The sequence below is a fragment of the Colletotrichum spaethianum genome (genome assembly GCF_022836535.1).
Source record: "Colletotrichum spaethianum MAFF 239500 DNA, contig04, whole genome shotgun sequence".
NCBI classification, from domain to species: Eukaryota; Fungi; Ascomycota; class Sordariomycetes; order Glomerellales; family Glomerellaceae; genus Colletotrichum; species Colletotrichum spaethianum.
The window spans coordinates 1,037,952-1,267,412 of record NW_026054774.1 but is presented as its reverse complement, the minus strand read 5'-3'; the positions used below and the strand labels follow the sequence as shown (position 1 = coordinate 1,267,412).

Sequence of the window (229,461 nt, the reverse complement as noted above, 5' to 3'; positions counted from 1 at the left end):
AAGAAGGACGGACGACGGTCGACGGTCGACCACAAGCAGCGGCACCGGTACCAGGTCCAGCAACCAAGCACCAGAGGCACCAAGCACCGGCCGATGGATGGACCTGCACCTGCACCTGGTCCGTCTCTACCTATTTACCTTCCCGTTACCTGGCCTTGTCTTGCCATGCCTTTGCCTTGTCCATAAATCCGGGCTGCCGCTACCACGGTACAGATACTACTGCCAGTGCCGCACCGCTCAATAAAGTGAAGAAAGTACCTTTACCTAGACAAAATGGGGAGGATGTACAGCAAATGGGGCCAAGTACCTGATGAACGATGCACCTGGGAGGGGAGAGAGGAGCAGCATGTCTAGACGGGAAGATACGTACCTGCTTTCCTTACCGACAGGACCAATGACCAATGCTAAGCAGGCCAGAATGATGCCTGTCCGTCTCTCTGCCTGTCCGTCTCTCCAGCTCTCCAGTCCCCGTCGGGGCCAGCAAGGCGGCGGCGGGAGTGGCAGCAGCAGCAGCAGCAACAGCAGGAGCAGCAGGAGCAACAAGCAGAAAACAGCAGGCCCTCGCTTTTTTTTTTCTCTTGCGGATGGGGCTGGATAGGAGGTATCGATCTGCTGCAGGTTGGGGAACGCTACTCGTGTCTCCCAGCAAAATTTGCGTAGCGAGCGAGTAGCGATACGTCGCTGCAACCTGCATGATACCCGACCCACTCTTGTACCTCAGTACCCGCTCCCGCAGTCATCACTCTTGCACCAGACCAAGGGCCCGTCGACCTCACACCTCAACCCCAAGCTCGCCAACGCCGCAGAATCCAACTGCACGCCCCCCCGTCCATCTCACCTTTCGTCTCCTTCTATCAGATCGTCGCCATACCTTACACCCTTTTCGTCGCCGTTCCTCTCTTTGCGGGAAGTCGGGGGAGGGGGATTGCCCTGACACCCCAATCCAACTCTTATACTCTCCCCTCCAGCTGATCGCCAGTCCGGTCGGGTACGTTTGTGTGTGTGAGCAAGTGCAGCACCCACAGAACCAACGACGACGCAGTATCCAAGGAGTACGTAAGGTTGGCAAGAAATATTCGAGAGACTGTGTGTGTGGACGATGCCCAAGACCTGCATAAGGCGACGTCTGACCTCCGCTTTCTCTCCCACTCTTCTCATTCTCCTGTCTCTGTGTCCCGCTCGCTCGCTCGCTTGTTCTCGACGTACCTTTGGCTGGGTAGGTATCCGTACCTCCGAGCATACGTTACCCTGCCTTCATCGGACACCAGACACCTTGCCCCGACCACATCTCTTCCATTCGACTTGCCAGAGATGAATTCTAGATGAGTCGAATTTGGTTCATTTGGGGCATCGGCACCTCCCAGTCCCCTACTCTCGCAACGGTGAGGTGTCAGCGCTCTCAATTAACTTCACCCACAACGGCGATCTAGGTTAACGACGTTGACGTTCAAACAGTCGGCCGGGGCTGGCTGACTTGTTGAGTCTGATCTGTGTCGGGGGGCGGGGGTCGGGGGTCTACACACGCAGTATCTGTACTTGACTTAGACGTACGTAGCAGGCACGAATGAACAACAACATGAAGCAAGATGCGAGGAAGGCACGGGTGTGGTTCGCAATTCCCGCGCAGTTACGGATACCACTTGTCGCTACCTACCTGCTGTACACCTCTCTCTTACTCTCGCTCTCTCCCCGTTAATTAGTCGCTCTGTCGTCTCCCTCCATTCGCCGTCTGGGTCCTCGCGCCGCCGCCCCCCATTTTCCCTTGCAGTTTGACGTCGCCCGCCCTTTCCAGCCAATCCCTCCTTTCTGCCTCCGTATCCCCCTGCTCTGCCCTTGATGGCCATGCCGTCTTGTTACAACGGCACGATATCGAGCCTCGTTCATTCACCCTCATTTGCCGTTTCGATACGTCGCGGATGTTCATCTCCTGCCTATGTTTTCTCAATCATATCGGTACGCACAACTCAATGGTGACCAATCGATGATCTGCCGATTTGCGCCTTTACCCCTTCTTTGACCTGCTCAGCGACTTGCCTTTGAAAAAGCCAGAATACGTCGGGTCCAAGCACACAAGCACATGAGCACGCCTGGGGCAAAGGCGACCGTGGATTGTACGCCGCCGCCTCTGCTCTTCCTCTGATTGCTGGGCGGCCATGTTCGACGACTCGCCCACTTCTTCCTTCGATTCCCTTCCTTGGTTCGTCGCACCCCGGTTTGCCCAACCCTGTGGAAACGAAGGGCTCCCTACGCAGTAGGGATATGCCCACGACATGTCGTCCACACCCCCGTCATCACCCATGTGTGTCGGCTCCATTTCAATCCCACCTCCTGGGATGTCCAGTGACTCTTGGCCACCCACCCCAATATCAACAGCACTTCGTGCTCCTTCGCTGCTGCGCTCTTTTTCTGCTCGTCCGGCCAGCCCTTTCCTGGCCGTTGTCGTCGCTCGAACCTGACAGTAACTCGTCTCCGCGATTTTGCTGCCCGCTTGTTTATCTCGTGGCTCAATCACCCGTCCCGATCCTGACAAGGCGCCCTGGGATGGAGGTACGTCAAACCAGACACCACCTGGTCGATGGCCATTCAACCTCATCCGGAAGGTTTTCTGCCTCTACTTCAAAAATTTCTCCTTCCCCCCATCAGGCGGCATGCACGAGCACCGTAGTTTATTGCCCGCTTTCTCCTACCGCGATTTCTTACAAGCAAGCGTGGCGATGTGCACACATGTCCTGCCAACGTTATATGCAGGACATGGGGGAGGCCAACTCGGAAGGTTCTCACTGCACCATGCCCAGTGCCCACTTGGTATCGAAAGTCCCTTCCCTTATTTCGATTTTGCCCCCGTCCCCCTCTTTCAACCTGAACATCACCTCTTGGCCGAGCTTCTCACCTCGCACCAAATTTTCCGGGAGATGGCTCGGCCACAATCGTGTGACAGCTTAGAACCTGTATAGAGTTTCGCTGAGGGATCCTATGCCTACATGCGGTGCATCACAATCTGCCGCCTTTGTCCAGCATAGTCGTTGAAGATGCCGCTGTAATTGCGCTTTCTTTCCAAACGTGTCTGCATCAAGTAGGCAAGCGGGCCGCCAGAACGCCACCTGAAGAAAGGGCGAGTTTCAATTGTGCAAGCCGCCATACTGGTCTGTGGCCGCCATCAACAAGCTTTTTTGCATTGGCGTACATATCGTGCGCTTACTTGCTTCGTGTTAGGATGGGTTTCGATCAAAGGGCAAGGCATTTCCTGCTGCGACGGGAAAGAGATGTTGCGAAACTTTGGGCACCACATGACATCTCCCTATACAACGTCCTTTATACACTCACACTGTTCATCACCTAGCGCAGCCCACGATGAAGCGGCTGTTTGGATGGCAAGGCACGGAGGAGGTGCATCAGCAGTCAGATGCCGACCGTTGTCCGCCCAGCTGTTCCGAGGCAAGGCACGCACCACCCCGTACCCCGTACATCACCTGTACATACATAGTACAGATGAGATCGAGACGCCTTCGCTCCCGCTTTTGCAATCCCGGGATTCGTTTCCGAGCGGCTGCAATTTGTTCTTGACGCTTCTGACGACCGTCCGGTTTGAAGACACTTCAGCGCAAACAATACTGCCATGTGTTTCAAAGTTCAAACCACATGTCTACCTTACCCAGTACTTCCCGATACGGAGGCAGCGCGCTGGAGTCTGTGAGAGGGTCGAGGTACCTACCAATGTACTTCGACGTCGGGGTGGAGCCGCAAGGAACGCTGGCAGACGACTGAAGGGGTACGTACTGTTCCTCTGCCATGACAGACGCAATGCAGCACTACGCAAATCAGACGTCCCCTGACGATGAAGATGGACTGGCTCGGAGCTTTGATCTTGCTTTCCCCCTCTCGACTTCTGGATCGTCTTTTTGAGGCGGAGACTTGTCAGCGCAATGAGCCTTTGAGTACAAGATTGCGGTGGCCTACCCAAATGTCGCTGCCAACGCAACTCTGATCATTCCCGCGCCACGAAGCTTCGGCGGCTGCGACTGCATCGCCTGAACTGGGATGGGGCCAGCCTCGGCGAGTACGTTTTGTGAGGCGAAGAGCATTGTGCAATCAACAACGGGCGCGCGCTTGTGATATTATGACCAGCTGGTCGAGTAATTTCAGCCTGGCTGGTACAGCGGCCTCAATGGCGAAGGAGCCTGGTTTCTCACGCGTACCGTCATTCGCAGCCAATTGCTCTCTCCAGCAATGTAGACAAAAAGCAGACCCGACTTGCCAAATTCCCCAGCAATGCCCACACACTGCCTATCTCATACCGAGTTACCTTGTTCGGACCACCCGTAGCGACAACTGTCTGCCTGAGTCAAATTAGCGCCAACCTACCAGCCATGACGGGCAGCTTCCATTTCGCTGCCATGTACGAGCGCCGGTTTAGTTATCGAAGATGGGCAAGATGGACAAGAAAAGGAAAGGCGAGTGCCGGGCTGAGAGGTGTCGCAATATATCTGACATGACTTCAAGTGCAACTGCTTTACGGAGCAACAATCGCGACTGAATTGCCCCGTCGTTGGCTGAATCCCACGGTGGCGGCCGAGAGTTTGGCTGCAGCAGCGACGGGGACGTCAGAAAGGACAAATGAGGTCGACCGCATTTGTCGGTTGATCCGGCACAAGCGAAAAATAGAAGTGCACCTCATGCCGCAGGTTGCAAGGGGCCGACCACTAGCCAGCGACAAGCGCATTGCCAGACATTGACAATCGCTCTCCAAAGCCATCGGCCACGAAATCATGCACTGTCTTTTGAACCCCGTCCTGTTTCATCGAGAAAAGATGGACCTGGTGTGAGAGGGATATTGAGGGTAGGTGTCAAGGTCAAAATTTCGTCCGTGGGGACACAGCGCGACCGTCCCTCTCAGCCCTCTCTGACTGCCATCGGACCCTGCGCCGAGTCATCGACGCCATGTCTGGAAAAGCCAATTGCTTGGACCCGACGATAAAATGGAGGCTACGCGTTGTATGTTTCTGCCTTTCGCTCTCCAAATCCCACTCTGAGCCGGAGCGGCTTCTCACAGTTGCTAGGGACTGCCCACTGGGTGAGAGATGTGAGATACAATAAATGGTGTATCGACTGAACTGAGGGCATCGCGTGCCTTTCCACTATCTGCAGGCCACGGATGAAAAGATGACTGCTTTCTTCAAGTACAGCAGCCTTCATCGCCGCTCCAACATACCCTAAATTAACGTGTGCGACAGTAGCGTTTTGCAATAGCAGCGCAGCCGGCCATCGAATGACACGCAACCATCGCTGGCTATCGTCGACATTGAGTAAAAGACGGGTGGTAGTCGCTGGTGGCAGGCCGCGACAGGGCTATTGAGGAGCGTTAACGAATGGATGGGGCCAGATGATGATCCCTGTCCGGGGACAGGGTCTTGTACCTCGTCCAGGTTGTTTTTGGGGGGGGCACCGCATCGATGCGTACCCTCAGGAGAGTTGTTGCTGCTCGCTCTGGAGCATGGATCATCCTTCGCCCGCGCGAGTTGGCTTTTTGGTGCGGTTCGGGTTCCTGGTGGTTGGGGCTGGCTGCTTGTCTGGTGCTGCACGCAAAGAACGCGACCCCGGCAACCCCCTGTTCCGTACCGTATTGTCCTGTTTCTATCCTTCCTTTTTGTCTTCCTAACAGTGTTCGTTCTCTCTGATCGCTCTGCCTTTGCGGTAGGACTCGGCTTCTTCCTCCCTCCTCCATCGCATCCAGTCTGGACTCTTCTCTCACAGCTCAGACAAGCTCCTCAGTGCCAAGCGAGACGCCATTCCTTCACCTTCCCCTTGAACCCCCTTCCCCCAAAATCCGACGTGTGGCAGCTTCGGAGCCCACCGGCCCCAGTCTGTTCGGGTTCAAGTCCGATCGGCCACAATCCCGAGAATCTCACCACAGCGGTCACTGTCTGTTTAACGTCCAGTCAATAGGAAGCAAAAAACTGTGAGCCACGCGAGCCGCTAGCGATCACCACGTAGGCCGTGTGTCGTGATGTGTGAAGTGTGGCTCGGTCTGAAGTGGGGCCGATCTGGCCAGTGAAGAGTACGTACCGACCGCACGACCCGGTCAGCCCGGCCGAGTCCCAGTCGTTGCGTTTCCACTGTCCATTTCGACTTGCCTAGCCTAGGCGCCCGCTCAGTACGTACATAGTACCATCCCGACTACGATACGTTGTGGAGGGCGGTGCCTGCTGAGGTAATACCGCCTCTCTGCACCTGATTTCGCGTGACTCCGGCAGGTGGGCCATCCCTGCTGCTGCCTGCCCACGTTCTGCGGAAACGCGCTTACCCGCTTCCTGCCAACAAGTGTTGCATCACCAGGTGGAATTAGTTGCCTGCCAGTGCAGTCCATTTCCAGGCATTGCTCAGCGCCTGAGACTCAGGAGTGTGGCCCAATCCTGCGATTGCAACTCAAGCTCATGCCGCTCTGTCTTTTCCCATCTTCCATGAATTCCGCTTTGATGCTGGCCAATATTCTGCTCCATGATGGCATCCAATAACGGCATATGGCACAAGACCTCCGTTGAGGCCGCCAAGGAGCAGGGCCACACGTATCATACCGCCTCTACCGGGGCCGGACAGAAACGGCCTCGCTCTGAGTCCGAACATCCCACAGCGCCGAGACCGACAACACTGCCGAGCCATACAGTAAATTTTCAGCGAGCGTCAAGTCTGCCCCCGGGCCCTCCAAAACTCACAGCAAGCCCGGTAGTCTCTTTAGGCGTTGCTACCCAGGGCCCATCCGAATACACTCAGCGACGAAATGTTCCGTCCACGCCGTCTTCGTCTTCGGACCCATTGCTTGCTCTCGCTCATCCTTTTTACGGGCTTCCTCGGCCATTGGTCCGGAACTTTCACAGCCTTGGCATCAAAATCATGTACCCATGGCAGAAGGCTTGCCTGCGAGGCCCAGGGCTCCTTGCTGGGGAGAGAAATCTTGTCTACAGCGCTCCAACTGGAGGCGGGAAGTCTCTGGTAGCTGATGGCTAGTCGGCCTCTCCCATATAAGGATGTTATGCTGACCGTAAACTAGTATTGATGTTGAAGAGGGTACTCGGGGACAGGAATGCCAAGGTCCTCCTGGTCCTGCCCTACGTCGCACTCGTGCAAGAAAAGGTTCGTTGGCTGCGAAACATCGTTCAAGGAGCTTCAAAACCCAAAGACGATATTGAGGATGAGAAACGCGTCTGGAGGCGCCGGGCCGATGAAGACTCGATCAGAGTCATTGGCTTTTTTGGAGGAAGCAAGATCAAGCCTACCTGGTCCGACTTTGATATCGGAGTCTGTACAATCGAGAAAGTATGTAAATCGCAGCCCATGGCCTTGGTGTTGCTGACTGTGAACACGAAAGGCCAACGCGCTCGTCAATACGGCGATTGATGATTGTTCGATTAAGCATTTGAAGGCAGTCGTTCTGGATGAACTCCACATGATCGACGATGATCACCGTGGCTATCTTATGGAATTGATGGGAACCAAACTGCTCACCTTGCCTCAGCCGGTACAGATCATTGGGATGAGTGCTACCATGTCTGTGAGTATCGGTCTGCCTGTCAAGCTCCGCGAGGCCTTTCCTCTGACCTTTGGCTGTAGAACATCAACCTCCTGGCTAGCTGGCTCAGTGCTCACTCGTATGAGACACGCTATCGCCCAGTGCCGATCGAAGAGCATCTCGTCTATGAAGGCAACATCTATCCAGCCGCAACGACGAGCGAGCTACTCAAGACAGCCAGTCATTTGAAAACGGGAACGCAGCCAACACAACAGGCTTCCAGGGCGACAAGACGGATTGAGCCATCCAGCCATAAGGAGTTCCAAGATCCGGTATTGAACGCGGTCGTCTCACTCGCCAGCGAGACAGCCAGGGCTGGATATGGAGCCCTGGTGTTTGCCAGCAGTCGCTACGGTTGTGAATCCGATGCTCGATGGATTGCCAGAGTCATGCCGACACAAGACGAGCTCGACCCTACCCTGCTCGAGAAACGCATTGATTTACTTGCTGAGCTACGTAGCCTTGGGACGGGCCTTGACCCAGTACTCGAGGAGACCGTACCGATGGGTGTGGCTTTTCATCGTAGGTTTTCGTGCGCGAATCTTAGCACTCCGACTGACAGCTCACTAGATGTCAGTTAACACTAACACAATATACTCTATCGGTTGCTGATTGCTGCAGGCTGGTCTAACAATTGAGGAGCGAGATTTGATTGCCAACGCATATGACGCTGGGGTTATCAAAGTATGCATAGCTACGTGTAGTTTGGCAGCCGGCATCAACTTGTATGTAAAACCTCGAGGATACGGGGTTGGTCATGCTAACCATAGTCAGACCGGCACGAAGAGTCATCCTCCATAATGCCCGCATGGGCCGAGATTTCGTCGGGCCCTCCATGCTTCGGCAAATGCGTGGACGAGCCGGCAGAAAGGGGAAGGACGAAGTCGGGGAGACTTACCTGTGCTGCCGAAAGGACGACCTTGAACAGGTAGTCGACCTGATGCATGCTGAAATGCCTCAGATCACAAGCGGTCTAATGACAGACAAGCAACGTATTCAGAGGTCAGAGAGGCGATTCTAACTGTTGCACGTCCTTGCACTGACCGGTTTTCAGGGCTCTACTAGAGGTCATCGCCGTGCGGTTAGCCACAAGCAGAGATGCCCTCGATGAATACATCAGCAAGACACTGCTGAGTCACTCTGGCTCCTTCGAGTCTCTCCAGAACTGCGTTGAAGTAAGTTTGCAAAACCTACAAAAAATGAGTTTTGTGACTGCAGATGTTTGCGGCAATCATCAGCCAACGAAACTAGGCAAGGCAATTGTAGCTTCTGCTCTAGATCCCGATGATGGAGTGTTCATCCACAAAGAGCTGGGAAGGGCACTCCAGGCATTTGTCATGGATGGAGAGATGCACATCCTCTACACATTCACTCCCGTCCAGAACTATGGTACCAACATCAACTGGCAAGTATTTCGGAACGAGACGGAGAACCTCGACGACAGCGGTCATCGAGTTCTCGGGTTTCTCGGACTCAAACGTGCTGTGATCAACCGACTGTAGGTATCCTCGCCTCTCGCTCCGATGTTGCTAACCGTTTTCAGGGCACAAGGTAGTACACTGAAGGAAACGACTGCCGAAGAAAAAGAAACGATGCGTGTGCACCGTCGGTTCTACATGGCATTTCAGTTACGAGACCTGTGCAACGAGATGCCCATCCACGCAGTTGCGCGCAAGTACGACGTGCCCCGGGGCGCTGTCCAGACTCTCGCGCAGACGTGCCACGGGTTTGCGGCCGGGATGATCAAGTTCTGCGAACATATGGACTGGGGGTAAACTTGAGCCAATCTCTTTTCGGCACAGCGAATCACTAATGGCTGATTGCAGAATGATGGCTGCCGCACTGGATCACTTTTCGGACAGATTGAGGGCAGGCGCCAAATCGGACTTACTGGCCTTGGCGCAAATTACCTTCGTGAAGAGCAGGACAGCGTTAGTTGCGTGACCGAGGCGGCGTCGGAGCTGTGTCTAACTTTGTGGAACAGGAGGGTTTTCTGGGAAAACGGCTTCCGCAGCGTCGCGGCCGTCGCGAATGCAGACCTCAGCGAGCTTTTGCCGATTCTCATGCAGGTAAGCAGACGTGTAAGCCTGCCATGCATTGCAAGCTCACGGTTTAACAGGCCCAACCGAGTAAACTACGCATCAAGGGGCAGGAAAGCCTCAAATACGAGGAGAAACTCATGGCCAAGGCCAAGGTAATCTCAGACTCGGCCAACCGACTGTGGCGTAAGTCTGACCGAAAAAACATTTTGGCGCCGGCGGTGAAATGAGAATGCGCCTAGCACAGGAGCTAATCATGACGGGCAACAGAAATCCAAATGCAACAGGAAGTCTACGAGGAAGAGTAACCAACGCGCCGGAATTCGTCGGCGACGGTTGGAGCGGCCGACTACATCACCCGCCCTCACGCGTTGGCTGCACGGCGGCCGTTGCAAAGTTGGTACATCGTACCCGGGCAGTTGGCTATGCTGCTCATAGGCTGTTTCCCATCACTTCCCGCAGTAGATGCGCATGCATACCGCCGCACACCCGTCAATAATCGGTGACGAAGACGCCCAACCTGCATTGCATCGGACGGTAACCCCTCCCCAGCACACTCGCAGGCAGAGCGAATTTTGACGCGACAAATTGCGTGTGATGGAGTTCCGACACCCACCGCCACTCCGAGCTCCTGTAGCTTCTCAGTGGCCTGACTAGCCGCGACTTTGGCACGAACCCGGACGTCAACACTTCGACAGCCACCAACACGAAAAAGGTGCAACGGCGCAAGACATCCAAAAGCAACGCAGGCTCGTCACATGGCACCTCCCGTGTGGTGCAGCGATTGCGTACGTCCCGTTCCGGAGCTGCGCATACGTCCAGGCAAGCACGCACACCACACCTTTACTCACAGGCGCACACACTCTTGGGTGGGGAGGGGTATGGAGCGCGCAGACCGAGGTGGGTGGCATTCCCGGGAATGTTCGCAACGGGACAGAACCGCGACTCGACGGGAATGGTGACCCAGCGCAAACTCTGGGTGACACCTGACATGCAACCGATTATTCCATGCGACGAAACAACGGTTCATGCAAGAGTTACACGGCAGGGAAGCGGGAAAAGAAATGAATTTACCATGTCCCAAAGTGGCTTTGTCCGGCCGGCTCCTAGTGACCGAGATGCACCTCGCCATAGTTGGGGGTCGCGAGCTTTCTGGGCGCGGCCAACAAAGGTCTGACAGCCACCGCCCACCGAGCTACCCACCCTCATCCGTCTTGTTCGAGTTTTTACATATAGCTATGGGGGTGGCTGCCTGACCTCGGTCTGGCGCGAGCCCAGCCTATATGAAGCCGCCATTTCTCTCTCTCTCTCTCTCTTTCTCTCTCGTCTGGGAGGAGCTGCTTTTGTGTCTCTCTGATCCTCTGGCTGTAATTTCATACGGCTTATTCGGCTCATTCCTGGCCAGCTGCACCAGCCCGTCGCGTTCTACTGTGACGCTCAACACAGCCATACAATCTACAGATCTGGGTTGATCAAAGCCTCTTCTCTAACTCCAGAATGTCTGTCCACGGTCGCGATCACAGTAATGGGAGACGCAGCGGCAGCGCAGATGGTGCATCTCGAACTTTGGGCGATGTGATGCGAGCAGGTCCCACCGGTTCTCCTGGCATCGTCGTCATTGACCAAACGTACGAAGAAACGAAGCGAAAAGACGACCTCAGCCCCAGCGAGGACCTGTGGCTAAGTTCGGCTGACGGCCGGTACAACTCAACTATCATACCTTTGCGAGTTGGGCGGGCGCCTAACCAAGAGGTTTTCTACGTGCACAGAGACGTCTTGCTCACGACCGACTACTTCCGGAAAGCTCTTTGCGGTGACTTCAGAGAAGCCGAAGCGCAGTCGATGGATTTCCCGGAAGAGGATCCTGCTATATTCCACTTCCTTGTTGCTTTTTTATACCAGAGAAGCTTTGTCCCCATTATGCCTGCCGCATCCGCACTTGATGTTAAGGAGTCGCACCGGGGGAAGGCGCAAGACTTCGGCTACCAGAGCGATTCCGAGTCGGAGGTCTCGTCCTCGGAGGCCAGTGATGCAAGCGCCAGGAGTCGGGTACGGGCGCAGCGACGGCAACGGCGGAGAGAACGGCAATGGGAACGCATGAATCGGAAACACCCAGGTACCCATCGCCCTGATTGCAGATGCCCGCGCTGCACCACAACCACTACTGGACCCCCATGCTGGAACTGCGGCGTCAGTCGCGCGAGGCCGACGCCGGGCCATCTCCCGCCGCACATGATCACCCCGATACCCCAATGCGGCCCGCGGTTATACCGCCACATCGCCGGCGCCGTAGCCGGCAGCCGATTCTCACGCCCCCAGGGTCGACCCCTTCAGTTGGCACGTCGACCTCGGCCAACGACGACTTCATGGACGGCGACCGCATACGGGGCGAGGACATGCGCACGTGGCTCGCCATCTACGACCTTAGTATTTCCGTCTATGCGTGTGCGAACAAATACCTCATGGACGACTTCAAGGCTGTGATCCAGCGTCACTGCGTCGACATGCTCGAGTCGGCCGGCTCCGACGCGGCGCAGTCGGCGGTTCTGCAGTTGTGCTCGAAGCTGTATGCAGCGGTGCCCGAGTCCGACCCGTTGTTGAGGATGATATTCGCGCGCATCGGCTTCTTGCAGCCGATGCTGTGGCAGCGGGCGCCGCAGCACACATCCGAGTTCTTGATCGGACATCCTGAGGTGGCAGCTCTGATGCTCCGCGAGACGGCAATCCGAAGAGAGGAAGACTTGGGCAGCAGAGCGCTGCCGTCAATGGAGCGGGCGACGCATCCACATGCCATGCCCGTTTGGCCGGTTGGACCCCCTATGCACCCTCATATGCGACCGCCTCCGCCGCCGCCGCCTCCGCCGCATTGGAATCCGGCTCCGTTCGGTGCTTGAGCACTCACGACGGAGTATCGATACCTACCAGATGTGTTTTGACGCCGTTCTCTGAATGGGAGGTACGTGGCGAAGGTACATCAGTGCAGGGAATACCGTCGTAATGGTCTTGTTTATTGTGCATGATTTGAGCTGGGTTTGGGGACGGAAAAGGGGGAAACGTCTGATTAGTATCGGATGGCCAAGACGAAACTATGCTTGATGGAACTTCCATCCTCGGGTTACTTTGTCCCATGGCGGTGGAACCACTTGTCGCTTTCTTGGGATCCAATTCCCTCAACATCATTCTCCAGCAGGACAAAAACAATAAGAGGAGGGCTTGCCCGTTCATCCGATCGAACCAAAAACCATGCAGGTTCCCAACCCATGTGATCACTTTGGGGTGGCAGTACAATCTGGTGCCGCGAGAACCGCGAGAGTGGTGCCGAGGTGGTGTGGCAAGGGGGTGGGTGATGTTTGCTTGGCCTTGTAGGACAATGGCTGTCGCGGGAGAGGAGCTTTGCGTCAGGCGCACTAGGACATCTCGGCTGGCCCCGTTGAACATCTGCGCCCAGCCGGCACGGCGCATCGGGCCCGTCTGTATTGTCAATCCGGGTATGCCAGCATCGGTGGTGGAGGGAAGACCCGGCTAGGCGCGTTCGCTCGGTCTCGAGGACAACATAGCAAGCTGGCGTTCCTCGGTAGGTCGCCGGCGCGCAGACCGCTGGCGCTCGCCTCACTTGCTCGTGACGACATTGGCGTTCTCGGCTGGATTGTTCGGTAGCCCCACGTACCCATTCTGCGACCAGCTCGGGAGGAGTACGTTACTTTGGGCGTGGTCTCGTTGCCACCCGTCGCGCCTTTGGGGGTCCTTCCGCCCGTGAGACTTTGAAAGGTGGTGACTGATCAGGTCGGAACATGTCGTCCGGTCACTGCGCTGATTGCGGGCATGCATGCCTCAAGGCGACAGTCCAGAGGAAGCTGAGAAGTTGAATCCGGCGCGCGGAAGTACAAATATGGATCCCCGAGGCAGTTCGCGCCCGAAACGATTTACCCAGTCTGATATTCCAAGCCATGCATACCAGAGTGAGACACCAATGTCAACAATGGCATCAATAGATATCCCATGATGGCAACGCAGAGCCTCCCGGCCAATATCACTTGAGGCCCCCCAACCGTGACGAGGCGCCAATGACTTTCCACAACTACCGGCTTCTCACTTTTGTTCATAGGCCTTTCTAGCAGCTGTTCATAATTGTTGTCTGTTCCATGCAGTTCCAGAACAAAGCAACACCGAGTTTACCCGGGTTCAGAGTGATGCCAATGCTGTCGGTCAGAAGTGTAAAACTTGCGTCTCTTCACCGTCCCCTTTCTGATGGGTAACCAACTGTTGCATGTATAGCTGTCCTAACATCACACCCGCGACGGCCATGCCGGTACCTCAGGTGTTTCTCCTTCGGCGCCGCTGTCGGGTAATCCAGGCCACCAACAGGCGATGACAACGGTGGACACCAAGCAGCTCACAAGAAGCGTGTGTATGAGTCTCTCAACTCCGCGTAAAAGAACGGTCTGACCACATGACTTGGGGCGGAGAAATGTGTAGTCGGAGTGCTCTGTCGCTTCGGGACATCATTGAGCAGAATCGCCGAGTCAGACCCCGGCCAACCCCAACCTCCCACCCCGGCTTTTCCAGACTGACGCGATTGTTGATTCTGGGGTTCAAGCTCCGGCTAGAGAGGCGAGAGGGGAACCCTTGCCTGGACCCCACCATCGGCGCTAGCTACCCCACAGAACAGGACTATGACAGCTTTTCTTGTCTTCTCTCTTCCCCGGGGCCTAGGAGCAGCGAGGTGCGTTGCTGTACTAGAAGCGCGGGGCCGGACTGGATGGTTAGTCGGGTGGATAGGTGACAATATAGCCTAGATTGAAGCAGGCAGGTTAAATTGCCCAGCAAACCCGGCGTACCAGATGAGGCTATATAAACCTGCGTGACCGCGACCGCAATCCATCATGATGGCCTCTGCTGCTAAGGCGCTGCTTGCTGTCCGAACTTCTCGAACTTCCCCCGGCTTCTCTAAACGGAACAAGATAGAAGTCGCTCAGCTATGCCGTTCATGACCTCAAGGACACTCGCCGCGGTGCTCACCGCGCTCGCCGTGACTTGCGGCGTATCCGGCGCTGCCGTCCAGGCACGCCAGGAGCAGCAGGCGACGCATCTCGTCGCGGACCTCGACTATGGCAGCTTCCAGGGCGCTTACTCCCAGCAGTACAACATCTCGTACTGGCAAAAGATCCCGTACGCCGCACCGCCCGTGGGCGAGAACCGTTTCCGAGGGCCCCAGCCCCCAGCGGCTGTGGAGGGCGGCATGTATGACTCTAGTCAACCGTTTGATATGTGCCCTCAGCGTACAGTATTACTCCCTGAATTGTTGGTTCGGTTAGGATCGCGATTAGCTGACCGGCTCGTGTAGGTGAACGGTTCCGAAGACTGCCTGTACCTCGGCCTCTACTCCCGCCCCTGGGCCAAAGACCAGCCTCTGAAGCCTGTTGTTGTTACCTTCTATGGTGGAGGCTTCATCCAGGGCTCGGCCTACTTCAACATTCCGCCCTCGGCGTACCCTATCCTCAACGTTTCTAGCTCATCCGATATGATGTTCATCTACCCCAATTACCGCACCAACGCCTTCGGGCTCCTGCCCGGCAAGGAGATCGCGGCCGACCCCAATTCGGACTTGAACCCGGGTCTTCTGGACCAGGAGGCCGTGTTGAAGTGGACCAAGAAGTACGTCCAGCAGTTTGGCGGCAACCCCAACGATGTGACGGTGTGGGGCCAGTCAGCGGGCGGCGGCAGCGTTCTGGCTCAAGCCCTTGGCAGGGGAGGGAAGCAGAAGCTGTTCCGGAAGGCGATGGCGAGTAGCCCGTTCTGGCCCAAGACGTACAAGTACGACAGCCCCGAAGCGCAGGCTCTCTATGACGAGCTTGCTGCCCGTACGGGATGCGCCGGCCCCGATAGCTTGGCTTGTCTTAAGAAGGCCGACGTTCAGGCCATCCGAGACGCCAGTCTCATCATTTCAAGCTCCCATGTGACGAACACTTCGTCCTTCACCTGGTCTCCCGTCATTGATGGGGACTTCTTGCAGGAGCCGCTGTCTTCAGCCGCCGCGGGAGGCAAGGTAAACATGGAGCTGGCGTTCGCAATGCACAACACACACGAAGGCGAGAACTTCTTGCCCGCTGGTCTCCAAGACGCGAAGGATACGGGATCGCCATCCTTCAACTCCAGCGAGGCTTCGTTCGACAAGTGGTTGAGAGGGTTCCTTCCCGGCTTCGGCGACTGCGAGATTGAAGGTGTGAAGAGGCTGTATCCTACAGCTGGCACCACTGAGACGATTTCGTACAACACGACCTATGTGAGGGCAGGCCTCATCTACCGGGACGTCGTCCTGTCGTGCCCGGCGTTTTGGTTTGCCGGTGCTGCGCCGAAGGGTGGATGGCTCGGCGAATACTCGCTTAACCCGTCCAAGCATGCCAGCGATACCGTTTGGGTGAGTTTCCTCGGGCAATGTTAGGTGAGACTGCGACTGACAAGTTTGAAGTGGAACCAGATCAACGCAGTTCAGAAGTCGGATCCCGCTCGTTATCAAGGATATGCTGGTAAGTGGCCTTGCCACGCGTCTTGCTCATCATTGACCGCTCCTCGCTGACACCGGCGCTTCCAGGCGCTTTCGCTTCTTTTTTCCAGACTGGTGACCCAAATGCCCTCAAATTATCGCCTTCAACGGCGGCGGGCGTACCATACCTCAAGGACAACAAGGAATGGGTGGTCGACACGGCAGGTTTCGCGACTGCTAGCCTGGAACAGCTGGAGAAGAGATGTGGATTTTGGAAGAAGACAGCGGCGAAGATACCCATGTGAGAAGGTTCGAGGTGTTCATTGCGTGACATACAAAAGACACGGTTAGTATGCCACCGTTTTCTCTTAAGTTTCAACCCGGTGGCTCACGTGGTCCGCGGATTTTTCAGTCCTGTTGTCTGTCGTCTTCCGGAATACATCTCGGCACTCAGCTAACAGAGAAGGATGGGAAGTGACAGGAAAGTTGATCAGAGGAGCCGGGAGGGAGAACTTTAGTTCTTTGTCATCTCTAAATGGTGTGATCATGTGGTGATGATTCGAGGTATAGACTAATCGATAGGGTCGTCCCTCAGCCTGAAAAGCTCCCGCATAACGTCCCCTGTCCTACCACGCAGCGCCGAGTGATAGAGTTGGTTCGTCTCATAAACCTTGGTCCCTTTCACGAGGGCCGCGGTTTCCTTGGCGAATTCGTAGTCGACATACATATCATCGATGTAACCAGCAGCGTATACTGGGACCGTGTTCTTTCGCAACTGCTCTTGGTCATACAGGTCGGGCCACTCGTCAAACTTGGCAAGGATCTCGGCAGCTTCGTGTAGTTTGATCAGCTCCGGATATGTCTCGAAGTGAAGCGGGAAGATCATCTCGCCTGAGAAGTACAGAGGATCGCCTGTGTATTCAGAAATCGTGGGCTCTTGCTCCAACCACGAGAACTCCTTTATAGCCTTGCCGACCCGATAAGCTGCCCAGTTGGACGCAATGCCCGGCTTCTCAGTGTAAATTGCCTCGTGCAAGATGGCGTATATTATGTTGCTGTCAAACGCTGTGGCTTGCTCAAAGTCTGTAAGGGAAGCACGCGTGAAAAAGCCGAATTGATCGAGGTCCGTCTTCAACTTAAATATGGTCGAGTGTACCGAGTCAAGCCCACCGTGAGCACCAAAAGCAATTCCCAGGGTGAGAAGTCTTGGGATGGTCATGAGCCCGCCACCAGGAAGATCAACCTGCTTGTTTTCCTGTATGAAACGGGCCACCTGATGGACAGATTCGATGTCTTCAGGGTATTTCTCATAGTAGGCCTTGTTTCTCTCCGCGACCTTCCTGAAGGTTGCCTCATACACTTGCTCAGGCCTCTTACCAACAGGTGCAAGTCCGCCAGTGAGGAAGACCTCTCGCAGACCTTGGGGAAACTTGGAAAGGTAAGTCAGAGAGACAAAGCCGCCGAACGACTGGCCGAAGAGAGACCACTTCTTTTTCTCTTCGGGGAAGTCGTGGGTCAGACACGCTCTAACAGCTTCTAGGTCATTGACAATGTTGTCCTGACGGAGCAACTTGAGGTGATCGGCCTGCTTCTGGGCATTGCCCTGGAGAGCCAGGGTGGCAGCGGAGACCGGCGAGCTGAGCCCGACTCCTCGATAGTCCAGAAACAGGACCTGATAACCGCGCTCCAGGGCTGTATGGGTGACAGGACTGTCTTGAGGCTCTGGGTTACCAAAACCAGGTCCTCCCTGTAGGAACACCAACCATGGTTTCTGCTCAGCCTGTTTCTTCTCGGCCTCGTTGGGAGCGACGATGGGCCTCTCGTGCTTGGTGACACTCTTGCCGAACAGCTGAAGAACACCTGAAGACTGGTTGTTGTAATCCTTAGGGACCTCAAAAAAGAGCTCCGAGACTAGGAATTGGCCTTTGTATATGTTAGTGGTCCTTCTGGGCTTTATCGAGTCTTACGACTACGCTTCGGGGGGTGTTACCTGGAATGACGTGTGATCTCTTGCTGAGCAGTTTCGCTGCGCTGATTGCTCTGGAGGCCATGATTGCCACGGCACGATACTGAAGCCTAGGTGAGTCGAATGATCAACAGAAGGGGTGTTGTTAACACTGCTCGGATGGAAGGTGGTGTGTTGTCCACAATTCAGAGGACCTTGAGGACCCCGCCCAGACGATTGTACAAGATAAAGTGCAGTGAGATGTCGCACCTTCTCAGTTGGGCAACTGGGCCCGTTCTCACAGTGCCTATATCTTCTATTTGAACACTGCCCTCAACTGACCTTTCTGAGTCTTCATCCCACCTTCTTCCTTAACTTGTGTGAGTCTAAGCTTTCTCTAGTCCCTTGCGATACCCCTTGGAATCTATAGGATTAAATTGAATTCAAGATTCTCACAGGCTTTCAGGGCAGCAGTTGAAGTGTAGCTCTGATGTCCAGGCGAGCATTACCTGATTCTTCAAAGATAAGGTGATCAGGCCTAGTTGCACGGACCGGCAGGAGCATAATCAATGAGACCCTGTAGGGTTTTCATCAAAGTGCAACTTCATTTGGGGTTTACAGTCATTTGTTCAGTTTTCCTTTCCGGCTCTGTAGCGATGGTTCTTACCAGTGACGTCTCCCGCCTTCGGGCTTCATGGACGGGTTCTCCACCGTCACCAAGACTCCTGACTATAAATGGTTGCCATGGGAATGAGACATTTGGAGACAAAGATAGATATGTCGAGAGAAAAACAAACCTCGTGCATTGTGGCACAGGATGTCACTGTAGTTGTTTTACTTGTCAAGGAGCAGCCGCCCCAGAACCTTTTTTGTACCGCGAGTTCCTGAGATTTGCCGGGTAAACAGCAAGTTGCTAGCCATGAGGAGGGCGAGAAGGAACATAATGGCATGAAACGTGCTGGCATTGCTCTTTTGTCTTTCCCGTTCGAGAGCTCTCTTGGTTGGATCTCCTTTCAAGGGCCTTTTACGATTCGAGGGTCTTCCGTTTCTTAGAGGTAGCCGCCGTTCTAGACTCCTTACATAAGCTTACCACCGATTACGGATAACAGTCCACCAATGACATCAACCCCCGCGAGCGATCCGAATGTGCTCGGCTCGGCAAAACCTAGGTCGGACTCCACGGACGCCTAGCGAACCTCCAAAGTCCCAAGTTGGGGAAGCGTTCGGCGGCAAGATGGGCTGGCAAAGGAAAGTCTCCCCATCACCCCGAGCATCAAATACCGCCTCCTCCCGCCACTTCATGCCGCCTCCCACATGTTCCGAGCGCGAAGCCACCAACAGTGGGATGAATTACATACATCTCACCCAGACGCTTGTCGAATCGTTCAACGCCCTTGCCGATGAAGTCCAGATCCTGACCGACAGGAAGACGATCCTGGAGCACAAGCTCAGGTTCGCCCACGAGCAGGTACGTTTGAAACGAAACGCGCAGGGGTTTGTCAGCAGAGTCTCTTGCGCTTGCGACATCCTTCCTACCCCCCTTCTACGTGATGAACAACCTTAGCTCTAGATCAAGAGCTCCTTACACGAGGAGCGAAGACCGATCCTTTTACCATTTTCTGACTACGAATTCACAACTATTCATTTCATCGTTCGGCTGGTTTCGGTGATAAGTCTTGCTGACCCGACAATTTCACAGTACCAGTACCTGGCCGACAAACATGCACCGGCTGCCCCCGAAATCTCCGAAGTACTGGCAAAGCTACAGCTCCCGCCGGAGCTCGCAAATCCATCTTTAGAAGACGCAAATCCCGTGCCCCTCCCGAAGCGCAACAAACTGGATACCAGAAATCAGATTGCTCTCATCATCCGAGACGGTCGTCGTGTGGCTCAGCAACTCACGTCTATTGGCGAAACGAGCAAGACGAGCGACTCTAGCAGAGAAACTTCTTCCCGTGAAGCCCGGACCGGAACCTCCATGTCGACCGTTCTCGAGCAAGATTTTACGATTGAGGGAAAGAAGGGGTCTCTAGAATGTCCCTTCTCCTCACCCAAGGCGGAAGGCGATGGCGTTGGCGATGCGCATAATGAGGAGAAAGGGTCGCAGGATCCTACGCCTCACCACTCCGCAGACCCCATCTGCGCCGCCATGTTCGAAGAGTCTACATCCCAGCCGGCTCCTGGCGCTGTCGACTCGCCCGCGAAATGCCCGATACGCTACTTAGATCAACACTCCCCCGAAGAGATCGCACATTACGTCGAAACACACAAGCACGAACTCCCTCGCAGCCATGAGGTCTGCGTAAGAAGATACCAGAAGAACGAGGTACAGATCAAGAAGTTGGATGCAAAATACGGCAACTTGGTCAACATGATTCAGGGGCTTAGTGCTCTGCATCAACCCATGCTGCCGGAGTCGCAACAGGAGCAGGAGGAGATTGACCGAGCCTCGAACGAGAGGGTGCAAAACTGGGCGAAGGCTGTCACCGCGTCCGAGACTGAGGATGCTGAGCAGTCCCTGCCTGAACCCATAGACACCGACGAGGCTCGGCAGAGCCATTTTGACCGTCCTCTCAAGGAGGTTCGAGTGGGCGAGTCCCCCAGCCGGCCATGGGGCATTTCTGTTCCAGTCTACGAGTCCCACGGTCTTGGCGGCGAAGACCGGCCTTTTTCGCCACCGCCGGCTCCCGTCTTCATGCCATCGGGCTCCGAGGACGAAGAAACCCCGGCGCCCAAGACTGGTAAGTGTCCTTTTGATCACACCAAGATGGCGGCGATGGCCGCGGCCCGCGAGGAGGCGCAGCCGCCCTCTCCTACGCCTGCGCCCAACTTTATGTCAAATGGGATGAGCGACAACGCATCGCCACCAAAAGCCGGAGGCAAATGCCCGTTCGACCACGCCCAACTGGCGGCGATGGGATTCGCGTCGCCGACGCCGAATACCGGAGAAAAGACCTTTGTTCACGTAGACCCGGACCCCGTTGAGCTGCCGTCGACTCCTGTCAAGCCGCAGCCGTCTCAGAGCGCGCCTGCTCAACAACAGCAGCCGACATTCATCAACCCGCCGCTGGACGCGAGCAAGCAGTTCAACTCCAATGGGGTACCGCAGATGGTTTTCACCGGCCCGGTCTTCATTGGCTATCCCATTGAGCAGGCAATCCAGTTCATGCAACATTTCCAAGGGAGGCAGTAGTTACTTGAACTTTTGCCCTCCTGTCCTTCTCGTCTTTAATCGCCCGCTACACAAAAAAAACACTCTTAATGGTATGGGAAAGGGGCGTCCGTTTGGTTTTTAGCGAAGGCGTTGGGATGGTAACTTTGGATTTCATTCAACCGGGGGTTGTTTATTACTATTTTAGCTTTCTATTTTGGACTTGTTCAGTCGGGCCTCACTTTCGTGGTGTGCTGCACGAGCTTTTATGTACAAGTTGACGAGAACGAAGAGAACGGAACGAACGGACGCAGGAGGGACAAGCAGACAGAACTCGTCCGTATGATACCACACAAGACCAGAAATGAGACCACTGATATCATGAGAATACTTGCGCCCTCCGGGGCATCCCGAGCTCACTGTGAAGCCGCTCAAGCTGTCGGCTGTCATTTACAAGTTACGTCGTGGACGCAATGTGTTGAATCAAGGTCTAGTTTGGCGCCGAATCTAGGTCTACTTTCGCCCGCCGAGAGAATTGCATCATGAAAAAGCCCCGAAAAACGCCTAATCCGAATCCTTGAACCCGTTCCCCTTCCCATCGTGTTCGTCGTGAAACGGTTCCGCAGCCACCTTTTGGTTTGTCCTCCCACCCCCGTTGGCCTCATGTTCATTGTCGTCATCATCGTCACGATACCCGCCGTCCTCGTCCGCCTCGCGCGTCCACAGTGAGATGTCGTCATCGTCCATGAGCGCCGCCACGTCCTCCGGGTCAACGAGGCCAGCCTCAACGTCCGAGTAATCGGGCGCGTCATCGTGGCCGGGCACGAGACCGCTCGCCTCCGCCTCCTCGAGGGCCAGCTCGGCGGCGCGGGCCATGGTGCGCTGGTAGATGAGCCAGCCAACGACGAGGCCGACGACGCCGCCGAAGACCATGGAGATGTAGTTGATGGCCTTGCCGCCGGCCGTCATCTCGTCGCCGTTTTCAGCAATGAGGGCGAGGCGGCTGCCGATGAAGACATGGACAAGCAATTTGGGGCTGTTACGGAATGTTAGCAAAATGACGGCCGGGGTAATTGGTGGCGAGGACAGGGGGTGTGCATACCTGGCGAGAGCCGTTGAGGCCGCAAACGCCCAAGGCTTGATGGACGGGATTGTAGACAGAAACCCGTTCGACAAGCTGTACGGCAGTGGGCAGAAGCGCACCGCCGTCAACATGCCCAGCCCGTCCTTCCTCAGCACTTGCCCCAGCGCAATGAACCGATGGTCCTGCCCAACCAGCCGGTGGACGTATCCGCTGAAGATGCCCCTACTCGTATAAAACGCCGTCAAGCTCCCCGCGACTGTGGCCGTCGCGACAATGGGGTATCCAAGCGGGAACCCGTACACGAAGCCCGAGATGGAGATGGCGGTGCTGTAACCGATCATGGGCGGGAAGGCCGTCAGGAACGTAAAGGCCCAGATGATGAGCCAGCCGCCGGGCAGCGCACGCCACTTCTGCGAGACCGGGCCGAGCCACTTGAAGATTGCGTGGGAGTAGACGAGGAGCAAAACGATAAGGACGTTAACGACGAGGAGGAAGGCGGCGACGGCGACACGCTGGACGGGGCTGAGGCCGATGTACATGTTCCAGAGGCGGTTGCCGGCCTTGACCGCGGAGCGCATGCCGCGATTCAGACCCGAGAGAGCTGTTGTTCGTCGCGATGTCGAACTTTGGCGGCCAAAACGGGCGGCAGACGTGCGGCGGCCGCCTGAAGTGATTGTCGTGGTCGAGGTGCCGCCGATGTTGCGGACCCATGGCGGGCGGGCGTCGGCGTGGGCTTCGGAGGGGGAGGACGGGGGGTTCGGCGACAGGGAGAGCGCCCGCACTGCGGACTCGTAGTCGGCCGGCATCGTAGAGAGTCTTCGCCGGCGGCGTCGGCAGCGATTGAGAAGAAGGAAGGGTTGGCGTCGGGGACCGGAGGCTCCGGACGTAGAAGCTATTCGTGGGACGAGTCGATATCGTGTCGGCTTGACGTCGTTCAGCTCAGATCTACAATTGTTTTATTCAAGCTTTGTAAGAGCCATTTCGAACTGGTAAGTCGAATGGGAACGGAAACGAGGTGTGTAGGTTGGAAGCTACGTCCAAGGCATGCGTGCCAATGTCGAGGGAGCTGACCTTCACCCACTGCGATGAGGTAAGCTGAGCCACAACGAAAGCTGCGTTAAAGGTCGAGCCAAGCGTCTACTTTTAGATCCTCGCCGGGTCCGTCAGTGCGGGCTTTCGGGGAAATCGACCGGGGTTCTTCTTCAAGCTTATTGACTCCGGTTTACGCTGCTTGTCCCTATCTCACAAAGGGCCTAGATTCTAAAGCACATGAAGCTAGGGACACCAAATGGAAAACCGAGGCCGGATCTCATGGGACGTTGACAAGATGGTTGAAGTTTCCGTTTCATAGGAAACGCAATGAGCCTGTCTCATGTTCCTGCGAACGGTTTCAATAGCCCGTCATGAGTACCTAAGGTAGGTACCGGCGGGGGTTCTACGCATGCACGCACACCCCAAAATGGCAGCTGGCGGTGCATCCCGTCCGGATCGGCTTGCCTGCCAACCGACTGACGCCCGGCCTAAATCCGCCCGAAGGTCCTGAACAATCCAGTCTTTGTGGGGGCTCCACACGAGCTGGAAGCTTTGGATGCGGCTTCCCTGCATGAACTCTACCTAGGCACGGCCAGGATCTATTAGCCTCCCCTCTTGTAAAGTATCTCTTGCTATCCCCATCATCCTTGGCCGCCCCTAAAACGATTTTGATAGAGGAGTTTGCTCCCGGGAGCGTCTTGTTGGCATTTTCTACTTGGTTCTTTTCTACTTTGTTGTGATTTCTATCCACCTAGCAGCCGTCATCGACGCCCACTGGGCCCTTTCGGAGGATCCCTCACAAGAAGCCTAACCTTGCCATCCCCAATCTCCACACCCTGACTCAAGATATCAACTTCCTCCTTGCTGTCGTCTGCGCTCGATGTCCCCTCGCGAGCCAGAGCTTTGTCGTAACTTCGAGCATCGATACCTAAAATCCCGCCCATGTTATTGCGGTCTCCAGGGACAGAGAATTCGCGGTAGGCGTATCTCCATTCGTTCAGAAAGTTGCGGATTGCCTTGCCGACCTTGTCCTTGCCATTCTTACTATGGTGACCTGTGCCTGTAATGGCGTAAATCGGCCTGCTTTCCTTGACATTCTCCATCAACACCCGCTCCAAGTACTCCACAGCTTCTTCGGGGTGAAGTCCGTGCAGATCGACGTAGATTTCGACGCTGTTCGCATTGGCCTTGTTGCGCTCTTCATATAGCTCGCGAGCTGCCTCTCGGTGAGCCTTCCGCATAAGATCATTCTCACTCTGGCCCCGCAAGCTCAGAGCCTTGGCAGCCCTCGCATCGTTGCGGTTCCAGGCTTGTGCGGCACTGACCGACTGGTTAGCTAGAGTCGCCATGAACATCAATGTTAAACCATCTTACCTCTGAAGGAACTTGTTCCTGAGACCGCCGTGCTTGATGGCTTCCTGTCGAGCCTTGAGGTAGGATTTGTTGGCTCTTTCGCCAGTTTCTAGCCACGGGATGTGTTTCGGGTTCGGAATTGCTTGGGCTGCCGCACTGTTCTCCCCGTTTCGGACATTGGTTGAGCTCCCGTTCCGTCCAATCTTCTTTAGGTCTTGGCGAAGCGAAGCTGGACCGGGGGATGGTGACATCTTGACAATCTCGGCAAGGGAGTTCGGTGGGAAGTTCTCCTTGTGGTTGTGGCCGTGACCGCCGCGCTTTCCATGATGCTTCTTGCCCTGCTTTGCGGCAGCCGAGCCCAAGGTAGGAAACGCGTCTGCATCGTCCAGCGAGGGGGCCACGGGTTCCCTAGCTTGTTGGTGTCGGCTACCCGGACGAGATCTGGGCCGAGGACTTTCTCCCCCGTAGAAGGGCTTCAGACCAGGCGGTGGGGTAAGGCCAATGGTAATATTCGAACTTCCACTGTAGCCGCCGACGTGTTCAGGGGTACCCGGTGGAAGTGCTGGGAATAAGTTGAAATCAGTCAAGTTGGCCTGCTTGGTCGGCGGTGTGCTAGCTCCGTCCAGCGCCAGCTTGTTCATAAGATGCGCTGGGTCATGAGAGAATATACATGTATCACCTGCTAAGCAGTTGCCCATAACCCAATACCTTAGAAGGTCATGTTAGTTGCCGCTTTACGTGAATAACAGGTGGTTGGATGTACTCACTTGCACAGGTGGTTGCTCAAGTCGTGGCTGAATCTGCAATCTGCCCTGAGACATTGTCCAGTGGACATATAGAATTTGCAAATGACGCCCGATCGTTGTCCGGCTGGTGTGGTAGGGCGCCCTTCAGCGGCCAACGCTTTCCCAATGAGAGAGACCTTATTCTCCTCAGGCTGTGGACTGCTATAGCCATTTTCTTGCGCCTGGCTCTCCATGATGGACACAATCGTCGCACTGAGATCATATCCATGGACGGCAAGGGCGGCTTCAATTTCTTCATCAGTCCGTGTCTGGCCGAGGATTGAGCGGAGCATGTCATAGGGAGACATGTCGGCTTGTTGCGACGACATGGACGAGAACTCAGGGGCGGCAGCGTTCAAACCACTTGAGGTCCCAACGGATGATGTAACGCTGATGGCATCATCTGCCACTAGCCACTCTACATTTTCCGTCTGGTAATCGCCAAAGGTTTCTTGGGAAGGCGACTTGTCGCTGGCGAATTCGTACGCGTTGAGGTTCGGGCTATGAGGTATAGCGGGCGTCGCAAAGGCGAGTCTCGGGGAAGGTCTCGGCGAGGAGAAGGGAGAGGCGGCCGATGATTTCGTTCTCGTAAAGGACGGGGTGAAGGAGGGGACAAAGCCTGGGGGAGCAAGTGGGCTAACTCCAAGGCGCGGAGAGCCTGAAAGAGGGGTGGCACTACCGCGCCAGGGTGCAGGTGATGGTCGCCGCAGGATGGTTTGGCGGATTGGAGGAGAGGCGGCAGCTCCACCTCCATCACGGTATCGCCATAATACATCGAGGATCGCATTATCTAGTGAGGAGCCGTTCAAGGTCGTCTGGCTTCGCAGGAGGTCCTCGAGCTTGTCCGTCTTGTCCTCGTCCTCGAGGGTGGTATCCTGAAGGATAGGAAGACAAATCTCGTAGTGCTCGTCGGAAACCATGATTGCGCGGTTCGGGGCCGAAGCGCAGCCCTTGAAGGATAGAAACAGGCAGCAAAGATGCGTTAAGGATATGTATTGTATGCGTATGTAAGGTTTGAGCCGAGATCGAAGCGGCGCGTCTATGTATGGTATTCGGTCTTGGGGTGGAGCAACTACTACGGAAGGCAGGCGGCGGGAAGGCCGCGGCAGTGGCACTGGTAGCGGCAGGTAGGCAGAGCAGGGTTGGGAGTTGACGTCGGAATGTCAGCCTTCGCGGATCGCCGTTGGAGATGATTTGGAGCAAAGGACCGGCCGGTTGAGTAACGTCGATATTAAGAGTAGCAGGGGCGAGCGACAGCTTGGTATGTGCTTCGAAGAGCAAAGTGTTCGAAGACGAGCGAGCGAAATGGTGATAGGAACGAAGTTGGTGGGCGGGACTCGATGGTTCCGTCACATGGTTTCGGAGCCAGGGGCAGAGGGGGGGGATCGTCTCGAGAGCTTGTTGTTTGAATGAGGCGGTCGATGTTCCCGGCACAAAGGCAGAGACGGTGTGTGCCTTGTTTGTTTGTGCCTCGCTATCTCGCGAGCTTTGTTGTCAGCCGTTGAAAGGCAAGGGGAGCGAACCACGAGTAATCGGGGAGAGTTGGAGTTGGAGATGATAGTTTGGGTGGTGGGAGGAAACACGGCCAAGTGCACGTCGTCCCCCTTCAGCTGATGACTGGGACCAGGAACTGGGACGGAGACGGGGCCACCAGAGGGCGGCGGGAGGTAAGGTGAGTTGCGGTCGGGTGCTTGGGGTACGTGCGTGCTTCCTGCACTGCGCTGCTGCGCTGCTGTTCGCACTACCTACACTAGTAATAAAGACGGGCTGCCGCTGGATGTGGGTGCAGGTCGATGTGAGCCCAGGTGTAGGAAGGGATGAGGCACCACCGACCAGCTGGCGGACAACAGCTCCTGGGGTCGGTCGGGGTACTGGGGGCCCGGTGTCAGACAGCCGGTGGTAGCAGTGCAATAAGGTACGTACCGTGGGACATGCCCAATCCCAATCCAAAGGGTGGGGAGGGATCCAACAGTCCATTCACTGAGTGATCAGGGTTCGAACGTGGGGTCGCCCCTCTACTGGCTGTAGTGGCACACTCTTCTCTCACCTGTCCTGTCACTTCTCAGACTCACTACTAGTGTAGGTACACATCCACAGGCAAATCCCAGCAGAGAACAGTATACCTAGGTCAATGATTTCTCTGACGCAATATAATGGTTAGAGCACGACCTTCATGGCAAAAGAAGAAGAGGAAGAAAGGGGGAAGCCCCCAGTCGAAACATAGCATTTGGGCGGCAGCCTTGAGGTGCTGTTGGACGAACTCATCTGATTCCATGGGTACTCGCTAGGAACGACGACGCCCTACGTTCAGCGACGAGACAGGCGCCGCTAGGAATTGCACGAGAGACCGATAAACAAGCAAGTAGGCTATCGGCGACGGCATGTCATCGCCAGGATCCTGGCTTGTCTGACATAAGGCAAAGTAAGGACAAACTCTTTTTCAGCTCTACCTCTGGCCAGTCGTTACACCCTTTTCCTTGTTTCACGCACCTTACCTAAGCCAACCACGGCTCACGTCCGGTTCCACATACTGAGATATCTGCCGATTCGGACATGTGTATCTGATTGACGCCTTATTGATCCCCTTCAATGTAACTGTCGACGTTGTCAACCCTTCCACATCACCAGATTGTATGACATCCAAGCCAGGCTCTACTAACTCGAAATTTGATCGGCTCGTCGTTGCGATTCGAGGGGGACTGTACTGGACTCGAAAGACCTGTGCCTTCCAAAGTACGCCACTTGAGTAGGTGTATCATGAGCCTCCAGCACTAAGACGCCGTTTTGTCATTTGGCAGACTTAAGGCACTTCGTCATCCTCCAGATCACCCCCGAATCCAAAACTGAAGCCTCCCCCGTTGGTCTCGCTGTCACCTCCGCCCACCGCTTCCTCCCATTTTCTCTTCTTTTGGGTGTTCCTCTTCTCTATAATTTGGAGCGCTTCTTCCAGGAGGTCCGGTTGATCCTGCCGCAGTCGCTCAACAAACAATCCGTATGGGTCCACCACGTCTTGCTTGAAACCAGTGACCTGGTCTGGCTTGTCTCTAAGGAAGGACACGACCTCCGAGAGCTGGTTCTTGGGGACGAAGTTCTGCGTTAGAGCGATACCGCTTTCTAAGTTGACAACCAGGTGCCACCACCCACTTGGCACATGCAGAATCTCTCCCTCCTTACAGATACCCTCGATACACTCGGGCAACTGACGGGCTTCTGCATGGAACTCGAGGAGCCACTCTGCGATGCTCAGGGGGCTCGTTACCTCACTACTGTCCTGCGAAACATAAACCCCTGGCACCGAAGCCGTGGGCGGGAACATAATCCAGTACTTTGTGCCCTGAATCACAGCATTCCATGCGCTGGTGCCGTTTGGGTCCTTGTGGAAGGTTGATCCGCTCCTCTCTGGGCCGATGATTAGCCAGCGATGGGCTGGCCGTTCCCTGCCCAGAAGTTCGAATAGGTCGGGCCCGAAGCACTCTGGCTTCCAGTACGCCGCCCCTTCCTCGTGGCCAACCCCAATCTCCATTTTCTCAGCGAACTTCTTGTCGAAAAGATACAGAGGACTCTCGTCATCGTTGTTCTCCATGTAATCGCGATAGGTTGAAAAGGGCCAGTCCACGGCCTCTGCACGAAACTCCACGGTGCCATAGCGCTCCGATATGACATCCATGTTCCACTCATGGTAGACCGGCCACGCCTGGATATAGTTGGTCAAGACGAAGGGCGTCTCCGTCCATTTCTCAGAGAACTCATCGTATGTAAGAGTTTCCATGCGCCGGATGAGGTTGCTCTTTGGTATTCTCGAGGTAAACTGTGTCAAGTCCACATGACTGCAAACGAATGGTCTATGCAGGACATCGGAGAAGACATTGCTACAGTCAATATTTGACTGCTGCTCAGGAGACAGCCGAAGTTGGGTGGCCCTCCATGTCCCCTGCCACTTGCCATCGAACCTGTCCGAACTATGGGACCTAGAATTTGGTTAGCAGTTGACTCTCACTTACATGCCAAGATGTGATGGACTAGTGTGCTGTTGTCATCGCGTCTATGAGCCAGTCACACTGAAGAGTCATTAGGAACCTCGACCCAGGCTGGGCCGCGTTCACCTGTGGGAACCGGTGACCGGTAATGAGGGACCACGGCGTAGCTCACAGCGCTTGCGATAAACACCAGGATCCCGATCCCAGATTTACCGCCTCAAGCTCGGAACTGTCTGACTTACTGTATAAACAACGACTTCCACAAATCGTCGGACCGGCAGAATGCATAGAGAAACTTGCAGGTTGACCCCAGTGTTCTCAGACGTTCCTGGTCGAGATAGTCCAAGAGGATCATCAGGGCCTCATCAGGCAAAATCTTGAAGAATCCGATGTTCTTCCGAGCGTTCGGACGGTCCGAGAGATACTGATTGCCCAGCGGTTTCACACCCAAAGGATGCGTAGGGATTGACTCATTTAAAGTGACTGCATTTTCAACCGGTTTTGAGTCATAGTCGAGACCGTTGGTGTTGTCAGCATGGCCATTGGTTCTCCCATTGGATAGAGTGCCATGGGGTGGCACGAGAGTATCGTTCGCCATGTATCAGCAGGTAGAATATTGACGGGACAATGACATGTGCCTGCTGCTTTGGGAAAGGATAGTTGTGGTGGGGGAGGGGGACTGGCGTTGGAGAACCAAGGCAAGCAGAGAGACTGAAGGTTAAAAAATTGGTTAAAAAATAGTCGTCAGAAAACAAAGAAAGAAAACAAGCCAGGAAAACCTGCACGGGAAATCATGTCACTGCGCTGGCATCGCGGGTGCAGGTGGTACGAGCGGCAGGAACAGCAGTGGGTGGCGGGCACATGCTTCAGTAAACTTGATCTGTGACTCAATTAATGCATGAAGATGTCTAGATGAAATTCTTGCAGGCATTCCGCCACAACAGGGCCTGGGGTGCGTGGCAGGGTAAGCAAGCGGCAAAGAAAATGAGAAAAAATTCAGAAGGCAAGCGCGACAAGTGTGCCTCTTGCTGCCCCTGCCGCCCATGCTATCTCCGGCCCTTCCAGTGCTGCAGAGTTGTAGAGTCCCGCTGAGTCCGCTGAGTCTGCTGGCTGGCTGCTGCACTGCTAGTGGCTCTCCGTTCTGTTCACTCAGGCAGTACGGCGGGTGTGCCCTAATCACTGTTCCTGCCATTTCCGTTTAGCGCCACCTCGCTTACCGCATAAATCGAGGGGCCGCCCGCCGCCCAGCGAAATTTTTTTACGTGGTCAAGAATTCCTGCGGCTGCTGATAAAAACTTCACCTCCCACCACCGGACAATCAACGTGCACCATCACCCCACGAACAAACCCAACACTAAACGCACCTTTATTCCTAGATTCAGTTCTACTCTTGCGTTTCGCCAAGAGTATCGGATCTAGTTGAGACTTTAATTCTTAGATTTCGATTCGTCGACCTTTTCGCAAAACTCTCCAACCGAGACGTTTGCGAATTTCCAACCCCTCGCCAAACCCCACCTTCGCGACGATATTTCTAGATCCCAAGCTGTGCTTGTGATCTAGATTTCTTCCACAACACAACCGCAATCATGGCTGACAAGGGTCTTGAGGATGTGCCTGAGGGTAAGTCTTGCGATCATACCTCGAGCTTCGTGGTAGTCGCTCGTGAAGGCTTCTTCTCCAACCAGAGGATCGCCGCCCAACCGGCCGACCGCTTCGTCCCCTCCTTTCTCTCTCTATCTCGCCGCCCCCGCCCGGCGCATTCCAAAAGACCTCGAGTCGCTGACACTACTCCTCCTTCCAGGCCAGATCGAGTCGAACTACGATGAGACCGTCGACTCCTTCGATGACATGAACCTGAAGTCGGAGCTCCTCCGTGGTATGTTTTCCCACGCTCAAAATTTTCGGATGGAAATACCCGCACCGTGGACTCTGCCGCTAACCTCGCTCTTCCAGGTGTCTACGCTTACGGTTTCGAGCGTCCCTCCGCCATCCAGCAGCGTGCCATCATGCCCGTCATCAAGGGTACGTTGACCAACTGATCCTTTTGCGCAATAACTCCCGCTCACCCTTCAACCAGGCCACGATGTCATTGCCCAGGCTCAGTCCGGTACTGGCAAGACCGCCACGTTCTCCATCTCTGTCCTCCAGAAGATCGACACCAACGTCAAGGCCTGCCAGGCTCTCATCCTCGCCCCCACCCGTGAGCTTGCTCAGCAGATTCAGAAGGTCGTCGTCGCCATCGGTGACTTCATGAACATTGAGTGCCACGCCTGCATTGGTGGCACCAGCGTCCGTGACGACATGAAGGCCCTGCAAGATGGTCCCCAGGTCGTCGTCGGTACCCCTGGCCGTGTCCACGACATGATCCAGCGCCGCTTCCTCAAGACCGACAGCATGAAGATGTTCGTCCTCGACGAGGCCGACGAGATGCTTTCTGTAAGTTCACGTCACGGCATATTGATCCATGCCATCGCATGCTAACAACCCTTTCCAGCGTGGTTTCACCGAGCAGATCTACGACATCTTCCAGCTGCTCCCCCAGAGCACCCAGGTCGTTCTTCTGTCTGCCACCATGCCCCAGGACGTCCTCGAGGTCACCACCAAGTTCATGCGCGACCCCGTCCGCATTCTCGTCAAGAAGGACGAGCTTACCCTCGAGGGTATCAAGCAGTTCTACATCGCCGTCGAGAAGGAAGAGTGGAAGCTCGACACCCTCTCCGACCTGTACGAGACTGTCACCATCACCCAGGCCGTCATCTTCTGCAACACCCGCAGAAAGGTCGACTGGCTCACCGACAAGCTCACTGCCCGTGACTTCACCGTCTCCGCCATGCACGGTGACATGGACCAGGCTCAGCGTGACCTGATTATGAAGGAGTTCCGTTCCGGATCTTCTCGTGTCCTGATCGCCACCGACCTTCTGGCCCGTGGTATCGATGTCCAGCAGGTTTCCCTGGTCATCAACTACGACCTCCCCGCCAACCGCGAGAACTACATCCACCGCATCGGTCGTGGTGGTCGTTTCGGTCGTAAGGGTGTTGCTATCAACTTCGTTACCGCCGAGGATGTTCGCATGATGAGAGAGATTGAGCAGTTCTACAGCACCCAGATCGAGGAGATGCCCATGAACGTTGCCGACCTCATCTAAGTAACGCTTTCACGGATACACGCATTCTCCCTCTCCCTTTTGCACGAAACAAGCCCCTTTTGGTCTGCTCAGATCGACCACGCACCGGATCTGGCAAGACGTTGGGGGGTGTTTTTACTCGAGATTCATCAGGACTTGTTTGTTGATAGATCGCGGGAAGGCTACCTGGCGAGCCACTGGGCGTGGCCGGCTTCACCATGTTCTTGGTTGACTGCCGGGCGCGCCCCAGCTCATGGGTGGAATTGAAAAACTGGCTTGCATGCGGAAAGGGCTTACGAGTCTTTTGGCACCTTAATACCAACGAAGGTGCGGCGGACTGGTACCTAAAAGAATCATTGGCAAGGGTTCTAGTTTTTGACTTTCAGTTTCCTAGTCTCACTGTACGTAGGGGCCACGTCACGATGAATCTGCTCTTTAAAAAAAAATAACTCGCTGTCCCTCGACTTTGATGAGTGAAAAGTGAACGCCGCTGTATCTCTACGACCAGTTAACGACGTGTGGATGTATTTCGTACTTGTGATGGGATTGTGTCGTAGGATGCCCACGATGCTCCCCTCTTGCCCACATCTCACTTTCTTTCTAGTCGACTGTTGAACGCTCCAGCGAAGAAAGCGGGGGGGAACATGCAGAGGGCTGGGTACTCGGGAACGAGCAGGGCGAATTGTCGCAGTCGCAGTCCAGCCGAAATGGAGAATTGTCCTCCGACGTCCCACCATACAGGCTTGCAAGTGGCCGGCGCTCGTCAACACTAACACGCCGTGCGTCAAGAAGCATGGGGGCCCGAGCAGGGCTTGGGACCCCTTATCGTGAGACTTGGGAAGCCAGCCCACGGGGCAGCATACCTGGCATGGAGCCTAGCACAGAACAAGAGTTTACCTGACGTAGGAGATGGGGAGGTTGGGCTGCGGGCAGAGCGCCACGTGGGTGGACCATTCGAACTCGAATGCCAGTTGTTGAAATGGCAGGAATGGTGAATGCGTTGTTGAAGTACAGTGCGTGGAAGGAAGCCTGCTCCTCTCGGTGAGAGACTGGTCTTTGGTGGTTTTTTCTCGCTGTAGGTGGGGACAGCAGTGCTAGTAGCACCAATACCCATGCGTTTCCCGGTTCGTCGAGGGTTTGTCTTCGAGCCCGCCTTTGCGCACTTTTTGTCTGCATTTTGCTACCTACCGCCGGCAGGGACGACTCTAAAGAAACGTCCGGAGATTTCTCCACCATTGGTAGATGCGGGTTCGGAAACGATTCAATTCAACCATAGGCCGAAAGGCGAGAACGAGAGCAGGATGCGTTGGCGTGGTTGGCTATATAGGGTATAACTCATGGAGAGCCTGGTCCGAGCGTTGAACAAAAGTGAAGACAGTGCCTGAGGCTGTTGTCAAGCTCTTTCTTGGCTTGTCCTCATCCCAACGTGAACGAGGATTCCTCCAGTGCTGTCAAAATTCCTAGTGGGGGATCGCTGTGCTCTTGCGGGACAACGGTTTTTACCCCGCCACACGTACCAGAGGCCATCTGCCAGCAGCACATAAAAGCCACAGGAAGCCTTTGCTCAACATGGACCGTGAGACAGATGGACAAGGAGTCTGTCTCTCTCCCAGGGATTTGTCGGACAAAAGAAAATGCAGTCTCGTAATTGTGCAGACTCTTCCTGAGTTGCGCCAACAAATTTTTTGTGGTTCCGCAGATCAGGGTTTCGTGTTGTGTGCGGGATAGACCTTGGGTGGAGGAGGGAAAGGGTGAGGAAAAGTGTTCGTTCCCTGAATTTTTTTTAGGGGAAGAAAAATTGGCCAAACGTCCCGTCTTCCTGCTCTCCGTCCTCTTGGCTGTCAGGCCTACCCCTCCCCGACCCCCCTTTTCTGTTTCGTTTCGTTTTAGGTAGTTCTTTTTAGGGTTGCAAGGGAGCGGGATTGAAACTCGCATTAAAACTACAGGGGCAGTATGTAACTAAACGGCAGAGGCTCTCTCCCTGTCTCGGAGCCATATCGACAAGAGGGGTGCGAGACGGGGAAACCGTGGCTCAGCACTTACAACGAAAACGCGCTGCTGCATGTCGATGCAGACGAGTCTGCCTTGTAATCATAAGCCACGACGATGGTCTGACAAGACCGACGAGACATCTCACGCGAAGGATGGGCTGTAGGTTCAGCGTTTGGATAGGCCCGTTCAGTATTAGTTAGACCGCGATATCAAGCGTCATGGACCTAACGTCCGATTCGGTCTGGAATTGGTAGAGGTATCTTGAGATGGACAACAAAGACATCATCGGGTTTCTCCATGTTCAAGGATATCTCACGGCTTTAAAGGTGGTGTAGATGGCATTGAAGCATAGCCTATGGTATTTGAGCAGTATGACCATTCCTTAGGATGCCCTCCCTGAGTCTGGCAATGGGATTTACATGGAAACTGGCATATGAGACAACGAGGGATAACATACGCGAGTTTCAAAATCAAGTAGGCTAAGGTGAAGGCATTTCACTCAAGTAGGCAACAAGGCATCGATATTGCACACTATGGCCGGTAAGAAGCAGTAACAAGCAAGGAAGACTTTGTTGGCCATATGAGATTATTATTTTCCCTCTCGAACCAGTTAGGTTCGTTTCTCCTCAACAACCTTGTGCGACGAAACGTTCATCTGTTGTCAGTCTTGTACCGACTGACTGCCCATTGACGAAGTAATGACTGGGTTTGCAGTAGGAGCAGCCACCGAGCACGCTATATAATGCTATGAGAGTTTTCAAGGCAGTCCCCATGTTGGTCGAGGGTTTCAGTGGGATAGTTGGAGGATTCGCCGAAACTGAGGAGCATGCCGTCCGTTATTGCGAACGTGTGACATAGTAGGTGTCTGCTGCGAGCAGAGCATACATGGCCACGCCGGTGATGCAAATCTTGCCAACTGTATAGCCTTTGGGTGTGGTAAAGTCGTAAGAGGCATTATTTGGGGCTACCTTTACTGCATGTTTGTTGACTTGAGTCAGGAGGCACGATCGGTAACCTTAGGTATGAAATACATGAGACATGAAGTACAGAGGTTGTGGTTTCTGAGAACATTTTAGATGTCGATGATGCTTTATGGGATTAGAAGAGTGGCCCGTGGTATAGGGGATGAATGCTTGAGTTCAAAATGCTCACGAGACCGGCCGGTACAACAGTAATTCTGGCTGGCCTGGCTCACCTAGCCTTCTCTGATTCTCGTTCCTCGCCCGCTTTACTCACATGGGGTCCAAACGCAGGTGTTCCGTGTGCCCTTACGCGAGGCTATTTTTCCTAACCAGACCTGGGCAGCTCTTGGTCATCCTCAACAGACATGAGCTGTATAGCATTTGAACTGCTTTCATTAAATAAATTCAAAGAACAAGCCACGTGTGATGCCTGGAGACTGGGGTGACATGGCGTGAACCTAGGACCCGGACAACCTGATGCCTGCTACTGCGAACCGATACAATGCTTCGACAGATTGGTGTATTTCACCATCTAATCAAACAGTCATCTTGCCATTATACAGCCCAAGTCTCTTATCCCCACACCTTGGCCCAGTATCGCATCATAATCTCTACGCCATTCAACCTCAACTCCAATTCATGCCAGCATAGTATGTGATAACCAACTGGTACCACTGTCCCTAAAACAAGACACGGTTGAACACCTCATTGCAACCTGACCTGGTTCTCCCGACGGAGTTCAAACCAAAAGTACATATACATGTACAGCATAGATCGGGTTGAAGGAGAGTAGGCGGCTTGATTGCCTATACTCCGCCGGCGCGGCTCTTTTGCAGGACGTCTGGGGGCGGGAGGTACTCGGGGCCGAATGAGAGAGGGAGGAGCTGTTCAAGACATTCAGCATAACATTCCCATCAAGCTTTCCTTTTGGCACAAGACTTACCGCTTCCAGTCTCATCACGGCATACTTGCCTTCCTTGTTGAACATGAGGATCGGCGTCTCCAAGTCCACGAACTCGCGGATACTGTTGACACATGTCGTCAGTATTTGGTTATTTCATCATCTAAGCCGCCTGAATGAAGCTACATGCCACGTCTGTAGAATTTCGCAGAGGTAGACTCACAACTGTCGGCACATGCCACACGGGCTGCAGGGGACCTCAATGTCCGTGGCAACGGCAACGGCCTTGAACCCCCGGATACCCTCCGTGATGGCCTTGCCGAATGCTACTCTCTCGGCACATGTGCCAACAGGGTAGGAGGCATTCTCGACATTGGCTCCATCGGTGTACTGGCCATCGTTGGAAAGAAGCGTTGCGCCCACACGGAACTGGCTGTACGGGCAATAGGCCGTCGCCTTTGCCGCCGTCGCCCTCTGATGAAGCTCCTTCACTTCGGCGGTTGTGAGACCATACTTCTTGGCCGTTTCCGTCGTCTGAGACTCGTTGGCGATGTCGAAGATCTCGGGAGTGAAGGCCATCTTGAAAAATGTGTGAGAGAGGGGATGAAAGTGAGGTGGTGAAAAGGCGGGGTGGAGATCAGACTCTATGGATACGGGCACGATGCGGTTGTTGATCTAGGATGGCAGGCAGTGCCTGTGAGTGCTTGCTTGGCTGATGATAGCCCCGTGAGCTGGTGCGCTTAGTGTATTCCCGGCGGTTGTTTTGGTGGAAGCGCCCTCTAAAAGTGCTACTGGGATGTTCCATTTATGAGGTCCGAGTGCCATTTGCAACACCCCCGGCCGTCTCCGACTTCCGTTTGCGTTTCCCAAAGTAATATTTCTTTGCTATCAATGTTGGAACAGAAACCCGCAATGCCATGATTCGACCTTCTCCAACCATCGCCGATGTTTCGTTTCGACCCCAAAACGTCCTGCCTATCTAGGCCGCTTACATTCTTGGGAGACAACACCGGATTGGACGGACATTCCCCGTATGACCTAACATCCTGCTACGCACTCCCGGCGGCATCCTGCAACCGTAACCCCGCAGTCCACGCCTGGCTGGCTACCTTTTACATCTGGTTTACGCCTTGCCGAGTGGTACCGTAAGCGGGTTCATGGCACTAAGTGATATCGATGAGCTAACCTCCTGGTCACGAGCTGCATCTAGGTGAGAAACACTTACGAGGAGCCCCCGTCGACGACCAGATTTGCCCCCGTGATATAGGAACTAAAGCCCGAGGCGAGGAAACCAGCCACTCGAGCCACCTCTTGAGGACTTCCCGGTCGTTCGAGGCCGATGCTAGCCTCCGACAACTTTTGCGACCAGTGTCAGTCAATGAAAACGTTGCTGGATGCTCGATGAGAACTCACTTCTTTACCTTGCAATCTTGCAGGAGGGAGTTGGGAGTTCATTCCCTTCATGTCAACCTAGACTCCTTGTTAGCGCGGCCTTCTCGCTTGCCGTTGCCAGCCCACTCTCACCCCGTTTAAGTCGAGGCCAACGTCAATTTGACCTGGTGAGATGCAGTTGATCCTCACTCCGGTGCCCTTGAGAACCGCGACGCCCGCCTTCACGACACCGAGGGCCCCGTACGCAGACATGGTGTAACTCGGTCCCCACGATGCTACACTGCTGATGACGATGATGCTGCCGTACTTCTGCGTCTTGGGCGCCGCGTTGGGGTACGCCTGCTTCTCCGTCAGCTTGGCCATGGCCGGGGGCGCGTACTTGAGCGCAAAGAAGGGCGCCATCGAGTGCGCCTCGAAGCACCGCTGCAGATCTGCCGGCGTCGTCTCGGCGATGGATGGTGGGCCCAGGAGACCGGCCGACGACACCCAGATATCGAGGCGGCCGAAGGCGTTGAGCAGCTCGTCGATGAGGACCAGCGTTTCTTCTTCTTTGGCCACGTTGAATGGATATGGGATAACTTTGGTGTTGGGATGCTCCTGGTGAACCTTGGTGACGAGGGACTTGAACGTCTCATCGCTGGTCGTCTTGTCGCATACTGCAAGGTGTCAGTCTTGTTCAGACGACCATGCTTTTCTCCAATACAAGATCGGGAAGCCATACCATATATAGAGGCGGCACCATGGGCTATTTGCTTCTTAGATTCCCTTCTTACAAGTGGGAGAGTTGGAGCTCATACCTGCCAGCTCCTCAACGATGGCCCGTCCAACGGGCTGGGCGGCGCCGGTCACGACACAGACGAAGCCATACTGGCAGCAAGATCAGTTCTCCTCAAATTGAAGCTCTAGCGGCATTGTGTCAACCTACAAGCTTGCCATCGGCGCGGTAAGGGCTGAAATCAGCAGTTAAATCCATCCTGGTCAAGGATTGTCGAGCAACAACAAGGTTTCAAGAAGTTACTACGAGGAGCCGGGAGACTGTAAGTTCTTTCGGCTTTGGTCGTGCTACAAGATGGACGATGGGTTTGTCCCGTTTGCGAATGCAAGAAAGGCGGAATATAGGGAAATCCGAGCCAGGCCGCGCATGGGCCCAGACTCCGGGCGGCTCAAACCTGCGTGCCCAACCGGCCTATGCCGTCACCTTCACGCGAGCTGAGGATGGTGCTTCTCCGAGGGAGAGTCAGCCAGCGAGGAGGCGCACCAGCGCAAACCATCCAAGCGCCCGTTTAACTTTTGATAAGAGATAAGCTATCATCAAGCCACTCGTCGATCCCAGAGTTTGTCTCAGTCGATCCAGCTGTAGGTGCTACTTTCGCTTACGACAGTAATTGAACAAGACGAGAATCGTTCCAATGGGAAGGAAAACATATGGCACAACGATCGGGTCCATCCAGGCTCCAGGAAGCTGGAATGTCACCCCAACCTGCGGCCCGCGCGGGGTGGATGTTAGTTGAGCTTCGCCTGCTGATAGGTATCGATGACATTGAAATCCCTGGTGTCTGATTGGGTGGCATCGAAGCCGAGAGCCAGACGACGGAGATGTTCGAATTTCCCCACACTTTCCAACTCCTCTTGCTCCTCAACTTATCCCATGTGCGACTTCTCTGTCTATCCGCTCGAGAGAACGTTTCGTGCCATTTCACTTGGAAATTCTTGTGCGTTTCTAATCCCTCGTTTATACTGCGATCGCTACTCGAACAATAGTAACGCTCCTTAGGGCAGGCTTTACTGTAGATTGCCCAGTATATCATATCCTTGCCGAGTCCTATCCATGATTTATGTGGCAACCAGGCATTGATGTGCTTCCTAATGAGGTTCGGTTGTTGGGTTGATGCTACGAAAGCTTACATGACAAGGAAGCTACCATATTGCAGAGAGAGCCACGCTGAAGGATGCTGGAGGTCGTTGTGGTAGCCCCAAAGCGAGACAGGCGAGATGACAACCAACTAGTGTATGATGCAATCCTTGAATCAGTGACTTACTGTTATCCTCGCTTTCCACATGGCAGAACAGTAGGTTGACTACAGCAACCATGTTCTGTCGAACCAGTCCTTCGGCCCCGTCCCGGAGCTGGGTGGACCCTGATTTATACACAAGACAGAGGGAGGGTCTCCGGCCTGTCTGTCCCTGCGATGTCTACCCAATGTGCAAAGCATTCGTAGACTGAACCATACAGCGCTTAGGAAGGGCTGAGAAACCAGTCGAAATTTCGGCTTGATAGCCGGAAGACTACCTGGCCAAATCATCAGACTTGACTCTACAAGGCAACAGCTGATCCAGCCACAGGCACCTCGTCAGGAGGGACCTCTACCCTGGGGCACCGATGGTTCTCGAACCTTTTCGGCGGCTATCGAAACTGCGACAAACCATTCGCTTAAAAGCTGGGGCACCAGGGTTTTTAGTAAGTCTCCAGCCAGTTACGGTACACTCAGGGTGCTTCTCCACGTTGAAACCTTGACCGTTCCTGACGTCAGTGAGGCCATCACCGTCCGACAACGGTATATGCGTTAGCGAATACAGCAGATGTACATGTGCTGGTCACTCTGAATTACAGTAGTTGTCAGAATTGTCTGCTGCAGCAGAAACGTGATTACCGGTCTGTCAGTTAATCTCAACTAGAAGCCTCTCGAGCCATGCTGAACTGGCTTGTATCACAGAGCGCGCCTTAGACGATGGCCCTTGGGCTGAGTTATTTCGTTTTGTGATTCCCAGGACGACAGCTGCTAAGCGCTGCAAGATACGCACTGGCATTACGTCTGCTCCAGATCACAGACGCCTGCGGGATCGGCTATTTCAGATGATGGTACCAGGCTGTATGCACGACTCAATGTTCTTTTGCCCCAGAACCCTGGCAACGTCACCGGATCTGCAGGCCTCGAGAAAGAGACATCCTTGATCCAATATAATAGGACGAAGTGAGAATAATGCAAAGAGGAACAACGTCCGATCAAGCTGTGGTAAACCACTAAGCCGATCTTGTTGGGGTGCCTGCATATTGTGACCTGCAGTCTCGAGCTGTCCCTTCAGACATCTGATGAGCCTGCTCAAAACACATGTAAGCAAACACACGTGTTCGTTTGATGGGCTACGAGATTGGGGTGTTGCCTCATCTCAGCAGTGCAGGAGATGAAGATCAAAGAATGAATTGCGTATTGAGCTTGTGGCTAGTGAGAGCCAACGGTGCATCGCCCTGTAAAAGGCTCGTTTGCTCAAAGTCATGGAGCGCCTTAGTTGGGGCTATCGCCGACCAGGAGTAAAGTCCGTGGACGAAGGTCACTGCAATTACTTACACTCCAGCAGGATAACGATGACGGATGAAAAATCCACTTCTCGGCCCCGCTTGCCTGAGATTCTCGTCGGATGGTGGGGAACAGATTGTGGGAAAATTGTTAAGGGGATACTTGTGTCGGACATCGGATGCATGGGATAAGCATAGGCTTCGGGGCGGGTTAGGGGAGGGCAATCAGGCTGGAATTTGGTGAATTGCGGCATGGATTGCGGTGGGAGACCCCTGGATGCTGGGACAAACAGCATTTCTGGAGCCCGGCGGATCAGGGTCCAAGGACCCCTCGGATCGGACCTGGAAGGGCGCTGCAGGTATTGCATCATCAGCACCGCCACAGTGGCTGAAAAGAATTCCATCTTCTTCCATCGATTTCAACTTGGGGCCATTTGGGTACGGGAAATGCGCAAGGCGACCCGCCTTTGCAGCCTGCTTTGCCTGCTTCCTCCCTTTATTTTGAAAAATCCAGCGTCCCAGTGTCCCGTCACTAGCGCCGTCGGTTCCACCCAGCCCAAGGTACACTTCCACCGTATTTCTCCCCGCCAGGAACCTTAGCCATCAATAACTTCCTCGCCAGCCCGGCTACTACTCCCCCTCGACTCTTTCCCATCTCTTTCTCCCCTGCAACAACCTACGTCTTTCCAGTTTACGTACACCAGATACCCAGTTGCGCAAATCGTCTCTGTCGACCTTTTTTCAAAGAGTGAGTAAGACCTTTGTTGCATCCTGCGGCGCAAACCAAAATCGCAGCTGTTTTGTTGCCTGCCAGCCTGATCCCGCCTTGCATTTACCTGTATCGGTTTGGCGCGCTCAGCCTCGAGGCCTTCAAAGCCTTTCTTCGTGATCTCCCCAGCCATTCTTGTGCGTTCAAGAACGTGCAAGTGCGAACGAGGAGCCACGATACCCTTCAAACTTTTTCGATTCATTTGGCTGACTGACTATGGTTTCTGCAGGCCCCTCTATAGACCCCCTACTTCCAACTCTGACTTCAGCGCCAAGGCCTTAGATAAGGATCACTCTACCTACCGGCAACATGGTTAAAGAAACCAAGCTCTACGACACCCTCGGCGTACGTCGCACAGCGAAGCATCCGGAGTGATGGGAATGGAGTATTAACGCGGGATACAGGTCGCGCCGACGGCTACCGAGCAGGAATTGAAGAAGGCGTACAAGACAAATGCTCTCAAGTACCACCCTGGTATGTAACACGGTTCTGCCGTCTCAATACACACTTGCTGACGTGGGCTCGATAGACAAGAACGCACACAACCCCGATGCGGAAGAGAAGTTCAAGGAGATTTCCCACGCCTACGAAATCCTTTCCGATTCCCAGAAGCGCACCATCTACGACCAATATGGCGAGGCTGGTCTTGAGGGCGGTGCTGGCGGCGGTGGTGGCATGGCTGCCGAGGATCTCTTCGCTCAGTTCTTCGGCTCTGGCAGCTTCGGCGGCGGTCTCGGCGGAATGTTCGGCGGCGGCGGCGGCATGCCCAACCGTGGCCCTCCCAAGGCTCGCACAATTCACCACACCCACAAGGTTTCCCTCGAGGACGTCTACCGTGGAAAGATCTCCAAGCTGGCTCTCCAGCGCTCCGTCATCTGCCCCAAGTGTGAGGGTCGTGGTGGAAAGGAAGGCGCCGTTAAACGTTGCGCTGGCTGTGATGGTCACGGCATGAAGACCATGATGAGACAGATGGGTCCCATGATCCAGCGTTTCCAGACTGTCTGCCCCGACTGCAACGGAGAGGGTGAGACGATCAAGGACAAGGACCGCTGCAAGCAGTGCAACGGCAAGAAGACCATCGTCGACCGCAAGGTTCTCCATGTCCACGTCGACCGTGGTGTCAGAAGCGGTACCAAGGTTGAGTTCCGCGGCGAGGGTGACCAGGCCCCTGGCATCCAGGCCGGTGACGTCGTTTTCGAGATCGAGCAGAAGCCCCACCCCCGCTTCACCCGCAAGGATGACGACCTCTTGTACCAGTGCGAGATTGAGCTGGTGACCGCGCTGGCTGGTGGAACCATCTACATTGAGCACCTTGACGAGAGGTGGCTCAGCATCGAGATCCACCCCGGTGAAGCTATTGCACCAGGTAAGGCGATCCCTCTTCAAGGCGTCAAATACGCACGTTAACTGACTCCTTCCAGACGCTGTCAAGATGGTCCGTGGCCAGGGTATGCCTTCTCCTAGACACCACGACTTCGGAAACCTCTACATCCAGTTCAACGTCAAGTTCCCTGAGAAGGGCTGGACGGAGGACCCCGCCGCCTTCGAGGCTCTCCAGAAGCTGCTTCCTGCCCCTTCGCTGCAGACCGTGCCTCCCCCTGAGGCTATGACCGAGCCCGCGGACCTCGAGGATCTGGACAACACCTCCCAGGCTAGTGTCTTTGGCGGTGCCGGCGGCTCCATGGACGAGGACGACGAAGATGGACACCCCGGTGCCGAGCGCGTGCAGTGCGCTTCCCAGTAAACAACATGTTTCGATGAAAATGACATTACGAGCATCTTCGGCGTGGTGGGGGGCGTGGGTCGAGACACTTCTTTTCACATCTGTTCCACAGAACAGAAATGCATATTTTCCCAGTCACGAATGGATGGAAACGGTTGCATGGAAATGGTAGAGGGGTATGCTGTTCGGAGGCCGCTCGCACAATGGCGGCAACCGACTGGCTGCGACGCCTGGTCTAGACGCGCCGAGTCGGGTTCGTCGAGAATGGAGGCTGGTTACAATTGGGCCAGCAGAATAACAGGGGAAACCTGGTCCAGCGGTTGCGTTTTTAAAAACATTACTTGGCTTCTTTCGCTCGACGGACATTCGAGACTTGGTAGGAAGGCGTTCACGGTCATAGAGAGGATAATCCGTTGAATCGATTTGATGATGAATGCGCTTTGCTCTGCTTGCAAATGGATTGTATTGAGGTTTAGTGACGAGGTGGTGTTTCTACGACGCCTCAGTCGGCTCCCCGTCCTGCGCCTGCTCCTCTTGCTGTTGCTGTTCTCCCTGCTCTGCCTCGTCGCCTTGCTCGTCCTCCCCTCGCTTGCGCAAGTCTTCGGTGTTGTACAGCAGTTTCCGCACCTGCTCGTGCGACATGTCGAACTCGCCTTCATTAACACCTGCATCCTGGATCCCAAGGTCCTGTGATGAGAAGGCGGCGCCGGTCCATCTGAACGACACGATCCCATTGGGTGCGTTGTCGTTTTCTGCCGGGTCGATGGCCACCAGGATGTTCGTAAGGGAGCTGTCGCTGGCGACCGGCGCCACGTGAAGGGGGTTTCCGGGGGTGGAGATGGTCTGGACATGGGTCAAAGTATTCTCTTCCGAGAGACGGAGGACGAAGATGGCAGACACGCTGAGGCTCGGGGTTAACCGCCGTTAACATCACGGAAACAAGACGAATTAAACATACCTTTCACACACTGCTAGGACCACAGGGACCTGTAGGCCGTTGGCCGTAACCGCGGCGGAGAGGAGCTGAGAAACGGCAACCTTGGAAGCCTCCTTCTCGACCTGCTGGACCTGCTCCAGGAGGTCGAACTTGGACAAGATCTTGCCAGCCTCCCAGTCCCAGACGAACAGCTCGCTGTCGCCGCCGCCCGAGATCAAGACGTCCTGGCTAGGGAGCGTGAGCGCGCTGACAAAGTTTGCGTGACCGAGGCAGAAACCCTCGATAACGTGCGCGTGCGGCATGAAACGCGAGACGCGGATGTGCTCGTCGCGGTCTGCCGTGATGATGTACCGTCGGCTGCCCTTGGAGGCGAGCGTCAGCGCCGTGAGCATGGAGACGTGGCCGATCTGGAGCGTGTGCTCGAACGTCGGCTGGTCCTTGGGGGCGTCGCGCTTCGACTTCTGCTGCTCGCGCAGCTGGCTCTGGAGCGCGCGGAGGTTGCTCTTGGAGTGCACCGTCAGGGGGTTGGCCTCGGGCTTGAAGGGCTTGGGGGCGGCAGACGGCGCCGGGGAAGCCGTCTCCGAGCCGGCGGCATCAGGCTGGGCCGTGGAGTCTGCTGCGGTAGCCTCCGAGGGGATTAGGGGCAGGGAGTAGACGTCGCCGAACTTGTCCGCGCTCAGGACTGTCTGATTGTCCGGGCAGATGAGGACTGAGCAGGGGCGTTTGGGCATTTGTCTATTACGAATGGTGTTAAGGACTAGCTTAGAAGTCGGTGTAAGTTGGGCAACGTACCTCTGGCTCAGCTCTTTCAAGTTGCCCTTGCCGTCATGTTCAAACACCCAAAGGAACTTGTCGTGACCTGAGATGGCCAGCAGGTGGCTCCCGTCACTGGTCGTCGTCATGATGGTGATGACGGGGTAGTCTGGGACTCTTGCAAATGCGCCGCCGCGGTTGTTCTGCTGCTGTTGGCCGTCCCTGTTATTCCGCCTCATCTGCTTGTTCCCCTTTCTCCTGTCTCTCTTTTGATCCTGGGGCTTCGCGGGTTCACTATCAACGACCATGGCGTCGCCATCCTTGGCCTGCTCACTATCCCCGTCTCCCTTCTCCTCTTCGGTGCTCTCAACTCTTTGACGCTTGGCAGGGGGGCCATCCTCATTGTTGGTCGGGGATGAGGGCGTAGGTACACCCGAGCTCACCTCGATCTCAACCTTTGAGGCGGCGGCCGAAGCGGCGGCGGCGTTCACCTTTTCAACATCAGGGTGCTTCCATGTTGAGAGATGAGAACCGTCCTCCAGGCTGAAGGAGTGAATCTTCCCGCCCCGGGCAGCAAAGACGACGTTGCCAGATGGCTCTAGGCAGTTGTAGGGGACCTTCATTGTGAGACTGAGGTTTCTCGCGAGTTGTCCCGGCTCAATTGGGCTAAGTTGCGGTTTCTTGAACACTGGGAATGAGGTCAAGTAGAACTTTCACTCCTGGACTCATCCGCAGCTGCAAAGACTGCCCCACCACTTGGAGACCAGGGAAAAAAGTTACATGCAACATGTATCGTTGCTAAAGCTCGGGCCACCGTTCTCTCTCTGCAACTGCCCCGCGCTTGTCCGCTTTCGGCTCTAGACCCCATCGGTTGCCCTAACGGGACGGCGCCTGGGCCTGCCCGGAGCACACAGTCGCAGGCGAGAGAGGAATTTTCGGCTGGTGAAGCAAAAAGCTCAATTTCGGGAGAGAGGCTCTTTTTTCTCTCCTACAACACATCAACTTTTGATACCCAAATCCCATCAACCACCACCAAAAAATTTCATTTGCCCTTAAACAACCTGCCTTCATAAATAAGAAGATATGGGGGGCAAATCTGCGAACAAGGCCGGCTACTTCGACAAGCTCAAGGGCTTGCTCGAGGAGTACAAGTCCATCTTCATCGTCACCGTCGACAATGTCAGCTCTCAGCAGATGCACGAGATCAGACAGTCCCTCCGTGGACAGGGTGTCGTTCTGATGGGTAAGAACACCATGGTATGTTAAAATCCCAATCGTCGTGGCCTTTGGTCGGCGCGACGCGCCCCAAGTCGACGCGCGTGTTAATCCCTCTCCAGGTTCGCCGTGCCCTCAAGACCTTCATCCCCGACTCCCCCGAGTACGAGCGTCTCCTGCCCTTCGTCAAGGGCAACGTTGGTTTCGTCTTCACCAACGGTGACCTCAAGGACATCCGTGACAAGATCCTCGCCAACAAGGTCGCTGCCCCTGCCCGTGCCGGTGCCGTCGCCCCCTCCGATGTCTGGATTCCCGCTGGCAACACCGGCATGGAGCCCGGCAAGACCTCTTTCTTCCAGGCCCTCGGTGTCCCCACCAAGATTGCCCGTGGTACCATTGAAATCGTCTCGGACCTGAAGCTCGTTGAGGCCAACAACAAGGTCGGCCCCTCCGAGGCCACCCTCCTCAACATGCTCAACATCTCCCCCTTCACCTACGGTATGGGTATCGCCCAGGTCTACGACCAGGGCAACACCTTCCCCGCCGACGTCCTTGACATTGGCGAGGAGCAGCTCCTGAAGTCCTTCGGCACCGCGATCACCACCATCGCCGCTGTCTCCCTGGCCATCAACTTCCCCACCCTGCCCTCCGTCATTCACTCCTTCTTCAACGGCTACAAGAACGTTCTCGCTGTCGCCATCGAGACCGAGATCTCGTGGCCCGAGATTGAGGAGCTCAAGGACCGCATCGCCAACCCCGATGCCTACGCCTCCGCTGCCCCCGCTGCTGCTGCCGGTGGTGCTGCTGAGACCAAGGAGGCCGAGAAGGAGGATGAGAAGGAGGAGGAGGAGTCTGACGAGGATGGCGGCTTCGGCGGTCTCTTGTATGTTTCCCCAACCCACTACCCGTTTTTGCACTTGCTAATGTTCCGTCCAGCGACTAAATATAACGGGAAATCGGTGATGTTACGGCTACTCTCTGGGCTACGAATGGGTTTACGACACGTGAATCTTGAAGGCTTTATAGATGGGTTGCCGGTCAATCAAGCATATCGCATTTGACGGCAAAAAACAACTTGATCCCTGAACTCTTCTTGGTGATGTGACATGCTAGTGAGCATTCACTCTCCAACATGGAAAAGGTTAGTCGCTTTTACTTTTTTTCGTCCTGTTTCTCTACCTGCTTCCGATGATTATATAAACGTTCAAGAGCTTTTTAACCCTGATCTACTTGATGACAAACACATCACCACCCTATGAGGGAGCATTTCAATCTTTGTCTTTTTTTCCCGCTATTGTACAGCCTTATTTCCAATTGGGTATCATGGCTAACATACAAAAGTTTACAGGTTACTCCCCATGCCTACATATCGTCCAGTGACTTCATGTCCAGTCCCCCGTTCGCCGTATGCTCCGAGTGACGTCTAGCTAGTGCTTCTTATCAAATACCAAGAACCTTTTGCGCAACACTGATTGCCGGCCCTGGCATATTCGCCAATCTCGCGACCTTGAGTGCGTGACTCTGCCGATTGACCCCCTTGCGCAACCTGTGAACATAGACGAAACCCCCGTCCTCGTCCTCATCCACGTCCGTGCAATGCATCTCCACGCCTCCCGTCCCATCACGGGCAAGTCCCGCTGCGATGGCGAGGTCCGCCACTTTGTGAAAGTGCGTAGCGAACAGCGTCCGGCACTGGTTGACCGTGACCAGGTGGTGCAGGCACGCGTACGCCACGGCCGTGCCGTCCTCGGGCGTCGTGCCCCTCCCAATCTCGTCCATGATGACAAACGACCGCGGCGTGGCGCCGCGCAGGATCTGCGCCGTCTCCATCATCTCGACCATGAAGGTGCTCTGGTCGCGGTACAGGTTGTCGGCGGACCCGACGCGGCTGAAGATGGCGTCGACGACGCCCAGCTCGGCGTAGTCGGCGGGCACGTAGCACCCGACCTGCGCGAGGATCGTGATGAGCGCGTTCTGTCGCAGGAACGTGCTCTTGCCCGCCATGTTGGGTCCCGTGATGAGCCACAGTCTTCCGGCGGAGCTCCCGCCGCCGCCGACGAGGCAGTCGTTGCGGACAAAGTTGCGCCCTCGCTCGCGGAGTCCGCCCTCGACGGTCGGGTGCCGGCCACCGATGATGGTATGGGCCGTCGAGTTGTTGAGGAGGGGCCGGGTGAGCCCTTGCTCGACAGCGAGCTTGGCGAAGGAGGTAGCGACGTCGAGCTCGTCGAGAACGGCGGCGTTGCGGCGCAGCTTGACGAGGTTCAGCACGACGGCGGCGCGGAGGGCGTGGAACACGCGCTGCTCCTCGGTGCGGATGCTGTGCCGGGCGTGCTCGAGCTGCTGGCCGAGGCACGTCCACTCTGGGGCATGAAAAGAGCTGGTCGATTTGCTGGAGCTTAGGGCTCTGATGTTGGACGCGATGGAACGCGCGTCTTTGCCCTTGATGTGGCAGAAGTGGCCGAGGGCTGGGCTCCAGCGGAGCGTGAGAGAGGTTGCACCGTGCTCATCACGGAGGGCCTCCGTGAGGGTTTCCTTCTCGGCGTGCAGCACGGCGAGGTCAGCGTGGAGTTGTCGAAGGACCGGACTGGCCTTGGGTTTCATAATCCAGGTCTCGTTGTCGTCGGCATATGCCTCTCGGACCGAAGTAGGGCGCTTCTTCTTCGCCGCGGCGCCCTTGGGGAGGACAGCAGCGTCGTCTTGTGTGCCTTGTGTGCTGACAATCTCCTGGGCGAGGGCCATCATCTGCCCTGCCTCGCTCTCTTCGATCTCGTGCTGGTGGACGATGCCCTCCTCGTCGATGGCCTCCTTGATTCGGCGCGCAAGCCTCAGGGGGCCTTTGAGGTTCAGCCGCGCCGTCATGTGCGCGAGGCATTGGGACTCATCGGCGGCTTCTGCCAATAGCTGCTGGATACTGTCGGTGGCGTGGATGGTGTTGGCCAGGGCCACCAGGTCGTCTGGGTCCCCTCTTCCTAGGGCGAACTTCTGAACAAGCCGCTGAGAGTCATGACTACGGCGTAGTAGCAAGACAACGGCATCGCGCAGATCCGGCTCCTCAACGAAGCGGGCGACGAGGTCCTGCCTGAGCTTGATAACGTCGAGTGATGTCGACGGGGCGCTGAGCCAATCGTTGAGGAGTCTGGCACCACTTTTGGTAACTGTTCGTCTAATCGCATGTAGGAGGCTACCCCTGAAGTTCCCATCCCGGATCGTCTGCTTAATCTCCAGCGAGCGCATGCTGTTTTTGTCTATGCTCATTATCTGCATATTCTCGTGTCGCATCGGCGGCTGCAGCTTCATGCTCAGGCCCAGCAGTTGCTCCTTGACGTAATGCAGCAACAGGCTACCGGCCATCACCTCACCCTCGGTGAAGGCATCGCGCGTCGCCTGAGGGATGTCGCTCTCGAGCATGGGTGCCCAATCAGAAAGATGCCTGATTTCGCCGAAGGAGCTGTAAGTGACCAGGTGGCGGTCCTCGGCGAGGATGGAAAGCAAGCCATGGTCGGCTTGGGCTTGGATCTCGCTTTCGAGCACGACTTCTCTGGGGCATATCCTTGAGAGGATCGATGACAGCGCCGAGAGATCGGTAGTCTGCGTGTAGAACTGGCCAGTAGACAAGTCCAGCCAGGCAAGGCCCAGGGGCTGTGGTGGTACGACTGGGTCACCAGTTACCGGCGTCACGTCCCGGCCAGCGGCTGAATGTGACGAGCCTGGGACTCCCCCTTCTTCTGCTGCTACTGCCGATGCCGCCACCGCCCCGTCTACCCTTCCCCCAGGTTGGGTTGATGTCGCATGGACTGCCAGAACGTAGTTGTTGACATAGGGATCCATGAAATTCTCGTCAATCAGGGTTCCTGGCGTGATGATACGAGCAACCCTGCGATCGTGCATCAGCCCACCAGACTTTACCTTCTCTGGCGCGTTATTGGGGAACTCCTCAGCAATGGCGACATAGCGATTCAGATCCTGTACCAGGATCTTGAGGAATCGATCCAGCTGGAAGAAAGGAAAACCGGCCTAATAGAATAAATTTGCACATCAGACTCAAAGAACATGACGCCAGTCGCGCGCGTATATCCGGAATGGACACGACGCCGAGATGAGAAGAGAAGAAATTTACCATGGAAACTGGCCCAGCATTCGTTTTTTTCTGGGCGACCTTAAGGTTCAGCAGAGGGCCGCACTCCTCGGCATGCTCAAAATACAGCTCGTAAAAGCCGCCAACGCGCGTTAGGAGTACGCAGTTGTCAAACTTTTGCATGTTGCGACGCGCTTGCAGCACGACAGTTGGGTAAGCTGGGCCCTCATCTTGCGCGGGCTGGGGATCCAGCGGCAGAGCTCCCTGAGGTAAATCGACAAGCTTCACTGTCGACTTTGTTTTCTTGCCCCTGACGAAGAGAGAAACGTGCCAACTTGTCTTTGTCCTCCCACGCGGCAGTCTAGCAACCCTGGCTTCGCGGCCAGAGCTGAAGCTGGAACCGCGTCTCACTCCATGGACGCGGCGCAGGCGGAGGTGTAATGCGGAGGCAGGATACGATCGGGCGGTTGTCGATAGCGGGGGAACCAGATCATGACAGGCGATGGTGACGAGTGACCGGGCCAACATGTGAGCATCTCATGAAGTGAGCTGTTTGGATGTGACGTCGATACCGGGTTTTTTTTCGCTTGCCGGTCTGAAAGTCCCGGCACAGCAGGACAGCAAAGAATTTGGTGCTATGATGGCAGGAGAAATGTTAGGTAATTGGGTAATTGACCGGGGGTGTCACTAAGAATCGGGGTTGACATGGGATAAAGGGGAATCATGCGAGCGGAGTGTGGACGTGTGGTATCGCGAGATTTTTCGGGACGATGCTCGAATCCACCCAAGTCGATCGGGCCCCATTGGGATTTAACTACTACCTAGGTGGAAGCACTGAAATGTGAAGGAGGACCGAAGTAGGCGTGTCTGACAGGCTCCAGTGTGCTGCCAACTGCCCTATGGGGCCGATGGTCCAGGCGCCCGGGTTTGGTTCGCATTTTTGATAGCTGGACAAACGGCACAGAGTAAGGTAGCACGGCATGGCATGCGGCGTGGCATGGGATTAAATGGGACGGGACGGGGCATGGCGAGAAGTAGACAACATAGAATGACATGTTGTGATCGGCGATAGAATTAGGCGAGTGCCCTGTACGAATATTGCGAGTCAATTCGGAAACGCGACGGGCCCAAGATAGCACCGGGCAGGGCGACTGGAGCAACGACAACTGATGCCGACCCGACAGCGAGCATGATTAGCAAGCCTCGGCGGTAACGGAATCATCACGGAAGAGTCGCCAGCCGGACGTAGGCAAAACAAGACCGCGGCCATGTGAGCGGAGAAGAAAACGGGGTTAAATGGAGAGAAGGAAAGAAAAAAAAAGGTACGGTGCCGGGATTAGGGGTCCTGTACTGTCAGAGTTGTGTAAGCAAGATGTGCTGCGCAAAGGATCTGTAGTGATTGCGAGAGTCTTGAATAAGAACAAGCCAAGAAGGCAAATGATCAGGGGCGATGACCGGTGGCTGTTTGCTCCTGTTTGCTGATATTTGCTGGTGTTTGCTGGTGTTTGGTGCTTTGCATTGTCGTTGTAACGGGTACCGGCCTGATGTGCATCATGATCTTACGAGAGTTTGTTTCGCCTAGCGTCGTCCTGTTGGACCGGTCGTACGTAGGAAGGGCAGTGGTGAAGGCCTGTTGGAGTCGAGAACCACATTATAAAGATGGGGATGGGATGTGTGGACGACAGTACGGCGACGAACGAGTGACTGTGTTTTCCATCTCTTTGGGAAGCTGGAAGCCTGATGGGCCGCATGCCAATATGCTAGGATGGACATCTCGGGTAGCCATGGGAGGGTTTGCCTAGGGCACGGAACGCTCCGGCAGCGAACGGACGCCACGACGTCTTACTATTGAGCTACACTAGTCGACCTTTCAGGCGGCAGAAACCACAGTGTGTTAGACATACCAACACTCGCAGCGCCTAGCCAGCCACTAAAAAGCAGTCGAATGTCCCGACTGTCAGTGAGGCTGTTGCTGCAATGCATTGCCATGTGGGCGAGGGTCGAATGATAACACCGTCATGTCGAGATTGACAGGGAGGGGGTCGCATCATAACACACTGGCCATGGCCATATCGTGGCTCGCTGGCCATTGGGATCGACGGGACAGCTGCGTTCTCCCTTCCCAATAGGGACAGCTAAGTGCTCGCAGTAAAGCGGACGATTGTGGGCTGGAGGCAACCAAAGATGGGCAGACGGCAGAGGATGCCGCCACTCCAGATCACTCTATCTCCGGTGTATGGCAGCACCCCGATTTCTTTTGGCATCTCTCGAAGGGTAGCGTCGCATTGACGTTCTGGAATCTAGGCACGAGGCTATGGCACTGGGAGAGCTGCTGGGGGTGTCATGGATGTGTGCGGTATTGAGTGGGAAGCCATGGGCTGTTTATCTTGTGCAGATGATGCATCGATGATAGAATCGCATGCCGGGGCCCGTACGGGATCCCAACGTGGAGGAAAAGAGATGAGAAAAGGCATGCTGCGTCTACGTTGCACGAGTTTGACTATAGAGATGGCATGGATACATGTGATGGGTGCTTGGCCTGCCAGTTGCTGCTAGAGGGGCATCATCATTGCATGTGGATACGGACGTAGAAATCATCGACACGGGAGTATGAGGAAACGAGTGGTTCGGATTAAGGCATGCCATACCAAGCAACTGGACGACGCTTAGACGAGGGAGGCCAAACCGGGTGAGGGTGATGAGATGTGTAATGAGGTTGGGCCCGGAAGGGTGCTGCGGCGTGTAAGATGCCAACGCACATCAACCGCTTGGGACGGTGCCCCGGGCAAATTTGTCTGTTGGTAATCTGCCCGCACCGGGCCGGAAGAAGAAAGAGGAAGAAAAACAAGAGACAGAAAAGAGGGACGTCGAGTCCTGTCTGTCACTTGGGCATGTCGGCAGCTCACGGGATGGCCGTTGTAAGCGGAGTTAGGCTAAGAAGAGGTTCGCGAAGTCGGTGAAAGTACCTGGCCCGCCCGCCGTACAGCATCGAGGTACGCGGGGTACGTACCGGCCCAGGCCCCCAAAGTCCGGCACGGTTGCCATTCGGTATCGGCCGATTTCGACTCCTCCTCAGCCCATTCCCGCTCACTCTCCAAATTTATCGCCAGACCCTTGGCCCCAACATGGCAGCATGCGCCGTCATGTCGCCCTCTGGATTTGAAATATCGCCCTGTAGGTATATAATTCTATTTCTGTGCCCCCGTTTCTCCCCCCTCCTTTCCTAACGAACACTTGGTTTGATACGTCCACTCTCGCATGTCCAACTGTCTTCAGCGGAGCCCAATTATACCAGACACACCCTTATCCGTCTGATTTCGCTGCCAGCACTACTACTACTGCCGCCGCTTCCCAACACACCCCGACAACAGCTGCCTGATCCATCCTAATCTACTATTACTACCGTGTCTCCTGCGACTGCTTCGAGTTGGAAACCGGACAAGTTCTCTCTCCTCGTTTCCCTGACGAGCGTGCACTGCCTACCAGCAAAGAGGCGCTGGAAAACACCATATCCGCGATATCAAACACACACCTATACCACAGTACCACAATAAAGCAAAATTGCTTCGTAACAAACCACCCTCTATGGCGGCGCATCTACCCACCTTCAACTTCAACCCTCTAGCTCCCGTCACGCCTCCGCCCGAACATGTCTCATTCCGAAAACCCGCACTTCCCCTATCAGCTCAACTGAAACGCAAAGCCGCCGAGGCCAACATTTCCAACGACCATGTCGCGACAACGATGAAGAAGGAGGAATCACCAAAACACAGCCCGTCCATGGCCGCCCCGCCCAAGCCAACGTCGACTCCCAACGCGAGCGCAGCAGACCCGAACCAGCCGCCTATGGATCCCCGATACATGGCCATGGTCTCACGCATCGCCGCCTACTACCAACAACGGTGTCAAGCCATCACCAACGCGCAGCAGCAGAGATGCCAGGCCTGGGCCAACATGCACAGGCAAAAGTGTCAAGAGATGATGCAGGCGGCCATGTTGGTGGTGGCGTGGTACATTCGCGACCGGATCCAGCGGAGACGCCGGAGGCAAAAGCGGCAATTTCGGACGGGGTTGAGAGCGCAGAGCACCCGGTCCCGCGTTACAAAGGGCGAAGGGGTCCGGCGCTGGGTCATGAACGTGCCTGAGGGTTTGTCATCGGCGCACGTCCCGGGGCTCGACGACCTCGCTGACCAAGAGGAGGCCCACTTCTCCATGGACCGGGAGGTGCCGCCAGACAAGGACGCCAAGTTGTTCGAGATGGCCGACGGCATGATCAGGAGCCAGTACCGCAAGATCGAGGTGCCCATCCTCGGCGTGCTCGGCTTCGAGGAAGATGCGAGTGAGAGCGAGAGCGAGGCAGACCACGACTTCGACCAGCCCATGGAGGATGAACTCGAGGATGGCGAGGGTGAAGAGTACGAAGACGATGAAGACGATTTGGACCTGGATGACGATTATGAAGAGGAAGCGGCCGGATCCGAGGTTGTTCACCGCGGTACGGGCACCGGTACGGAAAGCCGCGCCAAGGACTCTGGCTTGTCGTCTTAATTTTGGGGGGGGGGGGGGCGTTGTTCTTATTTCTCACCTTCTTTACTTTTTTCCTTCTCATTCTGTGGCGTTCAACGGCGGACCATGGGCGATGATGTGATGATTGGATTATTTACCCTGGACGATTACATACCTCACTTCCTGGCTGTTTCTGCACGTAGTATATATATCCAGCACCACGTCAATAGAAAACAAGGCGAACATTTTTTTTCTGCGAGAACCCAAGTTCGTCTCATTACGCAGATTATCAAACCGCAAACTCACTAGACAAAAGTGAATGCGAACATCGTCCCAGGCCTAGACGGTCTTAACGACATGGGACAAACCTTAATTGAGTGTCGTACGTTGAGAACCGGTCCATCGTTTTCGCTTGCACTGCACCCCATGTCCCCGTCCTACAAGACTGGTTCTCTTCCGCAATGTCTGTCTGTTGACTGTTCTCGATGCACCTGGGGTGGAAAGCTCAAGAAAGCTGAATGCTCTGCATTTGACAATCGATTCACCTGCAGTTCATGTGATAGAAATACGTAATCGAGTTGCACCTCATGCCCGCTTTACAGCTCCCCCGGACATTCACTAGGTCTCTAGGCATGCGTTCGGTTGACAACAACCGACAATTACTCAAGCCGATGTCTGCCAGTGTTGCAGCTCTACTGCATCATGGATAGTGCTGGTGTAACTGCACCTGCATACTGAATTCACAAGACCATGTTAGCATCGTACGGGGCGTAACACTGCATTCCATGGTTGGGCAGCTGTCGGTGATACAGAGCCCCGCGCGCTAGTTTTACGACTTGCATCGCATTGACACTGTCTCAACCACAGCAGGAGCCAAGTAGCTGATGGTCAATGTGGGTTGAATTAGAGCAAAGCCAGCATATTCGTCTCTTCAAGGCAGTTGCAAGCAACGAGTCAAGCCGGTCGAGTGCAGTCAGTGGCAGTCCCCCAAAGCGACTTACACCACAACTCGGCTGCCTCAACCTCTGGTTACATCAATCGCCTGTATTCATCCTTGGGCATCGCAGACTACCAAGCTTTGCCCCTTTGCAAGACCTTCAGCTGTCGGTCCGCTAAAGCCTCTTCCTCGTTCCTTTTTTGGTTACCATTCGGATATCCTTTCCATTACCAAACCGCCTCCTGTGCCGTACCCATACCGACTGTTTCGGTATAATATCGAACTAAAGCTCCATTACCAAGCTCCGTCCTCGATCCTATAATACCACCTAGGTCACTGCCTCAGCCGCTGGACGCAGTATCAAATAGTTGGCAAAATGAGGTAAGACAGGTATTCCAAGTGGTGGACGATCCGCTGAGCAGTTCCCCCGGCGTCCCGGCTAATCGAGGGGGATCGCATGATGGCTGCGTCACCATCCATTACACGCCCACCCACCCCCCTTAGGCCCAACCTCCCCGCACTTCTTCTCTTCTCGATCGCACCGGCCTGTCCCCGCACGCTCCTACTGGTTGTGTTTCACTGCCCGCCTATCTCTACCGCAGGGGTGTTCCCGTGCTCTACCTTAGCTTCCCCCCAAGAGCTTCGAGTCCGTCTCTGCTTTCAGACAATCCCGAGGTCAAAGCTAACGTGAACACCTCTCCTTCGCAGTGATCACGACCCCAGAACCCTTAAGCAACATCTCAACGACGCCCTCAAAGCTTCCCAAGCTGCTGAGAAAGGCGACGGCCCATCCCCAAGACTCCCGCGACCAAATCATCATCACTTATCGGAGCTTTATCGTAATCGTCGACTAGACAATCGCTCAGCTCCACCCGGCCCTCTCAATCAGTTGAAACAGTCCGGACAGCAACTGCTCAACAGCTTGACAGGACAGCCCACTATGGGTGGCGGAAGAGAACTGAAGAGCAAGAGCTCCTACCCAGCTCTCGCTTCTCGACCTGTGGGACAATGGATTTCCAAGCTCTACAAGGACAGAATTAACCAATTCTACTCCGGCGGGCAATGGGAGAAGCACAACCTCCTGGCGTGCGTAACCCCCCCACCGACGCCCCGTCGTAAACCTGGGGAACGTCCCGCTAACTTGCACCATAGTATGATGAAGGAGGGCACCGCATCGGGCGAGCCTCATGTTAAGCTATCCGTTTGGGATGCACCCGACACCACCCGTCCGACCTTCGAGGACGCTGTTTCGCACGAATTCAAGAAAACCGAGGTTGGCGCCTGGTTTGGACCTTCGTGGTCCACCCACTGGTTCAAGGTCATCTTGACCGTTCCGAAAGAGCTGCGCGACAAGGACCTGCTTGAACTCCACTGGGATGCCAACAACGAGGGTCTCGTCTGGACCGAGGACGGCAAGCCGCTCCAGGGTCTTACTGGTGGCGGCGAGCGAACCGAATGGATTTTGCCCAAGGAGTTCAGGGACGGAAAAGAGCACACTATTTACATTGAGATGGCCTGCAATGGCATGTTTGGAAACGCCCCTGGCGGAGACTCGATTCAGCCCCCAGACCCTAACAAGTACTTCCGACTTGGCCAAGCTGACATTGTCGCTGTCAACCCCGAGGCACGAGCACTCTATTTTGATATCTGGATCATTGGCGATGCCGCACGTGAGTTCCCCGAGGACTCTTGGGAACAGCACAAGGCTCTCAAGGTTGCCACTGAAGTAATCGAGGCCTTTGAGCTCGGCAACAAGGACTCTATTCTGAAGTGTCGAAAGATCGCAAAAGAGTACCTGGGTCCGGATGTTGACTCTCACAAGGTTTACAGCACCGACAAGGAGCCTCAAGTCTACGGTGTCGGCCATTGCCACATCGACAGCTGCTGGCTCTGGCCCTGGGCTGAGACGAAGCGCAAGGTTGTCAGGTCCTGGTCTAACCAGTGCGACTTGATGGATCGATACCCTGAGTTGAACTTTGCTTGCTCGCAAGCCCAGCAGTACAAGTGGTTGAAGGAGCTGTATCCCTATGCTTTCGACCGCGTCAAGACGAAGGTCAAGGAAGGCAGATTCCACCCCATTGGTGGTAGCTGGGTCGAACACGACACCAACATGCCCAGTGGTGAATCCCTTGTCCGGCAGTTCTTGTACGGCCAACGATTTTTCGAAAGTAACTTTGGCGAGCGTTGCCAGACTTTTTGGCTTCCCGATACATTTGGATACTCGGCCCAGCTTCCTCAGCTCTGCCGTCTTGCTGGCATGAACCGTTTCCTTACCCAGAAGCTCAGTTGGAACAATATCAACAAATTCCCACACACGACTTTCAACTGGGTTGCGCTTGACGGAAGCCAAGTCATCTGTCATATGCCGCCCTCGGAAACCTACACTGCCGAAGCCCACTTTGGCGATGTGAAGAGAAGTGTCAGCCAGCACAAGTCAATGGACCAAGACCACACCTCTTTGCTCGTATTTGGCAAGGGTGACGGTGGCGGAGGCCCGACCTGGCAGCACCTCGAAAAGCTCCGTAGATGCCGCGGTATATCCGATCAAGTTGGCATGTTGCCTAGAGTGCACATGGGTAACAGTGTCGATGACTTTTTCAACAAGCTCGAGCCAAAGGCTACGCAGTTCGTCACCTGGTACGGCGAGCTCTACTTTGAGCTTCACCGCGGTACATACACTACGCAGGCGAACAACAAGCTCAACAACCGCAAGTCCGAGACTTTGCTCAGGGAGATTGAATGGCTTGCTACTATCGCGACACTCAGCGAGAATGGCAAGAACTACAAGTATCCCAAAAAGGAGATCGATGATATGTGGGAGGCTGTTCTGCTCTGCCAATTCCACGACTGCCTGCCAGGCAGCTCTATTGAGATGTGCTACGATGATTCGGATGAGGTAAGTCACAAAAGTATGGCCACGAGATTACCAGTGCTGACTCGGCTACTTAGCTCTATGACATGGTCTTCAAGACCGGCAAGAAGATTCTGGAGGACATCCACGGCGTGTTCGGTGCGTCTGCCATCACCAATGGCTGCATCAACGAGACTGTCGCCCTGAACACTCTCCCCTGGCATCGACGGGAGGTTGTTGAGCTTTCCGAGACGGAAGCTGGCGTTGCCTGTGGCGAGGGTCAATTGCTGGCCATTCGCCCCTTCAAGATTTCAAAGGAGGAGCCAGCGGTCACTGTTGAAGAAGTTAGCGCCGGCATCTTCGTGCTGCAGAACGATCAGCTTCGTGTCAAGGTCGAGGACGGAACCATCACTTCTCTCTACGACCGTGTTGCCAACCGTGAGGTCATTGAGAAGGGTGGCAAGGCTAACCAGTATGTCATTTTCGATGACAAGCCTCTCTACTGGCAAGCCTGGGATGTCGAAGTCTACCACCTCGACACCAGAAAGGAGCTCCGCTGCGGTAAGACTTCGATCTCTGAGCACAAGGCGCATCGTGTCAGCTTGACCACCGAGATCAAAGTCAGCGAGGAGAGCTCAATCAAGTCTACGATCACGCTTTCCGCCGCCTTGAAGGGGGTACAGTCTTGGGTTGAGTGCCACGCCGAAGTCGACTGGCATGAGTCTATGAAGTTCCTGAAGGTCGAGTTCCCCGTCGACGTCAGAAACACCGAGGCGTCTTACGAGACAGCCTATGGTCTCGTGAAGCGGCCTACTCACTACAACACAAGGTGCGTCTTTTTCTTTGATTCCCAATATACAATCGCTAATGTGTCACAGCTGGGACATGGCCAAGTTCGAAGTCTGCTGTCACCGTTTCGCTGACCTTTCCGAGCACAACTACGGCGTCTCCATCCTGAATGATAGCAAGTATGGTTTCGCAACCGTCGGTAACCTGCAGCGCCTGTCTCTCCTGCGGTCGCCCAAGGCCCCTGACGCTCATGCTGATATGGGAACCCATCAAATCCGCTGGGCAATTTTCCCTCACGAGGGATCTTTGGGCTCTTCGACCGTCCGGGCAGCATATGCCTTCAACAACCCTCTGAGACTCTTGTCGGCGCCCAGCGCTGTACAGGCATCCCTCAACAAGAGCCCCGTCAAGCTTACCGGGGACGGCTCTCTCATCCTTGACACCGTGAAGCGTGGCGAAGATGATGAGGATGTGACTCGCGGTGAGCTTCCAAAGCGCAAGGGGCGCAACGTCATCTTGCGTGTGTACGACAGTCTCGGCGGCCAGAGCAGGGGCGTTATCGAGACTACCTGGGACGTCAAGCGCGTCTTCAAGAGCAACTTGTTGGAGGACGACATTGAGGAAATCAAGATCGAGGACGGAAGGTTTCCGATTACACTGCGGCCCTTTGAAATCGCAACGTACCGCCTGGAGCTGTAGGGTGCGAACCTGAGCGATTGCGGTCTCGACCACGAATGTGCGACAGACGAAGCTGAGATTGATGAACCAGCCACCCCAGGGGATGAAGACGGCTTCGAATTCTGAGATTGGAAATGCATGATGATGGGAACAAGGCGAGGGGTCATTTGCGCCCGCTGAGGGGCGTTTTCGGACGTGCGAATACCTATGTAAAAACACTTATAAAAAAATCCAGAATGGGTCTCTAGCTCCTTTCCTTACATGCGCCGCCCCCGAACGCCATGGTGACTTGAAGCCTTGCGTATTCCCCCTTTGGAACAGTGGGAAAGATCGACATCATTATACAATACACGAACCAAGCAGCCTCATTGATGATCAGTTTCTCCCTCCACCCCCTTTTTTTACGCCCTTCACAGTGACCCGTCTTGAGGCAGCTCCTCGATAACGCTCTCGACCATGTCAATGAGCTCGTTGATGTCTGGCCTCTCGGTAGGCTCGACGTTGAGACACTTCCTGACGACGTCGCGGATGGGCTCGCTGATCTTGACCTCACCAGCGCCAGAGGCGCCCGCGTCGGCCGTCGCGGCGGCCTTGCCCTTCATGCCGCCGCTGGTGCCCGTGCGCTTGATGCCCTCGTCGGGGAAGCGCCAGTCGCCGCCGAGGACGCACATGCTGAGGGAGCCGCCCGTCTCGTCGGAGCGGGCCTCGAAGGGGGACTTGCCGACGAGGCAGGCGTAGAGGGTGCAGCCGAGGGACCAGATGTCGACCTTTGTGTCGATGACGGTGCCGGTGCGCACGTCAAAGAGCTCCGGGGCGCGGTAGGGCATCGTGCTGTGCTCGGCGGCCGTGTCCTGGGTCGCGATGGCGAGCGAGTGGGAGGTGATGGGGATCGGGGACGGCGCGATGGAGCCGAGGTCCATGAGGATCGGGTTCGAGCCCGAGTCGTCTATCATGATGTTTCCTAAGGGGAGAAGTTTGTCAGTCCGGTCCGTTTGGGGTCGGGGTTTGAGGCGACGTACCTGGCTTGATGTCCCGGTGCGCGTACGACTTGACGTCGCCGGACCCGGGCGTCTCCCCTTCCATCAGCGGCCTCTGCTGCTCGTTCTCGTCCTCGTCGTCGGCGCCCGCCGCGGCGGCCATGCTCGCGACGCGCTTGCCGCCCTTGTTCTTCTTCCCGCTCTTCTTCCTCTTGGGGCCGCTGCCTTGGTCCTCCTCGTCGCCGTTGCCCATCTCCATCCTCTCCATCCCGACCCCGGGCTGCCCACCGCCGCCGCCGGCGGTGTAATGGTGCATCTCCCTGAGCGCCTTGCAGACGCCGAGGAACAGCAGCATGAGCCTGCGCTCGGGGAAGGCGGTGTGGTTGACGAGGTTGGCGTTGATGAGGTCCTGGAGGTTGCCGCGGCGGTAGTAGGGCAGCAGGACGTAGACGGTCTTGGAGCCGGGCTCGCCGCCGCGCTCGGTGGCGATGGCGTGGTCGACGCTGTGGATGATGCCGGGGGACCGGGCGAAGAGGCGGTAGGCGTCGACCTCCTTCATGGCCTGGGCGACGGACTCGGCGCCGAAGGGGCAGCGGATCTTCTTGAGCGCGAACTCTTCCGAGGTCTGGGTGTCCTGGACGAGGTAGACGTAGGAGAAGCCGCCCTGCGTGATGGTGCCGTCAGTTTACATTCTCTGATTTCGGCCAACGTTTCCCTCGTGAGAGAGATGCAGCCGCATATTTGGGGGGGAAACGCAGAAGGAGAAACAAGGGCTTACCTCGCCCAGGAGACGGAGTATCTTGAAGCTGCGGCTGTTGATCTTGAGCGTTGGCGAGCCGGGGAAGCAGTTCAGGCAGTTCCCGAAGGAGTAGAGCACGTCGAGGAATATTTGCGCCATGGCGGGCTATCGGGCTGCGACGATACGTGCGATGTGTTTGTGTGTGGGTTTCGCGACCTTTGACGTCGTGGTTGTAAGGTGCCGTAGTAGACCTTGCCGGGCGCCGTCGTATGTCGTCTGTCAGTCGAGGATGGTCGAAACAATTGACTTTTTGCGCTGTTGAATCGCTAGTGACCGGCGAGTTGCTATCGGGTTGTAAGTTCGTACAGCCGTCGCCAGAGTCGTGAGTAGTGCAGAGGAAACCTTGACCTCGATATTGCAGATCGAAGTTGCAGTTGCAGTTGCGCGCGCGCTGTCGAGGACGGGGAATCAGGACAGCTAGCTCTCCCGCTCTGTCTCTCTGCCGCCCCGGTAACCAAGTGGGCAGAAGCTGACGCAGGTCCTCCGTACCGCAGCAAGTCAACGGTGGGTGTGTGACAGGTACCCTGGAAAACAAGGATCTGCTTTGGGGAACGCGGGATTGCCGTCGTTTGTGTCCGAAGGGCCGCTGGGAGCGATTGGATAGCAGTCGATGAGAATGAGCTGTCGTCCTCAATTGAGAGAAGGCGATTGCACTACTGCGAGCTTTTCTCCAAGACAATGAGAACAAAGGCGAAGAGGAAGAAGCACCAGCTCAACAGCTCGCTGCCCCTGCCTCGACTCGGCTGCGCCCTGCTGAGCTAAGGATTCGCGTTCACAGAGACCGTGAAACGCCACGGGGATCCTCTGGGGTGGGGAACACCACGGCCAGCTCCAGCTCCAGAAATGGCATTTGAACGCTGATATGGCCCGGCCGGCGACGACGGGAAGACCCCTGTCGTCCGAAGGCAGCCCGCTCCTAGCCTTCGGGAACCCGAACACCCTAGGTTTTCCTTAGCAAACTCTCATCGCATGTGATGCTCAGTCACAACACGCGATTGCTCATGTCCTCGGGTCGTTTGCGATGGATCCGTAACCATGGTTTAGGTTTACTATTAAAACCTCGTAGAAGGCCCTTGATATGAATACCAGGAGGCCCAAAAGGCCGCTGTATCACACAATTACTACTACCGAGTTCCACGCGCGAACCCAACACTGAGAAACATATTTCTCCTTGAACCGTGGTATCATCGCTACAAATGCTATGACGAACGTAAAACTTATATCGCTCCGGCCACCCAGGAATCCAACAAAAAACTGGTCATCCTACAGTTTGACCTTTACAGTAATGCAAGACACAGCAAGGCTAGTAGTACAACACCTCACTGTAGCCTTCGTCCAACCCCTTGTTGCTGTTGAGGTTCATAGCCGATCCTCCTAGAACGCGTCCTCGAACGGGCAATCGTAGCTTTCGTGCCCGTCTCTTTCGCAAACAGCGCACCACTTTGAGTTGTCTACTACGCCTGTCTCCTTGCCAGCCACAGGACCGGTCTCCATGGGGTTGGGGAGCATCTGGATGTTGGAAGAGGCCGATGTCTTGGACTTGACCGGTGACAAGGGAGCAGGCTTGTCTTCCGCAGGAATGGGTTTCATGTCCTCTCTGGTAGCATCCTTGATCGCCTTGCTGGCGTCGCCGTTGTTCTTGGCAGTTTCGCTGCCGAACATGTTGGTGCAGGTAAGGATGTCGTGACCGCCAGTCTCGCAGATCTCGCACCAGAGGGTACTGTTGTCGGTGACTGACGAGTAAGCGTCACTCTCTGGCATGGTGTCCAGTGTGCGGACGCGCTTGTGCGTCGCTGTAGGGGATTGGGACTCGCTGTTGTGCATCAGGACAACGGTATCCCGCGAATCGCGAAGCGACGAGCGCTGAGCACCGCCGTTGGTGACGGAGCCAGTCTGTTGGGTCATGACGCTTCCCCTACGGAGCATCTCCAGTTCCCGCTCAAGCTCCTCTTCACGTTGCTTCTTTTCCTTGACAATCGCATGAAGCTCTGTCAACTCGTGTTCCAGCTTTTCCCGAGCCAAGGCGTTCTCGTGGACCGAAGGGTCTTCTGGCTTATCGGCGCCCCCACCAGGAACAGAATCCCGGCTGAGGGAGTGGATGATAGCCTTGAGCCCCCGGATTTCGTCTTCCTTTTGCTCCAGCTCCTTGGATCCAGAGGAGCGGTCCCCGCTAGGGGAGGCTATAGATCCGTTCATCGCAGCCGCAGCCTTCTCGCGTTCACGGCGCAACTCAGTCCGCGTGCGCTCGACTTCGCCTCGAAGGAACTCGACCTCCCCTCTAGCTTCAGCTTCTCCTCGTCGCGCATCTTCGAGGCCCTCCTCGAGCTCTTGAACTAGCTCCTCGAGCTGCTTCAACTGCCGAGCCACAGAGTCCACATCATCAGTTCGGGATTCGAGTTCCCGAATCTCAAGCATTAACTCGTCGATTCGTTTCTCGTATACTCTTTCGGTCTCAGCACTGGCCATTTCCAAGGTGTCGATGGTGCTTCGGAAATCTGCCCGATGGGTGTCGAATTCGGCTGTGAGCATCGCGATCTTCTCATTCTTCTCCTTGACCAACGCTCGAAGTTGCGCCGTGTCCTTATCGTCGATGCTATTTCGTTTTGGTGCCCCCAAGTCTGAATTCTCCATAAGGCTCTGCAACTCGGTAAGGCTGCTTTCCATCTCTGCCAGGGTGGAAGCCTGATCCCTCAACTGCCTCTCACGGTCCTCCAAAGTTGCCCTTAGGCGCTCGATCTCGTCTTCGTTCTGAGCTCGCGATGCAGCTCTTGACCCAGCTCCAGCTCGAGAGGGGACTCTGAATTTGGAGTTGTATGAAGAGACTGAGTTCGTGCTTCCATTTGTCTGTGTCCGCTGCAAAGTAGGTTGAGGCGTAGGATCCTCGTCGAACATTGACGTTTGACCAAGGGCAGACGCACTGCGAGGTCCAATACTTGGTTTCCTATCTAGTCTCGGTGTCTTGCTGGGATCTCCAGATGTCCCACGTACACTCTGGGCGAAGCGGTTGACGGATGGCGAGCTGAATTTGGAGGGCACTTTGCCGGGAGTCGCCAAAGACGGCCTCGGACCAGGCGTCATCTGCAATTTTCGCACGGGTGACTCTGGCCGGACGGAGGGCCTGCTGATAGATTTCTTCAGCGCAGGACTAGAAGCTCGGCCCGGCCCGACAGACTTGCTGAACGTCGGCACCGAGGGCGTCGGAGGGGTGTAATTCGTCGAGTTCTGCGTGCCGGCTTTGAAACCACCCATTGTGGGGGTCTGAGGAAACGAGCCATATGACGAGCCGGAAGGAGAATCCCTCCTAACGGCCTTGTTGAGGGGCAAGAAGATGCCAGCGCCAGGGAGAGTCGTGGTGAAATACGAGACACTATGCAAAAGTCAGAGGTGTGTTCTGTCGTCGATTTGGCTTTCGCTGAAGAACTTACCCTTCCACTTCACCAGAGTTCTTGCCCCTCTGCGAGAACTCGGGGTGCAACTCAACGCCAGCAAAAGTGCCCTTCTTTCCATCCACCGAGCCAATGAACCGAACCGTGCCAAGCATATTTCCGGGAACTTCGACAACATCGCCAACGACGAAGTCGTTCCCGGCCTTACCGGGAGTGGCGGGTGGCATCTTGCGATCGGGCGACTCGGCTAGCACACTGTTGTAGGCGTAGGACTCGCTTACATCGGGAATGGAGGCGAGAGATTTGGAGGTCAAGGCGGCCAGGGAGGATTTGCGCGGCAGGGTGTGATGGGACGGCGTGAGGCGCGAATGAGAGTTGTAGAGCGAGTTGAGACTGGGGGAGGAAGCGGCTGTGGAAGAGGCGAAGTTACTTGTGTAGCTGATAGCTTTGCGAAGAGTTCGCGGTGGGTGGGCGAGACTTCTATGGGTCGGCGCGTGAGCAGCGGTCGCTGTTGTTGTGGTTACGGACATGATGAACAGTCGGGTCGGTTTTGGGTATTGAAGGCAAGGCAATAAATTAGTGGGTGCCGCGGTTTGTGTACAGGGACCCAGCCAGTAGTGCGACCGCTGGATTGAGTGCTGGACGGCAACTCTACTGGAGCTTGGCTTTTTGCCAGGCGGCACGGGTCAGGCCAGGTTCCAGGTTGTCGTGGCTGCACCTGTTGTTTCCCCAGGCCCCACTGGTCGCCCGCAGCGCAAAGGTAGCGCAACGTCAGCTAATCTTGCTTGCCTCGGTCGCTATGGGAGCCGCGCAGCAAATGAGATGCGCAAGAAGGCCTTGTTTGGCGACAGAACAGGATGGTCTTCGCAAGGCCTGACACCCCTTTCTGGCAGGAAAAGCAACGCACAGGCGTGGCGGGACAGAAGAAATGTCGGTCGATTGGGCGGGAAGGAAGGAGAAACAGGTACGCTATGCCGAAAAAGTGCTAAGATCCAAAGCACCGTGAAGTGTGATCGTCTCGGGTCTTTGGAAGTGTCTTTGACCTTTCGATAAGTTATTGAATGACTGTCTCTGGACTCGAGAGCCGCTGTAAGTCTGTGTCTTTCGGCGAGCTCGACAGATCATCTAGAAGCTCCGAGCAGCTTGAGTAGTGCCGACGGGGGAGTGAATGAATGGGAGAGTCGTCCAGGCCACAAGGACGGGTCGTTTGGACACGGCGACGACGATGGAAAAGGAGGACAAAAGAGTCCAGGGCGAAGGGGACGTGGGGGGGAAAAAACGACGTCGCCAGAGAGGAGGAGGGGCTTTTGTGACGCTCTGAGCCTCCTTTCCCCTTGATTGGCACGGCCGTTCTTGATGGGTTCTCAGACGTTGACCACTTTTTGGCTCAGCCTTTTGGGTAAGGATCCGTGGGCCAATGTCGATGCAGGGGTGGAGGAAGTCAAGGGAGGCGGGAAATGGGTTGGTGAACCGTCGGTTTTTGCAGCGTTGTAGCGCGACCCTTGTGGGAGATGGGATGAGTCGTTGGCAGGTGTTAATCTCGTAGCGGTGGTTTGTGGGTAGCGCGGCGCAAGGCAATCTGGGGTGAATAGGCAGTAGGTAGCAATGGAAGGGTTCGGGACGAAAGGTGGACGGACGGGTGGGTGTAAGGAATGACAAGATCAAGCAAGACACATCCAGAACAAGTAGGCCGTAAAAGGACCAACGGATAAGTCGTAGAAGCCGAGTGTGAGGTGGCAGAGAAACAGAAGACAGGCGCTGGCCTTGGAATGTCCGTCATCGTCGCCGTCGCATTCCACGACTCCCTCTTTGTATCATGCCGCAACAGCTGTCAATGTTTACGTGGATCCAGATTCAGTAAGAGCAGAACTGCAGTGACTGTTGCTCCGTCGCGAAAGAGACGAGCCGCAATTGGACCATCCGACCTGGCATTGAGGTCTGCATCGCTCCTTCATCATCGCCCATCGTACCCGTACACGCCGTAGTAGCAGCCGCGGATCCACGGAGACAACCTTGAATGACAGAGGGAAGGCCGCTCGTTGGCTGTTCTCTGCATCCATCCCCTCGCGGTTGCCATGACGCTGTCGTCGCTTTGCATCGCCCAAACCGCGGTTGCATTGCCGTACATGCAGATAGCGGAGCTGACAGGCACCCAGCCCAATCCCCAGCCAAAGACCAGGGGAGCGGTTGACCGCCTGCATGCAACGTGTTCGTCGTCCTGGTGGGTGGGTTGGCGGCATCGAAACGCCTTGTCACTGATAATGGGAGCTCCTGTCTCTCCCTCATGGTAGGTACACGACAGAAGGATCATCTCTACCTGCTGACCCCTCCCGTTTGGAATGCGCCCCAGACAGTCTTCACAAGAGCCTTGGTGAGCAATTACTGCCCGCCCCCAAGGTGGATCAGCGGCGTAGCATCAAGTAATTAGTGCGAGCGACCAGTCACAGTCCGAGATTGGCGGCAATCTTAGCTTTGGCTTCCTTTTTCTCGGCCACCCGTCTGCGCCTCCCAAATTTAGATGACCGCCGTCAGGTATTGATGGGACCAGACCGCAACAGATGCTACCTGGTCGGTGAGATCGTACCCGCTTCCCGATTGTATGTACGAGAGCCCTCCTCAACGACCCGAGATTACCAGGGTATGGTTCGTGATACTGCCGCCATCTCCCCCAGAGAGGCTAAAGCTTCAGGTGGAAGGGTGTAGAAAGTCTGGATGCTTCAATATTCCCACTCGATAACTTGGTACCCCTAAGCTCGGGTAAATTTGCCATGAGGGGGCGTCTGCCCCGCGTGACCCGCCCGCGACACCCCAGCTGTCTGGCTCAAGAAGTGGCTGTCTTCGTCGTCAAGTCTTCTTTAACGTCGTGGCGGTTGAAAGGAGCCAGAGGCGCACAAGGGATGGCCGTTCCTTAGAATGCCATCTCGGCCTTCGAACGACCCGACAATGTCGCGCTTGCTTCAATTATTGTCATATTAAAGATAAGGGAAGCTGCTCATATATGACCTGGTTTCTTTCCATCCGTATTTGCCAGAGGTAATCAGGAGCAATCACTTGGCAAGGCAAGCCCAAAGCATAGATATGCATCGACATGAGGCTTCATAAAGCCCTTTAACTCGCTGCTTGCTTCTCCGCAGCCCATACCCCTGGTGGCGTTGTCAAGTCATTTTCGTATGAGAGCCGTTCTGATAAACAGTCAACAAACACTAGGCCAGGACGAACAGGTTCCATGTGCAGTCCAGCTTCACTCCTCTTTTCTTCTCAGAATGTCGCTATCCACATGCCAAAACTAAAAGTTCCGGCGACCAGCGCCAGCCGTCCTAGGATCACCTTGACGGCCGAGGTGGCGAGCCGTCAGGGGAAAGAGAGGAAAGAGGGTCCTGAGCAAGCCAGGTAGGGGTCTAGCGTCAAAGCTTCCAGGGCCAGCGGGGGAAACCGTGCTACATATCTAAATCGATGTCTGACGGGCTAGCTGGGTGGACATTGCCATGGTGCCTTAAAACGCTAACGTGTTTGGCGCGCCAGACGGCAGCTCGTCATCGGACGAAACAAATTTCGCCAACCTGCCATTCAACCTAACATCCGTCAGAAACCCCGGGACGCATTACCAGCAAAGTAAGACACAATCAGACGTTGATTGGTATTGCTGGCGGCCCAAGAAGCAGTGTATTCGACACCTCGTCTCTGCTGACAAATTGTCGACTATGTACGACAGTGTTCTGTCTACTTTCGTCCCGCACCGCCGCCAACGTGTCTCCGCGACGTGAATTTGGATCTCAGGCTACCACCGAATGGGCCTTCCACCTCCCGATGCAGGAGACTGCGGATGTTGTGCATATGCCGTGTCTTTTCACGTGCTTTAACCCCCTAACATCCAACCGGCATCAAGGTACTAATTCTACGTCGACCTGGTTGTAGGATGTCCCCTGCTGCTCTCTTCCACGGGTCATGCCGAGTTAGAGGCTTTCGCGTCTCAAGGCTATACGAGTGCCTCCGTATGAGCCAGACTCTTGATGCAGCGCACAATCGCACATGTAGTTTATATCACAGAACGTTGCCGGCCTGCTGCTCGATTCTTCTTTGTGGCCATGAGGACTGATCGTTCAGCTCGGCGAATCGTGGCTCCTCTCAATGATATCCTCCCTTCCAATGGGCCGTGTGCCATCGTTAAACACCATCGCCTCACGGTGTTGGCGCCTGAGACGCTGTTCCTCGGCCGAGTGCTCTCGTGTACGAGGCACTTGCTCCACCGCTTGTAGTCCTTCGTCTTCGCCGTCCACGTTGCACAGCGTGGACTGCAACACAACGGTGAAGCCAGACAGGTTAGGATCTGGGTTCATACTAGGACTGGTCTTGGCGGGAACAAGATTGCAGGCAAGGATTGCCTTTGCTCCCTGCGTTGTGTGTGCGATCCTCGTCACAATGTCAACGATGCGGTTGTTCTTGTGTTCCATGTAGTAGATGAAGTTCTCCTGCCGCTCGGCTTCGTCATCTCCCCAGTATTGCTTAGCTAGCCACTTCTCCACGAACTTGGCCTTCACCAACATATCTGCACCGTACTTAGTGATAAGTTCGAGGACGAACATGAGGCAGAACCGTTCGGCCATATCGCGGAGATAGTATTCGTCCCAGTATTTATCGTCCAGCTTCGTTTGTTCCACGTCGCCTAGGCTCAACTCGAGGGATCTGACGAGGGCAGTGTATGCCCTCCACGTGTGCAGCTTCGAGAGACCCTCTGCAAAATCTGGAAGTCAGTCAGCTCTTCCGCCCCACAAGTTAGAGAGTAATGCCTACCATTAGTTTGCCCCGTCAATGTTGCCATGGCACGGAGATTCTTCATGCGAGTGTCGTAGTCCGGCCGCGTGATCCCGAAGAGCAGGTGTCGGACAGTGTCGGGATCGTTGACGGCGCGATCACAAAGTATTTTGATGGCGACATCGCGAATGGAGAAGTTTGGATGGCATAACAGCTTGTCGAGAGTATCGAGTCCGAGAGCATCCTCCGTTTCTTGAGTGATGTATTGCGTCTTCGGTGGTGTGACCTTGACTTCGTTGTCGTCGCGGATATACGTCAACATTTGGGTCATCATAGTGACCAAGCCGAACGTAGCGGCGCCGATGCCCACAAGGATGATGCGCTCATCGCGAAGGAACGACACCCAAGTCATGTTGTCTGAAGATGAAGCGAAGAATACTGGACCATGATCGAATGCTGGGTTTTGAGCATTGAATACGAGCAAAGGTTGAAGGAAGACAGTTTGCAGGGAACGCCAATCAAGCGCGAGCCATGACGGCCGACTCATTTTGCCTTGCGCCACCGCCCTGCCATCCCCACCACACTGATAAGATAAGAAACTTTGTGCTTCGTTCCGCTCAAAAAATTTGGGCAGGCGAAAGCACTGTTTCCTATCAGCAGCGTTCACAGCACCGAGTCCCAGGCACGCACGACAAGATGGCCGGCTCCCAGCTCAAGCGACTCAAGTCTTCCCTCAGGGAGCAGGGAATCGTTGGACCCCAAAAGTCCAAAAAGCAGAAACGCCAGTTCGCGCAAGATGAAAAGGCCAAAACCGACAAGCGCCTGCAGAGAGGTGCGGCCCTCGGCCAGATCAGAGAACAGTTCAACCCTTTCGACCTCAAGCACAACCCCAGAGGTCCCAAGTTCGAGGTCACGACCAACAGGCCTCAGACTGGTGCTGCGGCGAAAGGCATTCATGGCCGTCCAACCGAGGCCAAGTCTTTGGGCGAACAGAGAGTAAGGTTGCTCGATTGCCTCTTTGCAGAATGCGATATTGATGAGTATAACAGCGCCGAGAGACTTTGCTAGTTGAGATGCAGAAGCGGAACAAAGTCGGCGGAATCCTCGATCGTCGATTCGGTGAAAACGATCCGTCCTTGGCAGAGGAGGAAAAGATGCTTGAACGTTTCGCCCGTGAGAAGCAGAGGACGCATAAGAAGACGTCGCTCTTTGATCTTGAAGAGACTGAGCCGCTCGGCGAATTGACGCACATGGGCCAAACTCTCAACTTCGAACACCACGCCGACATGGCAGACGACTTCGACGAAGACGACCTCGGAGAAGACGACGACAGCGACTCTTCTTTGTCCGAGAAGAAGAGGCTCAAGCGACTCCGTAATGCTGGACTGGGTGATGACGACGAAGCAGCTGCAGATGAGCCGGACAGGAAAAAGTCCAAGAAGGAGGTCATGGAGGAGGTCATTGCGAAATCGAAGATGCACAAATACGAGCGCCAGGTCGCGAAGGACGAGGACGAGGACCTGCGAATGGAATTGGACAAGGAGCTGCCGAACCTCCACGCTCTCCTGATGTCCCACGGCAAATCCGATGCGCAGAAGAAGGAGGAGGCAAGCAAGTTGATTGCTGGAGTCGATAAGACTACTTTCGACAAGGAGTTCGACTTGCGTCTCAAGAAGCTTGTTCAGGATCGCCGAGCAGCTCCCACCGAGCGCACAAAGACCGACGAGGAGATGGCGGCGGAAGAATCAAAGAGGCTGAAGGAGTTGGAGGAGAAGCGCTTGAAGAGAATGAGAGGCGAGTCTGTCTCGGATGATGAAGACTCGGACGAGGAGATGGAGGACCAGGCCGCTGAGGAACCTGCTTTCCAGTTCATTCCTGAAGAGGAGGACGAAGACTTTGGTCTCGGAAAGGGTATCAAAACCAAGACTCGTCCTACTGCTACTGAGCTGGGCTTCGACGATGAAGATGATTTCCTCATTGAGGACGACTTGATTGCCAGCGGCTCGGACCTGGAGCCTATTGAGAGTGAAGAGGAGGAATCAGACGAGGAAGAAGAGTACCAAGGGGACGATTCCGAGGACGATGAGTTCACAAAGGGACTGCTTAATGAGGAGGAGACGAAGAGCTCTCTGTTCACCAACGCGGGCGGAAAGGGGGGCAAGAGGTCGATAGCTCCGATCTGCCTTACACATTCCCATGTCCACAAAGCTACGAGGAGCTGCTAGCACTGTCGCAGAAATATCCCAGCGACAAGTTGCCAACCATTGTTCAGCGCATTCGAGCTTTGTACCACCCGAAGCTGGATAGCAGGAACAAGGAGAAGCTGGGGAACTTTTCCCGGGCACTTGTGGACATGGTTGGGAACGGCCCTCATGATGAGAACAGTCCGTCTTTCCAAGTACTGGAGAGTCTGATTCGACACATCCACTCTTTGGCCAAAATGTTTCCGGTCGAAATTGCGAACCAGTATCGATCTCATTTGGAGGAGATCAGCCAGCAGCGGCCTCTTGCTGTCCACGTGGGAGACCTGACGCTGCTGACTGCGATCGGATCAACATTCCCTACGTCGGATCATTTCCACCAAGTTGCGACTCCTGCAATGCTTACCATCGGGCGTTACCTCGGCGGCAAGATCCCACAAACGCTCAGCGACTACGCCATTGGCATCTACCTGTCAACTCTGGCGGTTCAGTACCAGCAGTTCTCGAAGCGATACGTTCCCGAGGTCATGAGCTTCTCTCTCAACACCCTGTGTGCGGTAGCTCCCTCGGCGGTTTCGAAGGTGTCTGGTAGCTTTCCTATCCACGAGCCCGCAACGGGCATTCGTGTCGCGAACGCGCGGAAGACGAAACTCCGACAGCTCTCGCCGGCCGACTGTGCCATTGCAGAGGTGTCTGGCGCTGAAGCTGAGTCCAAGAAGACTGCTCTGATAGGCACGACTCTTCAACTCCTCGGCGCTGCTGCCGACACTTGGACCGGAAAGCCATCGTTCCACGAGACCTTCCAGCCCGCGCTTGACATCGTCGCGCACCTGAGCAGCAAGTCGAGCCGTTCCAAGTTACCCGAAGCTTTAGGTGAGCAGCTTGACAAGTCTAAGCTCAAGCTGGAACGGATGCTCAAAATCGCACAACTCTCGCGACGACCGCTCGAGCTGCACCACCACCGTCCGTTAGCCATCAAGACATACATCCCCAAGTTCGAGGACTCGTACGACCCGAACAAGCACTACGATCCCGACCGCGAGCGTGCGGAGATGGCCAAGCTGAAGAAGGAGCACAAGAAGGAGCGCAAGGGCGCAATGAGAGAGCTGAGGAAGGACGCTCAGTTCATGGCCCGCGAGAACCTGCGCATGAAGAAGGCGAAGGACGAGGCGTACGAGAAGAAGTACAAGCGGCTCGTGGCGGAGATCCAGAACGAGGAGGGCAAGGAGGCCAATGCGTACGAGAGGGAAAAGGAGGGCAGGAAGAAGGCGAGACATCGCTAGACAGCTTGCGCTTACAGTCTTTATGGTATGGTCTCAAAAAGTTCGTTGGTGCTTTTCGGCATTGTAATTTCCCTATTGTGTTCAATACCAGCATATATCGGTGGGTGAGTGGGTTGAGAACCCGTTTGGGGATCCCCATATAGAAAATCTTGAATAGAAACGCCCGATACAATTACATGCCTGTCCACGCAAATGGATCAACTCAGCAGCACTCTGTAAAGTGAATGTGAAGTTCTCGTGGTGAGAGCATGGCTCTTCGTAAGGTCATTAGTTAGGTCTGCATCTAGGGTGGTCCTGTATGAATCCACCATCGCAGTTACGATTCAGACAGTGTTCCTTACAGCCAACGGCAGCTGACGTCGGTTCCACTGCCACTCGGCCCCAGTGCTCAGGCGCGTACAACGAGTTCTTTTAACATCAGACTTCACTTTCACACTTTCCGGAAGGCTTGATCGACATCCATGTTATCAACCGGTACACACGCACAAAGCTCTTGGTTCCCTGAGTTTCAATCCAATTCTCCTCTATCGGGCGCAAAAACAGCCTCACATCAATCGAGTATTTACATCAACAAGGGGGGTTCTTGTTTCTTCCACACCAACTAAACACGCTTATACGGACTCACTCATCCCCTTCCTTACACACAAAACCGACAAAAAGCCGTCAGTTTTCTACATAGTTCTAGGCCTGGCGCAGTACGCAAGCCGTATCCGAGGAACACCATACACACAGGAAAACATCTACTAGCCATGGACCCCAAACAATCAGCAGCCTCGGACGAGGAGGAGGACGACTACATGAACATGACATTTGAAGAGGCCCCGACCATCAAGAAGACCCAGCCGGAAACCTCCCTCCAGCGGCGCCAGCGCCTTAAGCGCGAGGGTGAGATCCGCGGGCGCGTCAAATCCAAGGAGGAGCTCGCGGCCGAGGAGGCGGCGGCACGCGAGAAGGCCCTCTCGCGGTCCCTCCTGGAGGACGCGGCCGCCAAGAAGAGCAAGGGCCTCGCGATGATGGCCAAGATGGGCTTCAAGGGCGGTGCGCTCGGCGCTGCGGGCGACGGCGCGCGCACGGAGCCGATCGCCGTGGAGATCAAGGAGGACAGGGGCGGCATCGGGATGGAGAGTGAGAGGAAGCGCAAGATGAGGGAGGCGGCGGAGAGGATCGAGGAGGAGGTCCGGGAGGGGAAGAGGGTCAAGGTCGATCCGCTAGAGTACCGCGACCGGGTGAGGCAGGAGAGGGAGGCGGCGAGGGTGCAGGCGCAGGTTTTTGCGGCCCAGAGGGTCGCGGAGAGGATGGCGGATGAGAAGGATGCCGAGAGTAGGTTGCAGGTCGTCCAGGGCGGGGAGGGGTGGATGCCCAAAAGGAGGGGGGAAAGAAGTCAGCTTCTGATACGGCGGCGAGACCGCTCAAGTCCATCAACGTCCTCTGGCGTGGCCTGGCGCGGCACCGCGAGGAAAAGGAGAGGGATCGGCGGATGCGGTATGATCTGGAGCAGAGCCTCTCGCGGCTGCCGACGTACGAGGATGACCAGGAGGACGAGGACGACCGTACGGCGCTGGGAAAGAAGCAAACGATCTACGTCACGGCGGAGGACCTGGACGAGGAGGACCCCGAGCTGGATGAGTTTAACGAAATGGAGGACGCCGAGAAGCTGAGACGACTGGTGGAGTACCTGAGAAAAGAGCACCGGTATTGCTTCTGGTGCAAGTTTACTTACCCAGATGACGAGATGGAGGGATGTCCTGGTGTCACGGAAGAGGATCACGATTAGATGGCGACGGATGCACTGCGTTTTGGAATCAGAAAACCAGCTGGTCACAGGTTTGTGACAGAGAACAAGATACGTCTTGTCGTGACGGGTGTCATTATAAATGTACAATATCTAAGTCTATGTGATACAGAGAGGACTTGCGGCCTCTAGGCCTTTTCCGCCAAAACATCGTACACGCCCATCTCCTTGGCCACCTGTGCCATGTGGCTCTCCGGGACAGGGCCAACGTCCTGCATGTACACTGTCTGCATATAATGCGAGAGCTCCTCGCCGCGCTGCTTGGGCGTCATCTCGTCCAGTGTCATCGAGCGACCGAGCAATTTCTGCCGGTTCTCGACGTGCGTATCAATCCTGCGCTTCACCAGACGAAGTTTCTGTCTCGCTTGGGCAGTCTCCCACGCAAGACTGGTGGTCTCGAGCAGCATCTCGAGAGCCAGCACCTCGGGCGGCGTAAACTCGAAGACGTCCTTGAAGGCTTGCAGCGCAGTGACGATGCCCAGGTTGTCCTTGAGTCGGCGGAATGTGTGCAAGATCTTCCGCGCGAGCTGGCCGTCGAGACCGTCGGCTTCGAATACGGGCGAGAAACGGACTGTTTCCGCAAAGGTCTCGCGCGTGATCCTGACTTCGTTGGCCAGCTCATCGCCGGTGACGTTGTGCAGCCTGTTCGCCCCCAGCATCTTCCACAATGCCATGAAGGTGTACGGGTCCGGCTTTACCTGGCGCTCGTACACCAGCGTTCGGTAGAGTTCCCTTGCCTCGGAGACGTTACCATTCTGGGAGTACGACTCCAGCAACTGGTTCATCATGAACGCATCTGGGCTAATCTCGGCTTCTCTAAAGGCGTCCCAGAGCTTCTCCATTTCTTTCGGCAAGCGTCGAATGCGATAGTTTTCGGCGAGCAGAGAAAACGTCTCGAGTGTAGCCTTCGGCATGGCGCCCAGCTTGCCATTTCCAGGAACTTCGACAATGCGAACTGGTCCTTCCATGGAAGACAGACGACGTCTGTTGCAGACGAACTCGATGCGGGCATTAATCATATCCCATGCCAGCTTATCCGCCTTTTCCAGATTGTCGGCACCGCCAGATCTCTGCCAAGCACCGATGAGCCCATTTACCTGGATAGTAGCTGCCTCAATGCCCTTGGAGCGCATGAAGTTGAAGACGCTGTGCGCTCCATCAAGGTCCCCGGCACCGATGAGTCGTTTCAACCACTTGCCGAAGAAGAACTTGTTGCCGATCTGGGATGGCAAGTGTTGGCGTCCCTTCAGCTCCACCGTCCCAGAGCTCATCATGTCGACAAAGGCTTGTAGAGCCGGTTCCGTCTGGTTTGTCGTCAAAAAGAAGGAGATGACCTGGTCGTAGTCCTCAAGCCCCATGGATGTGCCGAGAAGGTCTCTCATGCGTCGGTAAGCGTCCCATGCCTTCGTTCTTGCTTCGTTCGTAGGGTTTGCAGCGCAGCTTCTGATGTATGGCATCAGGATACGAGGGTCGAGCTGACGCTCCAGCAACTTGTTGACCGCGCGCTCTGCTTGGCCAAGGTCCCCTTGTTGGCAAAACATGCGCACTCCGAGCTCCCAAAATTCCTGGAAAGTGTCGGCGCCACCGTCACCGAGGGTCGAAATACATCGCTTCCAGCTCTCAATGGCCTTAGCCTCCCATCCGTCTACAAACATGGCTTCCACTGTCACAAGCTGTTGTGATGGGCTCAGGGCAACCTTGGCCTCACTCATATCCCTTGCCAGCAGCGAGAGATAGGTGAGCCGGCTAGCGTTCTGGGCCTCGTCCAGTGACAAAACCTCCCAAAGAAGGTTCCACACCTCTTGAGGAACATGCGCCCATGCCTTTGCCAAAGACTGCCGCGCTGCACTATACGCCTTCCACACTGACTGAACGGTTTTTGCAGTGACGTTCTCGCCCCTTCTTATTTCCTTAGTCGTTCGTGAGAGGAGAGAGTTGAGTCGTGTGATGCGTTTTCGCTGGTTGAAACTCCATACGTTTTCGGGGATCTGCGGAATCGGAGTGTGCTTCTTGCGTTTCGAGGGGTCCTCGCGAGCTGTCGCCTCGATGACATCCATGGTTGCTACGGGGTTCGAATCGTCGAATTCGCTGACGTCGAATCCCGCAGCCTCAAGCTGGTTTTCTAAGTCCTTGATGTAATCGTCCAGTTTCTCCATCATCTCTTCAGGGTTGTTTGCCCCTCCGAGCTTTCCTTCAAAGTCCTTCGCAATCGATTCGACGTCATTGATTCCAAAGGCTCCCAAACCACCCTCTTCTTGGAGTCGCGACAGCATGCGCCGCATGTCAGACGCCAGATCCATCTTGAGGTCCTCCTCTATCTCAGCTACCCCGCCCACAGAGTCTGCGAACGCATCCTCGGTCCCAAGCTGCTCGACTTTGCCTGTTGGGCCCTTCTCAAAGAACTTCAAGATCGGTTCGCCAGTTCGTTTTTGCGTCAGTTCTTTGAGAAGCGCAGCGGCGGCCTTATTCGGATCGGATTCGGATCGAGAAGAATGCGTGGCAGACGTGGTGTTTCGTGTTTTCTGAGGGCCGGGTTGAGGGCGAGCTCCCAGCTGGGCCACCCACGAGCTATGTCGAATAGCCCATGACTGCGGGGCCGATGACCCTAAAGTTGACCGGCAAGAATGGCAAATGAATGTATTTCGACATGTTATGTCACGGATGAAAGTTCTACGAGACATAAGGAGAGGCGTAGTTGGTCAACATGAAGAAGAATGAATAAAATGTGGCTTCAGGCGCAATAGAAGCTCCTGGTAGAGAAACGGGTCAGATTTTTTGATGGACCCTGAACCCAGACGCATTTGCACTTGCACTTGCGCGCGTCGCGCAGTACTGATCACTGTGGCTTATCTTATCGAAGACCCACCAGAGGCATACACCGCCTGCTATATACAACGAAATCGGCCGCCACACCAAGGCAGAAAAAGATAATTTTCTAGATCCCACCTTCGTCTTCACTTTTCGGTCTCGGGCATTGGCAGTACCGCAAAACGACGGCACGATGGCTTCCGCTCCCGAATACCTGCGGTTTACAGGACACAGATCCTTCGCACAGCGATTGATCATTTCGACTCTTACCGGCCGACCTGTACACATCTCCAAGATTCGCAGCTCGTCGCCGACAAATCCTGGTCTTGCGCCGCATGAGATTTCATTCCTCCGTCTGCTTGAAGCCGTCACCAATGGCAGCTCTATGCAGATCTCGTACACAGGTACGACAATCACATACCACCCCGGTCTGATCACCGGAACCATGGCTGGCTTTGGTGCATCCGACGGCGACGTCATCGAACACAACTTGCCGGCGAACAACACCCGCGGTGTCACCTACTTCCTCCTCCCGATCTGCCTCCTCGCGCCGTTCTCGAAGGCCCATGTCAACATCCGATTCACCGGTCCGGGTGTCATCACATCGGCGACTGAGGCGGGCGACATTTCCGTCGACTCCTTCCGCACAGCCATCTTGCCTCTTTTTGGACTCTTCGGAATCCCGCCAGCGAGAATCGAACTGAGGGTCCTCTCGCGATCTTGCCCCGGAAAAGGTGGCAGAGGAGGCGGTGGTGTCGTGGAACTCAGATTCGCAAGCCAAGTCCGACTTCCGAAAACGCTTCACCTGAACCGCAACCCTGGAAAGATAAGGAGGATACGTGGAGTCGCATACTGCACCGGAGTTTCAGCGTCCAATAACAGTCGAATGATCCACTCAGCTCGAGAGGTGCTGAACGCATTGGTTTCGGACATACACATCGCGGCGCAATACGACACGGCACCGCTAGTTACCGCTGCCGACAAGTCAAAGACGCGGACAGGTATCGGTTTTGGTCTTAGCTTGGTCGCTGAGTCAAGCTCCGTCGGCGTGCTCTACTCTGCGGACGTTGTTGCTCCGCCAGTTGGTGGTGTCGTTCCTGAGGACATTGGCAAGAACTGTGCCTACCAGTTGCTGGAGACCATCGCGCAAGGAGGCTGCGTCACCAAAACATCTGCTAGCACAGTGTTGACACTGATGGCGATGGGATCCGAAGACGTAGGAAGATTGAGGATAGGAAGGGAGATCATCGGCACAGAGGAAATGGTAGGACTTGCGCGGGACCTGCGGACGTTCGGCGCCAGTAGTTGGGGTTTGAGGGACGTGGATGACGACGAGTCGGGCGACATACTTGTTACGGTAAAGGGAAGCGGCGTTGGTAATGTTGGTCGCAAGATTGCTTAAGATACCAGAGAGCGCAATGAAAATTTAGTCGCCATTGGATATCGTGCTGTCATTTGCACTACCTTTGATTCCTCTGATTGCGTTCTAATTGAGGCATCCTCCTCATCGCTGAAAGTCTCGTCAATGCTGCTGTATAGCCCAGCGTTTGGAGCGAATGACCTGCTGCCCCCCAGTAATCTGTTGTGGCGTGTCTGATGGTGTGAGATATGTGGAATTCTCCCACAATGCCGTTTCCTGAACTAAGAACATCGAACAGATGCATCCCACTAGCTGCGTGAAGGGACGAGCGACGTCGCGAGGATCGACTTCGTTCCGCATCTTGTTCATGTCCGCCATCGCCGTTGGGCCGTAGAGGCTGCAACTCCACACTGTTGGGACCTTCGGTTTCCAAGCCAGGGGCATCCCTCAGCACCCCTCGTTCCTCAGCATCGTGGTCTTGGGTTGATACCGCTCCAATTGTCTCCTGCAGTGCCGGTGGTAATCGAAACAGTATAGGTCGAACGATAGGACGCAGTTTCTCTCGCTCGGAATGGATAGCTAGCATTAAACACTGAATAGCCAGTATAATGCAATCTAGCGCTAGAAACGTAAACCTGGAAGTCGGTGGCTTTTGCCCGATAAAGTCGACAATCACACCCCCGTGAAGATATCCGCGGGCAGCTTCACCAGCTGTGGGCAATGATGTAAAGATGTGCAGTATAATACAGAGGAGGTTGGGAACAAACACCGAAATGACCTGTGACCGGGCCGCCTCCATCGTCAACGGGTAGTCATCGGGTTTAGGTGTAAGCCAATGATGTTGTCCATATACGCGGACCGCGAAGCGGAAAATGGAACATCTGTTTCGATTGTCAGCGCATCTCACTGTAAAATAAGGCATATAGATGACATACTCCATGTAGTATAGAGTGCAAAGCTCCGCGTAGACCAAGGCATCCAGGTTCCGTAGCAGTTGGGTCATGAAGTCAAACTTCCTTGCCAGGCCCGGGTTGATCTTCCGATGTTTCCGTCGCCTCCTCCTCCTAGCGTTTCTAACTTCCGGGTCGTCGACTTGCTGCGACGGCTCCGGAAGTCCTCTGCCATCCAGTTGTTCATCCTCGAGAGGGATCGATCGGCCTGGCAGGGTCCCTGTCGCGGCATCATCGACCATAGCTCGTCGGCCTCATTGATGTCGGCGGAGAATCATGCAGCGTGGCGACGAGCGACGCTTCACATACTCCAGAAGTTTGGAATTGGATAAGCTCAAAACAGAGAGACTGTTGTTCAAGATGGAAACATGTGTGAGGATGTTTGACCGTTGGAACTTGACGTCGACAGTTGTGGATAAGCGACGACCAAATCCAGCTGCAGGGATGCCGAGAGTGACGCCACAGCTGGGACAAGCTGCTGTCGAACAGAAAAAGCTGCACGGACGCTCTGGCCCCTTGAGTGCAGCTCCTGATGGATGGGGCTCATTAAGCGCAAGCGGTGCCGTGTACTCGGAAGAGGGAGAATCTTTGATACGAGGACCCCTCCTTCTGTCCCGCGCAGGGTCCACACTCCCCTCCGATTCGACCGTGGCGGCCAAATTTCTGCCAGGAGTTCCCGCCTAACTCACAACTGCCCCTCTGACTCAACGAGCCGAAGACTGACAATCCAACGTGCAAGTCACATTTGCAAGACACCAGCACACGCAACCATGGCGACGGCGAGCAACGGTCCTTCTGGGGACCTCACGTCCCAGATCCTTCTTGCTTTGTCCAAGAAGGATCCCATCCTGTCTGCCGAGCATTTCCCCGAGTTCCAGTTCGTCGACATCAAGGCGGCGCTGGACCGACTCGCCAGCCGTTCCATGGTGACATACGAGTCAATTGACCGAGAGGAAGCGGTTCTTGAGGCAGAGGGCAAACAAATTGCGGAGCATGGCAGTCATGAAGCCCGCGTCTTCGAAGCTGTCCGCAAAGCAATGGAGGGGTTGACGGTGCAAGAGCTTGAGGCTGCCGTGGGCGACAAGAACGTGACAAAGGTCGGCCAGGGCAAGGCTTTCAAGGAGAAGTGGATCAAGAAGGGTAGCGACGGCAAGCTTGTTGCGTCTGTAAGTTTGAGGATTACAAGTGCTGCCTGAACACTTGCTGACCAGTCGCACGCAGACCGAATCGATTGAAGACGTTACCCAAGCCCAGCTCCAGCAGATCCAGAAGACGGGCACCCACGAGCCCAAGATTATTACCGAGTTGAAAAAGCGCAAGCTCATCAAGACCCAGAAGGTCATTACTTTCAAGATCCAGAAGGGACCCGAGTTCGCCTTGGAAATCAAGAAGGAAGAGACCGACCTTACGGCCGACATGATTACATCTGGATCATGGAAGACGGCCAACTTCAAGCCGTACAACTTCAAGGCTCTTGGAGCTGACCAGAACGCTGGCGCGCTGCACCCCCTCAACAAGGTCCGCCACGAGTTCCGTCAAATCTTCTTCGAGATGGGCTTCGAGGAGATGCCTACCAGCAAGTTCGTTGAGTCCGGTTTCTGGAACTTCGACGCCTTGTTTGTTCCCCAACAGCATCCCGCAAGAGACCTTCAGGATACCTTCTACATCTCAGATCCCAAGGTGGCAGACAAGCCTGGCCCTGAGTCGGCGGATGACAAGAAGGACTACGAGACATACTGGGAGAACGTCAAGCAGGTCCACCAGGACGGCAAGTTTGGCTCGATCGGTTACCGTTACCCCTGGGCTGCGGACGAGGCCCAGAGACTTGTTCTCCGCACACATACAACAGCCATCTCCACGGCAATCCTCCATCAACTGGCTTCTAAGAAGGGCCCGGATGGCAGACCTCCACCAGCCCGGTACTTCTCTATTGACAGAGTCTTCCGCAATGAGAGTGTCGATGCCACGCATCTGGCCGAGTTCCATCAGGTTGAAGGTGTCATTGCGGACTACGGTCTGACACTGGGCGGTTTGATGGAGTTCATGGAGATCTTCTTCAACAAGATGGGCATTACAGACATCAAGTTCAAGCCTGCTTACAACCCCTACACCGAGCCGAGCATGGAGATTTTCAGCTTCCATAAGGGCCTGAACAAGCTCGTCGAGATCGGCAACAGCGGCATGTTCAGACCGGAGATGCTTGAGGCCATGGGGTTGCCTAAGGACATGAGAGTGTACGGTTGGGGCTTGAGCTTGGAGAGACCGACCATGATCAAGTATGGTATCTCCAACATTCGCGAGCTGCTGGGACACAAGGTGGATCTGAACTTCATTGAGAGAAACCCGGCGGTGAGGTTAGAGAAGAACTAGACAAACTGGCATGGAAAAGTAGAAAAAAGGGACACGACTTACATGAAATGCGCTTGGGCTGGCATATGTTGGCGAATGGAATACCAATCACGTTTTGAAAGGTCATGCTGCATAAGTGCATTTGCATTATTATTGCGGATATTTTACCGCGAAGCCGACACCCAACTAGGTTGTTCAGATGCCCCGCCCCACGACTCTTGTGAGTTTGCGTGTTAAATGAGGCGTCGCTGTCTAGCAAGGGTTGCCAGATGATCCTCATGACAAATTAACGCTTCCTTCATCGGCATCATCGACGCCATTACCGATTCGGCCTCACCCGAGTCTTCCAGCGGCATTTCCTAGGGCTGCTTGGTGGCATTGGCCAATGGGTGAGAGCGAAGTTCACAAGCCCCCCCTCTGGGGATCAGGAGGTGCCAATAGCGGGGCACATGTCAGATGTAGCGGGGCGTAGCCAAACGTCAGATCGTAACCCAAACAGTAAGAAGCTCGGACCCTCGATCAAGACGAAAAGGTGCGTGCAGTGCCTCCTCCGGTGCGAAAGGGTTAGAGAGCGTGGGGAGTTGGGAAAATACACTGGAGTCGTAGGAAGCGCACACCGTGAGTCACTCGATGTTCCTTGCAGGGGACTGGAGTTGCTGGAGTCACAGCACGGGGAACAGTCCCCCGGCTTCTCCATCTCGTCAATCATTTGTGTAACGAGTTTCCATCCCAAGATGAGCGAGAGAGGCCGTGACTCAGTGCATAGAGTCCAAGCTACTAGCAAAAGTCTGGGCACCTCGAGCTCTTCGTCTGTGGGCACAGCAGCAGTGCAAATCGCTCTTAGTGAGGAAGGGGACTGCTTGGGGCACCGTCACACAGTTCAGTAAGGATGCGGTGCTGAGAGTTTTAACAGCGTCGTTCTGAACCCCTTCGTAAAACTTTGTTCTGGTATCTCTTGCATTGTAAGAGTTTTTCGCCAGAGGCTGGTTGAGGGGTGCCGTATGCATGCATGCATGGCCGTGGGTGTGTCACTGCGGTGACGCAGAAACCTGCGATAACGGCGCCGAAGTGGTCCCTGGACCGCGAACGGGTCCTTGAGAAAAGAGACGGCTGTGATACTACCCTAGTTAGCGTTGTGAGTCGTTGTTGGGCCCCCCCCGATCGGCCAATTCAACAACGAAAAATTTCCTTATCTTATCACGTCTCGGGGCCGCCTTTTGTCGCTGAAGACGAGGACATTTACCGTCGTCTTCCCTCCCCACAACCTTAGCAAAGCTTAGAGAAAGAGTCACAATCCTTCAAACCGGCGGCCATCTTAGCTATACTCTCTCTCCTGGTCCTAAAACCATTCAATTGGCTCTGACCTCGAGTGATCTCTCTCTTCTCACAGGTCTTTGTTGCATTGGCACCTTGAGACCATCACAATGCCGTCGGCCATGTCAAGTTCTTTGGCAGGTCGAGCTCCGGCCGTCCTCCGACATGGTCGACGAGTCCCGACAGCTCTGACCGGCCGCAACTTCACCCTCGCCGCCTCCAACGGCCTGGCCAGGGCTCAAGTCCAGAACAGCAGCGCGAAGTTGCTCCAGAAGCGCCTCTTCTCCTCGAGCGCGCTTCGTCCCAGTGCCGCGCAACCTGCGCCGAACCCCAAGGCTTATCTTGAGAGCGGCGCAATCAAGCCTTCTGCCGGCGTCGACGTCAAGAAGGTCTTGGTCATTGGCAGCGGTGGTCTTGCCATTGGCCAGGCTGGAGAGTTTGACTACTCAGGTTTGTTTTACTCCCCGGCTCTGTACTCTCTTTGTGCGCGCAGAGGAAAATGAGTCACAGACATCGAGGAGCCCTGGGCTAACAAGACTCGCCATGAAGGATCGCAGGCTCTGAAGGCTCTGAAGGAGGCGGGCGTTAAGTCCGTCCTCATTAACCCGAACATTGCCACCATCCAGACCAACCACACGCTCGCCGACGAGGTCTACTACCTGCCCGTCACCCCGGAATATGTGACGTACGTTATCGAGAAGGAGAAGCCCGATGGTATCTTCCTCTCCTTTGGTGGCCAGACTGCCCTGAACCTCGGTGTTCAGATGCAGCGCATGGGTCTCTTTGAGAAGTACGGCGTCAAGGTCCTTGGAACCAGCGTCAAGACTCTTGAGACCAGTGAGGACCGCGACCTTTTTGCTCGCGCCCTTGACGAGATCGACATCCCCATTGCCAAGTCGATCGCTGTCGGGACCATTGAGGAGGCTCTCGACGCCGCCGAGAAGGTCGGATATCCCATCATCGTCCGTGCCGCCTACGCGCTCGGTGGTTTGGGTTCCGGTTTCGCAAACAACGAGGAGGAGCTCCGCAACATGGCTGCCCGCTCTCTCACCCTGTCTCCCCAAATCTTGGTTGAGAAGTCGCTGAAGGGCTGGAAGGAGGTTGAGTACGAGGTCGTCCGTGACGCGAACAACAACTGCATTACTGTTTGCAACATGGAGAACTTCGACCCCTTGGGCATTCACACTGGAGACAGTATCGTCGTTGCTCCCAGTCAAACCCTGAGCGATGAGGAGTATCACATGCTGCGATCCGCCGCCATCAAGATTGTTCGTCATCTTGGCGTCGTGGGAGAGTGCAACGTTCAGTACGCGCTCCAGCCTGACGGCCTCGACTACCGTGTCATTGAGGTCAATGCCCGTCTTTCTCGTTCTTCTGCTTTGGCCTCCAAGGCCACCGGATACCCCCTTGCGTACACCGCCGCCAAGATCGGCCTGGGCCACAGCCTCCCTGAGCTCCCCAACGCTGTCACCAAGACTACGACCGCAAACTTTGAGCCTTCCCTTGACTACATCGTCACCAAGATTCCCCGTTGGGATCTTTCCAAGTTCCAGCACGTCAAGCGTGACATCGGCAGTGCCATGAAGTCTGTCGGTGAGGTCATGGCTATCGGACGTACCTTTGAAGAGTCTTTCCAGAAGGCTATTCGCCAGGTTGATCCCAGGTTCGTTGGCTTCCAGGGCGACAAGTTCGAGGACCTCGACCACGAGCTGCAGAACCCGACTGACCGTCGCTGGCTCGCCGTCGGTCAGGCCATGCTCCACGAGAACTACTCTGTGGATAAGGTTCACGAGTTGACCAAGATCGACAAGTGGTTCCTGTACAAGCTGCAGAACCTTGTTGACTGTCAACATGGTCTCGAGGCCGTCGGCAGTTTGGAGAATCTGAAGAAGGACCAAATCATGAAGGCCAAGAAGCTCGGCTTCTCTGATCGCCAGATTGCGCTGGCTGTCGGAAGCACCGAGAACGAGGTGCGCGCCGCTCGTCTTGCCTTTGGCATCCGCCCCTGGGTCAAGAAGATTGATACTCTTGCCGCCGAGTTCCCCGCCGACACCAACTACCTCTACACGACTTACAACGCTACTTCCCACGATGTCACCTTTGAGGACAATGGCATCCTCATTTTGGGTAGCGGCGTGTACCGCATTGGTAGCTCTGTCGAGTTCGATTGGTGCGCCGTCAGCGCCACCCAGGCCCTGCGCGAGATGGGAAAGAAGACTGTCGTCATTAACGTAAGTAGGACTTGAGTTTCCTTCCTCTCATCATTCCAAACAATATGCTCGGAAGCTGCACCAAGCGTGGCAGCCTCGAGGCTGCTCTTCTTCTATTACTCGACGCAATGTTGCTTCTATTTCTTTTGGTTCTTCTCGACGCTGGCATTCCCCCCTCTTCTCCTCAGCATCCCCGTCGTTCACGCTCGCTGCCGCCTCATTCCTCGTCTTTCCCAAAGCTCTGTACTGCTCTACTACTTTTCCCAATCGTTTGACGCTCTGCACGATCATCATGCCCTCTCCCCGGTACTCTGCTGGTACGCTTTTCAAGCTCGTCCTACTTGTTACTTGGACTTGCTTGGAAGACACGCCGTTTTCTATGAAAAACACACTCTTTGCCCGCTTCTTTTCCAGTTTGGACGTCCTCGAATCCACCGCTCTGCTCGCCTCTTTGTCCTTTGCCCCCGGCCTTTTTTCCGTTCTTCAGGCTGCCACTCCTCCTGCGATCCAGTTCTTCCAGAGTCTCCCCGTCGGTCCCAAGAACTGCTGGGGCATTTACGCCCTCGTCCTAGAGAAGCCTGGTAGTCGGCCTGGCCTCTATATCGGATCCGGAACTAGTACCGGAACCCCGACAGCGGGCGGAGTGGCCTTACGCTTCAAGCAGTACGATGACGGATTCCTTATTCCTAAATGGATCAAGGTCGCCCTAAAAGACGGCTATACCATTACACACAAGGGTCTTCTTTGCTGGATCCCTCGCCCCGGAGCTTCTGATGTCCCCGTCTTCCGTCTTCTTTTCATTGCTCTAGAAGCTACCTTTACCTACATCTTCTGGGCACTCAAGGCGCGCCACGGAGGCTATGGTATGGGTCACATCTGCTTCTAGGACGAGCGAGGAGACTTCGGATACGATGGACTTTGCAGCCACGCCGCCCTGAACGAAGGAGTCCCTGGCCAGTTCGACTTGAGTCCTGAGGAACTCGAAACTCTCGCCAAGGAGCGAGAAGAGAAGCGGCTTATCCTGAAAGCTCAGAACAATTCCAGCTGGCACTATAAACAAATGGCCGAGAACTATGACGAGTACATCACCGCGGCCAATGTCCGAGTGGCCAAATCCCGCGCCAATAATCCTGGCCGGAACAAAAAGTATCAGGAGACCAAGATCAAGGAGGCGCTGGAAGAGCAGCGTTTCCATTGCGAGTTGTGCGGTCTGTTCTTCGGAACCAAGCAGCGTCTCCGGAACCACGAGAATACCCCTAAACATCGCCGCAAGTCGAAGCAGAACGACAGCCCCTTTGTTTGCAAGCCTTGCGATCTTGCCTATCACAACCAGAGTAATCTCACTCGTCACGAGAAGTCTGCCCGTCATCAGCAGAACGTCTTGCTGTATAAGGAGAAGCACTAGGGATGACGCTGTCACCAAAAACATATCTTATTTTACAAGTGGAAGCATAAGAAATGGGGTGGCGTTACCAGAAGGCGTTTATTATTCTGCAAGTGGAAGTAATTAGATGGAGCGGCGTTACCAAAAGCAGTTTATTATTCTACAAGCGGGAGTAATAATATGGAGCGGCGTTACTAAAAGACGTTTATTATTGTATGAGCGGAACAACTAGATGAACAATAAGCTAACTTCCTCATCGTTTAACCCGGAGACCTATTCCACCGATTTCGATACTGCTGATAAACTCTACTTCGAGGAGTTGAGCTATGAGCGTGTCATGGATATTTACGAGCTCGAGAGCGCTTCGGGCGTTGTGGTCTCCGTTGGTGGCCAACTCCCCCAAAATATCGCGCTCCGTCTCCAGGAGACCGGAGGTGCCAAGGTTCTCGGAACCGACCCAAGGGACATTGACAAGGCCGAGGACAGGCAGAAGTTCTCCGAGATCCTCGACAGCATTGGCATCGACCAGCCCGCATGGGAGGAGCTCACCTCCGTCCAGGAGGCCGAGGCCTTTGCTGACCAAGTCGGATACCCCGTGCTTGTTCGCCCCAGTTATGTCCTCTCCGGCGCCGCTATGACTGTCATCCACAGCAAGGAGGACCTGAAGGAGAAGCTTGAGGCCGCCGCCAACGTGTCTCCCGACCACCCTGTAGTCATCAGCAAGTTCATTGAGGGTGCCCAGGAGATCGATGTCGACGGTGTCGCTTCCGAGGGCAACCTGATTCTTCACGCTGTCAGTGAGCACGTCGAGCAGGCTGGTGTTCACTCCGGTGACGCCACTCTTGTCCTCCCTCCTGCAAACCTTGACCAGACCACCATGGACCGCGTCAAGGATATCGCCGAGAGGGTTGCCAAGGCCTGGCGCATCACCGGTCCCTTCAACATGCAGATCATCAAGGCCGAGAACCCTGAGGGTGGTGAGCCTGCGTTGAAGGTCATCGAGTGCAACCTCCGTGCCTCTCGTTCATTCCCCTTCGTCAGCAAGGTCCTCGGCACCAACTTCATCGACGTTGCCACCAAGGCTCTTGTCGGCCAGCAGGTCCCCGAGCCTGTCGACCTCATGGCCGTTAAGCGTGACTACCTCGCTACCAAGGTGCCCCAGTTCTCCTGGACCCGTCTCGCCGGCGCCGACCCCTTCCTCGGCGTCGAGATGGCCTCCACCGGTGAGATTGCCTGCTTTGGCAAGGACCTCGTTGAGGCCTACTGGACCTCCCTGCAGTCGACCATGAACTTCCGTATGCCTGAGCCCGGCGAAGGTCTCCTCTTCGGTGGCCAGCTGAACAAGGAGTGGCTCCCCACGGTTGTCAACTACCTTGCTCCCATGGGTTACAAGCTGTACGCCGCCGACAACGAGGTCAAGGAGTTCCTCGAGTCGACCGCCAAGGGCAAGATCACCGTCGACGTAATCGAGTTCCCCAAGGAGGACAAGCGCGCCCTTCGCGAGGTCTTCCAGAAGTACGACATCCGCGGTGTCTTCAACCTGGCCCAGGCCCGCGGCAAGACCGTCATGGACGTTGACTACGTCATGCGCCGCAACGCCGTCGACTTTGGCGTTCCCCTATTCATGGAGCCCAAAGTAAGCAACCCCCCAAGACATGTTCCCTCCAATCCCACACGAACGATGACTAACAAATCTTTCAGACTGCCATGCTCTTTGCCCAGTGCATGAGCGAGAAACTGCCCCGCAAGGAGGGAATTCCCTCCGAAGTCCGCCGCTGGTCTGAGTTCCTCGGCGGCAAGCCGTTGTAAATACTACCCACAAGCAAACCAAAAAAGTGAAAAGGGCTGCCTTCCTCCTTCTCTTTTTGTTTCATTTTCTACGGAGTTCTAGGATAGCCGGAAATCTACTTTCTGAAAAAAAAGACCTCGAATCAGCGACTGGCGATGGTGTGATATCGGGAGGGGGGAACAAAAAACAAGTGTTTATTCTTCGTTTCGTTTAATTAACAACCGAAAGAGAAAAAAACGTGTCCGAAAGACTTTATGCGCTTGATGCCTCTTTCATTGCTTCTAATGCTCTTGTCCCTTGTATCGCTATCGTCCCTGGCCTCTGTTATCCTTCCTGGTCCCTGTTGTCCTTCCTGGTCCAGCTACAAGCTATAATACTAGAGAGACGACAGAGGTGAAGGCAGGCAGCAGGAGGTTTACACCTGTCGAGCTGATCTTCTTCTTGTACCCCCTGCGAACCTTGACCAGACCACCATGGACCGCGTAATGGATATCCCTAACAGGGTTGCCAAGGCCTGGTACATTACCGATTCCTTCAACAAGCAGATCACCAAGGCCGAAAACCTACATTAGCGAGCCTGTGTTAAAGGATGACACAGTCAAATGTTAAGAGACTACTGTTTGTTTTTGTGTATGTGTGTGAAACATCCGTTTGCTCCCTAAGACTTCTGAGCTACCTCTCCAGGATGGGGGTTAGACAGTGAGCGCTAAATGAGTAGTGTACTGTTGATATAAAAGGTATATAATATCCATTTTGTACAGACTGCATATATTGTGAAGTAGATGATTTCCTGTTCCTAACAGTGATCAACATCACTCTCTTCGCTATATGAAGAAAGAGGATAATGGTTACAATTAGTGTCAGCCCAGCCAGAATGACCAGAGGTCGTCATAATGACAAGCGAAAGGCCACTATGAAGGTCCTTGGTCTGAAGAAAGGAGCTGTCAATAACAGGAGCGACATTCCGCACCTACTGTGTCAGGCAGGTCCTGCTTATCCTTAAGGTCAGTGCAGAGACAGCATGGCTAGGCACTGTCCAAATCCCCCCTTCCCGCATAGGTAGTTACCACCTAAGGAAGTTGAAAACGTATTTTTGGGCATCACACGCATTAGTAACAGCAAAGCAACCAAGCTTGTTCAGAGATTCCATTCCTCTAAGGTACCTTTCTCGAAGTGACTGTTTAGCTGCAGACGCCTTTGTATCACCTCCTGTGAAAAGACCATTTGTGCCTTCCATGCCAATATGCTTCCTGAACCACCCAACACCAGGCCGATCGAGCCTTTTTGACCGATTGAACGAGTAGACGTTCCCAGTCCTTTTCCGTCGCCGAGTAGACCTCGAAGAAGCTCACGAGAACTCGTGTGACGCATCATATCGTCGCTCACGTAGGCCGTTTGCATACAACCGCATGGGATAACAGAGCAAATCTCACGATTACTGCTCTGCTTACCGAGGTGGGCGACGCTCGTTCAGCCTGAAGGCAGCAAATCGTTTAGCAAGTGGTTCCGTGGTGCCAGACTGGCGGCGAGAAGGATCATGCAATTCATTGGAAGCAGGATGGCCCTCGGACTGCCGTGGGCGCTTGGGGATTCGCTCACCGGTCGATTGCAGAATGGCCTGCAAAGTCTGCCAGCCTTCGGTAGATCGCAGCTGATACGTATCTGCAAGGTCGTGCTGCGACGCAACGCGACACAACAGTGACTCCTCGTCCTAGAGATAATGTCAGTAAGAAAGTTCGACAGTAACGTAGGTTACACACCTTTGAAAGGATGCCCATCTGGTGGATGAAGCAGAGCAGATGGAAGTTGGACATTTCAAGGCCGCCTTCCGCTGGCTTCTGCCCTCCGGAGAACTTGAGCATCCTAGCCGCCGCAGAGTGTTCCTGGCTTTCACCCATGTATTCGCGATTCTCGATGGGAAAACCTAGTTGCGTGAAGGTAGGCTTGGACTCATCCGGGAAACCGTGAGTCAAGGTCACGAAAAGATACTCGACGGGAAACGAGGGTTTGGCGTTCTCCTGAACGTTTGCGCCGTACTCATTGATCCTGCGGTAGAAAACCTCGGGAATGTATCTTGTTCGGCTGGTAGATCCGTCGTCTTCCTCTTCTTCCCGGACGAGCATGGCGTTGGGGTCGGCTGAGGGCTCAATGATGTCCGCGCGTACCATCTCGACGGCGTCATTGGACGCTTGGTATGATGAGATTGAGATCTCTCCCGACTCGTTGCCTGAAATGATGCATGTGACGAAGTCGGAGCCAAACTTCCCAGTGTCGCTCCACTTAGTGGGCTTCGGATGCTGAGCCTGCAAACGTGAGATGAAACAAATTTCTTGAGAAGACAAGAAGTACGAATCAGCGTGCCGCTTGCACACGACTGATCCGTCACCAGCCCCAGCGTCAAGAAGATCGGTGAAAATGACGCCAACCTGCTGCAGTCCACACAGTCTTGCAACCTCGTCGATATCCTTCTGGTTCTCCCAGGCGTTCAGTGAGATGCCATCTATCTCATCAACCTGGGGTGGCTCATAGATGGCCTCCACCACCGCTTTGATACCAAGAGGCACGACTTCGTATTCCGTGTACCGCCCGTACATAATACCCAGTCTTTGGCCGCCCGTCTTTCTCCATGCGTCAATGAAGGTGTCGATAATCGCTGGAGACGAAAATTCTACATGATCGACCATTCGGAACGACTGAGGCTGCAGCGTGATGGCGCTGGGTTGGCACTTGGTGCAGATACCTTCAGGCCACTGAGGGTGTCCTGAAGGACAGTCTCGTTTGACTCTGAAGTACGGCTCAACGAGAGGAGGAATGAAGGAGCTTCCGAGCTCGGGCTTGTTTGTGGCGGAGTTGATTTTGCGAAGATATGAGTGGAATGACAGATACTTGATCTTCTTTTCGTCGAGATACTTGGCGTTGAACGGATCCAAAGGCATGCAGTAGTCGCACATGCCCTTCGGACCATGACGACACATCTTGTCGCGACCTCTCGGGATCTTGCCATCCTTCTTATCTAACCGATCATCCAATGGGTGCTGCTTGACCACTTCCCAGGGGTTCTTGATCTTCTCGGACGGCGTCGTCACAGGCAAGGGGTCGATCGGTAGGTCTTCGGTGGGAAGGATGGGCTTGCCATTTAGGCGGTTCGACGATGCGAGAGGAGGTTGAGTGCCGTTGGTGTCGCCGTTCGCCTGGCTGTCCTGGTGTTGGTAGTTGATGAAAATGAGGTCGCCATGTCTGCAACTGTCAGCTTGCACTCAAGCCCCGGGGTTCAGCATCATCTTACTTCAGTCCAATTTGCCCGACCTTGAAAGCCGCGATCTCGACTAGGTTCTTGGCGTCGCCGCCTGTCGGAGCGTTGGAAAGGGTAATGGTGTTCGGGTCGACGGTCTTTGGAAGGTTCGGAAGCAGCTACAAGGGTTAAGAAAAGGAAAGGCTGCCGACAGCTTGCAGGATGTCTCTTACCAAGCGACCAAGCTCGCCGAACGAGGCGTCCTTGTCGATGGTCAGACGGCTCATGCCGTCGGGCCCTCGAAGTCTGAGAAGCATATTGAGCGGCTTCAACGAAGCTGTGCGAGGGTGAATGTAGGTGGAGAAATGGACGATGGGTATAGTAATTAAATAAGGAAGTCTATAGAGGTGTCGTCGTCAGCGGAATGAGCCCATGTCCCTTTATCCGGTCGTTCGTTTTGGGGTATGAGGCGCAAAAAGGACGTGTGGTGGAGGAAGGTGGTGGAAAGAAAGCTCGAGTTTGTAGTAGCTGTTGCTGTTGCTTAGTGGGATGGGTAGGAGCTCCAGGACTTGACACTGAGTGAATCGCCGCCGCACCGTAGAACAGCGTCATCAGAGGTGGTGCCTTGGTGTGGGGCCGGCAAAACGACGGAGGGGATGGTGCACGTTCCTTCAGCGGCCCCTGGCATAGCTGATTCACCGCCCGGCAGGGGGCAATGGGAAACGGACTTTCCTAGCTAGGGTGGCTTGAACGGGAGAACACGATGGAGCAGCCACACTTGCGCTTCATGTGCAACCTTATGGTATCCTACCTAGTACCCCTGTCTAGAAGATGCTGCTTTACCGGCCGCTTTCATCAACCTGAAGGAACTGTGGGAGAAAGAACGAAAAAACCCGACAGAGCATTCGTTTTGATGAAGCATGTGTTCTCCAAACATCGGAATAATTAATCAAAGAAAAGATGAAGCGTCGTAATAATCAAGATCAAATAGAGTCGTAGCGCAACAAGCCCCAGGAGCGGGATCCGGTAAAGCAGCGGGCCCATCTTTAGCCCATGCATGGGTGGGCAGCCAAAAAAAGAGTCCCGTCCAATGCGACCAGCAAGCTGTCCTGTCATACAGTACTGGACACGCTTCATCAACACGACCGACTGGACGTCCGCAACACTACAAATTTCCTTGTCCCTCGTTCGCCTTCTTTCTCTTCCTTTTTCTCCCCCACCACGATCCTTACGAGAGCGCCGAAACAACCACAGCCATGTTCGACGTCGACTGGATGAGCCTTGTGCTCCCTTTCGCCTACCTGACCGTTCTCGGTGGCGTTTTCATGACCTTTTCCACGATCTACAGAAAGCGCAAAGCCAGTATGTCCTATGCCCGCCTCCACCCGCCAACCCAGACTTGAAGGACGATGTCCATGATTTCACCCTTTGCGTGCGCGCGCGACAATTCACCGTTACTGATCCGTCTCTTCTTTTAGCTCAAAGCGCCAACCTCGCTCCTTGGTTCGGTCCTCATCTCCAACGCAACATCTACCTGTCTCTGCTGCACCTCGAATCCCCCGAAGAGGGCCAGGAGAAGGCCCCCAAGATCCCCTCCACCGTCATCAAGGCCGCTCTCCTCCGCCGCGCCGTCGAGGACATCCACCGTCTGGTCCAGATCCGATCCGCCAAGCAGGCCTGCAGCACGTTGCTGCAACGGGGGAGCGTCGGCGATGACCTGTGGCAGCGCTTCCAGCGCGCAGAGAAGGAGATGGAGGATGAGCTGCGCGATGTCGTGATGGAAGTTCGTACACCCCTTCTAAGTTTGGGCGAACGTCGCAATAGAAAGACACGCTAATCTTTGACCAGGCCAATGCCCTCGCCCCCAACTGGGGCCAATCCATCTTCCAGTCCGCCAACGAGATCGCCGCCAACACCATTGTGCGCAACCGCCTCGAGGAGGTTTCGAATACTGTGGAGCAGGAAAAGGCATGGTGGGAGAAGCGCAGGGCGACGATCCAGACCGACTTCATGAAGGAGCTCGACGAGTCCGAGAAGAGCTCGACCGCCCCGCCTAGTGTGGACGGCGACGCCGTTCTCGTGGATTCCAGCACCACCGGCACACCCTCCAAGAAGAAGAAGGGCAAGAAATAGACAGACGTGCATTGCCTTTTCCCCCTCTTACAGCAAAAATCGTTTATTCCCCATCGACACGCATTCATCCCCGACCCCTCCAAATGTGGGCTCAGCGCTCCGCATCATCCCTCATCGTCTTTAGATACCTCATCCCCCCCCCCCGGTGTATGATACGGCAAAGCGGCAAAGAATCAAGAGCATTCGACGGCTGCCCGGTTGCGTTAGGCGTTAAGGGTCACGGTCAGGGAAGTTTTCGCATTATGAATGAACTGAGAGTCTCAAAATACTTTTAAGGGTTTTCCCCTTGCGCTCTCCATCTTTGAACCCAAAAGGGGGCCGGTCTATCTCTATTGGATGTCGTGAACCCCGCCGCCGCCAACGCCTTGATGTGCTGTGATATCAACGCAATGCCATGCAACAAAACAGGTAAGACAAAAAAGCAAAGAAAAAGCAACAGCAGCTGGCTATGTACGTATCCGCCAATGAACCCCAAAACTGAACCACAAGGACTCGGCGCTTATGAGTACCAAGGCATCTTCCTCCGCAGAGCCGCCTCGTCCTCTGCTAGCCTCGCCTGCCGCGCCTCCTCCATGATCTGCTCCTCGGTCTTGATGCGTATGCGGATAGGCGTGTCGCAACCTCTGGAAAATTCAGTTAGTTGAAGGTTCTCAAAGGGGTTGAGGTGAGGTAGACCAGCAAGGCGCCTACCATGGCACACTCGCCAGCCGCCTCGTTCACAACATACCTGAGACCAATAAACTTTCCAATCTTCCGACGTTTCTCCTCAAGGCTGAGGCCCGACTGCCAGGTGATGGGGCAGGGGTATTGCCCGGACCAGGGCGAGGGGCTGCGCTGGTGGTAGAAGCGGGCGAGGTCATCGAGCTGGGCCTCGGTGAGGAGCCAGAAGTTGAGCAGCGTCGCGGGGAAGGCCGGGTGGACAGCGCCCGTTGACATCTGCACAAGCGGGGCAAGGGGGAGGCGCATCTGCCGTATCTTCTCCTGGAACGCCGCGTTGCGGGCCGCTCGCCGGTTACCGATGCCGCCGTTGGTTGTGTGGTGGTGTCTGGTTGCCATCTTCTTGACTGTCTGTTGTTTCTGGTCCTTCTCTCCTGCCCTTGAGTCTGTCCTATTCTCGACCTGTTCCCTTCGCAGGTCTCCCGAGGGAAAACTTGCTTGGCCCAGATAGGATGTAGTTTTCAGAAGATTTCAGGTATTTTGGGTTGGGCGGAGAGGGTATCAAGGCGTTCAGCAGGTAGTACAGATGAAGAAGTTCGATGGCGGAAGTGATTCGGTAAGGATGAGGTGATGAAGAGCGTGTAATCTCAATATATGTATAAAATAACGATCTTCGAGGGATCAGACTGGCGCCTTTCAGCTTTGGTAACTGTTCTCGCCCTCTCGCCTTGGGTCTTTTGCAAAACGATGCTCTGTGCTTTCACAATAGTGAGTCTATGCCTGCACAGATCAAGAGCGAATGGAATATGTGTGAACAGATGTCTATAGGTCTGGAGATAGGAAATGGGTGCAGGAAGTGTGGAGTGCGAGAAGGTATCGAGTCTAATCCTCACAACCACACCGAGTGGAAGACTCGCATTCTTGTATGCAAAGCTACTGCAAAGGAAGACCGACGGGGCCAGGCCGCTAGCCGGCCAAAATCCTTATCCCACACCGGTTCCTTCAATTTTTTTCTTTGAAAGCCGGAACAGCGACCTGATCAGAGACAAAAACAAATAGCCCCAAAGAGCAAGAACATGATGATGGGGCCCAAAGGCGGGTCCAAAAACCGGTAACAGAGAAAAGGCAAACCGTCAAAACAGCGATCCAGACCAGACCCTCCGCCTCAGCAGGTGACCCGACCAGCTGGGACCCGAGGAGAAGAGAAATTGCAGCAGGGAGAGCTAGTACGTCAGGAGAGACACAACTGCTTTGTCTGCTGGCGGCCAAAGTTTGCCATCCTGGGTAAGGTGGACGGAGGGCAACCGGCGTGTCCCTTTTCGCTAGACAGCCCCCTATCCAGACAACCGGTTCTGCTGGAGTGCGAGGCCCTCCTCTCCCGCGCAGTCTTCTTTATCTCCTCGATGCGCCCAAAAGGAGATGAGACATGGCGGAAAGCGGGGAGGAAGAGGGAGGTTGATGGTGGGCTGCCATCTCGTTCCGTATCAATGTCTAAGAAATTTAGCTGGCCCTGCCTAGAAACGAATCGCGCGCCGGCCGCAACGAGAAGCCAGCTCCGCCCCGACTATGGAGGTTCCGAGACAAGGTCCGCCCCTTTCCTCCCATCCTCATCCCCTCCTCCCTCACCCCCGCCACCTTAGTCGGCAACTCTCTGAGCCGTGGTATCGGCAGCCTACAGACGGAGCGAGGATTTGAGAAGGGGAGAGGCTGAGCACCCTGTTCCGTGGTGGTCTGGACAACAATACAAAGGGGATAGATATCAAGATACAATGGCCTTGTCTTCAACAAGACCTGCCGTGAAGAATGTTGTTTTCCGTGCCCGAGTCAGTGTCAAATTCCTCAAAATGACACCTAGGTTCTCACCGTAAACAAAACTAGTCGTCTGTCACACCTTGGCTTGGGAATAATAATATTGGTTCACTAGAGAGTAGCATTTGCCTGCTTGTTCTTGACACAAACCAAGATAAAACCGAAACCCCTTCATCAACCCCTTATTCTTCCACAAGGGACCATGCGATTGACGTGCGTCCTCACGCCATGCCCCATTTCACAGCTTCAAGGCGTCGTCGGCGACCCTTTCAGCTTCTCAAAGCCACTTGAGCTTGGCAATGTGGTCCGTCTTCTTTCTGCTCATCTTGACAAAGCCGAGGGCCTTTAGTTCGGCCAATCCCCGATAAAAGAGCACCAGCGCCGCTCGCTCATCGGCGTTTTCTTCACTTTCTGCATCACCGCCGCTCACCATGGCGTAAAAGGCAGACCAAAGGTCCGCGACGTTGATGAGGTTGCCCGTCTCTAAATATAAATGATATAGCAGTGAAGTAACGGGCAGCGTAGTCGAGATGCCCTCGTCGGTGCTGCAGCAAGCGCATGCGAGGTAATCCTGCGGTCGCTTCAGGCTCCGCTCAAAGACATCTTGGGGCCGCGGGACGAAAACGTCGCGGTAGGGTGTCTTGGAATCGTAGAGCCATGTCTCGTGCAGGAAGACATTTGCGGCCGGCTCGCAGTGTATGACGTCTTGCAAAAGCTCCGCAACGCGGTCCACGATTTGGGTAAAAGCTTTGTCGTCTTCGGAAAGCGCTGCCGAATCGTGGCTGAGCTGCACCTTTTGCGCAACAACGGTGGTGCGGAGGACTCTGCTGTGGCCACTATACGCGCTTCTCAAGGTGGTGCCGTCCTCTGTCGCCCTGCTTACTAACTCCTTTGAGTTGTCGAGAAGGGTCTGTACAAGAGATGGCATGTCACCGGCCTCGGACTCCCATCCGGCGAGACACAGCTGGCCATCTCCACTGGCTATGGTCTCATGAATACGTTGTAGCATCGAGACAAACTCATCCGGTTGCATCCGCTTGATGCTTTCAACAATGTCCCAGCCGTCGGACGAAAGGGTGATGCCCTCGGCCACCGCTTTCATGTACATCCAAGGAAAGTCTTCTTGGATAACACCTGTCGCCTGGATAAGCTTAAGCGAGCGAAGGAGACAAGTGACCCATTCCCGTTTCTTCTCTGGAATGTCAAAAATCTTTTCGCGCAGTAGGTCGTCGTCTTCCAACAGAGACCTCGCCAATCTTAAATCGTTGCCCTCAACGGCGCTCTCGACCTCGTTCCGGAATGAAGGGAGTGATCGGAGGGCCTCGAGGTGCTCATCTTGCACAAGCTCACTGTTCATCTCATCGTCCTCCATCGAAAACAGGCTCAACGGGTTGGCATAAAAGTGGCACATATATGCATACTGAATACGGTCAATTCAGATTCGGTTCCATTCAACGTAGTGTTCATTCTCACCTTGATTGAAGCAACAAAGGATTGGATACTTGCCACCTGGTCTTGTTGTCTGTCGACCAGGCTTTGCAACAGAGTCTGGCCAAGAGTGAGGATAGCATCTGTTCCCGCAATAGCCGGCTTGAAAATTTGCTCCAAGATCACTCCAGTTTGCACAACGTCGAATTGCGCGCCGTAGAGATGCTGGCATGCAGACTTGAGTAGACGTGCTTGAAGCAGCTCTACTGACGTCGCAATGCCGAATAAGAGCGTAAACGGGATCTTGGGCCTCCAGGAACTAGTCCAAACGTCAACTCGGATTCGATAATGCTTGCAAAATGAACTTACTCGAAGAGTGTAATCAAGTCAGACAGGAGAGCGCTATCAAACCCTTCGCTGTCTTGGAAGGCGACAAAGATGTGATCGCACTGCTGTGCCTTTGAAAAGACGTACAGGCCTTCGAGGTCGTAATTTAGATACTTTCGTCCCTGGTATATGTGAGCTTCTTGGGGTCGATGCTGCCGGCCGATGAACCTACATCTTGACCGAAAGAGACCTCAACATCCTCATCGTCCAGGGAGCCCCGCGATGTGGCATCCTCGATGATCTTCTTGAGGGCAGCCTTTAGGTTCGTAGCCTCCGATGACTTCAGTCGTACAAACTTGCTTCGCGTATTTTTCTCGAGCGTCTCCGACAATTGCTCAAACAACAAGTCCTGAGACGAGATGTTGGGTCCAGTGATGATGAAGGCTGAGGGGATCTTGTTCCTGCGGTGGGCCATCAGCTGTGCACTCCGTCACAATTCGGATATTACCCACTGCAAGCAAGAACGATCTCGAACAAAAGCTGTCACTTGGTCCAGTGTAGCTGAATTAGCATCACGCAGGATTTTCTGTAATGTCAAGCGGTTAGCCTTGCCTCCGAGGTTCAGATGTGGGTATCTGCCAACCTGGACTTTGGATTCGAGACGGCCCCAACTGGCCTGGAACAGCTTCTCGCGCAACTTCACGCACTCAGCCAGCTCGCTGCCATTCAGCAACGGTGCAAACGTCGAAGAACCGGCGAGATTGGCCTCTTCAACCACTGCATTCTTGGATACACGCCGACGTTTAGCGGGTCGATCCACACCAGCTTCTTCGCCCTTAGGTCGGAAGATGTAGGCTGCCTACAGAGTCGTCAGCAATCAGGTCCCCTCAATAGATTGAAACCGCTCACCTTATGATCTTCTTGTCTGAAACGTGACTCATGATTGTTTTCGGCACTCATGTTGCGGAATATCAAATTGTTCTGCTCTGATATGGTATGTCGTTGCAGTAGGGGGGTCGCGCTTTTCCAACCGGCACGCGTCGCTTGCATCCAAGGTGCAGAGCACAGACGCATACAGTGCAATTAAAAAATGAACTGTGTAGAAGGGGGCGTTGTGTTCGCTTTGTACAGTGCCGAAAATTTGTTGGTATCTATTGTATCTACCTACGCCTTAGCATTCACATCCGAGATCAGTCAGGTAAGATGCTCGAAGGAGCCGTGCAAATGTCAAAGAACTTATTCTTGCAAAATGACATTAGAACCAATTCCCCTAGGCCGTGTTAAACTAGTGACTACCAGTCTCTTCCCCCTTCCGCCTTCGCAAACCATAGACCCGAGGCGATCTCCATTTTACCCCAAAAACCTGAGGCCAACGACATCCTACCTCTCCCTCATCATAAACTAATGAAGAGTCATACGCAGGCAATGCAAGCATCCACAGATGCCTCGACTATCCTCCCCCGAGCTGGGTCCCTCTCCCTTGGGGAAGCTTCCGCCCCTTTGTACACTGAACCCGCTCCACTAGACGAAGACGCATGTCGTCTGGAAATGGGGGATCGCCGTAATCGCCTACCATCTAACGCTTCCCAGCTGCACTGCTTAGAAAGACGGAGGCGAGTAATTTTACACCGAAACCAAGTTGAGATCGCTTTTGCGATTCGAGAAACCGTATACGCCAGGAAACGCAAAAGGCCAGGCCTGAATGGCCCGCAGCGCCCACAAACGTCTGGGCCCATGTCTTCACTTCTGAGAACTTATGCGACGTAAACGGCTGGCCTAAGCCTTGGCTTCGACCGGTTCCGGGGCTGCAGATGCCGACTACAAATCAGGTTAGCTTCCGTCGGGATGTTCATGAGACACTGCCATTTACCTCTTCAGCGGGCTTCTCAGCAGGCTCATCGGCCTTTTCGAGCACTTCTTCTGCCTTCTCGGGCTCCACGGACTTCTTGTCCTTCTCCTCCTTGTCGGAGGGCTTCCCGGCCTCGTCGGATTTCTCCACACCTTTGCTCTCCTCCTTGGCACCCTCGGAGGTAGCGGGCGTCTCTTTCTTCTCCTCGCTCTTAGTGCCGTTGACACCGTTGGTGGGTGCGGGGGTTACAGATGCTGCCGCGGCATCGCCCGCGGCCAGGATTTTGGTCCACTTGTCCAATAGCGTCTGCGACCGGCTCTTGAAGTTGAACTCTTCTTCCTTAGGAATCGAGTCAAGCTTCAAAATGGCCTTCAGGACCTTGTTGATCTTGGTTGCGCGGATGATTGAGACCTCGAGGTCTGCGAAGCTCTCAAGTTTGGTGATGTAGTCCGACATCATCTTCATCTCTTCCTCCTTGGGCTCCTGGTCTCTCGTCAAGAGACCCTTCTGGAGCTTGTGGCGCAAGAAAAGCACCTCTTTCTGTAGGTAGCTGTTAGTGTTGAACAAAGAATGTACGGGATCTTGACTTGCCTCTTTGCGATGATGCTTCTCTTCGGCAGTGAGCTCAGGCTCCTTAGGAGCTTCCTTCTCCGCCTTCTTCTCAGCGCCGTCCTTCTTTGACGATTTGACCTTCGCCGGCTTAGCGGCGGACTCCTTGCCAGACTTTGGTGTTGCCGTTCCATTCGTTGTCTTGGGAGTGGAGGATGTGTTCAGCTTGATCTTCGGCTTCTTAGCGGAGTCGGTTCGTGCTGGAGTCTGACAGAGATGTCAGTGCTTGTTCAAGTTTGTCCAGAGCCTGCACACTTACGCTGACAGCTTCTTCATCAGCCTTGCGCTTCTTAGTCTTAATCTTCTCCTTGGGCTCGGCCACCTCCTCGTCGGCAGCATCGTCCATGTCAACATCCTCATCCTCGATGACCGCAGGAGCCTTCTTCTTGTTCTTCTTCGCAGCGTCTCTAGCATCCTTGGCAGCCTGCTTCTGAGCAAGCTCGTCTTGGTACTTCTGCAGTTCGTCCTTGTAGTAGTCGAGGGGGTGCTGTTCGATAGCAAGCTCAAAGGCATCACGCAGCTCGATCTTCTTCACCTTGTCGGTAAGAAGCTCAGTAGCCTTGTCGGAAGACAGCTCCTGGAGCGCAGAATTCGGTACCCAGCCGCTGGAAAGTTGCAGGTTAGCTGTTGAGTCCTGGTTGACACACAAAGGCTGGTTGGGGCAATTTGACATACAATTCGTTCGTACGAAGGTACATGACAGGGAACGTGCGGTCGTTCTGTCGCTTGCCACCGTCGGCATAGTCTTCACGATACGTGCCATCGGCGCGTCTCGCTGTGACAGGGCGGCTCTTGAGCAAAGTCTCAGGGAGCATCTCCTCATCGCAGACAATGACAGGCCATTGAGGATATCCCTTGAGCTTGACCAGGAAGTGGTCTCCGGGCTGCGCGTTGGTGTGGAAGAACTTGGCCTTGGATGCCTTCTTGCTGAGCTTCTTCCCCTTGTGCTCTGGGACGCCAGACGATCTGCGACGCGACTTAGACTTATCGGCTGTCGCATCAGCGGCGTCAGCATCGGTAGCAGCGACAGATCCGGAAGCCTCCTTCGCTTCAGGTGCATCTGTGGTGTCCTTCATCTCAACATCCGCGTCTTCGTCCTTGGATGGCTCGTCGGTCTTGCCGGAAGATTCCGCGTCTTTGGTATCAGCTGTTATTGAGGAATGTGTCAGTAGAATGGTCAATTGCGTGGTGACGGTATTGATATAGAGGTGGAGATGATGCGCAGGCTCTGCTTACAGTCTGTCTTCTTGATGTTCTCCTTCTGCGCCTCGGTGCTGTCCTTGGCAGGTGCGTCGGACTCGGAGGGTTTCGCGTTGTCGGCGGCAGATGCAGGTGCCTCAGAGGCTTCGGCAGCAGTCGAGGTTCCCTCAATCTTCTTCTCAACTTCCTCGTTCGCGGCAGGCGCGGATTGGCCGCTGGTAGTTGGCTCGTCAGACATGGTAGGCGATGTGGCAATAGCTCGGTAGAAGCTGTTGGGGAGCAAGGGTATGGATGGGGTAAATAGGTAAGTCGCGACGCCAAAGACTTAGTGCGATGGATCAGAGGAAGAATGACGCGTTCTGACACGCGCGATTCGTGATTTTGGTTGTCGCGACGATGGTAGAAGATGTTCTGGCTGAAAAGAGGATGATGGGCGCAATTGGGAGCTCCCCGTGTTGTGGTGGCAGAAAAAGGCAATGGGCTGGAAAAAGATGAACGCAGAAACTCTTGGAGTAGGACGCGGATGACGGCGGCGGAGACACGTGACCCATGCTGATCCACCAAGGGACGAGTTAGATCGCGTCCACGGGTGCTATCAGTCTCAGTTGCGCTTGCGCTGCGCCTGTGAGAGGAGCGTGTGCTGGACGTGGGACGTGACCCGGTCAATGCCCAGCCCACCAAGCCGAACATCCTCTTCGTGCCTGCTTAACACAGCCACCCTTCCTCCTAGCTCGACATCAGATCAGCCCCCATGTCCAATGCCCCTGGAAGAGATGGACCGCCATGCAAAAAGTCTCCCCCTTCATTTTTCGACTTCAAAATATCATGACTTTGATTGTGCCTCGCCTACCTGAGGTCGTTGGCCACCAACCTAGTCCCCCGCTCCGGGTTCTTATGCCAACTTTGGCCACCCAAGCATCCCCTCTCCGAAACTCCTGTCGCACCGTACACAGTCTGCACAACCGGACTTCAGGCCACTCAACCCTGTCGAAAGAGGAGAAGAGTAACCTGTGGGGGTTGAGCAACAGGAAGAAGAACTGACTTTGACCAAATATTTGTCTATTATCCTCCAACTCCTCTCTCCATCGATATAGTACACATTGAGATATCGTACGGACGGGATGGCTCTGCTATCCTTCGAACCGTCTATTCCTCGTCTTCTTCTTCTTCTTCTTCGCTGTCGTCCACGTCCATGCCCTCCGCGGCTGTGATGGAAAATTCGCGTTCTTGGTCTACTCCGACGTAGCTGTCGCTCATTAGGAACAGCTTCAAGTTGTGCTTACCAGCCGTCGGCACTGTAAACTCCAGCTTGACCTTGAGCTCGCGTCCAATCGTGACGCGCTTGATGGCGAGCAAGTTCTTCGTCGTCTCTTCGCCGACCACAAGCCACCAATTCTCCAGCTTCTTGGCAGGGTAGAACGGCGCGTGCACAGTCGGGTCAAACTCGTCGTCCTCGTCCACTTGTCGTTGAATCTGCACACTAAGGTATGCCGGTTCGTTGGCCCGAATGTCGTCCTCATCCAAAATGCTGTGCTCGAGCTCAATGTCGGGGTATTTGTCATTGGTAAAGGCGGCAGCCTCACCCAGCTGTTTTTGCGAGAGACCAAGACGCTTGACCAGCTTGGCGTAGTCTGGGTTCTCCTTTGGGTTCATGGCCTCCATGAAATCAAAAATGTCCTTGACACTGTGAAGGAGTTCAAGGTTAGCTGCATACAGAATCATTGATGAAGATGGTACATACCCAAACTCATTCGCCACCTTCACGACCTCAGGCGTGAAGTGAGGGATTTGCTTCAAGGGGCTGTCACGGTCCCACATTGCTTGCACCACCATCTGTGACATTTCCATCGCGTTCATGGCATTGAGGTGACCGTCAGAAGAGAGGATATCAACCGTAGCACTCAGCAAACTGAGGACCTTGGAAATGATAACCTCTTGATCCTTGGCCAGGTCGATTGGTAGCTGCATCCTGGAAAAGTGTGCTTGGAGAAGAACGAAGGCCTTGAAATGCGCCGAGTCATATACGGGCTCAGCCATCTTAACAGGAATACGGTCGTAGATGCGGCGGAGGATACCTTCCTCGTGCCTCCTGATCTGGATAGCCTCAAATTCGGTAGCCGATGTAATGATTTCAAGGACACCCTTGAGCTTTGTCTTGGCACTCAGAGACAGGAGGAAGGTCTGCATCGTGATGTAGGAGATGTTGTAGTAGGCAGCAATCATCGCTGCGTTCTGCGGCGCAACCGAGCCGTCATCCTCATCAAGCTCAATAATCTTCGAGTCGCTCAGCTCCTGGAGGGTTGTCTGGATCAAATCGGACATGTAGTCACTGAGTCCATCTTGCGTGGTGCTGGTAAGACTGTAGAAGCTGGGGTTGGCGAGAAGACGTCTGTAGAAGTAGGTAAAAGTCGTCCAGTTGATGGCATCGTCTCCCGACTCGATCATCTTAGTGCTGATCTCAGTCACAAAAGCATCGTGGAGGTAGTTGTGGAGGTGAGACTCGACGGGAAGGGCCTCATTCAGGAACTTCTTGTAGAAGTCTCTCTTCGCCGCCGGGAGCATGAGAACACCTCTGCCTCGGCCATCCTTTGAGGCGCGCAGAGCCTTGCCAAACATGTGCAAAACCTCGCTCAAAGAATAATCAACGTAGCGATGCTCTCGGCCCTCGAAATATTGCGTGCCCATGACGACGACAAGATGAGCGGTGCTGTTGAGCTCCCAGCAAACATCACGAGAAGCAACCAGAACTTGAATGGCACCATGCTCATACAAGTGCTTGACGATGCGCTTGTCGCTCTGGCTCAGAGCCTCATGGTAGTATCCAACACCGTGAGAAAGGGCCTCGGCCAGAGCTTCTTCGCTGACACGGTCGAGAAGAGGGCGCATCTGCTCAACCTCGGCGTGCAGGAAACGATCTTCGTCGTCATCCATGAAAGCGGCGGTCAGGAGGTCGCGTGTGGTGGCTCGAGTCTGCTTTCGACTCGGCACAAACACAATAGCCGGCTTGTCTGCAGACATTTGCGTGATGGCCAGATAGGTGGGCTTCGCCATGGAAAGCATCAGTGATGGGAAGTGAGGGTTGGTGTAGGACTGGATATGAAGCTCAAGCGGGACAGGGCGAACGTGAGGGCTGAAGTTGTAGATGTCGTGCTTCTTCGCATCAATCCACTCCCCAAGGTCGCGGGCATTCGCAAGAGAAACGCCAAGGGCGATGATTCTCATCGGGAGCTCGGTCTGAGTCCTAATATAATGCATCCGTGAAACGATGATTTCATAGACGTAACCCATTTGGTTGCCCAACAGATGAACCTCGTCTGCGATGAAAAGTTCTACAGTCGAGACGTTCTTGCGACGCTTCCACTGGCGAGAAAGCACATCCCACTGAATGGGCGTCGCAAGGACCAGGTCGCTGCGCTCCAGGATCTTAAGGTCGGTGGTGGTCTCACCTGTAAGCTTCTCGATTGTCTTGCCGCCGCGTAGACCACCGAGTCTCTTTTGCCAATCATCCAGCCGCAGGTCAACCAGTTCTTGGAAAGGAGCAATATAAACAGCGCGCCCGGCGTCTGGCTTGGCCCAATGGCGCAGAAGAGCGAACTCTGCGCACACAGTCTTGCCACTGCCAGTCGGTGCGCCCACAAACACGTTTTGGTCGGTATTGTACAAGGAGTTGAAAGTCTGTGTCTGGATGCGGTTGAAGTGATCCCAGTTGGGGTACAGCTTCGTGTACTCCTTGACCTTCAAGGCAGCAACGGGTAGTGGCTGAAGCTCAAGGAGTTCGGTGTGAGGCGGGAATCTCTCAGGGAGTATTAGCTTGTGGAAAGACACCGGCAACCTTGTTTCGGAATGCATCCAGCGGTCCGAGATGACGGAGATGAAGTAGTTAGGAGGCATTGGCTCCGTGATCGGCACGGTGAAGTCAACAATGTGCTCGTTTGATTCAGACTCGGCGTACTCCTTGCGCAGCAGGAACTGGTCACTGAAAAGGATGTCCTCCCCGTCGCAGTCTTCAACGAAGATCCAGAAACTCTCTGCGGGACCGTGAACCTCGACATCCCACTCGAAATTAGGGGAGATGCTCAGCTCGACTCGGAGCATAGACCTGGTCAACGGCTGGACTTGGGCCTGGACTTCGACTCTGGGAAACTTGGCAACCAGGCTGCAGACAGTCCGGCCGGCCTTGGGCATACCAAGCAGCTCTCCCATTCGTGGAGGATCGAGATCGAAGTAGTTGCTCCAGGACACCTCAATCCTCTCAGCCTTCTGCACAATGTCCCTGGGGCAGCCGGGGAACTGACGAAGCGGCGACATTGTCGGCCACATGCGCTTCTCGGCCATCTTGCAAAGATCCAGGGCAGTCTTGGCCACAGATGCCCAGCCCTTCTTCATTGTGATTTCGAAGATGGCGCGTAGAATGCGACCAGCAGACTGAGTGACGTACACCATATCAGCCATAAGAGCAAGGCCATCCAGCTTGAGTCGTGAGATGTAGGCTTGCAAGAGAACATTGATCTTGGCGTGTGGTTCCTCGATACTCTCCTTGACTGGGATGGGAACTCTGCCCAACAGCTTCGCAAGCTCGAGCTTCTCATCCTGACGCACAGGGATGTACTTGAACTCTGCGCTTAGAGAGAACACTCTGAAAAGCTCGATGGTGGTGATCGAGGGCTGAATGAGGTTGTTGTAGGTTTCCATAGAGCCGTGTGTGATGTAGTAGTGTGACGCAATACGGCCAAGCTCCGTAGATTGGAGCTTACCAGTCTTCTCATCGTACTTGACGAGATTTGACTTTCTGAGCACTGATGCTGCAGAGTGAATGAGATCAACGCGCTTTTGTTCAAGAGCTTCGTCATCTTCGTACTCTGCCCCAACTTGGTACAGACCGGGGGACCGTAGCATGCGCACGAACAAGTACGTGTAGCCAAGCCACTCCACACCTTCATCTCTACTCCTGACATTGCCAAGCACAATCTCAGCGTTTAGGTTGTCCACCAGTCGGCTAACAAATTGACTCTCAATTGGTAGTTGCTGATTTAGAAGAGAGAGGTAATATTGAATCTCGTTTTGGGTTGTGATGATGATGCCCTCGCCATAGGTATCGAATTGCGGACGACCAGCACGACCAAGCATCTGCAGTACGTCTTGCGGGCTGAGCTCGACCCAGCTGCCCTTTTCAGGAGAGTAAACCGAAGTGCCCTTTATGATAACGGTATGAGCCGGCAGGTTGACACCCCAGGCAAGGGTAGCCGTGCATACAAGGACCTGGATGGCGCCTCGAGCGAACAAATCCTCGACATCAGTACGGTCGATACGGTTCATACCAGCGTGATGGATACCAAATCCGTAAGGCAGAATATCCTTAAGATCCTTGTCGGTAGCTTGGCTGGCGGCTTCGTTAAGGACCTCACGACTTCCAGCATCGTGGCGAAGGATCTGGTTGATGGTGTCCATCTCCAGAGCCTTGTCCCTGATGTAACGTGCAGTCTTAGCCGTCTCCTTTCGGGAGTGGACGAAGATAAGCATTTGATTCCGGTTGGCTCCGACATGCTCAATGACCTTGTTGTACGTGACATCATTCATGGTCTTCAGTTGCTTGATGGCTTTGCGATCCGTAACACCAATGAACTCCTGGCGCAAAGGGCAAGGGCGGAAACTGCCATCGAAGTGGAAAAGGCCGGTGTTGATATCCACGCGCAGGAAGCTAGCGACATCCTTATAATTTGGCAGCGTAGCGGACAGACCAACCAAACGAACCGGTTCGCCGGTCTGCTCAGTCTTCCTGATTGTCCTGCTCACAATGCTCTCAAGGACAGGGCCACGGTCATCGTGAAGCAAATGGATCTCGTCAATGATGACAAGGCGGACGAGGTTGGTGTAGGTAAGATCAGTAGCTTTTCGCGTGATGACGTCCCACTTTTCGGGGGTAGTGACGATGATCTGTGTTTCTGCGATTTGTTGCTTGGTGAGCTGCCGGTCACCAGTCAACTCAGAGACCTTCACACCGTAGGGCTCAAGTCGCTTGCCAAAATTGCCAACCTGCTCCTGCACCAGCGCTTTCAGGGGCGCGATGTACACAATCTTGAAGGCATCCAAATCAATGTCACCAGTCTCAGGATTGCGGTTCTTGCCGATCTCTCGGAGAATGGTAAGCATCGCCACGTTCGTCTTTCCACTGCCAGTGGGGGCGCAGATGAGCATATTGCCATCATCTCCAAAGGCTGTCGGGTAGCACTTGGACTGAATCTTGTTGAGAGATTTGGTGGTGCCGAACGGCAAGCGTGACCATTCTGGCATGTCGGTAATCGGAATAAGTGTGTCACTGGGGTCGCTGCGCTTCTTGGGTGCAGGAACGTGGATTTCCTCATAGCCCTTGAAAGTGCGCTTCGTTGAGCCCTCCGGCAGCCTGACCTTGGGGTTGCTCATCAAGTGGTTTCCCTGATCAAACACCAAGTTCTCCAGGTTGATAAGTTTTCGCGGTTGCAGACCGCCCACTAGTCCTTGAGGGCGCTCTGATTCTGTAGGGGCGTTTGCAAGTGACGACGGTGCGTCGAGATCCATCTTGATCTCCATCTTGCGACCCTTCTGATCGTCCGTTTTCTTTCCAAACTTCTCATTAAGGATCCATTGAAGGCCTTCGGAAGCCATTTCACGCTCGATAACAGCCCGCTGCTCATCTGTCTCGGCTCTTGAGTGACGAGTAAGCCAGACCACCTTCTCCCTGTTTCCGATGAGGAGCTGCACCAATTCGTGGTGCTCGTAATCGAACAGCTCCATAAGGTCGTTTTCAATCTCTCGAAGTGACTTCTCGTCGCCGCCCTGCTCATCAGGCTCACCAGAGAGAATACGAAGCGCGTCTGTCGTCTTGTCGTGTTGCTCGTGAGAATCGGCATAGAGCTTTCCGATTTGTCGTTGCAACCAGAATGCATCTATATCTCTGGCAGAGACTGTCTTCGAGTTCTTTGCATCCTGTGTTTGCTTTTTAGGGGCCGAATCGATGACCATGGCGTCGTCGTCCATATCCTCCGCCTCGTTGGCGTCAGCGGCGGGTTGGTCCTCGTTCTCGTCCGCATCCTCGTCCTCTGAGGACTCTTCCCTGACTTCGTTGACAATGCCTCCCTCTTCATCGTCGGAGTCTTCGAAGACAACTGCGACACCCTGTCTCTCATCAAGCTCGTCTCCGTCGGCGTCGGCTGCATTGTCGTCCATATCTTCATCCTCGTCCTGCGCATCGTAATCTGTAATCTTCTTTCCGAGGTTCACGAGCTCGTTGAACTCCTTTGCACTCATTGAAACGCCCAAGAGGTCGTCAATCTCCCTCTTCTTCTCCGTATCCTTCAGATCGTCATCTTTGAGGAACTCCAGGGTCACGTCAGCGGCGCTGATGACGGCGGTCTGAGGGACATCGCCAAGGTTATCGGACACGATCTTCAGAATCAACTCGAAAGTCGCTCGTGTTGCGGGCGTGCGCGGGCGATATCGAATGCCTTCGACAAGCAAGTCTCCAGTTCCCAGGACACCAGCACCCCTCGGTTGCGCCGTTTCGCCCTTCTTCTTCCGTTGCTCGCGCGCGAGCACATCCTCGCCCTCTTGCAGCTTTCCGCGTTCGACATCGGGAAGACCAGTTGGCTTTTTCTGTTTTGGTGCCGATTCGCGAGCGACGCGTGCTCCCATGTCGCGGATGCTCAGCTTGCCGGCGAGAGACTCGGGGTCGCCCGTAGCCTCATCGTTTCGTCTCGACACAAACCGACGGTCCGCCTGGAGAACCAGGTTGGACATAGCCGAGTACTTGTACTGGGAGACATCGCGGTGTTGATCCTGGTTCGACATTTTGGCTGTGTTCTTGGGGGTATCGTATCGTATCGTTTGCGCCCGAATCTCGAGGTGGTGTAGGAGCTTGTCGAGCGACAGCAACGAGCGGCTTGCGCCGAGTCTTTATCCTGTTGAAAACGCCGTATTCGCCTCGAAGCCTAGCTCATCCGTCCAGATATTAAGTTAATGAATTTTGTTTCGGTACACAAATGACTCAATGGAAGAGTATCGCTGGGTGGTTAAAGTGGCGGAGGCGTGTATTGGTGTCTTCGACGCCTGTCGCGCGGAACAAATTTCATCTGCTGCTTGCGATGGCAAAACCGGAGGAAGATGGCGCTAAGCGATAAACGCGCTAGCGGCCTTCCAGCTAAGGCATATAGCTGCACGTGACGTGGAGAGGCACACATCGACACAGGGTGGACCACGAAGGCCAATCCAATCCACACCACCCCTGAGCTCCATTAAGTTGTGTAAATCACGACTCTGGCTATTGTCAACACACGGATGACGAGAGTAATCGCGGTGTCATACACAAACAACGGTGGTCCAAATCATACGGCGAAACCAAGCATACTCTCTAGGGCTCGAACTTAGGCAACAAACAACATGGAATCGGTACCTAAATCAATACAGAAGGTCCAGGCGTCACTGGAGCCTTATGTCAAACCACGGGAGCAAGTGGCCTACATTCGACGCGCCTTAGCTCTTCATCTTCAAGCATGTGGCCAGCCGGGCCCTATCCAGAAGCCCCTTTCACTTGTCGACTCTTCATGCAGGGTTACACCAACGCAAGAGGTTAGAGGCCTACAAAAGGAATATCTCAAGGCCCTGGACGCAAATCTCAAGGCTCGCAATGAGTACGAGAACATAAGATATGAAACAGTAACAACAGCTACTTCCCGAACCAAAAATGTCGATACCAGCGACCAGGTTGAAGAACACGTTGCTCTCATAAAATTGCGACAGAAACACCAACGTCTACAGACGGTGCAGAAATACCTGGATCTATTGGTGCACCAGCCTGCAGCATCTTCAGACTTTCTCGATCTGGGGGATATATTCAGCGACTCATCTCTTCTTCCAAACGTCCCTAAAGAAGTAGTGAGCGGCTTTGTAGTCGGTGCCAGCACAAACGAAACAGACTTGGGTGGGCTGGCTGGGCAGTTGGAGAAGGTCGTGCTCAGAGCCAAATTGCTTCTACAGCGTGAAGAGCAGCTTTTAGCAGATGTTCGACAAAGGACAGGGCCGCTGGCAGGTCATGTCAGGGATGAGGCGAAAGTGCATGCTTTGGACACGACCCGAACGGAGCTGATCAACTGGATCGAGACGGAACTCAGCAAAGCGTCAGGAGAGTCGGATGACACCACAGCGTCCCAGGGGAACGGATTCAATTCTCGCACCGAACAAGAGGCCATCGACGAACATTTAGCCAAGATCAAGGATAAATACAGCAGATACACGGCGACGAGAAAAGCAGTGCTCAACATCGTCTCAGAACAGACACAGCCGGTCTTGAAACCCAGGGACGAGGGCACATCCAGTTCTGGCCAAAGCCAGGGTATACCAGCGGAACCTACCACCCATCTCCTCATCCCCTACCTCGACAAGCTTCTCTCCCTGTCGCGAGAACAAAAGGGCATGATAACCCAAAAGTCACACATTCACACCGTCCTAGCCAAGCAGACCAAGGAAACCCGACAGGCACTTGACCATCTGGCCGAGGAAAGCCAGCTTCTTCCATTGCACCCCATGCCCGGCACAGGCAGGCCCAAGTCTGGCTTCGGAGAGGACTTCTCTGCTGCCATGTCTGAGAAGCCGATGTCTTCGGATCGCGTCAAGCCTTGGGTGTTCGCAGCAGACTCGGCTAAGATTGCTACACTGGAAGCGGTTGCCGAGAAAATTGAAGAAGGCCAGGTCGCGCTGGAAGGCTCCATGCCAGTGCTTCAGGAAGTCGATAAATTGTTGGGTCAGAGATCTAAGGAGCCTGAGGAAGAAGCAGTAGGAGACATGACGGAAGAAGACATTTGGCTGACGCAAGGGTCGGCCAAAAAGGCCGGTGCAAGGAAGCACGCGACTCATCAGAGAAAGGAGTCAACCGTCAATCCTGATGACATCTGGTCGGCGATTGATGGGAAACTTGGTCTCATCGGTTAAGATCATATTTAGAGCAAGCCCGAATGTGGTATATACCCTGTACAATTGCTTTTTTTGCCATTATCAACGCCTCTACTGTCCAGACCCGGACGCCATCCGTTGTTCGTCAAATTCACTTACTACTCCGGTTGCTTAGTTGTTGCTCCGCCCGCTCATAACTCCCGATATCCTTAAGGCAAGATCAAGGATGGTCAAGTGTTCGTCTGCACCGTCGACAAGTCTCTTATCAACCTCGGAGAAGATGAGAACGATCTTGTTCTTCTGAATATCGGGAACTGTCTCGTCAAAAACGATGGATTGATAGAGCTGTACTTTGGTAAGCAGGGGAATTCCCAAACCGTAGCAATAAGCCACTTACCTGAGTAACGACCTGCCCGGCGCTCCAGCCATCGGCAACCATATCTTCAACCACCTTGGCCACGTTCTGATATGTGTCTGTGGCACCTTGGGGGCGAATGGCACTGACGAGCTCGTCGATGGTGTTTCCGGGGATGACGCCAGCAATATCCTCAATAATCTTGACCGTGACGGGCTTCTTGTCGACATCCATAGCGTCGTCGCCAGACGCGTCCTTGTCGCCAGCACCCACTAACCGCGCCGCACTCTGTAGGAATGTGATAGCTTTTCGCAAGTCACCCTCGCTACACTTGATGAGCGCATCCACGGCGCCGTCCTCCAGCTGCACTCCCTCGTTCTCGGCAATGTCCTCGATTCTCTTTTTGGCGTTACCCTGGTCCAAGCTCTTGAAGCGAAACTTGCTACAACGACTGGCGAGAGGGTCAATAATGCGCGTAACGTAGTTGCAGATGAGGCAGAACCGCGTAATCTTGCTGTATGTTTCCATAGTCCGACGGAGGGCACTCTGCGCGTCCTGGGTCATCGAATCGGCCTCGTCGAGGATGATAATCTTAAAAGGCGGGCAAGGGTATCTCTTTTTGTATTCGTTCGTCGGGTTCGTCAACTGCATGCGAGCGAAGTCCTTCACCTTCTCTCGGACAATGGATATTCCACGCTCGTCGGAAGCATTGAGCTCGAGCACTCGCGATTTCATCATCTCGGGGCCGTAAAGCTCCTTAGCCAGGGCCAGAACTGTCGATGTCTTTCCCGTACCGGGTGGGCCGTAGAAGAGCATGTGAGGGAGCTATAGATCCGAATTAGCTATTTAGGAGGCTAAATGTTGAATCGCGTAGGACAGTTGTACGTTGGAGGCTTGCAGCGTCCTCTGCAGAACAGTAACGGTATGGTCTTGTGCCGTGACATCGCTAAGGGTCTTTGGGCGGCTTTTGCAGCAGGTTAGTATGCGAGAACGAGGTAATTCAATGGATGCGCGCCGGGAGACGAACTATTTTTCAACCCACGGCTGTGCCCTCGTTGGCTGCGCAGATTTCTCCTGCTTCTGGGCCGACGTCCCGTTCGCAGCGGCCGCCTTTCGGGCCTTGAGGTCGAAAAAACTCGCCATGAGAATACAGAACTGATTGACTGCTGTTCGGGTTTGCGTGCGTTGCGCTGGCTGAGATCGGATCAATCGTGGCTGTCCCTCCGTTTGGTGCACTGGTGCAGTAATGACGATCGAGTAAATTCAATTAAAGTACCAGACGCGGTGCTGACCGTGGAGTTGACGCGTGTTGGAGCTTTCTCAGCCGACAGGGGTCGGGGTATGAGCCCAGCGCGTCTCTACATACTATGTACATACCTACGTACAGTAGTAGGTACCTTTCTGTATAATACGGAACCCCGCGGCGATTACCCCACCCAAGGCACGAGAGGTCACTCAAAGATGGTGAACTCATTTACATGGAAAGGCAAAGACTCTCATGTGAAAAATTCCATATCAAGATCTGAAATTCCTTGGAATGGTCTCGAAATCCAATCCAGTTTGGCCTTGGGTCATGCTGTATCAGGGTATGGCACGGCACCCTTTACTTTGACTATTCTTGATGCAGAGGACCTGTATGCTCATACACTCTGGAGCCCAAACTTGCATGGAAGTGATCTTAAGAGACCTAGGCATCTTGAGACAGGTCTTGCGCCGATGATCAATAGACCATTGCCAGTAGGCATTGTCTGAGGAAAAGCAAGTTATCCCAATGTGCATCATCCATCTGTCGCTGAGGAGTACTGGGGACAAAGAGCAATCGCACCGTCATTGGCAGTATACTAGCAGCTGAGAAAACCAATGACAGCTAAGGACAGCAAAGGAAGCATTGACAAATAGCTCTTCCAAGGAAGTACGAAAGGTCTAAGGCGGCCAAGGCATCCTTAGGCGCTGGAAGGCGGTAGCATCACATGTATGGCCCGTAAGGTAGAAAGGCTTGAACATCTTGTCGCAGATGGGAAATTCAAGAGTCCCTTTCGTCGAGGCGCATGTCAATAGGTATCTAGGTCATTCAGGCTCGGATCAAGGTGCCGTCGGCCGTTGCGGGGCTTCCCGGTTCAGCACTGGGAGGGGAGGGAGGAAAGGGATCGTTCTGGGTTATGAAGTTCAAAGCGGCCCAGCTGCCACGCCACACCGCAGCGATTCACCTGCATCAACGCACACTTAAAATTACCCCTCCTGCCCCGCCAAACTGCCGATTTAGTGCAGCTGCTTCGTCCCAGCGTCCCAGCGTTCCAGTGTCCCAGTGTCCGTCCCATCGACAGGCGGCTTCCCACCCGGACTACTTCTACCAGTGAGGCAGCCACCAAACCAACCGAACCAACCGACCAACCAACCAACGGAAGTCGCATTTGGCCGTCTACAGAACTCGTTTTACTGTCCAGACTTCACCTCCGTCAGGCTCTCAGGCCGCGCCCACTTGATCGGTTCCCCGTCTACAATCTTGAAGCCGGCAATCGACCGCACTCTCGCCTACTTACAGCACTCCGGAACCAGAAGGACCGCGCGACCGCTCGCCAAGGGAGCCACGCAGCGCTCGATTCATTAGTCGCCATGGCGGATCAATCCATCATTCGCATCACCAAGGTAGCCTCCATCCCGCCCCGCCCCGCCCATCTCCCTATCTTTTAGTGAGGGGTCGGAATCACAAGGCTGACATTGTTTTCGCAAACCAGGAGTTGAGTGATATCCAGCGAACTTCGGATCTCTGTATGATTCCTGCATACTCTAAGTAAAGACCTGTGCTGACCTAACTGCCAGCTCTAGCCGTCGCTTGCCGGGACGTCGATGTTCGCAACGTCAAGGCCTTGATCATCGGCCCTCACGACACCCCCTACGAGTTCGGTTTCTTCGAGGTACATAGATCGTCTTTCGAGCAGCACAGTCTTGGCAGCATGCTAATCTACATCCAGTTCGCGATCAGGTTCAACAAGGGTGCGTCTACACCATTCTTTAGCCATGTCGCGTTACTCAGCCTGACGTGATAACAGATTATCCACGCAAGTCACCAAGTGTCAACGGAATCACGACGAACGGAGGACGATGCCGATTCAATCCCAACATATACTCGTCCGGCAAGGTTTGCTTGTGGGTTCACATCTACGAAGAATGCTGGTCTGGGGGGTCGCTAACGCTGCTGCAGGTCAATTCTCGGGTACAACAAGGCATATCAGGTTTGCCATGGAACGTTTGACTAACAGCACGTAGCACCTGGCGTGGCGAGCGTGGTGAAGAATGGTCCGCGGCACAGGGCCTTGAGTCCATCCTCATCTCCATCCAGAGCCTAATGTCAGGCAATCCTTACGAAAACGAGCCCGGTTTCGAAGAAGCAAATGATGCGTCAGACAAGAAGAACCAGAAGGACTACGTCCAGAAGGTAGCCAAACTCAGTGCCATAATAGGCGAGAAATGACAAGAACTGACTTCGATGCCCAGATACGCCACGAGACTCTTCGAATCTCCGTCATCCAACGCATGGAGGAGTATTTGGGCTTGACTCCAGATGGCAATGCAATCGTCCAGCAGTCTGCAGCAGACGGAGAACAGCTGGAGATGGACACTGAGGACATGGATGACACCAACGTTCCCTTTGAACCATTCAAGGACCTGTGCAAGCGAAGGTTCCTTTGGTACTATGATAATTACCTGCTCGCTATACAGAAGGCCAAGACGGAAGTCAAGGACCACCAAGCTTTCGTACGTATGCCATTCGAGGGCGCTAGCAACTCCATGGATGGCAAATTCAACTACACGGAACTGGAGAGGCGCCTCCGCAATGTCAAGGCTGCCCTTGACAACGAGCTTGTCAAATGGGCCAAAGAGGGCCAGGCCGCGAGCGAGAAGGAGATGACAGTCTCGGTCAACCTACGACACCAGTATGAGCAAGTGGTGCAAACATTCAAACGCCAGGACATTCCTCATGACGTTCAGCTGGAGGACAACAACCCTCTCGTCTGGGTAATCACCTACTTTGGACGGCCGATGACGAACCTTGACGGCGGTCTCTTCCGTATCAAGATTCACTTCAGCCCAAGATTCCCTGAAGAACAACCCCGTGTCAAGTTCCACACACGCATCTTCCATCACCGTATCTCGGAGGATGGTACGGCTTGCTACTTTCCCAACTCACTCAGAAAAGACGATGTGCGTTCCCATATCGAGGCCGTCTTTACAGCACTGGAGGAAGAGGATCCCGCCTACGACCCTCGAACGCTAGTGAACCCTGAGGCCCACAAGCTCTATTGGGGAGGCGCCGACGGGCGTAAAAACTACAACCGCCGACTTCGCAGGTCGGTGCAGCAAAGCATGGAGTAAGGAACAGTCCGTCGTCACATTGCTTGCTCTGGCTAACATCTGTAGCGACTTCTGATGCCGGTGTGCCATTGCGAAAACGCGCGCCTAGCGTGTCGGATCACATAAAAGCCACATGAGCATGCGCCCGTGTGTGTTTGGTACGGCTTCAGTACACAAGCCGGCTCTGACTCTTCAACTGGAACGATGGGGATTAATGACGGTCGGCTTTGGGTTTACCTGGGTTCATCATGGTCTTTAAGGGACTGGACGGCGTTTACGGCATCGGAATCATGCATACCAGGAACGGGTTAGGGGACTGTCCCGTTAGACTCCAGTAGATACCTCGACTAATGACGCAACGAAAGGAGCTTTTTCTGAACATCTCAGTCTATTGTGTTTGCCTTAATGGATAACGGCTTCAGAACGTAAACCATATTGGCAATTTTTTTGGTAACCTGAGCCCATGCTCACCGTAACGCCTGCCTATCCTAAGCAACCTAGATATGCGTACCAACTCATAACCTCATGATTTCCCATAATACAGCATCATTCATACACCCGTTTGTAGGATGCTACTCCTTTGAGCGTGGGGAGTAAAGACATACTCGACCGCGAATGTCATGTTGTTTACCGCTTGCCACCTTTTGCCTTCTTGTCGATTCTATCCTTCCCGGGGGTGTAGGGGGCCGCAACGCCTATGAAAGACCTTTGGTTACCTCCAGGCTCCCCCTTGAACTCATATGTGCCGTTCGGTCCCAACGTCGCCGGTGCCCCTTGACTCGGTCGCGCTATTTGGTCCGCGTGGATCTTGTCGAGAGACTCGCCGACAACAGCATATTGCGACCAGTTGATGGGCGGACAACGCACTACGTTCTGGGGTTTAGGCAAAGACTCCCACGGCTGCGGCTGTGCCTTGGCCTTTCCTTGCCTGGTGCCGTCCTCTCCAGCCCCCTGATCGGCTTTGGTGCCGTCCGTCTCATCGTCCGAATCGGAGTCCGACTCCGGGAATAGCTTGTCGCCTTGCGTATGCACCTTGCCTGCTCCGAGATCAGCGAGGAAGGCAGAGGGGTTCTCCACGGCGGCATTCTTCGCAGCGTTGAGAGCCTGTATGTCGGCGGTAGCCTTCTTTGATTGCATCTGAAGGATGGAGATGGCCGACTTGAGGGCTAGGACGTCCGGGTTGGATTCGAAATCGATGGGTTCCGGGCGCGGAGGCGGGATGGCGGCCGCGGTCGGTGGCTGTGAGGTGTGGGTGAGGACCGGGCGGTCGGCGGCGAAGGGGGCGACGGGGTCGGGCAGGCGGGCCGGGGGCAGAGTCGGGGTTATGGGGCTGATGGGGGGCCGGGCGGGGGACGAGGAACGGGAGGAGCGCGGAGGGGTCTGCTGCGGTGTGGGATCTGTTGCGCTGGCCGTAGATGTAGTGGCAGGTGTCGCGGCGCCAGCCGCAGACGCAGATGGCGCTGGCGCTGGCGCGTTCGATGTGCGCGGAGAGACTGAGTCTGTTGATATCGTAAGGCCGGGCATGGTGGGCGAGGCTGGCGGCTTCCTCACGAAAGGAGGGTATGTGATGGTTTGTTTTGTTCGTGTTGGGTTTGTAAGCGGAAGAAACGAGTTATCGGGAGGCTGTAATGTCCCCTCTCTTGGTGGGGTTCGCATGAAGGAGGGGGAAAGGCCAGGGGGGAATCGGTGCTGGAAGTGCACCGTGCGTTGCTCACACCGCGGCCTGCGCGCAGATGGCTCGGCAACTTTGTCAGCGTCAGGGTCACTAGCGCGGACAGGGAAGGCTGCTTTCAGCTAAAGTCAGGTTCAGGCGGAAGCCCGTGGAAGATTTCCAGAGCAAACCCGCGTTGCGATAGTTTAGACGATTGAGAGTCGGCCGGATCCCACCGGCCAACGGACGTAATAGTCTGGCAAAGCCTAAGTAAGCGTTGGAACAGGAGGTCAAGCTGGGGAGTGACGTCTTTTGTTTGTTCTTTCTCCTTGTCAAGCTCACTCAAACTGGTGCAAGAAGTCGATGCCGGTTGAAAGACCGGGAAATCGAAACAAACCCAAAGTTTGATGTCTGAATGCACGTTGACCACTGGCTAGGACCATTCGAGGAAGGCGGCGCGCCCGCAAGAAGATGTCAAGATCCGATCCCTGGGGAGACCGAGGCGCGTCGTGCACGGCCTCTCTGCCAATGTGACTGCACGTGCCAGGTACCCCGCTCATCATCGCCAGGGTCCGGAGGCTTGGGCCTGAAGAGCAAGAGTGATTGGTTCTCGTACCGAGATTTCTTTTCCAGCAACTGCTGCAGAGCGTGTACGGCCAAGCTGAGGGCAGAAGGCGATGCTGAAGCGTCTCCGGAAATGGTCAGCATGGGTATCGGCTTTGAGTCAGAGGAAGAGCTTATTCACTGAATCCAGATGTCATGGGAATAATACTGAAGTCCACCAATGCGATTTCGGGCTTCTCTCGGCTCATAGGTCTCCGTCTAAGCAACGTTTTGCCATACGTCCGTATTTTCCGCACATCCTTGAAAGCCTGGCGCTTAAGAATCACAAAATCTGCCAGGGGAGGACTGGGGTGCAGCCAACAATAGCTGATAATCGAGGACTGCAGCTTGGGATCTAGGATCCAGGATGCAGCACTTCAATTTTGTGGCTACAGCTTAGCATGGGATTTGCTTTTTTCACCAACCCATCTGCCTAGCCGACTATTGAATTTCGTCCAATATCCGTGTGCGAATCAGGGAATCATGTCGTAACAGGCCCGTTCACCACTCCTAGCCTCATCACCAACAGGCCTCGTGGTTGGGACGTCGCGATGGTGTGCCTTGTTTTCCTTGATCATTAGCGAGAATCAGTCTCATCCACCTTTGAGATTGACAACTGCCGCTCAAAGCGTATTTTCAGCCGGTTGGGTTTCCTGACAAAGGACATGGCGCCCCGATTCTGGAAGCCAATGTGTATGGAGGTGGATCCTGATCTTAATCTTAACCCAGGGGCTCGGGAGAGCCGGTGTTCAAACCGACGACTTCTAGGCAGATCGACAAAGGGCGAAACATAACGCCGTCAGTAGGCTAGCAGCGTTTTGCTGCACCATTCTCGCGACTTGGTCTCTAAGCTATGCTCACGACTGCTGCGACACAGCAGCAACAAGTGGCTCAAGAGTCGTTTGGGCGGACCAGTGCGTTCTCCATCCCTTGCATGGCACCGGCCTTGGACAGTATCGGGCAAAGTGTCGATTGAGACCCAGCGATCTCTCAGCAACAGTTCGACAGGAAATACGTCAGCTTCAGGTGGTCGGACCAGCCGTCTGTCGCTGCAGCGAAGTCTTTACCAACGTTTGCGTTAGCGTGTGTTTGGTCCCATGGTGGCGTCCACTCACGACGCGAACCTGGCAGACCGGGCAGCACCGGGAAGGTGGTCGCCGAGGTGCCTTGCTCTTTCTCCTCCCATCACAGCAAGGGCTAACGATATGGGCAGCTGAGCACGGGGGCATGGACAAGGCATGGCAATCCACCAAGGAAATCGTGGGAAGGTGCAGCCAACTCGGTTCACCTGCTCTTTTCAGGGATAGCTCCCACAAGTCGACCCTGAGGAAAGCATGGCTATCCAAGACCTCCCTACGCTTTCCTTTTTCATTGCGTTTTCTACTATGCAGGGCGTCCTTCTCGCACGTTACTGCCACGAGGTCGCTCCAACCCGCTCGCTGATCTTGTCTACTTCTATTCCTCTTTCCGCATCGGTCTCAACTTTCTTTCTCTCCTTCCACTTTTGCTCACACCAGCAGTTGATCGAATATACAATCTCACGATTTCCTCTCCTTCATCCGCATCCCCCAGACTTCTCTAGCTTCGGTATATCTGTCAGCTATATTATTCCTCTCTTCACTATTTCGATATACATACCTCATCTCGCAGCCGCCTTCTGTCTGTCCTTATGGGAAAATTGAGCAACACCGGTCACACTCACCACCCAAGGTATTCAGTTGCACTCCTGTTACTGTGTACGAGTAAATCGTCGCACGACATCGGTGCTTGAATGACACGCATCCCTTCTACGCTGTTGAAGTGAACAATGCGCCTTTTCCATCGACATCGCAACAAGCAAAAACATCCACCTCCTCTTCCTGACCGCGAAGATTACCAATTTCCATTGACCTCACCAACACCGCTACCGCCTATTCGTAACTTTTCTTACCCAACCGCAACGCTACAAACACCTTCAATCACCCTCCAACAGTCAGCCGCTCAATCAAGCAGCCGGCCTTCTGTGAACGACGCTTCCCAAAACCCCAGTACGAAGGTTCGACCTTCCAGAGAGGGTGGAGGCAACGAACCCCCATTCTACTGGGCCTCCTCTTACATTCCTCTACGAGGTGAAGAAGACTTCACCTCGGCAGATCTAGTGACATCAACTTCGATTAGCGGACCAGAGGCATTTGCCTACGGCTAGGTGCCGGTCCCTGAGAACAAGAAGAAGCGAAGAGGCCTCCTCGGACTATCAACGCCGCATAGAACCAAAAGGGCTCTTCAAGATACACACGCTTCGGAGAACGCACGAGATATAAAACAAAATCTCCTTTTTGGTCAAGAATCCCAATCTTCGGCTTCACGAGCATCATCCAAAACTGTCATTAGTGGTTCATCCAAGGAAGCGTTCCCCACAAGACGCTTTCAAATCCGGCACAAAATTGCCAAATCTGTCGATTTTTCGTCTGCCTATCTACGCTCACCGAGCCCACCACGACCTGCATCCAGTTCAGGCGTCGCAGCTGTCGATACAAGAACAGCGCCACACAAGATTGGTTTAGCGATAGACGAAGAGGACAACCATCCGGGTATTTTGCTCGAACTCGGTGACGACGAAATGGGTCTCAGACGGCGTATCTCGGAGATGGACTTGAGAATGTCTCCTTCGAGACGCACGTTGTCCGACCAGGTGCAGCAGCCCGAGCCTAGTGTCTACGCTACTAGTGTCAGTGAAACGCCAACGAAAATGAGGTCTGAGGAGAAGCTCAAGCTCAAGGATGGCAAGACACGCTGGGTCAACCAGCTCAAGGACTGGTTCAGCGTCGGCGAACCATCCTCTCATGACTGGAAGCAGTTGAAAAAGCAGGAGTTCCACAGACACGGAATCGCCATGAACGATCCTGATGCAAGCGCAAAGCTGCATGCCCCCATAGGGGCCATCCCCGAAGAGGCCATTAAGCCATCCAGCGGCCCTGACCCTGAGGTCATTGCCAGGAAAAGAGCCGCGAATCGCAAGCAACTTCCTCGAGCTTACGGTGGTTGCGAGAGGACTTCGGGTTCCATTTCTTCCGAGTCTTCTAGTGGCAGCAAGGAAGTCAACCCTATTGCGCCTTGGGCGTAGTCGGACTGGACCTCATTGTCAAGAAAATGGTTCCTTGCGGTCTCGGAAGACTGGGGGCAGCGCGGAGGGAAGTGATGAATGAAAACGTAGCCACGATGAAGATGATGATTTGCTTGTATCGCTTTCACAGTATACCCGCTTCTGGACGCTGCGAACCTGTCAGCTCGTCAAAGAAGCCGCATTGGAATTTCGAATCCTGCTTGAAGAGCGCTATAGAACTAAAGTTGTGGAAATGCAGTCCCGTATGAGGGTACCATAGCCTGATGAAAACGAAAAATTTCTACACCATTTCATTAAGAGTGACAGTTGACATGCTATCGTGAGGTTCCCCACGTCTTGAGCAGTAAAAAATCGGACGGTTCGACGTTGGTTCGGAGTAAACAAGTATGACGTTTGTGGAGATGATGGGCCCATACCTAGACGTGATCTGGAATCGACGAAGCAAACAAGCACGTTGATCATGGACAGACCCCGTTTTGGAAATCTGGACTTCCATGGACCCAAAAAGTCGGGGCCAGCCGTCGTACTCAAAGAACCTCACCCCATTCCATCACTCTTCAGACCGATGTTTCTTCAGCGCAGGGTGACACATCATGCCGACACTCGTTAAGCGGCGTCTTGTCTTGGAGCAGACAACCTTGCTCGTCGGCCGGAGTGAGTGGCAAGACATTGTGCCTTCCTGCTGGATCGCGATCGGGCCAGGGTGGGGGGGCACAGAAAAGAGAAGCACACCACACGCGCAGTTTCGTCCGTGTACGCCACTGATGCCTAGAACACACAATTGAGTGGTTGTTTGGTTATCGGGTCTCGAGGCGAAGGGCGCCAAGGATACGAACCCCTTCAGCTGAAATCTCGTTGGCAGAGTGTGCCCAGCCCGACACGCAGCATTTCGGGCCTGGCTCCTACCGCTGGAAGCAGACCGGTCGTTTATTAACATTCCCTGATTTTGCTGCAGAAACCAGACGCTTTGCTCAGCTGCGCTCGCGCAGTGGCCGCCGTCGTCGTGCCGTGCTGTTGCTTGTCTTCCCCCACGCGTTAGCCGGAGCTTAGCTCCGGGTCGGTGGACATTACCATCGGGACGAGACCATCGTAGACAGCCCACTGGTCCAATTGGCGATCCGCGGTGCCAGCGCCGCGGATCCACCTTTCCGCTTTCGGTGCCATCTAGAGTGCCCATTCGTCCCGAATGACGTACACGACCACACATTGGTGCATGAAGCTCTGGCCTCTCTCTCCGTCTGTGGTGGTGCAGTTGTGTGCTTTGAGCACCCCTGCCGTCATCGAGACGTATTGTTACAAAAAGTGGGATGTGTTTGTGTGGCAGCCGCCGGTTGTGTTAGCTGTCCAAGCATCGAGTTCTTGAAGAATTTCCGTTTCTACATCCTCACTTTTCCCGTGTATTGTTCCATCGACTTTGTAGTGTTTCGGTCGAGGTAACAGCAAGCAGCAACCTCTAAGATATCCTGTTGGCCGGCAGTCGCGCCCGCTTACTATAAGGACTCCGGATACAACACCAAGCCTACGACTACGACGACGACACCAAACTCCATATAGACATCATGTCTTCACTTTGGGGCACGAGGAACAAGAAAGACGACGACAATGCTCCGGAGGGACCCCCTGAGGAGAGGGTGTCGAGTGAGTACACGGTGCGGGAACCCGATGAACACACGCGCCTGCTTCCGAACAGACTCGACAGCGACAACCGGCAGTACTTGACGCCTGATGACCCGGCAGTGTCACCGTACAACCTCTGGACTGTGCGAGTGATGCGCTGGATGACAGTGCTTTTCACAGCTCTTACCTTTACGTGGTGGACTCTTACCTTGGTGTCCGCCTTCGTCACGCCGCCTGGCATGCACACCCGCGGTTCGGGCTTCTATGCTTTCAGCTACTCGAGTCTGGCACTTTTCACCCTTCTGTTCACACTCGTGTTCTTTGGCGCGCCATCGAAGGCCGTCCGGATCTTGTCCATCTTCATGGCCGTCATGTTGTTCGTCGATATGATTCTCATCGTTGCGGTGCAGAAGAACCGCTACGAAGAGACGGGCGTTGGGGTCGCAAGTGTCGTCTGTAAGTCAGAGCCCATACCCAAGACACACCCATTTACTAACGAGTCGATATCAGGGGCTTTCCTTACGAGCTTGTGGGCGCTGGCATGCGACCGGACCGTGAAATGGGGCAAAGCCGAAGAAGAGGAGCGCTTGACCGGCCGAGTCGAGACCAGGCGCACCGTTTGGGAATGGACCGAGGTGCTTATCTCCACCATTGCCTATGTGATCCTCTCCGTGGTTATCGTGTTGATCACCGCCACTCTCATCCTCCGATCTCTAGATGCTGGGTATGGGCCGCCGGGTGAGCAGTACTGGGTGGATGGTGACCAGTACCGAATTCACGTTTACTGCGACGGCAACGGCACCGATGCTGCAGGGACCAAGCTGCCTACTGTTCTTTTCGAGGGCGGCGACCTGCCAGTCGAGAACGGACTTTGGCAATTTGCGCAAAATGCTCTGAAGAATGGTTCCATTTCAAGATACTGCTTTGCCGACCGTCCAGGTTATGGATGGAGTGACACTGCGCCTAGTCCGCTCTCGGCCGGCATGGCTACTGACGCGCTGAGCGAGGCTCTCGCACGAGCGGGCGAACATGGCCCCTGGGTACTGGCAAGCGCCGGCATTGGTTCCGTATACTCACAGATCTTCTCTTCCCGACACGGCAGAGAGGTCAATGGTCTCCTTCTGATTGATCCTCTCCACGAAGACCTCCTCGGTCGGGTCTCGGACCCCGGGCGAGGATTCATGTACTGGCTGCGGGGCGTCCTTTCACCTCTGGGACTTGAACGTCTGCCAGGCGCCATCTTCAAAGGACGTACCAGTGCAGACCGTGTCTGGGGCCGTTCTGCTAGACAGAATGGCAAGTATTTGTTCACGAAGTTGCAAGAGAGTCTCGTGGCCGACACGCTCACCAAGCGTGAGGTGATCAGCAGCAAGGCGATTCAATACCCGGATGCGCCTCTGGTGCTAATCACTTCTGGCGAGAACGTTCGAAAGGACAGCGAATGGGAGGACAAGCAGAGGGACTTCAGCCATTTGACGAGGAATTTGAAGCATTGGGATATCGTCGACAAGGCGCCTCACAATGTGTGGGAGACGCTTGATGGTCGCCAGAAGATCGAAAAGAGGCTTCGCCAAATGGTCCGTGCATGAAGCAAGCAGCCATTGGAAGCGTTCAAAGCATTCCCGGTACTTCGATTGTCTCTTTTGCTGGATTATTTGTTTGCCGTTGCATGTCGGTCGATTGCATACAGGTGGGAGGCTATGGATACGTTTTAGGACAGTCTGATTGTAGCGTGATCGATAATTAATTAGGAGACGAAATGATGAAAGCGACTTGACTCTGATAGACTTTCGACCAGTGGAGATGTTAGTAATTGCCTGGATTGTCCTCGGCGAAGAGGCATGATGCAATGACTCGTGGCCGGAGCAATGTGCCATGTCCGTGTAGATGCACCTAAAACAGTTTCGCGGATGGCCAGTATAACTGTCTGAATGTCTTGTATAGTGCGCTACGTCGTCAATACCAAACAAGTCGTCTCCCAGCAACAAATCGACATAGGAGAAATAAAGAACAATTGGGAAATCATGACAGAGAGGTCCTAAGGGAAGAGAGTGCTCAGCTTGTCTGTTAAAGTCAGGCTTTGTTGGATGTGACGTCGGATGTTATTTGTTGAAGAAGCTACCATGTATTGCCTCCATGCATCTTGGCTTCGACGGGATCCTGCATGTGGTTTTTGCTTGTTTGTTGCAGAAGCTTTGGCAGGGAACAGCTTTTGGTGTAGGTTCGGCTATTACTCACGCGACATGCTGCTGTGGCGGCGGCGGCGATTCTCCTAAACCCCAGGGAATTGTGGGCAGGGCAGAGGGGACTACCTACCAGGTTGCCAAGAATGGCTGCTGCTGCTAAGACAGGCTAAGGTTCGGCCAGTCGACCTATTCGTCCCATGTCTGAAACCCAAGGGCTGCACATCATTATGTTGGTAGCGTCTGAACTTTGAACCTTGGGTTGTCCGATGTGTATGCGTAGGAGTCTGTGGATTGTGCTTTGCATGGGCAGTTGGCTTCACCTTTGGCTTGAATGTCGACCTGCCCACTGCTTCATCCGTAATGCGAGGGCCAGGGCGACGGAAGGGTATACTCTACGCTGCTAAGACGATGGGGTGGTAATGACCTCGTGTGTTTGACGTACCAAGAGAACAGCCTGTGGTCCTGTCAGCCCGTATGAGACGCAATGGTGCAGAGTGAATACGAAATATGGCATGGAAAATGTGATGCATACATGCATGCAATAAGATAAAATAGAAACGAACACGAAGAGGAGACTAGGTCGAGTCCACTCCAGCTTCGGGGCATCTTAGCTCGTCGAAGGCGGCCGGACACCGCACCGAGCGACCTCGAAAATTTGGAGAATGGGCAATTACGAGTTCGTGTCGTGAACGGTTCCAAAAGCCCCTCCCCGGCTCCCCCCAGATACTCCCTCTTATTTCAAAACGCGACCCAATGACGGCAATGCCTGCTCTTTGGGTGCCCGCCGACTGTCATTTTTAGTGCCATTTCCCGCCGAGCAGGAGGGCCCCGAAAAGTGAGACCAAACGGCTTTAATGCTCCCCAATGCTCCTCAAGAATCCGACTCAAGAGTCAAGCAGAGCCCCTCAACCCGGTGCACCCCTGGGCCTGAAGGATTGGGACCCCAAAAATAGTGTGGACATTATGTCTTCGGACGGCGCCTAAGAAACCCAAGGGAGGGCAAGTCAGGGACAAGGCCCCTTGCGGTTCCGTGCTTTTGGAGATTTGGATGCCATTCCTCCCCGGACACTCAACGCGGAAAGGCCGCCCTACAGCCCAGCGAGGAGGTGTCAAGCCTCGAAGACATGTTCGTGCCATGCTGAGCCTTGTCGTGGCCGTGCCAATGATAGCGCCCAGATACCTGATGCCAGTCAGTCCTGTGCCTGCTACTCTGTACTGGTGATGACGATCATGATGCTAAGATGCGCCCTGAAAAAATTGGCAGACGCCTTGCCTGTTTCCTCTGTCATGTCTGTTCCTATCTAAGGTTTCCTGCCGAGTGGGCTTCCTTGGTCAGCACACCCGGCGGGCTTGAGTTGTCGAGACCCATGTCGGTTGAAATGTGGCCTTCTGCCTGGGTTATCGTCTGCACGTAAGATGAGCGCCGCGAGGACTCGGAAGGCAGAAGTCGTCTGTTGGGCGGGAAACACCACGTTCTGAACGACAATCGGTGGAGAAAGAGAAGATACCGTACGGCGACTCGACAGGACAGCGCGGTTGCCCTTGAGATATTGGGATAACAGACGAGGTACGTACCTTTAGCTACAGCATCCGCCGCACCTGTCTGCAGTCACGCCACGGTACAGAGTACCTGCCTTGCTTTGGGGCGTGACTGCTGAAGCGGGGATTGTAAGGGGGGGTCTGTCGCAGTGTCCGCGATGCCCCTGACCGGTGATAGGGCGAACGTCACTCTTCAAGGGTCCACGCAGGACGGAAGTAAAGTAAGGCACGCTGTACTCCATACCTACCTTATTCAAGCCAAATCTCACGTATCCGCCGCACTTTGCCTACCCACTCTCACCTCCCCCCCTTGCTCCTTGCTGTTCTCACTCACACGGCCGCTGCTGCTGCTGCTGATGCTGGTGCTGTTGCGTGTGTGTTGCTGGAGGCGCTGGAATTAACTCGCTACCTCAACGTGGTGCATGTGCCGTCCCTCGCTCGTCTGCTCTGCTCTGCTCGTCTCGTCTAGTTCCTGAGCTCCGCACCCGCACCTGCTCCGCACCGTACGGGAGGCAGTATCCGCTGAGTGGTGCGTACCTGCGATCTCTCCGAAACTGAAACCCCTTGCTTCTCTCGAATAACCCAACGACGAATCCCACCCCATTCGGGCTGAAGCCACCGACCGCCATTCAGTCACGGTCACAATCCTCCATTTGTCGACGGCAAGAACCACCATCTGCAGGGCAACAGTCCCGATTCGTCTTGCCTTGCCAAGTCCAGATTTGCTAGCGACTACGCATCGTCACGAATGTGACCACCTTATCCTACCTACCTACCTACCTTTCTCGATCCTTGGGCCGACCAACGACAACCTAACTCGCCTTCCTGTCGCCGCCGGGTACGCAACCTCATATAATCTACCGCTTGCGTCCCTGCCCTCTCCTCGTCCGGTCCTTCCTCAACCTTCCAATCTTCGGGGACCAGAATTAAGTAGGACAGAAAAGAGTCGTACCTTCCCCGTGCGCGAGTGCAAGCGCCAGTGGGCAGCTTCAACGGAGGCCTGCAATCCCTCGAGGTGAATGAATTTCCCTTCCTGACAGCTGAGACAGCAAAACCACCAGCATCCCACAAGGGGACCAGTTGCTCCTTCCACCTGCCTTTACTAATGCTGTCTCTTCGTTCAGAATTCCGTCCACCTCTATGAGTTCGCAATTACCCCACGACGATAACGACCTCAAGCTATGGAGAACGATCCGCCTTCCGCTACCTCCTCGAGGCGGGGTCGTCTAATGGGCAAGCTCTTCGCCATGAAGGAGAAAGATCGCAAGCCGACGGCTGAAGAGACGGGAAGCAGCATCAACGACTTCCTCAATGGCCCCTCCGACACTCTGCAGGTCGCCCATGCGACGCCCGCCTCCGCCCTCCCGACCCTAACGAAGCTCGATACCACATCCGCTACTCGCTATCCTCAAGCGCTATCTGTCGCTAGTCACTCTCAGCAGAGCTTGAACCTCCCATATCACCCTGCGCGTAGCCCTGGACATAACCCCGGCATCCCACCACGGAGCCCGCGGCGCAACAACAGAAAGGGACTGACCGTTCGCTTTGTGGATACCTACCCTGAAATTATTGGAGAGGGTGGTGATGAGTCGGAGATCCCAGCTATTGAGGTATCGAGACGCAAGAAGCAGCGCCCTCCTCCGTCTCCCAACCGCAGGCCCGTCGCTGCTGTCCACGACTCTCCTCCCAGAGCGCCTTCTGCGCCCAAAGAGGACCCAGACTTCATGCCAGGCCGTTTACGACGGACGCAGACAGGGTTTTCCTCCATCAGTAACGAACCTGTTGAGCCCAAAGAACCCCTCCCGTCTACAGGGAGGTCGCACCGGGCAATGCTGTCCCGGCCCCTTACCTGGACACTCCAACCAGCGCAAAGGATGAGAATCGCAAGTCCTTCATAGAGGTTCAACAGGCTGAGATGCGCCAGGCTGAGGGCAGAGCATTCGCTGAGGCCGCACGTTCCGCCAGCCAGCCTTCACACCCCGAGCGCGAGCAGCTTGGGAGCCAAGCACCTCTCATACCTCAGGTGCAAGAGTCGCCAACAAAATCTCCAGTTCCGCCTGCCAAGGTCCCCTTGCCACCGAGATCCCCAGAAGACCAGAGAAGGCCCCCCGATCAAAGTCCGTCTTCTGTCTATTCAAGCAGCACCGACTTCAGCCAACCGGGCAATGTCAGCTTCTCCCGCCAGCCTTCTCTTAGCTCTCAATACAACATGGCTCCTCCTTCTGCCACGATCGCCTCCAGACAGGCCTCTTTCAACATGCACGACGCGGTTCTGGCCGTTGGCGATGACGCTCTCAACACGTTTGTTGCGCGCACTCGACACCTCAATGAACTTTTCAGACTGCACGCTGAGACAATGAAGCCGCTTTCAGCCTGTTCACAGAATGAACTGGCGCGCGCTGCCCTGTGGTGGTTCTTAAAAGGCCGTATGGCTTTGGAGGTTGCGGTGCGAGCACGACCCAGCAGCCCCAAGGGGCAGATGCAGAATGACATGGACCGCCAGCAGGCTTACGCCAACCTTGCCAAGGGATATTGGCTTTCAGAAGAGGCCATCCCTGAGCTTTTGGAGAACAAGCGACTCGCTCCAGACGCAGGCATTAATGAGATCCGGTCAACACTCGTGATGGCACTTAAGAAGTTGGCTGTCTCGATGAAGCGAAACGGCTCCCTTCCGCCCGAGGAGGCGTTCCTGCCTCAGACCATTGACAAATCTATCTGGGTTGAGTATCCGAGACTCAGCATCGACATGATCGCGCTTCTTACAGCTGATTCGTCTGCGGCCATGACGGGCGTGGTCCGCACTCCTTCACCTTTGGAGATCTTGGAGACGCTGCCTCCGAGCGACACAGCTGAAAACTTCACGTTCGGCAGAATCAACACTGACGTATTTCTGATGGAGCAAGGCATGGACTCTCAGAGATTCTACTTCCCCTGTCTGTTGACTATGGTTCGACCCCAGAAACAGCCTAACCTTGTTTTTGTGATTGCCAGCCAGCATGGAGAAGTCAATCTTCGGATTCAGGGAAACAAGGCCATGGGCCCAACCTGGGACGATGTCCGTTGGCGCAACGAGACTTGTTCGCTTGAGGTCAAGCTGCCTCGCGGCTTCATGATTGTTGCGCAGTGCTCGCAGCAGGATTACAGAATGCTCTGGAGTATGTACGACTTTGGTGCTAAGGTCCAGTCAACACTTTACCCCAGAGCAGAGGAGCATTGCGTTTTCCGTTCTACGCTGCATTCATTTCAGTACTTCGATTCAGACCCCCAAGCCAGGGCGTTTCCCAAGGAGCCCGTGCAAGGTTGCGACGTGGCGCTCTTCGAGAAGATTCATAAGGAGCATGCTGCTGCCGGTCCTCGCGCATACCACCGTGGATTCAGAATCGCCGTTGTGAGCGGCCCTCACACGAGAACCCTCAGCGGCATCAACCACAGTTACTCGCCACAGATGCCAATTCCTTTTGGATTCCTTAGATCGGACGGAGGCGAGCCGGCCTTGTTGCTCAAGTACGACAACGGTCGGCAGAAGGTGACCATGGCACTCTCGTTCGGCGATGAAAGGGAGCGATCCCAGTTCCACAGCATGCTCGCGGGCACTTCTGTGCAAAAGCATGAGACCATCTACGCTGATGTCCCTCTGCTTGGTTTTTCCATTTCGACAGGTCTGCAAGGGGGCAAGTATCTGCCAGGTGTTAGCCAGGTCCCCTGGACGTCCCTTCGGGTCATCAATGAAGACGCGGATGAGGACTATCCCCGCACGGTTTTGTCAGACAGGCTGCGGGTGGTTGTCGAATCCAAGCAAGGCTCCCTTACTGATCGAGTGAACCTTCAGCCTGGCGAATTGAGAGTCAGGCTGGAGGTTCAAGACACAAAGTCTCTGGTAGTGATGCGTCAGCCGCAGTTCGACATGACTTCCATGTTAGCGGATGGATCTATTGACAAGGACGTCCCCAAGGCGATGGCCGACATGCTCCAGATGCTGCAAACGACTCAAACCATTCGCACCTACAGCTTCCCGACCCAGAGAGATCTCCATGCCTTTCAGGCCGCCTTCACGGGTTTTACCGTCATCTTCGATGGCCTTGCGGCGACCTTTGCCATATCTCGTCGGCGAATGGTGGTCCCGATTCACAAGAAATGGGAGGCTGGATTGACTCGAGTTCAGGTGGTGCAGCAGGGCTCCATCATACAGCTGCTTGCATTCTTCCCCGATTTCCACCATGGGCAATGTATGAACTTTCAATTGAAGGGCACAGATGTTTATGAGATGTTTTCGCGGAGCAGCAAGGCAGGTGTCAAGTTTGTTGACGCCAAATTCCCGCTGCCGCGGATGCCTAACGGCAGCGACGGACTGTCAGACGACATGGGATTCATCTGCTTGGACCTTCCGGATCTGCCGGGAGAGCACGATGACATCTCGCTCCTCTTCGAGAACGAGGCGGGTAAGTTTTTCGTTAGCTGAATGGTCTCGGGCTCGTGCTAACTTCCGAACAGAACGCGACCGTCTGTGCCAGTGTCTCCCAGCACCCGTCAAGGGGGCCTCCAGATCGCTGAGAGGCAAATAAGTCCAAGCGGACAAGTCGATTTAAATAGGTGATGTGTTGTGCGAAGGAAGACGCATCATCCAAAGCATTGCATTGAGAAGCAGAGTCCGGACATTCGAAATACGAGATACCCAGCAGTCGGTTCATCACATTGCTTCGCAGACAACGGACGACGGTACCAGAGAGGCGGTTGAAGCACAAGGGACGGAAACGGCAAGAGCCGTTGATAGGAGCCGGTAGGAGTGGCATTAGTTTATACCGAGATGAAGATTGCCTAGGGATTCGAGCGATGCGGCAACTTTGGCCGGAAGACTCGGGTTTGGCACCGGGCACGGCGTGGAAGGCTAAGCATTGCCGCGAGCTTCCCAAGCAGTTTTGTTGGTTTAAGAGCAACTGTGCAAAATGACCAAGGGGGGGGGGGGGGGGGGGTGTGGTCAGGTCTGTTCTGCCTAGTAGGATATGTTGTTGGTGGTAAGACGGGGCAGGCAGACAAGGATAAGCATTACGCATACAAGTGGTGTGCCTCTAGGTAGGGAGACAAGACAGCATCTTGCCAATGATACGCGTATCGTGACATAGGATGCACGCGAAGTTGCCGAATTGTGCGAGTGAAAGCCGCGTTTAGAGGAGCCAAGATGGCTGTGTTCATGTGCTGAATCCAACAAGAATCCCCGCAGTTGGAGCCTTTACTTGGTGGTCACTTCTGGCTGATCTGGGGCCGTGGGGGGCTCTGGTCTTGGGCTGCATCTCGAAATGGTCAAATATTGCCTAGAAGTTCTGACACTGCCACAATCCACCCGCATGATGGTGGGATGCGTGTGAAAGAATGGCATACTACAGGCTGACAGAGGTCATCGTTTAGCTGATTCCTGATTCATCTGATGTTGGCGCTGTCTGTATACTCATTCAATCCGGTATGTCTCTTTTCCCTCTTTGCTTCCCTCTCTGTCTGCAACCCGAATTCCAATCCACTTGGTTGAAAAATGGCTAGGATGATGGAGCAGCAACGCGACTAAACGTTCATGGCACTACGCATGCATAGCTGCCATAGGATACATACTATGTAGTACTGTGCAGCAAAGGCGCACCCACTGGACTAAGTGAATGAGCCACTGAACAGAAGGGGGAGTCCCTTACCGACTAATTGGCTAGTGGGGAGAAATGCTATGGGCATGTGATTGGATGCAGGGTAGCACAGCATTGGCGGTATTGGGCATGGGGATGGGATGGGACGGAAGGGAAAGGAGGGGAGGAAGCTGGGGTGACACTCCCGTGCGAACAGATGCGGGCTGCATCTCGATATTTGGGAAACAGCCCCGTCCCCTCCTCAGGCGAAAGCTAGATCCAAATCGTGAAAGAAGAGACTAACTCGAGAGATCCAGAGACGGTTGCGTTGTCATGCAGCCATGATACCCAAATTCGCAGTAGTGCAGCTTGGTGGCCTGGCCTCTTGAGCATCATTGCGCTGCGCTGATGGATGACCACCAACTTGGCTCTGGGCCATCTGTGCACGGAACCAAGACATGGGGCATCAGAGAAGCAGACGCAGACCAGCGCCAAAAAAAAAAAAAAAGTTTCCCGAAAAATGACGCGACGTCATCACCCCTCGTTCGTGGTGGGGTCTACCAGCGACGTAAGGATCGCATGGGAGCCCAGGCCTTTGGTGACTTGGTGGTGGTGCCGGACCTGTGATCTACCTCCCCTGATGCCTTGCCTTTACCTGGCCATACCGCCGATCTACGTTTGTCTGTCTTTTATCCTTAAAATTGTTAAGGAATCTACCAGATTTCCTCTCTCATCCTGGATCAGAATTCAAGAAGGAACGGGTTTGGCACCGACAATCATCTTAAACTCCCACCTCTCGTCCCAAATTCCAACCGTTCCTCAGTGAACCAACATTCTGGAGCGGTTCCAGGCCAAGCTGGACCTTGCATCTTTGTCCGACACCCATTCCGCTTCACCCGGCCGGGTCCCGTCGACTCCCCGCCAGTTCCATTGCTCTTTCTCCTCTGCTTTGTGCTGTTAGAGACGCCAGCAGCTACAGAAAAGACGAGCAAGCAGGGAGTGAGACAACCATAGGTCATCTTGTTTTTCTGGAAAACTACCCCAAGACTCACTCCCCCGCCCAGGTTCAACTCCATCAACTCAGCTTCTTCTCTTTTCGTTTGCTTTCAACGGATACATCATCAACCTTGCGCTTCCGACGCTTCCTTCACCGGCATCTCCTTGTCCCACTTAAAGTAAACGACCGTTCCGCTTGCCGGCCTGCAACTGCTTTTATTTACGACAAATTCCCACACTTGACCATCCACTGCTTCTACCGCCAGTCCACATCTTTTTACTCAGTTACGTACCGCGCTGCGAGGGCCCATCATTTACCGACTCTATCCCCTACATAGAGACACAGCAGTCGCGCGACAGCAGCAACGCCTTTCTTGCCTGAGAGCACTGCCCCTCATTCCAGCCCAGAAGGCATATCCCGGGCAGCGCGCCGATAAGGCCGGTAGCGGCCAGAAGCACAAGTGAGGGGCATCGCTGCACCCACCGCCCACCGAGAGCCAGTCGCAGTCATGGGTTTGGTCCATGTGCCAGGAAGACGCTCCAGAGCGTCCAGCCTCAGTGAGTCTTACCAGCCCTAGCGCAACTGCCTCTCGTCCAATGTACGCATAATAGCACTCATTTTCTCCCCGTTGCGCCCTTCAAGGTGTTCCTACGGCGACAAAATCGCGCCCACTCTGTCAACTTTTTTCCTGTCCCGGGTCGCTGTTACTTCTTGCTCTCCCCGCTTGTTACCTTGTCGCGTACCTAGCTTTGGAGTGTCTTTCCCGGGGCCCCGAAAAGCCTCTCTCTCTCCCCACTACCCAAACCTCCCGCCGTGCGCCCGTCACGGAAAAAAAAGTTGCCTTCAACAATGCTGACCTCTTGGCTTTCCAACCCTCCAGCTAGCAACCGGTCGAGCGTCGACGAGGCTAGAGGTGCTGCCGCCGCCGAAGATGACGACACCCTTGTGGTCGAGCCCGATCAGGGTAACGGTTAGTGAAGCTTCCACAAGAAAACATCGCGCGCCCACGACATCTCCCCCGCGCGATGCCTTACATACACTTGGCTAACATGCAGTCCAGTCCTCGGCCACATTATATCCCAGCTGCGGCCCGGAGCCGATCTGAGTCGTGTCGTCCTGCCGACTTTCATTCTTGAGCCCCGTAGCATGCTAGAAAGAATTACCAAGTGGGTGTTTCCTGGCAGGAATTCGCCTTCCGAAGCTTCCTTTGCTGACCCTCTGCGCCCGCCATAGCTTCATGTGCCACCCCGAAATGCTCCTCCCCATACCCGAAATCGACGACCCCGTGCTGCGCTTTGTTTCCGTCGTCAAGTTCTACCTGAGTGGATGGCACATTAGACCACCGTTCGTCCTCCCGAGTTACCCATGCAGGTTTACAGCGCCGCTGACCAATGTCCAGGGGAGTGAAGAAGCCGCTTAACCCGATCCTCGGCGAGATATTCACCTGCTACTGGGATTTGCCCGATAACACGAAAGCCTACTACATTTCCGAGCAAACATCGCACCACCCTCCCAAGTCGAGCTACTTCTACATGGTCCCCGAACACCACATCCGCGTTGATGGCACACTCAAGCCCAGGAGCAAGTTCCTGGGGAACTCGGCCGCAAGCATGATGGAAGGCACGGCTGTTTTGTCGCTCCTCAACCGGGGCAAGGACAAGACCAAGGGTGAACGATAGTATGTGGTACAGAAGCTACCTGGAACAACTGAATACTGACTACGTATACAGCATCCTAACGCAGCCCAATATGTACGCCCGAGGCATTCTGTTCGGAAAGATGAAGTATGAGTTGGGAGACCACAGCTTCGTCCGTTGCCCAGAGCTTGATTTGGTTGCCGACATTGAGTTCAAGACGAAGGGCTGGGTCAGTGGCACTTACAATGCGATTGGCGGCTTCATCAAGCACGAGAGCACAGGCGAAGTTCTGTACGAGTTGTCGGGACTTTGGAGTGAGGAGATGTATGTCAAGGATGTCAAGGTAAACTCTCTCAAGGCATTGCTTCTCATCACGCGGCGATTAACGTAACTTCAGACTGGGCACAAGGAAATGTTCTTCAATGCCAGAAAGTCGAAACCGAGCAGCCCTCTGGTCCGGCCAATCGAAGAGCAAGATGAGCGTGAGTCTCAGAAGCTCTGGTTGGCAACAGCTCAAGCTGTGAAGGACCGTAACCACGAGCTCGCAACAGACGAGAAGACCAAGGTCGAAGACAGGCAACGCGAGGAACGGGAAATCAGAACACGCGAAGGCATTGAATGGCACCCCAGACTCTTCCGAAGTGTGCAGGGTGGGCCTGGTGGTTCTGAGGAAGGCGAGGAAGAGTTGGAATGGATCATCAACGCCAAGATGTGCGTATCTGCCAAGGTTATCTCCTTTCGAGTTGATGAACTAACACGAAGCAGTGACAGCACGACACCGGAGGGGCAAACCGAGCAGATCCTGGCTATTTACCCCATCCTTCCAGGACAGAAGCCATCTGCGACGAACGCAGTTACTCCCCACAGACCCTCGGCGCCCGAGGCTCCGGTTGAGGAGGCTCCGGCAGATAAGGCCCCGGCCGTTCAGCAACAGGATGGTGGAAAGGACTTGATTGACTTTGGCGATGCTCCGGCAGCCACCCCTTCTGCCGCGACATTCTCCGCGCCGGCCATTCAGTCCCCGGCGGGTGAACCCCTGGCGACGCAAGAATCGCGGAGCGGGTCCAAGGACATACAGAGCATGCTCAACCAGACGGGATCGCAACCTGCCAAGGGCCCTTTGATGGACTTCACCACAGACATGAAGAAGAACGTTCCGTCACTGAACAGGGCTGACACCAGCGAGGACAGCTTTCATGATGCATTGGAGTCGAACTAAACGCGGCAAGTTCTTGCAATCAGTTGTTCCCAGGCTGTCATAAACGTGTGTCACTTTCACTTTCATTCATCATGGGAGGCGAGCCTCCGCCTAGAGAGAGAGGGAGCAAGAGGGCGTGATTACGAGTTCAGTGCACTGGCGAAAATTGGGGTTTTGGTAGAAAAGGGATACCTTTGTAGATATGTGTTGCATTGTTTACGGATCAGCAATAATGGCATTCAACTGCGATAAGCTTTTTACAGAGCTCAAAGGATTTGAGAAATGCAGGTTTCGTAGTTGCTCTTCGTTTGAAGCACTACACCTATTCTGACATGTTTTGTACATGATGCTCAGCCCTTTCAAGAGTCCCCATAATACCCGTCCTCGAAACGCCTTGAACGCCGCTCTCTCTCTTTTTTTTTTGTAGGTCGTCCAATCCCCCCGTCGAGACAAACACGAGGGTTGGGTATCAAATCAAAATTCTCGGGTCTTCGCCTCGTCCCCCTCTGGAGCCGGTAAAGACATGCCCTTCTCTTACCACCCGAAATCCCAGCAAAAGCTCCTCCTGGCGCGGCCGCTACTACTGTTCTGTTCAAGTGCCTGGCCGGAGGGCTCGACGAGAAGTCTCACAGACCACTATATCCGTAGGTTTAGACCCCGCCATGTGAGCCTGTTCGCGCTGGAGAACACCTCCGCACTGCCGCCGGTACCACCAGCACCAGTGCCAGAGCTAACCATTACCACCGCCGTCGTCTTTGATCCGCCTAGTACCGGCGGCGCGTGGGCTCCGGGGTGGGCGAGCGCGAGGGGCTGCGCTCGTCGCGACCGCGCTCCTTGAGCCACTTCTTCGTGCTGAGGGTGAGGTCGCGGTCGAGGTCCTCGGAGGGGTTCTTGCGATGAATGAAGTTGCAGAAGCCGCCGCGGACGCAACCCTCGCCCGAGTTGAGGCGGCAGCAGGCCTCGCGGAAGTCGGTAACGGGCGAGAGCTCGCAGTATATGGGCCGTGCGGCGTACCACCGTGAATTGAGGTCGTCGCAGGCCTTCTGAGCCGAGTCCTCGTACTTGAAGCGGGCGTAGACGTTTCCTATGAGGTCTGTTTTTGGACAGTTGTTCAGTATGCATATCTTGAGCAGGGAGCTATTGGAAGTCTGAAACGGGAAAGGGGAACGTACGATCATTATTGTTGTCGCACACAACCAGCTCCTCAAGCTCGCCGTACTTGCAGAGCTCGCACCAGATGTCCTCGTAAAAGGCATCGAAGTGGTTCTGCAGCTGGGACGGGTTCATGCGGTTCTTGGGGTCGTAGGCCGGGTTCTGGTAGAGGTTGGGCATGAGGATGGTCTGCGAGTAGCTCGGTTTGACGTGTTTCCGGGAGCAGCGGTCGCCATGGCGGCAGGCGCCGATCTTGAAGTAAAAGGAGCAGTTGACCTTGTCGAGCTCGGTGCCGAAGATGGAGGCGAGGAAATTGGCCATTTTCGCTGTGTTCCGAAATGGTGTTCTCGGTTGTGCTGGGTTCGGTACGCAGATTCGGTCACGATGGATTGGGTTTGCGGATAGATTGACCGTCGAAGGAGGAAAATGGGTGGCGTCGCGTTGAAATGGGTTTGAGCTGCAGAATGCTTGATCGCGACGATGCGATGGCGAGGAATTTCTAGCCAGCCTTGCGCCACGGCGATTACTAATACTGAGGCTGAAGCTTGCGGTATTACAGATGTGGCCAGTAAGCTGTGGCTCGAGCACGGGCGGGTGGATTCGAGGTGGTTCTTCTGCCTCGGTCTCCACTGATTCCCAAGAACCGGATGGATACCTACGTATCTATTGGCCATTCGTGATTTTGGTCTAAAACATTTTTTGCGGTGACTTGTTTCTCGTCAAGCATTCCTCATCAGCCTTATGACAGGATTCCTTCGATTCTCTGCAGTATTCTCTCGGAGCAACGCCTCTTAGACAACCGTGGGGACTATTTTGAGAGATTTCGGTGGTATTACCGTCCTCTAGTACGCATAAGAATCGGACTACAAGAACGTCGGTACCGTCGACGACGATCCACGGCAGAGTTGCTTCTCCAGCCACATGTTTGAAACGCGGGCCCTACCGTTAAGGGGCAATCAGTGACGGAACTCAGTCACCTTGGAGGATGAGGTGACGCCGAGAGCTTAAGAGGGCCTCTGACCGGCATGATCCTCTAGGCTAAGCGACATTTCTAGATTTGTGCGTGCGGTTGTTCTGTTGACTGATATTCTGCCCACCGCAAGTGAAGGTTCACTCATCCGATGACGATGACTTGTCGACGAGAGTCAAAACTCCGACTTGCGAGGTCAGAGCTCCAGGTCGACGGCGTCGAACTAATAAAGGGAGCAACAAACAAGCGTTCTCGTTGGTTTAATCTTGCGTAGTGTCTTCGGACGCGATGTAAATAACCAATGGCCTCCGGTGGGAAGGCATGGTGAAACTCGTCGTTGAAGGCGCTATCCTGGACCTGCCGACCAGGCGCCGCAGTCCCGCGGTCCTCGCGGGCTCGAAGGCCAAATCACCCCCCAAACCCGCTAAAAGAAACCTTCCATTCCATGGTAACTGCGAATGCGGACGTAAACCGTGCAGAGCCATTGGTGCAACTACAACAACTGGTCCCCCCACAAGTGTGAGAATGAACCCCCAAAACGACATAGAAATCAGCTGGCCAGTCGGACGCTTGCTAGGGTGTTCCCCGTTGGTCGCTGTATCCGTGCTCTCCCACCTCCTGCAGGGCAATGCGCAAACTTCCCACCCGTGCGCATGCAACGCGGACTAAGTCAACATCTGCTCTAGGTATTGCCTCGACAGCCCTCGCACGCACACCCTCCATCTCTCTCTCTCCTTTTTAGTGTACCACCACCACCTTCCAGTCCTTCCTTCTGCCCTTCTTGATTCCCGGTTTCGTTGAACACGCAATACTAAAAATTCTTTTTTTAAACCAACGATCGACGCCTCTTCCCTTCACCCATTCTCCAGAGCGATCTTCAGAGAGGTTTCCGTCCGTGTTGCATCTCGCTGACACGGACCTTTCGTCGGCGAATCCTCGAGATCGATACCCCGGACGCCCTATTACTTTATATATCCCGACCCGAATCGCTTCTTCTTCCACCACGACTACGGGCCATGACTCTGAGAACGACGGTCTCTCCCTCCTGCTGACGACCCTCTCTCTCGACACCGGTCTCCGCGCCGACGCTTAATCGTCTCGAACCCGTACATACACGTCGCCGCCATGGATCAGGCCGACATCCCAGCGCTCCTCTCGCGCCTCGCGAGCGACGAGGATGCAGCCAGAAAGATGGCCGTCTTCAAACTTCAGTCGTCCATAAACGATCCTGCATTTGCCGACGTCTTTATATCCTCGGGTGGTCTGGTTGTCCTGCGACGCCTCATCATGAGTGCGGGAGGAAACACGTTGGCGTACTCGCTGCAGAGTCTGACGCGCCTGTTGGAGGTGGATATGGGCTGGGAAATATTCGAGGGATCAGCGTCAGGGGACCTCGTTGAACGCATCGTCGAACTGATCGTCACGAACCCGCTCGTCAACATTCTCCGGGGCGCCATGTCGATTCTGGTCGCCCTCGTCGGCCATACGCAGTCGTCCCGCCCGGCGACCCCTCGCACCCCGGGCTCTTTTGGTTTCAGGGCCCTGAAACCGGCCGTCGCAGTCTACCCGCAGTTCTTTGAGCTCGTCATCGCCCAGCTCCAGTCGGCCGACCACGCGCTGTGTGCCAACGCCCTTATGCTCATCAACGCCATGATCCGGGACGCCATCTCCAGCGACAGCAGCACCTCCACCAAGTCAAACTCCCCCGCGATGGAGGAGTGGTCAAAGTTCATCAAGCGTCTTCAGGATCTTGGTCTCATCAAGGCGGTGTACAGCCTGATGCAGAGCTCCTCGCTGCAGGACCTCGCGCACCCTCTGCTCGAATTTCAGTCCCTCACCAAGGTTCTGCTGAGAAAGTGGCGCGAGGTCAGGGTTGATCTTGAGCGGCCCGAGCATAGACGGGGACTGAAGGGGCTCCATCTTGCCAGCAACCCAGAGAAGCAAGTCAACGGCGTCTCCCGAACCGACGAGCTTAACGAACTTGGCAAGAAGGGCAGCCGGCGACACAACCCTGAGAAGTGGAGGAGACTGGGCTTCGAAACGGAGAGCCCCACGCAGGAGTTCGAGGTCCCCGGCTTCTTGGGCATGATGGACTTGACAGACTATGTGCGCAAGAACGAGGACAGCTTCCAGAAGATGCTGCTGGAGCAGTCGACGAAACCGAGGAACGAGAGATGCCCAGTCGCACGGGCAAGTCTCGCGGTGACGATGATACTATACGACCACTTTGAAGTCGAGAAGTCGGACGTCGAAGACACGAAGAGTTACCAAGGCTTGGACGGTGTTAAGAACAACGAAAAGCTGTTCCGCCCGCTTCTCCTCCAGTGGTCTAGACTCCACACCGCCGGGCTACAGGCCTTCTTCCGCGTTTGGAAGTCCACGGCCGCGGAGCACTTCGATTTCGAGAAAGTGGCCGAGCTGGTCCGCATACTCGTCGAGCAGGTTGTCGGCCAGGCCAGCAGGACAAAGGACGTGTTGGAGGTTGAGGAGGAGCTCCTGGAGTACGACTGCACCCGGTTGCGAGAGCTCCAGATGGAGCTCCTGGAACTGTCATTCGAAGACCAGTGGGGCCAGCATCTGTACCAAGTCCGCGAGGAGTTGAGGCAGGAGGCTCTCCAGTTTGTCAAGGAACAGCGGATCCGATGTTTGCTTCAGGGCTCGTGGTTCTCAAAGCCAATGCCTAGGCGGGATACCAATCCTCAAAACGAATCCCAAAAGCGCCGCCTATACACACCCCGGCCTTGGCGATTCGTCAAGCTGTCTCACAACCGCCGGTACCTTCACTACGCCGACTTTGAGGCGCAAACAGCACAAGATCCAGGTCTCGACGTGTTGACGGAGAAGGTCGATCTCAGCACCATCAGTTCGGTGGTGTCCAACGTGTCAGCACCCAACGAGGAAACCCGCAGCGCGACTAGCAGTTCGACGCTCAAGAACCACGCAACGTTCAAGTCGACTACCAAGATCACCATTTTCAGCTACGCCAACCCCGTTGAGGCGGCCAAGGGCGGTGATGCGAAGGAACAGGCGATATTGACACTCTACCCGGTCACGCACAGCCTGGCTTCGGAGTGGCTTGACGGCCTCCTGATGCTGCTCAACCAGGCTCCCATCACAGCTGAGACGAACAAGCTCGTCAACCTCGTCAGCGACTTTGGGCTTAAGATCAGGCTGCTGAACGTGAGGATAGAGGCTGCCTACACCGGGCCGTCACCCGGCGCTGGGATCATTCCTAGTCGGGACGGCCTGGACGAAGACTACTTCTACGAGGTGTGAGGCTATGGGCGAGGCTCAGGGCAGGGGATGATTTCCGTTTCTTCTCATTAATTTCCTTTGTGATGCTAGTTTTTGGCTTACATATACCCGCGTTCTTCTCTTGCACATCTGGCCAGAGATGTAACGAATGGTGCAGGGGACGATACTTTGCAGCAAGTTGCCTTGGCTGCCTACAACGTGCATAGCGAGCGGTTAGTTTGCATCGTTGGCCATGGAGGCTTGAATTCGGTGGGCCACTTATCCACCCCTGAGGTGGCGGGAAAGTAGCGAGGAGGCTGCATATAGGGATGGTTGTTTGTGTGTTTATAGCTATGTGGGCAGGGCTCTCATACGATCATACCCCTGAAAGCGCAGGTCTTGAGGACTCGCTCAGGTGCATTCTAATACCAAGTCGATATTTTACAGAGCAACTTGCTATATTTCCATTCCATACTGCGACGAGGTTGGCGATAGGCGTGCAGGATGCCGTTCAGTTGTAGTTCGGAGGGTGCCACTGCATCAAGTGGCGTTCACCAACTCGGACTGCGGAACAACTTTACATGCAGTGTTGACGGCTGAAGGCGTCTCCTGAACTTCGCGGAGTGTAAGAAGACAACCGGGACTCATGTAATGATCAGAATCGAAGTTGTTTGTACGCGGAACCTAGGCGAAAATGCGAAAGTAAAACGACTACAGGAGGGTCTCTTGTCTGCCTCGCATACAGGGGTTCAACGGGCGGTAGCGCGCTGCAGAAGGTACCGCTGCGCTGGGTAAGCTTCCGTCCCGCCGAAGGACCCCAGAATTGCCCGGCGGCCCCATCGCTCCACTCGGTTACTCCCCCAGCCCCTCAGATAAATGCAGCTGCGCTGGCGGGGGCAAGTCCCCCAATTTCAGCCCGCCCGCCGTCGGCGTGTCGATCCAGCGTCTGTCTGTCTTTCCAAGTCTGGGTACACGCAGGCTTCGAGTCCTCACGGTCCCCTTGCGAGAGACAACCTGGACGCGGACGACGAAACAAACACGAAAACGTCGCCCGAGCTTTTCAGAAGGAACAGAAAACCAAACGGCCAGAGATCTGCAGGGACCAGTTATGACATCACCCCCGTGACCGCCTGCCGCTGGAACCAACAACCTCCCCGGACAACCAGAGCCTTGACCCCAAAAACCACCCCATGGTCCGCCGGCTCCCGTGGACCCATCCGCACCTCAAAGTCGGCCACGCCGTCCAAGAAAAAGCAACGCCCACGGCAGCAGCCACCGCCGGTACTCCGACTGCCATCAGAAGCAACACCATCCCCCATCTGTTTGCAAAGATGGTCTCCCGAACACCCCGCGGCGGCCGGCGGCTCACGTACAACAGCAACTACAGCCGCGGAAGCGGAGGCGGAAGCGGAAGCAGAACGTACACCCCAAAAAGCAACCGACACACCGCCGGCGACGCGGGCTCCTCCCCGTCGCCCCCTCCGTCGCAGAAGAGGCGCCTCGACGGGCTCTACCTGGAGGGGAACTGGTACTGCAACTGCACGCCGCGGCAGCAGGCCTCGCACTTCCAGGTGAAGAAGAAGAACGCAAACCACGGGCGGTTCTTTTACAAGTGCGAGAAGAGAAGGGGCGGGTGTAACTTCTTTCTCTGGGAGGAGGATGCGAAGAACAGGGCCGAGGGGACCACGTTGACGCTGCCGCCGGTGCCGACGGATGGCGCGCCGGCTGCCGGGACGACCCCGACGACGCAGGTTCCGACGCCGCGTACGGCTTCAGTCGTCAAGATCGGCGCTTGGCCTACGACCGCGGCGCCCCCAACTGTCATGGAAGCGCCGCCGTCGCCTTCGGCGCAGAGGAGCGCTGCCAGGCAGAAGTTCCTGGACACCTACTTCTCGGCCCGGCCCACGCAAGCTCCCATCGAGGCACACGGTCCGCCAGGCGACGGTGGGACCGGGGCACCGTCCCGCACCGCCAAGAGGAAGAGGGTGCTGTTCGACTTCGACTCCGACGGCGGCGAGGACGAGTACGGGCTGGGAGACGTGTCGTCGGACGAGGAGAGGGCGATGAACGAGGCCATGGAGCGTAGCGCGAAGAAGCTCCGCGAGGTGGCGCCGCCGATGCCATCTACGCCCGCAGCGCAGCGTGTGGTGCGGGACGCGGCGCTTCCCACGCCGCAGACGGTCACCCGGACGCTCTTTCCCGACGCCAAGCGCCGGAAACCCGACGACGCTGGGAGGGCTGCCGGCCGTTTCCCCGGCGCGTCCTCGGCGATCGTGGGCGCAGGGCCGTCCCCGTCGCCCCCGGCGTCGACGCCGTCCAAGGAAGAGGAACAGCTCGACCCGACCGAGGAGGTGTTGGCCTTGCTGGCGGGGCAGAAGGTCGACGACGCGGCGGCGCGGGGCGTCAGGGACGTGCTGCGGCGGTTCTCGATGAAGGCCAAAGGGCTGGCCAAGGGGCGGGAGACGGTGCGGGCGGCGTTGAAGGCCAAGGACGAGAGGATCGCGGAGCTGCAGGAGCGGGTGGCGAGCTTGGAGGCGCGGAACCGGGTGCAGAGGGAGGAGATTGCGGATTTCAAGGCGGGCATGATGGATTTGTACTCGAAGCACTGATGGGTTTTGGGGTTATGTTGGGCGACTAGGGATGGAGTTTGGATTCGAGGATACCCCCGCGTTACGTTTTCCTGTGGCGTGTAGATGGAAGCAATGATGAAGATGCATTCTTCAGTGTCGCTGCTTGCGAGTGTCCGTTTGAGGCCCTCGCGATACGAGCCTTCTTTGATTTCTACACCCGCAGGTGTCGTGTGCCCTTGAGTCTGCCTCTCTCCATTGACCCGTTCTCATCCGTCATGCTGCTAATAGCTACAAGCTACCGTCTGATTCACTAATCGTACTTTGAACCAAATAAGTAGCCTGACAATTACCACGTTGTTCCCTCACGCAACATTTCCGCGTTTCTGCACGGCTGGCTGATGAAGCTTTCAAATGATAGTTTCTGACCCTGTCCGGACCCGCATAGTCCTCCTCTTCATCACCGTTTTCCAAGTGGTCAGGTGCCCCTATATTTTGTCACATCGCGGGTTCGACAACAATTCCAGATTCCACTACGACTCGGGACTCGGCTTGCACACCTATGCGCGCAGTGTAAACCGCACCCGTCGGCGCGGCTTTCGTGATCGGAGCAGATGAAACGGCCTGGAGTCTCTTTGTTCAATGTCATATTCGTCGTACAGCCAGAGGGCTCCCGTGCACGGTTGGTTTCGGACGTGATCAAACAATAGGGCCAGATGACGCAGCCTCCATCGTTCCATCGGCATTTTATACATGGCAGAAGGGATGTATAGCACTGACGTGGCATATATTAGGAGCCTGGGCCTATACGAATCTCAATGCAGGATCGATCAGATGGGAAGACGGGTAGCATCGCAGATCGAACGCCGGTGTGAGCATCAACCCGTCAACATGATACTTGGCCGACAAAACGACTTATAAGCCTCCATCTTTTAATGAATCACTCCGCGTCACTCGAGGCATGCGGCTAATGTAGAACCTCCAAATAGATTTAGGTATTGTAACAACACGCCATACAAACGCCGTGTTAATGGGGCTTGGTACCCTCAAATGTGCCAAACCCAATTCCACCAACCCAACCCTTGTGTATGAACCCAAGTTACGAGCCAGGGGATATCATGCTTCTATAAAGCTTACTGGGCAAGAACTTCACGCAACATGACAAGGAAGTTTTCCTTGAGCTTGTGAACCTCGGACACGGGCGGCTTGGCCGGTTCGCCGGCGCTCCGGCGAAGCCTATCGCGTCTCTTGGCACGACGACGGCGCTCGGCCTCAATAGGGTCGAGCTCGTCCTCCTCCTCTGCGTCCTCTTCCTCTTCATCATCGTCGTCATACGCCATGTCTTCCAAGTCCATCTGGTCAAGACCGAAGTCTGACGATGAGAAGCCCGTGGGCGCAAGGTCCGGACCTCCGTTTCCTTCAGCAGCCATCTTCTGACGCGTCTTGTCGTGGTGCCACTTCTTCCTGGCCTCTTGCCATGCGATGAGCTGGTTGACCTCGTCGATGACCTTGTCCTTTTCAATGATGCCCGAGCTAACGCCTCCCTCGAACAGCGCATTGATATTCAAAGTGCCATTCTTGGGGCCTTTTCTGAGGAATTCCAGAATGTCTTCAATCCAGCCCATCAACTGGTCGAAGAGTCCGTTGTCGTGAGTGTGGACCTCGTGCACAAACTTGTAAAAGTTGTGCTCGTGTCTCTGGCAGAGATCAATAAACGCCTGCACGGTCTGGTTCGGGTCCGCCGATGCATCCTGCTCCTGGCACTTCTCCACGACCTGCAATGCCTGTTAGCAGATGTCCGATCATAGCCTGTGAGTTTGCCTACCTGAATCATGTCATCGATGAACACAGCGAAGTCAGTAACGCTGCTGTAGACATTGGCTGACTTGTAGACCCGGACGAGGGGTTCGTAGAAGATGGTGAAGAGGTCGCGGAAGAGCTGGAGCGTGACCGGCTCCTCCACAAGCTGCAACATCATGGCCTTGTCGTGCTGCCTGGTGCAGAGCTTCAAGAACTGCTTGAGGTAAGAGAACAGTTGAGCACCCTGCTTCAGCTCCTCGTCAATGTTCTCGACAGCGTTGTTGAAAGCCACGTAGGCATTGTAAAGTCGGCCAATTTGTTCCGACGTCAGACTAGGCTCAAGGAAGTCAGAGCGCAGAATGACAACAATCAGGTCCATATCCTCGGCAGCGGCCTCTTCCCGAATAGCGAGCTTGATGTGTTCCTCTGCCTCCGTGTACATCTTCAGCTTCCTCGTGAAAGCCTCGTCGCCGATCTTAGCGGCAAGAGTGTCGATGGATCTCTGGAAGCTCTTAATACCGTCGTTGAGAGTAAGCGAAAAGATGCGCTGCAGTAGCGAGCGAGTGCCGAAAGGCTGTGCCAGGAAGATATCCAAAACGCCAGACATGACGGCAGCTGGGTTGGCAATCCTAATGACATTCTTGATGACGGTATACGGGATGAGCGAGTGGATCCTCTTCGCCTGAGCGAACAGCTCGGGAGAGTTGTCCTCCGCAAGGAACAGGTGGTATATCGTTGCAGCAACCTCAATCCGGAGCCACTCGGCAAACTTTCGGTACTGGATGCTGAGATCCTGAATGGTCTCCTTGTCCTTGATCTCCTTGAACAACGATGTGAGACCATTGCGCTCGACGATCTCTTGACGGAATCTGAAGTTTGTTAGTATTTTGGTCTCAAATTAGCGTACAAGGCAACGTACTCTTCCATGTATATGTCGAGCTCAGCGGCGCGCTTCCTTGCAATCTCGTAAAACTTCTTCTGCTCCTCTACACGCATCGCATCGACCGCCTTTCTCCGCTCGATGTCGTCAATGTCGGCATCGGTCGGTGTAATCGGGTCCCTCGTGAGGAACTCCTCCATGGCCTTTGTTTGCGCGATCTGAGGGTTCGAGAGCAGGGTACGGATGAAAGCTCGGAGAGAGACGCGCTGGCTCTCACGCCACAACGTCACCTGCTCATGTCTCTTTCCGTGGAATGGCAGGGGGCTCTTGGGTCTGCTGTCAGTGGATACGCGAGGTGAGTTGCGACCGGAGGTGGTAGAGGCTGCGCGTTTGTGTCCTGGTTCTGTAAGAAACTGTACAAATATGGAAAGGGGGGAGAGCTCACCTAGCACCGACAACTTGGAGGGCTCCTTGTCATGCGGTGTAAGGCCAGTCATCATAGTCGACACGGACGACACGGACGATGCAGAAGAATCAGGACTGCCGCCACCGGTCAGGGAGGAGAACAGCCCGGAAGTCGTTGTGTCCGACTTGTTCTTTTTGGGCAACGTGGGCAGAACCTTGCCCGGGAGTTCAAGGCGTAACCTCTTATGCAGCCTTACGAAATCGCCGTACCGCCTGCCGATGAAGAACTCGAGCTCGCCCTTGCGATGGATACGCATGATGAACTCCTACACACTACGTTAGTGACCGCCCTACCCAGCAATAACGAGAGTAGACTTACAGCGTGCTTGTGCGATCGAATGGTCTTCCTCTCCGTCGTGATTCTGACGGCGGCAATGTTGACATCCCAACCGTTAATATAGTTGCCCTCGGGCAGAGCGTTCAGGACACCCGTGTCGATGGCATTGCTGTCTACGACCTCGATCTCGGAAAAGCGTATTCTCTCCTCGAAACCGGAGGACGTCTTGCAGCCGGACACCATCATCAGCTCGACAAGCTTCTGGCATTTAATCGCCAGCTTGCGCCGCTTGGTCTCTTCTAGTCTATCTTCGGAGGACGAAATGTTCTTGGTCGCAAAGGATTCTAGGAACTGCGGATAGGGGAACACCAGTGAGTCAGCGCAACAGTTTCCGGGTGAGGCAAGGCGCTTCCGGGCCGCGGGGGAGGCCTTTGGACTTACCACCTGGAGCTTGTCCTGCCAGAACTCCTTCTCTCGGGCCTTGTCGAGGAAGGGGAAATCGCGAACATGATGGACAAAGATGTAGCGCAAGATGGGAAGCTCCGAGTCCAGAGGAGAGACCTCTCCGACGTCAGATTTAAAGGGGGCGCCGAATCGCTTGAGGGCCGTGGGGGAGTTGAGCTCGGAGATTTCGTACTTGACTTGCTCTGAAATCAGCTCGCGCTTGAGGTCTAGGAGAACGAAGGGTCAGCCAAATTCCGAATAATTCTTTTCATGCCAGCGGCAACCGGATGAGCGCGTACAGTGTTCCTGCTTGCCCGTCAAGGATTGGCCCGGCGGAGGAATGGACATGTTGCTCTTTGAGCGGAGGGAAAGCTCATTCCTGGCGGCCGGGGCTGGGGCCGCTTGCGCCGGGTCTACAGCAGCGCCATTCTGCGGTTGTTCTTGCGATGTCGAAGCCATCAGCGCCGTCTTTTGCGTTGTTGAACCGCTCTCAAAGCTGGCAATGCGGTCGTAAAGTTCCTCTTGTTTTGGTGCCAAGCTCGTGGAGAGGTGAGGAGTGTTGCGGGTTTGGGAGGAGGAGGACTCTGTCGGAGGTGTCGAGAAGGTGGACAAGCTGACTGGCGTCAGAGCAACAGCTGGGGTGAGTGCGAGCGAGAGAGAGGGACCCGACGTAATAATCAATTTACGGAGGTAGGGGGGGACTGGCAGGGTAAGGTACATGGAGACTGTGCACCACGTACTTGGTAAGCAAGGTACCTAACGTAAGGCAGGTGGGTGGTGGGCACGAGCTGGGACCCAAGGTGTGCGGCAGATCCAATGGGTAGGGCGCCGGGTGCGGGCCCAGATCCCAGTGGGGGCGCAGGCCGTAGGTAGTGTACTATGTAGGGTCACTCGACGTAACGCGCGTATGGCGGGGTAGTTTACAGGGCCTTCTTTGCCGCCCACAGCTCTTGCAAGTGGCAGTGAGGACGGTGGACGGCACAGCTGTTGGCAGTCAATGCTGCCGTCGCGGGGGCCTTTCCAGGTTCACGTTGGGTTCGAAGGAAGGGGAGCCCGGCCAATGCCTTTTTTTAGGCCGTGTCCCAAACCGCTTAGACTTTAACTTCGTGTGCTGTTCTTGCCGCCTTTGGCATGATTTTTACTCGTCTTTTTTTTTCTGGGCCCCCCTCGTCTGCCTCAGACCAGATGCCCTCTTCCCGGTTTTCCGATTGCTCTTTACTTGCATAGGGAAATGTTGGGCTTCCGGAGCCAGTCGACAGGTCGCGGCGCAGCGACACCGAAAGAGACAAGACGAATTGAGCTCAGAGCTCGGAGAATCTGAAGCAAGGGTCCCGCGAGTGATGGGGGTATGTACTTTTGGGAATATGCAGCAATACGCAAGGTGTCAGTCAGCTGCGCAGAGGCGTAGGAAAGGCAAGAGGAGAAGGATCGGTATGTTTTGATTCCTCTCGCATCAGCCCAGCGCAACGGACATCGGGATATCTTAGCTCGGAGAGACGGCACGCAAGCGTCGTTTGGCGAAGAGAAGGGGGGGAAACACTGACCAAAACAGATCAAACGAAGCAGGGGGGCGGGAGAAAAAGCAAGGAAGCAAGGCCCGTAACACGCGGAAGTACCCTAAAAAGACGAAGAGCGTTTTGGACTCGACTTCTCTCTCCGGCGTTCAGACTTCAGGGTCTTGGTCTTGCCGGAAGGCCCTGGCCGTGATGCGAGGTGACGATTAGTTGGTGCGAATAAGAGTGAGTGTGAGCGTGAGCGTGAGCGTGAGATACATGGTCCTCCAGGAGCACCCTCCAACAGCGGCAGGGGAAAGGGGGGAAAAAGCTGGGAAGAGAAGGGAGGGAATTGGGTTGGGTGTCAGTGATGTCCGAGTTGCTGTCACTGCGCAACAGCCAGAAAGGCCAAGCCTTTTCACTCCCGCGTGCTTTTCCCTTCTCGTTCCCATGGTGTGGGTGTGGAGGCTGCCGAGTGCGCCTGACTGTTGAGTGATGTTTTCTCGAACGAATCTAGCCACCGCAGCCAACCAAGCCCCCCGGCGCAATGCCTTAAACCCCAAGAATTGAGGCCCGAGTGACGCTGAGAGAGCGCGGCGATGACTGGTCGTCTATGGAGTTGGTTGCTGTCGAATATTGGCCATGGGGGGGTGGTGCATGACGTCGCGCGTCACCCTCCTCCGACCTACCATCAGTCATTAGACCTGGAGCCGAATGCCGAGACAAGAACTCTAGACATGGACACGACGGACGCAACACCCACTAATCACCTTTACCTCGCTATGCAACCGTCATTCTCATAACATAGCTCACACACCTCAGCCACAGTACCTCGTTAACCTCCCACTCCAGCTCTGGGCACTCCACCACATCTGGCCTGGGCCGTGTTATCTCAACTGAGTTCAACTGATGTCTCCCTGCCACCTTCTGACTCTCGTCCCGTTGTAGCATCCGCGGCCATCATGGAAGGTCTTCGCAACCAACAGTGCAGCTAGTCCCTTACCTCATCGGGTTGCAGAAAGGAGTGAACATGACTTGCAGAAGTTGCACCATGCAACCATGCAGGCGTGTCACTCATTGACTCATTGGCCCCAAATTCGAGCCCGGCAGGAAAACCAACAACCGCCATGCGAAAACCATAACCCCACTACGGAGGCGCTGTTTACTGTCAGCCTTGAGCTTTGCTGTGGCCAAGGCCGCAGACGCGCAATCATTATTGCCATTGCGCCTTGGCTCCGGACGAGACCGAACCGCCCTATGGGGCATTCGACGTCTAGCGCCTGGTGGATCCTCCCAATACTGCGCTTTTCCCTCCCTTTCACAGACGGAATGAAATTCCACGGCCCTTTTTTTTTTCCCTTATTTTCTTCCTTTAATGATGTCCCGTCCCCGCCGTATCCACTTGGCAATAGAGGTCCAACCGTTGGTTGCGCTGGCCATGTCCTCATTTACTTTAGTTCATTAATCAAGGCCGGCCGTTGATGTTGCTAAATGGAGTTTTTTTTTGTTTTTTTAACCCTTTCCGATCCTACACACGCCAAACCCTTTTGGCCCCGCGATGCGACAGAAGCTCGACCAGGACAGTGCTTCTGGATCCCGCGGCCGGCGGGAAACTTTTGACTTACCACGCACCTCTGGCGCAGCTTCCATTCCATCTAGCTCGTGAAACGGAACCGTCTAAAGACGTGACACGCTGCAACACCTGCGCCTATCCGGGTACGGGGTGCCGGGACGCCCAGGACGTGGACGCGCGGGTGTGGGTCGCGCCGTCGGTGCTCGGAGCGGCGCCCATTCGGGGGATCATTGCAAAAAAAAAAAAGAAAAAAATTACATCCATGGATGGATTTGCATAATCCTCATTTCAGCCGCCGCTCGGCCTGCCCGATTCGTAGGCCCGCCAGGACGGGATGCCACATAGTGTCGCATAACACCTCGGCCGTTCGAGCGACTGCCGGCTTGGTGACTCCGGACTACCTACCCAGGCTGCAGTCCGACTAGCTTTGATGACGAGATGCGATGGTTGAAAGTCTGTCAGCGTCATTCACTCGTACCCGCTTCCGCTTTCCCGCCGGGGCAGAACGGACGGGTCAGAGCTTCTCTGATGGTGTGGAATTAACTGACGCTGGCAAACTCATCTAATCGTCGTACTTTCGTACTAAATACGGATTGGTGTGTTGATCCAAGCAGTCGGCGTTTCGTTTCGTTTCGTACTTTTCCGTCAGCTTCATACCAGCCAGGTTGAGTTCGGGCAAAGCAACTCGCTAACTGGCTGGTTCGCATTATCAATACTGAGCCCATGAAGTGGATCGAATGTGAAGTCAACGACACGGCGCCTGTGGACAACTGCTTGTCGCACTTGTGGGGAGCACTGTAGGCCAGATATCGTATAGCCTTTGCCGGGTGTGAAGGAAGGAACGAGGTCGGAGCTGCTGCGAAATCGAGCGATGAACCCAGACACTCAATTCGTTGCATGAAATCTGTCGACCAAATGGGTTGAACTATACCTATGTGAGAACCTAAGCCGACTTGGAGGGGTGTATTACAGGCAAGGTTGCAGCTGGCAACGTCGTGACATGAATATTTGTAGCACCGTAACTCGCCAACCGATGGTGGCTACATAACCCCCCTTTTCCATTACCTTGGGATCATTTCGAGCCAGCCTCAGTGTTACATTGTATCCCTGCGGCATGTTCAAGCACAGACGCGCCACGTATGTACCATCGATTTTGAAGCTTATATAGAGTCTAGCATTCTGGAGGGATTGCCTGCCTTTCCCCACGTGGCCGCCTCTTATATATCGATATGTAATATCTCATGATTGTTGAATACATATAAGCAGTGTCTAGTCCGGACCACCAGGTTGTCACGGCTGCCGGCCCAGCCGATTGGTGCCTCGAGCTGCAAAAGACATTAAACACCGGTCTCGAATAGCATACCCCCCCTCCCCCAAATCAAGGACGCAGGATAGCTCACTGTCCGGACAACATGAGACCCCACTATATAGACATATATACTCGTAAACCAATAACAGAGCCTGGTTCAAGATATCCGATCCGAACCCGGTCTCCCGGAGGCAGATCCCAAAAGATAGCATGGTGCTGGTCGAGGGAACATGCCCAAGAACGACATCCAGCAAGGTCATCCAACGGCTGTAGGATGAATGATGAAACGGATAACCTCTAATTGATTCCAACTCTCATCAAATCCCTGCTCGAGTATTTCCCTCGACTTCATGAGAGCCTCGGCCGGGGCACAGGGGCGGCCATGGGTGACGTGAAGTGCCCATTGCGTTGGTCGCTGGAATCTCTAGTAGCTGACTATATACATTCCGAGTTGACATAGTTCACCAACATTTCAGAACAGCCGTCGACCGGGTCAACCGGTTCGTCACTGATGCCATTCTATAAACTGCTCCAGTTTAGCAGAGGCAAAAGCAAGATAAAGTAGTACAGACATCCCAGATCATTTGATATTGTGTTGGAAGATTCGTCCAAGGCGTCAAGTAGAGGAAGTCAATGTTTCTTCCTCAAAGGTAGACGCCAGGAGAAACCCTTCTCAACGCGTATCGTTTGCTATACGATAGGAAAAGTAAAAGAAATAAGTCAAATAGCCGACCCGCTCCAAAAGGCCCTGACAAGGTCAGGAATGGCACAGGGGTAGCGACGGCCGTTGGCCAACACAGGCTTTACTGGTGCCATTTCCCCGAAGCCTCTCGATAGATAGGGGGCAGATCTCCTTTCCTGTCCCAAATGCCAGTAGGGCCAACTAATGTTCTGGCACAGGATGGGGGGTGAACTCGCGGCGAGCCCGTCGTGATTCACAGAACCCTCGATAGCCGCTCAATATTCCCCTCGTCTATCCTTGGACACTGGCAAATGTTGACTTGTTTACCTGCAAACATCCTGCTACACACTACTCTTGACACATAGACTCCCATTTTGGCCTGCACTTAGGGGATGAACTCGACTGGAGCAGATTGTTACACAAGCATACGTGCGAGTTCGTGTCCTCGGCTCAGATCACAACACTCTCACGGGCGACGCACAGGTGGTATGGCCAAATAACAATGTCTTTTCTTCCGGGTATCAAATATTAGTATGCAATAGCCGCGATGCAATCCCCGTCCCTCTTGCAGTCTGCAAACACCACGCTCTCGAGAGTCTTCACAGCTCGTCAAACACCCTCAACCGGTCCTCCTCCTCCCTCCTGTTCCTATCCTCCCACAACGGCGGCAGAGGCTTCTCCCTCGCCCCCTTCTTCCCCGGCACCCCCACACTCCTGTTGAGCTCTCTCTCAACGCCCTTCAACCCCTTTCCGGCATCCATCTCGCCGCCGCCGCCGCCGAGGTACTGCGCCCCGGCAAACAAGAGTATCAGCACGGCGAACACGACTGACATGACGATCCACATCGTCCGCAGCCTCTTGCGCGTCTTCTCCTGCCACTCGCGGTCCGCATTCTCCCACCCCTCGATACGCCGCCTCACAACGTCGACGCGCTCGCTCAGCCCCTGGATCCGCGTCCGCCCGGCCTCGATCCGGCCCTGCAGCGACTCGATCCGCGACTCCTGCTCGCCAAACTGCCCAAACTGGTCGAGCTGCGTCGCCACGTCGCGCGACATCTCCTCGGCCTGCTCCACGAACTCGCCCGTCAGCTGCCGCGAGGCCACCGTCAGCTCCTGGATCGCCGAGATGGTGCTCTGCAGCATGCTCTTCTTCTCCAGCACCGAGTAATACGTCTCGTCGAGCCGCCGCGTCGTCGCCGTCGAGAATCCGCTGAGCTCGATTAGTGAGTTCTTTAGGCCCCTGATGTAAAAAAGACGTATGGTCAGCTTCGTGCGCCGGTTGCATGGCTCTCCCGGCAGAGGGATATACGTACGTCGCCCGGCTCGCGGTCCGGTTCTTCTCCTCCGACAGCGTGGCCACCTTGTCGGCCTTCCTCGTCCTTCCAGGCGGCGTAACCAGAGCCGGATTCTCCCCGCCCCCAATCATCGGCCCCACGAGCGCGCTGGTCCTTCGGCTCGAATCCGGGCTCCTGCTGGGCGTCACATGCTCCGACCTCGTCATGTCGAGCGAGCTCCGCCCGCCCGCGCCGGGGCCCGGCGTCCTCTCGTCCAGCAGCAGCAACCTGTCCCGGTCCCGTCGACTCTGGGCGTTGAGGTGCAGTGCGTGCTGCGTCGGGTGGTGGTGGTGACTGTGCCGGTGCCGATGCATCCTAAGCGTCGGCGAGATCTCGGTGATGGAGCGCGTGATCTGGTGCCGCGGTCGTCGAGCGGGGAGGAGAGCGGCGGCGGCGGCGGTCGCTGTTGCGGTAGTGGCAGCGGTAGCTGGAGGCGCCGGGGCCGGTGCGGAAGCTCTCTTGTCGTGTTTGCTCTTGCTGCGGACGTGACTGCTGCTGCTGCTGCTCTCGCCGTTGCCGTAGTTGAAGGTGAAGTTGCTGATGGCGGCTGCCGTCGCCAGCGTCGAGGCCGACGGCGACGGCAGCTCGAAGCCGTGGGCGCTGCCGCCGTTGGCGGACATGGTTTCACCCTGTTCTTGTCCCCCCTTCTTTTGGTGTAGTCAACCCCCTTCCAGGGAGTTTGAAAGGGCGTTCTGCCGCGGCCGCCGCGCGCAAGCCGCACACGCCAGCGAGTGCGCAGCCGCCGACCAAGCGGTTTTTGGGATGGCCCAGGTGGACTTTTTGCCTCCGACTGGGAAGGTCAATGCTTCGAGCGGAATACGGGCAAAGCAGACTTTTGGTGGCTGTTTCCTTGCAGTTGGAGGGAGGACGCGGTGTGGAAAGTTGTGGAGGTGGAATGTGCACGGTGTTTCGCCGCGAAAGCTGGCCGCTTGTTCTCCCTCGGCCAATGACGCACTTTCACATGCGGCCATCCCCGGGGTCCTCCCCCGTTGTCATGAAACGTCGTCTGAACATCACGACTAGCACTCCCCCGAGGTCTTGCAAACTGTTGGCCAGAAACCCAAAAATATGGACGGCTCCATGCCATACGCTTATTGTTTCTATGTAACTATGAATCGAACGCGTGTTTGGCTCGGTTCCGTCTCCGTCATCTGGCCTTTTCGATCCGATTATTCCAGGTGAAAAGCTCGGATGGGTAGCCTCATCGGGCTACGTCTCTGTGCTACAGAATGTGCACATGGTTCGATGGGATTAGCTCATCCTCCTATCCACCTCTCACCAGCCCCGAGTCCAGCCCTCGCGTGTGGTTGCTCGCCGGCCCGTGTGTCGCTTCTTTGTCGCAGCCTCGTGCCTCCGCGGAGAGCCGCCTTTTCCAACATAACGTTCGCCCTCGCATGAGCCCCTGTAACATGTATTCTGTTCGCCGAGCTGTGCAAATTCGGGCGCGGTAGACCCAACTCCTTCTTCCCTTTCCCGAATGTGTTTCGTTCGGTATTTGTCATGGGGGGATAGGTGCTACCTCTCCTAAACGTTGTCGGCGCCGAGATTCGATCGCAGTGCCCGCTCCGACAGCGGTCTACCCGCAACGCAGCTCATGAGTTGATGAGCTTGTTTCGCTTCTCCTTCCTCTTGAGTCTCTCAACACGCTTCTTGTGCATCTTCTCGGCCATCTTCTCGTAGCGCTCCTTCTCCTCCTTGGCCGCCCTTCTGTCCTTGATGGTCTGGATTCGTTGCTGAACCCACTGTCAGCTTCATCTTGTGACGCTGTTCGACTTGGCTGGGCAACTCACCTTGCGCTCTGCTTCCTTCTCGTCCTTCATCTCCTTCTCCTTGGCCTTCATCGCGGCCATTGCGACGCGGTCCTTGGCACGCTTCTCGTAGGAGGTTAAGCCTGAAGTCGGCCTAAAAGCCTTTTTCGTTTCGTGCCATTGTTTGCCTGAAGGGAGAGGGTTAGTTCATCAGGTGCCAGTCGCCCAAGAATGGAGGTGATCAGATACCATTCTTCCGCATGCCAAGCGGCTTGTCGCCAGTGGCAGTGTTGGTTTGGGGTTCCGCAGCAGACATGGTGACAGACTGTTGAAGAATTGCGGGATCCAAGTTGTAGGAACGTTAATTTGCGTAGTCGAGATTCAATGTTCTGCAGATGGCTCGAAATTTGCCATGTCGGGACAGAAAATTTCTAGGTATGTCTGATTGGAATGCGGCGGGTGGGGGCAAGGCTGTCGGTCAGCCAGTCAACCAGCCAGTTCAAGCATGCGTGGCGGTGCATCTCCATAAATTAAGGATCCGTGCATGTGGCTGACAAGATTCTGCTCCAAGGGTCCTTCTCCGCCTGGAAGCTAGGGGGTGCGTGGGAATGCACACCAATTGATTGACCAGTTTGCGACAGCAGCAGCATCAATGCGACCAAGAAGCAAGGGAGTGTGGACACTGACTGACGGCAAGTCTCCGACTTCCCGCTGACGAACCACGATGGGCAACACTTGAGGCAACCTATTTTGATTCGGTTGTCGGAGGCTGACTCGGCTTACATCCCATTATTGCATGTTGGATAGATCATGTGGGAGGCCTTCCGGCCGAACCTCTTGACATCTTCAGCCGTTTGATATGATGTCCGGGATTCGTCCCGAGATTGTTGACAGAGTTCTCTACCCGTCGATAGATTTGTTTCAACGGTCGTGGCTTAGGGCTGGGCCTGTCTTTGAGACATTACGTCGGGTTGTGCCTCGGAGAAGCCCAGCTTCAGCCGGGTGCTGGCATGGACATGGATGCTTCTTGGTGGCAGAGATGGTGCTGACGGTTGAGCATCCAACGGGGCGACGATAATTAACCAGACAGATTGCGCTTGCAGTTCATTCACCAGCCCTAGCCAGATGACGGCTCATGTCCACAGTTTCGGTGGCGCGCGAGGCTGCCGAGATGATCTAGGCCGACATTTTTCTTCTTCCAGTTGCCAAGTTGCTCAGTAATACCAGATTTTGGAGTCGTGATCCCTGTTGCGGGATTCAATGGAAAGGGCTTCTAGTGTAAGCGTGCCTCGTTATGCTAAACTTGGATATCCCAGATGTTGACCCCAGGTTCCCGACGAGAAAGCCTCTAATGATCCTCAATGATGATTTCCTGACCAGCAGAGCAGGGGTATCAATGTGAATATTGACGGGGGATCGGGTACAGATTCAAGGCTTTGGACAGCTGGCACAGACTTTGAACCACGGCGGTATCCAGAATTTGTGATGACTTGGCCACCGCTTCATTACCGAGTGCGTGGGGTTGCTGCTGAAAGCGGCAGCAGGTCATCTTTCAGGCGAGATTAGTTTGGGTCATCCGCAATTCAACCGGATCCGGTGCGCTCTGATTTGCCGCCAACAAACCGTTGCCGTCGACGGAGGGGCCACTGTCCACAGGCTGGCGTGGGCAAGGAGGGATGAGTATTTTAAGAACCATTTGACAGATCGGATCGGATACGAAACGATGCAAGTCAGGATGTTTTGGGACGGAGCCGCGCTTGCAATGACTGACGAGTCCTCAAGAGAGGTTGGGGAAAGAAACATTGAACAAGGGGAACACGACGAAATAGGAACCTGCCGGGGACTGGACATCCCGGTCTGGTGGAGATGGGGTGCCAGCCAAGGAGGCAAAGCATCATCACGAGGAGGATTTTGTTCCCCTGCCGGGAGATGAGGGTCTCCCAAGGGGGTAACTGTTCCTAATTTTCCCATGCAAAGTTCCTGTCGTCGCTCGTGGCAGGTTTGGTGCGACGAGGCATGTCATCGGCTTCAAGGTTTCAACACGGCATCGCCGCCTGAGTTTGCCAACTGATGTGCCTACCTACGCCGTGCCGTGCTGTGATAAGTGTCGGCCAATATTCCAGCGCGTCGAATCAAGGCGATATCACTCGATTCGTTATCAAGCAGACATGTCTCTTTCTGTCCACAATTGGTTCGTCGCGTCATGCAGGCCCGTCTGTACACACTGCGAGTTGCATTCGCTTGGTGGATTTGGGTGCGACCTGGCGATTGACAGGCCAGATTCTGGTTGGTGGTTGGAGCGACGCGGAGGCGCGGAGGTTATCATTTGCATATGCGCTGCAGCTGTACCTGCAACTCTCAGGGTGAGTACAGCACGCATATGGAGCGGTTTTGGAAAAAGCATCATTGCGTGGTAGGCCGGCAACGGGCGGGAGTCTGTTTGTTGATGGCGCTTGTCGCAATGGGCGACTCGAAACAATTGAAGGATCAAGAGCTGAGGACCAGGCCACTAATCACCCTAGGCGTTGGGGGAGCTTCGCCTCTTTGTCCTCCCCTTGTCGCGGACTCGCGGGGTGACGGCGCCGTCGCACAAAGAAACGTTTTCCTGTTTCCATTGGGGCTGGGTGAGCGTTGAACGAAGCTAAGAGAGCCGGCCTCAGGCTTGGGAAAAGGCTGACGGACCGAGTCGTTCTCATCAAGCCGTTTTCTCCGTACTGGCTAGATCCGAAGGCCGCCAGAGTTTGCGACTGAGTCAAGATGAGGCTCCCAGCCATAGCAACGATAACAAATCAGACTTCAAAGTTATGCCGCATGATACTCTTTTTGTTCCGCTGCAAGTGTGGATGGAACTTGCAAGCCTGCATCGGCGAGCCACTGAAGCCACCGCGAGCGAGATCGTCAACATCGGTTGCGCCGCTGATGGTGTGCTGGACGATGTGACATGTGTTGTTATGCTCGATAAACAGGCGTTGTGTGCATACATACAGAGTACCCACGGCCACATATCCGTACTCTGTATTCGTACCTTGCGGCCTGGTTCGCCGTCAGTGACAAGAGGCACGGTCCCATCTGATTCTGAGGTTGCGTCGTGTTGCCTCTTCCAGGCTCCATCAGCTCCGACTGTGATATGCTCCCCCGCTCCACCAAGAGGTCAAGGGGGGGCAGGAACGGGGACATCGAATACGGGAAACATGGGAGAAATAAGGTAATGATCCCATCCCATCCTGTACGCGTTTTGACGCTGCCATTAATAGTAGACAATTTGTTTGTTTCCCGTCATGTTATCGCCATGACCGTCCCAGGACGACACTTGACGCACGAGTTCCGGTATCAGGCGTCAGGGAGACGGACGAGACTGAGTCGAGGATGCATCTGCCGTCCCAAAACGCGGCGACAAAAGCCAAACAGACGAATATTGACAAACGGTGCCCGTATCCCTCGGAACGCCTCCTGCAACGCGAGATACCTGATCCTTCACCTGTGCGTGCACTAGATGGCTTGCCATGAACACCAGCGGCCCCATAAATCCTTTCCAGGGCTTTCCCTTCCCTAGCTAAGAAAAAAAAAGGAAAAAGCAACCAAGCAGATCTGCTACACTAAGTGCTATCGGTCATCTGGCCGATTGATTTAATATGGAGAATGAGAGGGGCCTCTTTGAGGCTTGGAAGGGGGGCTCTCGTTTCCCTGGGCCTGCCACCTGGGGGTGCGCGGGCGTCCTAAGGACCAGCAATGAAAGAGTGGGAATCGGTGACGAGGGGAGCCTTGGCACATGCGCTTTGCATCCATGAACGTCCTTCGTTCTCGAGACCGTTAGCCAGTCAGAGGGCGCCGTTGGGGTTTGGCCGTGAAGGAGGAATTCGGTTCCTGTGCCGCCTCCGCGCCCATGTTGCCATACAGCAAGCCACATTCGGACGCTACATTGAGAGCCCACCCACATTGCCTGACCGCTTTGGCTCTGGCTCTGGAACTGAAGGTCGAATCCCAAGATGCGGCGTGGCTGTCGAGTAGAATCGAACCGAGTCACGAATAAGTCCGGCGGCGGCGTCTTTGACAAGCGTTGAAACTTGGCCGGGCCAGCCGGGTCGGGAAGAAGAAGAAAAGAAGGTGTTCAGGATACGGGATGGAAAGCCAGGTTAGAAGACGAAGCGAAAGTTTAATTCCGATGCTTTGGGCAACGCCGCTGAACTCGGGAAAGATTGACCGTTTGAACCATGACACGACCTGCACTGACTTGGCCTAACTTTGCTCCTGTGCCTTTTTCGTCTCGTCTCTTGTCGTCGACGATGTCAAGGCTTATGGTGGCTTTCTCCCAGAATTGCCGCAAGGGGCGGATGGCATCGATGGTGATGGAGGGGGCGTGGTTGAAAGGGGCCAATGCCGCCAACGCCGTTGGTGTACCTTGCAGAAGCTGCTGCCCGCCATCGTTACATAGTGTTTGTTAGCCAAGGAGGGCGACGTTGCGATGATTCGTCTGGTTTGCAGCTGCCATGTGCAGGTCATCCGGTCGTTGGTTTCTGTATGAGTCTGGATTTCTCTCATCGGCAACTCAGCAGTTCCTCAGCCGGAGGTGCCGTGGATTGAGCTGAGCTGAAGCGGCGGCCCATGCACGTTGTCGGTGGTTTAGCTGACGGCCGACAGAACTTTGACGTTGTTGAGCCGTTGTGCTTGTGTTTTGTCGTTGGCGCTAAAGTGCTAGTATTCAGCACCATCAGTGCCTGCTTTTTTTTTTTCTTTGACGGAGGGAGGCTTCTTTCCGTGCCTGTGCGGCCTTGGTCACTTGGTTGGCCAGTCGCGCGCGGGATGCGTCCGGCTGCCGTGTGTGGAAGGAAACAACCACGTACTATGTACGGACAGCCAGCGCGCTCACCTTGGCCCAGTGTTTTCCCTTTCTCCGTCCTGCACCTGGGAGGAAGAAATAAACCCACACACAGAAAAAAAAAACCCCACGAACAACAACAAGCCCAGGGTACCGTGGCTTCCGCACTTCGCAAAAATGCACGACACAGCGTGCACTGAACTCTCAGCGCCTCCACTCCCTGTCTCCTGCCCACATCCCTTTCTGGGTATATTCCTGGCTTGCAGCAGCCGAATCGCTGTCGGATCCACCATCTTCTAGTACCGTCTCAGACTATTGCAGAGCTGATTCGATAAAAGTCAGATTCCCTTTGCCAAAACATGAGTTTGGCATATTGACAATGGGCTTGAGACAAAGGAAAGGAATAGTCAAACGGCCTTTGGATGCAACGGGGGGCGGTGTAGACGTTGCCATCGATGTGACGCTACTGTACAATGGCTGCTTCCTCTGCGACTTTGGCTCCCACTTCTGCCTGGCAACCTCGTCAAGTCGATCAGACCAACCAAGCCAACGTCCAGATGGCGGGCCGCTAAGGGGATCGAAGAGAGCAGACGGGCCTGGGCTGTGGCCGCCCTTGGCCGGCAGGCCCTTAGTGCGAACTGCTGTGGCTGCTGGAGCTCGTTAGCACAGAAGGGGGTAGCAAAAGGTGTGGCAGCCAACACCTCACCTCACCTCGGCGACCACGCGCAGTCAGTCGACTTTGTCCTAACACAGATGCCGTGATTACGCTACTGCGTAGTCCCCTTGGTCCCCTGAGCCAGTTGCCCAGGTTGCCAGGAGCTGGGCGGCTTTGAATGGACGATTTACAAGAGGGAGTTGGGGAGGCTGTTCGGCGCATCCAATCCGGTGCAGGTACAGCTGCAGGGCGAGGCATGTTACTGCCAGGGCCCGTCCAGTCGCTGCGACGCAACGTATGTGCGTGAATGCAGCTTGAGCGACAGTGCCACAGAATAGTTACAGATGCGTCCAAGATAGGTACGGAGGCAGAACATGCCATGGACAAAGGTGAGTGGGGAGGGACTGGTGGATGGACTTGGATGGCAGAGGTTGTTATCCAACTCCTCCTTCGCCGCAGCAATAAACTACCTCAGTCCAAGTGTGTCTTGCTCGTCAATCAGACTTTGGGGAACAAGAGTTTCGTTGAATTGCCTAGATGGGTAGGTCAACAACACTGATTGCTGGTTGCTATACTCTGCGCCGTGCGTTGTGCGTTGCGTGTGCTCTGCCTGTAGCAGACTGTTTACGCCGCACATACTTCCAAGCTCTCAATTAGGTACGCACCTTATTTACTGTTTGGCGTCTAACACTGAGCTGCACATATACATTGTATGGTTCTCGCACTGCACAGCCAGGTACCTTTGTGCTGTTCGTGGCTCTGTCGAGTACTTTTACTCTGTCTCTGCGTGTTGAATGCGAGTGCGCTACGGCTGCTGCCCCATCAACCTGAGCAGCCCCCCGGTCGTCCCTGCCTTGCTTGTGTCCGGGCTCTGGAGTCCTGACTGACTTGGAATCACAATCTCACCCCCTGGTCGGTGTCCCTGGTGCCGCTCCTCCCTCTTCTCCTTCCTTCCTCCTCCTGCTGTCTCCCCCCAAAGCCCCCTCCCCTCCCCGAACCGGTCCAAACCCAACTGAGATTTCCCCTCTGACACACCCTCCCTGTCCACATCTGCACACCCCCTTTCCCCGTCGCCCACACCCTGACCGCTGGACCCGACTCGTCGCTTCTCGCTGTTGTGTGTGTGTTGTGTGGGTGCGTGTGCGTGTGTATGTGTGTCTGTCCCCAATTCTAATCCTAATCCACCCATCCATCCCATCCTCTCTTTAGTCTTCCGCGTCGCAACCCCCCTCTTCTTCCTATCAACTCTCTTCCCCCAAAAACCTTTCGAGGCCGTTGTCGTTCATTGACTTCTGTTTCGTGGTTCAATTCCAGTTGTAAATCTTGTCGGTTTGCTTCTGGTCTTGTACCGTCCGCTCCTTAACAACCTCTTCAATTTTCATCTTCGATAAATAGTATTTGTCTTACCTGGTCGACCGGTTCTGTCACGTACGCAATCGTGAACGCCAATTTCGTCCAATTCCCATCGTCAGCGCGCCGCATTCGACATCACCCTCCGAAAAGGTGCTTGCTCGCCTCCTGACCCTTGACTCCTGTGTTATAAACGCTTCGCACGAGAAAAAGGCTCTGTTTGCTAAGTCTTTGATGCCACAGAATTAATCAACAATCCCGTCGTCGCCTTCGCAAACTGTCCTATACGCGTTGTCCACGTCAAGAACCCGGCGACTTCCTTTCTCAACCACAGACGGCCGTCTCGCAATCGCGCCCTCTTTATGTCCTCCTTCTAGTTGCTGACCGATCCTGTAGCCGCAGAGCGGCTCAGTAAAGCATGGCAACCACTGTTGGACCTGAGAGCATAATGGGTTCCACAGGCACACAAGTTTTTGACGAGCCTTCGATGCAAGCGATTTCGCTACCAGTAATGCTGGATAGTTCTACTTCCTCAACAACATCTTTCGCAGGACCAGGCTCCCCCCGAACGATGCCTCCTCTGCCGAACCCACCTTTTGTCTTCCCAGCAAGGCCATCGTCCGCCTCTGCGCCCTCGTCCTTCTCAAGAGCAACCGGGCGGCGCCCTCTGTCCGCGATCGAAATTCATGACCGCTCTACTTTCAACATGACTGCCGACTCAGCGGACCGACCTTCAAAATCACCTGCGCTTCCCAACTTCACATTCAACCCGGGTGCTTCGCTGTCGCCAGACACCAACTCTCTGCTCAGCCCCCCGTTGTCTCCGCCGCCTGTGTCACCAAGACTCGCGCCTTCGCCTTCAAGACCAACCGGAGTCGGACACAGAAGAGGAGGAAGTGAATTCGTGGAGGAAGCATCCGGTCTGGAGATTCAATCACAGTGACGGGTACGAGCCCGACGAGATCCGAAAGTGGCTTCGCGTCCCCCAACTTCCAACTGCCGCCTCCCAAACCTGCCAACCGTCGTGGCCACGCCCACAGACGATCTGCGGCACTATCAAGCCACGACCTTTCTCTCATTGTGCAGCCCCCTGCACCCGGAAACCTGCGGGGCAACAGCGCGCCGACCAGCCCAGCCGAGTTTGACCGACGCCTAGAAGACCAGAACGGAGGTCTAGATGGGAGGACGCTGAAGAGCGTTGAATCAGAGCCGGCTCTCAAGGTACCAACAGAGCTCACCAGGCCTGTGACCGCTGATTCGGGCACATCGAGTGGCAGAGCTTCACCTGCGGCCAGGCCTGTGACCCGCGCCCGCGTTGGGTTCTCTGATACTCTCGAGTTCATCCCCCGCCCCCTATCAATGGTGTCTAGCGATACTTCTAGCACCGTAACGGCTCGGCCTGGTGGACACTCGGTGTCTGGCAGCATCTCTTCCATCATTTCCATTCCAAACGCTGCAACTGCGGAAAGCGAGCCCGTCATTCCTCTCGTGCTCACTCCGTCACGGCAGACCAACGAATCGAGACCAAGCACTGCCGGAGCCGTGCTCGAGCGATCCCAGAGCATTCAATCGGTTGGGGCATCACCAAGGAGGAGAAACTCAATCCCTACTCTCATTAACCTGCCGGAAGCTGGCACCGTTGGTCCCCCAATGCCAAGCCCAACAAAGACCCCGAAGCGGTGGTCATTTTTTGGACTTGACCCCTTCGCAGCTGCGGCATCACCGCTACGCACACGTCCTGTCAGCTCCAGCTCCTCCGAATCCGGGTCCAAGCCGCACAGTTCTGCTTCCTCATCCTCCGAGCACCTCTCGGAATCGGTTGGTACTCCAGACACCTCCGAGCAAACCGGTCAAAGAACCGACGGCAAAAAGTCGAAAAAGAAGAAGAAGGTCAAGAACTGGGCGGGGTCCATCTTGGCACGCAAAGCTAAACCGCGCAACAAGAAGTGCAAGGACTTGGATCTGTCAAACGACTCAGCACGTCAATTCGAGACAATTGAACCAAAGGACGACACTCTCATGGTTGAGCCGGAAGTCAATATCGAGCCGGTGACACCGACACTCATGGTCACCGACACTTCTAGCCAACCACAGAACCTGCAAGAGTGGAAGCCACGTCCTCTGTCAGCTCAGGACGACTCGTCTTTCTCCATGATCGATCTGGACGCGGCTCTAGGGCCATTTAACACACCACTTGCCAACAACCCCGAATGGGATGCCGCCCAGCGAGCCGCAGCCTCTACCAAGCGCCAGCTGCATAGCGCACAAGGCATGAAAGGCTTCAGTGGCCCAGGGATGCACTATCATAGACGCGCCGAGAGTGCGCCTGAAATGGTGCCTTTTGAGGGTGGTCGTTTCGGCATTCACCGCTTCGGCAGCAGCTCAACCATGGCCGACGTCTTTGAAGAGGATGAGGAGGACGATGAACACCCGGGCAAGTCCGCGTCGCTTCACACCAACAGCGGTAGAGAGGTTGCGGAAGACAGCGCGGAATCATCTGGTGACGAAGCCACGCCGCCTGCCACCAACAATGTCAAGAAACCCATCCTGGATACTGCACCCGTCCGCGCTCTGGACGACACCTGCATCCGCGGCCCCACTACCGAAAAGGAAGCGACTAAAGCGGTTGCCAGTACGAAACCCGAGAAATCGCTAGCTTCCCTACAGGACAGCGTGATTGTCGAGGAAACCATTCTTCCTGAGATCCCCGAGTTCCGCACAAGCTCTCTTTTCCAGGAGAAGGCGGAATCTACTGGCTCCGGTTCTGCGACTCCCTCGCCTAGGAGAATTCTTGCTAGCAAGGATTTGGCTCCTGTTGACGTCAGCCCTCTTCATCTCCCGACTCCCTCTCATGTTCCTGTTAGTCCCTATTCAATGAGCCACGCTTCCTCCTTCCCGTCGCCTCGTTCGCCAATGTCTTACGATGCACAGCGAATTTCTACGGCTCCGTCATCGGTCAATGAAGAGAATAACTTCCAGTCGCTGCTACTGGGCGAGCCTGGCCCGGAAGTCAGGCTCTCCGTGGATATCCCCTCATTGACATCTAGTCACTCGACCATGACGAGAGACAGCTCTTTTGCGCCCAGCAGTCAATTGAGGCAAGATCCTATTCGGCCGGATCAGCAAAGGCCGGTTTCCGTATCCTCGGCAGCCTTTGGCCGCCGCAGATCCAGTCTTGCCAGTCTGAGCAGGCTCATCAGCAGCTCTCATGGGGAACGCAGCAAGCTCTCAATGGAAGTCTCATACGATGGTGAGGGCGATAAGAAGCACAAGTCAAGCAAGTCGAAACGACTCAGCCGAATGATGCGATTCTGGAAGCCCAAGGACGACACCTCGGCATGAAACCCCTCCTAGGAAATCCATTCCGCCTAAACCCCCCACAAAACAACCGAGTGTTTGGTCACCATCTACTCGGCTCTCACCTCATATTACAAAGGTGGCCTCACGATGCATGTATATGGAATTCTTGTACAACCTTTTATACATTCTCTCCCGTCGGACGCGTTCGGCGGGATCATGCTCTTCCTCCTTGGGACAAGAGTTGCGTCTCAGCCCCGGGCTTTCTAGGCTATTGACAGTATCACTACCCTCTTGTTTACAGAGGAAGAGTAATTATCGCCCGTTGCCAAACCCTGCATGTATGCAGGGAAGAGCACCACCGACGGGCCAAACATTTCGGGACACGGATTTGGCGTTTTTTGTGATGATAGCATGAGCAGCAAGTTGCATGAGCATAGCAGGTACGCGGCCGTATGTCTTCGGGACAACTGCAAGGGGCGGAAACGTGGTTCAATGGTTTCGTTTCCCTTCTCTGGACATATCGGGGATGAACTGCGAATTTAGTAAGGCGAAAACATGGCGAGGCAGACAAGTCGATGCACTATTGCTGCGTCCCTCTTAGTTCTTTGGCCGGCCGGCTGCTTCGGTCCTCTAGACGATGGAAAGATGGCACAAATCGCGACGTAGACAAATATTAATGAACATTATTCTGTGAACTCTACGGGAGAGAACTACATGTGCTCCCTATGGCCAGGAACGGTGGAAACTGGGCTCATGGCCCATCAGACTTGACCTGCTGTTGTTTGGCAGGACGGGTGAAGTTGGTTAGTGGCCGAAAACTAAAGGTAGACGTCGGCCCTTACCTGGAAACCTCGGCTGAGTCCCGCGGCGACCCACCTCTGCTGTCGCGTCACAAGGTACCTTACCTCTCGATTGGCACACTGGGAAGCGTGGCCCGGCTACTGGCTACCCTTTGGCCTGGCTTCTCCCCAAGCTCCCGTCCATGCCCCCAAGGTCCCCAAAGCTCGTACAGCTCATCTCTCAATATTTACCCTTGATCAACCCGAGTCGCAAAGACACCAAGAGACTGTATCTTCGCCTATCCATGCTATCCAATTGACCAGCAGGCTACTACTCGCGTTCAAATTACCATTGTTGTCCCCTCTCGCAGCTGGCACTACCACCTTGCTCTCCCAGACCCGACCGAGCAGAGACAAACCCCCCTCCTTCCCTTGTCTTTGCGAAGATGTCGTGGCGGATCCAGAACCTGCCCGATTCCCAGTCGAACCCGGCGGGCGCGGCGAAAAAGTCCAAGTCCAAGTCCAAGTCGTCAGACGGGCGGGGCGCGATCAAGAGGCTCATCAAGGAGCTGGACGTGTGGCGGGCGGAGCAGAAGGGCGAGCGGGGAATCGAGAGGCTGGGTCCCGTCGACGATGAGGATCTCCTCACTTGGGAAGCTGTGATTAACGGACGGGGGATCGGGAACGGATACGATGGTATGTGGACGGCCCCTTCCCCTTTGTTTACTTTCTCTGCCGAGGTTCGGTCATGGCCATAGCCCGGGCACCATCGCGTCCCCTAAGCCGCAAGATGAAAACAGCCGCCCCGAGATACGATGGCTAATGCTTTGCTATTCCAAAAAAAAACAGAAGGTCGCTGGCTCCTCGCCATCCAGATCCCGCAGGACTACCCGCTCCGCCCGCCGACGATACGCTTCGTGACGCCCGTCGTGCACGCCAACATTGCGCTGCAGACAGGCGAGATCTGCCTCGATCTGCTCAAGGACGCCTGGACGCCGGCCTACAGCGTCCTCGAGAGTGTGCGCGCCGTGCGCACGCTGCTGGCGTACCCGGAGACGGACTCGCCCCTCAACGTCGACGTCGCGGCGCTGCTGCGCGGCGGCGACGTGCTCGGCACCCGCGCGCTCGTCGCGTTTTGGTGCCGCGACGATGAGGGGAGGTACGAAGGGCCGTAGCGGGCAGGAATTTTTCAGGTTTCCAACCCGGGCCCCCGAGGAAAGGTCACTTCGCGGGATCTCGATAATCTGCGCGAGATTGTCATCGTAAGAGGTGGATGCAGGGGGATCTGGCCCACACTGGGCTTGATGTAGGGGGCGGCCACAGGGTTTCGGACAAGTGAAGTCCAGAGATAAGGATACATATCGAGAGGGAGAACATAGGCTGGGTTTCGGAAGCGGGCTGGGATTTATGGGAAATCAATCATCACTTGTGTTTGGGCGGAACGGCGCGAGGGTCAAAGGGAATACAATACGTCAGTGTAATCGTACAAACAAACATAGATATGGACCAGGATTTCCTTTCTTGTGGATAACATATGATTTGGTCTATCACGCCCAGAGCCCTCAAGTTGAAGAACAAGAGACTCCTTCTAATGCTGGAGATATATCGCGCAACCCATGAATCCCGTCCCCCGCCACCTTCTTTGAGTCCATTGGCGCTTTCGTGTTTACTCTTACACCCCCTCGGACGCAGTCGCCTTGATGTTGCAAGGTCGCCTGGCCGCTCCAGCCCAAACCTTCCGGCTGTCCCCTATGTCCCTGACTCCTGAATCCATCGCGAAAAGAGAAATACAAAGCAAGTGTGGTGTGTGTGTGTGTAGGGTAGTTTGGTGTTGTGTGGGTGATTTGTGTCCATATACTACAAAGAACGCCGGTCTCGCCCGCCTTTGCCCTTTTGTTTCTCCCGAGTATTTCGAATGCAATTATTTTTGGCAGGATACGAAAAAGGAGTATCTGCACAATGGGGGTTTTAAAAAAAGGCATAAGTTTCTTTCCAATGAAATCCGCGCGTTAAGTCGTGACGCCGTCGCCAGTGCTGTTGGCGGCCGGAGAAGCAAGTTTTTGGCTCCCGTCTCACTGACAAAGACAATGGTAGGCGTGTATGTTCTGGCTCCCGTCCGTCGTGACGCCTTGCCGTTACTCATTGTAGTGGTAGACCTGTGCAAGTATAAGCTGCTGAAACAAACGGCGACAATCAAGGATTACTTACTCTGTAGTTCGGGAGTCCAAACGGCTGCCAGCCTAAGCGCTTCGCCATCTTGGCGAAGCCTTCCGTCTCGATGAGGTGGTAGAAGGAAAAGGGCGGGAACATGGCGCCGTCGCGGTGGACGTCTGCTTTGACGAGTAGCGCAGTGCCGCCAACGCCATCCAGGGGGATTTCCATCTGCTTGTCCTTGTCGTCGGTGCCCAGATACGCCATCAACGCACGGTACGTTGGCATGTCCTTGTAGCCCTCGAGCAAGATATCGTCGGGGCCCATTGTCTCGGCCATCTTCTGCGCAATCTCGCTGTCTTGCCAGCTGTTGAAGTCGTAGGGTCGCTCCTCCATCTTCTTGGTCTCGGGGTTGATGAACCTTTGGAAACAGTTGGGGACAATGACGGGCTTGTCGTGTGATGCCAGATCCTGGATGAGGGACGGCGGCGTCTCGACAATGTCGGCGTCGAGCCACAGCACCCACGAGGTCTGGGGTCCCAGGGTCGTGAACAGCAGCGAATTGCGGGCCTTGGACATGACTGCCCGCCTGGCCTTCTGGTTTTCCATCTTGTGTCGCTCGCTCTCGTCTTGGGATGCAATGGCCGGCTCGAAGTCCTGCCGCATGATGACGATGCTCTTGAAGCGGTTCTTGTCCGAGCCCTGGGTCTTGGTGATCTGCTCCTGCAGCGCTGCCGTCGCGGCGTTTCCTTCCTTAGTCTTGGGCAGGATGAAGCCCAGCGAGATGAGGTCGTGAGGGTAGTTGAGGTTCAACAGGTTGTCCCAATACTCCTGGTAGAACCGCGCCATTGGCGTCAAGATCAGGACGGACTCGCGGTTGCCGATGGGATCGGTTGTAATGGTGACATTGTTGAGGTTGTAGTGGACGACTGGCGGTGGTCTCGTGTCGCCCTTGGCCTTCTTTCGATAGGGCGCGGTTGGCGGCGATAGGTGGTGAGAGGCGGTACCGGCCGGCTCTGCCTTGATCGACTTGGAGGGCCCGACGAGAAAGACGATGATGAAGATGCACAGCACTGCGCCAAGAAGGAGGGTCACTGGGTTCGCCTTCTTCAGGCGAACTGACCCCATGGGGCGGGCCATGGGTGGCAGTCTCACGGGGTGAACGAGGATGCGAAAATCATAAAGGTGATTGTGGGTTCAGAGGAGGTCGTTGACGGCTCTTCGCTTGGCTTCTCACAGTTGGGTGTCGTAGCTTTTCGGGTACGCGGTTTGTCTCGTGGTTCAGGACAAGCTCACGATAGATGTGAGTTTGTTTTTCTGGCAGCGAGTGGCGGCTGTACAGATGTCGAAGAAGATGACACCGGGCGCTCCTCCTCGTGTGTCTCTGGCTGAAGGAGCGAGAAATTTGGCCAGATACGAGATTCCCACGTCGACGGGCTAATCGATTCAAGGGATGCGCATTGGGGAGGACAGCTCTACACTAAAGTTACCAATTGGTATGACAAAAGGGGCTTAGCTTCATCTCCTCTCGAGGACTAATTCCGGCCCGAAACCTCACATCAGCGGACGCAGGGCGCTGACAAGACACGCGAGACAGCGCCTGTAAACTTGCGACCAGCGTGTGACGGGCGCGCTGAGTGGTGCTAAGACTTTGAATGGACCAGAAGTCAGAACTGTGGAATAGCCCCCAGTCGAGACTAACCCGGACCCCTGAGACTTGCAGTGCGATCCACTAGACATCCAACATGGGGAGCTCCTCTCATGGACGTTTCCTGCTTAGACCTTGCTAGCCAATTGCAGCTAGCCAATGCTGACGGTCCCCGCCGAGATACTTAGCAAGCTCTCAGCCACCCCAAGGTCTTTCCCCCACGCAGCGCCACACCTCAGTGTCTTTTTGGGCGGTCGGACGCTCCAGTCAATCCGCGGTCAGCCGTCTGTCGGGTGCTCGAGTCGCGACCAGCATTGTTGTCCCGTCACATCCTGCAGCAAAACTTACCTCCTTCGAGACCGAGGCAAGCTTTCCACCGATCGATTCGACATTTTCAGCTGCATCAATCCTCTCAGTATTTTCTTCCTACTTACAAACCCACCATGGCGGACAAATTAGACCGCAGCCTCGACGAGATCCTCGGTGAGAAGGTACGATTACTTGCAGCCTTGCACAGTATGCGACCACGGAGCTTACTCGACGTATTCACAGAAGACCGACGGCCCTCGCAACCGCCGCGGAGGCGGCGGAGGTGCTCCTCGCAGACGTGACCGCGAACGTCAAGAATACCCTCGTGACGGCGTCAGAAAGGTACGGCTCAATCTTCTGATCGTCTCGTGGTAGATCTCCAGACTCAATCGTCTAGGTTGAATGATCCTCCCTCCTCCTCATCCCGGTCAACTTCGATTCTCTTGCAGCAGTCGGACCGTGCTGGACGCCTCGTTGAAGACCGGGAGCGGTTCCTGTCAATTGCAAGGACCTAGCTAACAAGCGTCGCCGTCCTGCGATACAGTCCTTTCGCGACGAACCTAGAAACCTCGATAGGTAGGTCTCGGCAGACTAAAGAACCGGGAGCGTGTCCTAAGCTAACACTCGATTAGTGAATGGGTGCACGATCGCTTTGAAGAACACGGTACGGCTTGGCTGGTGTCAAGACCCTGTGTGATCACCTGCTAAAGTGAACAGATACCCGCCGTGGCCCGGCCCCACGCCGAAGACGCGACGAGACAGAACAAAGGTAGGCTCAATTCTTTGAACGTTGCAAGAGTATGCTGACCCTGTGCCACAGAGATTCCAGCAGCGCAAAGATCCGTGTCGAGAACGTCCATTACGAATTGACTCCGGAGGATTTGGAGGTACGAACTGTTGGACAGTTGCAAACAATGGCTAGGGGGGCTAAGACAGATACAGGAACTCTTCAACAGGATCGGACCTGTCGCCAAGCTGGACCTCAAGTATGACCGCGCTGGACGCTCGGAGGGCGTTGCATTTGTTACCATGGAGTCCCGCGAGGATGCTCTGGAGGCGGTTAAGGAGTTTGACGGCGCCAATGCCAACGGTACGTACTATGGGCCTCTGCCTGCAAGTGCTCAAAGTTTAACATGCTTCAGGCCAACCTATCAGGTTGTCAATCATGCCTGGCGGACCGGGTCCTCGATCCCGTAACCCTTTCGACTCAGCAGTGATGCCGGGCCGTCCTCTGGCCGAACGTATCTCTGCTCCTGGCGGTCGTTCAAGATCAATGTCGCCTGGGCGCAAATATGACGTCGACGAAGCTGCCAGCAGGGGCATCGACAGATACGTCCCTGGGAACCGCTCCGGAAACCGCTCGCGCAGCCCCATGCCCCGGAGACGTGGCGGTGGCGGCGGTGGTCGTAGGCCAGGCGCGCGCAGGGAAGGAGGAGGCAGAGATGGAGGCAGAGATGGAGGCAGAGATGGAGGACGAGACCAAGAGGGTGGGAGAGGTGGCCGCTCGGGTAGAGACGGGCGCACTCGGAAGACTCAAGAGGAACTGGATGCCGAGATGGCAGATTACTTTGGTGGAGGAAACTCCGGAGAGCCTGCGCCTCAGCCAAACGGTGCCGCCACCGCTACTGCTGCTGCCGCGGTACCCGCCGCGAACGACGATATCGATATGATCGAGTAAACCCTGGCTCAGTCTGCCTTGGTTTATGCTGCACGAAGTGTCTCGGACCAGTCACGAGAACAAAATATACTGGAACAAAATGACTGGCGACGGACATGTGGATAGCCAATTGTCAGAATGCCATCCAACATGGTTCGTCTACACCACACCAATTGCATCGTGGACCCTTACTTAGCCATAGAAGTCAACAATAGTCACTCCATTACCCTGGAAAAGCAGAATTGAAATCCGGATGGCAATTCATTCAGGTCGAAGTCAGGGGACTCAGGGCACCAATCAAAATGTTGGACCCTTGGCCTCGGCATTGCCTCCGTTGCGCTGGTTTCTCGAACGTTTCCTGGAATATTTATGCCGATGTTACTCATCGAGTTTGGTAGATTCCACTTTGGGCAAGCCTCATGCCTCGAACTGACAGAATTCGACATTCTATAGTAGTCAAAGCAAGGGACATGCCTTTTTGGTAAGGCCCACGAGTGAGCCGCTGCCCCTTCAAAATCAAGTTTCCGATCGCGGGGACCCTCCATACATGTGACATGCAACTTGGCAACGTTCCCCAAGAACCAAGGAAAATCGCAACCCCCCCCAGCAAGCCCATGTCCGCCCCACCAAGCGCACGTCCGGGCTGCAACGTCAGGGTGCATGCGTATGTGCGCTCTGCACACCAGCGCCTGCCCAGGAAGCTTTGGCACTGCGACTGCCCACTTCTACTCCCCGGCCCCCCGTCTGCGCCTCTCGTCTTCCTCCTCAACCCCAGGTCTGTCCCAGCGCCTGTTCGCCTCCCTCTTCCCACCGTCATCCCAAATCTTGGAAATCGTTGCAACCGGAATGGAGAGCCGTCTTTGAATACGGGCACGACCACATTTCGAACAAACGGAGACACCGACTACTACTATCCGACTTGTGACAGAAAACGGACCGACGACGAGGACGCAACAACATGATTGTCGCTGGTATTAGCTCTGCCCTATATCATCACCTTTGGGCGCGAAGACCGCTCTTACGCCCTTCTCTGAGCGACTGAATCGTGGGAACGACGATCGTCACATAAAGAGACATAACCACCTGCACGAGCGCGACACGAGGGTTTGTTTCAACGCCGAAACTCTTACACCTTACTTTCTGGGATCTGCGGGACATACGCAACCGTTTTCGATACTGTTCAGCCCATCCTGGAGCATTTCGACACCCTATTAACGAGCATACACGCCTTCATCTCTAATTGCCGGGCCTCTCAAGAGAAGGTTCCATCACTTACACGGGATGGACTCAGCCCAGCATACGGAGGGCCCGTCGCCATCTACCAGCAACAATAATACGCCTACATCGCGCAACTCTCAACAGCAATCACGTTCGCAACCCAGGTCTCAACCCCCTAAGCCACGGAGGAAATCATCACGTCAGCCAACATCAGACGCCAAGGGCAAGTCTGTCTTTGACGGTTCAGATCGTGAGCACGAGAGCGACGCCGAGGAGACTCCCCGCAACACCAGACCCAAAAACTTAGGACCAAGCCAATCCGCATTAAGGCCTGCAAGAAGACGTCCTTCGGCACCCAGGGCCGCTCCAGCAGCAACGATGCCTTCGGGGATGAGCAGCTAGTAGACCCGGTGCCTCTCCGGCCGGGCGTTTTGGCACGTCGATCCGCGCCGACAAGAATTCCGCAACTCGGAGAGAACAGTGCATCCTCGTTCGCATCAGATACCGATACTACGAGTAGCTCTTCGTCATCGAGCTTCCGGCCCTTGAGGCGTCCTGCCGTTCGCAGACGTACATCCAAGGACCTCTCCCTGAGAGCGCCGATACGCGAGATGCCCGAGGAGGGCGGCGAACTTCCCCCTGGCGGCCCTGACTTCTCTACGCCCTTGCCGGAGCGAGCCAAGAACCCAAGAGACATCCTCCATGACGGCGAGCGAGGCTTCATTGTAGACCTGAAACTCAACTTGCAGGTGGACATTCATATCAAAGCGAAGCTTATGGGTGATTTGACATTATCAGTTTTGTAACATGTGGCTTGGATTCGCGGGAAGGAATTGTGAGGCGAACTTATGACGTGGAAGTAACTGAATTGGCGCATAATGGATGGTGGTGTAATCTTAGGTGTGAACACATTTGCAAGAATTGGGTCGGGGCGGTAGCACATGTTTCATGGCACGAATGGCGTTCAAGGCGAGTTGATTGTATATCACGAAAAGCTCTCTACGTGAGTAGAAATGGAGCTCGGGGCGTAATAACATACGTTTATCTTTGCGTTTGACATCTACTATATTCTCGTCTACATCTCGTAAGCCCTTGGTGTCGTCCCGCGCGACCTTAGTCCGTCTTCTTCTTCTTCCTCTCAAACCCCTCAGTCATTGCCGCCGCCACGTCCTCCACCGTCGTGCCCCTCTTCCTCTTGCCAATCTTCTCCGCCCCAAGCGGAGAGTCCTCTGCCACGGCCCTGTATACCCCCGCCGCACCCACAAACAGCTCCGGTCCGAAGCCACCCTCCTCGGCGTGCGTCTTGCTGATCTCCTCCATCTCGCGGACCCACCGATATGCCTTGGGCGGCATCGTCACGACGCCCTTCTCGGCGAAATCGAGGTGACTCGGCAGGCGCGCCGACAGCTCGCCACGCAGGTGGTCCAGGACGCCCATCCTGTGGGCACTCGTGAACGCCTGCGTGGCGATGGCAGTGAAGCCCTTTGACATGGAGGCGAAGCACATCTTGAGGCCGCTCGCGGCGCCGATGTCGGGGGAAATGTGGTTCCCGCCGAGGACGGCGCTGAGGCGGGCGCCAAAGGTCTCCGTCTCCTGGCCGGCTGTTCCTGGAAGAGATAGGTCGGCCAGCTTGTTTGGGCCGGACATTGGCATCCCCGGGACGTACCAGCCGTCGTCGCTGTCGTTGCCCTGTGGGGCCGACGAAGAGGAGACGTTGGTGCCGGCGTTGGGGGCGGATTTCGGGCGGGGCGGGGCGCCAATGATGCAGGCGTCGATGAAGAGTGCGGGAGCGCGGGCGCGGGTGAAGGACGACGCAATGGACTTGCACGTCGAGGGCGCGACGGCGTTCATGTCGATGAAGTAGAGGGGCGCTCGGCCCGAGGCGCCGGCCAGGGCGTCGATGATGCGGTCCGCCGTCGCCTCGGCGTCCCGGGGAGGGACGACGGAGAGGATCACGGCGCACTGAGATGCGAGGTCTATGTCTGAGTCCAAGAGTTCTACTTTGGCGTCGCGGGCGCGTTGGATGGTGTCTTCGCTGTGAGAAGGGGTTTAGTATGAGTAAAGTGACAAAGAACGATGAGGATGGTTGATTACCTGCGGCCTTTGACGTTGGTTGCGACCTGGAAGCCTTTAGCGATTAGGAGCTTGGCGATGCCGACGCCCATGTCGCCGATGGAGATGACTCCGACCTTAGAGGGTGTCTCGCTGTATGTGGCCATCTCCTACGTAGTTATTAAGCTTCACGTTTTCTTATGCTTAGAGTTACATGGGATGAGTTGCGGAGGCTGAGAAAGTTGTTTGCGAGAGAAAGCATCCACTTGGTGCGTCCAATGCAAGTTGAGCTGCAAGTTACAGAATTGCGTCAGTCCTCTTCGTCTTATTGCCGCGCAGAGTCAGTCAAAACCAGACACACCGGATGACTGACCGACAGTTCCTCAAATAAACTAAGAGAAAAGAGAAAACGCTCATCGGGCCCATCACATACGGTGCTAATCGCACTATTCACATGATTACAATTTTTATACATGAGCTCGGCGCTCAATCGCACATAGTTACAAGATCTTTCATCGGTTGCCCAACATCAAATATCCCAACCACGACCCCGGCGCGTCGAGTTTTGAATCGCTGACAAAGCCGTTTGTCTCAGACTTAATAAAGAGCCCATGGCTCGATACCGCGCCGAAATGCCCAGGGACGACCTTCCATTTCGAAGAACCGGCGGTCGACAGCGGCTCCTCCGACATTGCAGGTTCCGATGCGCCAAAGGCAATACTCAAGGTCGCGCCTTTCGATGTCGAAACGTCCGGTCGGGCGCTCATGGCGGGTGTAATAGCGTATTGAATGTATGATCCCGGAGCGACCACGCCTTGCTGAGCACTCCCATCATGTTGGCTCATGAAGGAGCTGATGAAGCTGTCCAAGTCTTCCTCCCCAGACGACGCCGAGTAGGTAGTTTCGGGATCCAACGAAAGGAGGCCCTGCTTCTTTCCCCACCCTCCTCCACCGCTCACTTCGTATGCATTAGCATTGTAAGGACTCACGTAAAACAGAGTTGATAATAGACTTACGGATCTTGTAGATTCTGCCGCCATGTCGCAAGAGCTTCTGGACAAGACGTTTGAATTCCATGACCTCCCCCCATTCTTCGTACGCGGTTTGAACTTGGTTCAAGTTCTCGGACCATTCCTGCAGGTATTCCAAGTCTGCGGCTTGCATAGGGCCTGGGGGCAGAACGATAGCCCAGACACCTACGGGGCCCGGCGGGAACCCGTGCCCTTCTTTCGATCGTCTAGCGTACAGCTCGTTGACGGCTTTCTCGAGCTCTGCCGAAGCCGGAGTTTCCTTGCCATCCACCTCAACCTGTCTAATAATATTGCCCAGCCCTGCGAGAATCTTCCGAGGGGCAGTGATTGGGAGCAACGGGGACTCGATGACGATTGTTGTATCACGGTGTGGGTCCCAACAAGTGACATTCTGGGACTGCTTCTCTGTGACATGAGCCAGCTTTGGACTAGAGTCGGGTCCTGACCAACGCCAGCGGCTCGCCAACAAGGTAGATTGCAGACCATTTTGGAAAATAGTGTTGGCAAGAGGCAGCGTGCACTTGACGTTGGTTCCAAATTTAGCCTGCGTCTTGAGGTGGAACGAGATGGCCGCCTGCTGCTTCGAGTCGCGCGGGGATTTCAGCTCGTCGTTTTGCCACAAGTCCGGCATCATGCCCTTCATCGGACCGTAGTAGAACGAGAACCCATGAGGCGTGTCCCCGAATGCGCGGGGGGGATGCAGGCCGTCGACAGCGGCGGCAAGGACGTTGATGTCCTGGGTGGGCGAAAACTCCGCGAAAGGCTCTACCAACGCCGACATGAACTGGTTATCCTGCAACCAGGAGGCGTATTGCCGGGAAGCAAGCACGACCAGTCCATCTTGACTTCCAAGGCCCTTTTCTCGAAGTTTCTTGACATTTTGGTGTATGTTATCAACAAGTCCATACTGCAAGGGTGTTGGTCAGCAAAGATCCTTATATGTATTTGGGTCTACGTATATGTATTCAATTCACCTTGGGACTGCTCTTGTTGCCGTGGACAGAGAAGAGAGCACCTCGAGTATCTTTTGAAGGCAGTTTTTTTATGAGTGTGTTTCTAGAGGCGTTTTGAGCAAGCCGTTGGTAAACTCTCGAGATGTGCATCGCGTCACCACTTTCGAGTTCGTCCAGGACTTCACCTGGAGAGCCTTAGGGATGAGCTGTGAGGCAATTCAGCACTGTGATACGCTAGACAGACGGATTACAGTTCCATCGAAGAAAACAAGAGGTTGCAATAACTGAGTTGTGAAGAGCAACCCGTTTCTTCGGGACTGGACCAATGATGAAGCAATCAACAAATTTGATTGGAGAATGTGGCTGAAGCTGGGGAAGCTCCTGGGATGCATTTGGCGCCAGGGGCAGAAGGGTGTCGCCTGAGGAGCAGACATGCAATCCCTTATCGATAATCGATAAGGCATGTCATTGGCATCCCGGCAGGTGACTCTAGCAGTGAAGGTCCACGTCCCTGGCGCGCCTGGACTGTGACTCAGGCCCGATTTTTAGCTGCATGACCCCTCCAAAGCGCTCCTCCTCGAACATCCAATCCTGTGAGTCAAATTCAGAGAAGTGCTGCAACCAGACCGCCGAGTCATATTTGCCTGCCCCTCATCGGAGACCTTTGGAGATTTTTTTTAGTATTTGGACATCAGTCGAAGCCCACCTCCCCGGGCTTCTTCGCCAAAATATCCACCACGTCCAAATCAATATTTCTTCGAGCACTCCGCGTGCGCCCTCCATCACTAAGTCCACGTCCACGACTACCTCCTCCCCGTCTACGACCGTTCCTACACACACGTGCCACCATGGCTACCGACAGCGGACGCGGAAACCCCAGTGCGCTACCCCTCCACCCACCCCCCACATCCTCACGATGCCTCCTAGGCCAACTCTGATCGTGACCTCCCCCGAGATTGAACTGACCATGTGTTCCTATTTCAGTTGGCGCCACTGAGGGCCTCAAGGAGGAAGCGCCTCCTGCCGTCTCGAACGAAACCAAGGCCCAGGTCTCCTCGACGTCCGCCACCCATGCCGCTGGCCAGGATGCCGGTGCTGCTGCCGGCGCACCCCCGAAGGTGAAGACCGAGAAGGAGTTGGAGAAGGAGCGCAAGAAGGCCGAGAAGGACGCGAAGTTCAAGCAGAAAATGGCCGAAAAGGCCGCAAAGGCTGCCGCCGCGCCCGCCACGTCCAAGAACAAGGAGAAGAAGGCCAAGGCCGAGAAGAAGGAGGAAGAGGCCATCCCTGAATACGTTGAAGATACCCCCAAAGGAGAGAAGAAGCGCCTCAAGTCTCTTGAAGACCCTCACTTCAAGGCCTACCACCCCGAAGCCGTCGAGAGCGCCTGGTACGACTGGTGGGAGAAGGAGGGTTTCTTCAGTATGCGAACACGTGCTCGTCTCACGAGAGGTTTTGAGCTGACACTTTTCCTACAGAGCCCGAGTTCACTGCCGAGGGCAAGATCAAGCCTGCGGGCAAGTTCGTCATTGCTCATCCCCCGCCCAACGTCACCGGTGCTCTGCATCTCGGCCACGCCCTCGGCGACTCCCTTCAGGATATCATGATTCGATGGAACCGCATGTTGGGCAAGACGACCCTCTGGATCCCCGGCTGCGATCATGCCGGTATCTCGACACAGAGCGTTGTCGAGAACATGCTCTGGAGAAGAGAAGGAAAGACCCGCCACGACTTGGGCCGCGAGGACTTTGTCGACAAGGTGTGGACCTGGAAGGGCGAGTATCACGACAAGATCAACGCTGCTCTCCGGAAGATGGGAGGAAGTTTCGACTGGAGCCGTGAGGCCTTCACAATGGACGCGAACCTGTCTGCCGCCGTGGCCGAGACCTTTGTCAGACTCTTCGAGGAGGGTACCATTTACCGTGCCAACAGACTCGTCAACTGGTCTTCCAGACTCACTACTGCCCTGTCAAACCTCGAGGTCGTCAACAAGGAGCTGTCTGGTCGCACGTTGCTGGAGGTTCCGGGCTACGAAAAGAAGATCGAGTTCGGTGTTCTAATTCACTTCAAGTACCCCATTGAGGGTTCTGACGAGACCATCGAGGTTGCCACTACCCGTATTGAGACGATGCTCGGTGATACTGGTATTGCCGTCCACCCTGAGGACCCCAGGTACTCACACCTCGTTGGCAAGAAGGCTAAGCACCCCATCATCGAGGGTCGTCTGCTGCCCATTGTTGCCGACACCTATGTTGACAAGGAGTTCGGTACCGGCGCTGTCAAGCTGACCCCTGCGCACGACCCCAACGATTTCAACCTTGGCCAGAAGCACAAGCTTGAGTTCATCAACATCCTTACCGATGACGGTAACATCAACGAGAACGGTGGCAAGTACAAGGGCCAGAAGAGATTCGAGTGAGTAACTACAGACGTTGCGGTTAGTATTGCACAGGCTGACCCCTTTCTAGCGTCCGATACGCCATCCAAGAAGAGCTCAAGCAGCTCGGCCTTTACGTCGACAAGAAGGACAACGCCATGACTATTCCTCTCTGCGAACGCTCCAAGGATGTCAGTGTCCCTTTTCAAGTCGAGATTGAACGATCACTGACAATGTACAGGTCATTGAGCCTCTCCTCAAGCCCCAGTGGTACATGAGCATGCGCAGCATGGCCGACGATGCCGTTGCTGCTGTTAAGGACGGCAGAATCAAGATTCGCCCCGAGTCTTCCGAGCGCAGTTTCTACGCTTGGATGTCCAACATCAATGATTGGTGTATTTCTCGTCAGCTCTGGTGGGGTCACCGCTGCCCCGTCTACCTGGCCAAGGTTGAGGGCGAGAAGGCGGATCCTTTGGACAACAAGCAGTGGTTCGCTGGCAAGACTCTCGAAGAGGCCGAGGCCAAGGCCAAGGCTGCCCTTCCGGGCAAGAAGTTCACCCTCGAGCAGGATGAGGATGTTCTCGACACCTGGTTCTCCTCGGGCCTGTGGCCTTTCTCGACCCTGGGTTGGCCCAACAAGACCCAGGATCTGGAGGAGCTCTACCCCACTTCTGTTCTCGAGACTGGCTGGGACATCTTGTTCTTCTGGATCGCCAGAATGGTGATGCTCGGTATCAAGCTCACTGGCCAGGTCCCCTTCACTGAGGTCTACTGCCACAGCCTCGTCCGCGACTCGGAAGGTCGCAAGATGAGTAAGAGTCTGGGCAACGTCATTGATCCGTTGGATGCCATTGCTGGTATCAAGCTCGATGACCTCCACGCCAAGCTTCGCGTGGGCAACCTTCACCCGAGTGAGGTCGCCAAGGCCGAGAAGTACCAGAAGTCGGCCTTCCCCGATGGTCTCCCTCGCAACGGCGCTGACAGTCTGCGCTTCACCATGGCTGCCCTTACCTCGACAAGCGGTGATGTCAACTTCGATGTCAAGGTCATGACTGGCTGGAGAAAGTTCTGCAACAAGATCTGGCAGGCGTCGAAATACGTCCTCGGCAAGCTGCCTGCGGACTTTGTTCCCACTAAGGAGCCTGCTGTTGGTGTCACCCTGGCCGAGCGCTGGATCCTGCACAAGCTCAACACCGCCGCGAAGGAGATCAACGCCGCCCTGGCCGATCGTGACTTCCAGCATGCTACTGGTATCGTGTACCAGTACATCCTGAACTTCCTCTGCGATGTCTACATCGAGAACAGCAAGTCCATCATCCAGGACGGCACACCGGAGGAGGCTGCCAGCGCCATTCAGACCCTCTACACCGCCCTTGAGGGTGCGCTGACAATGATCCATCCCTTTACACCCTTCCTCACGGAGGAGCTGTGGCAGCGCCTGCCCCGCCGCCCCGATGACAAGACCAAGTCCATCATGATTGCCAGCTACCCCGTCTACGATGCCAAGTTTGACGACCCCAAGTCCGAGGCCGCCTACGAGCTTGTCCTGGGATGCTCCCGTGGTGCCAGATCGCTTATGAGCGAGTACGCCCAGAAGGAGGAGAGCAGAAGTAAGTTGATATTGCCAGTTTTGTGGCGTGAGCGCTTTTCACTAACAACCCCAGTCATCATCCAATCCCACGATGCTACCTCACTCCAGACAATCAACGAGCAGGTCGCCTCCATTAAGACGCTCAGCGGCAAGGGCGTCACGGGCATCGACATCATCGGCGCCGATGCTGCTCGTCCCGCCGGCTGCGTTGCCTTCCCTGTGGCCTCGTCTGCCTCCGTGTACCTGCATGTCAAGGGCCGTGTCGATCTCGACGCCGAAATCGAGAAGGCGAAGAAGAAGCTCGACAAGGCTCGCTCCAACATTGACAAGCAACACAAGGTGCTCAACGACCCCATCTACAAGGAGAAGGTCGCCGAGGCCGTTCAGAAGTCAGACAAGCAGAAGCTGGTCGACCTCGAGTCTGAGGCCAGAGGTTTCGAGGGTACCATTAAGCAGTTCGAGCAGCTCAAGCTCGAGTAAGACACGTTGGAACAGAGAGGGAATGAGAACGCATGTGCTATTAGGTGAAGAGGACATGGCATTATCGCTTAAAAAAAGATTTCATTGCTTGTCATTAGTATTTTGTCGAGACCAGGGCCAAGATGGAGCTCAAAAATAAACAATATGATGTTAAGATATGGTACATTGTGAGTGTTTTGTTCAAGCGCCTTCATTTTGTGACGCGTCCCGTGCAGAGACTCCAGTGTACATGATGCAAAACACACGACGCGCTGCCACCCAAGGCACCCTTCGTGGAAGCAGAGAGCTTAGATCGACTGTATGTCGAGCTGTGACTTCGGACCACCAAACTCACTGGATACGACATGTTTGGGGCAAGGCAATGATGGGGCAGTATCCAGCGCAACGCCCCTTTACTGCTTCTTCTTATGCGAAGCAGATCCCTTGCTGTTCTTCTCCTCCTCAAGCTTGACGAAGTCCTCGCGGTCCTTGCGCTCGGCATACCACTGGCCCGCCTGCAACACCAAGACACCGACCAAGACGAGCGCGAGGATGGTGTTACTCGCCGCCAGGACCTTCAAGCTGTCCTCCTTTCCGAGGATGATCTCCCCATCGACGCGTGGGTCCTTGACCTCGCCTGTGAACTCGGGGTCGTCCCAGATGCCCGCGGAGACGGAGCGCAGACCCTTGACGATGTTTGTGATATAGACGCCGACGCCGATGAGGTACAGGACCAGGGAGGCGCCGTCAAAGAGGACGTTGGCCTCGGAGGGGCGGAAGAGCTTGATGAAGAAGCCGAGGAAGCCGGTGAAGACAATGATGTTGAGGAGGCGGCCGATGAGGGGCGGGGACTGGTGCATGAACTTGAGGTGGGTTTCGAGGTGCTGGAAGAAGGTGTCCGGGACGGGCGCCGAGGTCCAGAGGAGGGGGAAGTCGTAGGGGAAGGAGGCGAAGAGGATGCCGAGGAAGAAGCAGGTCGCTGTGGGAGGGGTTTGTCAGTATTCTTGCGGGGTTGGAACGCGATTTGAAGAGAGAGGGGGCGGAGGAAGAAGCACGTACGCCCGATGATCATGAATGTCGCGAACGAGGTCGAGCCGCGATAGTTGCGGGATTGCGTGGTCTTGGACCAATCCACCCAGCCAGACATGTTGGGCGATGTTGTTCAGTTACTGTAGAGGGGGAAGAAGTAAATGGATTGCGCGCGATTATGCCGCGACAAGTTTTTGGAGTGACCGTAAGTGTACTGCGTGAGGCACTGATGTACGTCGCAATGGCTGGGCAGTTATCAGACTGGCGCGCGGAGGGGGCTGGTGGCGGCAGCGGTCGGAGGGGTTGTATAAAAAAAGGTTCTAGATGATGCGCCCTTTCACAAAGAACACGCGGGAGGCTGGTTCTGGCGTGTGGTAGGTGCGTATGTCGTTCGCGGGAGAGTGGGAATATGTAGAAGCCAGTTCGCGCGGAGTCGGTGCAGATAGCGGTTGTGCGCAGGCTGAGTTTTGCTTACGTAGGTGTTATCCGACTTAGCGGCGCCCGCATCAATCTTAATCTTTTTCCCTGCGGAGTGGATAAGATTGTGGTTGAGAGGAATGATAGGTACCATGTTGGCTTTCGCCCCGGTTGCGGGTTGGCCGTTTGGGGTCCCAATTCCAACTGCGGCTTTCATCGGGGAAACCCTGAGTCGTGGGGCCGATATGGCATGAGTGCTGGGCGGAGCCGACTCTATCAATTTGTCTGCAAACCTACCTAAGCAAGGTCCAACCTGCAACCCTTACTATCTATTTGAACCCGAGCATATCTATATGAGCGCCGCACGTGCCAGGGTAATAGAGCAACAAGGAATCGTCAAGGCCTCACTCTTCCTAGGTAAACTGGAATCTGCTGTTTCCCAGATAAATCCAGTTTTGCAAAGAATCGCAAGTACAAGATGGTATAACCCTGGAAGCTGGGCCCTGAACTGAATGATTCGCGCACTCGACTGCCGAATCTTGAGCGGTTGCCCACATGAAGCTACAACTTCCGACCGCTGCAATTCAAGCCTTTCGATCACGAATTCTACCCACTGCTGATGCCCCCAATACCTGCTCAAAATCCAACCCCCGAGGCCCTCGCCAGGTAACGGACATATTCCTCGTCGGCGGGTGCTGGGGAAAATCATATGACTTTCCTTCCTCTTACCGTCGCTAATATCTCCCTGTTTTCCGGTGTTTTGCTCCATATGAGAGTCCATTGCAGAGTCGGCTTCACTAAATACTGGGCAACAGAATAACATGCTCCTGCACACACATTTACTGCCAGTGCTACGCTTGCCAGGGCAGAGGACTTATTAGTAACGACTATGTTGACATCCAACTCCCATTTAGTTCACTTGGCAACCGGATTGGGGTGAACAGGACGCTTGTTGGCTGCAACAGTTGCCAGGTTGTAATATATTGAGCAAGTCATTGGGAGATGACCCGTGTTGCTGCCGAGATGCCTACGAGGTAGCGTTTGGGCTCAACGAGACCACAACTTGATGCCGCATTATTGCCAAACCCGCACGTCTAGACAACCTCAAGACACGTTGATGCACACTTTGCCAATGTGAGCACCGCTGGCCAGGTACTCAAACGCAGCAACCACGTCGTCTCGTCCAAACCCAAACTCCTTCTCTACGGGGATCTGCAACCCCCGTTCCACGACGTACCGTGCCACCTCCTCCAGGTGCTGCTTGGATCCCACCATGATACCGCGCACAACCGCGCCCTTGGACAGGGCCAAGGCCGCCACATCCGGCATCTGGTCCTGCGGACAAGATGCGAGGAACCCAATGACGGCGATGGACCCTCCGTATGCTACCGCGTTGATGCTCTGGGCGATAGTGCCGGCGCCGCCGTTTTCGAGGATGTAGTCGGCGCCGTGACCCTTGGTGACCTTGAGCACTTCCTCGGACCAGTTCGGCGTGCTCTTGTAGTTGATGGTGAAGTCGGCGCCGTACGTCTCCTGGACGTGTTTGAGCTTCGAGTCGGACGACGATGTGATGATGGTCGTCGCCCCGGCTGCTTTGGCGAGGATGAGACCCATGATGGAGACGCCACCGGTGCCTTGGCCACGTTTAGAATCTCAAAACTTCATGAGGGTGGGGGGGCAGCCGACTCACCGAGAAACAGGACGGTCTGGCCAGGCTTGAGGGGGACGTTGCCATAGAGCGCGTTCCACGCGGTGCTCCCGACACAGACGAGCGCAGAGAGCTGGCCGTAGCTTAGAGAGACGTCCGGGGAGATCTTGACGAGGGCCGGGGCGGGGAGGGCGATGTACTCCCGCAGGCAGCCGTCGAGGCAGCCGCCCAGGCTGTGGTTCCAGTCCTTTATGGCGCCGTAGAGCGTGGCGATGTCGAACACGGCGATGACTTTGTCTCCCTCGGCGAATAGGTCGGTCACCTGGCTTCCGACTTTGACGACGTCGCCGGCCAGGTCGGAGCACGGGACCACGTCGTCTTTGACGGGGAAGGGGTATTTCCCGGTGGCCACGGCAAAGTCGCGGTAGTTGAGGGCGACGCTTCGAATGCGGATGAGGACTTCGTACGTGGATGGCTCCGGGACTGGTTCGGTTCCGACGCGGAGGTCGTTGATGGAGGACCGTTGCGGGAGTCTGAAGACCTGCTGAGTTGCCATGATAAAACGCTTATGTGCAGTACGGTTCGAATAATAGAGAGGGTTCAAAGGCTATTGGAAAATGATCCAAGCAATAGGTCGTGATGCTTATCTGCTTGGGATGGCACGAGAGCACAGAGCTCGCGGGCAGCCCTTGATATATCTCTTCCATCCTCCTCCTGCTAGCTGTAGCTCAGGGCAGCCGTTATGTCAACGTTGACGAGTCCCGACGTCATGGCACTGCTGATAAATCACCAAAAGAAGGGCCATTATGGATCAGTGTGCTTTTGACAGCTACTTGACTCGGGGAAGGAGGCCATTGTCTTCGGTTTGGCAAGAAACATTACAAACAGTCCAAAGTGGGATGACCCGTGAAAGGGAACATGATGCGAGACCCTTCCTTGCGGACCCAGATGAGGGACGTCATGGCCCTCGAGGCATGCAGAGCCATGCCCCGAAAGACTGAGAAATTTCTAGTCGTTACCGAGGCGAACGCATGGTTCGATCTCGACGAGATCGCCGAAATGGGAGCTGGTGTCGTGGGGATGGGTTCGTGTAACTGAGGGTGGGTAATTTCCCCCCCAACTTTGGGGTCAAAAGTATCAACCATTGACACTGACAACGCCAAGTAAGCACACCCGAAGCTGATCGGTTTTCTGAAAGACCACGATAACTTTTGGCTTTGTCACACGAGTTGTTCTCCATACGTTTAAGAGGAGCCCAGAGGAGAACCCAATGACTGCTTGTCCATTGCATCAAGCGGGCCGGCTTCGTGAGTGTAGTTGTTTTCTACCCCAACCGCATTTCGTCTCCAGCTGGATATTCTTGGTCAAATCGGCATCTCTCATGCCGCCTTGACGGAATCCAGTAGAATTGTCGCAATTGTGGTCAACTAGCACCGACCGAAGTCCGAATCCCTTAATCGATAATCGTAAGGTGCTACTTCCATTGACACAAGGCGAGCGCATCTCCTAGTAAAGAATGCAACGACTGAAAACACTCGACAAGGCATGTCCGTCTCGGGAGACGCAGTTTCACACACAAGAGTGACTTGTCTCATACCCAACGCTCGGCCAGCGTTCCTACCGTCATGGTTTAATACAGTCTGTCTCGACTCTCAAGGGCTTGGGCAAGAATCAGGGGCGCTCGCGCTCGTTTCCGGGGCCATTTCGCGTCTGGATTCGGGTCTTGAAGGCCTCAGAGTCGAGCTTTGAAAACCCATCACATTCGCGCGCATCCATACAGTCAATGAAGTAAAAGAGAGAAAAGTTAATGAAGGCGATTCCAGGCTTAATATCGCTCGCCCCAGCCCCGTAGTTCACGTCGTTGTGAGGTTATTGAGAGTTAGATGGCCTTGTTCGAAAGGGACTAGCTTCACTTGAGAAAACCCCAAAACTGGGGTAAGTATTTAGTTCGAGGTCATTCTGGGCAAGCCCGGGCCGGATTTTTGGCAGAGCGGTAACTACCACCCATCGAGTGGGCTTAGCAACTCCGCACCCCCCTCCTCATGTCCTGTAGAACATGGTTCCTTAAAAGAACCAAAGGATCGAAAGACTATGTCTACGCCGCGGGGCCGACCTCGCCGCCACGTTGCACCATGCAGATTCTGCCAAAAACAGTTCAAGAGACTTGAGCATCTTGAACGTCATGAACGCACCCGTAATGCCTTTCCGCACGGCCTCGCGCCCGGGGGTGTTGACAGTCAACCAGGGCTGCTCGACGCCTTGAACAGGCCCCATCTAACGTTTTCTGGCAGACACTCGCGAACAGCCGTTTCCGTGTTCCTGTGGCAGGAGATTCTCCCGTCGGTAAGTCAATCGGGGAGGTTCCGTCCCTTGAATAGGCCTGTCGGCGGGGTTGTTCTGTTCTTACTAGACCAACAGAGACCTCCTGACAAGGCACCAACGTATTTCCCACGCAGGGGAGGTTGGAGAACATGAGACTGTAAACATCTCTGGCGCCGACGAGGCAGGTGACACAGCGGCCGTTGAAATGATAGATGGGGGACAACGTGTTGCTCACGAGTCCCACGGCCGGGTCGTTGCGGCGAGCGGCGAGGGAACAATCATGAACGACGCTTCCGAAGAGTCTGTTGCTGAGACACGAATACGCGACCGTCAGACCGGCTCTGCTCGCGACGTTTTCAACCCGCCACTGTTCGATGTCACCATGGGAGACTCGGAGCTTCTTGCGGATTCGTATACGCAGCAGCTCCTGTTCGGGATGAACGGCCCAGAATACAACTTCCTATGGGGCGACGCGCAGTTGCAGAGTCCGTTCCTGTCATCCAACCTGTTCAACACTGTTTCACTCCCCGTTACGAACACGCCGCTAACAGACTATACGACATCGTCCAACGCACATGGAAACGACGTAGCATCGTCTTCCTCCTTGGCCTGGGGGCCCCAAGAGCCCTCGCCTTTTGAGCACCAGCCACCAGAGCCCCCGTTGACGGAATCTCAGTCCGCTTTCGCCACTAGACTGCCCTCGATGGAACCAGAGAAGCCGGAGCTGATACCTGCAATGGCCGCGCTCGATGACGAGAACCCATCGAACCCCCAAGTTCAACTGGTGAGACGGACCGAGACCGTTCGTCCCTGGAAGATATCCCCGGCCGACTACAGCCAGATCCTTCGAGACTCCGCCACGCTTCGGGATGGCCTTCCGGGCCCATTCTCCCTTCCGTCGAAGCACATGCTCTCGCGTTTCCTGGAAGGCTACTTCCGCGGCTTCCACGTCCACCTGCCACTGCTGCATTGCGTGACCTTCTCCGCCGCGCGCGTCGGCCTTGAGCTCCTGCTCTCCATGGCTGCCGTTGGCGCCCTCTATCGCTACGAGCATGCTCAGGGGTACAGACTCTACGGAGCGGCACGGTCCTTGATTACCTGGCGTCTCGCGCGGAGGGACACGCTAGTCCTTCAGCGGCTGATGAACGGCGAAGCAACGTACGTTGGGCACACCCGTTTCCAGAACAGGTCTGCAGATATCGACAACACGGCCCTGGGCGATGAGGTTGCCGGAGATTCAGGGGATAGAGATAAAGTGGATCTCCGGACCTTACAAGCCATGGTGGTACTGACGGCGATGGCTTCGTGGGGCCACCGTGATCTCACGCGGGACGCTCTGGCAATGTCAAGCCAAGTCGCCATGCTCGCCCGTGACTTGGGAATATCCAAACCCGAAGAGCACTCACCTCCAGGCACACCGTGGAAAGAATGGGTTCAGCAGGAAGAGCGCCGTCGCACCCTCTTTGTGGCGTACAGCCTTCTGAACCTACAATCCGTGGCCTTCGACACGGCGCCACTGATCCTGAACCGCGAGGTTGCCATCAGACTGCCCGGCTGCGCGTCGACGTGGGACTCGCTCAACCCGACCGACTGGTCCACGCTGCGAGACAAATGCTTGCCGCCGCAGCCGTTTCGGAAGAAGCTGCAGCAGTTGCTATCGGGAGAGCAAATCCATCTTGAGGCGGCGATCTCGTCTTTCGCGAACCATGTGCTCATTCACGGCCTGGTTCAGCACATTTTTCTCGCTCGCAACAGCTCCGCGAACCGAGATGCTTTGGGCGGCGAGTTCATCAGCAAGATGGAATCTTCACTGCGTGCCTGGCAGGAATCCTGGGAGGCGACTTATGAATCCACGACAGACCCCTCGTCTCCTAAGGGGCCCATGGGATTCAACGCGACCGCCATGCTGCGGCTGGCCTATATCCGGCTGAACGCCGACCTCGGTCCCGCTTGTCGGCTCCTTGACCTTGATTCCAGGGACGTAGCCGCGGCCTTCTTCGCGGCGAAGCACACAATCGGCGTCAAGGACAGATCCCCTCAACTGGACAGGGCCGTGCTGCAGTGTGCTCACGCGCTGAGCATTCCAGTCCGTGTCGGCGTCGCCTTCGTGGCGCGTACGCAGCCCCTGACCTGGAGCATACAACATGCCTTGTGCAACCTGGAGTGCGCATTTTTTCTGGCGCGGTGGCTTCTGCTCGTCTCCGAGTTCGTCAAAGGCTCCGGATTCGATTCTCTACGGGAAGACGAGCGGAGGCTGGTCAACATGGTTGCGAGCCTGGTGCAAGAAACGGAGTTTGCGGACTCTTTGGACGGAGTCCGGAGCCATGCGCTTCTAATCAGCGGTCTGGCTGTTTCGACCACTCGGCTCTGGGCCCAGACGTTCAAGGGTTCCCACGTGTTTGACATCGTTCGGCTCGTCGGGGACGGCTTGGCAATATTGGCCGAAACACTGGAGAGTGAAGCATCGGTCGAGGATCCGAGCCGAGTCGCGCTACCTCAACCATGAAGCTGAGCCTGCGGCGTGCACCCGCGGGATAACGAGTTGTGTCATGCCAGTATATCAACATCTCACACCTTTTTATGTACGCAGCAGAACACTTGTACTAAGCCCTTCTCAACCGAGAAAAGGCCAACTCATAAAAAAGCAACCGCACATCCCAAAAACCGCCGTGGGGCCCGGCGGGATCCAGAGGTCTTCTCGAAACATTCTGGATCATGCCCCCGAGATGAGGATCCGGAGATTACGACCGGGGCCCATGTTACCCGACCCGTTATTTGTTTGTAGGCAAACTAGATTAGTTGTGCATCTGACGCGGGATTTGCAAGGTGGGTTGAGCTAGCGTGGACGTCTATTGCAGGCAGCGGGATTGTCGGGCGTTTTGGGTTCCATCATCGAAGCCGATCCGAGAATAAGTTTCTTGATATTGTACACGCGCGCAACCTGTAGGTATCCAGGTCGGGCCGATCTGGCTACATACCACGCTCCTCTCCACTTCCACCGGACATTGGACGTAGACGAGATATCATCTTGCACACATTTGAGCCTGTCAGGCGTCTAGCACTGCATCCTCCGGCCCTACCCGACCGTGACCGCCCTAAAGCCTTCGTCTCGCTGAGACAATTTAATAAGAAATAACAAATAGAAGGAGAGAAAATGAATGTGACTTCGCCAACGAAATGTGTCCCAAGAACTGGTCCCGCCACAGCTCCAGCCACATCGTTGTGATTGGAAACAGGTAGTCATGGGTACGAGCAAAGGTAATGAAAAAAAAAAAGATTAACGCAGGATTTCGCTACCATAATAATGCCGAGCCCATCAGAAGTTCAGGGGAGGTATCGTTGTCGAACCACGCAAAGACGGATAAGTCTTCAGCTCAACGACTGCCGAGAACAGAACCACCGTCGTCGCCTCGTGAGTGGGAAAACATCTCCCGGGGTATAATGACAAACCTCAAAAAAGAAAACAACACCTCATAGTGCGGTAAAACGTATCAAATTCGCACTGCCGTCCTGGAGGGCTTCTTGCCCAAAGTCATTTGGCTCAAAGACAAGGTCCGGGCTGCCTTCTTTCGTTGGGGATCTTCGTCCTCGTCGCGTAGTTCCTCGCCAAAGGCGCCATAACCGTATGGCTGTTCTTCCCTTGGCGTCGCAAACACTTCCGAGTATGAATCCTCGTCTCCAGGACCAGTTCCGACACCCGAGTCTTCGGCCATGAACCGTCGGTTTCTGGATAAACCTTCGTCATCGGACGAGTCCTGGTCGAAGGCCGACACGCTGCCGAAGGATTTGGCCGTTGGCGGCGGCTCCATTTGCAAAGACATGCGACCATGGCCGGTGGGTCCGGAAATCATGTTTAGGCGCCTGGTCAACTTCTTCACTTGAGACTCGAGGGCTTGTCTAGAGGTTCTTTCCGTCTCTAGAAGCGCGAGAAGCGTCGTGTAATGATCTGCCGTGAACGTCCCCGTCGTTCTGTTCGACTCAATGTGTGATATCGCAGGCAAGCTGGTGACGCCTCGGATAGTAGAATTCGACATCGGTCTGTTTAAGGGCGCAGGGAACTGCATAGAACCGACGTATGTTGGTGTCTCGCCGAATGAAGTGCGGGATTCTTTCGAGTGCGCAGAGCTGCTGTACCGGGATGCGGGTGCATCCTGACGCGACAACTGCTGGAGCGTGGGATTGACCGCTGTGTTCGTCGTCTGAGAGGACGGAACAGACCCTGGAACAGAGGGTGCAGGACGCCGCGGCGGTTTGAAGTGCACCTGGAAGCCAGGAACGGAGTTACAGAGCTGCGTTACAACATCTTCGACGCGGTGCATCCTCTCTTCGAGGGTGTCTATTCGTGTCTCTATACTGGCTGCCTGCGTGATCTTCATCCCGGCCATGACATTCATGTGAGTCAGGTTACCAAAAGAGAACGGCTGAGGCGGCGTATGCACCTGGTGCTGCTCGTGCTCCACTGGTGAGTCTGGCCCGTCCACAGAGACCGCGCCTGGGAAGTGGTGTTCGTGGTCGGGAGGATTGGATGATGCCGGGGATGCAACGAAAGCTGGGCCATAACTTTGTCTCCAATAGCGGATTTCGTCACTTCTGCGTCGGAGATCAGCACGAACCTCGGGATTCTGGAGACCGCTGAGACTCCTGGAGCGTCGCTTTTGGCCGACGTCGCTGGTGATTGCCCGCCCGATTTCTTCGGGGTTATCGTCATCGGCAAACAGTCGACTTCCACGTACGTGGGTGCTTGCTGGACGGGGTGAAAGACCCGCGAATTCGCTTTCGCGATTTCTGAACGGCGCCGAGTATATCTGGCTTGTAGTGGCGGTCGCAGCCCTCCTGTGGCCCAGCACAGATAGGTCGACATTGATCGAATTACGTGCGCTTTCAATGGCAGTAATGTCGTGAGGCCCAATGGAGTGAGATCTTAATGCTCTGTCGTACTCGGTGATCGGCAAAGATGCCGATCGCTTTGGTTCGGCTTCGTTGACTCGGCTTAAGGCGGACATGTCCTGTTGATTCCCCCGTCAGTCTCCAAGTTCAGACAAAATGTCAGGGCACGGGTACAGCCGATGCCGAAACTTACGCTCTTGTGTTGGTTCGAAGTGTTGTAAGTCGATATGCGTTGCGAATCGGTTGGACCTTGACTAGCCGTCTTCTTTTTGCGACCGAAAAGTTTGCCAAGTGCACCGCGCAAAGTCGACTTTTTGCGCTGAGGCCGGTCGCGGCTCCCGCCAGTTTGCACCGACGATGCGCTCACTGCCGAATAGCGCAAATTGCTGGAGCCATTTGTTCTCCTCTGCGACTGGGGCGAATTGGCATGTGCGCTAGACGTCGGAGGTGACGTTGAGCCAGAGGCGGCGGATCCTGTGGGAGCAACCACCGACTCCGTCCTAGGCGCCTGTGACACTTCGGGCTGGACGACTGAGACAATTGATCCGGCCCTAGGCTCGGCCTGCGGAGGATGCAACTGCTGTTCCTTCATGTCGCCGCCGGCCAAAGGCGTGGCGATACCGGTGCCGGGGTTGCGCATGGGGAACTCGTCGTCGGAGGGGCTGGGGATGGGAATCGGGCCTGATATCTTGCCGCGAATGGACTGGCCCGTCAGAGATCGAGGCAGGACGCCTGGGGCGGGGGTTGGGTTCGCCGACTTGAAGAGGCCCATAGCAGTTCTGACCGGAATGTTTACAGATCGCGGGGGCTCAAGACTAGAGCGAGAGTGGGAGAGGGAGGAGGAGGAGGTGCGGTGTATATGCAAGTCGACCAGTATAAGCCATGGAGGAAGTGACGCTTGTGGGAAATGATCAGGAGGGGCAGAGACAATGCTGGTTAGGTGAGGCCCGAAGATGGCGGGTGATGTCCGGTGCCGTGCCGCAACAGGTTTGTTTGGAACCAATATCCAATGGCCGGCGGCTTGCCAGTTCCAAACTGGGGTTCTCGATCGGACGCCAGATGTCTAGGCCAGGTGGTGATCTATGCTGGAACCTGATTCATAGTGCATATGGCCAGCAATGCGGCTTGTCGTCTTGGGCCTGGCGGGGGAATCGAAGCGGAGAGGTGGCAATGGCTCCTCGACAGCCACAGCGACGCAGTGATTAAAAGACGGAGCGACGTCGAGTGGTCAATCAAAGCACGAGGATTGATGAGGCGAATAAAGGAGAGAAACCCACGAGAGGACCGAGGATTGGGGTAGTAGTTAAGGGACTAAGAAGGGGGACCCTGGCAGCGCATGCGTCATGTATCAAAGGAGCACCCGGGCAGCTCTGCGACAGGCTGGCAGGCAGCCGAAGGAGCAACGTTGGTTGGGACGGACTGTAGCGCGCCGCTCGGTCCAAGGGCGTGTGGTGTGTGGGTTGAAAGGGGGGGGGGATGGAGGTGAATTATACAATATCAGGAGAAATGCGTGATAAATAGTAAGTAAAGAAAAGGGTCAATCAAGGTGTAAGGAACGTTGGCGCGAAGTAGCGGTACCCGAAGCAGGGTTAAGACAGAGAGGCCGAGACAGGTCGGAAAAGAAGGGTTGGAGAGACGCGGTTGGTCCAATATGGAGTCTCTTGCTGTTCCCAACGGCTAAAAGCACGGTAGAGAGACGGGTGGGAAAAGAAAAACAAGAGGGAGAGAGGGTGGGAGAAAAGGGAAAGCAATTGGCATGTATCTGTATCGGTTCTGCGCAGGATGAGTACAAAGTACTTGGGTGAGGGACCGTACCTTTACGATTCGATGGGGAGAGAGGGCCCGGCCAGGGTAGGGGGAGGACGACGTCGAGGTGGAAAAGGCAAGGGACTTGCGGACAAGGACGAAAAGAGCGAGAGACCAGACCAGGCCAGGCCAGACGGAGGACGGAACTTCAGATGGATGGGCACACGGAGCAAGAGGCAGACGGGAAAGAGACATGGAGGCACTGGCGGGCCACATTGGCAGATGCAGATGCTAGCGTGATGAAACGAGCGTGCATGCACGACCAGGAGAATACGGACCATTGGAACGCCGTCAATGGTGCGCGTTGGTCGCGTCTAGGATATACAGAGAGATGGGCCGAGAAGACAACGATGATGAATGGTTTGTGTTATCTTGTCCATCGTTCCGTGCAAGGAGACGGGCTGTTTACAACACGAGGGGCATCCAGAGAAGAGAACAGCGGCGGGCAAAGACAGGATAGGACGGACAGACGGGCGACGACGAGCTGAAGCCGTTCCCATCTCCATCTCATTTCTACACTACCTACCCCTCGTGGCCCTCGCTTGCTCGCTCGCTCGCCGTGGCCGGTGGCTCCTCCTTCTCCTTCAGATTGAGAGGTCCCAGCTTCCTTCCACATCCACACCCACCGCACCACGTCTGCGTCCCTGCCGCTTGTTCGTCCTTCCTCCTTCCTTGACCTCCCCTGGGTCGGGGATTACCCTTGTTTGAGGCCAGTGCTTGGGGCGCCCAGAGTAGTGGGGAAGGAGACAGGACGTGGGACCTTCCCCCCTGGTCGAAATGGCATTGGGGTCATCGACTCGACAAGTGCTGCCCGCGCTAGAGGCATCCAATGTGACACCTCCACCAACTGGATTCGGTGTCCTTGCCCGTCCGAGGTAAGCCACCTAGGTATTCGTTGTGCATGTAAGCGGAAGGCGGGTCATGGAAGGTAAGGGACGCGGAGCAAAGCCTGGACAATAATCTGCGCTAGTTGCGCGTGTTCTCTCTCTTTCTCTCTCACTTGCTCTCGCATCCTCTGCGCGCGCATGCGGGCTGCGGATTGAGATGGAGGGTATTGGTAGGTCTGTGTGGCCAAGCATGATACGCCATTGGACGAGGAACGTGTGTCTGTGTCGATATCAACCAATTGTCTTGCCCGAGATATCGTGTCCTGCCCATGCTGGAAAGGGCGCCCGTATATGAGCGACGTGAGGGATGGATGGAATGTAGGAGGTAGAGGCGCGCGTAAAATAGAAACCATTGTATGATGTATCCGGCTCTGCTCCCCTGCTTGTCCATGTAAGCAAGCACGTCAAGTCCGTACCTGACGTCGATCAAGGGAACGGGACATGGCATGTTGGACGTCGGCGTAAGGCGGTCCATCGCAACGACTGGCACGGAAGTAGCCAACTTGAGAAGCAACCGTGAGCCGTGTCTTTGAGGGGGTCTGCAACAACTCGGCCAGCTAGACCGGTCTCTGACGACCGAGCTGGACGCGTACCCATTGCCATTTGATAAGGAGGCCACGGATTGCTTCGTCTCAATTGACCAAAAAAATAAATCCCACAAGTGCTGATCTTCCAATTTTGTCAGTCCCTGTTCCGGTTCCAGGTCCAGAGGCAGAGGTGTCTCAGCCACAACACAAAACAGTTTTCCTCTGCCGACGCCTTTTCAAGCCAACTGTGATCCACACGCTTCACCTGCACTGACAGCCGTGAAGATGAGAGGGACCCTCCGTGTGGAGAGACCTGACTGCCAACATCCGTCGTCCTGACACGATATGTCCGTCCGTGGGTACTATCTCACTTGCTGTAGTGCAGGCTCAAAGTGTCTACTATGGAGCAAATGCCTTATCCAATCCCCGGCTCTGCCGGATCCAGTCCAACCCGGCCTGCTGGTCCGATTTTGAGGAGCTGCTGGATTTGGCGTCTTGTTTCAGTCTTGACTTCCTTTTCTTTCCCAGCTGCTCCCGCTGCTAGTCCCCGTCCTAGACTCGTGTGTGTGCGTGGCCCGTGTCAACTCTACACCCCGCTTCACCAACACGAACAACCTCTCCAGACCTCCTGGCTTGCATCCCACAAACCTGTGTTGCGGATAAAGACTGGAGATCATCGCGAACGGCGGAAGTTCCAATGCTACCAAGCGCACCAACATCGCGGCTCCTGGATTCATGTCACTCGGCCCGGTTTTTGGCCTTGTCGCTACCAGACACGATGCCAACCCCAACCTGACCCATGCTCAGCGTCTGTCGAGCGTCGACCGGCAACAGGCTACGGCCCCCAAGTCTCAGCTCTCACCCCGGTTTAACAATCATGCTGAGTCGGGAAAGAGGTCATAGCCACGCCCACGGGGCCGGAACCCTCCTGACTGGGCAGCCTTCTGTGCAAGCGATAGGGACGACAGGCGAGAGACGATGGCCCTACTCCGTACACCAACGGAAACCTACCAGAGGTTTTTTTGGTGTCTTCACCCGGCGTGGCGTCCTAGATTCCGCCATCCAAGACCTCTGCCGCAGGCTAGTCGTCCAATATCGCAACGCCGCGCTAGGGTCATCGAACGCCAACCTTAAGCCCATTAGGAAATCAGTGAAGGGACCCGGCAGACGCTGTGCTGGAATTTAGGGATCGCTATCATCGGCACTAACCTCTCTTGTCTCTCTATGGCCAGATTGCCACGCCCACAACCGCCGCCCCGCAAACCTGACAGTCGCCCACGCCAACCTATAGCTAACCCCGACGGGCGGCTGGCTGTACGAAGATTGTTCGCCTGCTTGACAGCGCTAGCTGTGGCTTTCGAGGATCGATGCCGGAGAAATGTGATTGCTAGTGCTACGGACGAATCCCAACGCGCCATCGGGTTGCAAACTACCACAGCGCATTCCTCTCCTGGATCGCTGCAACCACATGCCACGTCCTCCTGCATATACTCGCCTGCCTACCCTACCTGGGTTGTTCTTGGTTCGAAACGGCGGCACAACGGAGGCTGCCGCACACCTAGTCGCTTCGAGCCAGATGACAACTTTCGTCACTTTTCAACCGAGCTCCCTTTGGAGCAGCAAGGTCTTGTCGACGGCCGCGTCTTCCAAATCCCCCGACGTGCAGCTTCGCAAAGAGCATGAGGAACCAATAGCGTGAGGGACGACCCCACATTGCAGCTCGAGAGGCTAAAACACCACATGGCTTATAGGCCTTCGCCCAACGACCGAAGTTGTCCCCTATTGTCTGCCTCGACAGGCCTAGTCTAGATCCGGTCGATACTCGTTGAGCGTTCTCTGTCTTCGTATCAAAGTTGTCGATTCCTCCGGTACCTATGTCAGCGCCTGCCGGCTTCCTCATCCCGTATCCCATGACTCGCGGCGGGACTTTCTGGCGACGGCTGAGAGAACACCACATGGCAAGAATCCTGCGAGTGGGCTCCGTCCCATTGTCTATGATACCCTGCCGGAATTTCTCGACGGCCGACAGTCGAGGAATCTTGCCCGCCAAACTGGTCGACGAGCCGTCTATTTCTGGGACCAGTATGCACGAATGGCATGACTAATCAAACAGCTGCTGCCAGAGCGGTTCCATCACAGACAACACGATCATTGATGCAGGACATGGCTGCACTGTCATAGTCGCGCACACACTCATGCTTTGTCGCAACCACCCCCCCGATACGACCTAGATCAGACGCGAAGTGTTCTCCCTTCGTCAGCGATGGTTTGATCGGCTGCTCAATGGATCACGACGGAGCATCATATAGCGAAGTAGCCGACTTATGATCTGCCCGTCAACGTGCTGGCCTTGCTTGAGCCAACGGCATAATTGAGAGCATAAGATGCACTACAGCCGTCAACGCCAGCCAACGCTGTGTGTCCTACCCAGCCGCGCTCATTACTCGCTAAAAGCCCTCTGGCTGCCGGGACACATACCCAGTTAGCGAAGGCCCCGGAATTGGCATCGTCTCACATTGCTGGAGACGAACCGCTCCGCTGGGAGGGAAAACTCACGGAAGCGTTGTTTCATTCCGCCATATCATGAAATGCTCTACACGGCCTGAATATAGGATTCACTCCACACGCGCCTCCTACCTCCAAAAGCGGGCGCCAGGTTCTCAAGTGCCGCAAAGGAAAACCACTTCCTAGCGTTGCATCCGTGACGAATCAGCAACAGACAACGCGAGCCACATATCGCGACCTTGACGCGCATTGCCCCTCGTCAGTTGCCTTTATCTAGAGCAACTGTTGCGGTGTAGGTTGCCAGCAGCAACAAACCCGAAAAACAGCATAGTCTGTTGCACAAGACCAACATGCGAGATATGCGAGAGGGATACGGCGTTTTGTCGGCTGTTTCGCATCTGCAGCGGACATGGCTTTAGTCTGGTCGTCGAGAAAATTTCCGCCAATTCTGGTGATGTCTCGCGCCAAGAAATCTTGACACTTGCCATCTTGCAGCTGCGGGCAACTCGGTATCAGCCGTAGACTCGGGTCAACCTCACAACCCCAACGACGCTGCTGATACCAGTGTATAAAATGGACCAGCAGCGGCGTGAGTACTTTCAAAGTTAAACATCACCGTCCTCGTCGGTAAGAGCATAGGGCGGGTCTGGCCACGCGAACAAAGAACAGGCATGGCACGGGCTTAAAAGTAACCTGAAACATACATGGGTGCCGCCTTCTCCGTCTGATGAGTGACGGCTGACATCTGAGCCCCGTCTCCCCTCCGGTCTTTCTTTTCTTCTTTCGCGCCCAGGATCATAACACGAGCCGAGCAGCCTGGGCCCTGGCGCCTATCAACTTGCGTCAACGGACGCTCCCTCCCCCCTTGAACCCCACTGGGACGTGAGCATGGTTGACGGTTGATTGAAAAAATTCTACGATACGCCACGCCAGAAGGTAGACAATGCAGCCCATTCCCTTTTCGGCAGCGTTGGGGAACCAGCGCATCGCACCGCATGAGGAACCATCCCACTTCGTCCGCGGCCACTCTCAGCGGGCCAACACCCCGAGGAAGCCGGTTCGTCGGTTACCCAGATCGTCTGGTCTTTGGCCATGAAATCTTCCCGTAGCATGAAGGATGACATTGAGGTGGCGGGCCTACGTGGGAGGATGGCCCTCACAGCCACCACAAGGCCGCAGCCTTCCCGCCATCCCAAATAGGGCATCAATGCCCCTGAAGTGACGACAAGTCCGGATAACGCAGATCTGCGTTCTCCTCGAGGAAGTCCATCCATCGCTTAAGGAAGTTACTACCTCTGATTATGACGGAGCAGGTTAGCGAAAGAAGAAACACGACCGAAGTGCCGGCGGCTTGGTGCGGCTCAGCAGTGTCTCAGGTACAAGCCGATACCATCTGTGCAGACGTTTCCGCTTCGCACAACCAACAAAACGGCTGCAATGGAAGAAGCAATTCTCAAACGGACTTACCTCTTGACTGTCTCCGAGTCTCCGATCACCGTCAGCGAGCGTTTGGGTCGCGTCATTGCCACTACAGCGCATTAACATTCATGCGTCGAGCCACAAAGCATGCCAGGATCTTCCTAGGCACGGCCGGTTCATCACTCGTGAGCTTACCATTCAGTCGACGCTTCTCGCCAAGAAACCCTACTTCTCCGTCAGAGTTGCTCCGGACAAGGCTGACAATGACTGCCTCCTTTTCGCGGCCCTGGAAGCCGTCCACACTACCTAGCTCGATGCCCGGCAGTTGTTCTTTCAGGGGCGCTAGAATGGCGAGCTTTTGGTTCATCCGATGTTAGCATGATGCTGCGGCTCACAGCTGCCGGACCAAACACCATTCAGGGGATTTCAGGGGGTTGATTAAACGTACCTGAGCATTGTAAGGGGTCACGACGGCGATGTCCTCTGGCTTGACTCCAGCGTCGACCAGTTTCTGGGCATGCTGGCGCACCAACGCTGCTTCCATCTCGTTGCTCTTACTCTCCCCATGCAGACTGAATTTGGCCTTTTTGACGGCGTCCTTGTCGTCGTCCTCGCTCTTCTCAGGGTAGTCGCCGCCTTGCGTATCTATAAAGACTAGCGGCTCGTTTGTATCTTCGGTGTCCTCAACTTCATACGGTAGGTCTTTGAGGAGGCGTTCTCTGACTGCCTCTGCAGCGATGAGCTTTCCCTCGTAGAGCTCGTCCGACGGGAACCTCATAATCTTCTCATGCATGCGATATTGTGTGGTCAGCATGCGTTTGATGGATGACCCATGGAGAGCGAGTAGTCTGTCAAACAGAGTCGTTTCCAGCGTCATGCCCTTGATCTGCTTTTCCGCGCCTTCTTTCGGTACTACCGCGGCCTTCACCTTGGAGTTGAGCGATTTGATCGTCGGCGGGAGCTGCAGATGATCGCCGGCACACACGGCCTTCTTGGCCGACAGCAAGGGCACCCAGCACTGCGCCTCGAGCGCCTGGCTGGCCTCGTCAATGATGACGATGTCGAACTGCTGGTCCCGGAGCTGGTGCCCCCCAGCGCCGTGCAGCGTCGCCAGGACCACCTTGCTCTCGCGGATGAGGTCGCTGACGCAGCGGCGCTCGCGCTCGCGGAACTCCTTGCGCAGCTCCTTGAGATCTGCGTAGATCTGGCGCTTCTCGCGGCCATTGCGGGTCTTTTTAATGGATGCCTGCTTCGCATCCATCTCGGCGCGGACGTCCTTGACGATGGCTCCGGCCTCGGAGGTCTGGGTCAGCACGTCGAGGGAGTGGGCGAGGACGCTGGGGAGCAGACGAGCCGGGTGGCCGAGGCGGAGGATGGGGATCTTGTGCGGCGCCAGGCGCTCAACGATGTTGTCGACGGAGATGTTGGAGGGGCCGCAGACGAGGATGCGGAGGTCAAGCTTGATCAGTTGGAGGATTAGCTCGATGAGGGTATGAGTTTTACCAGTCTAGAGGCGCGTCAGTTGTAGTTCCTCGCTGTTGGTCCATGAGGCGAAGGGACTACGGCCGACTCACACCCGGCGGCCCATGGATGAGGGCCACTTCCCGTGATGCCAGCGCAAACCGGATGGCATCCTTCTGGGAGTCGTTGAGCGAAGGGTCAATCCATTGGATCTTGGAGAGCTCCGGATCCAACGCCAGGTCTTGGGGCACGGGAGACGGGCTCGAGAGGCCAAACAGGACGCGCATGAAGGCGGTGTACTCTGATTCGGTCATTTTCTCGAGCTTCTCCATGGTTTGGTTCATTCTGTGATGGTCAGCGGCTCCGCCTAGCCGTTGAATTGGTGTTTGGCAGGCGAGTGGGCGGGCGGCGGCTCGCCGAACTCGTGGCGAAGCCATGCTCAACCCCAAACCAAGCTCATCCTGCCCTCGATCCTGCAACCCCAAACCCCCGTAAGGCAGTGAAGGAAAACGCAGACTCACCTCCGGTACGTGACATCGTCAGCAACCTTGACGATCCAAACCCTCCCGCCGAACTCCCTCTCCTCCCCTTTGCCCTCGTCGACGGCAACGCCGATCGTCTCATTCCGCACCCTCGTGACGACGCCGCGCGCCCCTTTGCTCTCGAGCTCCTTGACCTCCTTCTTCTTGGCGTTCCCCGCGGGCTGCTCCGAGACGAGAACAATGTCGCCCGGGCGGAGGCCGTGTTCTGGGAGGTCCGAGGACACGGCCGGGTCGGCGCCGAGTTCCAGGACAGTGCGGCCGCCGAGGCCGGTACGGCGGGCGCCGACGACGAGGTTGGGGAGGGCGAGGCCCGCGCGCTGGAGGGCGGCGGGGGCGTGGTGGGAGACGAGGGCCGATGACTCGGCAACCTCGGCGGCGAGCTCGGCGGAGAGGAGGGAGAGCTGGGTTGATGCGAAGGAGGGGACGGAGAGGGGTTCTGATGCCGCCATTTTGTTTTTTTCTCCCAGGCGCGTTGCTTGGTGGGCTCCCCCGATCAGGTGTAGTCCTTCTGTGTGACCTTTCCGCCTGGCAGTAGACCACGGCTGAGGCTGATGAGATGCAGGTAGCCCAGGTTCACCGAAGGATCGTTGGGGTCTGTGTAAGTGAGGTAGTTGTGTGTAGTCACGAGAAGAGGTTGTAAGTGGTTCTGCGGTTTGGGGCCCACAGTTGAGGTGCTGTCTGGCTTTGACGTCATCTGATAGGCTGAGGGGAAACCATTGAGTGCGAGCTCGAGGCTTCTGCGGTCAGACACCTGCGAAGTGTAACATTAAAATAAAATGGCCTGCTCTTGGTGCATGTGGGAAATGAGCAGCGCGTACTCAAACTGGTCTAGAGGGCAAGTCGTTGTTTCTGGCCGCGCCTGTCCTCTATCTTGAGTTTGAGGGATCGAACGATGGCGGTACAGCGCAAGTCCCAGGCCCTTCACTTCTTCTCATACACGGTGCAAGAATTCCATTGACAGGGGCCGAGTGTGTCCTTTGCTCCAGAAATTTGTAAAGTTTCCTTTGACGATAGAAACCGGTCGCCGAGATGCAAATGGGTATTTATTATATGCTCATTCCTGCGTAACGTCGGATATACATGAATATGATACAGATAGGTTGCTTTTATATATGCAAGCCAGCACACCCCGACTCGTCCAGTTCTGCCAATGAAAAAAGAAAAACACGGCCCTTTTCCAACATAAGCAGCAAAGCGGGCTCGAATGCCGAGGCCGGATCCCGCACGAGACGGACGTCCCTCACCGCTCCCTGCTCGTCGGGCTCACGACCACGACAACCACCAGGCTCACCGCCATCAGGGCAAAGGCGACGAGGGAGACGAGTATGATGGTGCCCCTGCTGGCCGGGAACTTGCCCTTCATGACCCACTGCTGGGCGCGGAAGTAGCGCTGGTAGCCGAGGAAGAGGATGAGGATGCTGATGGCCAGGAAGGTGGCGCCGAGGGGCTTGCCCAGCTGTCGCAGGGTGTGGGCGTTGGGGTCGGTGGAGTCGGGGTTGGAGAGGGACGAGTTGAGGCGGAAGAGCTGCGTCACGGCGATGCCTATCGAGGCGAAGGCGAGCGAGGTGCGGAGCCATGCGAGAAAGGTTCGTTCTGCGGAGAAGAGAGAGGTATCTGGTTAGCCTGGGAATCTTACGGACAAGTGTGGTTGTACGAGAGAGGGCGGTCCCCCTCCCCCGTCCGTCCCACGCCAAACGTACCGAGTGCGAGGTGGTCGCGGGCCACGCTGCCCTTGTTCTCCAACTCGATGCTCTGGAAGCTCGACAGGAACACCGTGTACCACGGTTCCTTGGTCTGCGCCGCCCGCTCCCGCTCCTCCCGCGCGACCACGTCGTCGTATTCCTCCTCCTCCTCGACCTCGGTCTGGGCCGGCAGGCGGTCCCGGGTCGACTGGGCCGACTTGCGGGGCCGCATGCCGGCTAGCAGTTCGGGAGCGGCGGTCGGCGCCGGCGTGGGATTCATGCTCTGGTAGTTGCGGTCCGGGCCGCGGGAGATGATGCCGACGTTCTCATCGCGGGAGCCGTCCGCGCGGGAGTATTGGCGCGGGGGGCTGGCGGGGCGGAGCGGGTGGTCGAGAGTCCGCCGCCCATTGCTTGTGCGCGGCCTCGTGCTGCCTGTGTTCGGGGGCGGGCCCCAAGATGTGAGTTGGGATTGAGCGGAGGAGACGGGCAACGGTCCCGGGCGAGGGAGGAGTGTGGGGAGGGGGGAACGGGACGGTGAAGAAGGGGCCGGCCGAGGAAGGGGGAGAATGTTTAAAATAGCTAGCCAGCCAGGGTCCTGAGGGACGTGAGACTGGCGGCTGGGAGGGTGGGCGCCAAGCAACGAAGGGTAAGAGGCAGAGGTCCCACAGTCCCAACTGCTCGGTGGTGATGCGAGGGGCCTGATGCAGGAGTGAAAGCTAAAATAAAAAACAACAACGTACCTCTAGGATCTCGTTGATGCGCTCGTTGGTGCTCTGTCTCCGGGAGAGCGAGCGCGGCGACGCTGGGGCGCTGTCATCGTAGGAGGCGCGCCTACTTAAGCCTCGCGGTGGCGGCGGGGTGTCGGCGGTGGACTGGGATTGCGGCTGCTGGGTATCGGACGAAAGAGGTTGAGGAGATGCTACTGCTGCTGTTGCTGCTGCGGTGGCATCATCGCGGGCGCACGCCATCACGACCGAGACATGGACATCTGCATGTCCTAGGCTGATGGCGGGATGGAGATGCGGCGGGACCTGGCGGTGGCTCAACTCACGCAAGGCAGGGGTCGAGTGACGTGATCGAATGATTGGAGCGAGATTAAAAAATAAAAAAAAGAGAGCTGCCCGAAACTAGAGGTTCTTGGAAATCTTCGGCTGTCTGGGGAGAGAGCTTCGCAATCGGAGAGGGTTTGAAGGGCGATTGCGCAGAACGGCTGGTGAGAGGTGCGCTAGTGCCGTCTCCTCATGCAATGCCCGCCGTTCGTTAGCGCCAATCGCGGCCGGCGGCGGAGGGGAAAGGGAAGGGATGGGCGGTGTCTACGCTGCAATGACAGTGGGGGTCCGGGGGCGCGGTTGAGAGGGGGGAAAAGTAAGGTTTGGGCCGAAATGAGGCTTGCAAGTGGTTTCCCTTTTCACGAAAAACGGACAAAAAAAATTGAGACGAGACGAGATGGGTTTCCACGTCCCTTCACGTGGTTATATCTTGGATGTGAACCCCATGACATCCCTAGCTCAGGACCCCCTCCTCCAGAAGCTCTATCCGGACTGATTGATGGGATGGGGTTCGGGCTGCTTGTTTTGGTTGGTCGCCGTCCATTCCAAGGATGACATCTCTCTTCTTTGAGGTGGGAGGGGGCTCCGCCGATGGCCACGGGGGCTAACGGCCGCCAATCGGGATGCGTAGCACCTGTCGTACATGAATCAGTCTTCAACCTCACCTCGGCCGTGAAGGGGGCCTGTTACCCCAGATTTTTCTCTTTTGGTTTCGTTGAATTACCAAACATCACCCAAACGAATACAGTGGATGCTTTCCCCGTGCTGCTTCTCAAGGAGCCAGAGCATTGACAACAGCCATGGCACAAGCAGCCTGCCCAGAAGACATGCACATGGCTTCCGTCCTTGATCCAGAACATCTACCTCGAACAGCTGCAGCTCTGTGGATTTCTACATAACGCCGGCATGTTCTTGACGGCTTGGGTCTCATTGGCCACCTTCATAAGCACTTTAGTCCCGTCAGGAGGTCTGACAGCCGCGGCTAGATACAAAGGAGCGGCAGTCTGCGCTTCGACGCGGATGCCTCAAACACCGTCCAGGGACCTCATCTCACCACAGGCAGCAGGCCCTCGTCCCTGAGATGATGATGAGGATTGTTTATCGTCCCTGCCGAACGAACATGAGTGAAACACAGGAGCTTCTCTATGGAGTTGCAACATGTGCTGCCGCTGTCAGCAAGACTTCACTGCCACCCGTTTCTCAGCCGGGCATTGCCTCGTGCTACGCAACAAAGGCGAAACGAAAAGGGACAAGGTCAAGGAGAAATCCGACCAGTCTCAATCGCTCCCAAGTAGTTGAAAGAAGTGTCGACAAGAATTGGACCCAGTTACAAACAGTTCCAGGAAGGCTCCGCGGCGGCTAAGACACGGGTATTGGGGACGTGCATTCCATTCATCGCGGCGTCGACTGCATAAACAGATCGGACATGTACACCGAGATATAATCACTATTTGTCAATGGACGCGGAGCGAGCCATGTCTGGCGTCATACGTGCATCGTCAGGTCATTGGCTGTATACATATGCACCAGTGTCGCAGCCTAACCAGGCGTAGACACAGTGGTCGTTTTGCAACCGAACGCGAATTCCGGTCTCGACACCCTCTCCATAGACAACTGCCAATGATGACGCTGCCTTGCTCTCTCCTGGGTATCCTTTGGAAGCGGCTCTGGTGTGCCCATCTTCCCAGCGAGGCCCATTCTGCATTTGCGAGGACATACCAAAGTAGAAAGTTGTACACCGAAAATGCAGAGTTGTTGACAACTTTTGTTTTTATTCGTGAATCATCTACTTCCACAACCCAACAGCAAGAACCAGCCCCCCATTCTCGTCGTAGATGGACTTGGCCTTGATGTACGCCGTCGTCCGATCTTGGTCCTTCCCTTCCCCAGCCGGCGCCTCGGCCGCAGACGTGCACTCCGACACGTTCAAATACATGAGGTAGGCGAAGCCGGCCTCCGACGTGTGCTGCTCGCTGCCGATGGACTTTAGGTACGCGCGCCCCATCCACTCGCTGATGTCAGAGAAGGACGTTGGCGGGCGAGCGCCCGCGCCCCGTCTCGCGAGCCAGGAGATGGTGGTGTGGACGAGCATCCCCGAGACCACGACGTGGCAGACGCGTCTGTAGAAGGGCTCGGTGGGCGATGGCTCGAGGTCGAAGGTCTGGTACTCGACGGACGACGACGCGAGACGCCAGAGGCCGAGGTGGGCGTGCCATTCCACGCCGGCTTGGCGGGGGAGTTCCTCGACTTCAACGGCGAAGAAAGGGGGTACCGGCTTCTTGCCCTCTCCTTCGTCCTCTTCGGTCGCGCCCTTGACGACAGACCAGTCCGGAAGCTTTTGCGGAGCGGCGGCGTCATCGCCGAGGGACATGTACGCCGGGTTAAACTTCCGATCCCACAGGTCGGGCCCGCCTTCGTTGTCCCCGTCCTCGTCTTCATCGGGGGCATGTGCGCCCTTCCACGCAGCGGCGGCGAGATGACTCTGGCGCCTCTTGTCCGCCTCTTCCGGCGTGTGCGGGAAGTACGCAACCGCGCTGGTCCACAGCTGCACCTTCATCTCGGTGGCTATGCGCCAGAGATGCTGCAGAGACAGGATAATTTGCATTTCCAAGTTGCCCGTCGTCTCAGTAGGCAAGATCATGCTCGCCGGTACGAGCGGAATCTGGCCTGCAATCGCCACTGATCTGACTCCAGCCTGGCCCGCTTCTTGCTCGCCTTGCGACGGAGCCGCCTGGTTGCTCAGGGGCACGTCGATGGCCTGGCTGTACGGGCCAATGTTCGCAGGCGCCCAGTAGGATCGTGACTGAACGTGAAGTCCATTCCGCTCACGGGGTTCCAGGTTTGGCTTTACTGTTAGATGGATGTTGATAGCGCTTCCCGCCTGAAACCCGCTGCACGAGATGGTCACCCGGGATGGAGGGTTTGGATGCTGGAACAGCTTGCTGTAGATCTTGTTGACCGCGGGGAAATCTGACATGGAACTCAGGGCAATGACGGTGTTGGTGATGGCTGTCGTAGGCAGCGGCGGAGAGTGGTCAGCGAGGCGCTTGTGAACTTGCCGGACTATCTCCTCGGTTTGCTCCTCGACAGACAGGTTCTGATCTTCTGCCGCCTTGGCAGCGAAAGACCAGTGGATGTCATCCGAAGGAGCCTTGGAAGACGCCGATACGTTACCGTCGCCTTTCGCAAAGCCTTCGCCGGACAGGGCTTCCTGGGCTGGAGGAAGAGCATCCAGCAGGGATTGGAATCTCGGGTCGAGAACGTCGGGCACCCGGGGCGGAGGACAGCTCTCTCCCGAGTCCGTCTCAGGGGTTGGCTTCTCTCGGACACTCGCCCCCTGAAAGCTCAACCACGACGTCCCGCCGCCCTCCTTGACAACCCGTCTACCGGACTCCGGCACCTCGATGGCCTTCCGAAACAAGCTGGGCGGGCCGTCGAGCACGAGCGTCTCGAACTCGCCTCCCTCGCCAATGACGGAACCCTCGGCAGCGCCAAACTTCCTCAGAGCACGCTTCACGCGCGCGGCGCCTGCGATGCTGCTCACCTTCTCCCACAAGAAGTCGTCATCAAGCCCCGCGCTCGCGACCTTGATGATCCTTGCGTCCAGCCCGGCGGCTGCCATGTCGTGGAGCAGCTGGGCTTCCTCGACGGCTCCCGGAATGACCGGCGGCAACACAGGGTACTTCCAGAGATACGCCAGCGGCGTAAGGCCCAGACGCAGCGCGACGGATTCTACACGCGTCCGCTGGTATGTCGACAGAATCGCACCCGCACACAACGCGTTGGCCTCCGGGTGGTCCGCCATGATGGCGCGGAGGAGGGGCACCATGCTCTCCGTCTCATCCGCGTCAGTCTCGGGGGCCGCGTCGCCATCTCGTGTCGACACGGCCTGGGAATCGTAGTCTCGGCCCTCGTACTTGGCGCCGCCATAGATAGGCTGGCGGTAAAGCGGCAGCCCCGTGGCGTCCGCATATAGGGGAATGACCTGGTGGCCGACGGTCTGGTACATGAAACTATTCAGGTCGGCGTCATCATCGGCCCTGTTGCCAGCCTTCGCTCCTTCCTCCTGCTCCTGAGCATCCTTCACGTGATCCCCCTTGGGCTCGTAAACGATGGTCCCAGGGGCCGAGCGCGTGGCGTCGGAGCCGGCGCTAACGGAGGCGGAGGGAAAGAGATTGGCGAGGGCGACGAGTCGATGCCCGTTCCTCTGACAGTGCAGGGCGGAGAAGAAACTGTCCTTGCCCCCCGAGACCAAGGCAATGACGTTCAGCTGTTCGGATGACATGGTGGGCGGATCTCAGGCTACCGTTCGGATTATGCGGGACGGGGAACTCGGGCTTGAATGTCTGTCCGCGTGCTTGTGCCTGGCGTATGCCTGGAATCCGTGCTGTGCAGCGCCTGGCGAATATCTCTCCGTATGCGAGGCTTTGTGCAAAATTAATGGTAGGTGGGCGGGGACACGGACTTCATGTGGGTCATACAGCAATCCAGTTCTGTAGCGGGACAGGAACAGACTGGTTAGCCCCGACGCCAAGGGGACCCTGGAGTGTTGAATAAAGGTTAGAGCTCCGTCGTCGGGGCTCGCTGCGTATGATGAGGCCGGGGCGATTGGGGCGATTGGTAATGAGATAGGTCGAGGTGGTACGAGACGGAGCGAGTGAGGAGCCCGGTTCGGGGTATGAGAAGTGAAGAAAGACGTGAAAAAAGCATAGTAAGAAGTACACGTTGGAGTCGTGACGAGCCGCTCCGATCGGACAATTTGGCAGCAACGGGGCCAAAAGTGGAAGCGAGAGACGGTACGGGCGACGGGAACCGTGAAGGTACCTGGATCGCTGCGGTACTTGGACTCACGAGCGAGGATGCAGTGTACGTCTCCGGTGGGATGATGCAGAAATGCCCTGTTCATTCTCGAGCATGAACAGCCCGTCCACATCCTCGCTTCCATTTGTATGGGGCAAGGACGTTCCTCGACGTCTTCCATGGCCGAGGAAACGGATACGGCACGGCAGCTGGATGCAATAGAAGCTATGGAGACTTTCCCTTCGACCTTCCTTTGCAACGGGGCCTTGCAGGTACCCAGCCCCCCATCCTCATCTTCATCGAGATCCTGACCGGTCTGCCTGTTTGCCGCTTCCCATGTACTCTGTCTTCCATGCCTTCGGTGGACCTTCCAAGTTCTTGGAGGAGTCATGTGCTGCTGGGGGTCCCTGAAGGGCCAAACGATACGATACAACACTAGGAGATATGCCGCGGCGGCAGGAGATATCCGTCTGATACTCGCCTCGCCTGGCCTGGCCGCGGGCTAGGTTTGGGACCACGGTGCCTGGGTCCTCGGCTCATGGGGGTGGTAATTTGGCGGTCGTCGGGGGGCCTGTCAGGACCGGTGCTGGGGATTCGGAGCTGATGGACGGTGGACATGGACTCGTCGCCGGTCCCGGTTATGCCTGAGGTTAGCCGATGATCCCACGCTGCCCGGGGGGGGGGGGGGGGGGGGGGGGGGGGGGGGGGGGGGGGGGGACCCAAGTGGGAGAGGGGGGCCATAGGGGACCTAACCTGGACTGCTTCGAACAGGCGACCTCGGGATGGCCTCTGAGGGGGGAGGGAACCTTGGGGTCGCGGGCGGCGACGGGCCTGTAGATTAGCGGGCCATCCGTCCAGGCCGTGTGTCCTCCAGCACGTGCCTCTCTGCTCTTCCCACTTCGTGCGAGCGGGCCGCGCCAAAATTGCGCTGGAGTTCGTCCTTCATGCTTCATGGGCTGATGAAACCATCGGAACCTTACACCGCTCGACACTTTGCTGGTACCGGCTCGAATAGACTGACTGACCAGCGCCAGAGTGGGCTGGACCCCTTCTGAACCTCGACTCGCACCGCTTCGCTTGCAAGTTGATGTTCATATCGAAACTGGGGCACCGGAACGACGACTCTGGATTCCCCGGATGGGACACAACGCCTCAGGCAACATTCGCATTAGTCACAACAGTCCGTCTCGTTCATGGATGGATATGATGGATTAGCATATCATATCATCCCATTCACCATGACCATCGTCGGTGGAAGAGAAAGCAAGGCTTTCCTGAGGAAGCCCATCACCAAAGTGGTAAGATGTTCCCGTCCCCACGGACCATCATCACCATGAGATCCATCCGTTTGGCCTGTGCTGTCTAATAGTTTGGTGACAAGTCGAGGCACGTCCCCCCCCCCCAGAGGGGACCCCCCCTCACAAGTCGTCAGGAAGGCCCGAGACCACAAGCGACGCGCACGATAAACGGCGCCAGGCCGTCTTCATCTCAAATCAAGCAAATCAATCAACCCACTGGTGCGTCGACCGCCACTATCGAGCCACGGACGAAGCACATGACCCCTGCGATCTAAGGGTCACCTTCTCCGTCCACCAAACCTAACAGCAACCTAGCCCAGGGCATGACGCGGAATGGACTGGATGGATGGACGGATGGATATCAAGGGTTCGAAATTTTCACTGACCGTATTGAATGATGGCCAAGAGGCGAGGTAAGGATGAGATGGCACCTGCCCTCTGGCGGGAGCTTGGGCCAACAAACTCTTGAGAGCGGTGTGCTGTGCCCATTTGCCTCTCTCCTTCTCCTTCCGAGTTACCGATTCTATCCCCGGGCGCGCGAAGCCTTTGGAGATTTGGTTAATCAATAGAGCCAATAGTCCCGTCCTCGCCAGCACCACTACTTGCATCCATGGTGTCTGCTCCGTGCGGCAGGCCCAGCATGAGACTCTGCCCTTCCCCGGGCATCTCGCAGAAGGTACAGGCGGCGGTGGCTGTGCGAGCCGCGGGCTTGAATCAGATCCTGCACGGCTCTAGTCAGGCACACGGCCGGCCATCGCATGGCCCCCAAGGCAGCTTATATTACTCAACCACTCTACTCTCAAACGTTCAACGAACCAGCGAGCTGCGATCCCAAGAGGTGGTTGGGTACTTGACATGGCCGATATTGGGCTACCATCCAATATCTTCCGTACCCCACCTGCGACTGACTGGTACTGCCCGTCCAACTTCTCGTATTAGTCGTGTGTTTGTGTGTGTGTGTGTGTGTGGTCAAGTTTTTGCGCCGCCTTGTTGCTTCTACACGAAATCTACGTCCATGTCGCTGATACATGGCTGACGACCGTTTCCCGACCCTGGGGAGGAGACTCTCACGTCCTAGTCCGTCCCCTCGCCACGCCGCCGGACCAGAATAAAGCAAAACCAAAAGGTACCTTTCCAAAACGGCCCCCCACCCATAAAAGGCAAGGGAAATGGAACGACACTACCTTTCTGTCTCCGGCTGCCAATCAGCGACACGGCCGCGGTGGGCCCTTGGCGTCTCCGCGTTGTCACCGCGTCCTTGTCCGCGTAGCGTCGGTAATCTGCCGTGTGGACATCCATCGCGCGCCTCCAAGATTCTGTCATCTTGGATTTTGGGGGATAAGCTCGTCTCCTGTCTCCGTATCGACTGCAACGGCAGACGGAGAAGGAGAGCGGTTGGGGTCGCCTAAACAGAGAGAGAAGTAAACATTCCGGGGGGAGGAGGGAACCATGCCGAACCGTTGAAATGGACCGTCTGTCTGAATAAGTAAATAGACATAGAGACAAACGTAGCAAATAATAATAATAACAATAATAATAAAGAAGCCCGCCCTTGCTTAGTGTCGCCGGCCAGGCCATAGTGGAACAACCAAAGAGACACTTAGAATTCAGGAAAGAAAGAAAAAGGGCCGTGAGAAACGGAACCGTTGCAGCCAGACCTCGCATTCGCGACTGGGCAGGGGGGGGGGAGGAGGCAAAGGGCGCCGTCAAAGGCTCCAAGGGAAGGACAAGAAAGACGACGCATACGCGACGTCTCTCGCCCGCCCCTCGGGTTCCGGCCCCATCAGGAATCGTAGTGACTCAAGCGCTCAAGCAACCGCCGATGAGGTGAGACCCACACCCGGCAGGAACACACAAAACGTCACTTCAAATGCCGTCGCCGTTGGGAAGGGAAGCGAGAAGAAAGAAGAGACATGAAAAAAAGAAAAGAGGAAGAAAAAATAGAGAGGCCCACAGCGCCGCGCCGCGCCGCGGGTGATGTGTCGGTTAAGGCTGGGTCAGAACCAACGCTAAGAGACGTGCTAGCTCCTCCGAGTATCTATGTAAGACGGGTGGGCGGACGGGCAGACAGACGCCTGGGAAGAGGGAGGGGGGAAAAGAAAGGAGGTCCCGGGAGGGCCAGAAACTCGAAAAAGTAAATACAAAGACACTCGAAAAACATCCGATTGGGACGCGCATGACGGCATCCGAGCCTGTCTTGTCTTGGAACTCAACATGTCCAAGTATGCAGGAGGTCCAGCCCCCATCGGCCGATGGGCTTACAGCATTGTTCACCGAGTCACGTCGCACACGGCAGCACATTCGAGATCGAGGGCGAGAGGCAAAGGTTTTGGGGGGGACTTTCAGAATGTTTGGCAGCGTGGAAAAGTGTCCCTCTCTCGGGGGTTTTTTTTTTTTTGGTTTGTTCAGGAAATTGGGTTTGTGTGTACAGGAAAAAAAAAGTGTTTGCGGCGAAAAGAAAAAAGTATCTTCTGTTTTGTCCTGATGATGGGTGACCTGCACTCACACCCCCGTCCGTCTTTCGCACTGATTTTTTGGTACTCCGTTCCGCGACCAACAAGAAAAGAGCTCAAGCGAAGCAATAATCCAACTCGAAGATGAATGGGTGGAAAAGTAAACACATGAAGGCAACGTGCCCCAGGCGGTAGACTCGCCCTCCCGAGAGAGAGGCGATCCGCTTCCTCGGCGCCGCGCAGAAGAAAGTTCCCTTGTTCCAAAGCGATGCTGGCTGCCGGCCTCCGAACATGCTGAACCAGATTACAACGAGCGTAGAGAAGAGTACGCTTGGGCCGCTGCCAAAAAAAAAAAGATGGAATCTTCTGTTTCCTCCCTTTGCTGCCTCTGCCGTAGCATGGAAACCCTCAAAAAGCCAAGCGTGGAAAGAAAAAAAATACCAAAATCATGCTGTTGCTGTCTGATTGAAACAAAGTCCGCCATACCTTACACGCCGTTGTCCCGAGTCCCGGTTTGCTCTTGCCCTCTGCCCTTGCGTTCTTGAACTTTTGTTGGTGATCCTCCTGCTTGCCCTTGAAACAACACCGTCCCTTTGATGCCGACCACACCCGAGACCGGTGACGGCTCCGGCATGTCTGGTGGCGGAAATACTGATACAGTGAAGACAACGCCTCGATGACTGAAAATGTCCAAACTCGCTTGCACTTTTCGCACGTGGGCCTCCCTGAGGTGGTCTATCTTCCGGTGGTTCATGATAGTCCTCCCGCGGAAGGGTTCCCCCCAGTGTGACCCTAGTGACCGATCCGCGTAAAACGTAGCGGGGTAGGCCTGGAAAGGAAAAAAAAGAAGTTGTCGTCATCAAAGTCGTGTCGGGCGTGATCGAAGCGACGATTGATCGCTGTCGATTGTGAAATTGAATGCGAAAAAACAAACAAAGCCACTCAGACTGTTCAGTCGGAGCGCTTGCGCTTCTTCTTGCTGTTTTCTTCTTCCGAGGAGAGCTCGCTAGCGCTTCCGGGGATCTCGGCAGCACACTGGAAGAGTACCTTGCCCAGTGTGTGGTAGTCCTCGGGGTGGCCCATCATGCTGTGGTCGAATGAGTGAACACCCGAGTCGTCAAGCTCCATGACGATGGCGCCGCTGCCGTGGGTTCTGGCGTGCTGGGACAGGTTGTCGCTGCGGGAGAACTTCTTGCCGCACTCGTGGCACTCAAAAGGCTTCTCACCGGTGTGGAGCGAGCGGTAGTGACGCTTGAGGTGCTCCTGGCGACGGAAGCGGCGGTTGCAAAGCTCGCAGACGAAGGTCTTGGAGGGGTCCTCGGTGAGGGACTGCTTGCGACCACGGCGGTTCACGGGCGCGGGAAGGGGGGCAGATGGGGTCTCCGAGTCGGACGAGCTGTTGGCCTCAGAGGCGGGAGCCTGGCTGTTGGATCGCTGCTCGCTGCTGGTGGCCTGGGAAGACCCGGCGGCCGAGTTCATCATGGACGTAGAGTTGCGGGGCTCCTGCTTGATCACCTTGCGACGCTTGTTCTGGTGGCAGTCGTTGTCGGCGCATGAAGATGAAGGGCTGGGGAGACAAGCCGGGACGGAAATCTCAGCGTCGTCGAAGTTGAACTCCTCACCAATGAAGCTGGCGTGGCCGAGTGAGACGACGCTGGAGCCGGTGCAGGCGCGAGGGCGGCGCACCTCGGCAGAGTGTGCGTCGCCTAGGTTGACGAGGCCGTTGACAAAGTCGTCTTCGGACTCCAAGTCAGACAGGTCCTCGAAGGCGGGAAGCCCGTGAGGAATGGCAGGGTTGAAGTCAAAGGTCTGGTGAGAGGGGGCCGAGGTGGGGGCCTTGGCAGAGACTTCACCCCTGAGCTCGTCACCTAGGGTGAAGGCAGAGTACTCGGGCGCCAGAGTCGGGTTGGATGTGTTGGGTGCAGCAGCGACAGTGAGGTTGCGCGGGTCGCAAAAGTCAAGATCCTGTTCGGAAGCGACCGACCTGGCGTACGGTGAGGGTGAGGGAGAAAGCGATGGGCAAGATGCTGTGGAAAGGAGGTCGCTAGTGTTGGTGCTAAGCGAGGGGACCTTGCTTGCTTGGTTTTGCAGGTAGACTGCCAAATTGAGTTAGCCTCTCGCATCAAAAAAACCGTCCCGAACAATTCCCACGAACTGCCCCGCCACGCTTTCCTTGCAGCCAACCCAACCCACCCCAGGCCGCCGAGAATGGGTGTCAAAGCCCGCCAAGCCTTTGCAGCTTGCAGCGGCACATGGATTGGGCTGGAAAGGAAAGTATGTCTACGCAGGTGAGAAATCACACGTTTCGATGTGCTTGCGACTTACCAGGTGTCATCGGGGGAGATCCGCAGCTGTTCCAGTCCACGGCGAGGTTCTCGGGCACTTCCAGCGTCTCCTTGAAGCCGTCCAGACCGTCAAAGCCGTCCAACCCAGAGAACATGGGGTTCATTGGCGTTTGGAGGAGCTCGCAGGTGTTGTTGGGGCTGCTAATGGCGCTGCCGCAGGTCGACAAGGGTGGTGTCGAAGGGAAGTAGAGGTTGTCGTCGCACATGTCCGTCTCCAGCATGATCGCGGGCTTGTGGGTCATGGGTTGAGGCGAAGCCATCGGCGTCATGTTCGCGGGTCCGTTGCTGTACAGCGTGGGGCCCATGGGCTGCGAGCAAGACGAGTTGGGGCGCGAGTAGATGGGCGTCGAGGGCAGAGTCGGGACCATGGGGTACATGGCCATGTGCTGGTGCATGTTAGGCTGCTGGGAGAAGTGGCCGCGGTGCCTCGAGGTGTCGGGCTTCTGCTCGGGGCGGTAGTAGAGGAAGGGGGCTTGTCCCATTGCCTGGGCCGTCATCATGGTTGCGTCCATTGTGATGCGTCTACTCGTCTGATCAGTTGCTCGGTTCTCCCAATCGTGTGCTACAGCTTCGTCAAGAACGCACCAGACAAGGTTGTCGTATTGCGCTGTGTTGTTAGTGGGCAGATGTTCGGGTCCGCCTTTGCTTGATTAGTCGTATGATGGTTGTTGGTGTTGCGCTGTAGCGGTGATTGTTGTTGTTTGTACACTTGGTTCGTGGGCGGTTGGCCTAATGACGGTGGTTTTCGGTTTCCTGGATGTAAAGGATAGGACGACGGGCCGTTGATGGACAATGACCGTCTGGGTGTTGGGTGTGACTCGATGAGTGAAAGTGTGGGTTGTCTTAGTTGTACATGAAACTCGTCCAGAGTGTTTCTATCGCTCTTCTGTTCTTCGAAGTCGGCGTTGAAGTTGTTGAGAGAAGTCGTGATAGAATGACTGGCTGAGTGTCTGAATTACGGGCTCAAGACGGTTTGTTGGATATGGTTGTGTGTTTAAAGGAAGGACGGGGATGGTTCGAGCAGGTCGAAGTGTTTCCCAAATATCGAGTCACAAAAGAAGGAAGAACCGAGTGGTCATAAGAAGAAAAGATCACAGCGCACAGTAGCCGACAGGAGTGTCGATCGTGAAATAGCGAGGGTGAAATGAATGTGGGTGATGAAGGGGGATAAGTAGAAGAGAGTCCAAGATCAACCGACTGGCCCAAGATAAAAGTCGTAGATAGGCCCTGGGTATGGGACACCGAGTACCAAGCCAAAGTGGCAGACCCGACCCAGACCAGGCCACACCAGACCCTAGCGTACCTTGAGGAGACGGACCCTCGTCCTCGTCCCCTCCTCTCTTCTCTTCTTCCCTCTCCACGCAGACATGTCTCACCCACACAAGTCGACCGGGGCCAGGGGTAGAGCGATACGTATCTGTGGATCACGGTACGTATATGCCCGACTACCTAGGGTCGATGGGTGGTACGTACTGCAGCCCTCGTCGGACGGTACGTACCTCCCTCTCTCTCTCGGTCGCTGGGATGGTGTTCCGTTCCTAGCGTGTGGGTTCGGAGGGGATGGAAGTGTGAGTGGGACACCCACACCACGCTGGACGCTAGACAGTGGACAGATGGAGGACTGGTGGTGGATGGATGGGATGGGATGGGCGACGGCGGCGACGGACCAGGAGCAGGAACACCAAGGCAGCCGAGACGGTGCGAAGGCTAGGCCCCTGTTGCTAGGCCGATCTCACGAGTACCTCTGCTCTTCTTCTCTGGCTGAGGCCAAGCGGAAACAGCAGGCAGATAGATGGTGTTGGCGGGCTCTCATGCTACAGTATCGACCAGCACCGTATGCTGAGTGGTGGTGAGGGATGTGATATGTGGTGCTGGGTGTGGGTGGGCTGGGAGAAGATGGCACAGCCACCAGCTCGGTTCTAAATCTGGAAGGGCAAAACGCAGGTACGGGCCGGAGGTTCTACGTACCGTTCCCTCCCACTCAACTCTCTTGCCCACTTGTCTGCGCAGAGAGCGACGAAACGGAAGACAAGACGAGACGACACGAAGCGGGAGAGGCCACCTCACCGTGCCCGGAGGTACCGCAGTCTGAAGAGTACATGGCATCTTGCTGGTCCCTGTGCGTGCCAATGTACTTTGCCCTCTGTCCCTGAACCCCGGCGTCCACCCACGTTCCCCAAAAGGTCATCATGCTCTTTTGCTTCCTGCCACCGAACCTGGTGCAGGCTGGAGGCCCTCCCAAGCCCCGGAGACCTTGTCTTCCAATACTGTGATATACGGGGTCGACTAGCTACGTAGCTAGCTGGGTTGCCTGTGTGCGAGCAGACCAACAGACGCACACATACGACATCTTGCAGGACTACGCCAGCCTCGACACTGCGAGACCGTCGCGTCTTAGATGGAGTCAACCGTGTATTTTTCAGAAAGAACAATGTTAACCCCTAGTCCCATACCGCGGCCTACATCCGCCTCCATCGTTTCCTTGACATGAGCTGGAGGGTCCCTACACGTCGTCATGTTGCTCTCAGACACCCACGGCAACGGAGCCAATGTAAGCAGATGGCGTTGACGGCGGCCATGAACGGGCGTCGCGTCACTGCCCGGACCTGAGCACGGAGCGGCGCTATACACACAACTATTGCATATTGTCGGCCTTTGTGTGCATGAGAGCGTCGTACATAGTGCTGGCTACGTTTCCTTGTAATTAATGAACCGAGCCATGCGTTGGTGGTGGTGGCACTCTCGCAAAGTTCCGTCGTGTGGGAAAGGGAAAGAAAGAAGAAGAAAAAAAAAAGAAAAAAGGACAGTACATCGTCTAGGTACCCATCCAGCTGGAGTACACCGAGCACTTGTTCGCCCAGTCTCTACAATAGTTGTGAGGGCCATCGGCTGGAAGGTCTTTCTCGGCCTGCCACCAACAGTTGTCCCATACGAGATGAGACTGGTCCGACAGGCATTGTAGATCAATGAGCAGCGAGTGCATCAAGGTAACTCAGACAAGCTGCATTAACCCGAAGCTCTCTGATGATAGGACAAAAAATCGAGGCACAAGTGGATAGTGTGCGTCGATAAGACAAGCTGTCGTCCACAACTGGCACAAATGGCTGCCTCGATTGGCACTCGCCATCTCAGCCCAGCCTGGCGCGCGTCCGACCACATTCTTGGGCAACGTCATTCGCTGGACCGGCCCTGTGTCGACAGTCACACACATGTAGACACACTTATGCTGCACACCAGTCGCATCGCTCGCTTCGCTAGCACACACCAGCAAACCTCAGTCGAGGTGCGGATGTAAGGCACAAAACCAGCGAGTACTAGACGGCGTTGCGCCGTCAGTTGCTGATCATTTAAGTTTAGCTGTAGTTGCAGCAGCGGCAACGGTGACGGCGATGGCAGCACACGGTATCAGCGGCAACCGAGGAAAGGGTTGGCCTGTTTCCCCTGCGAGCGAGCCGCCAGCTGCCGCTCGTCGTCTTGGTCACGGTGGCTCCGGGGCCACAACAAGCTTCGCCCTCGCGAGCGCATTTGTTACCCATTGTCATGCTTCGGGGCGGCTGAGCTAATTTGAGCTGGGGGCCGCGCTGTGCATATTGGATTATCTAGACAAGCGAGTAGGACATGCCCGAGGAGGTCGAAACGCAGAGCTTCGCGGCAGATGGTAGACTCCCCAAGCAGCATTGATATCGGCGGCCAGGGTGGCCGGCGGGTCGTCTTCATGCCAGAACCACAGACACGAACGAAGCTTGTCAGTTGCCATCAAAGTTGAAGAAACAGTGGGATTGGCAACTTCCAGCTCTGGAGAAGCCGTGTGTGGCTCATCCGTCCGATGTCGTCAGGCACATATTGGCGGTGATATTGCAGACCCGGCTTTCCAAGAATAATAGCCGACAACGTTGAAAATATTAATTCGTCCGAGTCTTGAATAAATTGTGAAGATGGCCCTGGCGGAGGCCGCACACCCACCCACTTGTCCCCCGTTATGCGCCGTGTCTCTCCCCTCGGAGGCCACCGTTTTCTTCTGCAAGCCCTTGGATTCCTCGGGTGGGAACCGAAGCCAACGGCATGCGAGGGGGCTACAAGCCGGTTGTTTCCCCGTTCATAGCACAACCGGATTCCTTGGAAGCGGCGAACATGTGAGCGCGCTCGAATAATGCTCATGCATACTGGCGTCGTATCCAGGGCGCCAACGGGCCTCGTCGATCCAGCTGTGCAAGCCCTCTCCATCCGGTGGGTAGGGTGGTTGTGCAGGAACACGAAACGCACAAAGGATGTGTGATGGGGATAGAACTGGACCATTCAGAGGGCTGAGATGGCGCATCTTGGTACGACCCCTGCAAGCACCTTAGGGCAACGACAACCTCTGCCAGAGAGGTGCCATTTGCACCACTAAGCGTCCGTTGAGAGCGGCCTGGCATCTCAGTGGCCAGCTCGACGGCCCATCACACGCTCGCTGTCGCCAGTCAACGACCCCGCGTCGCGCTTTGAGCTTTTGGGTGTGGCTTCCACGGCATCGTGTTGGCCATCGATGACGCAGGCGCCACTAGCACGGGTTTGGGGGGCGCGCGCCTGGTATATCACGATTGGTTTGGCGAAAACGTTGACGGGCGTCGTTCCTGGTTTGGACGTCTTGTCCATTCTTTCACGCGTCTGTATGCTGGGTCGAGCCGGCGCGAAGGGGCGCTGGATTGCTGACTGCGTCACCCGACCATTGCCCCGCCAAACGCGAGTCGAGTCGGTTCGATTCGAGGGCTCTCGATGGATCTGGCGACATGAATCTGGACTGGCTGTCCCGGTTGGTCCAAGGGCTTGGTGACACCCAAGCATGAACCTTGACACCCCTGGCATCGTGGGCGCGTTGGCGGGAGCCTCTTGGGATCCCGGTGCATAGACGACAGGCGTCCAGGGACGTGAGGGTTGGGACTAATCAAGCCTCGCAAGTGGCCCGCGGCCCGCGGCTGATGATCATGGCGGGACAGGGCGGGCAGCGAAATGATGGTGAAGCAGATCAACGAAGCCAGCGAGATAGGAGCTGATGTTGACACGGGCACACGGGCGGCGGGCGACAAAGTGACATCCGAACTTTCAGGTCCGAGCCATTCCGTACCGTACTGCCAGCGACACGGCAAATTGAGGCTAGGTCGAAAAAGAGAAGTGTTTGTCGCCACCGCATCGCGAGGAGGTCCATGCAACAAGCGTTCAAGTTGAGGCAGTGCTCGCCGTGCATGCCGTCAGGCAAAGTACGAACAGACTAACGAGGCACGAAGGCTGCATCGGGAGTTGAGGTGATGTGGTCGGGTAGGTCGACAAGGTAATGTACGTAGTGTATGAACCCATGGATGTGACGGCTGCTGAGCTCAGTATGGTAGGGGACGGATGGGACGGACGGGCAGCGTGCCTCTTCGGATGGGATGGATGTCGTTGGGTGTGTGTAAGTCAAGTTGAATGCGGTGTCGCTGGGAGGGGAGCATCTGGGTTTGCTAGGCGCAGCATGTACCTACCTACTTTACCATGTGTGATCTTTAGGTTTCTCCAGGGAATGGTCGCAAGGCAGAGATGCACGGAACGCCCAAACATTGAGCTGAATGTCACAGGCAAGACCTCGCAGGCACCAGACGGACGGCCAAGGATTGTGTGCCCGCAGATGCAGATGCAGATGGATGCAGTCGCAAAGTGAAGGTGCACCTCAATCAAGATGGGAAGGAGCTAGCTGGCAGGCAGGCACGGACGGACGGACCAACGACTCTTGCCCTACATAGTAAGTCTTGCTCGAGTAGTGTAGGTGCCGTAAATCTCTCGTTTGGTACACGTGATACGATATGCGGTGTGGGGGAAGGAAGGGAAGGAACATACATGCCTACCTAGTTTAGGTAGGTACTGACAGCGCGTCTGGAGGGTTGTTGCTGTTGCTGCCGCCGCCGTTGGATGGATGCATGCCTGCCTGCCGCAGAATTGATTCCTCGCGGGGAAAAACAAACCCTTGGGTGCAGCAAATGCGCTCCCGAGTCCCCTTTCCTGTACTGTAGCGTAGCGTAGCGTCGAGAGTGCAGCGAGCAGCTGCTTCCCTGGGCTGGAATCCCGATCCCCTCGATGGCCCATCCCATCCCATCCCATCATCCATCCATCGTTTCGTCGAGGCATTCCAAGGACCTTCCCTTCCCTTCCCTTGGTCGAGACTCCCGAATCCGCATCCGATGCGGATGGTGATGCCATCACGCGGTCACGGGCGAGGCAACTATTACTGGGGCGTCTTTAACTCGGCGTACTCCGCTCCAGCTTTCTCGACGCCCGATACTTTTGAAACGACACATCAACGTCTAGATCCAAATGGCTCTCCACCGTCCATCACCACGACATCGAATGAACATGCCTCGCAGGAGACGGACGCATGGTATCCGCCTTACGTACGCACTTGTTTTTGACCAATGCGCCCACTTTGCTTTGAACATGACGCAGCACCTTACCAGATGTTCCCGAACCTGCGTGGAACACCCATGCCTGTCTTCTCACCACTCTGTCCCATCGACCCTGTGGCCCGACTTGGGCCACCTTCGCCGTCACAACCACCGCCGGATCGAAATTTTCACACGCACGCACACGGAACAGAATTGATTGCTGTACCTTACAGGAAACGCCATGCAAGGGACGCCGTGAGATGCGGCATGTGTACTGTCGCTATGTGTTCATGTGCGTACCCAAGGCATATCTGATGTCAGCACTTTTACCCCTCACTCACCCTTTCGCTCCCTTGCAACACCCCGCTTCACTCTCACCACACCCTCACGATGCCCGCCTAGACGGTCGGACTGCCAGGCACCCCCAAGAAACCCTCCGCGTACTGTTACCCGAACATCCTGGTCGCGCCGCTTCTGGAATCGGAAGTCTTGCCTTATCGATACTCTCAACCTTGGCACTCTACGACGTGACTCTGCGGTCCTCACTTATCTGTCGGGACGTCAATATCTGTTCCTGCTAAACCGCCATGATGATGATGGTGCTCGCAAGGACAGCGCCCCAAGGGCCACGCTCTGGCTACTCATGCCTTGGGATGCTGCCGCGCACATACACTCCTTTGAAGTATCTAAACAAGGGGCTCTCGTCAACACCTGATCCTTGATCGCTGCTCGCCTACGGATATGCCACACTTTATCTTACACTTCCGAACCCACGGGCTCACGTCAACTCCACGTCCGTCTCGTCCAGATCACGATTTCGCCAGCCCGGCCCTCACAACCCAGGATGTCAGAGGCAGCCGACGAGAAAGCGGCTTGCATCTAAGCTATCATCTTCCAACCGTTCAAGGGCTGGTTCCGACTTTGCATTGGCTATACACAACCCCTGCGCACCAGTGGCAGCTTGTTGGTTCTCCGTTGATTGCCTCGAAGCTAGGATAATGCCCAGATCGCGTTCCAACCACCCTTAGTGAATCCAGCAAGGAATCGATGAACGTTAGCACCGATTCCAAAACCAACGCCAATGCCAATCACCCCAACCAACAGCCAACGAGCCAACGAGCCAATGCAAGAACAAACAACTCAGCAGAGAAGAAGCAAACTTCCTCGGTCTGATTAGTCCCAATCCTGTTGGATCATTCAGCGTGGCTGCTTGAGAAGTGATCGACTACCCGGGGCGCTGCGCCGCTTCAAGGACTGTCCAGTAGATGAAACGCAGCGTTGTTCGCAACGGCTGGCCCGTCAACTAGTTGCCTAGCTTTTCTTTCACAACGGCTCTGTTCTCATACACATGTGTCTTTCCAACCATCTGCAAGGTACCCGCGTCTCTTTGTTCGTATTTCAAACGGTCTGAGCTGCCGACTAACAAGATATCTAATTGGGTTTTGCTATTATTATAGTGCGGCTGACTAAACTCGCTACATCCACTAGTTACACCAAACACATTGGCTAGGAAGGGCAAGGTGTGTGAGTGCTTCAGTAGGGACTGTGCATCGGCCGGTATCATGTTCTTCTCCCGCTTCAGCCTCTTTCCACTCAACAATTGCAATACCAAAAGGTCAGAACCAATGCTCGATACGACGAACTTATGCTCACCTGCATTATTCCGGCTAGGTCCAGCCAGTGCAACTTCATTCACCATCGCCTGACGGTAGAGCCCTATTGAAACGGGTCACTGTCACGAGTGACCTCAGCTTCAGACCGCCCCGATGGTTACCTTTCCACCAGGTCCTCTAGCTGAGACGTTAGTTCTTTGCATAAATCGCACCAGCAGTCTTATGGCGTCGGTTGTGCATTAGTCTCACTGTATGTTCCATCCAGCTGTGACTGGCCGACGGGCAGAGGACGCACGCACAATGGGTCAAACAGCTGCGCCGCCGCAGCACAAAGCGGGCACAAACCGGCTCGATCCCGCGGCTTGCACCACTGGCGACTCGACTCGACTCGGTTCTGGCCTTATCATCTCGTTATTATGGCAGTGGATGGTCCGGCCTGAATCCCATGCAGCCATGCATTAGAGGCCCAGGTCTCTTTCGCAGCGGAGACACTGCACATTCTTAGTAGCTCTTCCGGTGGGTGACGGCGTAGAGGCGGGCTGTGCTGGGCATTACGTTGCACAACTCGCATGCACTATCGGCGGTAGGCTTCCCAATGGGGCAGCTTATCATGATCCGTCTCGCCCACGCTGATCACCCACAAGCTCGTCCGTGGGTGCGTGGTCCTCAGAGCTGGGTACATAGTGTACGTTCCGGCGAGTTTGTACTGGGAAGCCATGTCCAGTCAAATCCCTGACGATTGTCCAATCATCAATTTGCCTCCGTTCATGCGACCACGCAACCACACCAGGGACTTCTACTCGACTGGTGCCTCTCGTCCTGTGGGCCTAGATGCCCACCCAGGGCCTGAGGTACCCTACAAGAGAAAGTACTTGCTGCCCCGGTGCTAACCAGCCATAAATGGATGTATCATGCATACTGTACGTGCAGTAGTAGTGTTTCTGAAGTACCGTCTATCGCTCCCACGCATGCAGGAACAAACGAACGGTTGCACCATCGTATGCAGGTACGCTAGATAATCCACAGTTTTCCAAGGCTTCTTCATCCGTCTCTCCAACGCAGCTCGTCCCACCTTTCTTGTCCGGTCAAGTTCAGCACTGTAACACATCTTCCAATGTCAGGTCCACTGACGTCGACTGCCCGCTCACTGGCTCTACCACTTGCTGAGTTGTAAGTCCAACCGTTTCAGCTTAACTTTTGGGCCATTGAGAGTTATCAGTATGCCGGTGGCTCGGGTCCGCTTGACCAGCTACTGGCAACGACAATCACTAAGAGCCCTGCGGCTGGCCAGCTGCACCAGACTACCATGCCAAAGTGCACCCAGCCACCGAAAAGATCAGTGTTGAAGGCCCAAAATGCCTCGCAATAAGTACGAGAACAAGGTACTCTCGGTCGGACCATGGGTGGTGGTGGATCCCACCAACAGCACCCTAGACTTCGCGGAACCGGCAATACAACGCTTGGGAACTTCCTAAAGCCTTACCAAGAAAAGCGACTTGTGGTCTGTGGATTTTCCAGCCGAATAGGAACGCAGCGTATGCAGCCGACATGGGATGGCATGGAGAATGATTGCCCGCTAATGACCTTTACGGACTTGAGTTCGACTGAAGTCGACGGGGCCGGGGTCTTAGCACATGCTGGTCGACCCTTTCAGGACCAGACCAGTCGAGCAGGCCGGGCCTGTCAAGCGGTCGGGGTCCCAGGCTGGCCGACCAGGTGTTATTTCGGCGGAAGCCACGGGCAAGAGCCAAGTGCCTGGCTCATGAATCCTCTCGCCACCGTTGGAGTGGTTGTGCCGTTCCTGGCTGATGGATCAGGAGCACCAAACAGTGACACGATCCAATACACCGGAACACCTTAAGCCCAAAACAGCACGGGTCCTGCAACGATCCCGGCCTGTTGAGTGGGTGCACCTTTCAAACTCGCCTCCAAGTACAAATTTTCCCAGTGGTACCCCCGGTTTGAGCAGCGCTGTGAACTTCCTGGCTGGTACCTGCTCTCACAAGCCGCGGATGGAAAGCAAACACGCACCACGACCGTCGACGATACGTCAACCCATACCAGAGGAGCAGCTAACGGTATATGGCAGATCGCGAACCGGCTATTGCCATCACCAGACGCCTCCGACCGTCGCTTCCTTAGAGCCCCCACAAAGAGCCATTAAAGGCCGCGGATGGCGCAATATCGACGTTCAAGGACGGAAGCTCAGGAGCTCTATTCGCCAGTCTATCAAGGAGACCCCAGCGATCTGTTGTTTGATGCTCATGAAGTTCCCCAATTGTACCCGCGAGCCCTCTTGTGTCTCTGGGAAGTCCCCTTCTCCAAGACACCGACTCACCTCCAACGACTTGGGAGCCTGGTAAACGGGCAAGGTACTTTGGACGGCCCGGGTAGGAAGCCGTGGGGTCCCGGCCCAGCCAATACCCTCCAAGGCCGTCAACGGCGACCAGGACCAAAAATGGACCATGCTCCGGCCTTGCTGCCCCGGATTTTTGGCAAATCTAGCAAAGGCCTGCCTCAAATTTAAGCAAAGAGGTGGACCCCACTATCAGTCTCTTGCTCTGCCACAGGGTCTTCGCCGCAACCGGGCATGAGTCTGGAAGATCGTCAAGAGGGACCTTCGACGGGCCCGAGATGCTCTGGAGCCTGGGGCCGCCGTTTAGCCTGCCCCAAAGATCCCCGACTGCCCAATGAGTCGATGGTCTGATTTCCCGCTATCGCCAACCAGTCTCCAAGAAAGCCGACTCAAAGATAACTGCTGGGGCAAGTGGTCCGGTTACGGATGAGGTGTTGCATCGGGCTTCACTTGGCGTGGAAATCCTCCGGGGATCAAGTGAGCCCCGGTGAGTGATCGTACAGTTAGTTACCCAGGACGTAATACCTGGCCTGGCTGTTGGCGAACTGCAAAAGCAAACATGAAGCGTCGCTAACCTCTACCCGGCGGGCTGGGTTAAGGCAGCGTGCCCCAATGCTATCCGTGTTGCTCTTTCGTTCACACGAGAAACCACGCCACTCAAGAGCATGATACTTGGACAGGGGAGTATGACTGGCCGGAATTTGCATCGAGCATCTCTATCCGCTCGTTGTCCTCTCTCTTCTACATGCTATGGTACTGTGGGTACATGGCGTTACAGAGCGGAGAGGATTGTTGAGTCGGCCAATACCCTCGCTTGTTGCTGAAGAACCACACTCTTACGAGAAGCCGGCTAACATTGGGAGCTGTCATTCTGAGGCTTCTCGGTGGGGAAGTCCAATATGTCTTGTCAGGGGTGCCCCGTCACATCGGTCAAAGCAAGGGCTTCCTCCGCAGCGGCCAATGGGCATTCCCGCGGTCGTTAGCTCGTGGGCCTCCCAAGACCTTCGAGAAGGTTTCAGGGCCCGCACGCTCCGACGCTGGGTTCCATCACGAAGCATCTCGCATAGCCTTAGGTATGAGTGACCTGCCTGTTTCGGGCACCCGGTGCTATCATGACGCATTCGCCTTGTGCGGACCTTTGGAAACAACGAGAGACGTGAAGCGGATGAAGGAGGGAAGCATGAAGCAACAACCCCAGAACGGGATGGGCCGTGGCTGCGTGTGCGTCCTTCCATTATTCTAGAAGAAGTGGTTCTGTCACTCAAGTATCAGACTACCCAAGGCGAGGGCACCGGCTCATATCACCCGGCGGGCCTATATGATAATCGACAAGATACGGCAGTCAAGCCGAAGTCCTTTCGACGCCAACATGTTCAACATGTTCGAGGATGTTTCGGAGGCACATCAATGGAGTCACGGAGGCATCTCGACACCCAGAACATCGGCCATTGCTCGGCACGAATTCACATTCCTGACCATCGCGCCATTCCTCAAACCGTATCTCAATCTTGGCAAAGGCTTCTACAGAAGTTTTTTGCCTTGCCGAAACCGTAATTCGCTCTTACCATATCGTAAGTCGATGCGGTGGGGTTGTGAGTGTCACGTTGCTCCGTCGATGGTTTTAGATACTCTCGAATCTAACAAGCCGGAGCTCGCCATTGGCACGACCCATTCACGATGGTCAAGAAAGCAACGTGGGAGCAGACCAAGCAAGGGTCCCGACAGGCCTCTCGTTCGTCCCGCCGATGGTTCGCCAGCTATCCACAGCCAAGCGCGATAGGCCCCGAAACCTGAGCCAGAAAGGCTCCCATCTTTCGTGGGGTCCACGAACGGGAGATAATTTCATTTCCCTGCCTCTAACTACCGGCGTTTCTCAACCTTCTAGAAGTGATTAGCGTGGAGAATGGGAAATTGAAGCGTCACAAATCCCAAACCCAGCCTTTGTCATGTGAACAATTTATGTTGCCAAACCCGTTCGACTATCTTGTCGCGGAAACCGGACAAGAACCGAACACGTGTGTCGAGGCGAGAGAGAGGCGAGACGGGGTTGACCTCAGTCAAAGCTAGCGCATT

The 229,461-nt window shown here is 55.4% G+C and overlaps 72 protein-coding genes across 72 annotated transcripts; 35 read left to right on the top strand and 37 right to left on the bottom strand.

Moving 5' to 3' along the window:
• Positions 1–7,050: 7,050 nt before the first annotated feature.
• ColSpa_02382 (DNA polymerase theta) lies at positions 7,051–9,339 on the top strand (the record flags this gene model as incomplete). Its single annotated transcript, XM_049268594.1, has 7 exons — positions 7,051–7,311; positions 7,364–7,546; positions 7,606–8,086; positions 8,335–8,566; positions 8,619–8,739; positions 8,803–9,062; positions 9,108–9,339. 7 exons carry the CDS (start codon positions 7,051–7,053, stop codon positions 9,337–9,339), a joined length of 1,770 nt encoding a protein of 589 aa, XP_049124551.1.
• A 55-nt stretch (positions 9,340–9,394) lies between these two features.
• Positions 9,395–9,911, top strand: ColSpa_02381 (uncharacterized protein; the record flags this gene model as incomplete). The annotated part of the gene is made up of 4 exons (XM_049268593.1): positions 9,395–9,495; positions 9,549–9,633; positions 9,684–9,789; positions 9,874–9,911. 4 exons carry the CDS (start codon positions 9,395–9,397, stop codon positions 9,909–9,911), a joined length of 330 nt encoding a protein of 109 aa, XP_049124550.1.
• Positions 9,912–11,100: 1,189 nt separating this feature from the next.
• On the top strand, positions 11,101–12,497 carry ColSpa_02380 (uncharacterized protein; the record flags this gene model as incomplete). The annotated part of the gene is made up of 2 exons (XM_049268592.1): positions 11,101–11,652; positions 11,742–12,497. The coding sequence occupies 2 exons, from the start codon at positions 11,101–11,103 to the stop codon at positions 12,495–12,497; spliced, it is 1,308 nt and encodes a 435-aa protein (XP_049124549.1).
• Positions 12,498–14,581: 2,084 nt separating this feature from the next.
• Positions 14,582–16,392, top strand: ColSpa_02379 (carboxylesterase patB; the record flags this gene model as incomplete). Its single annotated transcript, XM_049268591.1, has 4 exons — positions 14,582–14,887; positions 14,948–16,021; positions 16,092–16,130; positions 16,219–16,392. The coding sequence occupies 4 exons, from the start codon at positions 14,582–14,584 to the stop codon at positions 16,390–16,392; spliced, it is 1,593 nt and encodes a 530-aa protein (XP_049124548.1).
• A 266-nt stretch (positions 16,393–16,658) lies between these two features.
• Positions 16,659–18,138, bottom strand: ColSpa_02378 (proline iminopeptidase; the record flags this gene model as incomplete). Its single annotated transcript, XM_049268590.1, has 2 exons — positions 16,659–17,998; positions 18,078–18,138. The coding sequence occupies 2 exons, from the start codon at positions 18,136–18,138 to the stop codon at positions 16,659–16,661; spliced, it is 1,401 nt and encodes a 466-aa protein (XP_049124547.1).
• Positions 18,139–19,332: 1,194 nt separating this feature from the next.
• On the top strand, positions 19,333–21,225 carry ColSpa_02377 (uncharacterized protein; the record flags this gene model as incomplete). Its single annotated transcript, XM_049268589.1, has 2 exons — positions 19,333–19,500; positions 19,732–21,225. 2 exons carry the CDS (start codon positions 19,333–19,335, stop codon positions 21,223–21,225), a joined length of 1,662 nt encoding a protein of 553 aa, XP_049124546.1.
• A 522-nt stretch (positions 21,226–21,747) lies between these two features.
• On the bottom strand, positions 21,748–23,073 carry ColSpa_02376 (golgi apparatus membrane protein tvp38; the record flags this gene model as incomplete). The annotated part of the gene is made up of 2 exons (XM_049268588.1): positions 21,748–22,219; positions 22,286–23,073. The coding sequence occupies 2 exons, from the start codon at positions 23,071–23,073 to the stop codon at positions 21,748–21,750; spliced, it is 1,260 nt and encodes a 419-aa protein (XP_049124545.1).
• Positions 23,074–24,060: 987 nt separating this feature from the next.
• ColSpa_02375 (polyadenylate-binding protein-interacting protein 7) lies at positions 24,061–25,293 on the bottom strand (the record flags this gene model as incomplete). Its single annotated transcript, XM_049268587.1, has 2 exons — positions 24,061–24,619; positions 24,674–25,293. 2 exons carry the CDS (start codon positions 25,291–25,293, stop codon positions 24,061–24,063), a joined length of 1,179 nt encoding a protein of 392 aa, XP_049124544.1.
• A 122-nt stretch (positions 25,294–25,415) lies between these two features.
• On the bottom strand, positions 25,416–26,357 carry ColSpa_02374 (uncharacterized protein; the record flags this gene model as incomplete). Its single annotated transcript, XM_049268586.1, has 1 exon — positions 25,416–26,357. One exon carries the CDS (start codon positions 26,355–26,357, stop codon positions 25,416–25,418), a length of 942 nt encoding a protein of 313 aa, XP_049124543.1.
• A 1,880-nt stretch (positions 26,358–28,237) lies between these two features.
• ColSpa_02373 (F-box protein) lies at positions 28,238–30,012 on the bottom strand (the record flags this gene model as incomplete). Its single annotated transcript, XM_049268585.1, has 2 exons — positions 28,238–29,396; positions 29,657–30,012. 2 exons carry the CDS (start codon positions 30,010–30,012, stop codon positions 28,238–28,240), a joined length of 1,515 nt encoding a protein of 504 aa, XP_049124542.1.
• Positions 30,013–31,000: 988 nt separating this feature from the next.
• On the top strand, positions 31,001–32,562 carry ColSpa_02372 (ATP-dependent RNA helicase eIF4A; the record flags this gene model as incomplete). The annotated part of the gene is made up of 6 exons (XM_049268584.1): positions 31,001–31,034; positions 31,216–31,290; positions 31,368–31,436; positions 31,492–31,850; positions 31,909–32,007; positions 32,272–32,562. 6 exons carry the CDS (start codon positions 31,001–31,003, stop codon positions 32,560–32,562), a joined length of 927 nt encoding a protein of 308 aa, XP_049124541.1.
• A 3,739-nt stretch (positions 32,563–36,301) lies between these two features.
• On the bottom strand, positions 36,302–36,975 carry ColSpa_02371 (cytidine deaminase; the record flags this gene model as incomplete). The annotated part of the gene is made up of 3 exons (XM_049268583.1): positions 36,302–36,379; positions 36,439–36,520; positions 36,620–36,975. The coding sequence occupies 3 exons, from the start codon at positions 36,973–36,975 to the stop codon at positions 36,302–36,304; spliced, it is 516 nt and encodes a 171-aa protein (XP_049124540.1).
• A 544-nt stretch (positions 36,976–37,519) lies between these two features.
• On the bottom strand, positions 37,520–38,761 carry ColSpa_02370 (3-oxoacyl-[acyl-carrier-protein] reductase FabG; the record flags this gene model as incomplete). Its single annotated transcript, XM_049268582.1, has 5 exons — positions 37,520–37,559; positions 37,622–37,752; positions 37,921–38,444; positions 38,586–38,655; positions 38,714–38,761. 5 exons carry the CDS (start codon positions 38,759–38,761, stop codon positions 37,520–37,522), a joined length of 813 nt encoding a protein of 270 aa, XP_049124539.1.
• Positions 38,762–42,161: 3,400 nt separating this feature from the next.
• Positions 42,162–43,596, top strand: ColSpa_02369 (mitochondrial protein import protein mas5; the record flags this gene model as incomplete). The annotated part of the gene is made up of 5 exons (XM_049268581.1): positions 42,162–42,197; positions 42,257–42,326; positions 42,382–42,665; positions 42,990–43,218; positions 43,274–43,596. The coding sequence occupies 5 exons, from the start codon at positions 42,162–42,164 to the stop codon at positions 43,594–43,596; spliced, it is 942 nt and encodes a 313-aa protein (XP_049124538.1).
• Positions 43,597–44,067: 471 nt separating this feature from the next.
• On the bottom strand, positions 44,068–45,888 carry ColSpa_02368 (tRNA (guanine(10)-N2)-methyltransferase; the record flags this gene model as incomplete). Its single annotated transcript, XM_049268580.1, has 3 exons — positions 44,068–44,476; positions 44,534–45,247; positions 45,305–45,888. The coding sequence occupies 3 exons, from the start codon at positions 45,886–45,888 to the stop codon at positions 44,068–44,070; spliced, it is 1,707 nt and encodes a 568-aa protein (XP_049124537.1).
• Positions 45,889–46,348: 460 nt separating this feature from the next.
• ColSpa_02367 (60S acidic ribosomal protein P0) lies at positions 46,349–47,423 on the top strand (the record flags this gene model as incomplete). Its single annotated transcript, XM_049268579.1, has 3 exons — positions 46,349–46,522; positions 46,603–47,363; positions 47,417–47,423. The coding sequence occupies 3 exons, from the start codon at positions 46,349–46,351 to the stop codon at positions 47,421–47,423; spliced, it is 942 nt and encodes a 313-aa protein (XP_049124536.1).
• Positions 47,424–47,920: 497 nt separating this feature from the next.
• On the bottom strand, positions 47,921–50,738 carry ColSpa_02366 (protein MutS 1; the record flags this gene model as incomplete). Its single annotated transcript, XM_049268578.1, has 2 exons — positions 47,921–50,473; positions 50,598–50,738. 2 exons carry the CDS (start codon positions 50,736–50,738, stop codon positions 47,921–47,923), a joined length of 2,694 nt encoding a protein of 897 aa, XP_049124535.1.
• A 3,402-nt stretch (positions 50,739–54,140) lies between these two features.
• Positions 54,141–55,103, top strand: ColSpa_02365 (uncharacterized protein; the record flags this gene model as incomplete). Its single annotated transcript, XM_049268577.1, has 1 exon — positions 54,141–55,103. The coding sequence occupies one exon, from the start codon at positions 54,141–54,143 to the stop codon at positions 55,101–55,103; it is 963 nt and encodes a 320-aa protein (XP_049124534.1).
• A 1,835-nt stretch (positions 55,104–56,938) lies between these two features.
• ColSpa_02364 (alpha-mannosidase) lies at positions 56,939–60,337 on the top strand (the record flags this gene model as incomplete). Its single annotated transcript, XM_049268576.1, has 3 exons — positions 56,939–58,894; positions 58,948–59,678; positions 59,728–60,337. The coding sequence occupies 3 exons, from the start codon at positions 56,939–56,941 to the stop codon at positions 60,335–60,337; spliced, it is 3,297 nt and encodes a 1,098-aa protein (XP_049124533.1).
• A 389-nt stretch (positions 60,338–60,726) lies between these two features.
• ColSpa_02363 (serine/threonine-protein kinase ppk23) lies at positions 60,727–62,191 on the bottom strand (the record flags this gene model as incomplete). Its single annotated transcript, XM_049268575.1, has 3 exons — positions 60,727–61,277; positions 61,336–61,957; positions 62,072–62,191. 3 exons carry the CDS (start codon positions 62,189–62,191, stop codon positions 60,727–60,729), a joined length of 1,293 nt encoding a protein of 430 aa, XP_049124532.1.
• A 1,275-nt stretch (positions 62,192–63,466) lies between these two features.
• Positions 63,467–66,008, bottom strand: ColSpa_02362 (TIP41-like protein; the record flags this gene model as incomplete). Its single annotated transcript, XM_049268574.1, has 2 exons — positions 63,467–65,459; positions 65,518–66,008. 2 exons carry the CDS (start codon positions 66,006–66,008, stop codon positions 63,467–63,469), a joined length of 2,484 nt encoding a protein of 827 aa, XP_049124531.1.
• Positions 66,009–69,578: 3,570 nt separating this feature from the next.
• On the bottom strand, positions 69,579–70,642 carry ColSpa_02361 (uncharacterized protein; the record flags this gene model as incomplete). The annotated part of the gene is made up of 2 exons (XM_049268573.1): positions 69,579–70,219; positions 70,270–70,642. The coding sequence occupies 2 exons, from the start codon at positions 70,640–70,642 to the stop codon at positions 69,579–69,581; spliced, it is 1,014 nt and encodes a 337-aa protein (XP_049124530.1).
• A 284-nt stretch (positions 70,643–70,926) lies between these two features.
• On the top strand, positions 70,927–73,714 carry ColSpa_02360 (putative nucleosome assembly protein; the record flags this gene model as incomplete). Its single annotated transcript, XM_049268572.1, has 3 exons — positions 70,927–71,226; positions 71,280–72,394; positions 72,439–73,714. 3 exons carry the CDS (start codon positions 70,927–70,929, stop codon positions 73,712–73,714), a joined length of 2,691 nt encoding a protein of 896 aa, XP_049124529.1.
• Positions 73,715–74,463: 749 nt separating this feature from the next.
• Positions 74,464–75,488, top strand: ColSpa_02359 (G patch domain-containing protein 11; the record flags this gene model as incomplete). The annotated part of the gene is made up of 2 exons (XM_049268571.1): positions 74,464–75,034; positions 75,055–75,488. The coding sequence occupies 2 exons, from the start codon at positions 74,464–74,466 to the stop codon at positions 75,486–75,488; spliced, it is 1,005 nt and encodes a 334-aa protein (XP_049124528.1).
• A 146-nt stretch (positions 75,489–75,634) lies between these two features.
• ColSpa_02358 (putative pentatricopeptide repeat-containing protein) lies at positions 75,635–77,806 on the bottom strand (the record flags this gene model as incomplete). The annotated part of the gene is made up of 1 exon (XM_049268570.1): positions 75,635–77,806. One exon carries the CDS (start codon positions 77,804–77,806, stop codon positions 75,635–75,637), a length of 2,172 nt encoding a protein of 723 aa, XP_049124527.1.
• A 701-nt stretch (positions 77,807–78,507) lies between these two features.
• ColSpa_02357 (RNA exonuclease 3) lies at positions 78,508–79,716 on the top strand (the record flags this gene model as incomplete). The annotated part of the gene is made up of 1 exon (XM_049268569.1): positions 78,508–79,716. The coding sequence occupies one exon, from the start codon at positions 78,508–78,510 to the stop codon at positions 79,714–79,716; it is 1,209 nt and encodes a 402-aa protein (XP_049124526.1).
• A 630-nt stretch (positions 79,717–80,346) lies between these two features.
• ColSpa_02356 (uncharacterized protein) lies at positions 80,347–80,866 on the bottom strand (the record flags this gene model as incomplete). Its single annotated transcript, XM_049268568.1, has 3 exons — positions 80,347–80,385; positions 80,444–80,555; positions 80,610–80,866. 3 exons carry the CDS (start codon positions 80,864–80,866, stop codon positions 80,347–80,349), a joined length of 408 nt encoding a protein of 135 aa, XP_049124525.1.
• Positions 80,867–81,394: 528 nt separating this feature from the next.
• On the top strand, positions 81,395–82,994 carry ColSpa_02355 (phenylalanine--tRNA ligase alpha subunit; the record flags this gene model as incomplete). Its single annotated transcript, XM_049268567.1, has 2 exons — positions 81,395–81,790; positions 81,846–82,994. 2 exons carry the CDS (start codon positions 81,395–81,397, stop codon positions 82,992–82,994), a joined length of 1,545 nt encoding a protein of 514 aa, XP_049124524.1.
• A 1,403-nt stretch (positions 82,995–84,397) lies between these two features.
• ColSpa_02354 (carbamoyl-phosphate synthase arginine-specific large chain) lies at positions 84,398–86,533 on the top strand (the record flags this gene model as incomplete). The annotated part of the gene is made up of 2 exons (XM_049268566.1): positions 84,398–84,737; positions 84,798–86,533. The coding sequence occupies 2 exons, from the start codon at positions 84,398–84,400 to the stop codon at positions 86,531–86,533; spliced, it is 2,076 nt and encodes a 691-aa protein (XP_049124523.1).
• A 256-nt stretch (positions 86,534–86,789) lies between these two features.
• ColSpa_02353 (uncharacterized protein) lies at positions 86,790–87,902 on the top strand (the record flags this gene model as incomplete). Its single annotated transcript, XM_049268565.1, has 2 exons — positions 86,790–87,360; positions 87,394–87,902. 2 exons carry the CDS (start codon positions 86,790–86,792, stop codon positions 87,900–87,902), a joined length of 1,080 nt encoding a protein of 359 aa, XP_049124522.1.
• A 211-nt stretch (positions 87,903–88,113) lies between these two features.
• On the top strand, positions 88,114–89,690 carry ColSpa_02352 (carbamoyl-phosphate synthase arginine-specific large chain; the record flags this gene model as incomplete). Its single annotated transcript, XM_049268564.1, has 2 exons — positions 88,114–89,517; positions 89,583–89,690. 2 exons carry the CDS (start codon positions 88,114–88,116, stop codon positions 89,688–89,690), a joined length of 1,512 nt encoding a protein of 503 aa, XP_049124521.1.
• Positions 89,691–91,117: 1,427 nt separating this feature from the next.
• Positions 91,118–93,219, bottom strand: ColSpa_02351 (nuclear protein localization protein 4; the record flags this gene model as incomplete). The annotated part of the gene is made up of 4 exons (XM_049268563.1): positions 91,118–91,381; positions 91,431–92,907; positions 92,957–93,081; positions 93,136–93,219. 4 exons carry the CDS (start codon positions 93,217–93,219, stop codon positions 91,118–91,120), a joined length of 1,950 nt encoding a protein of 649 aa, XP_049124520.1.
• Positions 93,220–94,158: 939 nt separating this feature from the next.
• ColSpa_02350 (translocation protein sec72) lies at positions 94,159–95,035 on the top strand (the record flags this gene model as incomplete). Its single annotated transcript, XM_049268562.1, has 3 exons — positions 94,159–94,264; positions 94,381–94,685; positions 94,751–95,035. 3 exons carry the CDS (start codon positions 94,159–94,161, stop codon positions 95,033–95,035), a joined length of 696 nt encoding a protein of 231 aa, XP_049124519.1.
• A 499-nt stretch (positions 95,036–95,534) lies between these two features.
• ColSpa_02349 (uncharacterized protein) lies at positions 95,535–96,091 on the bottom strand (the record flags this gene model as incomplete). Its single annotated transcript, XM_049268561.1, has 2 exons — positions 95,535–95,658; positions 95,763–96,091. 2 exons carry the CDS (start codon positions 96,089–96,091, stop codon positions 95,535–95,537), a joined length of 453 nt encoding a protein of 150 aa, XP_049124518.1.
• A 1,687-nt stretch (positions 96,092–97,778) lies between these two features.
• ColSpa_02348 (origin recognition complex subunit 3) lies at positions 97,779–100,216 on the bottom strand (the record flags this gene model as incomplete). The annotated part of the gene is made up of 6 exons (XM_049268560.1): positions 97,779–98,921; positions 98,975–99,248; positions 99,299–99,438; positions 99,489–99,734; positions 99,900–100,115; positions 100,166–100,216. The coding sequence occupies 6 exons, from the start codon at positions 100,214–100,216 to the stop codon at positions 97,779–97,781; spliced, it is 2,070 nt and encodes a 689-aa protein (XP_049124517.1).
• An 889-nt stretch (positions 100,217–101,105) lies between these two features.
• On the bottom strand, positions 101,106–103,152 carry ColSpa_02347 (PX domain-containing protein; the record flags this gene model as incomplete). The annotated part of the gene is made up of 4 exons (XM_049268559.1): positions 101,106–101,921; positions 101,974–102,319; positions 102,390–102,861; positions 102,951–103,152. 4 exons carry the CDS (start codon positions 103,150–103,152, stop codon positions 101,106–101,108), a joined length of 1,836 nt encoding a protein of 611 aa, XP_049124516.1.
• Positions 103,153–104,060: 908 nt separating this feature from the next.
• Positions 104,061–110,738, bottom strand: ColSpa_02346 (pre-mRNA-splicing factor brr2; the record flags this gene model as incomplete). Its single annotated transcript, XM_049268558.1, has 1 exon — positions 104,061–110,738. The coding sequence occupies one exon, from the start codon at positions 110,736–110,738 to the stop codon at positions 104,061–104,063; it is 6,678 nt and encodes a 2,225-aa protein (XP_049124515.1).
• Positions 110,739–111,326: 588 nt separating this feature from the next.
• ColSpa_02345 (uncharacterized protein) lies at positions 111,327–112,874 on the top strand (the record flags this gene model as incomplete). The annotated part of the gene is made up of 1 exon (XM_049268557.1): positions 111,327–112,874. The coding sequence occupies one exon, from the start codon at positions 111,327–111,329 to the stop codon at positions 112,872–112,874; it is 1,548 nt and encodes a 515-aa protein (XP_049124514.1).
• Positions 112,875–113,006: 132 nt separating this feature from the next.
• ColSpa_02344 (replication factor C subunit 3) lies at positions 113,007–114,006 on the bottom strand (the record flags this gene model as incomplete). Its single annotated transcript, XM_049268556.1, has 2 exons — positions 113,007–113,180; positions 113,233–114,006. 2 exons carry the CDS (start codon positions 114,004–114,006, stop codon positions 113,007–113,009), a joined length of 948 nt encoding a protein of 315 aa, XP_049124513.1.
• Positions 114,007–115,803: 1,797 nt separating this feature from the next.
• On the top strand, positions 115,804–117,564 carry ColSpa_02343 (ubiquitin-conjugating enzyme E2Q-like protein 1; the record flags this gene model as incomplete). The annotated part of the gene is made up of 5 exons (XM_049268555.1): positions 115,804–115,836; positions 116,055–116,184; positions 116,241–116,337; positions 116,458–116,626; positions 116,686–117,564. The coding sequence occupies 5 exons, from the start codon at positions 115,804–115,806 to the stop codon at positions 117,562–117,564; spliced, it is 1,308 nt and encodes a 435-aa protein (XP_049124512.1).
• A 606-nt stretch (positions 117,565–118,170) lies between these two features.
• Positions 118,171–119,067, bottom strand: ColSpa_02342 (uncharacterized protein; the record flags this gene model as incomplete). Its single annotated transcript, XM_049268554.1, has 1 exon — positions 118,171–119,067. One exon carries the CDS (start codon positions 119,065–119,067, stop codon positions 118,171–118,173), a length of 897 nt encoding a protein of 298 aa, XP_049124511.1.
• Positions 119,068–122,396: 3,329 nt separating this feature from the next.
• On the top strand, positions 122,397–122,900 carry ColSpa_02341 (uncharacterized protein; the record flags this gene model as incomplete). Its single annotated transcript, XM_049268553.1, has 1 exon — positions 122,397–122,900. One exon carries the CDS (start codon positions 122,397–122,399, stop codon positions 122,898–122,900), a length of 504 nt encoding a protein of 167 aa, XP_049124510.1.
• Positions 122,901–124,459: 1,559 nt separating this feature from the next.
• ColSpa_02340 (uncharacterized protein) lies at positions 124,460–126,106 on the top strand (the record flags this gene model as incomplete). Its single annotated transcript, XM_049268552.1, has 1 exon — positions 124,460–126,106. One exon carries the CDS (start codon positions 124,460–124,462, stop codon positions 126,104–126,106), a length of 1,647 nt encoding a protein of 548 aa, XP_049124509.1.
• A 3,317-nt stretch (positions 126,107–129,423) lies between these two features.
• Positions 129,424–132,804, top strand: ColSpa_02339 (uncharacterized protein; the record flags this gene model as incomplete). Its single annotated transcript, XM_049268551.1, has 3 exons — positions 129,424–129,998; positions 130,055–132,681; positions 132,734–132,804. 3 exons carry the CDS (start codon positions 129,424–129,426, stop codon positions 132,802–132,804), a joined length of 3,273 nt encoding a protein of 1,090 aa, XP_049124508.1.
• A 2,890-nt stretch (positions 132,805–135,694) lies between these two features.
• ColSpa_02338 (oxysterol-binding protein-like protein OBPalpha) lies at positions 135,695–136,078 on the top strand (the record flags this gene model as incomplete). Its single annotated transcript, XM_049268550.1, has 2 exons — positions 135,695–135,815; positions 135,906–136,078. 2 exons carry the CDS (start codon positions 135,695–135,697, stop codon positions 136,076–136,078), a joined length of 294 nt encoding a protein of 97 aa, XP_049124507.1.
• Positions 136,079–136,097: 19 nt separating this feature from the next.
• Positions 136,098–137,701, top strand: ColSpa_02337 (oxysterol-binding protein-like protein OBPalpha; the record flags this gene model as incomplete). The annotated part of the gene is made up of 4 exons (XM_049268549.1): positions 136,098–136,189; positions 136,245–136,523; positions 136,576–136,825; positions 136,880–137,701. The coding sequence occupies 4 exons, from the start codon at positions 136,098–136,100 to the stop codon at positions 137,699–137,701; spliced, it is 1,443 nt and encodes a 480-aa protein (XP_049124506.1).
• A 743-nt stretch (positions 137,702–138,444) lies between these two features.
• Positions 138,445–139,153, bottom strand: ColSpa_02336 (splicing factor U2AF-associated protein 2; the record flags this gene model as incomplete). Its single annotated transcript, XM_049268548.1, has 2 exons — positions 138,445–138,773; positions 138,853–139,153. The coding sequence occupies 2 exons, from the start codon at positions 139,151–139,153 to the stop codon at positions 138,445–138,447; spliced, it is 630 nt and encodes a 209-aa protein (XP_049124505.1).
• A 1,774-nt stretch (positions 139,154–140,927) lies between these two features.
• On the top strand, positions 140,928–143,078 carry ColSpa_02335 (engulfment and cell motility protein 3; the record flags this gene model as incomplete). The annotated part of the gene is made up of 1 exon (XM_049268547.1): positions 140,928–143,078. The coding sequence occupies one exon, from the start codon at positions 140,928–140,930 to the stop codon at positions 143,076–143,078; it is 2,151 nt and encodes a 716-aa protein (XP_049124504.1).
• Positions 143,079–144,226: 1,148 nt separating this feature from the next.
• On the top strand, positions 144,227–145,645 carry ColSpa_02334 (uncharacterized protein; the record flags this gene model as incomplete). The annotated part of the gene is made up of 1 exon (XM_049268546.1): positions 144,227–145,645. The coding sequence occupies one exon, from the start codon at positions 144,227–144,229 to the stop codon at positions 145,643–145,645; it is 1,419 nt and encodes a 472-aa protein (XP_049124503.1).
• A 1,091-nt stretch (positions 145,646–146,736) lies between these two features.
• Positions 146,737–150,189, bottom strand: ColSpa_02333 (PX domain-containing protein YPT35; the record flags this gene model as incomplete). Its single annotated transcript, XM_049268545.1, has 7 exons — positions 146,737–147,387; positions 147,429–148,272; positions 148,323–148,665; positions 148,729–149,014; positions 149,068–149,376; positions 149,467–149,696; positions 149,769–150,189. The coding sequence occupies 7 exons, from the start codon at positions 150,187–150,189 to the stop codon at positions 146,737–146,739; spliced, it is 3,084 nt and encodes a 1,027-aa protein (XP_049124502.1).
• Positions 150,190–155,125: 4,936 nt separating this feature from the next.
• Positions 155,126–156,479, bottom strand: ColSpa_02332 (uncharacterized protein; the record flags this gene model as incomplete). The annotated part of the gene is made up of 2 exons (XM_049268544.1): positions 155,126–155,765; positions 155,839–156,479. 2 exons carry the CDS (start codon positions 156,477–156,479, stop codon positions 155,126–155,128), a joined length of 1,281 nt encoding a protein of 426 aa, XP_049124501.1.
• Positions 156,480–157,451: 972 nt separating this feature from the next.
• On the bottom strand, positions 157,452–157,923 carry ColSpa_02331 (rRNA-processing protein EBP2; the record flags this gene model as incomplete). The annotated part of the gene is made up of 3 exons (XM_049268543.1): positions 157,452–157,580; positions 157,650–157,795; positions 157,857–157,923. The coding sequence occupies 3 exons, from the start codon at positions 157,921–157,923 to the stop codon at positions 157,452–157,454; spliced, it is 342 nt and encodes a 113-aa protein (XP_049124500.1).
• Positions 157,924–165,134: 7,211 nt separating this feature from the next.
• Positions 165,135–167,770, top strand: ColSpa_02330 (uncharacterized protein; the record flags this gene model as incomplete). The annotated part of the gene is made up of 2 exons (XM_049268542.1): positions 165,135–165,348; positions 165,369–167,770. The coding sequence occupies 2 exons, from the start codon at positions 165,135–165,137 to the stop codon at positions 167,768–167,770; spliced, it is 2,616 nt and encodes an 871-aa protein (XP_049124499.1).
• Positions 167,771–168,953: 1,183 nt separating this feature from the next.
• Positions 168,954–169,682, top strand: ColSpa_02329 (protein peroXIN-4; the record flags this gene model as incomplete). Its single annotated transcript, XM_049268541.1, has 2 exons — positions 168,954–169,203; positions 169,360–169,682. 2 exons carry the CDS (start codon positions 168,954–168,956, stop codon positions 169,680–169,682), a joined length of 573 nt encoding a protein of 190 aa, XP_049124498.1.
• A 960-nt stretch (positions 169,683–170,642) lies between these two features.
• ColSpa_02328 (mannan polymerase complex subunit MNN9) lies at positions 170,643–171,798 on the bottom strand (the record flags this gene model as incomplete). Its single annotated transcript, XM_049268540.1, has 2 exons — positions 170,643–170,663; positions 170,716–171,798. 2 exons carry the CDS (start codon positions 171,796–171,798, stop codon positions 170,643–170,645), a joined length of 1,104 nt encoding a protein of 367 aa, XP_049124497.1.
• Positions 171,799–172,749: 951 nt separating this feature from the next.
• Positions 172,750–174,293, top strand: ColSpa_02327 (ALY/REF export factor 2; the record flags this gene model as incomplete). The annotated part of the gene is made up of 5 exons (XM_049268539.1): positions 172,750–172,797; positions 172,824–172,957; positions 173,436–173,502; positions 173,558–173,705; positions 173,758–174,293. The coding sequence occupies 5 exons, from the start codon at positions 172,750–172,752 to the stop codon at positions 174,291–174,293; spliced, it is 933 nt and encodes a 310-aa protein (XP_049124496.1).
• Positions 174,294–176,101: 1,808 nt separating this feature from the next.
• ColSpa_02326 (uncharacterized protein) lies at positions 176,102–176,296 on the top strand (the record flags this gene model as incomplete). The annotated part of the gene is made up of 1 exon (XM_049268538.1): positions 176,102–176,296. The coding sequence occupies one exon, from the start codon at positions 176,102–176,104 to the stop codon at positions 176,294–176,296; it is 195 nt and encodes a 64-aa protein (XP_049124495.1).
• A 307-nt stretch (positions 176,297–176,603) lies between these two features.
• On the bottom strand, positions 176,604–177,709 carry ColSpa_02325 (uncharacterized protein; the record flags this gene model as incomplete). The annotated part of the gene is made up of 2 exons (XM_049268537.1): positions 176,604–177,525; positions 177,585–177,709. 2 exons carry the CDS (start codon positions 177,707–177,709, stop codon positions 176,604–176,606), a joined length of 1,047 nt encoding a protein of 348 aa, XP_049124494.1.
• A 345-nt stretch (positions 177,710–178,054) lies between these two features.
• ColSpa_02324 (uncharacterized protein) lies at positions 178,055–179,354 on the bottom strand (the record flags this gene model as incomplete). The annotated part of the gene is made up of 2 exons (XM_049268536.1): positions 178,055–178,500; positions 178,559–179,354. 2 exons carry the CDS (start codon positions 179,352–179,354, stop codon positions 178,055–178,057), a joined length of 1,242 nt encoding a protein of 413 aa, XP_049124493.1.
• A 1,020-nt stretch (positions 179,355–180,374) lies between these two features.
• On the top strand, positions 180,375–183,971 carry ColSpa_02323 (vanillin dehydrogenase; the record flags this gene model as incomplete). The annotated part of the gene is made up of 6 exons (XM_049268535.1): positions 180,375–180,405; positions 180,511–180,945; positions 181,002–181,938; positions 181,992–182,091; positions 182,142–183,510; positions 183,565–183,971. 6 exons carry the CDS (start codon positions 180,375–180,377, stop codon positions 183,969–183,971), a joined length of 3,279 nt encoding a protein of 1,092 aa, XP_049124492.1.
• Positions 183,972–184,363: 392 nt separating this feature from the next.
• On the bottom strand, positions 184,364–185,097 carry ColSpa_02322 (sedoheptulose 1,7-bisphosphatase; the record flags this gene model as incomplete). The annotated part of the gene is made up of 2 exons (XM_049268534.1): positions 184,364–184,929; positions 185,010–185,097. 2 exons carry the CDS (start codon positions 185,095–185,097, stop codon positions 184,364–184,366), a joined length of 654 nt encoding a protein of 217 aa, XP_049124491.1.
• Positions 185,098–186,500: 1,403 nt separating this feature from the next.
• On the bottom strand, positions 186,501–187,600 carry ColSpa_02321 (zinc-type alcohol dehydrogenase-like protein; the record flags this gene model as incomplete). The annotated part of the gene is made up of 2 exons (XM_049268533.1): positions 186,501–187,030; positions 187,087–187,600. 2 exons carry the CDS (start codon positions 187,598–187,600, stop codon positions 186,501–186,503), a joined length of 1,044 nt encoding a protein of 347 aa, XP_049124490.1.
• Positions 187,601–187,962: 362 nt separating this feature from the next.
• Positions 187,963–188,142, top strand: ColSpa_02320 (uncharacterized protein; the record flags this gene model as incomplete). Its single annotated transcript, XM_049268532.1, has 1 exon — positions 187,963–188,142. One exon carries the CDS (start codon positions 187,963–187,965, stop codon positions 188,140–188,142), a length of 180 nt encoding a protein of 59 aa, XP_049124489.1.
• A 1,504-nt stretch (positions 188,143–189,646) lies between these two features.
• Positions 189,647–191,872, top strand: ColSpa_02319 (uncharacterized protein; the record flags this gene model as incomplete). Its single annotated transcript, XM_049268531.1, has 1 exon — positions 189,647–191,872. The coding sequence occupies one exon, from the start codon at positions 189,647–189,649 to the stop codon at positions 191,870–191,872; it is 2,226 nt and encodes a 741-aa protein (XP_049124488.1).
• A 985-nt stretch (positions 191,873–192,857) lies between these two features.
• Positions 192,858–195,025, bottom strand: ColSpa_02318 (uncharacterized protein; the record flags this gene model as incomplete). Its single annotated transcript, XM_049268530.1, has 2 exons — positions 192,858–194,372; positions 194,447–195,025. 2 exons carry the CDS (start codon positions 195,023–195,025, stop codon positions 192,858–192,860), a joined length of 2,094 nt encoding a protein of 697 aa, XP_049124487.1.
• A 6,157-nt stretch (positions 195,026–201,182) lies between these two features.
• Positions 201,183–201,764, bottom strand: ColSpa_02317 (DNA polymerase alpha-associated DNA helicase A; the record flags this gene model as incomplete). The annotated part of the gene is made up of 3 exons (XM_049268529.1): positions 201,183–201,273; positions 201,446–201,506; positions 201,593–201,764. The coding sequence occupies 3 exons, from the start codon at positions 201,762–201,764 to the stop codon at positions 201,183–201,185; spliced, it is 324 nt and encodes a 107-aa protein (XP_049124486.1).
• A 24-nt stretch (positions 201,765–201,788) lies between these two features.
• ColSpa_02316 (DNA polymerase alpha-associated DNA helicase A) lies at positions 201,789–203,849 on the bottom strand (the record flags this gene model as incomplete). Its single annotated transcript, XM_049268528.1, has 3 exons — positions 201,789–202,904; positions 202,972–203,203; positions 203,380–203,849. 3 exons carry the CDS (start codon positions 203,847–203,849, stop codon positions 201,789–201,791), a joined length of 1,818 nt encoding a protein of 605 aa, XP_049124485.1.
• Positions 203,850–204,640: 791 nt separating this feature from the next.
• On the bottom strand, positions 204,641–205,362 carry ColSpa_02315 (uncharacterized protein; the record flags this gene model as incomplete). Its single annotated transcript, XM_049268527.1, has 2 exons — positions 204,641–204,993; positions 205,101–205,362. 2 exons carry the CDS (start codon positions 205,360–205,362, stop codon positions 204,641–204,643), a joined length of 615 nt encoding a protein of 204 aa, XP_049124484.1.
• Positions 205,363–207,917: 2,555 nt separating this feature from the next.
• ColSpa_02314 (diphthine--ammonia ligase) lies at positions 207,918–210,416 on the bottom strand (the record flags this gene model as incomplete). Its single annotated transcript, XM_049268526.1, has 1 exon — positions 207,918–210,416. One exon carries the CDS (start codon positions 210,414–210,416, stop codon positions 207,918–207,920), a length of 2,499 nt encoding a protein of 832 aa, XP_049124483.1.
• A 1,753-nt stretch (positions 210,417–212,169) lies between these two features.
• Positions 212,170–212,504, top strand: ColSpa_02313 (uncharacterized protein; the record flags this gene model as incomplete). Its single annotated transcript, XM_049268525.1, has 2 exons — positions 212,170–212,229; positions 212,364–212,504. The coding sequence occupies 2 exons, from the start codon at positions 212,170–212,172 to the stop codon at positions 212,502–212,504; spliced, it is 201 nt and encodes a 66-aa protein (XP_049124482.1).
• Positions 212,505–215,633: 3,129 nt separating this feature from the next.
• Positions 215,634–217,296, bottom strand: ColSpa_02312 (C2H2 finger domain transcription factor sebA; the record flags this gene model as incomplete). The annotated part of the gene is made up of 2 exons (XM_049268524.1): positions 215,634–216,778; positions 217,008–217,296. 2 exons carry the CDS (start codon positions 217,294–217,296, stop codon positions 215,634–215,636), a joined length of 1,434 nt encoding a protein of 477 aa, XP_049124481.1.
• Positions 217,297–221,443: 4,147 nt separating this feature from the next.
• On the bottom strand, positions 221,444–221,662 carry ColSpa_02311 (uncharacterized protein; the record flags this gene model as incomplete). The annotated part of the gene is made up of 1 exon (XM_049268523.1): positions 221,444–221,662. The coding sequence occupies one exon, from the start codon at positions 221,660–221,662 to the stop codon at positions 221,444–221,446; it is 219 nt and encodes a 72-aa protein (XP_049124480.1).
• Positions 221,663–229,461: the final 7,799 nt, after the last annotated feature.